Source organism: Pelophylax lessonae, assembly GCF_965119305.1.
Source record: "Pelophylax lessonae genome assembly, chromosome: 3".
Classification (NCBI taxonomy): domain Eukaryota; kingdom Metazoa; phylum Chordata; class Amphibia; order Anura; family Ranidae; genus Pelophylax; species Pelophylax lessonae.
In genome coordinates this window covers 431,245,991-431,499,316 of record NC_138770.1, presented here as the reverse complement: position 1 = coordinate 431,499,316, position 253,326 = coordinate 431,245,991, and the positions used below count along the sequence as shown (strand labels likewise).

The following is a 253,326-nucleotide window of genomic DNA, read 5'->3' as shown; positions in this document are numbered from 1 at the left end:
CGAGTGACAAAACGCATGACAATCACAGCGAAAATTGCAACTTCCAACACTCCTAGCTCTGTACCAAGATTTGGTACATGAGCTTCTTTGGATCATTTTTGGAATGGGGGGAAGCCCATTCAAAAATGCTCCACTAAAAAAAAAAAAAAAAAAAGCTAAAAAAAAAACAAACAAACTGCAACAGCTGTCGCTGCAAATCGCTCTGGTGTGAATGGAGCCTTAGGTTACATTTCCATTTGTTCATATATTTATTTGGCCATATATTAACTGTTGCTATATTTTATTTGCTTTTCACTTCACACGGACATATGATTTGCTGAACATGTTCTGAATAGACAGCCACTGTGTTTCTCTGTACTCCCATTTGAAGTAAGCCTGAGATAAACAAGGAGGCTGCCACTGCAACTTCTCATTCTGCAAGTGCTAGTTCACTGACTTTTAAATTTATTCTCTTCCTTCAATTCTTAGAAGAGTAAAATCCGCATCCTTGTACCAGCCAAGTGACTCAAAGTAAAGTCTGAGTTGACTTTTCTGATATGCATACTTGTTCCAGGTTAATGACTCAAGTGTTGTTGAACCCAGTGGGTCATTGCGATAGCCAGAAAACTACATTGGGCATAGAAAAGAATCCTGGGGGACTGCCATTGCTGACCTCTTCTAATATTGCTACAGTGGGTATAGAAAAGAATCACTCCCCCTGAAAATAATCACATTTGTTGCTTTGCAGCCTGAAATGAAGACAGGCAGTTTTTGTTTTGTTTTACAGTATCTCACATGAGTGAGTAGGACCCCCACATTTTTGTAAGTATTATATCTTTTCATGTGACAACACTGAAGAAATTACACTTTGTTACAATGTAAAGTAGTAAGTGTACAGCTTGTATAACATTGTAAATTTTCTGTCCCCTCAAAATAACTCAACACACAGCCATTAATGTCTAAACCGCTGGCAACAAAGGTGAGTACAACCCTAAGTGACAATGTCCAAATTGGGTCCAAAGTGTCAATATTTTGTGTGGCCACCATTATTTTGCAGCATTGCCTTAACCCTCTTAGGTATGGAGTTCACCAGAGCTTCACAGGTTGCCACTGGAGTCCTCTTCCACTCCTCCATGATGACATCACGGAGCTGGTGGATGTTAGAGACATTGCGCTAATCCACCTTCCTTTTGAGGATGCCCCACACATGCTCGATAGGGTTTAGGTCTGGAGACATGCTTGGCCAGTTCATCACCTTTACCCTCAGCTTCTTTAGCAAGGCAGTGGTCGTCTTGGAGGTGTGTTTGGGGTAGTTATCATGTTGGAATACTGCCCTGCGGCCCAGTCTCCGAAGGGAGGGGTTCATGCTCTGCTTCAGTATGTCACAGTACATGTTGGCATTCATGGTTCCCTCAATGAACTGTAGCTCTCCAGTGCCTTGCTGGTGGATGTTAGAGACCTTGCGCTCCTCCACCTTCCATTTGAGGATGCCCCACGGATGCTCAATAGGTTTTAGGTCTGGAGACATGCTTGGCCAGTCTATCACCTTTACTTTCAGCTTCTTTAGCAAGGCAGTGGTCCACTTGGAGGTGAGTTTGGGGTCATTATCATGTTGGAATACTGCCCTGCGGCCCAGTCTCTGAAGGGAAGGGATCATGCTCTGCTTCAGTATGTCACAGTACATGTAGGCATTCATGGTTTCCTCAATGAACTGTAGCTCCCCAGTGCCAGCAGCACTCATGCAGCCTCAGACCAAGACACTCCCACCACCATGCTTAACTGTAGGCAAGACACACTTGTCTTTGTACTCCTCACCTGGTTGCCGCCACACACGCTTGACACCATCTGAACCAAATAAATGTATCTTGGTCTCATCAGACCACAAGACATGGTTTCAGTAATCCATGTCCTTAGTCTGCTTGTCTTCAACAAACTGTTTGCGTTTTTTCTTGTGCATCATCTTTAGAAAGGGCTTCCTCCTGGGATGACAGCCATGCAGACCAATTTTATGCAGTGTGCGGCGTATGGTCTGAGCACTGACAGGCTGACCCCCACCCCTTCAATGTCTGCAGCAATGCATTCATATGTCTATTTCCCAAAGACAACCTCTAGATACGACGACGAGCCCGTTCACTCAACTTCTTTGGTCGACCATGGTGAGGCCTGTTCTGAGTGGAACCTGTCATGTTAAACCCGTTGTATGGTCTTGACCACTGTGCTGCAGCTCAGTTTTCTTATAGCCTAGACCATCTTTCTGTAGAGCAACAGTTATTTTTTTCATATCCTCAGAGAGTTCTTTGCCATGAGATGCCATGTTGAACTTCCAGTGACCAGTATGAGAGAGTGAGAGTGATCACACCAATTTTAACACACCTGCTCCCCATTCACACCTGAGACCTTGTAACACTAACGAGTCACATGACACTGGGGGGGTGTCTAATTGGGTCCAATTTGGACATTTTAACTTGGGGGTATACTCACTTTTGTTGCCAGCGGTTTAGACATTAATGGCTGTGTGTTGAAGTATTTTGATGGGACAGCAAATTTACACTGTTATACAAGCTATACATTCACTACTTTACATTGTAGCAAAGTGTCATTTCTTAGTGTTGTCATGTGAAAAGATATAATAAAATATTTACAAAAATGTGGGGGGTGCACTCAATTTTGTTAGATACTGTATAAACATCCAAATGAAAGATATAACACCAACATAAAAAAAATTCAAAAACAGAATCACTGAGTTGGAAAAAAGGATCCCCCCCCATTTCAGTATTTTGTCTAACTAACTTTTGCTTTAATTACAGCCTTTAGTCTGTTGGGATAAAACAAAAAACTGTTTCTGTCTTCATTTCAGGCTAAAAAGCAACAAAATGTGATTATTTTTAAGTGGGGTGATTCTTTTCTATACCCACTGTAGCATTATTAGAAGGTCGGCAGTGGCAGTCCCCCATGTGTGTCAAGAAAGTTATCTTTAGCAGTTATGTATATCCATTCTGATTGTTCAACAAAGGTACTGGAGTTATTTGTATCATTGAGCAATCTAATCTTCAGAAATGACTTGCATGTTCACAAAAATGTATCATTGTCGCAATGGTAAATTTACTGTATAAGGCCCGGTTCACACTGGTGCGACTTATGCTCTGACTTTGGGAGCATAGGTCGCGTGACGTGTATAAATTAATCGTACCCTATGAGAGCCGTCTTAACTGGTATGACTCAAGTCAGTCCAACTTTGAAAAAGGTTCCTGCACTACTTTGGTCTTCAGCTTATTCAATATCATTGAATTCGGATCAAAGTCAAATCATCATCTTATCTGATCTGACTTGTGATCTTGAAGGGCAACCCCACGCCAAAATTAAAAAAAAAAAAATGCTGCAGGGTTCCCCCCACAATCCCGATACCAGACCCTTATCCGAGCATGCAGCCCGGCGGGTCAGGAAAGGGGGGGACGAGCGAGAAACCCCCCCCATCCTGGACCATACAAGGCCACATACCCTCAACATAGGGGGGTGGGTGCTTTGGGTTGGGGGAGCTCTGCACCCCCCCACCCCAAAAGCACCTTGCCCCCATTTTGATAGGGACAAGAGCCTCTTCCTGACAACCCTGGCCTGTGGTTTTAGGGATCTGCGGGCAGGAAGCTAATTGGAACCTGGAAGCCCCAGAAGCCCTTAACTAGGGGGCCCCCAGCTTCCATCCCCCTATGTGAATGAGTATGGAGTACATTGTACACCTACTTTTTCACCCCAAAAAAGGTGTAAAAAATAAATCCAAACAGTACACAGGTTTTTTTTTTTTTTACAAAATCCTTCATTAAAGCAGCTCCAATGGGTCTTCTTTCTCTGGTGAGGTCTTCTCCCTCCGAGTTCTTTTCCCTCCGCTGTCTTCTTCCTCCAGTTATTTTCCCTTCGCTGTCTTTTCCCTTTGGTTTTTCTCCCTCCCATTCTTCTCCCTCTGCTGTCTTCTTCCTCTGCCAGTTCTTCTCCCTCCGATGATGTCATCTCGCATTGCTAGCTCCCTCTGTTATGGTAGCTCCGGTGTGTGCCATTTCCTTATATAGCCATGGGGCATGGCCACCTGGTGATGTCATCTGGCGACCATGCGCCCCCTTGTGATGTCACCGCCCAAGAGGTGATGGTAAGGGGTTAACAAAGTATAGTTAAGTTGTTTAATTGGTGTGAAAACCACCATCACACATGCAAACTTATGTATTTAGTTTGGTATTTTGTCTTATTTACTGATTGTCTAGCTAGATACGCTTATTTCACAATTCTAGTAAGGCAAAAATAGAACAGAAAATGTGGTAATGTGAAGTATGAAGTCTTTTTGTTTTATGACTACCTATTTTTGTACCTGTGACTACAACTGTGGGATATGTTATTAAATATTACAAAAATGTGTTTTTCTTTTAACTTGCTTTATTTTTGCCAGCTGTTAATACAAAACTGTTTGAAACATGTTAAAAATGATCTCGTGGATAAAACTTTTAAGGCTTCCAATCCTGGCTCTTCCTATGTGCAGTACAAAGGCATCTTGAGTACTTTCTGAATACATATCCTTATTGGCCAGAAAATCCAAGTTTTCATACCTGTGATATAATAAAATGCAGCAGAATTCCTTGCTAATGCTGAGCACAGATAGGAGGTGAAGCATGTGATATTCGACAAATGAGACTCCCATAACTACTGTACATGTCTTCTGATTACTTGGGAAGTATGGGGGAAGGACAAGTACTTGCTCATTTGAAATGCTTTCCCAAAAAAGTCTATGAACTGGCATGGACCAACTACAGGCAGTGGGGACATAAGTATGTCAGCACTGCTAGCCCAATCTACGGATGGACTATGTCAAGAGCGGTTCCCAGTTCAAGGAGAGCAGGCAATGGCAATAAGTGGTGAGTTCAAACTGCTATTCTGAGGCATGGAAATGGAGACCCTAAAGAAGAATTTCTGCCTGGTAGTTGTAAAAATGAAAGGCATTGCTTTTACTCTGGGGGCTGCCTGAAGTACAGCTTTAAATCTGTAAGTTACTAATGATTCATTTAGTAAAAACAAAACAATACAATTCTTTTTTGCAAGGCATTATTGCGTATCAAATCTCATGTCAATACATAAGAAAAAAAATTCTTAGGTTTTCTAAATAAGAATTTTAACTTTTCCTGTGTCTGGAAAATGTATACATTATAGAACTCGGCTACTACATCTAAAAAATAAATATGTTTCCTACACAGTGATTTCCATTATAGTATTGCATTTCTATACATAAAGAAATTATGTTGACTACACAGCTTGTGTATTTAAATGGCACCAAATTTGAAAAGGGGGCTGCTCAGGGTCATGCAGATTGTTAAGTGCTCAAAGTGGAAGAGAACATTCTTGTCTATATTTGACCATTTGGAACCCTCTTAAAAAGGTCCACGTTCAACATTAGTGCTTACCATATGGTGCATGCTTTTGCAGGAAATATAGTCAATTCAGTGCTTTTAATGTCACAGATGGCAATGTCAACAGAGATGTCAGTGAACAAATGTGGCAGCCCTTCTATAGACAACTTTTGATAACTGTAAAACTGGTTGGTTACAGAGCGTTTCCATGTCACTCTAAAAGCACCAGGTTGGGATCACTGCAGTGACTTTTTTTTTGTTTTAGATGGAGTGGGGAAGAATTGGAACTCATGTCAAATTTTTTACTGCTATTTGCAGCTCCATTAAATAGCATTTCCCTCACTTACTGCCCCAAGACAATGGTTTAATCAGACAGGAAATTAGCTAAAACATTTATTTGTATTACTCTCTACCTGCTAGAAATAACTCAAGGGATGCAGAACAGCCAAACCCCCTTTATCACTTGGAAGTTGTAACACTCGTAGACTAATCTCTACCTTGTTTTTTTTTCCCCCAAATCAATTACCTAAACAAACCCTCTAGCCTCCCAAACCACACTCCAGCGATCCAAATGAGTGAGTTATGTAGAATATACAGTGGGTACGGAAAGTATTCAGACCCCCCTTAAATCTTTCACTCTTTGTTATATTGCAGCCATTTGCTAAAATCATTTAAGTTCATTCTTCTTCCTCATGAATGTACACATAGCACCCCATACTGTCAGAAAAACACAGAATTGTTGACATTGTTGCAGATTTATTAAAAAAGAAAAACTGAAATATCACATGGTCCTAAGTATTCAGACCCTTTGCTCAGTATTTAGTAGAAGCCCCCTTTTGATCTAATACAGCCAGGAGTCTTTTTGGGAAAGATGCAACAAGTCTTTCACACCTGGATTTGGGGATCCTCTGCCATTCCTCCTTGCAGATCCTCTCCAGTTCTGTCAGGTTGGATGGTAAACGTTGGTGGACAGCCATTTTTAGGTCTCTCCAGAGATGCTCAATTGGGTTTAAGTCAGGGCTCTGGCTGGGCCATTCAAGAACAGTCACGGAGTTGTTGTGAAGCCACTCCTTCGTTATTTTAGCTGTGTGCTTAGGGTCATTGTCTTGTTGGAAGGTAAACCTTCGGCCCAGTCTGAGGTCCAGAGCACTCTGGAGAAGGTTTTTGTCCAGGATATCCCTGTACTTGGCCGCATTCATCTTTCCCTCGATTGCAACCACTCGTCCTGTCCCTGCAGCTGAAAAACACCCCCACAGCATGATGCTGCCACCACCATGCTTCACTGTTGGGACTGTATTGGACAGGTGATGAGCAGTGCCTGGTTTTCTCCACACATACCGCTTAGAATTAAGGCCAAAAAGTTCTATTTTGGTCTCATCAGACCAGAGAATCTTATTTCTCACCATCTTGGAGTCCTTCAGGTGTTTTTTTTTTAGCAAACTCCATGCAGGCTTTCATGTGTCTTACACTGAGGAGAGGCTTCCGTCGGGCCACATTGCCATAAAGCCCCGACTGGTGGAGGGCTGCAGTGATGGTTGACTTTCTACAACTTTCTCCCATCTCCTGACTGCATCTCTGGAGCTCAGCCACAGTGATCTTTGGGTTCTTCTTTACCTCTCTCACCAAGGCTCTTCTCCCCCGATAGCTCAGTTTGGCCGGACGGCCAGCTCTAGGAAGGGTTCTGGTCGTCCCAAACGTCTTCCATTTGAGGATTATGGAGGCCACTGTGCTCTTAGGAACCTTAAGTGCAGCAGAAATCTTTTTGTAACCTTGGCCAGATCTGTGCCTTTCCACAATTCTGTCTCGGAGCTCTTCAGGCAGTTCCTTTGACCTCATGATTCTCATTTGCTCTGACATGCATTGTGATCTGGAAGGTCTTGTATAGACAGGTGTGTGGCAATCAGTATAATCAAACACAGCTGGACTCAAATGAAGGTGTAGAACCATCTCAAGGATGATCAGAAGAAATGGAAAGCACCTGAGTTAAATATATTAGTGTCACAGCAAAGGGTCTGAATACTTAGGACCATGTGATATTTCAGTTTTTCTTTTTTAATAAATCTGCAACAATGTCAACAATTCTGTGTTTTTCTGTCAGTATGGGGTGCTATGTGTACATTCATGAGGAAGAAGAATGAACCTAAATGATTTTAGCAAATGGCTGCAATATAACAAAGAGTGAAAAATTTAAGGGGGTCTGAATACTTTCCGTACCCACTGTATAAGAGTTGTGGCAGCCACACCATTTTAATCAGGCTGCCATGGCCCATTACTGTTAAGGGTAGGCGGCCCAATATTTCACATTTTTCACTCCATACACTCATTAATGTACTAGATTTTTAACTGTGTATAATCTGGGATTTAAAGTTATATTTATTCTTAGATATCTGAAGCTCTCCACCACCTGTATCTGGCAAATCCTGCTCTAGCTCATCCACTGGGAGAAGAACTGATTTCTCCCAGTTCATGGATAGCCCGGAGATTCCCCCAAATATTTTTATGACATCCATCACTGCGATTTAATGAACAATTCACATCTCCCACAAACAGAAGGATGTCATCTGCATATAGTGAAATCTTTCCTTCCTCCATCCAATTCTAAACCCCTTTTATATTTCCTGTTGTTCTAAATGTTCTAGCCAAAGGTTCCATTGCCAGGACAAAGGACACCCCTGCCTTGTCCCCCGAGACAACGAAAAATATTCAAACATCTATCATTTATCTTCACTTTCGCCCTTGGACCTGAGTATAGCAACTTTACCCATTTCACAAAAGATGGGCCAATACCAAATGCTGATTAAACCACCCACAAATACTGCCACTCGACACTGTCAAATGCCTTGGCAGCGTCAAGGGACAGCACCACCCTCGACCCCCGCTCCTCCGAAGGAATTTGTAAATTAGAGAATATCTCCTAATATTGAATGATGTTGATCTATCAGGGATAAAACCGCATTGATCAGGGTGTATTATGGTGTGGATTACTTTACTCAGCCTGGAAGCCAACACCTTCACTAGAAGTTTGACGTCCGCACAAAGCAAGGTAATTGATCTGTATGATGTGGGTTGAGTTAGATCTTTCCCTTCCTTTGGTAATAATATTATCATAGCCTCTGTCATTGTATGCGGTAGTTCCCTTTTTCCCATGCCCCATTTAATACCCTCAACAAACAACTCTGGCAGCATTAACTCCCCATACTCCTTATAAATCTCACTTGATAGTCTGTCAGGTCCTGGCGTTTTATGACTAGCTGTCCCCATTACTGCCTCTTGTAATTCTTTAATGGAAATAGGTGCTTCTAACATTTCCCTATCATCTCCTGAGAGACATTGGGTTGTTAAATCTTGAATAAAGTCTCTCAATTCACCATCTACCTCTCCTCTTCTAGTACTATACAGATCAGAATAATAATCCTTGAAAATATTCAATATTTCTAATGGGCACCTGGTCACCCCTCCCGCACAGTTCCTAATAAACATTGTAGAGACCATAGGAAAACTTTGGGACGAGCTATGCACGTCCGCTCACATTAGCGCCAGGTCTCCACACCCACTCAACCTCCCCTATGTCCGGATTCTTAACTTCCTAACTCATAATGCTCTGGGTTAGCCAATAGATATTTCTCTGTCGCTCATTGACAGACGCAGACTTTTTGATTAATATCAGTAGGGTTATACTGCCCCCTACAGGAGTAGGACATTAGGCAGAAAAAAAGTTCTGGCTACGCCTATGGGCAGTCCCAGAGGGTATACCCTTTCACTTCCTGCTATAGGATGCCAGTTTTTTTCTGCCTAGTCAGGAGTAAGGACCTAAGTTCCTTGCTGGGATCTCTGGTCCTGGCAAGCCTTTTTTTAGATAATTTTTTAGCTAGTTTTTTTCTCCGGATTGTTCCTGTGAGATCTACAAGCAATTATGCCGGATCTGGGCGACGTGCTGGATGTTGAGATCCAGTGGTCACCCCAGCCGACCTACGAGCGCGTGCAGGCCCTAGCTCCGCACAGGGTCGGCCGCGACATAGTCCCACTGGACAGGGACTGGCCTGCGGGTTAAACGTCCCGATGAGTCGCATAAGAGTTGCAGCGTCCCTTTTGGCCGACACCCCCCCACTGGGAGGCGAGGGGTTTTGTCTGGAGTGGCGCCCGCTCTGTTCCGGTATGGTGAGTAAACTGTTCCCCCTCTCCCCCTGACGGGTTTTGGGGTGGACGCGGGCCCCTCCCTGGGATGGTCCGACACCCACAATCCCCTCTGTCCTGTTACACACCCCCACCTATCTGCCCCCCTCCCCCCCTCACTAGTGTGGTTGTTGGGAGGTGACTCCAGGGGGCTGAATCTGGGTTACAGGCCGCAGATGGGGGCGGGGGGTGCGCCGCCGGTGACGCCCGAACGATCGTGCGGGGGGTTGCTACCTGTGTTTTTCAGGCCCATCTGCCGATCGATCCGTGGGTAGGCACGAGGGGGGGTCCCCTTTGGCAATGCGGACCGTGCGGGCCGCCATTTTTGCTCTGCATGGCGGTGGCCATCTTGGTACACCCGGCTCATATGTCTGTGCTTGGGTTCATTGTATGGGAGTTCCTGGAGGCGTGCAGAGCCCCTCCCCAGACCCAGGCACAATACTCTGCAGCAGGATCGCTGCTGACCTCCCCAGACCCAGGTGCAATGCTCTGCAGCAGGATCGCTGCTGACCTCCCCAGACCGGGCGCAATACTCTGCAGCATGAATACTCTGCAGCATGCTGCTGCGACACTCTGGGCCTTCTGGTGCATCTGGCTGTGGGTTGGTGAGCCTTGGGGCTCTCTCTCTCTCTCTTTACGGGGGGGGGGGTCTCTAGTGCGCGCTGCCTGACCACTTGGGGGCGCTATAAATGGGCGGGACGTTTTAAAAAAAAAAAAAAAAAGTTTTTGTCTCAAACTTTGCTAACGGGTCCCCCTGGTGTAAAATGGACCCTGCTGAACTTGAGTCCCTACCTGACCCCCTCGAGGTGGCCGCAGGGCCGCCGGGCTCCCGGCTGGCTATAGATGCACTTTGGTGGCCCTGGATTCATTCATTGGCCTTTAAAGGACAGGGTGCTAATAAACACCCTCCGCCTACCCCTTCCTTATCTGATGCCTCAGACTCTGGGTCTGCATTAGTCGCTGCTGACACGGGTCTCCCTGTCGGGTCTTCTGTCCCCTTTTTGCCTTCGATGCCTCGCAAGCCTAGGCGCTGGTGGACGCACTGTTTGTGTCTGTGCGTGATACTGTTGGATGGAGGATGCGGCTGCGACTGAGGTACAGGCTACATTGTCGCTCACGTGCCTTCCAGAGCAGCAAAGGTTTTTCCTTTTCCTGCGTACTTGGCAATATGCTCAAAAAAGAGTGGGACCATCCAAAACGTTCCTCTGAGGTTTGGACACTGCTCCCAGCCTGCTAGACTCTATCTTTTGGCAGGGTCCCTCATTGCATAGTGGTCTGTGCCACCTACGGTGGATCCGCCGGTATGCAGACTGTATGGAGCTGCTGTGATCCCGGTGGAGGTTCCCCCATCCTGTGCGGATCCGGTGTATCAGAGGGCAGGATCTATGTCCCTCACTGTGTTTTCTCTGGCGGGGCCTGCTTAAGACTGGTGTTGCTGGGTGCCCTGGTGTCACACACATTGGCTGCATGGGCTACGCTACTACGCCGTGACCTGGAGAGGAGGCTGCTCCCCCTTGCTGTTTCAGAGCGGGCTGCAGTTGTTTGTGCTCCTGCATTGGTCACTGCTCCCATGCTGGGCTATTTGCCTTTTTTGGGCAGTGGTCCTCTGGCGCATGTTGTGAAGTGTTGGTCTGCGGATCGGCCTTGGATGATGCTTCCCTGATCTTTCCCTCTGGGGATAGTCTATTTTGGACTTCCTTGGCTGACTTTTTTCAAGTCTCACTGGGGGTTAAAGTACCTTTCTCCCATAGGCTACTAAGGGTGTGGACCCCCGTCACTGGTGAGGACCCTTCCTTTCAGCACACAGGGAGTTCTCTCGTCCCTCAGGGTCGGTCGATGGGGCAAAGTCCTTCAAGGCTCCCTCGGGGGGTTCCAAGCGACCCTGGTCTGGAAATACGGGAATCCATTCTCTCCAGACCTGCGGACATGGCCGCTTCGGCCTGAAGGATACCCCCACCCATATCTGGGGTGGGGGAACGTCTTTGCCGGTTCCTGGCCCCAGGGCTCTCCTTGATTCAAGACAGCGTCCTATGCTGGACTTAAAGCGGAGTTCCGGGCACAAAAACGATATTTTTTTTTTGTGCCCCTCCGCTAGGTAGCCCTCACCTGAAAAGGAATTGGATAGTTTTTTTTTTTTATTTACTCACCTTGTAATTGAAGATCGAAGATACTCACCTCAGAGTACTTCCTCCCTCGGAGCCGCGGCTCACCCCGTCACTTCCTGTCTCGCAATGATTCCTGGGAGCTGAACGTCCTAGCTCCCAGGAATCAATGCGACGGCACCAACCCCGCTCGTCATTTCCGGGCGACGCCGCATTCCCCTGCAAAACAGCTTCTGGGCATGCCCAGAAGCTGTGGAGGAATGCAGCGCCGCACCGGAAGTGACGAGAGGGGCCGGTGCGGCGCATTCTGGGACAAGAAGACGCGGAAGAAGACACAGAAGAGGACCGCGAAGTATTTCTTCTAAAAGGTAAGTGCGAATCGGGACAGATCAGAGGCTAGCCATTGTGGAATGTGCTAGCCCTGACTGTCCCGGGGGTATGCTTATTGAAAATTGACTTCTGTGCCCGGAACTCCGCTTTAAGGAGATGAACTGGTTCGTGCTGGTACAAAGTTTCAAGACGGAATCCATCACATGATGTTGGCCTCCCTGCATTGGCCTTTCTGGCCTCCATGGCCGTCAATGATGCCTGCCTTCACATCCTCTATGCGCAGGACACCGTTTTTTTTCTGCGCTTTGCAGTGGGAGTGGCCCATTATCTATTTGTGGCATTACCCTTTGGTCTCGCTTCTGCTCCTCAGGTTTTCACATAGGTGATTGGCTCTGGTTCTGGCGCTGTTGTGACAGCGGGGACTGCCGGCGCCCTTAGCCAGGGTGTTTATTCCTTCGCACGCACTCCACGAGCTTCGGACTGCAATCAGCTGTTGCTGCCCAGCAAATGGTCGTCCCTTCGGGCTGGTATGTGTGTTCTGGGACTGCTGGTGTTGTCCTTCGCGGTGGCCCTTTTTCGCTCATTCCACATGAGAATCCTCCAGCAGGACACCCTTCTTGAGTGGAACAATAATCACATTTCCTTGGACAAATCCGATTCAGCTGAGCCTGGTGCCTAGGGAGTCACTGATATGGTGGCTTCAGCCCCTGATGCTTCTTCTGGGAAGTCCCTCCTTTCCGATTTATGGTCTATGTTACCACGGATATCAGTCTATCTGGGTGAGGAGGGGTTCTCGTGGATTTTCTGTTACGGAAATCTGGTCCCTGGAAGTGTCCAGGTTGGCCTCTTTCTGTGCTGGCACTGGGAGCGATCAGGCTTGCCTGTTTCACTGGACCGCTCGTCTTTGGAATTGTCCAGTGCGCTTTCATTCGGACTATGCCACGGCCGTGGCTGGTGTCAATTTCTGAGGGGGTACCTTAATTGCTCCTGCGGCCTTGGAAGTGGCCGACATCCTCCGATGGGCGGAACGCTTGTTCCAGCCTTCTCCGCTGTTCCCTTTTCAAAAGTGGGAAATGGACTGGAGGATTTCCTCAGTCGACGGACCTTGGATCTAGGAGAATGGTCTCTCCATCCAGCGGTGTTCCACCAGTTGTGCCCAAGTTGGGGTACTCCAGATGGGGCTCTGTTGGCATCCCGGATCAACAGTGATGTACAGTGGATTGTGACCCGCTCCCGGGATTCTCAGGTAGTAACCGCTGACGCGCTGGTGGGCCCGTGGGGTCTGTATCAGCTGCTGTATGCCTTTACTCCTCTCAGGTTACTACTGTGACTGCTTGCGGGATAGAGGTGGAAGGGATTCCGATCATTCTTGCGGTTCAAGACTGGTCTCGTTTGGTACGCTGACCTGGTTGGGCTGGTCGCGGACGCTCCCTGGGGAATTCCTCTCAGGGAGGACCTGCTGTCAGGGACCAATCTTCCATCCTGTTTTACGGTCGATGGCTTTGATTGCTTGGCTGTTTATAGCCGGGTGTTGAAGAGAAGGGGATTGTCTACTTCAGTCATTCCTACTCTGCTCACACTACGGAAAGCGACTTCTGGAACGATGGCTTATTGTACGTGGAAGTCATAAATTGCGTGGTGTGCGTCTTTTGGGGTTCCCCCAAGCTCTTGCTCCGTGGCTTGATTGTTTGCCTTCTTTCCCCGGGGAGTTTCTCAAGGTTGGCCTTGCGTATATCGAGGGTCATGTCTCAGCCTTGGCAATATTATTCCTCAGGCTATTGGCCATTTTTTTCCCTGGTGCATGCTTCATCCAGGTGGTGCGACACCTGCTATCTCCGGTGCGACTTCCGTTACCACCTTGGGACCTTCCTTGGTGATGTGGGTTCTTCAGACCCCTCCCTTTGCAAATTTTCAGGGGATTCCCCTGGTCACTTTGTCCCTGAAGGTGGCTTTTTTTCTTTGTGGCTATTGCTGCTGCGGGTGTCGGTACTGACGGCGTTGTCCTGTCGTTCTTCCTATCTGATGGGGCATAGGGATATAGAATACTTCGTCCGGGACCGTTCTTCCTTCCGAAAGTGGTTTCCGTTTTTTACTTTGCATGAGGTCATCTTATTTGCCTCCTTATGTCCTCAACCTACACATCCGAAGACTTGCATACATGCTTTGGTTGTGGTTTGGGAATTTTGGGGGTAACTGGCAACTATTGACTATTTTTCTCAAGTCAGATTCCTTTTTTGTGCTCACGGATGGCCCTGGGAAGGGTTGCCTGTGTCTGCTGCTACTGTTTCCAGATGGGTCAGGCAGACGGTGGTACAGGATGGTTCACTCCTTTCCCTGTGAAGGCGCTTTCTGCTCGGGCGCTTAATTCCTTCTGGGGGTTTTTTTCGCCGTCCGGCTTCTGTGCTTCAGGTTGGCAAGGCAGCTACCTGGTTGTCTGGTCGCGCCTTTCCTAAGTTTTATACAGTTGATGTGCTGGCATCTGCGGATGCCTCTTTTTGCTGCAAAGTTGCGGGCTGCTGTTTAAGGGGGCCCTTAGTCTCCCTTGAGGGTTTCTGTTTCTCAGATGGGTCTCGATGAGTCCTGTTTTACCTGGTGGGCTATGTTTAGCCTTGTGGTTTGTTTCTGCTGTCCCACCCCTCATTTATGGCACTGCTTTGGGACGTCCCTACTGATATTAATCAAGAAGTCTGCGTCTGTCAATGAGCGACAGAGAAAACTGGATTTTTGACTTACCGTAAAATCCTTTTCTCTTAAGCTCATTGACAGACGCAGTACCCGCCCCTCTGTTTTTTTGAGTTGGGTTGGTATGATTTCTCTGACACTGCTTTGTTACAGAACTGGCATCCTATAGCAGGAAGTGAAAGGGTATACCCTCTGGGACTACCCATAGGCGTAGCCAGAACTTTTTTTCTGCCTAGTGTCCCACTCCTGTAGGGGGCAGTATAACCCTACTGATATTAATCAAGAAGTCTGCGTCTGTCAATGAGCTTAAGAGAAAAGGATTTTACGGTAAGTCAAAAATCCAGTTTTTTTCACTCGCTTGCTTTTATGCTTCCTGGATTCTCTGACATCTTATCTTCAGTGAATACAACACACTTATTATACTTTTATACCATCCCTGCTATAGTCTTTTTTTTTTTTTTTTTTTTTGTCAATGACAGAAAAATCATCAATATTGCTTCAGTGAATGAAAAACGATTTATGAATGGAGAACAGATAGATAAATTAAAGTTCCTCCTATCATTCATAGATAGCTTTTCATTCATAGAAGCTATAGTACAGCTTCTATGAATGGAGGAGCGGGCGGCAAGGGCGGGTATAGTCAGCACTCTTTGTGAGTGCATATGGCTGGCCCATTTGCTCTATTAATGCCCACAGCACTGAAAAATAATTACATAGGGAGAGCAGATAGGAGATTTACACTTTAGATTAAATGATCAAACTAATATCCCTTGTGCTGATTTTTTTTTTTTTTTTTAATGAACATAGACTTTAAGGAGTGCATTGTTCTTTTTATTACGCAAATTTTTGTTTTAAAACAAAATGTTTTTTTTTTTTTCCTTTTTTTTTAAATTTATATTGCTTTTATTTCAACATTTATAGTAAACAACAATACCCTGCCCTCTCACCTGCAATGGTTTGGCAATCATGACATTTAAAATGTGGTAAACCAAGTTGAGCTCATGTGAAAAACAGGCACATAAATAGAGCTCTCAATTCACTTTGCAGTGGAAACTGTTTTGTGTAAACTGTACAATAAACATAAGTCATGTCTGACTCCCTGGCCATTTATTCCACTGTTAAATCACCTGATGATCTTTCATTGACATCAACATATTCAACAGTTTGAACAGCAAACTAATTGACATTGTTCATTTTCATTTCTGGATGAGATGGCCAAAAAAATAGGCAATGCATGAAGGTAAACTGATCAGGTTTTGACCTAGCCTGAAATAAATTATAAATATACAATATTTAAAGTCCTAGTATTGCAAAAAGACCAATTTCGCTACTTTCCCCAAAGGTAAAGCAATACTTTAAAGGCAAAAAATATTTATTCTTCATCATCATGTACTTTTAATACATCTGACATAGATTCCAGTCATCTGTTGTGTAACCAGTTTACAGAGCTTGCTTGGCATACTGATTCGGCATGTTTGCAATTGCACAATTGAAAACAGTATCTCCTATTTATGTAAATAAGGTGTTTTTCCACACGAGATCCAGTATATATCTCTTGATACAACTTCCTAAAAGTTTAATGCAAAGCTGGCTTTCTGCTTGATGACCAAAATGACTTTCCCTATTTTTTTGTTTTATATTGTATCCTGCGTATACTTTGGTTATGCCGAGGAGAAATTCATTGCAGCAGTCTACGAGCATGTGCCTTTCTTTCCAAATTCCATACAGACTCCTGTATCACAAGAGGATGCTTTGTCTCTTATGAACAAAAATCTTGATGTTTTGGAGACAGCAGTTATAAGAGCAGCACAAAAGGTAATGTTTGATTTGAATTAGTATAACTAATACATGCATTTAAGAAATCTGTTACTTCGTAACTTCTAAGTGGAATTCTCTTAGTTGTTAGTTGTTCTTTTTTGTTTCAATCGTTTTTATTAAGTTTTCAAGTAATAAAAGAAAACAATATAAGGTTACAATATATACAGTATTTAACCTCCAGCAAGTGAAGTATATATAGTGTTAATGACATCAGAAAGGGGACTAAGTTGTTTCCTTTTCCTATACTGTACATTTCCCATTTTTGCTCTAATATAAAGAATTCTACAAATCCATATCTCTCTTCCCTCTATCTCTCTCTCTCGCTCTCCTTTCTCTCTTGCTCTTCTCTCTCTTGCTCTCCTCTCCCTACATTTCTCTCTCCTCTTCTCTTTCCTTCTCCTCCTTCTCCATCTCTTCTTTTTTTCCTCTCCCCTTTTTTGTCTCTCTCTCTCTCTCTCTCTCTCTCTCTCTCTCTCTCTCTCTCTCTCCTCTTTTTCTCCTTCTCCCCCCCCCCCTCTCTCTCTCTCTCTCTCTCTCGCTTCTCTTTTTTTGTTCTCTCTCTCTCTCGCTTCTCGCTTCTCTTTTCTCTCTCTTCTCTCTTCTTTCACATTCAAATAGGCTTTAACCAAAACACCAAAATTGCTAAAGTGATTGGGGAGTTTGTAGGAACTGGATGGGAACAGGGCTGGTGGGGGGTGTTAGTAGCTTTTAGGGCAATTTTTTTTTTTGGGGGGGGGGGTTAAGGCTTAACATAAAGGGGATAAAGGGTGAGTCATTGTAGAGGATTTAAAAGTCCACAGTTTTACATGTCCCTCTCAGTCTGTGACATATTGTGCATACCATTGGCTCCTCTCCTCCCAGTAGAATTTGTAGTTTCCACTTTTCCATAGAAGTTAAGTCTGGGATGAGAGCTGGGATGAGAGCAGAGAAGAAGTAAGTGTGCCCCCACTAAGCATCTTGAAGCATCGCAGCAGGAAATGATCCTCATCCTTCAGTACCCCTTGGACTCTTTGCTAGCACAGTTTACTCTGCTTGGGTTTGTAGGTCTGTCTGTACCATTCTTATTCAATTTCCAGACTGTGGACGCTCAATCTATACAGGTTTAGGGTCTGTCTTTGGGGTCTTGTAGCACCTCCAGGTATAGGACCAGTTTGTAGTCTCTGTGGAGTGACTGTTAAGTAGTTAGTTTCTTGGAGTTTATTTCTTTTCTACATTCCCAAACATATTTTTTTGGGAATAATTCATTATGTCTTCTTTTGGATTTTGTCAGGTTCCATTGTTAGGAGTTGGTGATGAACAAGGTGCTAATAAATGTTCTCTTTTCTCTTTCAACTCTCTTTTCTTTTTTCTCTCTCTATATCATTTCTAAATCACTCTGTCAGTAGCATTACCACAGCAGTTCTTGTTTTTCTAAATCAGACCCATAACATAGTGTTATTACCTACGAGTGTGCCTGCTATCATTTTTTTAAACTTCCTTTAACAGACCAAACTGTCCAGCAAAAGTGGAAGTTTGAAAGGTGGAATAAACTATTTAACACTAACAGGGGTGCTTACGGTCAGATTTATTTTCATTCAATTAAAATTTTTATGCCAATGGGGAAAAACTCTTGAAGTTAAAAAATAGGGATGGGCTAATGGTCTAGTCTGAATGGTTTGGGCATTTGAACTGCACACACTTCTGCTCATTCAGCCCCCCTGTTTGGTGGGAGATAAACATCATATATAGAAGCAGTATTTCGACCACTACCACTTTATACATGACCGCTTCCAACTGTAACTGGCTCCCAAGGAACCGTCTCTAGGAACCACTGATGTCACCGGAAATTCTCGTCCCTCTTAAGCAAAAAAGAGGAAATAACCTATAAGGCCACTTTTTTAAAATAGGTTTTTAATACAGGATTTGTTAAATGATTGTCTTTATTTGTAGGTACAATTTTCCATACTCCTGCACCTGGGGGGCGGTAGCTGGGGAACCCTTATTATTCAAAAGAAAACAAAGGGAGAGAGGTAGTGGCGCTTGGAGAGACACACACAATTACGGTTCAGGCAACCCATGTCTAAGGAGAACTTACTATAAATGTAGGATGGTTCCAATGTACATATAGTCCATTATCAGTCCATATCAAAACAAGTAAAAAAAGAGAGATAAAACAGGAAGTCCATAGCTAAATTGCTCCAATTCTATGACACAGTGGTTGCCAGTTGGGATGATTGAGAAGCAACTCTGTAGGTAAAATACAAGGAAGACAGCAGTTCCATCTAAGAGCAGTAAAAGATTCTTTAATAGATTGGTAAACAACTCACAAACATCAGATAACAACACACTTGTGTAACATGTAGGGTAGTGCTTCTCCTAGCTTGTGTCCATCCGGAATGCTGTGTGTGGTACACCCTGAGAGTTTAGCCATACTGGTGGATTCCAGGGCTCTCCGACAAGCAGCGATGCACTGACAGCTTAGCCATCCCGTCCAGAAGGTCGGGCAGGGGGGTTGACAGGCGCACGTTTGGAGCATGCATGCTCCTTCCTCAGGCCAAATGGAGGCCATAGCAGGTTTTGTCCTTTATGGGCAGAGGCGCTGGCAGTTGACAAGAATTAGCATTCCACTGCACAAGGTGGAAAACAATACCAAATTGTAAAGGACCAGAAACAGTCAGCCATGATCGCCCATAATACATACATAAATAATTAAAAATATAATGGAACACATACTGTATGTAGGACTTTAAATAATGTACTTAGATATTGGTGAATCAAGTTAAAAAAGACCATAAGGGTCCTGCAGGATAAATAAATAGGGAAATTAATACATGTGCTATATAATATATATAGAAAACAAATATATGAAAAGATGAGCAAGAGAAAAGAAAGTATACGAAATATAAAATATATGTATAAATAAAGGAAAATAAGATTAATAATTATATTAAATAAGATAAGAGACCCATAGATTCTGTAGCTCCTAAAGTTGATAGTTGACACAGTTACTAGTGTTCTAAATCTGTCAGATGGAAGCAATAAGTATATGACTCTATTATTAACCATGTAATTAGATATAGAAAATAAATATAAAAAATAGAGATAAAAAAACCTTATATACTAGAAGCTGTGAATCTAAAAAATAAAGGTTCCAAAGATATTGGAACACACGTAACAGTTACCCACCCCTATATGAGGTAGATATTAGTACCTCGGGGCTTGTGTGTAAATGAGACAACGCAATTGTTGTCTGTATGGAAAGGGTATCACAGAGGTAAAGCGTTATTGCTACAAAACAGAGTGGACTTCTAAATCCTCATTTAGGCCTTCCAGGCTCATAGTGACTAGGGTATAGATCCAGTAGGTCTCTCTAGTATGGAGAAAAAGTGTTTGGGGACACTAAATTTGTCCTTTCCTTCCTTAACAGATCATCTATACTCTCTGAACCTCCTCCTAAGGATTCTGATTGTCCGTCTTATGTATAATAGACCACAAGGGCAAGACAGGCAGTTAAATAACAAATTCAGAAGAGAAATTATGAAATTTGTCTAAAATATAGGTCTATCCTTTGGTAGTGGATTTTTTAAACCATGTGGTACATGTTTGCATGTTAGGCACTTTAATTGCAGCACTGATACATTCCCTTGAGGGTCAGAAAGGTTTCAAACATAATGGTGGGGGCACTTTTAGATTTTAGCCTACTCTGGGCTATTTTTTAGCATTACTCGCTTTTGGTGCATCAGTAAGTCATGATTTCAAGTGAGGGTCTTCTAAGAGGATCCCCATTGTTTTTGAAAGATCTGTTCCATGCTATGATGGTGTGCATGGAACTATGTTGGGAAAAGGGTGTTTTGCCTTGGAATGTGACTTGGTATGTTTCAGGCGGAAAGGGGGCCGTATGCTTGTTAGGGATAAGCTTCAAACATTGGCTGTTTGCTCGTTCAACGAATGACAAACATATATGTGTTTCTTCAGGGGAAATTTGAGCGCCTACAACCATAATGCACTGCACGCATGCAGTGCATTATGTGCTTGGCCAAAGCATGCACCCTGACCTCCATGCCTTGGCCAATCAAATCATCTCTGCATGATTGGACAAAGGCAGGCTGCCTTTTAGCCAATCATGGCTCAGGGGCTAAGTACACGCTCCACACTATATAACGGCTGCTTGCACAGCAGTCGCGTGTAGTGTGACTGTGTGGGTGAGATAGAAAGTGGTTGAGGCAGGGAGAGGAACATGATTGAGGAAGAGAGAGGAGAGTGATTTGCAGTTTATCAATTGATTATATATTAGGCCATGGAGTATCTATCAGTCAGTTCAGTATAGAGCATATATTGATCTCTATATATACAAACCCGATTCCTAAAAAGTTGGGACACTACAAATTGTGAATAAAAACAGAAGGCAATGATGTGTTAGTTTCAAATTTCAATATTTTATTCCGAATACAACATAGATAACATATCAAATGTTTAAAATGTATAATTTTAAGGGAAAAATAAGTTAATTTTAATTTTTATGGCATCAACACATCTCCGAAAAGTTGGGACAAGGCCATGTTTACCACTGTGTGGCACCCCCTCTTCTTTTTATAGCTGCCTGCAAACGTCTGGGGACGGAGGAGACAAGTTGCTCAAGTTTAGGAATAGGAATGTTGTTCCATTCTTGTCTAATACAGGCTTCTAGTTGCTCAACTGTCTTAGGTCTTTTTTGTTGCATCTTCCTCTTTATGATGCGCCAAATGTTTTCTATGGGTAAAAGATCTTGACTGCAGGCTGGCCATTTCAGGACCCGGATCCTTCTTCTACGCAGCCATGATGTTGTAATTGATGCAGTATGTGGTCTCGCATTGTCATGTTGGAAAATGCAAGGTCTTCCCTGAAAGAGACGACGTCTGGATGGGAGCATATGTTGTTCTAGAACTTGAAAATACCTTTCAGAATTGATGGTGCCTTTCCAGATGTGTAAGCTGCCCATGCCACACACTCTCATGCAACCCCATACCATCAGAGATGCAGGCTTCTGAACTAAGCGCTGATAACAACTTGGGTTGTCCTTGTCCTCTTTAGTCCGGATGACATGGCGTCACAGATTTCCTAAAAGAACTTCAAATTTTGATTCGTCTGACCACAGAACAGTTTTCCACTTTGCCAAAGTCCATTTTAAATGAGCCTTGGCCCAGATAAAATGCCTGCGCTTCTGGATCATGTTTAGATATGGCTTCTTTTTTGGCCTATAGAGTTTTAGCCGGCAATGGTGAATGGCACGGTGGATTGTGTTCACCTACAATGTTTTCTGGAAGCATTCCGGAGCCCATGTTGTGATTTCCATTACAGTAGCATTCCTGTATGTGATACAGTGCCATCTAAGGGCCCGAAGATCACGGGCATCCAGTATGGTTTTTTGGCCTTGACCCTTACGCACAGAGATTGTTCCAGATTCTCTGAATCTTTGGATGAAATTATGCACTGTAGATGATGATAACTTCAAACTCTTTGCAATTTTTCTCTGAGAAACTCCTTTCTGATATTGCTCCACTATTTTTTACCGCAGCATTGGGGGAATTGGTGATCCTCTGCCCATTTTGAATTCTGAGAGACACTGCCACTCTAAGAGGCTCTTTTTATACCCAATCATGGTGCCAATTGACCTAATAAGTTACAAATTGGTCCTCCAGCTGTTCCTTATATGTACATTTAACTTTTCCAGCCTCTTATTGCTACCTGTCCCAACTGTTTTAGAATGTGTAGCTCTCATGAAATCCAAAATGAGGCAATATTTCGCATTACATTTCTAAATGTCTCACTTTCAACATTTGATATGTTATCTATATTATATTGTGAATAAAATATAATTTTATGAGATTTGTAAATTAGTCCATTCCTTTTTTACTCACAATTTGTACCGTGTCCCAACTTTTTTGGAATTGGGTTTGTGTATGTATATATATATGACAATTGATTATATATTAGCCCATTGAGTATCTATCAGTCAGTTCAGTATAGACCATACATTGACCTCTTGACCCCTCTCTCTCTCTCTCTCTCTCTATATATATATATATATATATATATATATATATATATATATATATATATATATATATATATATATATATATATATATATATAGGCCACTTGAGTATATATTAGGCCATTCAGTATCTATCGGCCATTTCAGTATAGACCATATATTGATATCTACATATATATATATATATATATATATATAGGCCACTTGAGTGTATATCAGGCCATTCAATATCTATTGGTCGGTTTTGTTTAGACCATACATTGATATCTCTATAAATATATATAGACCACTTGAGTATATGTATGTGTGTGTATATATATATATATATATATATATATATATATATATATATATATATATATATATATATATATATATATATATATATATATATATTGGGCCATTCAGTATCTCTTGCTCAGTTCAGTACATAGCAGTGCATTATTTAAAGATTATATATTGATCAACCAGTAATAAAAACCCTCCCAAAATCCACATCATGTCCAAAAGGCCGACAAGGAGAGGCAGATGCTCACAGGCCATGAAAAGAGGGCAAGCAGCCTCTGTGTCCACAGTGAAAAGTTGTGGTCACAGACATGGTGCATCCTCTGCAGGCGGGGAACGCCCGTCCTTTTTTTTCTGGTGCTGGCTGTGTTATACAGCCACAACATGTAGAAGAGTTGGTGGAGTAGATAAATAAGCCGTCCCCATCCTCCTCATCCTCTGACACCCAGGCTACTAGTTTGCTCCCCACTGCAGCTGCCAAAGAGGCCCATTCCACATGGTTCCTTCTCCACAGCTACTGCTTCTGTCACACCACCATCATGCACGGAGGAGTCACATGAACTATTCGATCATAGTGTCAGTGACATGCTGCTGGAGGATGCGCAGCAATTTGAATGCTGTGATGTTGGTTCCCAGGTTGAGGAATGGAATAACCTGAGCCTAGAGAGAGGGGGTGACAATGGCGGACAAGAAACTAGCAGTCATGTTCCCACAGCTGCAGCATACTGCCAAGTTTGCTCCAGTGACAAGGAGGGAGGGGATGATGAGGTCACTGACTGTACTTGGGTGCCTGACAGGATAGAGGAGGAAAGTGAGGGGAAGGAGGAGGAGACACAACTCCAATGAGGCAGTATGTGCTCCAGGGCCGTCATAGGAGTAGCCAACCTATTGCATCACAGCACAGAGCTCCAAGGGTGCAGAGTGCTGCAAACTGCCCGCGGACTTCCAAAAGTTCATTAGTGTGGGCTTTTTTCAGCACATGTGCAGTAGACCGCAGCGTTGCTGTTTGCAACATCTGTCTGAAGGAGGTCACGCATGGCCAGAAAACCAGCCGCTTGGGCACCACATGCTTGACAAGACATATGACGACCTGCCATGCAGTCCGTTGGCAACAGCACCTGAAAGAGCCACAAGATCAAAACAAGCATACTTGCTCCTCATCTGGGATCTCTAACACAACTATACCTCATGTCTTCTCAAAAACCTGCATTGAGAGGGATGAGGGTATAGCAATGAGTGCCACAGAGACTTACACCCAATCTGATAGCAGTACACCACCGCTTGATTTGAGCAGCAGGCAAATTTTACTACCCCAGTTGCTGAACCGGTGAAAGAAATACTGTCCCAGCCATCGCAATCTCAGCGTCTTGATGCTAGCTTGGCCAAATTGCTAGCACTACAATTGCTGCCTTTTCATCTGGTAGACTCTGCTCCCTTTCATGAATTTGTGGAATGTGCTGTACCACAGTGGCAGGTACCAAAAAGATATTTCTTTTCGCATAAGGCCATTCCGGCTCTCTACCGTCATGTGGAAGGTAGTGTTTTGGCCTCGTATCACAGAGCAGTTAGCAGGAAGTTTCACATTACTGCTGACTCTTGGTCCAGCAGGAATGGACAGGGACGTTACATTTCCTTCACGGTGCACTGGGTAACTCTGCTGGCAGCTGGGAAGGATGCAGGACAGGGTTCAGTGTTGCAACTTGTTTTGCCACCACATCTCCAAAAATCTGGTGCTGGTTCTGCCACATCTGGCTACTCCACCACCTCCTCCTCCTCTTCTTCTTCCTCCATGTCCTCTTCTGCTCAATTGTCCTCTGAAGTAGCAGTGCTCCCTAAGCATTCAAGGGGCTACGCAAGCAGTCAGGCTAAAAGATGCCATGCCGTGCTTCAGTTGGTCTGTCTAGGGGATAGGAGTCACACCGGGGCAGAGATTCTGTCAGCTCTGCAGGGGCATACTCGGAGATGGTTGACGCCATGACAGCTTGAGCCAGGAATGGTTGTATGCAACAATGGCACCAACCTTCTCTTCGCCCTCTGACAGAGACACTTGACACATGTTCCATTCTTGGCATGGTCCTGAATCTGGTAGTGAAGTGTTTCTTGACCAGATACCCAGGCTTCCAAGATCTCCTGAGGGAGGCCAGAAAAGTCTGTGGCCATTTCTGCCGTTCATACAATGCCAGTGCGTGCTTATCTGACATTCAATGTGAATTCAACCTGCCCATCAACCGCCTCATTTGTGACATGCCCACTAGGTGAAACTCAACATTGGCAATGCTGCAGCGGCTGCACATGCAGCAGAGGGCCATCAATGAGTACCTGTGTGAGTATGGCACATGGACAGGCTCAGGGGAGCTTGGCTTTTTTTCACCACGCCAGTGGCTTTTGATAAAGGATGCACGCTCCGTCCTGTCACAATTTGAGGAGGCCACAAGGATGGTGAGCCGGGACGATGCATGCATCAGTGACACTATCCATCTGGTCTACCTGCTGGAGCACACACTTCCTGCAATCATGGACAGGGTACTTGAGGCAGAACCACGGCAGGAAGAGGAGGACTTCCTTTCCTCACAAGGCCCCCTTTATGCAGATATCATTCCTGCAAAGCCACAAAACACACAGGAGGGAGAGGAGGAGGAGGAATGTGCCCGCATAGATGTAGAGGATAGCATACAGCAGTCTTCAAGAGATGGTTTTGATTCCCCTGAAACCCCAGGAGTTGTACGTGGTTGGGGAGAGGTTGCTCCTGACAATGTCATCCTTAGTGACCCAGAGGACTCAGAAGCTCATGTCTCCTCAAACTTGCGTTGCATGTGCTCCCTGATTCTGCAAAGCCTGCGAAAGGACCTGAGGATTCGTGCTATCAAGGAAAGGGATAATAACTGGATGGCAACTCTTCTTGATCCAGGTTACAAGGGTAAAGTTGCAGAGCTCATCCTACCTTCGCAGAGGGAGCAGAGGATTAAACATCTTGAGGAGGCCTTGAAGAAAAATTTTGTAACACCTTTTCAGACACTGGGAGGTTAACATTCTCTGGACGTGTTTCTGAGCCATCGTTCAGCCAAAGGAGGAGTGGCAGAGAAGGCGGTCGGCTGACTGATGCTTTTTAAACAGTCTCTTTAGTCCTCAGCAGCACCCAGGGCTGTTAGGTTTAAGCAACCTTTGGCAGGGTCTCCCATCATATGGTGCATGATTATCTAGGGGCAAGAGCAGACTTGGAGACCTTTCCAAGTGAGCATCCACTGGGTTACTGGGTCATGAGGATGGACCACTGGCCAGAACTTTCTCAATTTGCAGTGGAGCTACTGGTCTGTCCTGCTCCCAGCATGCTTTGCAAATGGACATTTAGTGCTGCTGGAGGTTTTGTGACTGAACAAAAGAGTGCGTCTGTCCACAGACTCTGTTGATAATATGACTTTTATCAAAATGAATCAGTCCTGGATCAACAGCAACTATCAAACCCCTGATGCTCATGTAACTGATTGAATTTGCTAGGGGTCTGCCATCCCTTGAAAACTGCATATGCTGCCTATCCTATTCCTCAACCTTGATTCTGCTAGCTTCCAACAATGTTTTTAGTTTTGGTCACCACCAACCCCAAGGCCTAATTTTTCTGAACTTTTATGACAGGTGCATACTATTTAAATTCCGTATATCATTTTTAACAGCAGGCCCTGTCCCTGTGCCCTGCACCCAGCAAGAGTAACTGTGAGGGGTTACAGTGTTCAGGCACCACCAACACCAAAGGCCCAATTTTTGGCACCTGTATGACAAGTATATGCGATTTCAAATTTGTTTGGAATTCTTACCAGCAGGTCCCGTTCCTGCACCCAGCAAGAGTAACTGTGATGGGTTACGGTGTTCAGGCACCACCAACACCAAAGGCCATATTTTTGGCACCTGTATGACAAGTACATGCAATTTCAACTTTGTATGGAATTCTTACCAGCAGGTCCTGTTCCTGCACCCAGAAAGAGTAACTGCGAGGGGTTACGGTGTTCAGGCACCACCAACACCAAGGGCACAATTTCAGTTTCAGTTCCTGCCGATACTAACCTTCCAGATCCCCATCACTCCAGCAGGTTTGCATAGCTGACACCCCATCTTGGCCAGGTCAGATGACAGCACAACGACCCCACTAGATCACTGAACACATACAACACTTGATCTTTGCCAAGTTAAAATTGGTATGGAATTTTTACCAGCAGGGCCCGTTCCTGCGCCCAGCAAGATTAACTGTGATAGGTTGCAGTGTTCAGGCACCACAAACAACCAAGGCCCAAATTTTGTGCACCTGTATGACAAGTACATGCAATTTCAAATTTGTATGGAATTTTTATCAGCAGGGCCTGTTACTGCACCCAGCAAGAGTAACTGCGAGGGGTTGGTTACGGTGTTCAGGCACCACCAACAACCAAGGCCCAATTTTTCTGCACCTGTATGACAAGTACATGCAATTTTCAAAATTTGTATGGAATTTTTACCAGCAGGGCCCATTCCTATGCCCAGCAAGAGTAACTGCGAGGGGTTGGGATGTTCAGGCACCACCAACAACCAAGGCCCAATTTTTCTGCACCTGTATGACCAGTACATGCGATTTGAAATTTGTGTGTATGTTTGTATATGATATTTTTTCCTTTAGAAATGTCAGTATTGCTGCAGCAGGCTACATACATCGTACAGATGCGCTACTTTACAGGCACATTAAAGGGACCCACAAGGCACGATATTTGAAGGAATTTTTCATTGTTATAGTATCACTTTAAGCCTCATTAAAATCAGTAAATCACTCCTCCTTTAATCTGTAAATCACTGCTCCTTTAACCACATAACCACCTCCCACCGCAGTTTTACTGCGGCAGGCAGCCACTCCTGTGCAAAGCGACGTAATACTACGCCGCTCGCTCAGGAGACTCTAGGGGGTGAGCGTGTGCCGCCGGGGACGCGCTCCTGCCCCCGCTCGTTAGTTGGAGAGCCAGTGCGTGTGACAGGCGGCTCAGATGGCTTCCGGCCACTCCCAATCTCCCGCAGCTGAGAGAGAAGGACCGACAGCTGATGTAAACACAGCCGTCTGTCATTCTCCCTGAAGTGATCACAGAGGCTATGTGATCCTGCTATATAGGATCACATGTCTCTGTGATTACTTCACAAGCCATGCCCCCTGACAGTTAGAATCACGCCCCTATGGACACATTTAGCCTCTTGATAACACATACTGTTAACCCCTTCCCTTCCATTGTCTTGTCATTTTTACAGTAACAGTGCATATTTTTAGCACTGATTACTGTAGTAATGTCACTGGTACCCCCAGAAGTGTCAAAAATGTCAGTTAGGGTTCCGATCTGCCTGTCGCACTGTTGCAGTCCCGCAAAAAAAAATCCCAGATCGCCGCCATTACTAGTAAAAAAAAAAAAACAATAAAAATGACATAAATCTTTCCCATAGTTAGTAAACGCAATAACTTTTGCGCAAACCAATCAAAATACACTTATTGCGATTTTTTTTTTTTTTTTTTTTTTACCAAAAATATGTAGCAGAAATCAAATTGGCCTAAAATGTTAAAAAATTTAGATTTTTAAATTTTTTGGAGAATTTAATATAAAAGAATGTGAAAAATATTGTAATTTTTTTCAAAATTGTCGCTCTTTTTTTAGTTTATAGTGCAAAAAATAAAAATCACACAGATGATCAAATACCACCAAAATAAAGCTCTATTTGTGGGAAAAAAAGATCGTCAATTTTTTTTGGGTACAGCATCGCACGACCGCGCAATTGTCCGTTAAAATAATGCAGTGCCGAATCGCAAAATAGGGCCTGGTCATCGAGCAGCCAAATCCTCCGGGGCTAAAGTGGTTAAAAACAATCATTTTTAAAAAAATTTTTTTGCATTGCTACATGTTCCCCAGGTCAGTGCCCGGACCCCGATACACTTTCTTTTGGGCAATAACTTGCATTTAAGCCTTCAAAATAAGGATGTTTGATTTTTGACATTGAGTCCCATAGACTTCAATGGAGTTAGTTTGTTTGTAGAATTAACTTTTCCCCTGTTCGCGATGTTCTGATGCAAACTGAACAGGGGGGTGGGGTGTTCGGCTCATCACTAATGCTTGTCCCCCCCCCCCTCTTTTCCTGGCTAGTCAGACTGTGCTTGGATTAAGGGTCTGGTATGGGTTTTTAAGGGGACCTTCTGCACATTTTTTGGGGTTTTTCTTTTTTGCGTGATAGAGAACCAAAGGTGTGGTATGCTTTTAGGGAAAACTTGCACATTTTTTGTCATTCTTGCTATAGGATGTGCTACATCCAAGCAGCTTATAAGATGATGCCATCCCTGGGTATTTTTTAGCAAGGCTTCAGAGGTACATAAACAACTAACACTAAATTGGCCCTAGTGTGTGTTTGTATGTATGTGAGTTAGGGACCTTGTAAGCTCCTGGAGGGCAGGGATTGATGTGAATGTGCAGCTGCAAATACAGTGAAGGAGTTTAAGCATGCATGGGATAGGCATAAGGCTATCCTTCATATAAGATAGGGCCAGGGACTATTCATAGGATTCAGATATATTGGGCAGACTGGATGGGCCAAATGGTTCTTATCTGCCGACACATTCTATGTTTCTATGTTTCTATGTTTCTATGTAATGTATATGTAAAGTGCTGCATAAATTGACGGCGCAATATAAGTACCTGAAATAAATAAAAATAGCAAGTGCATTATTTAACTTTGGTCAAATTGCACAGTTTGTTTTTTATCTACAGGCACCCCTTACCTGCATAGGCAGTTTTTTGGTAAAGGTACATCCCCACTACCCCCACCTCCCCCTGCCGATGTAATCATTCAGAGCAGCAGGGGTTAAAACAGCTACAGGGAATTCTCTTCTGCATCCTGCCAGATTCACCATACTACAGCAACTGAATGACATAGGACCAGGAGGAGCTGTTGATCAACCGCCCATAGCCCATTCCCCTTTCAGAGATCATGTATCATCCTGTGCTATCTTTCTTAGCCACAGTCCCAAAGCAAGTAACGCCATGAGGATTTTTTTTTTCTTTCAATTGCTGCATACTTGTTCTGCTTGTATGGCTAAGGGGAATAGAAAAAGATAGCCTGGCAACCAACATTTTATGACTATGCTGTCCTCCTATTTCTTTCATGAGAGGTGTACTTTAAAACCCAACTGAATTCACAGAAATAGCATTTATGTGTTTAAGTATGACTGTGAAGTCTAATATACTACAGAAAATATGCAATGCACTTCGTAACAGGTGTACAACTTTAAACAACAAGAACAGAAGTATATTGCACTCTTTATTGCACAAAATAATCATCAGGGATTCTTACCAAAAACAGCAATATACAGTGCCTTGCGAAAGTATTCGGCCCCCTTGAACTTTGCGAACTTTTGCTACATTTCAGGCTTCAAACATAAAGATATAAAACTGTAATTTTTTGTGAAGAATCAACAACAAGTGGGACACAATCATGAAGTGGAATGAAATTTATAGGATATTTCAAACTTTTTTAACAAATAAAAAACTGAAAAATTGGGCGTGCAAAATTATTCAGCCCCTTTACTTTCAGTGCAGCAAACTCTCTCCAGAAGTTCAGTGAGGATCTCTGAATGATCCAATGTTGACCTAAATTACTAATGATGATAAAATAGAATCCACCTGTGTGTAATCAAGTCTCCGTATAAATGCACCTGCACTGTGATAGTCTCAGAGGTCCGTTTTAAAGCGCAGAGAGCATCATGAAGAACAAGGAACACACCAGGCAGGTCCTGAGATACTGTTGTGAAGAAGTTTAAAGCCGGATTTGGATACAAAAAGATTTCCCAAGCTTTAAACATCCCAAGGAGCACTGTGCAAGCGATAATATTGAAATCGAAGGAGTATCAGACCACTGCAAATCTACGAAGACCTGGCCGTCCCTCTAAATTTTCAGCTCATACAAGGAGAAGACTGATCAGAAATGCAGCCAAGAGGCCCATGATCACTCTGGATGAACTGCAGAGATCTACAGCTGAGGTGGGAGACTCTGTCCATAGGACAACAATCAGTCGTATACTACACAAATCTGGCCTTTATGGAAGAGTGGCAAGAAGAAAGCCATTTCTTAAAGATATCCATAAAAAGTGTCGTTTAAAGTTTGCCACAAGCCACCAGGGAGACACACCAAACATGTGGAAGAAGGTGCTCTGGTCAGATGAAACCAAAATCAAACTTTTTGGCAACAATGCAAAACGTTATGTTTGGCGTAAAAGCAACACAGCTCATCACCCTTAACACTTTTCTTCAGCAGGGACAGGGAAGATGGTTAAAATTGATGGGAAGATGGATGGAGCCAAATACAGGACCATTCTGGAAGAAAACCTGATGGAGTCTGCAAAAGACCTGAGACTGGGACGGAGATTTGTCTTCCAACAAGACAATGATCCAAAACATAAAGCAAAATCTACAATGGAATGGTTCACAAATAAACATATCCAGGTGTTAGAATGGCCAAGTCAAAGTCCAGACCTGAATCCAATCGAGAATCTGTGGAAAGAACTGAAAACTGCTGTTCACAAACGCTCTACATCCAACCTCACTTTGCTTGAGCTGTTTTGCAAGGAGGAATGGGCAAAAATTTCAGTCTCTCGATGTGCAAAACTGATAGAGACATACCCCAAGCGACTTACAGCTGTAATCGCAGCAAAAGGCGGTGCTACAAAGTATTAACTTAAGGGGGCTGAATAATTTTGCACGCCCAATTTTTCAGTTTTTTATTTGTTAAAAAAGTTTGAAATATCCAATAAATTTCATTCCACTTCATGATTGTGTCCCACTTGTTGTTGATTCTTCACAAAAAATTACAGTTTTATATCTTTATGTTTGAAGCCTGAAATGCGGCAAAAGGTTGAAAAGTTCAAGTGGGTGAATACTTTCGCAAGGCACTGTATGTATGTGTGTATATATATATATATATATATAGTTTGGAATTTTCGGAGTCTTTTTTTTTTAGGAAAAAACTGTTGATTTTTACATGTAGAAGAGAAATGCCAGAATTGGAAGTGGGAAAAAAAGCAAAAAGAAGAAAAAAAACAATATAGTATGTATTACTTTGCTATAAGTTATTGCCGAATTAGCAGATCCATAGAAGAAATGTAAAAATTGAGAGGTGAAGTGGTTACACAAAAAATAAACATATACAGCTAGAATGTGTTGTATTTGTTTTGATTACTGAATGAATGCTTATTTGCAGAAAGCACACATCATTGTGACTCCTGAATATGCTATATGTTGTTTTGGTTTGAGCCGAGAAGCAGTATATCCTTACCTTGAAGATATACCTGAACCTGCAGTTAACTGGATTCCATGCAATGATCCACAAAGGTGAGACTTATTCCAATGAATGATATTATTGACGAGAGAATAAGGCCCCTTTCACACGGGCTTTCCGATCCGGTCCACCTATCAGTTTTTTCAGGTGGATCTGATTGGATGCTCCATGCAGTCCTATGAAGCAGTGGATGTCAGTGGTGACACCCGCTGCTATCCGATTCGATCCTGTCTGTGAAATCCACACAGATGGAAAACCTATTTTCCATCCGTCTGGAGGATCGGATAGGATCGGATGAAAATGGACAGGCGGTCTGTTTTCATCCGATCTCCAAAAGAGGAGAGCGGTGATCTGACAGCTCCGTCTCAGCACAGAGAGTGGAGACGGACCGATCCCCGAGTCTGCCAGGCGGAAAGCCTGTGTGAAAGGAGCCAAAGTGTAGCTCTTGACTTTTAGTAAACACACACTCACTCACCTGTCTCAGGATCCAGCGATGTGCTCACCCGAACCATAGCTTCTTTCCCTCTCCTTCCCCAGGGCCTGCATTACAACTGATGGCACCCTTCTGTGACAGCTTGTGGCTTCACAGCCGGGTGCACACCATGCATGCGTAAGTCACTCTGCTCTTCCTCAATGCTTGGGCAATCTTCTGGGATCTTAGACGTGCCCCAGAACATTGCAGGGAAGGGAGAGAACTTCTGCTCGGATCTCCTAGGCAGTTGAAAGCAGAAGTGGGAGTGGGTACCAGTAAAAACTAGATACTTGCTCCTCCCCCCCAAAAAATAATGACATGTCAAATGTGGCATAGGAAGGGGGAAGAGTTCTTAAAGCGGAACGTCCCCTTTCAGTTAGAGCTCTGCTTCAAGTGATACAAATACAGTATGTGAGGATTATAGCTAGTGACCACTAACAGACCATGTTTTGTGTAACGGGCTTCCAGTTATGACCACAGGTGTACTCTAAAAGTTCATGTATTTATTGACATTCTTCTGTAAAGAGAGATGGGAGACTTGAACTGTTAGTGGTTTATGAGGATATGATAAGAAGATCTGCATTATGTAAAAGTATGAAGAGGCATGTGTAAAAAAAAATAATAACTGCTAAACTTCACTCATCTGGAAATTGTATAGGTATTTATACGCCTGGATAATTTCTAGTATAACTGAGTCTAACACTGCATTTAATATGTGAAATGCAGTCCTTGGTTCAGAATATTAAAGAGCACTTGTTTCCTTTTATTCGTACAATGATCCTGTTCACCCCACAGCCTTATCATGTGAGTACTTTGGATCATCAGATGACAATAAAGCTTTGTCTTCTTCCATCAGGTGACAACAGACATCATGGCTTTGTAAGGCCCCTTGAATCTTGTTTTGACAAAATTTGTTACTTAAATTGTTTGTTGCCTTTAGCTATCAGGCAATGACTTTACATGTGAGAATTCAAAGTACAAACTAAATAAAGTAAGCTTACCTAAAATAAATCCTAATAAAAACAGTTTCAACACAGTAGTTTAAGTTGGTAGTAAAAAGCAGCCTTTTAAAAAAAAAAAAAACTGCAAGACAATGGCATAATGTGCACAATATGAAATGCTTACCTTACAACAAAGCCCTCCAGCGGCATGCTGTCACTGCTGACATGGCTTCCATGTTCACCCAGTCTTCCTTCCAGGTTCACATGCTTTGGCTGTCTGATGCCACGCGAGTCACGGAACAGAGCTCTGAAGGGACAGCACGGGTATGCCGTCCCTTTAAAGTGGATGTGCCGGTGACGTCCCAAGCTGCATGCAGCATGAACAGTGCAAGGTTAGGAGATATTTACTGTACCTACAGGTAAGCCTTATTATAGGCTTACCTTTAGGTACAAGTTTAAAAAAAGACTTTACTACCACCTTAACTAAAGAAGGATAACTGAAGCAGTATGAAGAACATTTCTCCTTTCTTAAGAAGTCTGATTCCCATTTTCTTTTTCCCCTAGTATGCTCCCTCTACTCTTCCTTCTCACATTGGTGTTCTTTGTCCTCAAATTGTCCTTGATTTACCTCTGCTCTCCACCCCACAGCTCATATAGATCACCCTCACTCCTACCCTCTCCCTATTACTGCACATATCACCTTCTGAAAATACTGAACCCACATGCTGACCAGGACAGTGAGGTATGTGCACTCATATACATTCCATTCCCATCTTACTTTGCCCACCCTCCTTCTCCTAAGCTCTGGGGACATTTCCCCCAATCCTGACTACCCATTTTCTAACTGCAGCCTCCACTTTTAGCGACCTTCCTCCTCTGGCAACTTCCACAATCCACTCAGTTTCTATTCTCCGGCTTCCAAAAACCTGCCCCCCATCTCATGTGTCCTCTGGAATTCCTGCTCTGTCTGTAACAAGCTCACATCTGTGCGTGCCCTTTTTTATCTCTTATTGCTTTAACATTCTTGCTGAAACCTGGCTCTGCTTCTCCTGCTGCCCTCTCCCATGGTGGATCTTCACTGGACTCACCCAGACCCAGTGGATAGAATTGGATGACTGGATGACAAGGTATTAATAGAGTGACAAAGTAGGTTTGTTTGGCCCAGACCCAGCAGATAGAAAGTAGGTTGAGTTTGATTCCTTATTTCCCCATTGAGCACATTTCAAGTCTTTCCTACCCATCCCTCTCTATCCCTCTCCTCTTTTAAAACCCACTGTATTTGTCTGTTTTCTCAAATTTCTCTGAGAGATGCAGTGATTTATTGGCCTCCTGGACCAGTATCAAGCTTTTCTGATGACCTCCTTCCCTGGTTTTCCTATAATCCCTTTATCTTCAATCTCTCCCTATCTACTGGCACCTTACCCTACCTCTAAAGCATTCACAGATCACCCCCATATGTTCGTTGCAGACCGCCGGGTACCATAGGCGGATGACTTCCGGGTGTGACGTCTGACATATGTCGGTAACCAAGGTAACCGCGTGCTCACGCCCTAACGAGTTTTGTCATCACGGACTTCAACTGAGGGCGTCATTTAATTGACGATTGACGCCCCCTCAGTTGAAGTCCATGATGACGTAACTCGTTAGGGCGTGAGCACGTGGTTACCGTGGTTACCGACATAAGTCAGACATCACACCCGGAAGTCATCCGCCTATGGTACCCGGCGGTCTGCAACGAACGGTGTTGGACGATCGACAGTGCGGTAACTTCTGAATACAGTTTGTCACAACGTTTGTCATTCTATTTGAGCATGTGAGTGTAATTCCTAGGGGATTTGTGTTTTGCTTTTATCTTTGAAATAAATGAAAAATGGGGTTACGCTATGTGCCTGTGACATTCATTTTTGCATTTACGTCCTGGTGAGTGGTCAAGCAGTCCATGTTTCTGTTGGAGAGGATACCACACTGACTCCGGTTTTGAGGACCTTGCAGTGATTGATACTACAGGCTTTTATTTGAGCCACTGTCGGTAAGTGCATTTCCATTTGGGCGTGCACTGTGGTGAAGTGGAGGTCTTGAATCCTGTTACCTGCATGTGGTTGTGCTGCATTCCAACGGACTTTCATTTGGACTGTTTTCATCTGGATCACATTTAGAAACATATAGTGGTTCACTCACCAACGATTGTATTTACTTACATGCGATATCGTGTATGTATACTATGCACCTTGAGCGCCGCTAGTGGACTCATGGGGAGTTTTATTTATATTTAAAATTTTTAAAGAGTGCACCTGTTTTTTATGTTTGTGTATTTTTATAGTGGCAGCTAACAATTTTAGAGTACAGTCGGATGTGCCCTCTTATTATATAAAATAGTTTTGAGCGCTGGGTGAGCAGGATATTTATTCTACTCCTAGTGATACAGTGCTATATATATGCACTGTTACTGTAAAAATGACACTGGCGGTGAAGGAGTTAACTGTATTGGAGAGGGAGGGGTTAAGTGTGTCCTAGGGGCGTGCTTCTAACTGTGATTGGCTGTGGCTGTGTGTGTAAGAACAGTGATCAACGGTCCTACATAGTAGAACCGTTTGATCATCATTCTTACTCAGGGAGAACTGACAGGCGGCTTTGTTTACACTAGACGGACGATCGTGAGTGCCCGGCGGACATCGGGTCCGCCGGGCACAAGCGCGGGGGTGTCCGTGACTGAGCGGGAGCACGCTTCCGGTGGCGCGCACTCGCTCCCCACACCCTTACAGGCTAGTGACGTATCCCTACGTCGCTCTGCCTGTGAGGGGCTGACTGCCAACGTAAATAGTCGTGTGGCAGTCTGATCTCCTTGCACCCATTCGCCTCTAAAGTTTTTGAACACTTAAGGCCCGTACACACGTACCGATCGTTGTCATACAAACGTCGGCGGACGAAAGATCTGCCGATTGTACGCTTGTTAGTATGGTGCCTCCGACAGCTGTCTGCGCACATTCTCCGGACAAGAGGCTTTCTTGCAAACATAAAAATTTTTGTATGCCGACACCAGAACGGACGATTGTTCGCCAGTCAGTACAGAAATCAGCCGACAGACCGCAGATTTGCAAGACTGGGCATGCTCAGAAAAGAAAAAACACAGGGAAAGTTAACCATTACATGACATCACTTCTGCAGTCAGCTGAAGTCGGCGGACAAAATTCTTGTGCTGTCTTTGCACTTTTCAACAGACATCGACATCCCGGGTAGAAATGACGAACGTTTGTATGACGACGATCGGTACGTGTGTACGGGGCTTTAGTCTAAAACTGTCTGAGCTCCTACCTCACTGAACACAACCTTCTTGACCGGTTATAGTTGGGCTTTCACTTGCAGCACTCCACAGAAACTGCCCTACTAAAATTCACTAATGATTTACTAACTGCTAAAAGCAATGGCCACTACTCCATACTGTTACTACTAGACCTCTCTGCGGCCTTTGATACTGTTGACCATCCACTCCTTCTCAAAAAATGTCACCCCTTGGCCTGCAAGATTCTGCTCTTTTCTGGTTCTCTTCCTATCTATCACAGCGCTCCTTCAGTGTTACCTATAACTTCTGTAGGTTCCTCCAAGGCTCTGTTCTTGGACCCCTTCTCTTCTCTATCTACACCTCCTCTCTTGGTCGCTAAATAATAATAATAATATAATAATAATAAAAATAATCATATTAATTATTTCTAATTCAAAATAATTATTTTTTTTTTATATTTAATTAGATTTGGCAGAACACCAGTACAGAACAGACTGAGTTGCATGGCCAAAAAGAACCATATTTATCTAGTGGCAAATTTGGGAGACAAGAAACAATGCAATTCTAGTAATTCCCACTGTCCTGAGGATGGGCATTTTTTTTATGACACCACCGTTGCATTTGATCCTGAGGGAAAACTCATAGCACGATATCACAAGGTAAAAACAGTATACGTATGACTATGAGAAGAAAGAATTGCAAAATCCTCAAAAAATATATTCATCTTTCTAATATATATACATTTTCTCACTTTATGCATCCATTAAAATATTTCAAGTACTAAAAAAAATACCTGTTAATTCTGCCAGAAATACAATGATACCCTAACTTCCTGTAATGGTGTCTCTGCTGCATGGAATTCTAAACAGTACTGTCAGCCCTGCCCGAGATGTCCTTTCCTGGACTACATCAGCACACCCCCCATCTCCTCATCTCCATATTTCTGTTAGCCTGCTGTTTCTCCCAGCCTACTGTTACTAGTTACTACAGTGCTGCAATGGAACTGTTGTCAGAACAGTCAGAAAACTACAAGAAGGTAGAAGAAGCTAACTGTATTTCTGGCAGGATCATGAGATATTTGTCACTACTTGCACTAGTGAAAAGATAACACTGGCAAATGTGCATTGATTTTTTTAAATTTTTTCTAGCTGTGCTGAATGTTTATTTTTTTATTTTGTCCACAAATGCACTTTAATTTCTGTTCCCTTCTTTGTATGTGACTTAGTGTTATTAAAAGAGGGGGGGGGGGGGGGGGTTTACTAAAGAAAGTCACTTTTGCTAATCTAGATCTGTAAGTCTCATCATATACAGTATCAATGGGTCTAATTTAGGTGCTGTATCTCTCGAAGAGATTGGGAAAAAGGATTTTACATTGAGAATAAAAATGCTATTTTCTGTTTTTGGCACCAGCTTGGCAAACCTGTAACCTGTGTTAGCTATAAGCAGCGTCAATAAATGTATTGACTTTTTCTCCTTAAATGGGAGAAGCGCAGCAGAAGCACTTGCCATAATGTGTAATTATTCATGGCATACTGTACTTGCACATATGTCAAACTTACCTTTTGAATTTTTATTGCTCCAGCCATGACAACTCCACACTCTCCCTTGCCACTCTACAACTGGTGCCATCTTCATAGGAGTTTCTGCAGTTGCCGAAGTCTTCCTCTGCTAGTGATAATACAGTACAACTACTTGCATGCACTAGGCTTCACTCTTCGGCAACTTCTCACTTCAGTTCCACTTTAACCTGATTGAATCTTTTAGTAGAAAACAGAATTATCTTACTGTTTTACCTTTTGTCCTGGAAAATTTGATTATGCTGAACAAAACCTCTCTCTATATTTTTCTTGTATTTAAAAGCATAACTCCAAAAGCTGGATCAATTTGCATGATCATTATTACATTACTATAAAACAAAAAAATGCCCTGTGGACTTTTCATTTCTGAGACCGTGGCATTCTTGTAAACTAAGCATTTAGTATACAAATTCCTGTAACTGCAATCTGTCTCAGTACGCTGAGCATATATACTGCATGTAGTTCTATCCCAGACTCTTAACCAATAGCTGTCATTGACTAGTAAATGTTTTATGCAGCCTGAGACATTTTTTTACTTCATTGGAGGCCAAAATGATTAGTGTAGCTAGGTACCTACTGCGAATACTCCTACAGGACCACAATATATGGAACACATCAGCCGATAGGCCACAACCTCACCAGCATAGGGGGGAACAGTCGGGGTATAACTTGGCCAACTTCTAAGTTATGAGGTACAATTTTTAGAGCCAATTTCTTATGGTTTACACAGTGAGTTATGCTACAGTGCCTTGCGAAAGTATTCGGCTCCCTTGAACTTTTCAACCTTTTTCCACATTTCAGGCTTCAAACATAAAGATATAAAACTGTAATTTTTTGTGAAGAATCAACAACAAGTGGGACACAATCATGAAGTGGAATGAAATTTATTGAATATTTCAAACTTTTTTAACAAATAAAAAACTGTGAAAAATTGGGCGTGCAAAATTATTCAGCCCCCTTAAGTTAATACTTTGTAGCGCCACCTTTTGCTGCGATTACAGCTGTAAGTCACTTGGGATATGTCTCTATCAGTTTTGCACATCGAGAGACTGAAATTTTTGCCCATTCCTCCTTGCAAAACAGCTTGAGCTTAGTGAGGTTGGATGGAGAGCGTTTGTGAACAGCAGTTTTTAGTTCTTTCCACAGATTCTCGATTGGATTCAGGTCTGGACTTTGACTTGGCCATTCTAACACCTGGATATGTTTATTTGTGAACCATTCCTTTGTAGATTTTGCTTTATGTTTTGGATCATTGTCTTGTTGGAAGACAAATCTCCGTCCCAGTCTCAGGTCTTTTGCAGACTCCATCAGGTTTTCTTCCAGAATGGTCCTGTATTTGGCTCCATCCATCTTCCCATTAATTTTAACTATCTTCCCTGTCCCTGCTGAAGAAAAGCAGGCCCAAACCATGATGCTGCCACCACCATGTTTGACAGTGGGGATGGTGTGTTCAGGGTGATGAGCTGTGTTGCTTTTACGCTAAACATAATGTTTTGCATGGTTGCCAAAAAGTTCAATTTTGGTTTCATCTGACCAGAGCACCTTCTTCCACATGTTTGGTGTGTCTCCCAGGTGGCTTGTGGCAAACTTTAAACAACACTTTTTATGGATATCTTTAAGAAATGGCTTTCTTCTTGCCACTCTTCCATAAAGGCCAGATTTGTGCAGTATACGACTGATTGTTGTCCTATGGACAGAGTCTCCCACCTCAGCAGTAGATCTCTGCAGTTCATCCAGAGTGATCATGGGCCTCTTGGCTGCATCTCTGATCAGTCTTCTCCTTGTATGAGCTGAACGTTTAGAGGGACGGCCAGGTCTTCGTAGATTTGCAGTGGTCTGATACTCCTTCCATTTCAATATTATCGCTTGCACAGTGCTCCTTGGGATGTTTAAATCTTGGGAAATCTTTTTGTATCCAAATCCAGCTTTAAACTTCTCCACAACAGTATCTCGGACCTGCCTGGTGTGTTCCTTGTTCTTCATGATGCTCTCTGCGCTTTAACCGAACCTCTGAGACTATCACAGTGCAGGTGCATTTATACGGAGACTTGATTACACACAGGTCGATTCTATTTATCATCATTCGTCATTTAGGTCAACATTGGATCATTCAGAGATCCTCACTAAACTTCTGAAGAGAGTTTGCTGTACTGAAAGTAAAGGGGCTGAATAATTTTGCACGCACAATTTTCAGTTTTTTATCTGTTAACAAAGTTTGATATATCCAATAATAATCCCACTTGTTGATTCTTCACAAATAAATTACCGTTTTATATCTTTATGTTTGAAGCCTGAAATGTGGCAAAAGGTCGAAAAGTTCAAGGGGGCCAAATACTTTCGCAAAGGCACTGTATAAGTATAGCGTATGGTTTGTTGCCATTGGGTATTGATAAAGGATAAGTTGAGTTCTTCCAATTTGAGCATAGATTTACTTCTAAGGAACACAGATTTGTCATTCAACAAATTATACAGCAAAGATATACCTTTTTGGAGTCTGTCATTATGGGATAGAAAGTGCCAGACTTTGGGGTGAAGGTGCATTGTTGGAATTGGAGAAGACACCAGGAAGTGTCTAATACGTAAAAGGGTGAAATAGGCAGTATTCGGTAAATTAAACCTCCAGAGGACATTTTCTAGGGTATCGGGTCTGCCACTGATAAGAAGGTCCTCAGTGGATACTAGAGCGACCCCATCTACCAATGCGCAAATTTGGAATTAAGGTTTCCAATATACTGATAGGGAGGCGTACAGCCTCAGGGTGCTCTAGATTTAAAATAGATTGGTTGAGCATTCTCCAAGCAAGGATGGATGCTCTAGTGGTGAAGGTTAGATCAGAGGGCGGTATTGGAGTTCAGAGATCTGCAAGCAGCAGATTCCCTAATAGGTTATTGTTGGTGAGGTATTTTTCAATGTCCACCCATAAGGAGCTTCTCATGTTTTTCCACAAAAGCTTACACGTCTACTATAGCTTTGAGCACCCTTTGGCAGTAATATGCATAGTGAAAAGTAAAAGTTCAGTTTTTTGTTAACAATCATTGTGTTTTCCATGCTGGATAAGCATGCTGGATATTTTCTGCAACTTGTACTAGAAATTCATGTAATTGAGAAATGCTCATTCTGGTTAATGGACAAATATATTGTATATATAGAAGATATTTTTTCATGATTTTAGAACAATAACTGAACTGATATTAATTAATTGATGGCACATATACAGTGGGTACGGAAAGTATTCAGACCCCCTTAAATTTTTCACTCTTTGTTATATTGCAGCCATTTGCTAAAATCATTTAAGTTCATTCTTCTTCCTCATGAATGTACACATAGCACCCCATACTGACAGAAAAACACAGAATTGTTGACATTGTTGCAGATTTATTAAAAAAGAAAAACTGAAATATCACACGGTCCTAAGTATTCAGACCCTTTGCTGTGACACTCATATATTTAACTCAGGTGCTTTCCATTTCTTCTGATCATCCTTGAGATAGTTCTACACCTTCATTTGAGTCCAGCTGTGTTTGATTATACTGATTGGACTTGATTAGGAAAGCCACACACACCTGTCTATATAAGACCTTCCAGATCACAATGCATGTCAGAGCAAATGAGAATCATGAGGTCAAAGGAACTGCCTGAAGAGCTCAGAGACAGAATTGTGGCAAGGCACAGATCTGGCCAAGGTTACAAAAAGATTTCTGCTGCACTTAAGGTTCCTAAGAGCATAGTGGCCTCCATAATCCTCAAATGGAAGACGTTTGGGACGACCAGAACCCTTCCTAGAGCTGGCCGTCCGGCAAAACTGAGCTATCGGGGGAGAAGAGCCTTGGTGAGAGAGGTAAAGAAGAACCCAAAGATCACTGTGGCTGAGCTCCAGAGATGCAGTCAGGAGATGGGAGAAAGTTGTAGAAAGTCAACCATCACTGCAGCCCTCCACCAGTCGGGGCTTTATGGCAGAGTGGCCCGACGGAAGCCTCTCCTCAGTGTAAGACACATGAAAGCCTGCATGGAGTTTGCTAAAAAAACACCTGAAGGACTCCAAGATGGTGAGAAATAAGATTCTCTGGTCTGATGAGACCAAAATATAACTTTTTGGCCTTAATTCTAAGCGGTATGTGTGGAGAAAACCAGGCACTGCTCATCACCTGTCCAATACAGTCCCAACAGTGAAGCATGGTGGTGGCAGCATCATGCTGTGGGGGTGTTTTTCAGCTGCAGGGACAGGACGACGGGTTGCAATCGAGGGAAAGATGAATGCGGCCAAGTACAGGGATATCCTGGACAAAAACCTTCTCCAGAGTGCTCTGGACCTCAGACTGGGCCGAAGGTTTACCTTCCAACAAGACAATGACCCTAAGCACACAGCTAAAATAACGAAGGAGTGGCTTCACAACAACTCCGTGACTGTTCTTGAATGGCCCAGCCAGAGCCCTGACTTAAACCCAATTGAGCATCTCTGGAGAGACCTAAAAATGGCTGTCCACCAACATTTACCATCCAACCTGACAGAACTGGAGAGGATCTGCAAGGAGGAATGGCAGAGGATCCCCAAATCCAGGTGTGAAAGACTTGTTGCATCTTTCCCAAAAAGACTCCTGGCTGTATTAGATCAAAAGGGGGCTTCTACTAAATACTGAGCAAAGGGTCTGAATACTTAGGACCATGTGATATTTCAGTTTTTCTTTTTTAATAAATCTGCAACAATGTCAACAATTCTGTGTTTTTCTGTCAGTATGGGGTGCTATGTGTACATTCATGAGGAAGAAGAATGAACTTAAATGATTTTAGCAAATGGCTGCAATATAACAAAGAGTGAAAAATGTAAGGGGGTCTGAATACTTTCCGTACCCACTGTATATCTTCATAGTATTCATCACAGCCCGAGTTAATAAATGTGTGGTTTCCTTTCCGCAAATGTACTAGAGCTCATTAGGATAGAATAGTTTGACTACCTAGCATACTTTAAGTAAAACGTGGTGAATATAAGGGGGACAGTGCTCAAAGATTTAATACGTGTCTAAAACTACACCATCAAAAACACATTGTGAATAACATAACATATAAATCATGAAAAATATCTGAAATTACACTAAAAAAAAAAAAAAAAGTCATATGAAAAGTGAACCCCAACTGGTTCTTCAAAGTGGCAAGTCTTAAAGTGTCCGTGCTAAACAATAAATGATGCAATAAAAAGGATGCAATAAAAAGTGCTGGTGCAAATATGCAATTGTATAATTAAATGATTCCAAAGTGCTGCGTGCTCAGTGGAAGGGATTGTCCACATGCAGGATCAAACACTGGGGGGATCTGTCACCGGTTTGTGCACCCACTTACCAGACGACCCCTTGGGGTCTAGGTCAGGTAAGTGGTCTTTGGAATGGTTCCTAATCTTCCCACAGCCCGTTCCTTATGCAGATCCCACTGGAGTGTGTATACCGTCCCACTATTCCGGAGGAACCGAATGATGGGTCCACTGTCTATCCTCTCGGTGGGTATGGTAGTCTGTTTTTGTAGGTGCAAACTCCAAGGCTCTCTATATTTATCCTTTGTTCACGGCTTTATGAGTCACTGGCGGTTAGTAGAGAGAGAAGTCAAGGAGTAGTCCAAGAGGCAAGGTCGGGAACAGGCAGAGTCGAGTATAGGTCTTGTTCCCTGGGTGTTGGTGGTAAACTTGGATTTCATTGATTGCTGTTGCAGACTCTGCCTGTTCCCGACCTTGCCTCTTGGACTACTACTTTGGATTTCGTTGATTTCCGTTGCCGACTCTGCCTGTTCCCGACCTTGCCTCTTGGACTACTCCTTTGGATTTCGTTGATTGCCGTTGCCGACTCTACCTGTTTCCGACTTTGCCTCTTGGACGATTTCGTTGATTGCTGTTGCCGACTCTGCCTGTTCCTGACCTTGTGCATGGCCTACTCCTTTGGATTTTCGCTGATCTTGGTTCTCTGACTTCTCTCTCTACTAACTGTCAGTGAGTCAATGTGTTTTTGATGGTGTAGCTATAGACATTTATTACATATTTGAGCGCTGTCCCCCTTATATTCACCATGCACACAACCCCCGGTTGTTTTGACTAGCTGCTCAAGAAATACTCATAATTTCAGTTTGTATAGTAACACAACACTCATTATTTAATATTTAATTTAAAATCTTACTAGAATCCTAGGCGCGCTCACGTGAGAATATACACTCACACCCCCTTTTTTTTTTAAGTAAAAAGTGCTGATATGTTATGAACATGAATATTTAGAGTGATAAATCCATGTTTCATAGTTAGATTTTCTCTATGACCCCACAAACTTGTGAATAATTTTTTGTATTGTGATAGTAAATATTTTGCTTTTGTCATCCTTATTCTTGCAGTATCACCTCTTTTTTGGAGAAGTACAGTTTAATGTCCCAGAGGAACCGGAAATCAGTACCTTTAGCACACCATTTGGAAAGTTTGGAATTTTTATCTGCTATGATATAGCGTTTTATAATCCAGCTGTACTTTTAGTGAGTCAACACAATGTAGATACTATTATTTTTACTACAGCTTGGTTTAATTTATTGCCTCACTACAGCGCTATTCAGTTTCATTCAGCATGGGCAATGGGAATGAGAGCCAACCTTCTGTCATCCAATATACACAACACCAGCTTGGGAATGACAGGTATGGTATTTAAAGGAGAACTGTCTGTAAATGTTTAGTGATAAGAATTAATTTGCATTGAAGGCCTTTTTATTTTTGCCTGGACCTTAACTTCTGTAAAGTATTTTGTTTTTTTTGTTTCACCTCCCTTTCTATCCCTGTGATAGCAGCACAAGAGGGAACTATGGTGTGCGTAGGTGTGCACAGCCTATTGCATTAGAGTGTGCATGCCAAAGTTCAAGCCCACATGCCTTTCTCTGCAGCCTCAGCTGCACTTGACAGTGAATGAATGGGAAGTGCTCTGTGCTGAGCGGCTTCCTGTTCATTCACAAACTGAAGCATACTACACACCGTTCACTGTGTGTTCACTATGTTCATTTAGGAAAGAAAGTGTCAGGTAAATAACATTTACTATCCCCTTCCCATGCTCTCCTTTCTGAACATCTCCCACAGCAGCCAGGAGGAGAGGAGAGAAGGGAAGCCAGCAGCACTGCTGGGGGAAAAGGTGCAACATGGGGGGAAGCCTGGGCAGTAGAGATAATCTGCATGTGGTGATTTGGGTATGCCAAGGCACACCTGGCACACCCACTGTGCACGCCAATGGCAGGAAGACAGTAACAATGACCAGACAAAAGATCTAACTCTTCCCCATTTCTATTACGTCCCTATTACTAGAATTCTAGGATGCATCACTAGAGGGATCACCAGCAGGAGGAAGGAGGTTCTGATTCCACGATATACAGTATCTCACAAAAGTGAGTACACCTCTCACATTTTTGTAAATATTTTATTATATCTTTTCATGTGACAACACTGAAGAAATGACACTTTGCTACAATGTAAAGTAGTGAGTGTAATACTTATATAACAGTGTAAATGCGCTGTCCCCTCAAAATAACTCAACACACAGCCATTAATGTCTAAACCGCTGGCAACAAAAGTGAGTACACCCCTCAGTGAAAATGTCCAATTTGAGCCCAAAGTGTCAAAATTTTGTGTGGCCACCATTATTTTCCAGCACTGCCTTAACTCTTGGGTATGGAGTTCACCAGAGCTTCACAGGTTGCCCCTGGAGTTCTCTTCCACTCCTACATGACGACATCACAGAGCTGGTGGATGTTAGAGACCTTGCGCTCCTCCACCTTCCGTTTGAGGATGCTCCACAGATGCTCAATAGGGTTTAGGTCTGGAGACATGCTTGGCCAGTCCGTCACCTTTACCCTCAGCTTCTTTAGCAAGGCAGTGTGATCACCTTTGAGGTGTGTTTGGGGTCATTATCATGTTAGAATACTGCCCTGCGGCCCAGTCCCTGAAGGGAGGGAATCATGCTCTACTTCAGAATGTCACAGTACATGCTGGCATTCATGGTATCCTCAATGAACTGTAGCTCCCCACTACAGGCAGCACTAATGCAGCCCCAGACCATGACACTCCCACCACCATGCTTGACTGTAGGCAAGACACACTTGTCTTTGTACTCCTCACCTGGTTGCTGCCACACACGCTTGACACCATCTGAACTAAATACGTTTATCTTGTTTCATCAGACCACAGGACATGGTTCCAGTAATACATGTCCTTAGTCTGCTTCTCTTCAGCAAACTGTTTGCAGGCTTTCTTGTGCGTCATCTTTAGAAGAGGCTTCCTTATGGGATGACAGCCATGCAGACCAATTTGATGCAGTGTGCGGCGTATGGTCTGAGTATTGATAGGTTGACCCCCCCCACCCCTTCAACCTGTGCAGTAATGCTGGCAGGACTCATACGTCTATTTCCTAAAAACAACCTCTGGATATGACACTGAGCACGTGCACTCAACCACTTTGGTTAACCATGGCGATGCATGTTCTGAGTGGAATCTGTCCTGTTAAACCGCTGTATAGTCTTGGCCACCGTGCCACAGCTTAGTTTCTGGGTTTTGCAATCTTCCTATAGCCTAGAACATCTTTATGTAGAGCAAAAATTCTTTATTTCAGATACTCAGAGAGTTCTTTGCCATGTGGTGCCACGTTGAACTTCCAGTGACCAGTATGAGAGAGTGAGAGCGATAACACCAAATTTAACACACCTGCTCCCCATTCACACCTGAGATCTTGTAACACTAATGAGTCACATGACACTATGGAGGAAAAATGGCTAATTGGGCCCAATTTGGAGATTTTTACTTAGGGGTGTACTCACTTTTGTTGCCAGCGGTTTAGACATTAATGGCTGTGTAAAAAGAGAAAAATAAAAAGAGAAAAATAACCGCGCTAAAGTGAATAATATATAAAGAGCAGCGACTTCAAGTGCGACCACACCCTCAAATAATGTATAGAAAAATAAGCCGCGCTGCGTGATGTGGTTAAACAAAAAATTAATGTCCAAACAAAAATCAATGTCCCAAATAACAACTTGATTTGACCTTTGATAACGTCTTCTTGGACGAAATGCCGTCAGGTCGCGGCGTGCTGACGTCATCCCGGAAGTTATCCTAGGAGCGGATGCGCTTTGCCGTCCGGCCGGCGGCTCCCATCCATCGCGATTTTATCTACAATGTTTGTGAGTGTTCTTCTTTTTAATCAATAAACCAGTTATTATTTTATTACACTATTGGCGCTTTCTCTTTCACTCGGGCTACATCCTGGTACTGAGTTTATAGTTAACACCATTGATGTTGTTGGTCCCGGAGCTTCACGTATGATGGGAAAGCGTTATTAGATCTACTGCTTGGATTATTTGTCATCTGGTAAGAGGCCTATAGGGCTTTTGAGTACGTTTCTGGTTTCTTGGCGATCTGGATTTACCTATTTGCTCATTTGACTTATTTTTCGGTAAGAGGCTTCACAATTGGTGGTGGTTCGTTCCACATTCCTTTCTTTACACTGGGCTATCCACGTTTAATCATTATTTATTTGGTGAGCTGCTGCACGATTGATAGGGATTCCTTATTGGTGGTGGAAATTTTATATAAAATACGGTATTACACTATGCAAGTTTTTTTCTTTTGCATATTATTCACATTATTCGCTGAGGACTCTGACAACTCCCATCTCCCGGATCTGTGACTATATCTCAGCATATGAATCTTGCAGACTTTTAGTGGCTATCCGGTAAGCACATTTCCTACAGAGACCGTGGAGTGTGATCTATGTTTTCAGCGTCAATCAAGTTGTTATTTGGGACATTGATTTTTGTTTGGACATTAATTTTTTGTTTACCCACATCACGCAGCGTGGCTTATTAATGGCTGTGTGTTGAGATTTTTTGAGGGGACAGCAAATTTACACTGTTATACAAGCTGTACACTCACTACTTTACATTGTAGCACAATGTGATTTCTTCAGTGGTGTCACATGAAAAGGTATAATACAATATTTACAAAAATGTGAGGGGTGTACTAACTTTTGTAATATACTGTAGATCTTTATATCACTAGATGGATCACCAGCAGGAAAAAGGAGGTCCTGATTCCCCTATATAGATCTTTTCTCACTAGAGGGATCACCAGCAGGAGGAAGGAGGCCCTAATTCCCCTATATAGATCTTTATTTTACTAGTGGGATCACCACCAGCAGGAGGAAGGAGATTCTGATTCCCCTATATAGATCTTTATATCACTAGAGGGAGCACCAGCAGGAGAAAGGAGGTTCTGATTCCCCTATAAAGATTTGTATATCACTAGAGGGATCACCAGTAGGAGGAAGGAGGCTCTGATTCCCCCATATAGATCTTTATATCACTAGAGGGATCACCAGCAGGAGGAAGGAGGCTCTGATTCCCCTATAAAGATTTTTATATCACTAGAGGGATAACTATCAGGAGGAAGGAGCTTCTGATTCCCCTATATAGATCTTTATATCACTAGAGGGATTACCAGCAGGAGGAAGGAGGTTCTAATTTCCCAATATAGATCTTTATATCACGAGAGGGATCATCAGCAGGAGGAAGGAGGTTCTAATTCCTCTATATAGATCTTTAGTGAGGCCTCATATAGAATACTGTGTCCAGTTCTGGAGACCTCACTTACAAAAAGATATTGATAAGATAGAACAAGTCCAGAGATGGGTAACAAAAATGGTGAAAGGTCTGGGGGATAAAACATATCAGGAGAGACTTCAGGAACTTAATATGTACAGTCTGGAGAAAAGAAGGGAAAGGGGAGACATGATTGAAACCTTTACATACATTAAGGGCAGGGCTTTTTTTCAGCAGGAACGAGGGGGAACGCAGTTCCGGCACCTCCAGTGCTGAATGTTTGTAATAGCAAGGGGTGTGGGGTGTGGGGTGTGTTGGAGGGTCTCTTGATGCTGGCTGCTTGGGGATCTATTGTCACTGTTAAGGATCTGTTATTGTGTGAGGGTCTATTGTTGCTGCTAGTGGATCTATTGTTGCTGGGGGGGACTTATGTTGTTGGTAAGGATCTCCTGTTGAGGCAGAGGTCTATTGTTGGCTGATCTATTGATACTGGTTGCTGGGCGAGCTGTTGTTGCTGGGTGTGGTATTTTGTTGTGCGTGGGAGGTGGGTAGGGGTGCAACCAAGGGACAGTGCTCAGAGGTGGATAGTGGGTGGAAACAAGGGGTGACTCAGAAGGGGGGGGGGAGTTCCTGCACCTATTCTCCAAGAAAAAAGCCCTGATCAAGGGGATGAATAAAGTTCAGAAAAGCAGTTTTTTCAAATGAAATCCAAAATCAAGAACACAGGGAAATGACCTCAAATTAACTAGAGGAAAGTTCAAAACTAATCTTAGAAAGTATTATTTTACTTAAAGGGTAGTTGATGCTTGGAATAAACTTCCAGCAGAGATAGTGAGACAGTCAACAGTAAATGGCTTGGGATAAACATGGATCTATAGTCAGACAACAGTTAACAAAAAATAAATAAAAATGGGCAAACTCTATGGACTACTCTGTCTTTTTCTGCTGTTACTTTTCCATGTTTCTATGATTCTATTCTGTCCTAAAGTTTTGACTAGAGTTGAGCTTTTTATTGTGAATGTTAATGCATATTTTCCATTATAAAATCTAGCTCCTGATTTCACAATCTCCAAGCGAGATTGTTGTATTAATGCGAGTTATGAGGTAATATTGAGACTGCTAACCAAATGACAGTATTAAAAATATTAATTCAGAACTTTGCCACTAGATGGCAAAGAAGCACAACAAAAATTCCAGATATAATGCATTGGGAATTAAAGCACACTTGGGCCGTTTGCAAAGCCATCTGACAAATGAATAGCTGACTATCTATACGTTACAGAATCAAATATTGTACATTGCAATATTTTTGTGCTATATAATTATGTTTTAGCTTAGTTTGTAGGCTTAACTTTTAATAACTTCAGCTGCATATGGAGTTTAAATCTTGCTTGTAGTTATCATGATTGCACTTTTAGGATCAGTTGATCAACCCTTTTAGGATCTTTGCTTGACAGCCGTTTATTACAACCTAATATGGGGAATCTTTATTAACCAGTTCCAGGCCGCCCACCGCATATATACTGCCGCAGTGCGTGATTTTGTGCACGAGATGTAGGGGGTGTGCGTGTGCTGCTGGAGCGCCGCTCCCACTTTGATTCTGATTGGACACAGCAAAAGCCAATCAGTTGGTCCGGGGGCCGCAAAGGTCGCCGGGAACCGCCGATCGTTCGGAGGAATGACAGAATGGCGGACTGCCTATGTAAACAAGGCAGATCGCTGTTCTGTCAGGGGGTAAAAGAGAGCTCTTTTGTTTCATCTAAGCTGAAACACAGATCTCTCTTTTCCTCTAGTAAATCCAGTCCCCCTCCACAGTTAGAAATCACTCCCTTGGAGCACACCTAAACCCTTGATCGCCCCTGGTGTTAACCCCTTCCATGCCAGTGTCATTTATACAGTAACCGTGCATTTTTTTTTTTTTTTTTTTTTTTTTTTTTTTAGCACAGATCAATGTACTGGTGTCACTGGTCTCCAAAAAGTATCACTTAGTGTCAGGTTTGTCTGCCGCAATGTCGCAGTCCCACTAAAAATCGCTGATCGCCGCCATTACTAGTAAAAACAATAAAAACATAATATAAAAAGTCCATAAATTAATCCCATAGTTTGTAGATGCTATAACTTTTGTGCAAACCAATCAATACACACTTATTAGGATTTTTTTTTACCAGAAATATGTAGCAGAATGCATATTGGCCTAAATTGATGAAAAATTTGATTTTGAAATTTTTTTTTATTGGGTATGTTTTATAGCAGAAAGTAAAAAAATATTGTTTTTGTTTCAAATATGTGGTTTATTTTTTTGTTTATAGCGCAAAAAAATTAAAAAAATGCAGAGGTGATAAAATACCACTAAAATAAGGCTCTATTTGGGGGAAAAAAATACATCAATTTTATTTTGATACAGCGTCGTACAACCCCACAAAGCCTACAAACAAATGCAAAATGGCATATTCCATACATATACAGTATACAAAAAAAACTGAAGAGGTTTTTGGCATTTAGGGTTAGTTTTTTTTAACCCTCCTCTTATGTTAGCTTTCTGTTACTATCCATGATGTTAACGGGTCGGTTTTGGTGTAATATTTTTGGTGTGACCCCTTAGACCTTTCTTTTGATAGCATACCTCTCATTTTCAAATTTAAAAAATGGTAAAATAAAGTCAGCAACTCTGAAATGTATTGGTCCTATGTTTCTTCACTTTATTTAGAGAAGCAGACAAGCAGGCAAAGAGATAGGCCCCTCCCTAACTACAGCTCACAGGGTTGAGAGGTGATTGGCTGTCAGTGTTACTAAGCAGAGAGAGTGTTTATGATTTCAGTTTTGGCACTTATTAGTGTCCTATAATCCTATATTATAACTGGGTCAGAATTGACCCTAACACCATGAACGTCTTAATTTTCACCACAGTATTTTATAATTTAGTGAAAAGGATTCTTTATCTATTACATTGTTTAAATAGAGGTTCCTGACAAAGTAAAAAAATATTGATGCAATAAACAAATTTATGTAATACTTATAGACATTCAAAACCTGAAAACGGGTCGGTTCTGACCCTAACATAAAAGGAGGGTTAATCTAATATGTTTAGTATCTGAGTTTGCAAAGATGTTTGGTTCACACAAAGTACATTTGTATCCCATGTGGCGATTAAAGAATATACAGTATCTCACAAAAGTGAGTACACCCCTCACATTTTTGTAAATATTTTATTATATCTTTTCATGTGACAACACTGAAGAAATGACACTTTGCTACAATGTAAAGTAGTGAGTGAACAGTTTGTATAACAGTGTAAATTTGCTGTCCTCTCAAAATAACTCAACACACAGCCATTAAAGAGGTTGTAAACCCCCCCAAATTTTTTTTTCTTTTTGCAACCTGCAAAAGAAACACATACTGAGCTAGTATGCATCGCATACTAGCTCATTATGAAATACTTACCTTAGAACGAGCCCCCGCTGTGCCGTCCGCTTACCTGTATGACTGGCGACATGTCCAGTCGCCCGTCTTCCGGGATCGTGGCATCCGGCCATCTGATTGGCCGGAGCCGCGGTGACATCACTCCCACGCACGCGCGCGGGAGCCGACGGTCATGGCACGGAGCTCTGAAGGAACGGCACGAGCGGCCGTTCCTTCAGAGCGCATGCGCCAGTGACGTCACTGGCTGCATGTAAGGTAAATATCTCCTAAACGGTACATGTTTAGGAGATATTTACAGTACCTATAGGTAAGCCTTATCATAGGCTTACCTATAAATACAAGTTACAGAGGAGGGTTTACTTCCTCTTTAATATCTAAACTGCTGGCAACAAAAGTGAGTAGACCCCTAAGTGACAATGTCCAAATTGGGTCCAAAGTGTCAATATTTTGTGTGGCCACCATTATTTTCCAGCACTGCCTTAACCCTCTTGGGTATGGAGTTCACCAGAGCTTCACAGGTTGCCACAGGAGTCCTCTTCCACTCCTCCATGATGACATCACGGAGCTGGTGGATGTTAGAGACATTGCGCTAATCCACCTTCCTTTCGAGGATGCCCCACACATGCTCGATAGGATTTAGGTCTGAAGTCATGCTTGGCCAGTTCGTCACCTTTACCTTCAGCTTCTTTAGCAAGGCAGTGGTCATCTTGGAGGTGTGTTTGGGGTCGTTATGTTGGAAAACTGCCCTGCGGCCCAGTCTCCGAAGGGAGGGGTTCATGCTCTGCTTCCGGATGTCACAGTACATGTTGGCATTCATGGTTCCCTAAATGAATTGTAGCTCCCCAGTTCCGGCAGCACTCATGCAGCCCCAGACCATGACACTCCCACCACTATGCTTGACTGTAGGCAAGACACACTCGTCTTTGTACTCCTCCCTTGGTTCCCATCACACACACTTGACACCATCTGAACCAAATAAGTTTATCTTGGTCTCATCAGACCACAGGACATGGTTCCAGTAATCCATGACCTTAGTCTGCTTCTCTTTAGCAAACGGTTTGCAGGCTTTCTTGTGCATCATCTTTAGAAGAGGCTTCCTTCTGGGAAGACAGCCATGCAGACCAATTTTATGCAGCGTGCATGATATGGTCTGAGCACTGACAGGCTGACCCCCCACCCCTTCAACCTCTGCACCGATGCTGGCAGCACTCATACGTCTATTTCCTAAATACAACCTCTGGACATGACGCTGAGCACGTGCACTCAACCTCTTTGGTTGACCATGGCAAAGGCCTGTTCTGAGTGGAACCTGTCCCGTTAAAACGCTGTATGGTCTTGGCCACCATGCTGCAGCTCAGTTTCAGAGTTTTGTCCAAGGATCCAAGATTCAGAGTGGTAATTACACACTGTAAGTGTCTATTCAAAGTATAAGTTCACAAGAATAGACATACTGTACATAAAAGTACCTAGTGTATTTAATAGCTGAATTTAACTGAAGACTTTAAAGTGGTGGTCTCCCTATTAATATCACCCTATATGTGCTCCCATCCATTTTATCTTTTTGAATAGACACTTACAGTGTGTAATTACCACTCTGAATCTTGGATCCTCTCCATATTTAGTACTCTGCACTCTTCTGGGACCCACCTCAATCATTTTTTATGTATAAAGTGTCAGGTCATGAAATAATATCACTGGTAGCTGTAGACACAGACACATTGAGAAAGTCTGAAAAGGGGGGGGGGGTGTCAGGACAGGTCTGATTATTAGAGGGGAGTACAGTGAGTTGCCAGCATAGCTAGAGAACTGACAATTCTGTCCTCACAAGCCTAGTGTGTTCAGTTTTTAATTGGAAAGCAGAGGGACTGGCAGGAACACCTGGGAATTCACATAAAGGAAGCAATACAAAGAGAACAGGAGACTTTCTCATACAAGTACATGGTACAGCAGGCACATATCAGCAATGTGAAGTTTCAGGTAACAAATGCTTTAAGGATGGTAAACATAAGAGTTACATTCTTAAAAAAACATCATCAAAGTTTCTAGGACATATTTCCCAAATCCCCCCCCCCCCCCTCGGCCACAGATCCCCCCCATCTCTATTATCAGCATTTACCAGCTGTCATAATGACAGTCAGGAATGGTTATGTATAACAGTATAACAGCCTACATAGCAGAAGCAGCTGTCAAATGAACTTCTGACAAATTCTCCGAGATGGGAGATAAAAGCAACTGAAAATTTGTGTCGGGGTGGGTGCATAGAGATAGATTAGCAGAGAGCTGGTCTATTCACAGAACAGCTCTGTATGTTTCTTTGTTCCTCTGCCTATATGGAGGGGGGGGGGGAGTGTGGCTTTACTCCAATGAGCTGTCACACAATGTATGCCAAGACTCTACACCCAGTGCTGGAACAGGAAGAAAAAAAATTCTAACACAATGTTCCCAATACAAACAGTGTAGAAAGCTAAAGGCAGCAGATATACAAATAAATCTTATGTAGGGGGATTTGTTTCATCTCTGTGTATCATCTGAGGCTGTTCACTTAACTGGGTATATGTGAGGGTTTTCACCCGCTTTAATTATTTATTTTGCAGATTTTTTCTATTTTTTTTCCATTATTATTGTTTTTATGTTGCAAAACGAAAAAAAAAGGATTTTTTTTTTAATTTGCAAATAACTTTGCCATGCTTTGTACCAGAAAAATAATTTTAGTGTAATTTTAAACTGGAAATATTACAGGATACATTGTATACTTTCTATAATTTTCATTTAAAATAAAACTTTTTTTTTTATGCTATCACTTTTCACAAAATAAAGCATTTTCCCATTGTTTTTTTTTTCTTCATTACATAGAAAACAAAAACATTTTTTGCAGGACAATATTGCCAGAAAGCCTTGTTTGCCCCCAAATAGCAATGTACCCATTACTTTGGTATTTTAGGTAATGATAAAGTTATTGCTGAATACAAACCCATAATGGAAATGCAAAAATTGCTGTGTTCCCATAAGAGATATGGAGGTATAGGAGCTGAAGTGGGTAAACATCAAGAAATAGTGTATGAGCTGTTTTTTGGCACAAACTAAAAAAAAAAAAAAAAACTATAGTTACACTCAAAACATTTCATAAATCATATCTTGTGCCCTTTATAGCAATAAATCAATCGAAATGAGTCAAGATCTGTAATATAGCTTAAAACATTGAATCCTAACTGAACTCCTCCATTTTCTCACTCACAAATGCATTTTTAGGGTATGTTGTAATGTTGTTTATATGCATAGAACCTGAACTTGTTTTAAAAGTGTTTAGATTTTAGTCATCATTGTCCTAATTTATTTCCTAATAAAGGGAGTGGAGTGTTTTCACCAGATAAACTTGGGCCATACTATTACAACAAAGATCTAGATGAAGGACAGCTGGTGATATCAGAACTTAGATCCCATCCACGACATAGTGCAAACTGTTCACTGGTCAGCTGGAATTTATTTGCATCTAAAATGAATAAACCACTATCAAAAAACAAAATCTTCAAAGGAAAGGTTTTTTTAGATGTATTTAACCTTACGGAACTGAAAGACTCCAATGGGAATGTTACAGTTTGTCATAATAAACTTTGCTGCCATCTCAGCTACAGTATGTTGGAGAAGAGGAATGATGAAGTATATGTGTTTGGTGCCTACGATGGCTTGCATGGACCTCACCAAGTCTTTTATGTAGAGGTAATCTTTTATCTTTCAATACCAGAATTGATTAAACTGATTCCCCAGATTATATATGCAACATGGATCAGGTAGATTTGGAGACAAGAGAAGGGCGTACCAACCTTGTGCATTACCACTAAAAAAGTTTATTAAAATCCAAAAAAGGTAGCATACATTGTGCTCACAAACGCATGATAATTGCACGTATGTAAGGAAACTGGAACCAATCGCCTCCAGGACTATCAGGATTTTTCTATGGTGCTGGATGATGTGATGGTATCCGAATATACCTGGCTGACGCGTTTTGAGGGAGAACCCTCTTCTTCAGAGCCAAAGGAACTACTAACCCATCATCAATTGACAAGATGTTATATAGCCGGTCTGCAGTGTATTTGGATACCCTTGGTCCTGAGGGGGCAGCAAGACCTTAGGTGGTGTGTACAAAGATCACACAAGATCACTTACCTTCTCGTATACCACTTGAGTGCAGGAGAGACAATGCTTTCGATTTGGAGAAAGTCGCTGTTTGAGAATATTGTCTGATACACTAGATTAGCTATGCTCTTTTTGATTGTTTGTTTGCATGTGCAGCATGAAAGGCAAGTGGAATGGTACACTATAGGGTTTATTTACTAAAGCTGGAGAGTGCATAATCAGTCACACTTCTGCGTAGAAACCAATCAGCTTCCAGGTTTCATTGCCAAAGCTTAATTGAACAAGCTGAGGTTAGAAGCTGATTGGTTTCTCTGCAAAAGAGAGGCTGATTTTGCACTCTCCAGCTTTAGTAAATAAACCCCTATGTCATCTTAAAACCTGTCGATTTATTCTTAACATGTCAAAAAAGCGTAAATGGAAAGCCAGGGAAATGACTAGCTGATGCCCTAGTAAACTGATAAAAAAAATTATTATTTCTATACCTATTTATAATAAGGCAGGCAGCATAAAATATACTGATTTGTGTGTGTTTGTGTATATATATATATATATATATATATATATATATATATATATATATATATATTGCTCAAAATACTTTGAAAACACATTAGATCTCAATGGGGAAAAATATGCTGGATATCTATACTAATATGGATTAGGTAATGTTTTTGGAACTAAAAGATGCCACATCGTTTGATGGAAATGAAAATTATCAATCTACAGGGGGCTGAACTCAAAGACACCCCCAAAAATCAAAGTGAAAAAACAGGCTAGTCAATTTTGGTAAAATTTCATTGCAGCAACTCAAAATGGTACTCTGTATGGTAGTTTGTACAGTAGATTGTATGGTAGTTTGTATGGCCCTCACGTGCTTGTATGCATTCCTGACAACATTGGGGCATGCTCATAATACGACGACGGATGGTGTCCTGGGGTATCTCCTCCCAGATCTGGACCAGGGCATCACTGAGCTCCTAAACAGACTGAGGTGCAACCTGGCGTCGGATGGACCGAAACATAATGTCCCAGAGGTGTCCTATTGGATTTAGGTTAGGCGAGTATGGGGGCCATTCAATGGTATCAATTCCTTCATTCTCCAGGAACTGGCTGCATACTCTCGCCACATAAAGCCGGGGCACCAGGAGGAACCCAGGACTCACTGCACCAGCGTAGGGTTTGACAATGGGTCCAAGAATTCTACCCCAATTACTATTGGAGTCAGGGTGTTATTGTCTAGCCTGTAGAGATCTGTGCGTCCCTCCATGGATATGCCGCCATCATCACTGACCGACCACCAAACCAGTCGTGCTGAACAATGTTACAGGCAGAATAACATTCTCCATGGCTTCTCCAGACCCTTTCACGTCTGTCACATGTGCTCAGGGTGAACCTGCTCTCATCTGGCCAGTGGCGGACCTGCCAATTCTCATGTTCAATGGCAAATGCCAATCAAGCTCAACGGTGCCAGGCAGTAAGCACAGAGCCCACTAGAGGATGTCAGGCCCTTAGTCCACCCTCATGAATTCTGTTTCTGATTGTTTGGTCAGAGACATTCATACCAGTGGCCTGCTGGAGGTCATTTTGTAGGGCTCAGGTAGTGCTCATCCTGTTTCTCCATGCACAAAGGAACAGATATCAGTCCTACTGATGGGTTAAGGACCTTCTACGGCTCCATCCAGCTCTCCTAGAGTAACTGCCTGTCTCCTGGTATCTCCTTTATGCTCTTGAGACACAGCAAACCTGTGGAAGACACAGCAAACCTCCCTGCAATGGCACATTTGATGTGCCATCCTGGAGGAATTGGACTACCTGTGCAACCTCTGTAGGGTCCAGGTATCGCTTCATGCTATCAGTAGTGACACTGACCCTAGCCAAATGCAAAACTAATGAAAAACAGTCAGAAAAAAGTAGTAGGGAAGAAATTTCAGTGGCCTCCACCTGAAAAACCACTTCTGTTTTGGGGGTTGTCTCATTGTTGCCCTTCGAGTGCACCTGTTGTTAGATTCATTAACACCAAAGCAGCTGAAACTGATTAGCAACCCCCCCCCCCCCCCTCAGCTACTTAACTGACCAGATCGATATACCAGGAGTTTAATTGACTTGATGCTGTACTCTGATTAATAAGGTGTTCCTTTAATTTTTTGAGCAGTGTGTGTGTATGTATATATATATATATATATATATATATATATATATATATATATATATATATATACATTTATATATATAATATATACATTTATGCTTGCAGGACCACATAGAACTGTTAAAGGTAAACCGTCAAACAGATTTGTCTCTGTTTCTACTTAGTGATTCTAAAGCCTCATTTGTAAGGTTAACCTTCTGTGTTACAGCCCCCCCCCTGCCCCCCTCCTTATACTTACCTGAACCCCATCGTGTTCCAGCGCTCTGCATGAGAGCTGCGGCTCTCCGGGATTTGGCACCCACTCCTGTCAATCAACTCCAGTGACAAGGGAGCAGGGGGCAGAGCCAAGTCCCGCTGTCTGTGTCAATGGACGCAGCAGCAGGTCTCAGGAGGGAGCCTGCACAAGTGGCATAATGGGAATCGGCTTCCTATTGGGGGCACCAGCAAGGGAGGAGCGCCGGCAGGGGACCTGGGAAGAGGAGTATTGGGGTCCTTCTATGCAATTTTATTGCACAAAGCAGGTAAGTATAGACATGTTTTTTATTTAAAAAAAAAAAAAAAACAATTTTTATTTACAACCACTTTAAAGTAAATCTAAATCCAAACAACGCACAATAAAGTATTTGCATATTCTGACTAAGCCATAAAAACACTTCAAAACAAGACCTAATTCACCTCTCTAACTTTAGGCATTGTGGAGAAATTAATTTTCAAAGTTCACAATAGAGGCACAGATATTCCAGCTTTTTTTGCTATGAGAGCAGATATTGGCAGCCTGCCAGGCTTCTATTGTAAACAATCAGAAATAATTTCTAAGCAGTTAGAAACTGAATGTAGTCTTAATAGTCTTTGTTAAGCTCTTTTCTTGCTTGTTAATGCATAAAATACTTTAATGTCTGTAGCCTCCCAGCAGATGCATTATAAGGACTTTTAAGAAAGGCTACGGGTAAGTGGCTAACTATTGGTAATAATGCTGTAGCCTTTAAAGGAGTTGTAAAGGCAAAAGTTTTATCAATCTTAATGCGTTCTATTAAATAAGATAAAAAAAGCATTCTTTGTACAACAGCCATCCTCAGCCCCCCTAATACTTACCTGAGCCCATCTTTATCCAGCGATGTTGCAGGACTGTCTCAGCTGCCCAGGACTCCCCTTCTGATTGGTTAAGACAGCAGCGCGGCATAATTGGCTCCCGCTGCTGTCAATCAAAGTCAGTCAGCCAAACAGGAAAGAGAGGGGGGCCAGGCCGGGTCACAGCTCCGTTTCTGAATGAACACATGGAGCTGTGACTTAAGCCCCGTACACACGTACCGATCGTCGGCATACAAATGTTCGTCTTTTCTCCTCGGGATGTCGGTGTCTGTTGAAAAGTGCAAAGACAGCACAAGGACAGCACAAGAATTTTGTCTGCAGACTTCAGCTGACTGCAGAAGTGATGTCATGTAATGGTTAACTTTCCCTGTGTTTTTAATTTTCTGAGCATGCCCAGTCTTGCAAATCTGCGGTCTGTCGGCCGAATTCTGTACTGACAGGCGAACAATCGTCCGTTCTGGTGTCCGCAGACAAAAATTTTCATGTTTGCACGAAAGACTTTTGTCCGCGGATTGTGCGCAGACATCTGTCGGAGGCACCATACTAACACGCGTACAATCGGCAGATCTTTCGTCCGCCGACGTTTGTATGCCGACGATCGGTACGTGTGTACGGGCCTTTAGAAATCTGCCTGCTGTGGGGGCAGTCAACAGGATGTAGGGGCCAGAAGAGCCGAAGAGGGACCTTAGAAGAGGAGAATTGGGCCACTCTGTGCAAGATCAAGTGCAAAGAGCAGGTAAGTATAACATACATTTTTTTTTTTTATAATCATTTGAAGTGTAAAGCAAAGCTGAAGAGTTAGACTAACCCAGCAATGGCAGCCCAAGAAAGTCCCCTCTAAGTATATAAATAAAGTCTGGTTTATGTTTAATAAATGTCATATATAAAGGAAGCACAGGTTATTTACTGATCTTCAGATTTTCAACTGCTTACTTATATCTGTGTTTCTGGTATTATCACAAATCTATTCTGTACACCACCAGTAGCAGTTACCAGGGTTTTAACTACTTTAAGACCAGGCCCTTTCTGGAACTTTTTGCTTACAAATTTAAATTCATATTTTTTGCTAGAAAATTAAATAAAATGGCGGTTGTTGCAATATTTTCTGTCCCACCATATTTGTGCAGTAGTCCTACAAAGAGTAAAGTTAGTCCAATTATTTTGTATAGTGTGAAAGAGGATGTTACACCGAGTAAATAGATACCTACCATGTAATGCTTTAAAATTGCGTACGCTCATGGAATGGCGACAAGCTACAGTACTTAAAAATCTCCAAAGGCGGCGCTTTAAAATTTTTTAACAGGCTACCTTTTTAAAATTACAGAGGAAGTCTAGTGCTAGAATGATTGCTCCCACTCCAACGATCGTGGTGATACCTCACATGTGTAGTTTGAACATGGTTTACATATGTGGGCACGACTTATGTATGCGTTCCCTTCTGCGCATGAGCTTGGAGGGGTGAAGTGCTTTAAAAAATGTTTTCATATTTATTTGACTTTTTTTTTAACACTGTACCTTAAGTGCCGGTTCACACTACTCCGACTTGTCAGGCGACTTGGTCGCCTGACAAGTCATGCTCCATTCTGTGCAATGGGAACCGTTCTAATAGGAGCGACTCAAGTCGTTTCGACTTAGAAAAATGTTCCTGCACTACTTTTGGCCGAAGTCGGAGCGACTTGCATTGACTTCCATTATGTGAAGTCAGTGCAAGCCGCGCCGAAGTCGCGGTGCACGGCGACTTGTTCAAGTCGCCCCGAAGTCATGTCGCCATAGGAATGTAAACATCTCTTGTAATACAAACAAACATGACAGGTGTTCTTTATTGAGAGATCTGGGGTCAAAAAAACCTCAGATCTCACTTTTATATTTAAAAAAAAAAAAGGAATTTTGCCTTTAAGGGGAGAAAAAAAAATCATCCTCTTAAGGCCGAAAGGCGAAATTGACATCAGATGTCGCTCAGGTCCTCAAAGGACATAGAGCTGAGTGGGGGCTATCTTGCCCTCTCTTGGCATCTTGCCCAGGCACCGGACACACAGGATTGGCTACGGGGCTTACGGGAGGGGAGGGGGGGGGGGGTCTCTTCTCCTGCCGCCTATAAAAGTGATCCCATGGCAAAACCACCACTGGGACCACTTTTGTAAGACACAGAATCACCTGCAGTACAAAAAAATACTGGAGCTAGCTGCTGCCATAACAATGGTATTTAACGTCAAAGTCATGACTTAAATGTACTGTGGGTGGTCTGTACATATAAAATAAGGTCATAAACTGCATGATTATTGTAAACAATGTACAGATTAAAATGCACTTGAGATAACTAATTAAGAATATGTAATGGTTTACTGAAGGTGATAACAATTGGTTTTAAGGATTGATTCGCTTGGTATCATGCAAAGCAACTTTCCAACATGTTGAAAAGGATCTAATTCACTAAAAACATTTATTTTTTCTGCAGAGAAAACTGAATCAAGTGTTTACAAGTAACGCATGCTCTGAATCCAGACCTCAGCCATGTTTAGTAGAATACTGTGGCTAGTCTCAATGTTTCAGCATTGCATGTGTGGATGGGCAGATCTCTCATTGCATGAAACTTGTACCTGTCTATGAATAGTCTAGTACAGTGGTTGATTTTCTTACACAAAAATCTTAGTTGTTTATGACAATTTTATTTAGTAAGGGAGCTCATCCAGAAAAAAAGTTGATTTCTGAAAAATCGTTTATTTTTCTAATTGTTATTGGGGTTAAATTGTCAATTGTTTTCAACCTTAGTGATGAACAAAATCAAAGGCACAGGATGGGAAATTTCAATTGGATGAGCAAAAGCCTAACTGTGAATGTGGTTTTTATTTGGAAAATTCCATTGGTTCCAAGTTTGAAAGTTAAAACCAAATGGCATTTTGAAGTACTTTTTAGTGTATGGCCAGGTTAAGAGGTTAACTTTTTGTGTTTTCTTCTTGAAGGTAGAAATGACAGCAATACTGTCAGATAAGTATTTTTACTGATGGTGTTCATCTATCCTTTTAACTAGTGATCGACCAATATCGTTTTTTTTTTAATGCAGATACCGATATTTTGGTCATCGGATATCTGTATCGGCCGATATCTGCCGATATTTTCGGACATGTAAAATAAATTTTTTTTTTTTATTTTTTTTTTTTTATAAAGGTACTCCTTGTGGAGGGATCTGGGGGGTCTAAAAGACCCCAAATCCCTCCTTGACACCGAAAAGCATTCAAAACGCCAAGTTTGGCTGTTTTGAATGCTGTCAGTTTTTTTTAATTCAGCGCCAAGTACCCGGATGTGATGCCATGACATCACTTCCGGTTTTTTTACATGGAGACCCGGGTCTTCTCTTCGGCAGCAGTGGAGGTAGGATGGCAGTGGGAGGGGGGGGATACATCCCCTCCCGCTCCTTGTAATGACAGCTGAGCGGCTTCTCAGCCGCATCAGTTGTCATTACAAGTCAGCCGACATTTGGCTATGGACACGGGTACCGGAGTGATGCCTCTAGCTGCAGGCATCACACCGGGACAAGCACTTTCCCTAAATATCGGCAGTATCGGTAAATCCAAAGGCCGATTCCGATATATCGGGGAAAGCGCATATCTACTTTTAACAGTACAATTAGATAAAGTAAATTAAAGGGTAACTCTACCTTCGTGGGGAAAAATAGCAAATTAAGAAAAACAATATAGTGTATAAAATTATGATACAAACCATATTGTAATTGAATGTTATTAAAAATTACCTTTCCTTTTCAATTTCCAGCCACTGTAATTTTCAGAAAATGTAATGCAATATGGCTACCTGGAGCTGTTCTGTACACAGAATGTGTACTGACTACCCCCCAGAAACATCATTTCCTGCTTGTGTGATTGGCTCACTGATTTTCTCAGAAGTCTACACTAAGATACAAGTCAGATTTCTAGCATCCATTGCAATAAAAATGTCATTTTTGGTGAGATACTCCCAATAGGAGCAAGTCTAAAGGGATGCAGGTCCAGCAGATTTCCTCATTAGTGCTCTGTAGCTGCCACAGCTGATAGATAATTATGAAACCACTCCCATTAGACCCACTCAGACCAGAGGCACAGGAGAGCACACAGGGATTTCTTCAGAACAACAAAAGGTAGAAATCTGCAACAGAGTTTGTTACAATACTTGCAATGTACAGTACATAGATCACCCAGAGGGGAATTTTTTTTTTCTCAACAAAAGTGGAGTTACGCTTTAAAGACTTCTATGGATCTTTCTACTGAGTCAGGAGAGGCTTAAGCGATGACCCTTTAGGAGCCTATGACGCACATAAAAATTGACTTTAGGGCCGGTTTCCACTAGTGCGACTTGCTGTGCGACTTGACACATGTCAAGTCGCACAGCAAGTCAAAAGCCATTCGTTTCAATCGGGCCCGGTTTCACTGCCGCGACTTCAGTTGCGGCGACTTCAAAAGTAGTTTGTGCACTACTTTTGAGCCAACTTCAGTGCGACCTCCCTCTATAATGAGGGACAAGTCGCACTGAAAGCCGCAGTTTACTTTCACTACGAAGTCGCGCTAGAAGTAGCACGACTTCGTAGCCGCTGTAGTGGAAACTGAGACTTAATCATTGCTCAAAATACTGTAGGTTAACTACAAATTCACTTCATTTTCTCCTTAAAGTGTATTATGCATTCATGGCAAGTAAAGTGTGTGAAATAAACAAGAGCCTCACTAATTATTTCTGAGAAACTTCACAGTGGAAATCAGCTGCTGTGAGCCAACACATTTTTCAAGTCATGTCTTGCGAAATATTCTATTACTTCATTGTACGGTAAGCCAGAGTCTCTGATATACATCTCTCTGGTCAATATTTGTTAGCCTTGGTGTACAAATTGCACATTAACAATTTTAAGCCTTTGTAAATACCTTGGCATTTGAACTGATAAGGCAATTGGGAAATAGATCCCTTATTTGATTTTCAGAATTTTAAGTTAAAATAATTTTTTGTATGTCGTTTTCTTTTTTTTGGTATTTATTATATATTTGTTTTCTTCTTATTTAGGTGTGTACTTTACTAAAGTATAACAGTCTGGAGTCTCTTGATGAAGCTCCGGAAACTGCTGTCACCAAATTTGAATCATTTTCTGTCAGCGGTACATTTAACTCCTCCCATGTGTTTCCAGAGGTTCTGCTAAGTGGTGTTAAACTGGCACCTGAACTGTTTGAGGTAATCAATAACTACAATGGTTCACTCATTATGTATTGGTGCTTTATTGGAATATTAAACCTTTCACTACCTGAGCAATTATTCTTATTTTTTGCATGATACTGTGCAACAATATCATCCTCAATATAATATTATATAAGGTGATGTTGTGTTGAGAAAATACCAAATATGTTGAAAAAAACTGTTAAAAATATGTAGCACCTTCATAGCGTGGGATGCTTGGAATACCTAGTTTTGGCTCCTCCTGTAATCGAGGGAGCAGTGATCATTTGTCCTGATCTGTACAAGGTTTCACAGGCTGGGAGTTTGATTGCTCCCCCCCCCCCCCCACCCCCGCCACTTGAAGAAGCTTTCAGAGCATTGGGTGGGAAATTCTAAATAACTTTCCTGAACATGTAACAGGCTCCAGCTAATCCCTGGAGAGGAGTGTCCAGAAGGGGTCTGGAATGGTGATAAATGGTCTGAAACACTGGAGAGCTGGGTTCTTTCTCCCTAGGAGGGTTCTAGAGCCAAAAGCACTGCTGTCCTCAGGCAGCCCATGGGCGATGCAGCTACTCTAGAGACCTCAGAGGTGTCAGAGCTGAGGGTCTGGAGGGACTTTGCTTGGAGCCAATGGCAGAACCTCACCACAGGAGATCTGGTCCACAGAGGTGCTGTCTCACTCACTGAGGAGGAAGCTGGAAGGTGGCAGTTGTCCTGGGGGCTTGTTAGTAAAGACAATAAACTGATCCCTGTGACTGTGTAGTGTTTTGGAAACACGACTTGGTACCAGCAGTTACATAGTTACATAGTCAGTCAGGTTGAAAAAAGACACAAGTTCATCTGACTCAACCAATAAAAAAACAAAAAAGAAAACACAACCATACAATCCCATAAACACAATCCTATACCCACAGTTGATCCAGAGGAAAACAAACCCCCCATCAAAGCATGATCAAATTTGCTACAGCAGGGGAAAAATTCCTTCCTGATTCCCCAAGAGGCAATCGGATATTCCCTGGATCAACTTATAAATATTAGTACCTAGTCATATTATGTATTACGTACAACTAGGAAAGAATCCAGGCCTTTTTTTAAAGTAATCTACTGAGCTGGCCGGAACCACCTCTGGAGGGAGTCTATTCCACATTTTCACAGCTCTTACTGTGAAAAACCCTTTCCGTATTTGGAGACGAAATCTCTTTTCCTCTAGATGTAAAGAGTGCCCCCTTGTCCTCTGTGATGACCTTAAAGTGAATAACTCAGCACCAAGTTCACTATATTGAACACTTATGTATTTATACATGTTGATCATATCCCCCCTTAATCTCCTCTTCTCAGGAGAGAATAAATTCAGTGCCTCTAATCTTTCCTCATAGCTGAGTTCCTCCATGAATCCTATGAGTTTGATTGCTCTTCTCTGCACTTTCTCCAGTTCCCCGGTATCCTTTATAGGAACTGGTGCCCAAAACTGAACTGCATATTCCATATGATGTCTTACTAATGATTTGTACAGGGGCAAAATAATATCTCTCTCTGGAGTCCATACCTATACTATCAGTCACCAGCTCTCTGCCCCCCCCCCCCCCCCAGTACAAATGTCTTATGTATTTGCTTATGTGAATTTTAAAGAGAGAAATGCACTTTTTCCTCTTTTATATTTAGCTCCTTTGTCCTGTTGTGGGTTACCAATACAGATATATTTTGTAGAATGAGTGTTTTCAGTCCCGCATAGTTTTCTTTTGCTTAACCACTGTAGTCCCCTGGCCTTTCTACCTAAATCCCCTTGAATCTCAGATCGTTTTTCTTTTCATTTCAACAATGTCTCGATTCCACACTTTATATCTTTTACGTTTGTTAGTCTACCCTAATGTGTTAAACATTGTTTTTTTTCAAGGCAGATAGTGCCTTAACTTGGTAGTACATTTGGATACATATAATTTTATTTTGTTTTTATTGGAAATAGAAAAAAGAGAACAAATTAATTTTCTTGTAATTTTTCCCAACCCAAGATTTATGTTATTTTTGCACCTTCATATATTTATCCCAAAACATAATCGGCGATTAAAATATTACGACTTTTTTATAACGTAGCAGAATGGTAAAGTTCAAAGTGAACTTTTCCAAACACTTTAGTAGAGCTTTATTCTCCTTTTGATGCTGCATTGTGACAGACACGGGGGAACAAAGACAGTTTGAATAAATTGTTAGCATGACATTTCGGTAACATAAAGTCAGGTTGACAAGAGCACAAATTAGCACAACAGTGACTGGGGACATTCATTTTTAGCAACGTGTAGATTTGATATAAATTGCTTTTCAGTCTTTAGAAAGTATGAAGTGCATATAACTTAACAACACAGATATGTACTAGTGTGTTAAAGCGATTGCAAAGTCTTGTTTTTTTTCCTATAAAAATAACAAACTTACCAGCTCTGTTGCAGAGGATTTGCATAGAGCAGCCCGGATCCTCCTCTTCTCAGGTCCCTCTTCTGTGCTCCTGGCCCCTCCCTCCTGTCCAGTGCCCCCACAGCAAGCAGCTTGCTATGGGGGCACCCGAGCCGATTCACAGCTCCCTGTGTCCATTCAGACACAGAGTCCTGACCTGGCCCCGTCCCATTTCTCTCCTGATTGGCTAGCTGACTTTGACAGCAGTGGCAGCCAATGGCTGTGTCCCAGCCAATCACGAGAGAATCTCAGATGGCTGAGACACTCTTGGACATCGCTGGACAGAGAGGATCTCAGGTAAGTGTTAGGTAGGCTGAGCACACACAGAAGGGTTTTTTTTATCTTATTGCATAGAATGCATTAAGATAAAAAACCTTCTGACTTTACAACTCCTTTAAGCTGTGTATATATTGTGTTCTGCCCCGCTTTTATGTAATTCTTCTGTATTGTTTTGAACTACATTAGGTTGTTATTGTTTTATAGTATGCTGACATCTAGTGGTGGTTTCTGTCCACTACAACTAGTTTTAAGATTATTTTAGTATTTTCCTCTGTATTCCTCTCCTGTTTATTGCTAGTTAGTTTAGTCCCAGCTAGACTCTCCCCACACCTTTCATGTTTCCCCAGTCAGTGTTTGTTTTTCAAAGAGACAGGGTTTAGGAAAGTCATTGTCTCCTTATACTTCAAATACTTGAAAACATCCTCTGTACTGCAAAAAGCTGAAGAAAATTAGTTTGGATTTAACTTCTGTTTCTTATTAAAGAGTTACAGTAAGCTGCCTGTGGATGGTTCCATGTCAGCAGGTTATCATACTGTCTAGGTAGACTGGGTCTAAGAAGGTATGTTAATGCAAAAAGTGGCATTTGAAACAGAACATTTTGGAATGGGTGATGTTTCATCATTACTTACATTTTAGTACAAGTTTTTTTTTGCCTTATAGGTGTATTTGTTCTTTTTTTTTTTTTTTTTTTTTTGTACTTCTCCCTATACATAATCTGTCGTTTTAAAGGGACAAATTTCCTGCACTTATATTATTATTCTGTACTCTATCTTGCATCTCACACTAAAATCCAACCAGTCTAGCACATAGGAAAGATGTAAGTTGAGGCAATTCTTTGCAGATCACTTAGAGCCTCTGGCTCAGATATGACTGATTTTCTTCTCTTTTTTCAGCTTTACAATAATAGGCTACTTTAGATAAATTCACCTTCATCTAGTACCTATAGAGATAGTCAGGAATTCTTGTCATTCATATGATACACAATTGGTAATACAAGGTCTAATGTGCGCCAGAAAATACTCCCCATACCATTACACTACTACAAGACTTAACCCGTTAACACGACACAAGTCAGGTCTAACAGGCCCGAATGGTGAGACAGTTTTACATGCCAGTTGTCCTGTTTTGGTGATGCCGTGCTTTCTATTTTCCTGGGTACAGGTTAAAAAACATATGAGTTTTACTTCTGGTTTGCTTGCATTTTGCTTCTACATTCTCCGGGTTTGTGTGCATTTTCCTTCTGGTTTACATATATTAATTTCCACTGTGTGGGCTGGGCCAGATCCAGAGTGTACTTCTTCTAAAAGCAATAGATGCAGTGTTTTATTTCAAGTGCTGCTTTATGCACTGACATATACCTCCTTAGACCTGGTCTGTCCAGACAGTATGGCCACCTGATGACTTGAAACCAACCATAGGCAGCTTAAGCCCTCAATAGGAAACAGAAATTGAATCCAACACAATTTTACATAAAAAAATTGCAGTACAGAGGAAGTTTGCCAAGTCTTTTGAAGTGTAAGAAGACAATGACTTTCCTATGCCCTGTCTCTACATATTACTAATACTAAAATACAATGCAAGGTAATGCATACCACTCATTCTGAATGGCACTCCATACAAGTATGCCATGTACTAATGGACCTGCAGTGGGTTACATTAAAGATTTACTTCAGGTCTAATTTTTGCTGTTTTGTGGTGCTTTGGAAGCCCATTAAAAAGCAACATAATGCAATGCTAAATTGTGAAGGTGCCCTAAACTGTAGTAAATATAGCGTGCAACTATTCTAAGAGGTAACCTGTTTCAGAGATACTAAAACCACCTTATCTGAAACCAATTTTCATTACATGGTTGCTTAGCATATCTTGTTTAGCGTTACTGATGCTACCCTCTTTAACATAGCCTCATGCTTTAGTGCTTTAGGTATTGGGCTGCTGCATAATTGAGGTTTGCTGGAGTACATCTATACTTTTATTTTTATAGTTTAAATTACAGCATGAAAGAGTGTCTGATTTGACATAAACAATAAAGTCCATCCTTACAAAACTAACTGCATAACTCATTTCATTTTATAAAATTAAATAAATACAAAAACACACACACTTGGGCATCTTTTTCTTAACCATCCCTCTCCCATAAATACAACTGGTCACGTTGGCCAACAATTCAAACTTAGGCCTATATAGAGAAGTGGAGAAAGAATTGTGGATGCCTTCAGAACCAGCTTATTAGAATGGAAAAATAGAGTAGGGTAGAAGAGGAGTAAAGTAAACATAAAAAGGTAGAGGACAAACAAGAATTATCCCCAAAATAATATATAAACATGTTTTTTTTTTTAATAAGTGACATCTTTGAATGTTTTCTTAATTTTACCATTGGGTTTGTTACAATTTAACAATATTTCTAATAATTGATAGTCACTGTAAAATAGATTTAGGGTTTACATACCCTTTAAAGTAGAAGTTTACCCGAAAAGGAAAATCTCTAAATCTTACTGCATCCACAATCTAAGACTAACCTATCTAGCCCTGTAAATAAAAAATCCCTATACATACCTTTTCTGAAGCCGCTCCGTTCTAGTCCTACGCTGAACTGTTAGCGGTGGCTTCTCTGTGCAGGCGGATGCAGAGGAGGCAGCCGACAATGGAAGCCCCATAGTAACTCTATGGGTAATGTAATTTCCCAGCCGTTGTCGGCTGTGTCCTACTCAAAGCTTCCGCTGCTGGAGACCGGACATGATCGGCTTCAGAAATGGCATGTATAGCAATTTCTTCTTTACAAGGCTAGATAGGTTAGTCTTAGATTATGCATGCAAGCAGATTTAGAGATTTTAGTTTTAGAGCAAACTTAAATTTTAATTTTAACATTCAGATTGCTAAAATTGTTTAATAATATTATTCATAATTACAAGTAAAATGTAGGATCAGCTGCTTCTTATATTCTTTCTGTTCACTGTGCTACTCTAGGTATTAAACGATGGGCGCTTGGCAAGCAATGCAAATATATCTTCACATGCACTTCTCAGTGTAACTCTCCTGGGTAGAAATTATAAGAAGGATCCAGAAGATTTGAATGTTTCTTTGCTGTCCTAAAATAATACAAACTGGAGGAAAGATCAATAACAGCATATTTAAAAAAAATCTATTAATAAAAGTATTATCTATTATTATTTTTTTGTGTTTTGTATGTGTGTTGGTGATGAAAGTGGCCAAAGGTGGCCTTCATGCTGAACTGATGTGGTGCTCACCCCTAAAGAATCTGTTGTTTTGTCTGGTCCCCGATTCCCAGTTTCCACGACTCTAGAGAGAAGCACCACACTCCCCCGTCACACACACACATGGCTTTAATTTGGATTTCATGAACAGACAAAAGCCCTGCAGAGACAAAAATGAGTGGAATACGCAACGATGATAAAACAATTCAATAGAACCTCTAAAGCAGCACATAATTGTAACAAGAGATACAATATAATCTATTATAGAGAACAACAAACTAACTTGGGAACCTGACTGAAAGTTAAAGAAAACACTATCTAAAGTGAGTCTAAGTACAGTTAGCCAGCACTGGGGCCCCGAATCTCCCTTTGGGGTGCTTACTCTCTCACGTGAGAGATTTTATAATCCGATAGAAAAAGGTAATGGAGACAAATTAATCACCAAGACTGGGTGGCTTACACCTGAGCGTCCTTAAGGAACTCAGCCAGGTGATAGCCAGACCATTGTTCCTAATTTTTATGGACAGTCTACTGACGGGAATGGTACCAGCTGAGTGGAGAAAAGCCAACGTGGCACCAATATTTTAAAAAGGGCATGCATCCTTCTATACATAATCACCATTAATTATCGTCTCTCTCGTCTCCCTCCCCCTCTATACACGAGACTCATCTACCAAAAAATTGAGACTTAAGTCTGATAGCTATAGAGAGCTGACATTGGCCCCCTCACTGTCTGATTAATCTACAAAGCAATAGCGCAGGACTCCCTGCGGGTGAGGATTAGTTTAGCGATTTAAAGTTTTCATTTTTTTTCTTTTTATATATAACCACCCTGTTATTTTCGTTTCTTGTATACAATGCTCCTGACATATATTATATCTGTAACTAGATATTTGTTACAATTAAGCTGGTTGTATGTATACCTTTGTTGTATATCAACCCTTTATTCTCAATAAAATTTTACTGGAAAAAAAAGAACAGAAAAAAAGGGCAGAGATATATCCCAGGGAACTACAGGCCAGTTAGCCTAACATCAATAGTCTGCAAGCTATTGGAGTGGATGATAAGGGACTATAGGCAAGATTTTAGTAATAAAAACAATATCATCAGTAGTAATCAGCATGGATTCATGAAGAATCGTTCTTGCCAGACCAATCTATTAACCTTCTATGAAGAATTGAGCTACCATCTAGATAAAGGAAGGCCTGTGGATGTGGTGTATCTGGACTTTGCAAAGGCATTTGATATAGTCCCCCACAAACGTTTACTGTACAAACTAAGGTACGTAGGTGTGGACCATAGGGTGAGTACCTGGATTGAAAACTGGCTTCAGGGGTGAGTCCAGAGGGTGGTGATAAACAGGGAGCGCTCTGAATGGTCTGTTGTGGAAATTAGGGTCCCCCGAGGATCTGTCCTAGAGTTGATCAAACACCTGGATGTCCGGGTCCAGCCAAACTTGAAAAAAAAGTCTGGGTTCGTGACCCGGACTTAACCCGAACTTTACCCCGATCCCAAACCCCATTGAAGTCAATGGTGACCCGAAATTTTGAGCGCTAAAATGGCTCTAAAAAACACATGGAAAAGGCTAGAGGGCTGCAAATGGCAGCAAAATCTTCTTGAGGGCATGGCAAGTGCTCTGCAAACAAATGTGGATAGGGAAATAACTTAAAATAATATAAAAAAAACAGAAAAATAAAAAATAATAATCTTGAATGATGTAGGAGGAGGACGAGGCCCATATGGAGTAGGAGGTTGAGGTGGCGGGGGATGTGACGGTGTAGGTGAAAGCGGCGGTGGAGGAGGACGAGGTAGCCAACACAAGTTTTTGTTTTTAATTTTATTTATTTTTAAATTCGGGTACACCCCCAAAAGAGTTAGAAAGATCAAATACAACAATGGCTGGGTAAGGCCGGTATACATGTCTATTCTGCACAAGGTACGGACAAGTCCTGTGGGATCCATGCCTGGTTCATTTTAATGAACGTGAGCTTGTCCACATTGGCTCTAGACAGGCGGCTGCGCTTGTCTGTGATAACGCCCCCAGCCATGCTAAATACACGTTCAGATAATACACTGGCTGCAGGGCAGGCCAGCACCTCTAAGGCGTAAAGGGCAAGCTCAGGCCATGTGCCCAATTTGGAGAACCAGAAGTTGAAGGGGGCAGACCCGTCATTCAGTACTTCTAGGCATGTGCACACATACTGCTCCACCATGTTAGTGCAGGATCGTGGTGCTGCTGGTGGAGCTCCTGTTGCAAGAAGAGGACGTGGCCAATCTGTGCCAGCTACACACACAAGTGAAACACCTTTCTCAGCTGCGAGTAGGCGGCAGAATCTTACAGCAGTATTTGGTAGGGCCTAATGCGCCTCTACAAATGTTGAAGCCAGAACAAGTACAGGCGATAGTAGATTGGGTTGCTGACAGTGCCTCCAGTTCCTTCACATTGTCTCCCACCTAGTCTTCTGCTGAAAGGTCAGAGTTGGCTCCTGCAGCCGATGTACATCAATCTTTTACCTCATCTTTTACCTTGCAAATCAGCCAAGCAGTCTGAGCCCCAAGTCATGCAGCAGTCTCTTCTTCTTTTTGATGACTCTGTTAGCATGGTTTCCCAGGGCCATCCACCTAGCCTTGCCCCAGAAGTGGAAGAGATTGAGTGCACTGATGCCCAACCACTTATGTCTCAAGATGAGTACATGGGAGGACCATCACAGCATGTCTCGGATGATGACGAAACACAGGTGCCAACTGCTGCGGAATTCCGAATTGTGGAGACCAACAAGGAGGGTAGGGGGTGAAGACTGGGTGGAAGATGATGTGGAGGACGATGAGGTCCTCGACCCCACATGGAATGAATATCATACAGGTGACCTGAGTAGTTTGGAGGAAGAGGCGGTGGTCGCCCAGAGCCACCAGCACAGCAGAAGAGGAAGCAGGGTGCAAAAGAGGAGCGGGCGTGCCCTAGACACTACGACTGCTACTGCCCAACGCAGCAAGGGACCGAGCACACCAAAGCCAGCTCTAAGGAGTTCCCTAGCGTGGCAGTTCTTTAGACAATGTGCTGATGACAGGTTTGCACGCTGTGCAATAAGAGCCTGAAGCAAGGCATAAACCTTCTCAACCTGAGCACAACCTGCATGACCAGGCATCTAAGTGCAAAGCACGAGCTGCAGTGGAGTAGACACCTCAAAAACCAAGAAAGGTCTTTGGCTCTTCCTGCTTCCTCTTCTGCTGCAGTCTCGGCCTCTTTATCCACCTCTGTAATGAGACCGGCACCTGCCACCCCGCAAACAGAGGATCTGCCAGCAACACCACCACCTGGGTCACCAACAATCATCTCCACAATGTCCCGTGGAAACGTTCAGGTTTCTATCTCCCAAACACTGGAGTGGAAGAGGAAGTACCCCCCTACCCACCCACGATCCCTGGCCCTGAATGCCAGCATTTCAAAATTCCTGGCCTTTGAAATGCTGTCATTCCGTCTGGTGGAGACGCAGAGTTTTAAAAGCCTTATGGCGGTGGCTGTTCCACAATATGTCATGCCCAGCCGCCACTACTTTTCCAGGCAAGCCATCCCTTCCCTGCACAACCAAGTGGGTGGCAAAATCAGGTGTGCACTGCGCAACGCCATCTGGGGCAAGGTCCACCTAACTACGGATACGTGGACCAGTAAGCACGGTCAGGAACGCTATATCTCCCTAACAGCACACTGGGTAAATGCAGTGGCGGCTGGGCCTGAGGCAGATAGCAGTTTGGCGCATGTCCTTCCACCACCGAGGATTGCAGTTCGCTTCAGTTTGCCTCCTGTTCCTAACTCCTCCTACTCCGCTTACTCATCCTCTACCGCCTCCTCATCCGATCAGCGTAACACCTTCACCACCAACTTCAGCACAGCCAGGAGTAAACGACAGCAGGCAGTTTTAAAACTTGCCTGTTTGGGGAAGAAAACCACACACCGCGCAGGAGTTGTGGAGGGGCATTCAACAGCAGACCGATGAGTGGTTGCTGCCAGTGAGCCTCAAGCCCGGCCTGGTGGTGTGCGATAATGGGCGAAATCTCGCAGCAGCTCTGGGCCTAGCCGGTTTGACACACATCCCTTGCCTGGCGCATGTGCTGAATTTGGTGGTTGTAGAGGTTCCTTAGAAATGACCCCGATATGTCAGAGCTGCTGCAGAAATTGCGGGCCGTCTGTGCACTTTCGGTGTTCTTACCCTGCTGCTGCTCGCCTGTCAGCGCTGCAGCGTAACTTCAGCCTTCCCGCTCACCGCCTCATATGTGACGTGCCCACAAGGTGGAAGTCCACCTTGCACATGCTGGCCATACTGTGCGAGCAGCAGTAGGCCATAGTGGAGTTTCAGCTGCAGCACGCACGCATGAGTCGCTCTGCAGAACAGCACCACTTCACCACCAATAACTGGGCCTCCATGCGAGACCTGTGTGCCTTGTTGCGCTGTAACATATGCAGACTAGGCCGCAATTTATTTTTTTCCCTAAATGGGTGTTTATTGAATAGCGGAATAGAACAACAGTATCCAATGGGTGTATCTCACTGTAACATATGCAGACTAGGCCACAATTTGTTTTCCCTAAATGGGTGTTTATTGAATAGCAGAAGAGAACAACAGTATCTAAAGGGTGTATCTCACACGTACAGATACAGACTAGGCCGCAATTTAATATTTTTTCCCTAAATGGGTGTTTATTGAATAGCGGAATAGAACAACAGTATCTAAATGGTGTATCTCACATGTACAGATACAGACTAGGCCACAATTTAATATTTTTTCCCTAAATGGGTGTTTATTGAATAGCGGAATAGAACAACAGTTTACAAAGGGTGTATCTCAGAGTAAAATATGCAGACTAGGCTGCAATTTATTTTTTTCCCCCTAAATGGGTTTTTATTGATAAGCGGAATACAACAACAGTATCCAATGGGTGTAGCTCACTGTAACATATGCAGACTAGGCCGCAATTACATTTTTTTCCCCTAAATGGGTTTTTATTGATAAGCGGAATACAACAACAGTATCCAATGGGTGTATCGCACTGTAACATATGAATGAAAAATTTATATTTTTCCCTTTAAATGGTGATTTTTGAAGAGCAGATTTGAACAGCAGTGTCTAAACGCTGTATGACAGTGTCACAGTAAAGTATGAATAAAAAACTGAAAAATATTTTTTTTCCCTAAATACTGAAAAATAATTATTTTCCCCATACATTGGTGCTTTTTGAAGAGCAGATTACAAACGCAGTGTCTAAACAATGTATGTCAAAGTAAAATATGAAGGAAAAAAGTTTTTTTCTTTTTTAAATGCCGATTAAGCAGACACATATGCACTGAGCTTGCATTACATGGATGGTTGCTACACACCGCACGCCTAACAGGTTGGATACTGTTGTTGTTCTATTCCGCTATTGAATAATAAAAAAAAAAATTTGAATGAAAAACTATTTTTTTTCCCCTAAATACTGAAAAATAATTATTTTCCCCTTACATTGGTGCTTTTTGAAGAGCAGATTAGAAAAAACAGTATCTAAACACTGTATGTCTATGTAAATTATGAAAGATTTTTTTCTTTTTTAAATGCAGATTAAGCAGACACATATGCACTGAGCTTGCATTACATGGCCGCTACACGCCGCACGCCTAACAGACTGATAAAAGTTTTTTTTTTCTCCCTCCTCCTCCTCACTGGGCTCAGGTCAGGGCAAAAAGATTGTGCACTGCAGCCCCACACAATACAATAAATGTAGATCGCTGTCTGATTAAAGAAGATTCTTCCCATTCTTTCCCTGAAAGCAATCTCCAGCCTGCCCCTACAATAATCTCCTATCTCTCCCTCAAGGCAAAAAGATCATGCACTGCACCCCCACACAATACAATCAATGTAGATACCTCAGCAGCATCAGGAACCTGTCCCTACAGTAGTTAGAGCAGAGTGACGTGCAGCGCTATGTGACTCCAGCTTAGAGTCTTAGCTATCGAGGCTGGGTCACATGCTGCACTGGCCAATCACAGCCATGCCATTAGTAGGCATGGCTGTGATGGCTTCTAAGGGCACACTAGTTAAACGCTTGCTGATTGGCTGCCTTGCACCTGTTGAAACCGCAGCATTAAAACCGCCGCCAAAACATCAAATAACATTACCGAACAACGGACAGTATCCCGAACATACAGTGAAATGTTCGGGTCCGTGTCCGGGTAACGAATACCCAAAAGTCTGGTACGATCCCGAACAGTACAGTGCGAGTTCGCTCAACCCTACTCATAAACAATCTAGAGGATGGGATAAATAGCTCTGTCTCAGTATTTGCGGACGATACTAAACTAGGCAGGGCCATAACTTCAACACAAGATGTGGAAACCTTACAAGAAGACCTGAACAAAATAATGGGGTGAGCATCTACATGGCAAATGAGGTTTAATGTTGAAAAATGTAAGGTAATGCGTTTTGGTGCCAGAAATGAACAGAAATGAAAGAAAGTTACTCACTAGGAGGAGAACCTTTAGGGGAATCTAAGATGGAAAAGGACCTGGGGGTCCTAGTAGACGACAAGCTCAGCTATGGCATGATGCCCCGTAAAAAGACTGCACTGCTTCTGCCACAGACATGCCTAAAGGATTCCAGGTGAAGAGAAGTTAAAATTCCCCACCGCTGACCTATTGAGTGTGGGATGAAGACAAGGACATAGCGCAGGCCTCCCCCTAGCATGGATGGTGTAAACTGTGCCTAAGCAGAGGCTGGTTCCATCCCCCACTGGAGACTCTCCTCCCCTAGCCCCAACCAGGCTGTCCCAGGTCCCCCAAACCGCCCCCTGCTGGCCAGGTCAGAAACCTAGATTCGGCCAGTAAGTAGGGAGTACCTGGAGCAAAGCTTCATCCTGGAATGGGGGTCAGGAGGAGGCACGGAAGAGGGGGAGTGGGAGGGGGGCTGAGTCACTGCACCATGGGCCTCCTGGGCTGAAAGTTGCCAGTCATCTCCTGAAGAGAGTACAGGTATGAATAAAAAAGGGGATTCACTCCAGAGATAAAATGATAGTTTTCCCACTCTACAAGACTCTGGTCCGGCCGCATCTTAAGTATGTCATCCAGTTCTGGGCACCAGTCCTCAGGAAGGATGTCCTGGAACTGGAGAGAGTCCAGAGAAGCTAATAAAGGGAATGGAGGACTTAAGCTATGAGCAAAGACTAGAAGCATTGAACTTATTCTCTCTGGAGAGGAGACGCTTGAAAGGGGATATGATATCAATTTAAAAATACCGTACTGGTGACCCCAGCATAGGTAACAAACTTTTCAGTGAAAAGGGAATTTAAAAAGACATGTGGCCATTCACTAAAATTAGAAGGGAAGTGTTTTAACTTTAAACTGCGTAAAGGGTTCTTTACCATCAGAGCGGTAAGGGTGTGGAATTCTCTTCCACAAGGAGTGGTAACAGCAGGGAGCATCGATAGTTTCAAAAAGGGGTATACGATTTGCTATTGACAGCAAACACACACACACACACACCCTCACCATAGGTTGAACTGGATGGAATGGTGTCTTTTTTCAACCTCACTAGCTATGTAATTATCACCTGTCATTTCCGAAAGGGGCTTCTCTTAAAAATATTCTATGCATTAAGATAATAAACCTTCTGTGTGCAGCAGCCACCCTCAGTCCCCTCCTCGGCTGCCCCTCTGTAAAAGTTGCCATGCTGCCTCAGGTGGTAGACCTGAGGGCCTGAGAGTCAGAGAGGAACTGAACCCAGAGGTCCTGCAGAGCTGACTGGAACGGAGACACTGAAAAGGATCTGATTCTGCATATAGTGAGAACAGATCTGTGTCATGGGGCCTGTCCTGAGAGGGCCATCCCTTCAGCTAGTAGAGTCAGTGGACGGGTGTCAGTCAAGGTGAATAGCCAAGTGAGAGTTGTCCTTATTAACTGTAAATAGTGGAAGTTGGAGTATCCCACTATTCCCTTCCAAGTTCCACAAAAAAAAAAAAAAACCCTGGACTGTTTATTAAGTAAGGATGAATGTGGAAACTGTACACTTAGTGATTGTCTGCAGGTAATAAGAGAAGGCCCAAGAAGTTATCACACAGCAAGCCCTACGAGGACAGTGCTACACATACAAATAAAAAATCATATAAAAAGTAGGGATTGACCGATTATCGGCACCACCGATATATTGGGGGCCGATATGCACTTTCCCTGATATATCGGAATCGGAAACCTGAGGTTACCGATATTGTCGATATTTCGGGAAAGTGCTGTACCAGAGTGATGCCTGCAGCTAAAGGCATCACCCCGGTACCGGCGTCCATAGCTGAGAAGCCGCTCGGCTATCATTACAAGGAGTGGGAGGGGACGTCCCCCCCCCTCCCGCCGCCTTCCCTGGCTCGCCCAGGTCTCCCGTCCCACCGAGAGACCCAAGCATCCTACCTGCACGGCCGCCGAAGACCCGATCAAAGCCGCATTCGGCTCTGATCTGGTCTCCATGTAAAAAACCTGGAAGTGATGTCATTACATCACTTCCGGGTACCCGGCGCCAAATTAAAAAAAACTGACAGCATTCAAAACAGCCAAACTTGGCGTTTTGAATGCTTTTCAGTGCCGAGGAGGGCATTGGGGTCCCTTAGACCCCCAGATCCCTCCACGAAGAGTACTTGTGAAAAAATAAAAAATAAACATTTTTTTTTTTACATGTCCAAAAATATTGGCCGATATTGGCCGATACGAATATCCGATGACCAAAATATCGGTATCGGTATCTGCATTAAAAAAACGATAACGGTCGATCACTAATATAAAGTGTCCAATTTTGATGCCTTTTGTTATTCAAAAAAGTGCAAAGCATGCATACCGCATCCCCAAAGTGCGAATACAATGTCTCAGTCCAATTATTAATATGTGCCACTCCCAAAGTGATAACAAGCCAAATCCATAATCATCTTCACAATTGACAAAGGCTGTGTTGTGCAGAAGATCCTAAAGGGATTTTTGTAGTGCTGTCTTGTTTGTTGTGCAATAACCTTTCAAAGTGATGTAAAAAAACTATTTACATAACTAGAACTGATAACTGTGTTAAAGGTCTGAAATCCTGAGCATTCCTTCAGGTATACACAGGCGAACACCATGATCGCTGGCTATGTTTTGTTTTCATTGCTGCTCTGTGCTGCCGAGAGCAAAACGTTGAAGAAATTCATCGGCGCAGTCTATGAACATGCTGTTATACTTCCAGAAGACACAACAATACCGGTTTCAGCACAGGAGGCCCTGGACTTAATGAATAAAAACATGGATATTCTAGAGAAAGCAGTGAAGGATGCAGCTGGAAAGGTAACCTTACTTTCTTTCTTATAGTAAAATGCTCATATTACCGCTGAGGTGTGATGATAAACATTTGGTAAATTCTATTTTTATTTTTATGATTTGATAATTTTGCATTGACTTCAATAAAAGGATAGTCCCTAAACGAATTGACATAGTTCTATATTAGTTCTGCCTCAGAACTGCCATCAGTTCTGACTGATTCATTTATATTATTTAAACATAATGTAGAAGTGTTTTAAAGGAAGGTTTTGGTACCTCAGTCTTTATGTGTTTTTTACTTCAACTTCAAGGAGAAGGAAGTATAGCCAAGTTTTTGGTCATATGTCTTCTATAAATCACAGGAGTGCAGTTCGCTTTGTACTCCTGTGACCTGTTCTCAGCTGACAGTGGGCCAAAGTTCACTGTCGGCTAATGTCACTCAGCCAGTCTAGGCTAGAGAAAGATCTCGACTTTACAGAAATAAGGGTTACACCCAGAAGCCTAGACCGGCAGCTGGATTAGCCTCTCCGCATGCCTGAGCCAGCTGCTCTTGCCCCCTCCACAGCCAGGGGCTCCAGTGAGTGATGGAGGGGCAGAGCAGAGAGCGGTGACTGACAGTCCCTGCTCTCTCAATTAGCATTGTTTGATCTCTCAGTTCTTGGTGTAGACCTGGCAGGGGACAGCTGCAGCTGGGACCAGTGCTGCAGCCATCTAGCTGAGTATGATTTTTTTTTTCTGCTTTCCAGAACTTTTGTTTTAAAGCGGAGTTCCGCCTCCCCCTCCAAAAATTAAAAGTCAGCAGCTACACATACTGTCTTTTAATATTAGGACACTTACCTGTCCTGGAGTCCAGCGATGTCAGCACTGCAGCCAATGTTTCCATCGGCTGTCGGGTGCTGCCGCCGCCATTGCCGGTGAGGGAAACCAGCAGTTAAGCCTTGCGGCTTCACGGGCGGGCCCCTAGTGCACATGCGTGAAGCGCGCTGTGCATTCCTATTGGCTGGATGGCGGAGGAAGGAGAAGGGGGCCGAACTTCCGAGGGACGGCGCCACGGCACCGTATACCGGAAGTGGGGAAGGGTACCTGTCAAAAACAGGATCCTGTTCTCCCTCCCCCCTGAAAGGTGCCAAATGTGGCACCAGATGGGGGGGGGGGGGGGGCAAAAGAGCGGAAGTTCCACTTTTGGGTGGAACTCCGCTTTAAGGCCACATGGATATTGGTGCATTTGTCGCTGTAGCATAAAGACACTGCTTATTTCTGGTGTCCCAGATTTCTTAGGGCTATGTACAGCCACCCATAGACATGAATGTGTGAAGGTGGCTGTATGCAGCTATTTGCCTAAAGAAGCTAAAACGAAATGTACTAAATGACCTAAAGTGCACTACTTTATGGAAATTAGGGTGCATAACTGCATACAGAAGCCTTCATCTACTCATGTCTATGAGTGGCTGCATGCAGCTCTTGGACATCTGGGACCCCAGAAATGTGGTGTCTTTACACTGTACTGGCAAATCTCCCAATGTGCATTTTTTATATAACACACCAGTTTTCTTTTTTTTATATCCATTACCGTGTTTCCTACAAAATCTGAAAAAAAAAATTGCACACGCTTTTTGCATGTAAAAAACCTTGCAGACTTTTTTTTTTTTTTTTTTTAGTTTAGTACGATGCACATATATGCAGTTACATTTTGCTAGTGTAAATTAGGCCCTGAGATGAATAAAAATGAAAGCAGCTATAGTTAAACAGAGCTGGCAGACACTATGGGGAAGTTTACTAAAACTGGTGCACAGAGAATCTGGTGCAGCTGTTCATAGTAACCAATCAGTTTCAACTTCAGCTGGTTAAATTAAACGTTGCCAATAATTAATAATAATTCATAATTGACAATTAGCCCCTATTGACATCGGACGATTTGACAGGTCAAATTGCATGTCAAATCGTCGCCTATTGCTTCTAATGGCACTGTCTCAATCGGTGCGATGCCGACTTTGCGGCACAGCACTGTTTTCCAATATAGTTCCTGCACTACTTTTGGTGACTTCTGGGGGCGACTTCAATAGACATCTGTGCATGATCCTCCACAGATGTCTTTGAAGTTGCCCTCAAAGTCAGACTGAAATGCAGCTTTAAAATGGTGCTAGTTCAAATGAAGTCGCATAATTTGAAAGCTGCATTCAATGTGAAAGAGGGCTAAACCTAGAAGCTGACTGGTTTCTATGAACAGCTGCACCAGATTCTGTGTGCTCCAGTTTTAGTAAGGCCCTCCTGAGCGATTTCCTGCTTGTAGCTCTACAAGCACTTTTGGCCCCATAAAGTTCAATAGAAATGCCTGATTTGAACGTTTTTTTTTTTTTTTTACGAGCGTTTTGTTGCTCATTTTCTGCTCAAACAGCAGCTCTCCACCCCTAATTTCCTTTCCTCTCCTTAGTGCTTTTTATTGGCTAAACGAAAACACTTGAAGGTATAAAATACTTGTAAATGCTATTAAAACTCTTTAAAAAAGCTTGTAAAAAACTGCAAAGAAGATTAAAAAAACACCTTGAAAAAATGCCAGTAAATCGATACGTTCAGGTGTGAATGGAGCCTATGGGGCTGATGCAGGTAAGGATAGCAGCAGGAAAAGTATATTGCCTGGAGCTGAGTGAAACTAGGAGGAGGGCCAACATGACAGGACCTGCAGAAGAGGCGGAGTATTAGTGGGATGATTTACAATGATGCATTCTGCTTACCAGATTGAGGAGTTCAAGGCAGAGGGTGTGTCCTGTAGTGGGTAGAGAGGAGGTGGGATCGTGTCAGAGCTCAGTTGGAGTTCATCAATGCATCAGACAGTTTTCCCCCATCCTCCCTCCCTTGTTTGTTTTGTTTAGAGGAGCTTCCCATTGTCTCAAGGTGCTGAGGTATTTGTTAGCGAGTTTTCGGTTCATATGTTGTTGGCTTGCCATTCAGTTTCTTGGTCCTTTTTTTTTCTTGTTGTAGCAGCAAGCAGGGGGTCTATTGGGCCTTTGAAGGTGGTGCTGGTAAATAATTGTGGAAAATTGTGGGTTGGCCTATCTCAGGTATGGGTGTCCCTTCCTAACAATTCGGGGTATTGATTAGGTTTTATCTGGTAGTACGTAAGTAGTTAATTGTCTCTGAACCAGAGTAGTTGTGGCTGGGGGCCTTTGATTGGGTGGCAGATACAACCAGTTAATCGTGAGTATATAGGCCTTCATAGACCCTAGACCGGGAATAAGCTGAAGTTGGTTTATTTGATATGCATTGACTGTAATATATAAACTTGTTTTCTTATGAATGTTGTGTAGCACCCTACAAGGTACGTGCTAGGTAAAGTGTAGTAGGCCTTGTCTGCTTATCAGCAGGGCCATGGTTTTCAGCTAGGTTGTAATGGTTCCCAGGTGTGGCTGTTGAGACTGGGGAGTCTCCCCACTGTGCTTAATGAGGGCTCTCATTGGGCAGTGGAGGAAACCCGGCCAATGGCACACCCAGGCTTGTATCTACCCCAGAAATGCAGATTTTGCCACACAGAATTCTGGGAGTGGGTATAAGTTTTAGGGGAGCACATGACGCAGCGTCTTTGGCGGGAAGCATAGTCCCAGGAGGGAGAGTGTGGCTGTCTCTCCTCCTGTCAAGAGGATCCAGGTGTCCCAGACGGCTTACCTGAGGGGACAGAGGGCTGAGCTGAGCTGCAGAGAGGATCCAGTTTGCTGAGGACCAGCGGAGCTGAAAGGGGATGGGTTTCAGGAAAGCATTCCCAGTCCTGAGTACTGCAAACTGCCCCTGGGGGTCTGTCTAGTGAGAGGGGACCACTCCGGAGAAGGTCAGAGGGATGCTGGAGTTAGCTAGCCGATGCAGGAGCAAAGGAAAGGGGGGTGCCAGTGTTGACCCTGAAGAGTAAAGGGGGTGTCAGTGCTTGGGCCCTGAAGTATTCAGTGTACAGTGGAAGTGTACAGCGTGCAGTGTACAGTGTTGAGAGTTGCAGCAGTGTTAAAGGCTACCTCAGTCAGGAGGTACTTGAGGGAGCAGTGTCAGTCTTTTGAGCTAACCAGAGTGTCAGAAGTCAGTCTTCAGGACAGTGCAAGCAAGTCAGTGATTTCAAGCGCCAGCAAGCATTGGTCGGCATCCAGCCGGCATCAAGTCAGCGTTGAAAGGCATTTTTTCTCAAGTGTCCCAATTTGTACCTAGGTGAACCAGAGGAGTATCCCACTCATTCCCTTCTCCCATCCCTATATCAAATAAACAAAACAAACCAAAGATGCCGGACTGTTCTTTGACTAAGATCTCACACTTGGGAAGTCAGTTTAAATGTGCTGTTGGTGTTACCGGTGACCAAGGCAGACCCATGTCAGGCCCAATGCCTGGAAATATTGCTAAAGTTGTATTTAATGGTTTGTAATAAAAAGGCTGCTATGGCCATTGACTCCATATAAAATGTGTCATCTGGTCATTTTGGAAGGAGGGATAGGTCAAGTGTTTAATGTTTTATAGATAACCGGAGCCTCAAAATTTTTCAAGTCCCTCAGTCAATTATATGGCCTGGAGCTGAGTGAAACTAGGAGGAGGGCCAACATGACTGGGGCCTACAGAAGAGGCGGAGTATTATTGGGGTGATTTAGAATGATGCATTTTGCTTACCAGATTGAGGAGTTCAAGGCAGAGGGTGTGTCCTGTAGTGGGTAGAGAGGAGGGGGGAATCATGTCAGAACTCAGTCGGAGCTCATTACAACATCAGACAGTTTTCTCCCACCTTCCCTCCCTTGTTTGTTTTGGTTTAGAGGAGCCTCCTACTGTCTCAAGGTGCTGGGGTATTTGTTTGTGGATTTTCGGTTCTTATGTTCTTAGCTTGCCATTCAATTTCTTGGTCCTTTTATTTTCATGTCATAGCAGCAGGCAGGGGGTCTATTGGGTCTTTGAAGGCAGTCCTGGTTAAATAATTGTGGAAAATTGTGGGTTGGGCCAATCTGAGGTATGGGTGTCCCTTCCTAACAATACGGTGGTAACATCGGGGTATTAATTTGGTTGTATCTGGTAGTACGCAAGTAGTTATTTGTCCCTGAGCCGGTGTAGTTGCCTTTGATTGGGTGGCAGATACATTCTGCTTACCAGATTGCTTACCTAATAAAATATGTCATTTGGTCATTTTGGAAGGAGTGATAGGTCAAGTGTTTAATGTTTTATAGATAACCGGAGCCTCCGCATTCTGCAGGTCCCTCAGTCATGTGTTTACCATGTTAAATGCACACTATAATTGTAATGACTGACAAGCATAAATGCAAGTCACAGCACAGGCCTTTTGGCAACATGGCACCGAAAAAGCAAAATAGGCACATGAAAATAAAGCAATGGAAATAGCAAATGCATGCGGAAATGGTCAAGAACTGACCAATTATAGTTTTTAAACCAGTATAAGGTTGATTTACTACAGGCTTTCGAAGGGAATGTTCTCCTAGCTTAACCTCTTAAGGGCAAAGGTCGAAAAAAATCCTAAAGCTTGAAACCAGTTTTGCAACTTTGGAATATGTTATTAAAACTGTACATGTCTCTGCAATATATCCTGATACCTTGCTTTTTTATCATGACAAAGTGAGTCTTCATTTAGTGTTAAGGCCTCATGCACACAGGAAGAATTTACAGCTACTTCTAGGGGCGTCTGACGTTTTTTTTTCTTGCCTCTAAACGCCCCTCCATGTTAGCCTATCTGTCCATGCCAAGGCTGCTGTTAGAAATCATAGGGCCCCATATAGCCTACCCGATGGGGCCCTATACAGCCTACCCAACAGTCCCCCCACCCCCCTGAAAGTGACCGAGGACATACTGTGGATTTATCAGTCCCTTTCTCTGTAGCCTCAGCTGCACAGTTGAATGAATAGGAAGCACTCTAAAGCTTCTTGCTCTTTCGCAAACAGAAGCATAGTAAACACAATTTACTATTACAAGAGGGCCTGCCTTATCAGCGGCCCTGTCCATTCACACATAGGCTTTTAGCAGCATTTAGTGACAGGAGCTTTTAGGGGCAGGAAAAAAAAAAAAAAAAAACACTGCCAGTGTGTTCAAGAGCAGCTGAGTTTGGGCAGAAAAAAACGCTTGATGCTACTAAATGCTGCTAAACCCACCTAAAAGCTACTGCTTGAGCATTAGTTAATTTCAATGGCCAGAATTATTATTTTTTCTTGCCAATGAAATGAATTAACATCCAAGAGCTTGACACTTGTAAAAGATCCCAAAATCTTGTAACAGCCTTAAGCTCATGCACACACAGACTAGGTTGACCGGTGGGCGTGGGAAAATGCACCATGATTTTACCGCGATTTTGCCACGTTTGCGGTCGGCGGTCAAAACTTTCCTATCCTGAATGTGATTCTCCTGCGTTCAGGAGAGGGAGGTTGATCTTCCCCTAACCACAACAGCTTCTAAACTCTTCAAAAAGCCTATTTGTACACACACATAGGCTTTTATGGAGTTGGGGTTCGGAGCAGAATGTTTAGAAGCTGTAGTGTACATGAGCCCTTAGGCTCCATTCACACCTGAGTGATCTGGATCACTGATGGAATTGCCATGATTCTGCCCGCATTTTTGATGCCATTATTTCTTTTTTTCTGTTTTGGGGGTTGTCTCCTTTTTGCTTATCTAGTGCACCTGTTGTTAATTTCATTAACAGCAAAGCAGCTGAAACTGATTAACAACCCCCTCCGCTGCTTAACCGACCAGATCAATATCCCAGGAGTTTAATTGACTTAATGCTGTACTCTGATTTAAAAGTGTTCCTTTAATTTTTTTGAGCACTGTATATTATCTGTGTGCAACGTATCTATATAAAATATAGGAGTTTCACTTTTTAAATTGAATTACTGAATTAAGAAAAAAGGTTGATGATGATTGTCCTAATTTGATGAGATGCACCTGTATATGTGCAGTAACCCCGACTCCTAAAGGAGCTGCTGCGATGTTGGCTTCCACTGCCCAACTCAACCTGAAACTTACTGACGCATCCAGGGTTGGGCCAAGGATGGAAGGGTAGCTGCCCTGGGTGCAAGGATTTCATGTAGGATGGGCACCACATGGCATCACATGAAGGAGAAACAGTCCAAAGTACCCTAGCTGTCAGTAAATGTGCTTTAGCCCATAGCGCCAATCACTGTGTGTATGAGTGTGTGGTTGCATGCATCTGGATGTGTCTATGTGGGTGTGTTTTATTAAATTGCCTCACAAAGGGTAGTGCTGTGCTATGAATAAAGGGGGTGCAATGAATCATAGGGGGTGCTGTACACTAGGGTGCATATACTCATGACCTCTGCACTATATACTGTATGCTACATACTCCTGACTTTTACACTCTGTTCTTTGGGCTGTATGTTATTTTTACTTCTGACTCTGGCAATCTGTACTTTACTTTTGACCCCTGCACCCTATATGTTACTTCTTCTCCTGACTCCTGCAATCTGTGCGTTAATTTTTCTTCTGAACCCTTCACTCTAGATATTACTTTTACTGCTTACCCCTGCACTTTGTATGTTGTTTTTTCTCATGAACCCTGCACTCTGAAAATTATTTTTACCCCTGACCCCACTCTCTGTATGTTACACACTTCTGACCCCTGCACTCTGTAAATGGATATGATGAATAGGTGCCTACATTAGGCATTGTTAAGACAGTTGGGCTTGCACATCTCATAGAAGGGGTGAACAGTTTGGCATCTTCATCCTGGGAACTGGATGACCTTTACTGGTACTGGACACAGCAGTAAGTTTATGTGTACTTCATATAAAAAGGGGAGGAAAGCCCTGCAATTGGAAGTTTAGCTCAGACAATAGCAAAAGCAAAAGCATTAAATCTGATTCTATATGCTGGCACAAGCAATATCAATACAAAATAGGTAACAGTTACAACAGTAAAACAAGTGTCTTTAAAGAAAGCTCCTGGGGAGATAATCAGCAGTATCTACAGTTTTAAGGCCCAAACTAAACCACTAGGCACTTTACCCATAACAACTTGCTTAAATAAAGTCCTTTAGCAAGGATTATAATAAGTATGCTACCAAAATTAGTGTACTGTAATGGCCTCCAGCATTGCTCTTGTTACTTCTTGTCAGTAGAAGACACCATTTTTCTGAAGCCTAGAGGCTTTGAGCAGTACTAAATCCTTAGGCTGTCAGCAGATAGGCCTTTAGTGGCTCTGATTTTCGGCACAATGCCAAAAATGGAGAGCAACTGAGCTGGATTTTATACACACTAATTTTTAGTGCTCTAGCAGGACTAAATTTTCTGACTAAAGTTCCACTTTAACCACTTCTTGACCAGTCACTGGGACTGCGGCAAAGTGGCTCGATTCAGCCGGAGGCGCGCTCCCGCTGTTTTCAGTCACAGCGGGAGTTGGGCCAGGGGAGGAGCAGCGGCGATCGCCGCTGCTCTTCCCCGATCGTCGGGGAATCGAGTTTGGAGATCCGCCCGCTTGTGTAAACAGAGCGGGCGGATCTCCTAAGTGACAAGGAGTGACAGATTGCAGTGTTCAGCATAGCTGAACATGCGATCTGTCCCTGTGTCACTCAGTCACCTCCCCCCACACACGTTAGTAAGCACCAGGCATACATTAACCCCTCCCTCTCCAATAAAATTAACCCCTTCCCTGCCAGTGTAATTTTTACAGTAACAGTGCATATTTATAGCACTGATTACTATAGAAATGTCACTGGTACCCCCAAAAGTGTAAAAAATGTCAGTCAGGGGTCCGATCTGTCCGCCGCAATGTCGCAGTCCCGCAAAAAAAATTGCAGATCGCCGCCATTACGCGTTAAAAAAAAAACACCAAAAATGACAGAAATCTTTCCCTTAGTTAGTAAACGCAATAACTTTTATTGTGATTTTTTTTACCAAACATAAGTAGCAGAAAACAAATTGGCCAAAAATGTAAAAAAATTTTGATTTTTACATTTTTTTGGGGGGGAATTTCATATAAAATTTTTTTAAAAATATTGTTATTTTTTCAAAATAAACACTCTTTTTTTGTTTATAGCGCAAAAAGTAAAAATCACACAGGTGATCAAATACCACCAAAAGAAAGCTCTGTTTTTGGGAAAAAAAGGATGTTTGGGTACGGCTTCGCACGACTGCGCAATTGTCAGTTAAAGTCGCACAGCGCCGAATCGCAAAAAGTGGCCTGGACGTAAGACAGCAAAATCCTCCGGTGGTAAAGTGGTTAACTTTTACAAGACTGATCAATCTCAGGAGAGATTATTTGTAATCCACTGTAACAGGGTGGGTATAGCAGTCTTCTTAAGGTAACCCCGCTGGCATCAGTTTAATCCCTGCAATGCCAAGAAGACAAAACTATGAAAAGGTGGCCAGAGTCTTCTCATGACCATTGCTAGATAAGTGTCCTATTGGTAGTCTATCCATATATCCACCCCCACAGCCAGGTAAGAGGTCTTGTCAAGTTAGGAGACACCCCTTTCAGGCCTGTTCCTTCTCCCTTTATAGCATGTTCAACCTAAGTCCCAGCAGGCTCTCTATGGTTTTCTCCTCCACTTGAAGGACTTGATACAGAACAGTAGTCTCCCCTATACCCCATTCTCCTTACAGATTTGGGGGGGGGGTAGCTATTGTGCTCCCTATGCAGCTACTCATAGCTTTGTACTTTGTATACCACAGCCCTCCCCACAGTGCAACTCACAGCACTCCACACCTCAGCCTTATGGCTCTCCCCCAGTTTTTTTTCTCCATATGTGCTGTTTGGCAGGGCTAAAGTTCAGACCACCTAATGCAGCCGATCAGCATCCTTTTCTGGTCTCCAACAAAATAGCCCCTGCTATACTGAGGGAACTTCCTTCTCCAACCTGGAACTTCCTCTCTGAATGTTACCTCAACTCCTGATAAAATGCCACCCATCTCATACACTTTAAATGGTAGTACTTTCCTAGATTTCCTAGTCTCTGGTCTGCCTTACCAAGCAGCTTGTTTAAATAGTTTTGTTTTTTATGTTACAGAAATCCATAATGTTAAAGGCTTAATATGCATTATCATCACTGGTTGTTTTTAAATACCTTACTGCCTTTTCAGGGTGCTCATTTGATTGTCACACCAGAAGATGGTATCTATGGTTGGAGATTTACTAGAGAAACTATTTTACCATATCTTGAAGATATCCCAGATCCCAGCGTCAACTGGATTCCATGTAATGATCCTGAAAGGTGCTTTGTCTTTTAGTCACATAAACAATTTCATTTTTGTACTAAAAAGAGTTTGCTATGAAAAACCTTCCAACTGGAATTTAGAAGTAGTAAAATGTACAGAGGACTTTTCTGGTGTCTTGAAAACTAGAGAAAAACAAAACTGAAAGACTAGTTGACAAAATGAATTGTTCTTAAAGTAGAACTATAGGCAAAACGTTTTTTTTTTTTTTTTTTTTGTATAGAGCAAGGGAGGGTTAAAACTCCTGTCAGATTTTTTTGCCATCTGTGTCCATCTGAAGGGAGATTTCCCTTCACTTCCTGTCCCATAGCCAAACAGGAAGTGAGAGGAAATTCCTACAAATTAACAGAATTTCTTGGGGACCCCCGAGTCACTAGAACTAGTGTGCCCATTGGAAGATTTCCCCTCTATTACGTTTCTGGGGACAACCCAAAATTTGTGATTTTCTTTTACTTTTGCTTTCATGGATAATGGTAAACAGGACAAATAAAGAGGAGGAATCTCCTTAACGGGGGCACAGACCACAAAAAATGTACAGGTGTTCTAATCTATCTCCCCTCTATTCAAAACTAAAGAAAAAAGTTGTGCCTTTTAATTGTACATAACACTATAAAAATAAAATGTGGAGTCTGGTTGCTATAAGAATTACATAAGCATCCTTATCTTTTATTTTTTAAACTCAGACCCGGTTTTATTTTAAACTAGATTTATTACAGGTATTTATATAAATGTCGAAAATTTATACTGCGCTTTAAATAGTGTACAGTATATTGACATTAGTCCCTGCCCACAAGAAGCTTACAATCTAAGGTCCCTATCTCTCATACACATGTACACACACACATACTAGGGCCAATATAGTCAGGAGCCAGTTAACCTACTAGCATGTCTTTGGAGTATGGGAGGAAACCTGAGTTTGATCAGTTGATAAGGAGGATGTCAGTTGCCTGGATATCATCCTTGTTTGACCCTCCCTTGTCTCTCTCCATCAGTTTTGGGGTCTCGTTTGCTAAGAAATTGAGAAAAACTGAGGGAGAAGAGAAACATTGGAATACTAGTCAGTACCTGTTTACAAAAGTGTATTTGCTTTGGAATAATACATCACCTCTAATGTTGGGTGACCTATGTGTATTGATGTTGCTGCATTATGTAAAAATTTATAATATTAGGTAATTATTAATTAGAATGGGGCGCCTCAAGACTATTCATAATTTTGGAGGGTGCCTCGAGATTGTCCAAAATTTTAAAGGGTGCTTTGAATGAAAAAAGGTTGAGAAACACTGGCCTAAAGTGATGAAGAAATTCAATTTTTTTTAAATGTTTTTATTGGATGTGCTTTATAGCAGAAAGTAAGTAAAAAAGATTGTTTTTTTTCTTTCAAAAGTGCCTGTTTTTTTGTTTATAGCGCAAAAAAATAAAAACCACAGTGGTGATCAAATACCATTAACCACTTCCAGCCGGCCCTATAGACAAATGACGGCGGAAAGTTGGTTGCATTATCCTGACAGGACATTGTATGACTGCGGCAGGATAATGCACTCTGCGTGCCCCCTGGGGGGGGGGGGGGGGGGCGCAGAGCGGCGATCTGTGATGTGGCGTGTCCCTCTGACACACCGCACCTACGTCTTAGTAATGTCCAATCACAGCTGGTCACATAGTACACAGGGAGAGCCGTTGATCGGCTTTCCTTAGTTCGTGCCTGACTGGCACGAGTAGAGGAGAGCCGATCTGCGGAGACAAGGAGACAGGAGGGGGGTCTCCACTGGTTATCAGAGCATTGATTACCAGTGCAGACCCTTGGGGCGGGTGCCACTAGAACCACCAGGGATGCCCACCCATGACCTCAGGGATGCCCCCCATGGCCACCAGGGATGGCAATCAGGGCTCAGGGAGCCCGCCAGTGCCCTCCCCATCAGTGCTGCCCGCCAGTGCCCTCCCCATTAGTGCTGCCCACCAGTGCCCATCATTGCCATATATCAGTGCTGCCCACCGGTGCCGCCTATCAGTGCCCCTCAGTGCCACCAATCAGTGCCACCTATCAGTGCCCATCAGTCCTGCCTATCAGTGCCCATCAGTGCCGCCTATCAGTGCCACCTATCAGTGCCCATCAATGCTGCCTATCAGTGCCCAGCACTGCCACCTATCAGTGCCCAACAATGCTGCATATCAGTGCTACCTATCAGTGCTGCATATTAGTGCCTATCAGTGCTGCCTATCAGTGCCATATATTAGTGCCACCCCATCAGTGCCTCCTTATCAGTGCCTCTCAGTGCAGCCTCATCAGTGCAGGAAAAAATGTATCTATTTACAAAATTGTATAACATAAACAAAAAAACTTTTTTTTTCAAACTTTTCTGTCTTTTTTTATTTGTTTAGAAAAAAATAAAAAACCTTGCGGTGATCAAATACCACCAAAAGAAAGCTCTATTTGTTGGGAAAAAATGACATAAATTTGGTTTAGGTACAGTGTTGCATGACCGCGCAATTGTCATTCAAAATGCAACAGTGCTAGAAGCCTGGGCAGGAAGGGGGTTTTGAAGTGGTTAAAAGAAAGCTCTATTTGTGGGGGGAAAAGGACATACATTTTATTTGGGTACAGTGTCGCACGACTGCGCAATTGTCAGTTACAGTAACGCAGTGCTGTATTGCAAAAAAATGGCCTGGTTACAAAGGGGATAAATCTTCTGGAGCTGAAGTGGTTACTTGGCTCCTGCCTAAATGGGCCATAGTATAGGTATGTGTGAATGTGAATTAGGGACCAACCGCTTCAGACGTACGTATATATATATATATATATATATATATATATGTCCTCGTCAGGAAGTGGCGATATCCGGATCATGATCCTGATATTATTCTTTGGTGCCGGTGATGCTCTTTCTTGTAATAGTGATCCGAGTGGCTAAACAGCTGCCCGATGACTTTTACAAGCAGTAGTAGGGTCCCTTGATCCTGCTGCATGCTGCCGTTTACCATCCCACCGGAGAGCTTGGAGCCACTTGTCACACTGGCTGACCATAGAGATGAGGGAAGGACTTCTGTTACCTGATCATCTCTATGATGTATGAAACCAGAAGCGACAAGGATTTGATCACTTCTGGTTTCAAATCCTTGTCGCTTCTGGTTTCATTTACTTGGCATGGCATCATCTTTCGCAATGTACAAAACAATTGGGCTAACTTTACTGCTTAGTTTTTTTTTTAAATGCAGTAAAATTTATTTTTTCCCCAAAAATTGAGTTTGAAAGACTGCTGCGCAAATATCACCTGACAAAAAATGTTCCAACGACCGTAATTTTATTCTCCAGAGTCTATGCTAAATATATATATATATATATAATGTTGGGGGTTCTAAGTAATTTTCTAGCAAAAAATACTGATTTTAACTGGTAAACAACATGTGTCAGAAATAGGCTTGGTCCTTAGGTGGTTAAATTGTAAGCTCCTTGAGGACAGGAACTTATGTAAATATATGTAAAGCACTGCGTAAACCATTTGTTCTGCATAAATAACTGTAATACATAAATGTTCAGACACTGCTTTACATCTGCAGTTTAAAATGGTATTAAACCAAAAACTAAAAATGTAATCTTTTGCAGCTTACCAATCCTTAGATGTGGTGGCTCTATTCATTTTCTTTTTTTTTTTCTTCCAAAAATGATTTTTATTAGCATTTTTCACATTTTCTTTTTTTGCCTCGGTTTTCACTGGCAGATCTGGCCAGTAACACACCTCCTTTGATAGAGTGCCTCCACGCTAGATGAAGGAGCACCGGGCACAAGTTTGGACAGCAGCATTGTCAGTCTGGGGGGAAGGGAGTGTTAGATATACTATCAGATTTACATACACTAACCTTTTGAAGCCAAACTTGAGCTAAGCAGTTACAGCAGTTTTTCTTTCCTTTTGGGGGACAGGTTTTACATAAATAAATAAAAGTTTATCATTGTAAGCACCCTTGTCAGTGGTAAATGCTTTGTCTGTAACTGATACATCTGCAAGAGAGCTTGTTCTTTTTAAAAACAACAGACTTACTGGCTGGATTACCAGAGGAAAGTAAAGGAAAGAAAACCTAAACAAGAAAATAAATGCAGCCATCCTATCTAAGAATTGGTAATATGCAATATAATAAGTGTTAGCTTTTGGGTTTAATACCACTTTCATTCTGTAACCAACCTGCAGATTTGTATTTATCTATTACTGATAGATGTGAAAGATCCAAATGATCGATGCTGCATTTACTGCAAATATTCAGCAAAAAATATAGTATTAAAGTATATACTGTATACTCAATAAAGTCTTATTTGTTTGCGTAGGTATGGTCGAGCACCAGTGCAGACAAGGTTGAGCTGTCTGGCTAAACATAACTCTATATATGTGGTTGCAAACATTGGAGATAAAAAGTTGTGTAATAACCTTGATGCTGGATGCCCAGATGATGGTCAGTATAATTATAACACTGCTGTTGTGTATGACTCTCAAGGAAAGTTAGTAGCACGTTACCACAAGGTATGTAGTTTCACATCATTGCTATTATTATTATTACTATTATTTTTATGTATTGGTCCACTAAGTTTGATTGTTCAAGCCAACTCTGATACGCTTTTGGTTAAACTAAAAAAAAATATTGATCTTTGAGCCTAAACTGTAGAAACAGTACCATCTTTCAGTATAGTGTTTATTGTCTGACCTGAATAATTTGGTTACATTTAGTAGTTGTTTTATTGTATCATGTATTGATGTTTTTTTTCCTATAATTTGCAGTATAACTTGTTCCTTGGGGAAAAGCAGTTCAACGTGCCCAGTGAGCCTGAGATTGTGACATTCGACACACCTTTTGGAAAATTTGGCATTTTCATTTGCTTTGATCTGCTATTTTATAACCCAGCTGTTGCTCTGGTTGTCGAGCACAACGTAGACACTATTCTTTTTCCTACTGCATGGATGAACCTTCTCCCTCATCTGACCGCTGTGGAATTTCACTCTGCATGGGCCATGGGAATGGGTGTAAATCTGCTGTCTGCAAATACACATAATACTAGCATGAGGATGACAGGTAAGCAGCAATAAGTATTCCACTTAGGCCCCATTCACACCCTGGTGTTCTTAGAATATGCACAGAAACAGGTGAAAAATGCGCACTCCAATCGTTGGTAGGAGCTGCGTGACAAAATACACGAGGCTCACTGCAAAAAAAAGTGCAGGAGCTACTTTGGTGCGCTTGTCACACAGTGCAGTGCATCTCTTGGTCTCATCTCAAAAAGTTGGGAGTTATGCAAATGATTAGTCACCATTATTGACTGTGGTCTCCCTGCCACTGATCTTTCTACTACTTATGAGTTACCATGCCTTGTTCTACTCTGTGTTCCTGTGTGGAGGCTGCCATCTTGGTAGAGACATGGCTTTGCTTCCCGATTTCAGAGTCTGCAGCAAGGAGAACAGTGAAAGGCACAGTGGTGACATCACCAAACCTCTCTCCATATCTCCTTGGGCTGGCAGTCAGACACAGCAGTACCTTAGATCTCACACCACAGAATACAGCTATAAGGATGTAGGCACACTCACATACCGGGATGTGCACTGCTATTTCCATGCGGTTGTACATTTTTCTGGGTACTGTATAGGCACAATTAACATTTTAAATGTTATCTTTGTAGCACTACCTCCTGAAGGAACTGCTTGGTAGTTTTGGATTCTCTGTTTTGCACCTCAACTCCAAGAACAACCTCAGTCCCCCTGGCAGACCTGATTGAATGAAAATCTCTGCAGGCACATATAAGGATATGAGTATAGATACCTTTACCGTGGCTGTGGGTTATTACCTGAAAGTAGACACAAGACCGCTTAGTGGTGGATGAACTCGATATATTGATAAAGGTCAGAACTGGCAGATTGGACATAAATGAGCACACACAGGTAAATTCGGACACAGTCTGCTAGACAGAGTAAAAGCTACAGCAAAGTAACTTAGAATCAAGCTCTGTACCACTAAATGGGAATCAACACATGAATCAGTAAATTCAACAATAAACAGTACATTAAAAATGGTAATTGCAATGTAAATCATAACACTTCTACTGGGTTAGAGTGCAATAGGATGGCTAGAGTTTGGTGTAGCGTCCACTGAGAGTTACCCCTTAATTAAGAAAGGGGCACGAGCCTCTGGGCAGTAACTGTAAAGGCAGTCTTTAATCCTGACTCATCACCGGGCTAGCGTTGGGGCCTAATAACACCATTGGTGCTACTGAGGACAGTCAATAAGGCCTGCAGCTAGCTATATAGCTATAAAGTAGCTTTGAAGTCAGTTCCTAAGGGCTCATTTTCTAATGGTAGCCACAAGTTATGATCGCAAGACCCTCTCACCAAATGCTGCAACACAATAGCAGTGGCCCCCCTGGTTAGGTGCACCTCACTCTGGGTTGCCTGAGGCAACTTTGGTCTTTAGTACAGCAAGTTCTGTATCCTGGCATTGGCTCTATCCCTCCACACTCAGGTCACAGCTCTGCAGTCTCTGGTTTTCCCACACAGGGATACCTTTCCAGGGGCTCAGTCTCTCTCTCTATCTCTTTTTATCTCTTTTTGGGATGGTACTAGTGTTGCCAACCTACCAGATTGAAATGTACTGACACAATGCCAAACATTTACTGGCACAGCCAAGTTTTTACTGGCATTTTCAAGGATTACAAAATTACAGTTTTAAGTGCAAATTTCAGTATTTAGGCTACAAACAAGTACAATATGCAATTAGCAATGTGATTTAAGGTAAATATTAATACAATAAATATATTTACTATTTTATTTTCGATATAGTAATTAAGTAGCTCAGGGACAGGACTCAGGAGGGCAATTAATTAGAATGGGCAGGCACACACAAACAAAATTGATTCTCACAGTGACACTAACAGTAGTGTGCAGCAGCAGAGATGATGATGACACCTCACTGACATGACACGTCCCCTCCTGGGCCACAGTGATAGTCTCTCTGCACTCCAAGTGGTCCTTTCAGTCCACTCCAGTCCAAACAGCACTGGCAGTCCTGCTTCCAGCTTGCCTTGCTCCTCTCCAGCAGACCTGCACACGAAGGTCTGGTTGCTCTGCTTGGCCATGCACAATGACAGCACACAGCACACTCAGGCACCGCCCCTGCCAGACCCAACCCCTTCCTGTGCCACCCAAACACACTGTAGCAGGCACTTGGCTGGTCTCGGTCTGCTACAGACCGGAACTGCACATGCCAAGCTGAGTGTCACAGCCATATTTTTTACTGGCAACCTTTTCCTGTCACTGGCATTTACTGGCAGGAAAAAGTGATTTACTGGCAGTAAAAATACTGATCGTTGGCAACGCTGGATGATATCCACAGCATGGTCCTCTTACTGTCTCTGTCTCTACACTAACTTTCTGGTACAGTTGTACATGGGCAAATCCTGGTCTCTTTCCCTCAGCAAGGGATCGAGGGTAACGTGTATCCCAGCATCCCTTGCTTGCATCATAAGGGGGAGGGGAGAAGGAGCGGCTGTACTTCAGTCCTATTCCTCTCCATAGCTGTCGCAGCTGCTGACAGCAGGAAGGTGAAGGTGAGCGGGAGGTGAGTGGGGGATTTTACACAGAGCCCAAAGCTGCACCTTCCCCCCTGTTACAGCACAGCCACTCTGCCATTCTACGCAGCACGGGGAAGGAGGTGTGTGGAGTGGGTGAAAAAGAACAGAGCTGGCGGCAGCACCAGGCTACACCTTTAACAGAACAATTCTTTACCTTTTATGTTCAGGTTCAACTTAAAGCAAAACTGAAAATGAAACTTCTGATGCAGGACATGCCTAAATGTATTTGACTGAGACAGCCCAGCGATGAGCAATGGTGACAGCAATGCAGGAAACTCTCTGTGGTCAGGAGTTCTTGCAAGATCTTGACAAGCACATCAGCTGACCTGGTGTTCCGTGAAAAAACCATACCCGTGAGAAAACCATACCCTCGTCACTTCCGGAGGGTATGGATTTCTCACGGTAGTTTAACTTGCGGCGGTTACATTATAACAGCTCCTCTGCATCATGCCTCATGTCCTCTCCTTCCCCTGTCACTTCCCTGATCTCGGTTAATAAATATAAAAGCGGATCACGGAGCACAGATCGCCGTCACTTACATTTTATACACCCGCCGCCGCTTTTATATTTATTAGGGGAGATCAGGGAAGTGACAGGGAGAGGAGAGGAGATGATTGATGTTGCAGCAGAACTGTTTTAATTTTACCGCCGCAAGTATTAGTGCCGTTAACATATCATACCCTCCGAGCATGCGCACTTGTGAACTTCTTTCTTCTTCAATTACGTCTCCGGGGCTCTGAGCATGCGCTCTGCTGCGCTGCTCGGCTGTTTCAGACCGGAAGTGACGAGGGGAATGGTTTCTTCACGGGGTATGGTTTTTTAACGTTACACCGGCATTACAATCCATTCCTGGCATCTAACAGATACCAGGAATGGAGACATGAAACTGCAGTTCCCTTTTAAAGTGAACCTTTCGTAGGAGAAACACAAAAGCTGCCTTGTGTATGTCCAAAAAAAAACGAAGGTTGAAAAGGATTAAAAGAGGTGCATGGAAGCCAGCCAGCCCCCAGTCTGATGTACTCACCCTCCAGTCTGTCACCAACCAAGTAGACCTGTCTCATGATATAAATAAAGACCAAGGGTTTAGTTGACACGCATTTGCAAACACATGTGTAAGCTGCAGGGCCACTACACAGCACCCCGTTTTACCTGCAATCCTAACACTTGTGTATGTCCTTCTTACCTGGCTTTTACATTGAGCTAATGGATGAAGAAAGGGGTGGCAGGGAACATAGGGAGGTAGCAGAGGTTTGACTATCAAGTGAACTTGCTGGTTCAAGTGCTCTTCATGTCTGAGACACTAAGGGGGAGATTTTGTAAAACTGGTGCACACAAAATCTGGTGCAGCCATGCATAGTAACCAATGAGCTTCTAACTTCACCTTGTTCATTTGGGCTTTGACAATCAAACCTAGAAGCTGATTGGTCACTATGCACAGCTGCACCAGATTATGTGTGCACCAGTAAGTAAGTAAGTAAGAGCTAGGATACTTTAGGCTCTTAGCAATAAAAAGAACATCCTACTCTATAGTGACTACTAATCTTCCTTTTAAGCGGAATCAATTTTAAACCAGTGATAATATTGCTAGAAGCTCAAATCCATATAGCGAACTTGGAAAAAGCATATTTTCTCAACTCCAAATAAGTTATTTTTAAACATGGCAACATGTGATTGCGGGTCATTTGATTTTACAGTTTCTAAAGCCACTTATGTCTTTAATGGTTATATTATCAGTAAAGAAGACTTGTATGCAATGCCTTTTTGAGGAATGGGGTCACAAGCGCCAGTGGTTACATGAGATTGCATCAACAGTACAACTGACAATTGTGTTGTCAATTGTTTTCTAATGTACATGTAGTGCTTACCCCCAGAGGGGCTACTGGAAATAGACAGGCTCTCCAAAAATAGTTGAGGGGTTATGAGTCACACAAGCACAGTTCCACATGCACCGAAAATTCAGGCTCAGTCTAGGGGATGCCTTTTTTGTATTTATCGCTGAAATACTTCACCAGCAGAGGGCTTTAGGGCCACAGGATACTCCAAACCGACCAGTAGCAGCAATAGGAGGACACACTTCTCTCTAAATTTTCAATAGCAGCTTTTCTTGAAGTAACAGGGAATAGCCAGTATATCTAGGACCCAACAGCAGCAGTCAACCTAGCCACATCTGGCACTTCCACAACCAATAGTCGCTAGCAAGCTTTTTACTGACAGCGTCCCAGGGGCTGTCTGACACCCAGAAGTCCCCTCCAGGTAACACACATTGGCAATCTCCTCCAGGCCCTCAGCCCAGAAACTTCTAATGCCCCGACTGCAGTTTCTTGTCTCAGTAAAGCTTCCTGCAGGGGCAACAGCCCCAAGAGACCCCAAAACCCTCCCTGGAGGGAAAAGAACATCCTGGTAAGGCTTCAAAAACATTTATCAACTCCCTAACCACCTTCTGGAGGCCTCCTTTCATGGATTGTCTGGGGTATGATAAACATTCACACTGATCATTTGAATCTTCCTGCCCTATACTCTGGATACTTCTTTCAGAGGCAGGTGAGAGGAATCTAATCCTCATTCTGGGAAGAAAACCCCTAACAGATGAAAACAATTACTGCTCCACTAAATTTAGTAGAACCAAAACCTAAATTTAACCTAGTGACCTAACTAGAGGAAGGTGCTACATACATAATGGATTTTTGTTATATTGCATTTTATCTGAGAAGGTAAGGATTGTATTCTGAATTGGAAAGTCCCTTGTATAATCTGTACTTTAATTCCGTTTTAATTTGTATTACTCCTACTATAAAAAATGGCACATTTCCCAGCAATTCTCAAGTTAATCAATTTATTGTTTCCTGTTTTCAGGCAGTGGAATCTTTTCCCCAGATAAAGTTGTGCCATACGTCTATAATATGGAAAATGAGGAAGGCAAACTGCTTATCTCTGAACTGAGCTCCCATCCACGGAATTCTGCATCATTCTCTCCTACCAAATGGAACTTGCATGCCTCTGTGATTCAAAATTATCCTTCTGGCAGCAATGTTTTTAATGGATATCTCTTTGCTGATAACTACACTTTCACAGAGTTAACAGAACTACAAGGGAAATATACAGTTTGTCAAAATCAATTGTGCTGTCATTTAGAGTTTAAAATGGCAGACAAACACGAGGAAGAGATTTACGTATTAGGTGTTTTTGATGGCCTACACGTAGTTGAAGGGGAATACTATCTACAGGTAATATAACTGTGGTTACGTTGTTTTTTTTTTTTTGTGATAATGCTTGCCTAGCAAATAATTTTGCTTTTACTAATAAACTCTGCAATATTTAGTAGCAAACCTACCTGAGCTCAAAATAGGGAAATGCTACAGTCTGGACTCACTGTTTTTGAATACTTAAAGTATAACTCCAAAACCTTTTTTTCTTAGGGGTGGTTAGACTGGAGGAAGACTAGAACTCTTTTAGGCTTCTTATTGCTGTTTAAAGTGGATTTCCAGTCTGTAAAAAAAAAAAAAAAAAGTCAGCAGCTACAAATACTGTAGCTGCTAACTTTTATTATAAAGACACTTACCTGTCCAGGGATCCCACGATATCGGCACCCCAAGCCGATTCATCCATCGGCTTCGGGAGCAGGTGCAAGTAAGGGAAACTGGCAGTGAAGCCTTCAGACGAGCAAGTGGGAGTCGCGCTGCACTTTTTGAATGGTCTCCCCATCTTCCGGGTTACACACAGGTCCTACGGACATAATGTAGATCCCCATGCAGCGATCTTACTAGAAAGATGGGGTGGGTACCTGTCAAAACCAGGTACCCACTCCTCCTTCCCCAAAAAAAGGGCCAAATGTGGCAGTGGAGGGTGCAAACAAGTGAAGCTTCCCCTTTTGGGTGGAGCTCAGCTTTAAGATCCTGTTGAGAAGACTTTTTTTCACTTCCTATCCTAGTAACAACATAGCCTGTAGAGGAATTGAAGGAAGCTCACTATGGGGACACAGACAACAATTAAATACTGATAGGGATTCTAGCCTTCCCCTACTCAATAAAAAATAAGTGTTAACAAGTTTACTTCAGGACAGAAAATAAACACAAAATGGCTATGCCCTTACCAACCTTAACCTTATCTCTCTGTGGATCCAGTAGGCCATCCTATGCTATGTGAAGAATTACTCTATTTACAGTTAGTTTGATAATTATGCATATCTTCTGGATGACAGGCACATTGTTTAATGGGGTCAGCTGTATTTACATCTGCTGATTAGTTAATACTTGGAAGTGGCAGGATGGTGACTTATGTGGTGGCATTCATTTTAAGTAAACAGTTTGCTGAAGCTAAGGTAGTGTGCTGGAATAATATTTAGGCATAAGCACACTAGGTAAGTGAAATGGGTGCAACCACAGTTACATCATACATGGGTCTCTCTACATTGACTTGGGTCAAAATAACACACTGAGGGGGGAGGAGGGGGGACCAAACCTGCAGTGTGCAAAATCTGATGCAGCTCTGCACAGAAACCAATTAGCCTCCAGGTTTTATTGTCAAAGCTTAATTGAACAAGCTGAAGTTAGAAGCTGATTGGCTACCATACACAGCTGCACCAGATTCTGGGTGCTCCAGTTTTAGTAAATCTCCCCCAGTGTGCTTATAGTTCGCAAGCAGTTTAGCACAAATATGGCCTAACCCCTAAACATTAACATTGCCATTTTCCCCATGTAGGAATACTATTTGTAATTCAGTTTGAGGTGAACATAGGAGAAGGTGTGTAACCTGAAATTTATATGGTTAGAAATGGCTTGTTGATATGAAAAATGCTAGTTATATGCTACTATCATATTTGCTCCATAACATTTTATAGCCAGTTGCTAATAACACAACTTTGGAAGTATTTTAAAGATAAGCCTTATATCTATTATGACTTTTGTTATCCAGGTGTGCACGTTGTTGAAATGTCAAGGCACAGATATTGCATCATGTGGAGAATCTGTTGAGCAAGCTTCAACTAGATTTCAATCGTTTTCTCTCAGTGGGAATTTCTCCACTTCCTATGTCTTCCCAGAAGTTTTGTTGACTCAAATTAATTTGGCTCCTGATATGTTTCAGGTTTGTAAACGCATATACTGTATCTTTTTTTTTTTTTTTTCTTTATTGTGTGATTCGGACCCAATATCCTGAAAAAAGAACCAATCCCATTTGTTTTGGGTTATGTAATGCAATAGAAATAGGAAATGTAAATACCTTCTGTACTAAGAAAGCTCTAATGTGTTACACAATGATTCAGTGAAGGGCTTTTTGGTTCCTTTCGTCCCTTCTCACTTGAACCTTCTAGGTTATACTACAGTTTGCAGTTTAGACCTTGCAGCCCTAGGGTTATTAGTTTGAGTCCCAACCATGACATTACCTGCATGGAATTTCCTTTTTTTCCTTTGTTTGCATGGGTCCCTCCCACATTCCTAAGACGCACATCATAGGTTGAATTGGATGGACGGATGTCTTTTTTCGACCTCACTAACTATGTAACGATGTAACATTTTGATGGAATGTATGGTTCCTGTCCAAATCGGCCCTAGTATGTGTATGTAGGAGTGTGAGGTAGGGAACATACTTTGTAAGTACCATCCCCTGGGATGTTGATCAATACTGTGCTCACCTTAAAGACGGAGGAGCAGAGCTTAGCCAATCAGGTACTTATTGCTTAAGCAGAATATGTGAGAGACTCCCTCACCTATCTCTGAGAAAACCTGGCAACAGGCATCTGCTCAGCATAAAATGCATTGTGCTGAAAATTTAAAAGCCTAGACCAAGTCTTTTATGCAACTATTGTCACCTATATGCCTTCAGAGTTACTTTTTTTCATCTACAGTATTACAGGTATAAAGCACTATCAATTTATGCAGCACTTTACATATACTGTACATACACATCTGTCTCTCCCCTTAAGGAACTGGGCAGGGACTAATGTGAACGTATAATATACTGTATATGTAAAGTGCTGCGTAAATTGATGGCACTTTATAATACTGTAGATAAAAATAAAGAAACTGCAAAGGAATATAGGTGACTATAGTTACATAAAAGATTTGGTTCAAGTCATTAACCTCCCTGGCGGTAACCCCAAGCATGACTCGGGGTGGATTTTTCAGTGCAGGATCGGTGACCCCAAGTCACGCTCGGGGTAGATGTGCAGAGAGCGCAGCGGTGTTCTCTTACCTTCTCCTGGCGATCCAGCGATGATCTCTCATTGCTGTGACCGCCAGCCGAGAGTCCCGCCGCTCGTCTGTCGGTGTGATGACTTCCTAGTTCCGTTCCCTGCAGCAGCAATGCTGCATGGGAGCGGAACTAGGGAGGGAAATTAAAAAAAAAAAAAAAAACGTTGCACAAAACACAAACACATAACACATTTTATATTATATATATACAGGGCTTTTTTTCAGCGGGAACGCGGGGGAACGCAGTTCCGGCACCTCCAGCACTGAATGTATGTAATGGCTAGGAGTGCTGGGTGGTGCTACACTGTCTATTGATGCTGGAGGGGATCTATTCCTGCAGGAGGATTTATTGCTGCTGGGAATATCTAATGTGGCTGCTGGGGGATCTATTGTCTCTGGAAGAGATCTTGTTTTACAGGGGGGTCTATTGTTGCTAGGGTGGGTCTTATGTTGCTGAGGGCCCATTGTTTCTGGCTGGATCTATTGTTGCTTGGGGATCTTTTTTTGTTGGCTGCATGGGATCTATTTTACTGCTTTTTTGTTATCAATAACAAATTCCATACAAATTACTTAGTACCACAAATGTTACTTTGTTCTGTATTTTCTAAAACGGATGGTACTGGGAGGTGGGTAGTGGGTGGAACCAAGAAACGGTTCATGGAGGTAGGTAGGGGCAGAGACAAGGTTCCTGCACCTCTTCTCTGAGAAAAAAAGCCCTATATATATATATATATATATATATATGTGTATATATATATATATATGCATATATATATATATATATATATATATATATATATATATATATGCATATATATATATATATATATATATATATATTTATATATATATATACATATATATATATATGCATATATATATATATATATATATATATATATATGCATATATATATGCATATATATATATATATATATATATATATATGCATATATATATGTATGTATATATATATATATATGCATATATATGCATATATATACGTATGTATATATATATATGTATGTGTATATATATATATATATATATATATATATATATATATATATATATATATATATATATATACACACACACATATATATATATATATATATATATATATATATATATATATATATATATATATATAAAATTATATTATTGATACGATTATAATTCATGCGTATATATACACATACACATATATATATATATATATATATATATATATATATATATATATATATATATATACACACACACACACATATATATATATATATATATATAATATATAACGCATGAATTATAATCTAATCAATAATATAATTTTATTATATATATTATATAATAAAATTATATTATTGATTCGATTATAATTTTATAGTTTCAAATTTATCACATCTGGGATGTCTACTAGACTCTTGTTTTGGTCAGGTTTAGTCAGTAATTACTAAGAATTGTAGGCCTATAATACATAACGCCAAATTTCCATGAAAAGAATTGTACCGCTTTTGGTACAGAATTCCAGACAGAATCATACCGCCAGGGAGGTTAATGGCTGACACTAGCGGGCCCTTGAAGTAAAACATTTTACTTTACAGGAGAGTTCTTCTGGGCTATGCTAGGTGCTTTTGACAAGGGTCACTGCCTTACACATACAGTAGGATACCTTTACTGAAACACTTGGCTGATCGCTGAAAAACTCTCACAATGTTACTGTACATCACCACAGTCACCTGCGCAATTAGGAGGGACACACAGAACCCATGCCCTTTCCTCCCATCAAGCGTATCACCGCTACCTCACTCCCAGTAATGGTATGGGGTCCTGCCATGGAAATTAGGATGGACTCCATAAGTGCACTTCACTTACTCTTCCTATTCTGTACCTGTGTACTGGTTGAGGCCCCCGGCAGTGCAGATCTGCTCCTGTTGCCATGGGAGATGGATCGCTGCTAAACTAGTGCTGACAACATCTCCCTCGCAGAAGGAGGCTGTCTCACCTGCCACATGTAAACGCTTATGACAGGATGCTAGAAAGACCTGCGTTACCCTCACACTGATTAAACTCTTATATTATTATCTTCATACCCTGATGTGATTAGTGACTCGAGTTGCAACTATATGTGCCGGTTATTTCCACCCCTTTAGTAACCTCAGACCAGGCAAAAGCAAAGTTTCAAAAGCTTTATATGAATAAATTAACATGGTGACATAGACAGTCCAGAATAAAGTGCAAACATTTCCCTAACATCCCTAGTCCCTAATTCAGGCTTGTGGTTGCCCCAGGAAAGAGTCCTTCTTTGGAGCCTATGATTGGTGTCTTCAGGAAGGACTGCAAGCCCCAGCAATTCTCCTAGGCAGTGCGACCTTGGCATATTACTGGCAATCCTGACTCTGGTAACAGCAGTGAAAGGGTCCAACCCAAACAAACTGTCCACAACTGAACCAACAGAACAGCAATTTGGCAGCAGCCCTAAGGTTTGGGACTCCGTCCCTTTTATAGCATACAGGACCGGGGGGATGGGCACAAGAAAATCCTGTCAAGAAAAACACAGGAAGCACAATTAACTCTCAACTCATTAAACACTACCTGCCTACAGACTGATGCCCCATACACACGTGCAGATTATCTGAAGACTTTTGTCTTCAGATTTACCTTTTCTATGTAGTGCAAGGGCCTGCCGGATTGCATACAAATTGAAAGGGTTTAGGTTTGACCTCATATTATATGGTTTTGGTAAGTCTGCAGACAAAAGTCTTCAGATAATCTGCACGTGTGTATGGGGCATGAGTCCCCATTGCAGTGAAAGACTGAGTAGGAATTATGCATAGCTCCCAACTGTCACTGATTTGGAACAGCCCTTCTTTCCTTCTCATTTGTTCCTCATTTTGGTCTGATCTATATAGTTGTATATAAAATGCACTATTTATCTTTCAAAAAGTGTTTTCCAGAGCTAAACCTTTCATCCAAATTCTAAATTGCTGCATTTGTACATTTTAAAAGCCAGTATAAAGGAAAAGTAGTGGTAAAATGAGCATTTGTAGGTTTAAATAATATTTTTTTTTATAATTCTCCTTTAAGGGGGTGTGGGCAGGATGTGTGTCCTATGCCTACATAACTTTGCTAATAGGTGTCCCTTGTTCCCATCTCAAAAATTTTGGGAGGTGTTATGATAATGTAGCCCAGGCTATAAAATTGCCTTTTGAAGTAGGGGAAGGGTGGAATGGGTTACAAGGGTATAGCCTATCCTAGATAATGTGGATTGGGTGCTGGAATGACAGAAGAATTGATGGGAGTCTAAGTGAAGTCATCTCCATGCATCTACCAGGCTCAGTAAGGCCATAGGTAAGGCAAAAGGGGTAGGTCTACCCAGAGTTTCATAAAGCAACTGTAGTGTGATCAAAGGTAGTACAAAGACCCAAATAAAATGAATGCAATTTGCAGCAGGTAGATAGGTCTGACAGATGATAGAGTGTGGAGTTCAGATACTTTCTCTCTCTTCCTGTTCTGGTGACAGTTTTAAACATTCATCAGAACAAAACGAAAGTAAATCTTCCCCCTCTATCCTCTATATTGTGTAACGCTCCTGCGTTTTATGTATGGTGTGGATTTTCAGCTGCAGAAATATTCCACTTCAGTAGTCATGTAAGAGAAACGCTGAGACACCATTCCCAACTCTCAATGACTCATCATGTGTGGAGGATCTCAATTCAGCAAGTAAATACACACACTCAATAAGATGTTTCCTAGAGTGACTTATGTATATAGTATCACAGTGATGATAGGCTGAAGAGACAGGTTGGGTAGAGATGGTAGATGACAGACACTTGAAAGGAAATGTTCTTGAAAGTAAGATAGTAACAGATGGGATGCAGATAGGTTTAGCAATCATGTATGGTAGCAGATGACAGAGTAGCAGGTGGACATACAAGAGAGATCAACCCAGTGCAGGAACAGGTGATAGTAGGTTCAAGAGCTAGCAATCTTAGATAATGCAGATGTAGTAATAGTCCTTAGTATGCAGAGCTAGATAGTGTAAGCTTTAGTATAAAGGTTATAGAGGTTTCCCCTGTGGGGTACTTATCACTAATAGCAATGTAGCAGAGGAGAGGTTCAGCAAGAGCGGATGATCCGGTAGCGGGATACAGGGATCAGCGCAGCGTGGTTCCGACAGCGAGGTATGCTTGCAAGCATGAGAGCTTCAAGACAAGTTACCATCAAGGCACAAAGCAGTTTGAACGAACACATGTGAGTGAGAGCCGGCGATCTAAATAGCCATCCAGTCCGGCGCTCAGTGATGACAGCATCGGTCTTAAAGGTGTATGCGCACCTTACCAAAAGAGAATGGTGGGGCGCATACACTTATGAAAGAGTAATTAGGGTACCCAAGGGTACCAGAACATTACAGTACCCCCCCCTTAAGGCCGGCTCCTGAAGGCCTCTGGAGCTGGTTTGTCTGGGTACTTTGCATGAAAATGGCGAATTAATCTAGAGGCATGTATGTCAGAGGTGTTTAGCCAGGTGTCGTCTTGGGGCCCATAGTTCTTCCATCGAACCAAGTACTGAAGTCTTCCTCTGTGGATACGAGAATCCAGAATCTCTTTTATCTCGTATTCTTCTCCACCTTCAACTTGTACAGGAGGAGGAGGTGGGATAGTAGGCCTTATTCCTTGATCAGGAACATGGGGCTTCAGTAGCGACACATGGAAAATGGGATGTATTTTGAGGTCTATTGGCAATGTAAGCTGTACTGCAGCTTTTCCAATAAGTTTCTTGATTGGGAAAGGTCCCAAGAACAGAGGTCCAAGCTTTTTGCTAGGGATTTTCAGTCTTAAATTTTTTGTTGAGAGCCAAACGAGGTCCCCGATAGCGTACTGAGGAGAAGGTCTTCTGCGAAGATCATAGTACTTCTTTTGTTGACTATGAGCGTGTGCAATGGTAGTATTAAGCAAACCCAGAGAGTCCTTTATTTGGTTAAGATAGTCTGAAGCTACTGGGTTATTTGAAGGAAGGATGCGTGGTGGAAGAATAGAGGGATGAAACCCATAGTTCAAGTAGAACGGACTCAACGTGGGTTGCGTTGTTGTAGGCAAACTCTGCCAGAGGGAGAAGATCCACCCAATCATCCTGTTGGTAAGAAGTGTAACAACGTAAATATTGCTCGATGCATTGGTTGACTCTTTCAGTCTGTCCGTTGGTCTGCGGATGGTAAGGAGAAGTGAGCTTCCGCTCGATCCGTAGTATGTGACATAGTTCTTGCCAGAACTTGGAAATAAATTGTGATCCACGGTCAGACAGAAGAGTTTTTGGGATACCATGTAACTTAAAGACATGTTTCATCAGGAGTTCTGCCGTTTGTTTGGACGAAGGTAGTCTGCGAATAGCAATGAAATGTGCCATTTTTGTCAGATGGTCCACTGACACTAAGATGGTATTAAATCCTTTGGAAGGAGGCAATTCCACTATAAAGTCCAAGGACACAACTTCCCATGGAGTTTGGGGTATCGGTAGACTGCATAGTAGGCCGGATGGTCTCATAGTGTCAATTTTGGACCTGGCACAGACATTGCATGAAGAGACAAATTTTTGTATAGATGTTTTCATGTCAGGCCACCAGAATTGCCTGGTAATCAGATTAAGAGTCTTTGTCATACCCATATGTCCTGCCATAGGCACATCATGCGATAATTCCAAGATCTTGGTGCGTATGGTAGGTGGTATGTAAAGTTTGTCGTTGTAGTAGAGGAAGCCTTCTGCATCAGTATTTAGTTGTGGTGGGGGTGAATCCAAACTTATACCATGCAAAACCTCTTCCTTCAAGGAACGGACAACTCCAATAATGCGTTTGTGAGGTATTAGGTATTATAGGAACGGAAGGGATTTCGAAGTAGTTTTCTTCAGTTAGTCGTGATAGTGCATCTGCCTTCCATCTGTTCTTATCTGCAGGTGTGTAGGTCACTAGGAAGTTAAACCTTAAAAATAATAGTGACCATCGTACCTGTCGGTGCGAGAGAGTTTTGTTAGTCTGAAGATATTGGAGATTTTTATGGTCCGTGTATATAAGTATTGGTAATTGGGTGCCTTCGAGTAGATGTCGCCAATTCTCCAGAGCCAATTTTATAGCAAGCAGTTCCTTTTCACCCACGGGGTAATTTATCTCGGGACTGCTTAGGGATTTAGAAAAAAAGGCGACTGGATGAAGTGGTGAAGTGTGAGTTGGTCGTTGGGAGAGTATTGCTCCTACTGCCAGGTTTGACGCATCTACTTCCAGAACATATTGGAGGGATGGGTCTGCATGGCGTAGTATGGGAGCAGAAGTAAACTTTGTCTTTAACAGGTGAAAAGCTTTATTTGCTTCATCTGACCATTTGAATGGTTTTTTAATGCTAGTGAGCTGTGTGAGGGGTCTCACAATGGCAGAGAAGTTTCTAATGAACTTCCTGTAGAAATTTGAAAATCCAAGGAATCGCTGTAGCGCTTTGCGTGTGGTTGGTGTAGGCCAATCCTGAATGCAGGATATCTTACTCATGTCCATCTCGATTCCTGTTTTGGATATGATGTAGCCTAGAAAAAGTACCTCTTCTTTATGAAACAAGCATTTTTTCAGTTTCACATAAAGGTTGTGTGCAAGCAATCTCGATAATACTAGTCTTACATGTCTTATGTGTTCAGACAAGGATCGTGAATATATAAGTATATCGTCCAGATATACCACAACACAGACATCTAGTAAGTCTCTGAAAATATTGTTTATAAATCGTTGAAAAACTGCAGGGGCGTTGCATAGCCCGAATGGCATTACAAGATATTCGAACAATCCGTATCTGGTTCTGAATGCAGTCTTCCACTCGTGTCCATCACGGATTCGAATGAGATTGTATGCTCCTTTCAGGTCCAATTTTGAAAAATAGGTAGCTCCACGCACCTGCTCAATGAGCTCAGGGATAAGCGGTAGAGGATAGCGATCTTTTATTGTAATAGCATTCAATTGCCTATAGTCGATGATAGGCCTGAGACTTGAGTCCTTATTGCGGACAAAAAAAGAGTCCTGCTGCTGTGGAAGAAGTGGAAGGTCTAATAAAACCTTTTTCCAAATTCTCATCCAAATAGTTTTTGAGATGGGAAAGTTCATCCTGTGAAAGAGGATAAACATGACCGAACGGCAATTTGCTATTTGGGAGTAGATCAATGCTACAATCATAGTCTCGATGGGGAGGTAGTGCTTGAGCATTTTTCTCAAGAAAAACCTCAGAGAGATCCTGATAACATAGTGGTGCAATCTCATCTGTCACCACAGACAGGATCTTCCCGAAAGACGGGAGGTTACACGTACCCTCGCAATAGCAAGAGAGGAAGGCCAGGGTCCGTTCCTTCCAATCTATGGTTGGTTGATGTGTGTGCAACCAGGGAAGTCCCAACACAATGGGAAAGTGGGGTGAAGGTATTAGATCGAAGGTAGTGGTCTCCATATGAGACCCGTTAGTAGTGACTAGGAGAGCCTGTGTCTGATCAGTGATCGGACCAGAGGATAAAGGAACACCGTTAATAAGACTTACTGAGACAGGTTTAAGTTTAGAAATAATAGGAACTTTATTTAAAGCAGCAAAACGTGTATCAATATAATTTCCACAAGATCCTGTGTCAATCATGGCCTTAGTAGTAATCCTGTTCTGGTCCCACTGTAATGTTAAGCAAACAGAAAGGTAAGGGTTAGTGATTGAAGTTGTCAATCCCCCTAGGAGGACATGTGAACACTCACCCTTCTTTTTGTAGACTAGGGGACAGACGTTTATCTTGTGATCCGGGGATGCACAGTACAAGCAGAGGTTACCAGATCGTCTTTTGGCTTTTTCCATAGTTGATAGAGGTGGGCGTATGGTTCCTACCTCCATAGGAACGGAGTCAACGGCCGAAATCCGAGAAGAACTGGATAATGGCATTCCCATTTTCTCAGCCTTTCTTTCTCGTAGTCTTCTATCTATGGTGATACTGAGTTGTATCAATGCATCCAGGGTTTTTGGCACATCCGCTCGGGCGAGCTCGTCTTTAACAGCTTCTGATAGGCCAAGCTTAAATTGGGTTTTCAGAGATGCATCATTCCAATCTGAATCAAGGGTCCATCTCTTGAATTCTGCGACAAAGTCTTCTACAGGTCTCCCACCTTGTTTCAAAGATCTTAATTGAAAATCGGCAGTACTCTGCCTATTGGGATCATCATATAGGCTAGTGAGTTCTGCTAGGAACAAGGCATAGGAGTTGAGAAGCTGGTCGTTTTTCTCAAAAAGAGAGTCTGCCCAGGCCTGAGGATCGCCTGTTAGGTAAGAAATAATAGTACAAACCTTAATGTGATCAGTAAGGTAGGTACGGGGTTTTAGCAAGAAAAGTAACTCACATGCGTTTTTAAATTCGCGAAATTTTTTGCGATCGCCTGTAAATACCAAAGGAGGATTTATTTTGGGTTCAGGGGACTGAGCAGAGGTAAGTTGTGTCAGTCTAATTACCTGCTGCGACAGAGCCTGATTGTCTTCTTTTAATTCAGCAAGTGCGTGTATTAACGCAGTTACTTGCTGTTTTAATTGTGTCACCTGAGTGGTTATTTCTGCTGAATCCATTTGTGGTTCGTTCAATCTGTAACGCTCCTGCGTTTTATGTATGGTGTGGATTTTCAGCTGCAGAAATATTCCACTTCAGTAGTCATGTAAGAGAAACGCTGAGACACCATTCCCAACTCTCAATGACTCATCATGTGTGGAGGATCTCAATTCAGCAAGTAAATACACACACTCAATAAGATGTTTCCTAGAGTGACTTATGTATATAGTATCACAGTGATGATAGGCTGAAGAGACAGGTTGGGTAGAGATGGTAGATGACAGACACTTGAAAGGAAATGTTCTTGAAAGTAAGATAGTAACAGATGGGATGCAGATAGGTTTAGCAATCATGTATGGTAGCAGATGACAGAGTAGCAGGTGGACATACAAGAGAGATCAACCCAGTGCAGGAACAGGTGATAGTAGGTTCAAGAGCTAGCAATCTTAGATAATGCAGATGTAGTAATAGTCCTTAGTATGCAGAGCTAGATAGTGTAAGCTTTAGTATAAAGGTTATAGAGGTTTCCCCTGTGGGGTACTTATCACTAATAGCAATGTAGCAGAGGAGAGGTTCAGCAAGAGCGGATGATCCGGTAGCGGGATACAGGGATCAGCGCAGCGTGGTTCCGACAGCGAGGTATGCTTGCAAGCATGAGAGCTTCAAGACAAGTTACCATCAAGGCACAAAGCAGTTTGAACGAACACATGTGAGTGAGAGCCGGCGATCTAAATAGCCATCCAGTCCGGCGCTCAGTGATGACAGCATCGGTCTTAAAGGTGTATGCGCACCTTACCAAAAGAGAATGGTGGGGCGCATACACTTATGAAAGAGTAATTAGGGTACCCAAGGGTACCAGAACATTACATATTGGAGGTTCCATATCCTATCTAGAAATAATCAATAAAACATGAATGTAGGCACACTTTGGTATTGATTTACTAAAGGCAAATAGCCTGTGCACTTTGCAAAGTGCAGTTTCCCTCTGCAAGTGCAGTTGCTCCAGAGCTTAGTAAATGAGCAGAAGCTCTTCTGACTTCCATCATCCAATAATGTGCAAGCCAAAATACTGTCTTTTAAATTTTTCTTGCATATGATTGGGTATGCTTTGCAAAGTGAAATTTTACCTCATTTACTAAGCTCTGGAGCAATTGCACTCTGCATAGTGCACAGTCTATGTGTCTTTAGTAAATCAACCTCTTTAACTTGTGAAACTTTACATATGCTTGTGGTGGGTAATAGCGATATGCATATTATCACTGATCTTTTGAAAGTTAGTCTGTGTTCAGTAACACATTGCAAACCCATGGTATGTATCTGAGCCGCTCAGGCTGCTAGGAAGTGTAGTCCTGTGCCTGCTGCTGTGAGTGCTGGCTGGGAAGGAGCCCACCCACGCTCCAAATAATGACATATAAGAGTAGAAGATCCCAGGAGCCGCACATCAGAACAAGACCTGCTGTGTGTATACAAGTGGCAGTCTCAGCCTGGACCCCTGCCAGGCCATGCCCCCAACGTGTTTCACTCCACCCACTGAAACAGATTCATGGGGATGAGTAAGCTCCATCGGGCGGGATAAACTTATTGGGGGGGGTGGGGGGTGGCCTGTTGGGGGTCCAGGTTAAGATTTTCACTTTTGTACACGCAACAGGTCTTGTTCTGATGTGCGGGATCTTCTGCTCTCTTCAGTAACACAATGCCAATGCAATCTTTGGGTAACACACAGTATTCCTGCTCATTTCCAAATGGTAATATTTTAACATATATATTGTAATTACATTGTTTTCATTCAGGTTTTAAATGACGGACGGCTTGTCAGTAAAGTTGGTATTTCTTCTCATCCCCTACTAAGTGCAACTCTGTTCGGAAGATGGTATGAACAAGACCCACCTGAAAAGTTAAAGAAAGTGAAAACTGATAAACAATCTACAACTATGCTGCTTGATGAGTAGAATTTGCTGCATTTTTGTTATGTTAACCTTTTTAAAGTCACTTAAAAGTATATGAAGCACAACCTTTGTATAATAAAGAATGTATGCTTCAAATATATAATCACTGGTAGTTTCATGAATGTGCATGTAGCGCTACTGTGCCCAAGTTATTTTTCCCCAGTAATTGGCCCTCAGCCAGGCACACATTTACAGTCACTGCTAGGCTCAATGATCAGTCTAGGAGTGTTCCTTTTGGTGATTTTTATTTTTGGGTAACTTAGATAGGGTGGGGAAATTGATTGGGATACTCCAAAAAGAACTACGAAGGAGGAAACCACCCCTAGTTGGGACTTTTAGGGCAGAGAATAAATAGTACAAAAAGTAGTATAAAAGATAATATTTATTAATACATGACAAGGAATAAAAACAATGTAGAAACAGTAATAGCAAATGCAAATCTATCACCAATACTTCAGGGTGAGAAATAATGGGGTGCTAGGATAAACCATATGCCCGCACAGCTCACACTGATGTGTTCATGTTCATGTCCAACATGTTTCGGAAAATTTAGTAATTCCTTCTTCAGGGAAAAAGTCTGAACATAACACTTGGGTCTATGGGGTACAAAAATATAAATATCAATACAGATGTTGTACAAAAGTTTTCACACTTGCATTCAAACAATCACAATGGCAGGAAAAGCGAGGAGTGATAATCATATGAAGATATGCACATAAGACAAAAGCTGATTTTCTAAATCCCAGGCATCCAGGTCCCCATGGGTGCAGCACAGAATAGGGCCCTTAGCAGGGGGCCACAAGAAGGTAAGTCATCAGTGAATATGTATAAAACATAGCTGACAAAAAGCTCAAAAATTGAGCTAAATAGGTATCCAAGGTATCGCGGCAATTTACGCCCTTGAGAATCGTCACTGCACCAGCAAACACTGAAGATCTCCAAAAAGAACTATGTACACATTGAGAATTGCAAGCTTCCTTCCTATGGAACTGAAAGCAAAGTCCTTGTAAAAGCAGTCAGTGGACTTTGAAGTAGTAGTAGCTAAAGGCACAAAAGTCTCCTTCACAGAGAATTAGATTGACTGAGCTCTTCAGGACACCAGCTGATGTTCCCTTTATACACACACAACTGGCTCTCTAGCACCAGAGATGTGGCAGCAGCCCCCAGTCTCTAAGATCTCTTATAGATCTCTTATAGTAGTCTATGTTTGGAAGGTTGGTTGCCTCCTTCCAACATCCATGTAACGCCCTTTTTCCTGTGATACCAGACTAGATCTTCAGATGACAGGCTCTCAGTCAGCTTTCAGTAGCTTCTAGCAGGGATTGGCCAAGGCTGTATAAATATTCATGCTGCCCATTTGCCTTGCTCCACATCTATGTTCAAGAGAGATCCACAGTTCTGTAGAAATCAGAGAGAGCAATCAAACCTGCAACATGTGAAATACTGAACAAACCAGAATAATCAACACAACTTCACTGATTACAGTGAGCAACACTAAATTTACCTAACAACAAAACAGTAGCTCTACTGGATCCAGTGAGCCAGAACTACGTTCACCTAATCCTGGCACCCATATAGGAGGGTGCTACATGCACAATCATTTTTTTTATATCCTGAAGGTTTCTCATTGTCTTTCAAAAGCTAAAGCTGTAGATCCATGCAAAATTATAAGGGCAAAAAGACTTTTGATCAAGGGGCCCACTAGAGATTTCTAGTGAACATTTTATAACTGCATGTGAATATTGGTACATACAAAAAAGTGTTGGGTAATCTGTAAAGCACGAGGTACGATGTATCATACATGGTGGGAATGTCCTAAGATACACATTTATTGGCAGAAGTTTCAACAACATATCAAGGAAATCACGGGAGAGATTATTCTAGATGATCCATGGACGTGTTTATTCCATAAAACAGATAAATCCCATAAACAGTATAAAAATACACTAGTTCCAAAGTTGATAAACGCAGTAAAAGGGGCAATACCAAAAAAATGAATCAGAATGCCCCTCCATTAGATTGGTTCAATAGAATTGAATACATACATAATATGGAGTATTTGGCCAGTAGAGAGGGAGAGCAGGTTCAGAACCTCACAAATAAATGGAGGAGATGGGTAGACTTTAACCACATAACGACCGCCCACAGCAGTTTTACTGCGGCAGGCAGCCGCTCCTGGGCAAAGCGACGTTATGTTACGTTGCCCACTCAGGAGACTCTAGGGGGCGAGCGCGCACCGCCGGTTAGCTTGGGAGCCAGCGCGTGTGACCGGTGGCTCCGATGGCAGCCGGCCACTCACGATCTCCTGCAGCAGAGAGAGAAGGACAGATGGCTGATATAAACATAGCCGTCTGTCATTCTCCCTGAAGTGATAACAGAGGCTACAGTGCATTGCGAAAGTATTCGGCCCCCTTGAACTTTTTGACCTTTTGCCACATTTCAGGCTTTAAACATAAGGATAGAAAACTGTAATTTTTTGTGAAGAATCAACAACAAGTGGGACACGATCATGAAGTGGAACGAAATTTATTGGATATTTAAAACTTTGTTAACCCCCTTAGCGGTATCCCCGAGCGTGACTCGGGTTGTATTTTCTATGCTAGGATCGGTATCCCCGAGTCACGCTCGGGGTAGATGTGCAGAGCGTGCAGCGGTGTCCCTTACCTTCTCCTGGTGATCCAGTGATGATCTCCCATTGCTGTGATCGCCAGCCGAGATCCCCGCCGCTCGTCAGTCGGTCTGATGACTTCCTGGTTCCGTTCCCTGCAGCAGCAATGCTGCATGGGAGCGGAACTGGGAGGGAAATTCAAACGTTGCACAAAACACAAACACATAACATTTATATCATATAATATATATATATATATATATATATATATATGTATATGTATATATATATACACACACACACAATATATATATATATATATATATATATATATATATATATATATATATATATATATAAAATATATAACACATTAATTATAATCTAATCAATACTATCATTTTATTATATTATATTATATTATATTATATAATAACATTATATTATTGATTAGATTATAATTCATGCGTTTGTGCTTCAAATTTATCACATCTGGGATGTCTACTAGAGTCTTGTTTTGGTCAGGTTTAAGTCAGTAATTACTAAGAATTGTAGGCCTATAATATATAACGCCAAGTTTCCATGCAAAAAATTGTACCGCTTTTGGTACATAATTCCTAACATAATCATACCGCCAGGGAGGTTAACAAATAAAAAACTGAAAAATTGGGCGTGCAAAATTATTCAGCCCCTTTACTTTCAGTGCAGCAAACTCTCTCCAGAAGTTCAGTGAGGATCACTGAATGATCCAATGTTGACCTAAATGACTAATGATGATAAATAGAATCCACCTGTGTGTAATCAAGTCTCCGTATAAATGAACCTGCACTGTGATAGTCTAAGAGGTCCGTTTAAAGCGCAGAGAGCATCATGAAGAACAAGGAACACACCAGGCAGGTCCGAGATACTATTGTAGAGAAGTTTAAAGCCGGATTTGGATACAAAAAGATTTCCCAAGCTTTAAACATCCCAAGGAGCACTGTGCAAGCTATAATATTGAATTGGAAGGAGTATCAGACCACTGCAAATCTACGAAGACCTGGCCGTCCCTCTAAACTTTCAGCTCATACAAGGAGAAGACTGATCAGAGATGCAGCCAAGATGCCCATGATCACTCTGGATGAACTGCAGAGATCTACAGCTGAGGTGGGAGACTCTGTCCATGGGACAACAATCAGTCGTATACTGCACAAATCTGGCCTTTATGGAAGAGTGGCAAGAAGAAAGCCATTTCTTAAAGATAGCCATAAAAAGTGTAGTTTAAAGTTTGCCACAAGCCACCTGGGAGACACACCAAACATGTGGAAGAAGGTGCTCTGGTCAGATGAAACCAAAATCAAACTTTTTGGCAACAATGCAAAATGTTATGTTTGGCGTAAAAGCAACACAGCTCATCAACTTGAACACACCATCCCCACTGTCAAACATGGTGGTGGCAGCATCATGGTTTGGGCCTGCTTTTCTTCAGCAGGGACAGGGAAGATGGTTAAAATTGATGGGAAGATGGATGGAGCCAAATACAGGATATTCTGGAAGAAAACCTGATGGAGCCTGCAAAAGACCTGAGACTGGGACGGAGATTTGTCTTTCAACAAGACAATGATCCAAAACATAAAGCAAAATCTACAATGGAATGGTTCACAAATAAACATATCCAGGTGTTAGAATGGCCAAGTCAAAGTCTAGACCTGAATCCAATTGAGAATCTGTGGAAAGAACTGAAAACTGCTGTTCACAAACGCTCTCCATCCAACCTCACTGAGCTCGAGCTGTTTTGCAAGGAGGAATGGGCAAAAATTTCAGTCTCTCGATGTGCAAAACTGATAGAGACATACACCAAGCAACTTACAGCTGTAATCGCAGCAAAAGGTGGCGCTACAAAGTATTAACTTAAGGGGGCTGAATAATTTTGCACGCCCAATTTTTCAGTTTTTTATTTGTTAAAAAAGTTTGAACTATCCAATAAATTTTGTTCCACTTCATGATTGTGTCCCACTTGTTGTTGATTCTTCACAACAAATTACAGTTTTATATCTTTATGTTTGGAGCCTGAAATGTGGCAAAAGGTCGAAAAGTTCAAAGGGGCCGAATACTTTCGCAATGCACTGTATGTGATCCTGCTATATAGGATCGCATGTCTCTGTGATTACTTCACAAGCCACGCCCCCTGACAGTCAGAATCACGGCGCTAGGGACACATTTAACCCACTGATCACCAGTAATGTTAACCCCTTCCCTGCAAGTGTCATTATTACAGTAACAGTGCATATTTTTAGCACTGATTACTGTAGTAATATCACCGGTACCCCCAAAAGTGTAAAAAAATTTCAGTTAGGGGTCCGATCTGTCCGCTGCAATGTCGCAGTCCCGCAAAAAAATTGCAGATCGCCGCCATTACTAGTAAAAAAAAAAAACAATAACAATGACATAAATCTTTCCCGTAGTTAGTAAACGCAATAACTTTTGTGCAAACCAATCAAAATACGCTTATTGCAATTTTTTACCAAAAATATGTAGCAGAAAACAAATTGGCCTAAAATGTTAAAAATGTTGATTTTTCCATTTTTTTGGAGAATTTCAAATAAAAAAATTTGAAAAATATTGTTATTTTTTCCAAATTGTCCCTCTTTTTTTGTTTATAGCGCAAAAAATAAAAATCGCACAGGTGATCAAATACCACCAAAAGAAATCTCTGTTTGTGGGAAAAAAAGGACGTCAATTTTGTTTAGGGACAAAGTTGCACGACCGCGCAATTGTTCATTAAAGTCACGCAGTGCCGAATCGCAAAATAGCTCCTGGTCATTGAGCAGCCAAATCCTCCGGGGCTAAAGTGGTTAAAAAGACTAATAAATATTTAGAAGAATGGGTGGAATAAGGTGCAGAATGAGTTAACGAAGCACAACAATAGGAATAAGTGGTAGAAAGAAGGGGGGAGGATGGATTATGAGTTAGGGAGGGGAGGGGGGGATGACAATTCTGTATACTGAAAAGTATTTTGAATGTTTTTGACTGTTTGTATATTTTGGATTGAAAATAATAAAAATTATATATAAAAAAATTTAATAGTTTTCGAATTCGAAAAGTTTTCTAATTCAAATAGTTTTTGAATTTGAATAGTTTTCTAATAAAATTTGAATTCATATTTCATAAAGAGAATAAAATAGAATAGAAAATAAAAAACAATATAGAATAAAGGAATAGAACAGAAAAGAATAAAGAATAGAGTAAAACACAACAAATAGAATAGACAATAAAAAACTGAATAAAACAGAATAGAAAATAATGGAATAGAATAGAATAGAAAATAGAATATAACCATCTTCTGAACTTTAAATTTTAAATAGAATAAATTCAAATTTGAATACAAAAGAAAAGAATAAAATAGAAAAAAAAAAGAATAGAGAAGAATAGAACAGAAGAAAAGAATAGAATATATTAAAATAGAAAGCATATAACCTTATAAATTCAAAGAGAATAGAAAAGAATAGAAAATAAATAGAATCGAATAAAGAACCTTCTTCCACAAAAAAAAAGAATAGAACAGAAAATAAAAGTATAGAAATAGAATAGAAAAAAACCCAATAGAATGGAATAGAATAAAAAGAATATAACCATCTCCAAAAATTCAAATTTCGAATAGAATAAATTTGATTCTGAATGGAATTCGAGTTGAATGCAATTTTAATGAAATTCGACTAGAATTTGAATGCAATTCGAATAAACGAAACAAATTAGGAAAACAAATTAAACAAATTTAACTAAACAAATTTATGTAAATACCAAACTAAATGAAACAAAACAATTTTTTTCATTCTGTACATGTCTACAAGAGACCCAGATTGCAGACTTGGGCAAAAATATCTTTCTTCACAAAAGAAAAAAGAAAAAAAGGCGCAGAATGGGTTACTTGATGTTTGCTCAGAGCTGAGGTTTAAGGATGTTCCGACACTAATTGTGGCCTGAAATTACCTTATCTGCAGCCAACAGACACCAATTCAGCTAATGCTTGCATCACTATTGCTTTCTCCTGAAAGAAAAGAGTAAATAATAGACTGATTACTGTAATACGTGGAATGAAAGATAAAAATGTTGCTGTAAAAACAAATATGTATTGTTCAAACCTTCTTTACGCAAATGCAAAATTTTCCATAAACCCAGAATTCATTCTGAGGTTGACTGATAGTCATTGACTGGACTGTGCTCTACAAATCATTTTTTAGAGCACGGTTCATCATGAAAATGTACCTAATTAAAATTAGATTATTTTAAAAGGCTGTTAGAAAACAAAGTGTTATGTATGTTGCTGGTTAACAACTTAGGGTCCAGGCTTTTTTGTGACACTTGTTGTTTACAAGATAAAATCAGTATTTTTTGCTAGAGAGACAGGGCGCTTTAATTGATTAATTTTTTTCTTATTTATTTTACCTTTTATTTTTTTTTTAAAAATATATTTTTTTGATCACTTTTTTTCTATTACAAGGAATGTAAACATCCCTTGTAATAGAAATAAGCAGGACAGGTCCTCTTTAATGTGAGATCTGGGGTCAAAAAAACCTCAGATCTCACATCTACACTTAAAAGAAAGAAAAAAAAAAAAGTAAAAATGTTATTTTTTTTTTTAGCATGAAAGAAAATGGGCCCTTTAAGGCCATGGGGAGGAAGCAATATATGGTGCCGCTCTGGTCCTCCAAGGCCATAGAGTTGAGTGAAGGCCATTTTGCCCTCACTTGACTTCCTTCCTGGGACATGGGCAGCCTGGATCGTTTATCCCGCTACTGACGGCACCGGTTAGTGGGGAAAATGACCGGGAAGCCGCAGGAGGGGGTGCACCTCTCCCACTGCCCATAAAAGTGATCCCGTGGTGAATCCGCCACTGGGACCACTTTTATGTGAAAGAGAACCACCCGCCGTGTAAGAAAATACTGGTATTTAACGTCAAAGTACCAATGTATAACTGCGACGGGCAGTCCGGAAGTGGTTAAGTATTAAATGAGATTTGCAGCATAAATGTAAATCCCCTATGTGATTGGGGCTTAATAACCCAGAAGTGTCTGTTTTTCTGGCATTTAGAGCTGTAATTCCAGTTATCACAAGCAGCATTACCATTGCTGAGAAGCATGACCCTAAAAGGGAGGAGAAATATCTCCAGAAAGGTCACAGACAACAGTACAAATAGGGAATTATGATTAGGGCTCTAAATCATACCACATCCCAATATAGACATAGAAAAAAAAAATGTGGCAAAGGAATGGGATTTTTAAGGTATGACCCCTCAGCAAATGACTCACACATAGAGGAAAAATGAATAAAATCAATGAATTTATTTACACATGAATATTAAAAGAACAGCTAAAAAAGCATCATACATGACTGTAAATGGTTGTATTCATTAACACACTATAGAGGCTACATCAAGGACCAGAAAAAAACAAAAAACGTCACTGTGGTTTTGGTATATATAACCCAGTATAAATAGACTTAAACTGGTGGTTTGATGAAGGGACACCTCATACTTAACATGTTTCACATCTAAGCTTCATCAGGAGTTGGTGTTATAACAAAACAGTCACACTATAACAAATTATATTATCAGTACAACAGTGTAAAACAAAACATGGTTAACCCATGTGGGGAAAGGCAGGCCTCATAATAAAATGATTTGTCCAAAACTGAAGATCAAATAAGAACATTAAAAGCACACTTGTCCAAAAAGGTCCAGGTGTAGCACAGATGAAACCATGGCACCATAAAGGAGAACCACCTTAAATTCAGAACCAACAACCGGGGCAGAGGTGGAACATGCATAGTAATGCTGAAAATGTATAGAGAAAAACAACATATATTTGTTTAGTGTTGTTTCTATGTAGCTCAACTAAGCAATAACTTATGTAAGTACAGGCATGTCCAAATTAAACATACAAAGAAATGGAATGGAGGGAGTGGAAGTGAACAAAGTCCAGAGGGTACAGAAGATACAGAGCTCTTTCAGGTCCAAAATGAAAGAAAAATCTAACATTAAAATTAAAGACAACAGGGGTCAGCTCCTTTCCTCCATTTGCATCCTCTTCCCCTTCCAATATAAAAAGCAACAGAGTGTACATACTGGTACTTGGTAAAGAGCAATGCAGCACTAACCCCCGATTCGGCTATTGCGAATAAACTCACACAACCGGCCAGTTAAGATGTTGCCCATATTCTGGGACACTGTGCAGGCTAAGGCACGGTGAGTATTTGCCACTGGGCATGTGCCAATGGCCCAACCAAGATGGCGGCTGATGCACATGTGCAGTGTGGAAAGGCATGAAAAGCACCACTCAGTGACATGACTCCAAACAACATGTCCCATATCAGGGTAGCATCCCCAAGGACCTCCTTCTGAGGACAAACCAAAGGGCGTCAAAGAGCGCAGGGGAACACAGGCGAGTGGTACCCCCACAATACCCAGAGGCAAAAACATCTCCAAGGAAGGAGGGCTGGACCCTCGGCTCCACATTATGGGTCTCACCCAAACCTCCTTAGAGAAAAAAAAAAAAAAAAAACCAACAGAAACAAAATAAAAAACAAAGACAAACAAAAACAGAAAAAAGTAGCAATACAAACATCAAAAATTACATATAAATAAATAAAAATAAACCTCAGAAGATCGAACACATAATAAATGCCAAAAGACCACACGGGGGGCCCCCCAGCACCAAAACAAGACATAATCTGAGGTTCACCAAAGCACTCAAGTGATTAAGTGATGGACATAGAGTAAAAAATTACATTCCAAAAATACATACAGTGTATGGAATTATAATGAAATTGTTCAAAACACAGGAGTCCCACTTTTCCCAAAATCGACAATGCTTTGAATGCCTTACGTATACATATGTGTATCTGTGTGTGACATCCCAAAATGCACATATGTAGGCAAAGGAATCCACTATCTAATAAACATAAAGAGAATGTGAAAGATGTCCTATCAATATACAGTCCTTCAAATGGCTCAAAATATACAGTACATACATTTCTAAGATATATAAGGGGTTGATTTACTAAAACTTAAGAGTGCAAAATCTGGTGCAACTCTGCATAGAAACCAATCAGCTTACAGGTTTTTTGTCAAAGCCTAATTGTACAGGATGAAGTTAGAAGCTGATTGGCTATCATGCACTGCTGCACCAGATTTTTCACTCTCTAGTTTTAGTAAATCGTGTCCTATGGTAAATCTGGCCTTAGGGGAAAAAGGAAGATAGCTGGAAAAGAAGGGCAGAAAACTCGTAGGCAGGGTCACTACAAAAAAGGTATAAAACCTTTAATCTCATTCAGTTCTGGGGGTTTTGTAGAGTGTAATAACTAGATACATTATGTTCCTATTTGAAGGAGTTGTCTATCCACATCCCCCCCAAATAGAGACCCTGTATGTGTTCTAATGTAAAAAAAAGGCAAGATTTGCGTGTTGTATTTAGGATAGAGTCCCACTTGTCTGGATATTTGGGAGATGGTCTTTTATTGTTGATTGAATATTGGTGGTCATAAATTTACCTCCAAAAAGGCCTTTTAATTTTTCCAACATAAAAGGGCTTACAACTTCATGTTATAATGTAAACAACGCCAACCATCTGGCAATCAGTATAGTGGCGTGGAGCCCATTTCTGGCCCTTAGGGAGGACAATTGATCGACCTTCCTGAACCCATGGGCAGGACCTACAGGAACCCCATGGGTAAGTACCTTTATCTTGGATATCGTGGGATTTTTTTACTTCATATCTCCTATAATGACTTTGTGTAAGTTGATCTTGAAGAGATTTCACTCTCTTAAAAGAAATCTCAGGTTTTATCCCAACAAACCTGGCTACATGAGGGTCCTTGAGAAACAGATGCCAATACCTCTGAAGGACCCTTCTCATCTGGACGTGTTGTTTCCAGTATGGCAAAATCACTCTCAAAGTCAAATATGGTGGACGTTTAGTTTTATTATAAATCCAAAGCCTCCCGGTTGAGAACTAGCTATCTGAGAAGCCCTCTTTAAAATCTTCTTGCTATAACCTCTCTTGAGGAGTCTGTCCAGCAGCAGATCTGCCTGAAATACAAATTGCAAAAAGGATGGTATTTGCTGCCATACAAATATTTACTAACCAGTACTAGATCTTCTAACCAGTAAAGAGGACCTGTCTAATCAGCTTCTGATTTAAAATAAAGACAGAGGTCACACCTGTATATAAAAAAGAATGTAATTAAGAAACATGGGGCCCCAGAGCAAAATTTGGATATGGTCCACATGTAGGCAGGTGAAATCTACTTTATTCACTGCAGGTGGTGCTCAACAGCAGTGGCATTGTAGGGGGAGAGGAACTCAAGAGGAACATGGTTCCTCTATGGTTTCCAGGGTCACTGGTGAAGATTTCCAATTGGATATTGCCGTCCCATATGACTCTGGTAGCCATTTTGGGTCACACAGAGCCTATTTAGGGCTCTGGCTTCCAGGCTTGGCATGCATTTTCCCATGAAGGTAATATAGGGACAAGTCACTCATCTGACAGAGACAGTGATTAGTGGCAGGAAGAGGTTCCAGACCAGTAGGGAAAGGATAGACATGCCATCCTTCAGGAGACCTTATCATTTGGGTTCGGACTGGCCAGGCCACATTATGCTCCCCGAGAAAGACACTATTGCCGCACCTGAGACCTACCCTACTACACATTGCCATGAGTGTTCCTGGCTGGGTGCCATCCGGTCAGTTCTGTTGTAAATTAATGGATTCTACAATAATACAAGTCCTATTCTCGGCAACTGTGTGTTTGTGTGTTCTCTTCAACTGTCTCTGTGTGTTTACTGCCACCGCACCACGCTGAACCTCCCCATACACAGCCTAAATCTCTCTGTAGCAGCTGGTGGTTTCAACTGTAACAATATGTGTCAATGATCTTAATATAAATTGTGCCTAAATCATCAATGTAAGGTAGCAGGAGAGCTGTCAGTATAGTCAGACTACTAGGGACCAGTGCATTCAAGTTATAGCTGCAGTGGTAGTGATAAAATAATACCATAACAATATTTTATATTAAGTCAAATTATTAATGCTCTTAGAACCACAAACCTTAGCTGTCTTTTAAAAATTTTGAAAATGAGAAGCTCTGCAGTGTTTGTCTGCATTAGGCATGCAGAGTTATTTCCGTCTGTAGCAGACCTTCAGAGGGCAATACACTGCTGCAACAGATCAGCAAAAGCATTTTTCTGCACATAGGAGAGTCTGTAACTATCTACTATCCTGATGTCTGACTTCAGCTCTTATGTACTGGAAACTTCCCAGTGTAGCTTTCCTGAACTTCTTTCCTAAGGGAGCTCCTTTCCTATCCTAGTCTTATAGCAACTGAGAGGGCTGCTATTGGTATGATTACACTGCATAGTCTAGATTAAGAACCACTTTTTGCAACATAAAATATTTGCTATTATAGGAAATGTATCCTCTAGGGATGGGCCTGAATGACCTTCTGTTCGGTTCGCACCAGAACTTTTGAACATCGCAAAAGTTTGGATCCAAAATACAAACCCCATATATGCAAATAATTGGGCATACAATGGTCTTGGGGGTCTGGTTACTGCCCTAGGGACATGTATCAATATATAAAAAGTTTGTAGAAAAAACGTAATTTTCAAAAGAGGAGTGATTTACTGATGCTTAAAGTGCAAGCATAAAAATTAGAAATAACTACAAAAATGAAAAAATCCTTCCAAAATAGTGCCTGGGTGGGGGGGGGGGGGGGGTCCCCTTAGTCTACCTGTAAAGTGGCACATCTGTACCATGTGTAAAAGCTTCTGCAGCAATAATGACATTTATAATGCCAAAAAAAATTACATTCTCCCAGCAAGCTTTCTTTTCTCTGGAAATAACAGTTTGGGGAGCCAGTCTGTATGACGAGTCCACAATATAGTGTACTAGGAACAAGATTAGAGATTTTTGGATAAATTCTGGTGTTTCTTTCGCAATCTTTGGATAGAAGTAACAGGTGTGGAAAAATTGGTCTTTTGGTGTTGATGGTGCCTTCACACCGTAACCCTATAGAGGTATATTGATGAATCAAGTACTGGCTGTGCATTGTCAAGAAGCAAGTGTTTTATGCTGTGTTCAAATAACACATCTGTCTCCTCCATGCCTGATGCTGGGGCTATGACCGGAATAGCTGTGGACAAGGAGGGAGAATAGGCCACTCTGGCAGCTGCAGTGGACTGCGCACTAGTCTCTGCTTGGGTGATGGAGGATGAGGATGGTTTAGTAAGCCAATCCACCACCTCCTCTGCATGCTGTAGCTTGATAGAACAGGCAACATCACTAAACAGAGTAAATAAAGCCATGCCTGAGGACTGACCACGTCCACCTTTGTCTGTGGACACATACGCTGCTGGCTCCCTCACAGTGCCAAATGTAATAAAGACATGGAAATGTGTACATGGATGAACTTTAATCAACGGAAAGTGGTTTTTGGTGCACTTTAACCTGAGTACTCACTGCAAAGACGTATTCCACTGACACACTACAGTATACTGCAGTAAAACTCCACTGGCATTAAAGTACAGTAATGCACAGAAATATACTGCGTTAAAGGTGCGCTAACGCAATGAAATATACTGGGTTAAAAGTACGCTAACACATTAAAATATACTGCATTAAACGGCACATAACGCACTGAAATATACTGCGTTCAACGGCACATAACACACTGAAATATACTGTGTTAAATGGCATCTAACACACAGAAATATACTGCGATAAACATTCAGTAACACACACAAATATATTTTGTTAAAATGTGCACTAATGCACTGAACTATAATGCAGTAAACATGCCCTAACAAAATAAACAGACACTAAAGTAAAAATGAATGGTCAGGTCACTACACTCACACTGACTGAACTATCACTAGATTCACACTGAAGTAAAAATGAATGTTTACTACACTCACTGACTGAACTATCACTAGATTCACACTAAACTGATATTCTACACTGACAATAGAATCAGAATAGCACACTATAGCACACTAACTCTCTAGTAGCACTGAACAAAGCCCTGTTCTATTTCTCTCCACACCGATATCACACTACAAATGGCTGCTATTAAAATAATCCTTTACAGTGCGGGGTGGGACCAAGAGCAATGAGCCATGATTGGATAGAGTTGTCACTACTTTCTCCAATCATGACTCTGACAGTGCTCTGTGCCCTGATTGGGCAAAGCTTTCATTGCTTCAGCCAATCAGGGCTTCCAATGTACTGTGCGGCAGCGCAGTGCATTTTGGTCATTCAGCGGGCCAAACAAACTGTTGAATGCCACAAAAATGTGGGTGTTCGTCGAACGGGCTCATCCCTAGTATCCTTTCTGTTATCAAAGAGTATTTGAGCAATGCATACTAGTGATCTAGATTGCATCTCATTTAGTTGGTGTTTAAATCCCAAAAGGTGTACAAAAATCAATTTTAATGGTAAACTAAAGCATATGGATCTCTTGTCTTAACACTTTAGGCCCTTACGTGTTAAATTCCCTCCTAGATTGTAAGCTCTAAGGAGCAGGGCCCTCTGATTCCTCCTGTATTGAATTTGTTTTGAATTCAATACAATTCCTGTATTGAATTGTATTGTAACTGTACTGTCTGCCCTCATATTGTAAAGCACTGCACAAACTGTTGGCTCTATATAAATCCTGAATAATATTGATGTAGCACCCTCCTAGGGGGGTGCTAGGAAAACCATTTATTTGGCCTTGTCTGCTTATCAGATGGGCCTTGATTGTTCAGCAGGCTGTCATGTGTTCCCAGGTGTGCCTGTTGGGCTGAGGGGAGTCTCCCAGCTGTGTCCAATGGGGGTGCTCATTGGACAGTGGAGGAAACCTGACCAATAGCACACCAGGGCTTGTATCTATCCCAGAGGGCAGAATATGCCGCATAGCATCCTGGGAGGGGATATAAGTCTGAGAGGAGCACATGACAGGGTGTCTTTGGCGGGAAGCAGAGTCCCAAGAGGGGAGTGACGGCTGTCTCTCCTCCTGTCAATGTGAGGAAAGGTGTCCTTGGTGGTCGGCCTAGAGGACAGAAGGTTGAGCTGAGCTGCAGGGAGGGATCCAGAGTGCTGAGGACCGAGTGGACAAGCTGGAGCAGGAGTTTCCAGGAGAGCAGTGTCATGAGTACTGTAAACTGCCCAGGGGTCTGCCTAGGATAGGGGACCACTCCGGAACCGAAGGTCAGAGGGATCCAGGAGCCTGTCAACCGGGAGAGAGGGCTTAGAGATAGGGGTGCCAGAGTCTAAGCCCTGAAGAGAAGTCTGTGAGAGAGGGTGCAAGTGTGGGCCCTGAAGTGTTAAGAGTTGCAGCAGTGCTTACAAGTAGCTACCTCAGCTATAAGTGCTAAAGGCAGCAGTACAAAGGACTTTGTGCCAATAGGGATTGACAAAGTCAGTTTGGAGTTAATGGACCGCAAGTCAGCGTTAACCAGTGCCAACCGGCATTGACCGGCATTCAGCCAGCGTCAAGTCAGCGTCCATAGGCATTTTTCTCAGTTGTCCCATTACCTTGTGAATAGTCGATCCAGAGGAGTATCCCACTCATTCCCTTCTCCCATCCAAGTTCCAAATTAAATACAAGACCCAAAGATGCTGGACTGTTACCAACAGAACATGCTTAAATGTACTGTTGTTGCTAGCGGTAACCCTGGCAGACCCACATTCAGCACAATGGCTGGGAATCTTGCTACATTAATAATAAATTTATAAAATTAAATAAATGTTATGAGTATGCAACTGTTTAAAGTAAATTCTAAATCCCAAAGCTGGGTATACATGTTCATGTTTTTATGCTTCAAGAAAAAAAACTGACAGATCCCGGCATCAACACAAATCATGTGTGATGCAGAGATCTCTTCTGCCATGCTATTGTATTCTGACAGCGGGGACTCCCTCCATCAATCGGATACACAGATTAGCGCTTGCAGCAATTGGCTAAAAAAGATGATTGAAGGCTGGTTTTCCAGCATGATGGTTTGACAGAAGCCAGTAGTTAGACCAGCTTCTGTTGAACAGACAGCAGTACACACGGACCAAAAGTCGACCGGTTCCTACTAGCCTGCTTAACATTTCCCTAAATAATTTGAACATTATCATCCATCACAAACATTTAATATCTTGCAGCTTTCCAGTCCTTAGACGAGGTAGCTGAATTATCACCAGATAATCCTGCAAACAACACACTCCCTGTCCAAGGGTGTCTACATTGACTCCTCCACTGCATCCATAAATGCAGTTATGGTTGTCACAAGGAATGAAGTATGCAGAAAAAGGAATGTGAGAGATAAATGGGAATGGTCTGGTAAATGTATAAGAGCTTAGGGAAAGTGTCTATTTTACATGTGGTAGTTCTACTAATCAAGGTAGTCAAGATGAGGTCCATCCATCGCTTCCAGTACCTTCCGAATTTTAACTGCTTCCATACAGAGCAGTTAGACACCCTTCCTGCCCAGACCAATTTTCAGCTTTCAGCACTCTCTCACTTTGAATGACAATTGCTCAGTCATGCTACACTATAACCAAACAAAATTTTTATCATTTTTTTCACACAAATAGAGCTTTCTTTTGGTGGTATTTGATCACAACTGGGTTTTTTTTTTTTTCGTGATATATGCAAAAAAAGAGCAAAAATTTTGAAAAAAAAACACTTTTTTTTAGTTTCAATTATGAAATTTTGCAAAAAATAAATTTTTCTTCATACATTTGGGCCAAAATGTATACTGCTACATGTCTCTGGTAAAATTAACCCAAATTAGTGTATATTATTTAGTCTGTGTGAAAGTTATTGAGTCTAGAAGCTATGGTACCAATTACTGAAAATTGATCACACCAGATGTACTGACTGCCTATCTCCTTTCTTGAGGCCCTGAAATGTCAGGACAGTACAAATACCGACCAAATGACCCCTTTTTGTAAAGTAGACAGTCCAAGGTATTTAGTAAGAGGCATGGTGAGTTTTTTGAAGTTGTAATTTCTTCCCACAATTCTTTGGAAAATGAAGAAAAAATTTTTTTTTTCTTTTTTTCCCACAAAGTTGTCAATTTATAAGCTATTTCTAACACATAGCATGTACACAGCAAAAATTACACCCAAAAATACATTCTGCTACTCCTTCCGAGTATGGCGATACCACATGTGTGAGACTTTTACACAGCCTGGCCACAAAAAGAGACTCCACGTCCAAGAAGCACATTCAGGCGTTCTAGGAGCATAAATACACATAAACCTTTCTTACTACCTATCACACTTTTCAAGGCCCTAGAGCACCAATACAATGGAAAAGTCCACAAAATGACCCCATTTTGGAAAGCAAACACTCCAACGTATATTCTATGAGGCATTATGGGTCGTTTGAACATATCATTTTTTTCCACAGGTTTTTGGAAAATGTGGGAAAAAAAATGAAAACTTTTTTTTTTTACACAAAGTTGTCAATTTATAGGATATTCCTAACACATAGCATGTACACAGCAAAAATGACACCCCAAAATACATTCTGCCACTCCTCCTGAGTATGGCAATACCACATGTGTGAGACTTTTTCACAGCCTAGCCATATAGAGGGGCCGAACATCCAAGGAGCATCATCATGCATCCTAGCCACTTGCCTAGGCCTATTTTTGACATTTGGTGTTTACAAGCTAAAATCAGTTGTTTTGCTAGAAAACTGTTTAGAACCCCCAAACATTATATATTTTTTTTTAGCAGAGACCCTAGAGAATAAAATGGAGATTATTGCACTATTTTTTATCACACCGTATTTGTGTAGCGGTCTTCCAAACGCAGTTTTTTTGGAAAAAATTCACTTTTTTTAATTAAAAAATAAAAAACCAGTAAAGTTATCCCAATTTTTTTCCATAATGTGAAAGATAATGTTACGCCGAGTAAATAGATACCCAACATGTCATGTTTCAAAATTGCGCACGCTCACGGAATGGTGACAAACTTTGGTACTTAAAAATCCCCATAGGCGACAATTTAAAAATTTCTACAGGTTGCCATCTTTGAGTTACAGAGGAGGTCTAGGGCTCTAATTATTCCTCTTGCTCTAACGATCGCGGCGATACCTCAAATGTGTGGTTTGAACACCGTTTACATATGTGGGCGGGGTTTCTGTATGCATTCGCTTCTGCGCGCGAGCTAACGGGGACATGGCGCTTTAATTTTTTTTTTTTTTTTTTTTTACTATTTATTTTATTTATTATTTTTTATTTTTACACCGTTTAAAAAAAAAAAAAAAAATTGATCATTTTTATTTCTATTAAAAGAAATGTAAATATTCCTCGTAATAGAAATAGGCACGACAGGACCTCTTTTTTGTGAGATCTGGGGTCAAAAAGTCCTCAGATCTCACAAGTACACTAAAAGATAGAAAAAAAAAAAAAAATAATAATTATAATATAAAATGAAAAAAAAAAAAAAAGGACCTTTAAACCGGTTGCTAGGCAACAACATTTTCCGTAGCTCCGGTCCTCCAAGACCATAGAGTCAAGTGAGGGCAAGCTTGCCCTCACTCGACATCCTGTCTGTGAGGATTCGGGACCGGATCGTTTTCCCCGCTGCCGGCGGGTCCGGTAAGCGGGGAAAAGGACCGGAACGCGTCGGGAGGGGGGGGCGCCTCTTCCGCCATCCCGGAAGGGTGATCCCACGGCGAATCCGCCGCTGGGACCACCCTTATCGGAAAGCCAACCGTCCACCGTTTAAAAAAATACCAGGGTTATGGCAGCTATCTGCTACCATAACACCGGTATTTAGGTTTAAACGGACGACGTATATAAACCTTTTTGGACTTGGACATGGTGGCTGTATGAAGGGTGACAGGTACTCGGGTACTTTGTTGGGCAGGTGACAGGTACTCTGGTACTGATGAGCAGGTGGCAGGTACTCGGGTACTCCGATAGGCAGGTGACAGGTACTCGGATACTCTGATGGGCAGGTGACAGGCAGGTGATAGGTACTGATGAGTAGTACTCACTGACTGATAGGTGATAGGTGATACTGTACTGATGGGTACTGATGATCAGTACTGATACGTGATAGGTACTGATGAGTACTGATGAGTAGTGATGGGTACTGATGAGCAGGCGGCAAGTACTTGGGTACTTCAGGCGTCAGGTACTCTGATGAGCAGGTGGAAGGTACTCGGGTACTCTGATGGGTAGGTGACAGGTACTCAGGTACTCTGATGACGGGTACTCCGTTGACAGGTACTCAAAGTACCCGAGTACCTGTCATCAGAGTACCCGAGTACCTGTCATCAGAGTACCCGAGTACCCGTCATCAGAGTACCCGAGTACCTGTCAGAGTACCCGAGTACCCGTCATCAGAGTACCCGAGTACCTGTCATCAGAGTACCCGAGTACCCGTCATCAGAGTACCCGAGTACCTGTCAGAGTACCCGAGTACCCGTCATCAGAGTACCCGAGTACCCGTCATCAGAGTACCCGAGTACCCGTCATCAGAGTACTCGAGTACCTGTCATCAGAGTACCCGAGTACCTGTCATCAGAGTACCCGAGTACCCGTCATCAGAGTACCCGAGTACCTGTCATCAGAGTACCCGAGTACCCGTCATCAGAGTACCCGAGTACCCGTCAGAGTACCCGAGTACCTGTCATCAGAGTATCCGTCATCAGAGTACCCGAGTACCTGTCATCAGAGTACCCGAATACCTGTCACCAGCCCATCAGAGTACCCGAGTACCTGTCATCTGAGTACCTGATGACAGGTACTCGGGTACTTTGATGGGCTAGTGACAGGTGCTCTTTATTGGGGGGGGGGGGCAATCAGTGTGGTTGGGGTGCACTGTAGTTGGTAACTAGCTGTTACCACACTCTCCTCCTCACACAGGATCAGTGTGTGAGGAGGAGAACACGGTGACAGCTAGTTACCGTGTTCTCTGTTGACATTTGTGACCGGCTGTGATTGGACACAGCCGGTCACGTGGTAAAGAGCCAATTTCATTGGCTCTTTACCTAGATCGGGGATCGACTCTGTCCGAGGGACGAGCCTCGTCCCCGATCGCTGCTCTGCGCGCCCCCGGGGGCGCGCATTGCAGAGAGAACGAGCGGCTCGTGCTGGAGCCGCTCATGTGATCGGCTGTGATTGACACAGCCGATCACGTGGTAAACAGCCAATTTCTATTGGCTGTTTACCTTGATCAGTGATGGGCTATGTCCGAGGGACGAGCCTCATCCCTGATCGCGCCGCTGCGCGCCGCCGGGGGCGCGCAGTAGCAGCTAGAACGGGCCGACGTCATATGACGGCGGCCCGGATCTAGACAACCACTTTGCCGACGTCATTTTACATGACTCGGTAAGGAAGTGGTTAAACAATAAGAGGCTATAATTAAGAGAGAAGAGGCCACTTAGGTTCTAAGAGATAATAGTTCCTAGGTATGAAAACCCCCAGGATTGCGATTGAAAAATTAGCTACAAAAGGGAAAAAGAGGTCTGAGGAAGTGAAATGTTTAAGGCCTCAGTATTAGAGATGTTTAGCTTAAAGTTACTCCGAATCCTTGGAACTCCTGCAGGATTGAGGGAATAGAAATACGGGGTTGCTGCACATCCAAAATTAAAACATCGGCGTACAGGGAGAGTTTATGATGAGCGGAAGGGGTTTGTATACCCAAGAGGGAGTTTATAAGAGCTTAGAAAAAGTGCTGTATGACAATGACAAAAAGAAGGGGAGATAATAGGCACCCCTTTCTCATCTATTTAGGATCATAAAAGGGTCAGAGATCCTCCTGTTTACCAACACCAAGACCGAGGGAGTGGAGTAATGTCAAATGATTTTAGAGATACTGTAAAGGGTTGCCCAAGATCTATTTGTTCTAGGGACAAGCAGAGAAATCTCCAGTCAACTCTATGAAAGGCCCTTTTGGTAACAAATGAAAGAAGACAAGCTTTTAACTTGTGTCATTGTATATAAGAGATGAGATGGAGCATCTTCATTGTGTTGTCCCAAGCTTCACGACTGGGAACAAAAGACACCTGGTCTTGATGTATGATGTCAGGAAGGAGAGCTTTGAGGAGTTGAGTTGAAGGGGTAGATTGGTTAAACCTATATTTATTATATTTATTATATTAATTTTAAAGCATATTGGATAGATTGTCATGTTTACTGACAAGTATGGTTGAAGAATTGTGTGTTGTTCAATGCACTTGAATTACCCCTCCCATTGTTCACCACAAGCACTAAAATTAAAGCAGAACTTCAGTTTTGTTGAGGAAAAAACATTCCCCTCTGGGTGATCTATGTACATTACAAGGATTTTAACAATAGTTGTTGCAGGTTCCTACCTTTTGTTATTTTGAAGAAATCCATGTTTGTTTCTCTGTTCTCCTGTGCTGATTGGGTCTAATGGGAGTAGTTCCATAATGATCTATCACCTGTGGCAGTTGCAGAGCACTAATGAGCAAAGCTGCTGGGCCTGCATCCCTTTAGTCGTGTTCCTATTGGGAGTATCTCACCAAAAATTACATTTTTGTTGCATGGAATGCCAGAAATCTGACTTGTATCTCAGGCGGACTTCTGGGAAAATTGGTGAGCCAATCACACAAGCAGGAAATGATGTTTCTGTGGTGTGGTCAGTATACATTCTGTGTACAAAACACCTCCAGGCAGCCATTTGCATTGCATTTTCAGAAAATTACAGCAGCTGCAGACTGAAAAGGAAAGGTGATTTTTAATAACATTCAATTACAATATGATTTGTTTTGCAATTATACACGCTATATTGTTTTTTCTTTATTTGCTGATTTTTTCCCCACGAAAGTGGAGTTACCCTTTAAATTAAGCATCTGACATTTATTCTTTTTTTACAGCTATTAATTGTTTTTATTGCTAAGGTTGCAGCAGCATTTACTGAGCTTTTGCAACAGGAAAATAAATGATACAAAAAGGTATGTTTCCGTACATCTTGAGGAAGCAATATTTTTATAGAACATATTTAAACAGAGCTCTGCATAAAAGAAAATTGCATAGATTTACACAGGTGTTTTTCTTTACTTAACAGATCAGTGTTTTGAGCAGACGGACACGTTCTCATATTGGTTACAAGCCAATCTTTATATGTTTGCTTTTACATTTATCTACAATAACAGGTAACTGAGTTCGAATCATATCTCATAATCATACTATAAGCAGTTTGCTGTGTTTTCTTGCCAGCCTTTACGATAAATTCAGTAGCAGTAGCTGAAGCTTAAAGTAGTAGTAGTACTTTTGCAGGTAAATTGGAATAACACCTATTTTATATTTGTTGCATGTTCCCATTTACATAGCATAAAGCCAGCCATACCACTGGTTGCAGGAAAGACATTTGCTTGATTCCCCCATTAACACAACAGTATTGATAGGGGGAATCCCTCCTGCTGAGCAATTGTATTCTTCCGGCTGGGGTGGTTGTGCTGTCTCCCAACTGCAAATGTAATGGACCCAGAGATGTATAGTAACTAAGTAGAACTACTTCACTACTGTACTTAAGTACCGAAAGGCAGTATCTGTACTTTCCTAGAGTAGAATTTTTTTCTCCTACTTCCACTTTTACTTCACTACATTTTTCAATGATTTCAATACCTCTACTCCGATAATTTTTTTTTTTGTGCTGCATAGTTACTCGTTACTATTATAAAAATTACCACTGCCAGAACAGTAGATGACAGGTTTCATGAAGCTCAAAACATGTGTATTATCAGCGCATACGAAAATAAATGCTACTGTATGCATAAATAAAAGCTGCATTTGAAATAATAAAAAACAATATGATGTTAAAACTTTTGACTTCTTTCTTTAATAACTACATAACACAGTACTTGTACTTTTACTTTCAGTACTTGAGTAGCAATTGTTTTTTCAAAACTACTGGTACTCTTACTTTCAGTACTTGAGTAGCAACATTTTTAAAAAAACTACTTGCAATACTTAAGTACAAAAAATGTTGAATTCTTTAGTACTTCTACTCAAGTCACTTTTTGATTGAGCACTTCCACTTCTACTCAAGTCACTTTTTGATCGAGCACTTCCACTTCTACTCAAGTCACTTTTTGATCGAGCACTTGTACTTTTACTCAAGTATGGGTTACGAGTACTTTATACAACTCTGAATGGGCCATACACACTATAAGATTTTCTGAAGACTTTTTCCTTTAGACTTACCAAAACCATATAATATGAGGTCAAACCTAAACACTTTCAATTTGTATGCAATCTGGCAGGCCCTTGCACTACATAGAAAAGGTAAATCTGAAGGAAATCTGACAACAAAAGTTGGATAGTGTGTATCCAGCTTAAATAGGCCCATAGTGAGGTTCACCTAGATTTGGCTTCAAAAGTAGAAATACACTTTCTTGAAGTTTGAAGTTAAGTTTTGTTAAGAAAAGAAACAAACCCTCAATGTGAGCTATATAAAGTGCATTGCAAAGACTTTAGAAAAAAAATGTGCAAACCTACCTTTGTCTATCCAGTATAAATTAAAGTAGTTAATAAACCCAAAACCAAAAAATGTAATATATTGCAGCTTAACAATCATTAAATGTGGTAACTGCTTCAGTTTTAATTTTTAGGCTTTTTTCCCCTCTGTTTTCACCTGGTGATCTGGCCAGTAACACACCTCCTGTGTTAGAGGGGCTCCACTCTAGATGAAGGAGCACAGGGGTACAGCAGACAGCAGCATTGTCAGTCTGGGGGGGGGGGGAGTGTTAGATGCACTAACAGATTTAAATACACTAACGTGAAGACAAACTCCAGCTCACACTTTACAAACAGTTACAGCAAGCAGTTTTTTTTTTTTTTTTTTGGGATAAAGGTTTCACATAAATAAATAAAAGCTGACCATTGCTAGCACCCCTGCCAGTGTTCAATGATTTGTCTCATCTCTGTAACTGATACATTCTGCTGGAGAGCTTGTTACTTTCAAAAACAACAGACTTACTGGCTGGATCATCAGTTAAAAATAGAAGAAAGAAAGCCTAAAAAAAGAAAATGAATGCAGCAATGATATCTAAGAAGTTGTTAGCTGCAATATAATAAAACTTTGCTTTTAGGTTTTTTACCACTTTAAAGTTTTCACACCACATCCTTTCAGAAGTAATTCAAGTTTTCCTGGCCATATCCATTTATGAAACTGAGTGGTAATGGGAGTGCCTGCCTTCATCATAATCGACTGAGCCTGAGATATTCCAGTGTTGTATTAAAAATGGAGCATCATCTGCTTTACTTTAGCCATGAAGAATCTTATAAAGGATTTCAGCAAAAATTAAACACTTGTTGCAGGGGTTTCCTCTAATTTTATTTCTGGAAAATGACGTGAGCCTATCACACTAGCTAAAAATTAAATTTCTGGGAGTCCTGTTTATGCATACAATGTATAGAACACCTTCCAACTGCAAAAAGAAACACCTAAACTTGAGTTTGTTTTTTTTTTTTAAATGCTGACAAGTAGCCTTTTTTGACAGAAGAGACTTTGTAGGTCTCTCTTTCAAAAATGCTACTCCCTGCTTGTCAGCATTTTTTTTAAGGCTCCATTCACACCTGGAGAAAGAGATTCCAAACTCAGGCAGTTTGGAACTTCACAGCCAGCCATGGGTGCAGGACCTCGGATCGCCACCGCAGACAGGATACAAGAGAAATGGCCGCACAGCAGGCAATAGCTCACGATGAAAGGCTTTATTGAACAAGGAAACAAGGTACAGCAAAATGGATGGTAGACATGTTTCACACGACTCACAGGGTGCTTGTTCACTACCTATTCCATTCATACCTGAGCATAACGTTTTCAGGCGTTTCTTTGGGCTTTTTTCAGGCGTTTTTCAGGTATTTTTCAGACATTTTTTTCCAGGCGTTTTTTTCAGGTACATAAAAGAAAAAGGAGGCGCAAACACCTAGTGCATTACCCGTGGTCACTGTTTATAATTTTTTTTTAATAAAATGCCAAATGCATACTCACAGACATGAAGATATTTAAAATTGTGTTACAAAAATCCATCACACATGAACTGGAACGTGTCCTTGAAGATAGGACCGCTAATGCGTTTCGGGAGTCAAGCTCCCTTCCTCAGAGCACTTCTTTAACCAGTGATGGGAATAACGCTGTTATAAGTAAACGGCATTACTAACGGCGTTTCTTTTGTAAGTAACGAGTAATCAAATTAATTACTGTTTGCCCCTTAGTAATGCCGTTACCGTTACTGACAATAAAATGCGGCGTTACTATAATTGTTGGTGGGCAAGCAGGGGGCGGCCGCAATGAGAGGGAGTGTGGAGTGTGTGGAGCTGTGAGCTGTCAAACCGACAAACTCCCCCCCCCCCTCTGACACACTGCTCCCCCCTCTGACAAAATTCCCCCAGACACACTGCTTCTTCCTCTGACAAACCCCCCCCCTCTGACACACTGCTCCCCCCCTCTGACACACTGCTCCCCCCGGCACACTGCTCCCCCCCCTCTGACACACTGCTCCCCCCTCTGACACACTGCTCCCCCCTCTGACACACTGCTCCCCCACCTGACACACTGCTCCCCCCTCTGACACACTGCTCCCCCCCTCTGACACACTCCCCCCGACACAATGACCCCCCTCTCACACACTGCCCCCCCCCCCTCTGATACACTGCTCCCCCCAACACACTGCTCCCCCCTCTGACACACTGCTCCCTTTGATACACTGCTCCCCCCTCTGACACACTGCTCCCTCCCTCTGACACACTGCTCCCCCCTAACACACTGCTCCCCCCCTCTGACACACTGTCCCCCCCTCTGACACACTGCTCCCCCCTCTGACACACTGCTCCTCTCATGTAACCAAGCCATTACCGGCTTGAACAAGCATCTGATCAAACCAATCCTGGTTTGATTGGATGCTTTGGAGGACAAAGGACAGACATGGGGTCTAATAGTGCCCAGATCTCTCCATAAAGAGGACCTGTTAATGCCAATGCTATCACAAGGGATGTTGTTCATCCCTTCTGATAGCAATAAAATAGAAAAAAAATAAATGTAAAGATACAGTATAAAAAAAAATTAAATAAAATAAAATGTAAAACTTTTTTTAAAGCTCCCATTCCCCCATGCTCATGCGCAATTGCCAGAGGCAGAGTAGTGCAACATTAAAATAGTGTAGATTTGTGCACAATGTTTTAAAATATATATATATTTTTAAAGTAACGCAATAGTTGCTTTCCCTGGTAATTAGTTACTTTTTTACTGATGTAACTCAGTTACTTTTTGTGAGAAGTAACTAGTAACTATAACTAATTACTTTTTTTAAGTAACATGCCCAACACTGGCCTTAACCCTCTTGGGCATGGAGTTCACCAGAGTGTCACAGGTTGCCACTGGAGTCCTCTTCCACTCCTTCATGATGACATCACAGAGCTGGTGGATGTTAGAAACCTTTGGCTCCTCCACCTTCCGTTTGAGGATGCTCCACAGATTTTCAATAGGGCTTAGGTCTGGAGACATGCTTGGCTAGTCCATCACCATTAACTTCAGCTTCTTTAGCAAGGCAGTGGTCATCTTGGAGGTGTGTTTGGGGTCGTTATCATGTTGGAATACTGCCCTGCAGCCCAGACTCCGAAGGAAGGGGATCATGCTCTGCTTCAGTATGTCACAGTACATGTTGGCATTCATGGTTCTCTCAATGAACTGTAGCTCCCCAGTCCCGGAAGCACTCATGCAGCTGCAGACCACGACACTCCCACTACCATGCTTGACTGTAGGCAAGACTCACTTGCCTTTGTACTCCTCACCTGGCTGCCACCACACACGCTTGACACCATCTGAACCAAATACGTTTATCTTGGTCTTATCAGACAACAGGACATGATTCCAGTAATTCATGTCCTTAGTCTGCTTGTCGTCCGCAAATTGTTAGTGAGCTTTCTTGTGCATCATCTTTAAAAGAGGTTTCTTTCTGGGACAACAGCCATGCAACAGCCATTTGATGCAGCATATGGTCTGAGCACTGACAGGCTGACCCCCCACCCCTTCAACCTCTGCATCTGAGACCTTGTAACACTAATAAGTCACATGACACTGGGGAGGGAAAAATATCTAAATGGGCCCAATTTGGACATTTTCACTTTGTGTTGAGTTATTTTGAGGGGACAGCCAATTTAAACTGTTATACAAGCTGTACACTCACTACTTTACATTGTAGCAAAGTGTCATTTCTTCAGTGTTGTCACATGAAGATATAATAAAATATTTGCAAAAATGTGAGGGTTGTATCACTTTTGTGAGATACTGTACCTTTCAGCTCTCGGAAAACTCTCTTCTTCATGGTCTATAGGAGACATCCACAACTTGCTTTTCCCATTCCTTGCACTTCTGATTTTCTGCCTTTGGCTGTTTTTTTTCAAAGGTCCTTTACTTTAATTTGATCTGAAGTTCAAAGCTAGGTACAAGCAACTGCCAACAAATTCAAAAACTTTGCAGGCAATAAAGACAACTGCTGCAGGCAGGGAAGAGAGCCTGGCTCCACCATCTTCCCCAAGCACATCAGATTCAAGATACCTTCACTAAAATGTGTTTCTCCTTAAACCAATAATTCTCAACAAATTCTGTCACCTATTCCCTACCACTGCTTCCGTCACCTGAAATACAAAGTGAATCAAATCTTCGACTTCGAGTCTAACAAAGGTGCACTCCAGTACCTCAGTGATTTAAAGGGATATGGTTTTGAGAAAAGTTCTTGGGTATCTAAATGACACCTCACCTAAAAGGAAAATCTCACTAGAAATAGCCATTTAAATTAACTTTTTACATTCCCAGATTTGTGGTGAAGCCTAGTAAGGGAAGCTATTTACCTCCTTGATCTAATGCGAAATCTTTTATCACACCTGCATCCTTGTCCTTTGAATCCTGTGTACCAACCTCTGGCTTCTCAGTTATTCTTCCCCACTGCTTGCCTGATCTCTGGCTTGTTCTTGATTATTTATGTCTGCTGCGTGCCCTGCCCTCAGGATTGTTCCTAACTATTCTTGTCAGCTTTTTTTTTATTTTTTATGATACCTTGTATTCAAAAAAATTCACTTACATTTAAGTCATTATTTATATTTGTGTATAATCAAATCCCTGTCCATTATGTTAATTATGACCCTTCATGACATGAACTGCAAACTGTGATTTTAAATGAGTGACCCTTCTCCCTAGACTCTCTCTAAATGAATATCATGAATTGCCTTTGCCAATTCCCTTTTTGAGTGTTAGACGCACTAACAGATTTAAATACACTAACGTGAAGACAAACTCCAGCTCACACTTTACAAACAGTTACAGCAAGCAGTTTTTTTTTTTTTTTTTGGGATAAAGGTTTCACATAAATAAATAAAAGCTGACCATTGCTAGCACCCCTGCCAGTGTTCAATGTTTTGTCTCATCTCTGTAACTGATACATTCTGCTGGAGAGCTTGTTCCTTTCAAAAAACAACAGACTTACAGGCTGGATCATCAGTTAAAAATAGAAGAAAGAAAGCCTAAAAAAAGAAAATGAATGCAGCAATGATATCTAAGAAGTTGTTAGCTGCAATATAATAAAACTTAGCTTTTAGGTTTATTACCACTTTAAAGTTTTCATACCACATCCTTGAAGAAATTCAAGTTTTCCTGGCCATATCCATTTATGAAACTGAGTGGTAATGGGAGTGCCTGCCTTCATCATAATCGACTGAGCCTGAGATATTCCAGTGTTGTATTAAACATGGAGCATCATCTGCTTTACTTTAGCCATGAAGAATCTTATAAAGGATTTCAGCAAAAAGTAAACACTTGCTGCAGGGGTTTCCTCTAATTTTATTTCTGGAAAATGACGTGAGCCTATCACACTAGCTAAAAATTTAATTTCTGGGAGTCCTGTTTATGCATACAATGTATAGAACACCTTCCAACTGCAAAAAGAAACACCTAAACTTGAGTTTGTTTTTTTTTTTTAAATGCTGACAAGTAGCCTTTTTTGACAGAAGAGACTTTGTAGGTCTCTCATTCAAAAATGCTACTCCCTGCTTGTCAGCATTTTTTTAAGGCTCCATTCACACCTGGAGAAAGAGATTCCAAACTCAGGCAGTTTGGAACTTCACAGCCAGCCATGGGTGCAGGACCTCGGATCGCCACCGCAGACAGGATACAAGAGAAATGGCCGCACAGCAGGCAATAGCTCACGATGAAAGGCTTTATTGAACAAGGAAGCAAGGTACAGCAAAATGGATGGTAGACATGTTTCACACGACTCACAGCGTGCTTGTTCACTACCTATTCCATTCAAACCTGAGCATAACGTTTTCAGGCGTTTCTTTGGGCTTTTTTCAGGCGTTTTTCAGGTATTTTTCAGACATTTTTTTCCAGGCGTTTTTTTCAGGTACATAAAAGAAAAAGGAGGCGCAAACACCTAGTGCATTACCCGTGGTCACTGTTTATAATTTTTTTTTAATAAAATGCCAAATGCATACTCACAGACATGAAGATATTTAAAATTGTGTTACAAAAATCCATCACACATGAACTGGAACGTGTCCTTAAAGATAGGACCGCTAATGCGTTTCGGGAGTCAAGCTCCCTTCCTCAGAGCACTGCTTTAATCAGTGATGGGAATAACGCTGTTATAAGTAAACGGCATTACTAACGGCGTTTCTTTTGTAAGTAACGAGTAATCAAATTAATTACTGTTTGCCCCTTAGTAATGCCGTTACCGTTACTGACAATAAAATGCGGCGTTACTATAATTGTTGGTGGGCAAGCAGGGGGCGGCCGCAATGAGAGGTAGTGTGGAGTGTGTGGAGCTGTGAGCTGTCAAACTGACAAACTCCCCCCCCCCCTGACACACTGCTCCCCCCTCTGACAAAATTCCCCCAGACATACTGCTTCTTCCTCTGACAAACCCCCCCCCCCCTCTGACACACTGCTCCCCCCGGCACACTGCTCCCCCCCCTCTGACACACTGCTCCCCCCTCTGACACACTGCTCCCCCCTCTGACACACTGCTCCCCCACCTGACACACTCCCCCCGACACAATGACCCCCCTCTCACACACTGCCCCCCCTCTGATACACTGCTCCCCCCAACACACTGCTCCCCCCTCTGACACACTGCTCCCTTTGATACACTGCTCCCCCCTCTGACACACTGCTCCCTCCCTCTGACACACTGCTCCCCCTAACACACTGCTCCCCCCCTCTGACACACTGTCCCCCCCTCTGACACACTGCTCTCCCCTCTGACACACTGCTCCCCCCTAACACACTGCTCCCCCCCTCTGACACACTGTCCCCCCCTCTGACACACTGCTCCCCCCTCTGACACACTGCTCCTCTCATGTAACCAAGCCATTACCGGCTTGAACAAGCATCTGATCAAACCAATCCTGGTTTGATTGGATGCTTTGGAGGACAGAGGACAGACATGGGGTCTAATAGTGCCCAGATCTCTCCATAAAGAGGACCTGTTAATGCCAATGCTATCACAAGGGATGTTGTTCATCCCTTCTGATAGCAATAAAAGAGAAAAAAAATAAATGTAAAGATACAGTGTAAAAAAAAATTAAATAAAATAAAATGTAAAACTTTTTTTAAAGCTCCCATTCCCCCATGCTCATGCTCAATTGCCAGAGGCAGAGTAGTGCAACATTAAAATAGTGTAGATTTGTGCACAATGTTTTAAAATATATATATATTTTTAAAGTAACGCAATAGTTGCTTTCCCTGGTAATTAGTTACTTTTTTACTGATGTAACTCAGTTACTTTTTGTGAGAAGTAACTAGTAACTATAACTAATTACCTTTTTTAAGTAACATGCCCAACACTGGCCTTAACCCTCTTGGGCATGGAGTTCACCAGAGTGTCACAGGTTGCCACTGGAGTCCTCTTCCACTCCTTCATGATGACATCACAGAGCTGGTGGATGTTAGAAACCTTTGGCTCCTCCACCTTCCGTTTGAGGATGCTCCACAGATTTTCAATAGGGCTTAGGTCTGGAGACATGCTTGGCTAGTCCATCACCATTAACTTCAGCTTCTTTAGCAAGGCAGTGGTCATCTTGGAGGTGTGTTTGGGGTCGTTATCATGTTGGAATACTGCCCTGCAGCCCAGACTCCGAAGGAAGGGGATCATGCTCTGCTTCAGTATGTCACAGTACATGTTGGCATTCATGGTTCTCTCAATGAACTGTAGCTCCCCAGTCCCGGAAGCACTCATGCAGCTGCAGACCACGACACTCCCACTACCATGCTTGACTGTAGGCAAGACTCACTTGTCTTTGTACTCCTCACCTGGCTGCCACCACACACGCTTGACACCATCTGAACCAAATACGTTTATCTTGGTCTTATCAGACAACAGGACATGATTCCAGTAATTCATGTCCTTAGTCTGCTTGTCGTCCGCAAATTGTTAGTGAGCTTTCTTGTGCATCATCTTTAAAAGAGGTTTCTTTCTGGGACAACAGCCATGCAACAGCCATTTGATGCAGCATATGGTCTGAGCACTGACAGGCTGACCCCCCACCCCTTCAACCTCTGCAGAAATGCTGGCAGCAATTGTACGTCTATTTCCCAAAGCCAACCTCTGGATACGATGCCAAGCACGTGCACTCAACTTCTTTGGTTGACCATGGCAAGGCCTGTTCTGAGTGGAACCTGTCCTGTTAAACTGCTGTATGGTTTTGGCCACCATGCTGCAGCTCAGGTTCAGGGTCTTGGCAATCTTCCTAAAGCCTAGGCCATCTTTATGTAGAGCATAATTTTTTTTTCAGATCCTCAGAGAGTTCTTTGCCATGAGGTGCCATGTTGAACTTTCAGTGACCAGTATGAGAGAGCGAGAGCGATAACACCAAATTTAATACACCTGCTTCCCATTCACATCTGAGACCTTGTAACACTAATAAGTCACATGACACTGGGGAGGGAAAAATATCTAAATGGGCCCAATTTGGACATTTTCACTTTGTGTTGAGTTATTTTGAGGGGACAGCCAATTTAAACTGTTATACAAGCTGTACACTCACTACTTTACATTGTAGCAAAGTGTCATTTCTTCAGTGTTGTCACATGAAGATATAATAAAATATTTGCAAAAATGTGAGGGTTGTATCACTTTTGTGAGATACTGTACCTTTCAGCTCTCGGAAAACTCTCTTCTTCATGGTCTATAGGAGACATCCACAACTTGCTTTTCCCATTCCTTGCACTTCTGATTTTCTGCCTTTGGCTGTTTTTTTTTCAAAGGTCCTTTACTTTAATTTGATCTGAAGTTCAAAGCTAGGTACAAGCAACTGCCAACAAATTCAAAAACTTTGAAGGCAAAAAAGACAACTGCTGCAGGCAGGGAAGAGAGCCTGGCTCCACCATCTTCCCCAAGCACATCAGATTCAAGATACCTTCACTAAAATGTGTTTCTCCTTAAACCAATAATTCTCAACAAATTCTGTCACCTATTCCCTACCACTGCTTCCGTCACCTGAAATACAAAGTGAATCAAATCTTCGACTTCGAGTCTAACAAAGGTGCACTCCAGTACCTCAGTGATTTAAAGGGATATGGTTTTGAGAAAAGTTCTTGGGTATCTAAATGACACCTCACCTAAAAGGAAAATCTCACTAGAAATAGCCATTTAAATTAACTTTTTACATTCCCAGATTTGTGGTGAAGCCTAGTAAGGGAAGCTATTTACCTCCTTGATCTAATGCGAAATCTTTTATCACACCTGCATCCTTGTCCTTTGAATCCTGTGTACCAACCTCTGGCTTCTCAGTTATTCTTCCCCACTGCTTGCCTGATCTCTGGCTTGTTCTTGATTATTTATGTCTGCTGCGTGCCCTGCCCTCAGGATTGTTCCTAACTATTCTTGTCAGCTTTTTTTTTATTTTTTATGATACCTTGTATTCAAAAAAATTCACTTACATTTAAGTCATTATTTATATTTGTGTATAATCAAATCCCTGTCCATTATGTTAATTATGACCCTTCATGACATGAACTGCAAACTGTGATTTTAAATGAGTGACCCTTCTCCCTAGACTCTCTCTAAATGAATATCATGAATTGCCTTTGCCAATTCCCTTTTTGAGTGTTAGACGCACTAACAGATTTAAATACACTAACGTGAAGACAAACTCCAGCTCACACTTTACAAACAGTTACAGCAAGCAGTTTTTTTTTTTTTTTTTTGGGATAAAGGTTTCACATAAATAAATAAAAGCTGACCATTGCTAGCACCCCTGCCAGTGTTCAATGTTTTGTCTCATCTCTGTAACTGATACATTCTGCTGGAGAGCTTGTTCCTTTCAAAAAACAACAGACTTACAGGCTGGATCATCAGTTAAAAATAGAAGAAAGAAAGCCTAAAAAAAGAAAATGAATGCAGCAATGATATCTAAGAAGTTGTTAGCTGCAATATAATAAAACTTAGCTTTTAGGTTTATTACCACTTTAAAGTTTTCATACCACATCCTTGAAGAAATTCAAGTTTTCCTGGCCATATCCATTTATGAAACTGAGTGGTAATGGGAGTGCCTGCCTTCATCATAATCGACTGAGCCTGAGATATTCCAGTGTTGTATTAAACATGGAGCATCATCTGCTTTACTTTAGCCATGAAGAATCTTATAAAGGATTTCAGCAAAAAGTAAACACTTGCTGCAGGGGTTTCCTCTAATTTTATTTCTGGAAAATGACGTGAGCCTATCACACTAGCTAAAAATTTAATTTCTGGGAGTCCTGTTTATGCATACAATGTATAGAACACCTTCCAACTGCAAAAAGAAACACCTAAACTTGAGTTTGTTTTTTTTTTTTAAATGCTGACAAGTAGCCTTTTTTGACAGAAGAGACTTTGTAGGTCTCTCATTCAAAAATGCTACTCCCTGCTTGTCAGCATTTTTTTAAGGCTCCATTCACACCTGGAGAAAGAGATTCCAAACTCAGGCAGTTTGGAACTTCACAGCCAGCCATGGGTGCAGGACCTCGGATCGCCACCGCAGACAGGATACAAGAGAAATGGCCGCACAGCAGGCAATAGCTCACGATGAAAGGCTTTATTGAACAAGGAAGCAAGGTACAGCAAAATGGATGGTAGACATGTTTCACACGACTCACAGCGTGCTTGTTCACTACCTATTCCATTCAAACCTGAGCATAACGTTTTCAGGCGTTTCTTTGGGCTTTTTTCAGGCGTTTTTCAGGTATTTTTCAGACATTTTTTTCCAGGCGTTTTTTTCAGGTACATAAAAGAAAAAGGAGGCGCAAACACCTAGTGCATTACCCGTGGTCACTGTTTATAATTTTTTTTTAATAAAATGCCAAATGCATACTCACAGACATGAAGATATTTAAAATTGTGTTACAAAAATCCATCACACATGAACTGGAACGTGTCCTTAAAGATAGGACCGCTAATGCGTTTCGGGAGTCAAGCTCCCTTCCTCAGAGCACTGCTTTAATCAGTGATGGGAATAACGCTGTTATAAGTAAACGGCATTACTAACGGCGTTTCTTTTGTAAGTAACGAGTAATCAAATTAATTACTGTTTGCCCCTTAGTAATGCCGTTACCGTTACTGACAATAAAATGCGGCGTTACTATAATTGTTGGTGGGCAAGCAGGGGGCGGCCGCAATGAGAGGTAGTGTGGAGTGTGTGGAGCTGTGAGCTGTCAAACTGACAAACTCCCCCCCCCCCCTGACACACTGCTCCCCCCTCTGACAAAATTCCCCCAGACATACTGCTTCTTCCTCTGACAAACCCCCCCCCCCTCTGACACACTGCTCCCCCCGGCACACTGCTCCCCCCCCTCTGACACACTGCTCCCCCCTCTGACACACTGCTCCCCCCTCTGACACACTGCTCCCCCACCTGACACACTCCCCCCGACACAATGACCCCCCTCTCACACACTGCCCCCCCTCTGATACACTGCTCCCCCCAACACACTGCTCCCCCCTCTGACACACTGCTCCCTTTGATACACTGCTCCCCCCTCTGACACACTGCTCCCTCCCTCTGACACACTGCTCCCCCTAACACACTGCTCCCCCCCTCTGACACACTGTCCCCCCCTCTGACACACTGCTCTCCCCTCTGACACACTGCTCCCCCCTAACACACTGCTCCCCCCCTCTGACACACTGTCCCCCCCTCTGACACACTGCTCCCCCCTCTGACACACTGCTCCTCTCATGTAACCAAGCCATTACCGGCTTGAACAAGCATCTGATCAAACCAATCCTGGTTTGATTGGATGCTTTGGAGGACAGAGGACAGACATGGGGTCTAATAGTGCCCAGATCTCTCCATAAAGAGGACCTGTTAATGCCAATGCTATCACAAAGGATGTTGTTCATCCCTTCTGATAGCAATAAAAGAGAAAAAAAATAAATGTAAAGATACAGTGTAAAAAAAAATTAAATAAAATAAAATGTAAAACTTTTTTTAAAGCTCCCATTCCCCCATGCTCATGCTCAATTGCCAGAGGCAGAGTAGTGCAACATTAAAATAGTGTAGATTTGTGCACAATGTTTTAAAATATATATATATTTTTAAAGTAACGCAATAGTTGCTTTCCCTGGTAATTAGTTACTTTTTTACTGATGTAACTCAGTTACTTTTTGTGAGAAGTAACTAGTAACTATAACTAATTACCTTTTTTAAGTAACATGCCCAACACTGGCCTTAACCCTCTTGGGCATGGAGTTCACCAGAGTGTCACAGGTTGCCACTGGAGTCCTCTTCCACTCCTTCATGATGACATCACAGAGCTGGTGGATGTTAGAAACCTTTGGCTCCTCCACCTTCCGTTTGAGGATGCTCCACAGATTTTCAATAGGGCTTAGGTCTGGAGACATGCTTGGCTAGTCCATCACCATTAACTTCAGCTTCTTTAGCAAGGCAGTGGTCATCTTGGAGGTGTGTTTGGGGTCGTTATCATGTTGGAATACTGCCCTGCAGCCCAGACTCCGAAGGAAGGGGATCATGCTCTGCTTCAGTATGTCACAGTACATGTTGGCATTCATGGTTCTCTCAATGAACTGTAGCTCCCCAGTCCCGGAAGCACTCATGCAGCTGCAGACCACGACACTCCCACTACCATGCTTGACTGTAGGCAAGACTCACTTGTCTTTGTACTCCTCACCTGGCTGCCACCACACACGCTTGACACCATCTGAACCAAATACGTTTATCTTGGTCTTATCAGACAACAGGACATGATTCCAGTAATTCATGTCCTTAGTCTGCTTGTCGTCCGCAAATTGTTAGTGAGCTTTCTTGTGCATCATCTTTAAAAGAGGTTTCTTTCTGGGACAACAGCCATGCAACAGCCATTTGATGCAGCATATGGTCTGAGCACTGACAGGCTGACCCCCCACCCCTTCAACCTCTGCAGAAATGCTGGCAGCAATTGTACGTCTATTTCCCAAAGCCAACCTCTGGATACGATGCCAAGCACGTGCACTCAACTTCTTTGGTTGACCATGGCAAGGCCTGTTCTGAGTGGAACCTGTCCTGTTAAACTGCTGTATGGTTTTGGCCACCATGCTGCAGCTCAGGTTCAGGGTCTTGGCAATCTTCCTAAAGCCTAGGCCATCTTTATGTAGAGCATAATTTTTTTTTCAGATCCTCAGAGAGTTCTTTGCCATGAGGTGCCATGTTGAACTTTCAGTGACCAGTATGAGAGAGCGAGAGCGATAACACCAAATTTAATACACCTGCTTCCCATTCACATCTGAGACCTTGTAACACTAATAAGTCACATGACACTGGGGAGGGAAAAATATCTAAATGGGCCCAATTTGGACATTTTCACTTTGTGTTGAGTTATTTTGAGGGGACAGCCAATTTAAACTGTTATACAAGCTGTACACTCACTACTTTACATTGTAGCAAAGTGTCATTTCTTCAGTGTTGTCACATGAAGATATAATAAAATATTTGCAAAAATGTGAGGGTTGTATCACTTTTGTGAGATACTGTACCTTTCAGCTCTCGGAAAACTCTCTTCTTCATGGTCTATAGGAGACATCCACAACTTGCTTTTCCCATTCCTTGCACTTCTGATTTTCTGCCTTTGGCTGTTTTTTTTTCAAAGGTCCTTTACTTTAATTTGATCTGAAGTTCAAAGCTAGGTACAAGCAACTGCCAACAAATTCAAAAACTTTGAAGGCAAAAAAGACAACTGCTGCAGGCAGGGAAGAGAGCCTGGCTCCACCATCTTCCCCAAGCACATCAGATTCAAGATACCTTCACTAAAATGTGTTTCTCCTTAAACCAATAATTCTCAACAAATTCTGTCACCTATTCCCTACCACTGCTTCCGTCACCTGAAATACAAAGTGAATCAAATCTTCGACTTTGAGTCTAACAAAGGTGCACTCCAGTACCTCAGTGATTTAAAGGGATATGGTTTTGAGAAAAGTTCTTGGGTATCTAAATGACACCTCACCTAAAAGGAAAATCTCACTAGAAATAGCCATTTAAATTAACTTTTTACATTCCCAGATTTGTGGTGAAGCCTAGTAAGGGAAGCTATTTACCTCCTTGATCTAATGCGAAATCTTTTATCACACCTGCATCCTTGTCCTTTGAATCCTGTGTACCAACCTCTGGCTTCTCAGTTATTCTTCCCCACTGCTTGCCTGATCTCTGGCTTGTTCTTGATTATTTATGTCTGCTGCGTGCCCTGCCCTCAGGATTGTTCCTAACTATTCTTGTCAGCTTTTTTTTTATTTTTTATGATACCTTGTATTCAAAAAAATTCACTTACATTTAAGTCATTATTTATATTTGTGTATAATCAAATCCCTGTCCATTATGTTAATTATGACCCTTCATGACATGAACTGCAAACTGTGATTTTAAATGAGTGACCCTTCTCCCTAGACTCTCTCTAAATGAATATCATGAATTGCCTTTGCCAATTCCCTTTTTGTTCAAATTGTACAAAGAAGAATGATTTGTATGAAGACTTTCCCCATGTTTTACAATGTTGTCTGATGTCTGATCAGCTGAAGAGCTAGATATAAAGGGGATCAGCTGTAAGACATCTAGCGTCCAGACGAAGCTACGCAATTCCATTGCGAAATGCTTTGACGTCACTAACAGGCGTGTCACTACACTCGGACTCCCACTGGATGGCGGACCGCGATTAGAGGTCTGATAACTTACTCGGAGCAATGGACAGCTAAAATGGCACAAAATTAATGGGCACACCGCTCAGGAATTTTGATACTAATCTCTGCATAAAGGAACTGGAACTGGAATTGGGGGAGAAATAAGCAGCGGTATTAACCGACAAGAGGTAATTGCATGACCTGGCACATTTGTGAACTATATGTGAACTAGATAGTTCTGAACGGACACACTTTACACATAGTTACATAGTTTGTGAGGTTGAAAAAAAGACATCAGTCCATCCAGTTCAACCTATGATGTGTGTGTGTGTTTGCTGTTAACCGTAGATTGTATACCCCTGTATGTTGTGGTCTTTAAGGTGCCCATCTAATAGTTTTTTGAAACTATCAATGCTCCCTGCTGATATGACTGCTTGTGGAAGAGAATTCCACATCCTTACTGTTCTGACAGTGAAGAACCCCTTACGTATTTTAAGGTTAAACCGTTTTTCCTCTAGTGAGTGGCCACGTGTCTTATTGTATTCCCTTTCTCTAAAAAGTTTGTTCCTTATGCTAGGGTCGCCAGTACAGTATTTGTACATTGATATCATATCCCCCCTCAATCTCCTCTTCTCCAGAGAGAATACGTTCAGTGCTTGTAGTGTTTCCTCATAGCCAATGTCCTCCATTCCCCTAATTATTTTTGTTGCCCTTTTCTGGACTCTCTCCAGTTCCAGCACATCCTTCCTGAGGACCGGTGCCCAGCAACTGGACATAATACTCTAGATGTGGCCGGACCAGAGTCTTGTAGAGTGGGAGAATAATCTCTTTATTTCTGGAGTGAACCCCCTTTCTTATACATGCCAGTATTCTGTTGGCTTTGCTTGCAGCGGCTTGGCATCGCATGCCACTGCCAAGCCTGTTGTCCACCAGTACCCCCAGGTCCTTTTCCATCCTAGGCTCACCCAGAGGTTTCCCCCCCCCCCCAGTGAGTAGCTTGCTTTCGTGTTTCTGATACCTAAATGCATTACTTTACATTTTTCAACATTAAACCTCATCTGCCATGTAGTTGCCCACTCCATTATTTTGTTCAGGTCTGCTTGTAAGGTTTCCACATCCTGCATAGAAGATATAGGCAATGGCATGCTCAGTTTAGTATCATCTGCAAATACTGAGATTGTACTAGATATCCCCTCCTCTAGATCATTTATGAATAAATTAAACAGGATTGGTCCCAGGACAGAACCTTGGGGGACCCCACATTTCACACCTGCCCAATCCGAGTACGATTTTTCCACAATGTCGGCAAGTGCCACTGTCATTTCAATACTTTTTTCTACCCCTAATCAGGAATAGCAACATAGTTGCATACATAGACAGAGATTGGATACATGTTTTCTGTTGGCGAAACATCTAAGACTGTTTTTCATCCCCAATCAGGAGTAGCAACATAGTTGCATATATAGACAAAGACTGGATACATGACTTCTGTTGGTGAATTAACCTCTGAGGGACACACCCTGTATTTATGGGGAATTTGTTGGTACCAATATATGATTAAAATGAAGTAACACTTTGGATTGAAAATTTCTCTATAGTATCCTATTCCACCATACTACTTCAACAGTTAAACAAATTCAATTGAACCTCTATGCTGCCCGAGCCTCTATGGGACCTGCTTATAGGGAATAAGGTGTTCCCCTATTTAGGTGAATATACAGCAGTAGCTGTGAACACCTCATCCCAGGCAATTGTCATCAGTGTACCGGCCAGTTATTATTAATCTTTTTATGTTTTGTCTCGTCTTCTGTTTCATGTCACAGTATTACCATTTGATTAGTGTTTATATTTGGCACATTCCTTTTTTTTTATATTTGCATGCAATTTTTCAAAGGAATAATACATTTAAAGAAAAATGATTTAATTTGTCGCTCTGCCTATTTAAAACCAACTTTATAACCACTTTTCCCATGTTCTGTGTACGACATTTTTTGGTTATATGAGCAGGTTATGTTGGTTTACACTTACATGTGAAGGCATGATAGAGCAATGAGTTTCACATTAACCCCTTCCACCAATATTTTCTATATGTTATTCTTGTCAGCTGCCTGCCCTGACCTCTGGTTTTTACTCTAGCTATCCATATCCTGAGGCAGCCCCTTTGCACTGTTGCCCACTGAACCCTTTTCCTCCACTGTTACCTGCAGTGCACCTGGTTGCTCCATACCTACTTATTTTGTCTTTCTGACTGGGGACTCATTAAGCTTGAGCAAGGCTTAACCAGAAGGCCATGACTTGGGATCAGCATGCAGCTAAATTCAACCACCCATGAGGGGGGTCCCTGGAGAATACCAGCTGATTCTTAGACTCTGTGCCCTGGAGAATTCCACTTAATTTGCTCTCATGTGGAATCTGTTTAATATATTTTTATTGAAAAAGAAAGAAAGAAAGATATGGTATTGTGCATCAAGAAAAAAAAAGAAACAACATTGCTTTTTAGCCTTGACCTATGTACTCAATGGCAGCCCCCTAGTATGTAATATACCCTCATGACCTTCACCTTTTGGGGAGGCTAGAGACTACATAAATATATTTCTACATTACATTTACTATCAATGCCAACCTTTCTAGCGATATAAAGTAAAACAAAGATGAAAAAAAGGAAAAGAGAAGAGAACAGAATAGAAAAAAAAACAAAAAAGGGAAAAAATAACAAATAGCATCCCACAGATAAAGTCCTGGCTACCTTAGAAAAGATAGAAGCTGAGGAGATTCAAGAAACTCCACCTATGGAGTCCAAGCTTCCTTACGCTTAAGGTAATTTTTGTTTTCTATGGATTTTAGCTCTTTCATCCGCATTGTGTCATTTATCTCCACTACCCATTCCCGTACTGTTGGTATTGTTGAAGATTTCCAAAATCTTGGGATTAAGGCTCTACCTGCCATCACCAAAAATCTAAATATATCCTTCTTGAAAAATTTAATAAATCCTGGGATCAGGGAAAGAAGTGCTACCTCTGGAGTCTCAGGCCATATATGTCAGGGCACCAATAGCAGGAGGACTCTAAAATCCAGCACCCGTCAGAGCAAAAGAAGGGATCTAGGACCCAGCATCTCCACCAGCACCTCACCAGGGCCTTTATAATGGGGGCAAGCCCTTGTGCTGTTTGATCTTGAGCTGCTACCAACATTCCAGTGTTTCCTGTTTCCTGTGATTCCTGATTACCGACTTGGCTTGTTCCAGATCTGTCTCTGGCTCGCTTCCTGACTTTGACCTTGGCTTGTTAAACGGATCTCCTCTGTCCTAACTTCAGCTTCCACCTGGCCATGTCTCCTCTGCTACCCACCTGGCACGCAATCTTGGCTTGAATCATCTACCCTCTGTCCCTGCGTCCCAACGTTCCCTTACCTGCTTCGTCTCACAATTGCCACCTGCCTGCATTAACCCTGCAGCACAACAGCGGTGTTCTTGAGCCCTTTTCTGCAAGCAACTCTGCAGGTGACCTGTGCTACTGTGGGCCCGACTCCTCCTGTCTCCCCTCCAGGGAAGTCTGGAACTTAGCTGCAAGGGAAGCCCTCTCTCCATTGGCCTCCAGCACTTTGTTATCTGACAATATCCTTTTGTATTTCTGACTGGTGGCTCATCAGAAGGTCGTGACTTGGGATCAGCATGCAGCTAAATTCAATCACCCATCAGGGGGTCCCTGGTGAATACCAGCTGATTCTTAGACTCTGTGCCATTGGGAATTCCACTTCACTTGCTCTCATGTGGAATCATGCTTATTCTTTAATAAGTTCTAATCCAAGTTCCAGGTCTTCTCAGTTCCAGCAACACCTAAAGGAGTCCGTTTGAATGCAATAAACTAGCTGATGAGAATACTAGGCTACAATATGGCATTTATTCTAGGTCACTGTAATGCTAAGCAAACTAACCTGGAATCTGAAGCATTGGTAAAGAGTACCATAAACTTTGAACCATATGAACAATGAACAGCATAAACAGTAGGAAAAAAAGGCTTTGCAGTACTCCTTGGCAACAAATAATCAAAAAGTGTCCCAGAGTGCATTCTGTGTATATCACCCTGAATAAACGTGTGTGTATATTTTCTGAAAAGGTATATTCCTGGTAGGCAGTTGTACAGTATCTGGTGCCTGGTTTGGAGACCTCAGCCGACTAATGAAGGGGCCCAATCTATATGGTCGGACAATTGATTACCGTCTCTTTAAATCTGCATGCAGTGGATTGCATCCTCAGAGTCTCAGTCCTTACAATTAGGTATTCAAAGCCTAGTCTCAGCGCCCCAGTACTCACAAACTCAGTCCCTGTGCTCTGGTCTCTGCACAGGCTCAGTAACAGTGCTCCAGTCTCTCAACAGGCTCATTCTTGGCACACCAAGGGTCCCACAGGCCCAGTCTCAGCACGCTGACCCTGGAACATAAAAGGTAAATTACACTGCTGCGGTTTCCCATATAGCAAGGACCCGCTCTCCCTCAAAAGCCTGAGAAAAAAAACCTTTACTCCTCTCCCTCTGTTATCAGGGATTTCTGGGTTTTAAAGATTCTTGTGTGGTTGCATCCACACATCTCCTATTGTGGCTGCAGAAACTCTGGCAGGGGTTGGGGGATGGGTGTGGAAAGAAGGATTAGGCAGTCGCACACAAACGCAGCAGCCTAAGTGCTTGTTCACGCTACTGAGCACCCTGCTATAATAAAAAAAAAATACCACTCTATGTATCAAATGTACAACTATTACTAACTATTACTGTATTAAAGGTAGGAAAAATGTGCTAATGATCCATGATTTCATTTATATGTTATGCAAAAAGAATGAGTCCCTTCTAATACCCAGTGACAAACATAACAATATTAGAGCAAGTCAGTATTGAATCTCTTTCAGTTTATGTTTTGTTTTTGATAGTGGCCAGTACCTCGCATTAAATTCATCAATTATAATGTTATCAAGACCTGTAATAATATAAATAAAAAAGAAGTGAGATCTAAATGTCAGACAATATCTTCTGTTGTCATTGATTAAGCTGTTATTGATTTGTGTATTTTGGCACAGCAGAATTTTAGTGATGCATAATATGGTATTTATGTTGTTATTACATAACTGCTGGTTTCCTTAATATGTTAAGCTAGGTGAAGCTTACAGTGTTATTGACTTGTCTGAATATTTGACAGTGATGCGGAGATCAGGAACTGCAGCAGCTGCACAAATGCTACTGAAATGTCTTTGACAACTGACAACTCTGTACAGTATGTCAAATTAATATTATTAATTTTACTTAATCATTATAATTCTGTTATAATTTAATCATATTCCAAGCGGATAAGATTGTTTTCTTGGAAAGTGCAAGGCACACAGTACTATATTGTGCATTTTGTGTTAATATCTTTTGTAGATCTGTGCATTTTACTTTTGAATAATGAATGATGTTCATCTGTGTATGGCGCTTTTACCTCAGTTAACCCTGTTTATTAAATTGAAGTTGGAGTGTATCAATGTGTTTGGAAATTGCTGTTCAATGTTTCTTCTAATTTTTTAAATATTCAAAATTTAAGTGCACACCTTCTACTAGTGCCTAGAATCAGGTAAAAACACGGGTGTCACTACATGTTAAACCTACAAACCTACAAAATGCAAAAGCATTGTGTATCATAAATAACTTTAGTCTTTTTTACAATTGAATATTGCTTTAAATTTTTCTTAAATTCCTTTTAGCATCTTAGTGCTAATTTTCTCTACCCTAAACTCTTTTAATGAAAGACATAGATTAAAAAGTATAAAATCAACTTTTGAAATTACAAATTCTAGGAAGGGAAAACGCTGGGGAGGAGGATTTGAGCATAGTGCACTAATCCATTAAATATGAAATATATATATTGTCATTTAAACACATAAATGCAGCATTAGCAGCGCTAGCGGTTACAATGCATCACACATAAAGATTCAAATGCTACAATGTACAATTATCTAAAAAAGACCATATAGGCATATAAAACAGTCCATAAACACCAGGTGAGGAAATAAACTATAGGAAGGTAGATATTGCTGTAAGGCTTGCAGTTAGACCATCACCACACCTCGTGGATCCCCCTCCCTATGGTAGAGAACTCACTGCAATCAGGGAAAATTGGCGTATAGATCAAATAACTATCTATAGCAATCATCCAAACTGAACTCCTCGCTCGTGATCTCATGCAGTGGAGCCAATATGCAAAATGAGATGGGGACAACTCATAGCATAATTCCGTGTATACTTTATTGAGTTTAACCCCCCCCCCCTTCTATGATTGCACTTATAAAATATAAAATTGATTACACATTGAGTAAACCACAATGAAATAAATGCAAATGGGTAAATCGCGTCTGCATCTCTCACCCGTAGACCGTCTCGCGGTATCAGTGAAGCAGGAAGATGATCAGACACTGTCTATAATAGCCGTGTGGTCACACCCTAACGTGTTTCATCAGACGAATCGACCTTGGATTTGTTTCTTTATAATTATCCACAGCGCAGGGTGGAGACATTTCTTATGAGTGTTTCCTTTTTTGTGTAAATCCTTTAAATATGCTTATAATTTATTGTTAGTAAATCACAATTTAGTAGTACATAGACATCCACAAAACTCCTAAGTTTTCACAAATTACAACTGTAGAACACTTACTGAAGTATTGCCATATTACTATTTGCATATTTTAAATATAATTTATGGTATATTTACTGTTAAAGGAAAACTTTGCTTTTTCAGACCTCCTTCTGAAAATAATGTTTTGGTACCAATATCGTGAAAATCACTGGACTATAACAGGCATGTAGTCATTAATTGGAGGAAAGTCCCAACCTCTGAATAAAATATTTGTTGGCTTTATCCAAGACAGCTCAAATCTGGGGAGAAGACAAAGTAAAAAAGAGAGACTGAGTATATCATGTGACTTTTCAGATGACAAATAAAAAATGTGCATAAAAAAGAAAAACAATCAAAAATTACAGCTAGCGGGGATCTAAATTGGGGAGGGAAGCCAAAATGTAACTGCTTGTCGATCATGCATTTGAGCGTTACTGCTTCAGTGCGGTCCGGCTGCACAGAATCACATATATATGTGAGTGGAAAAGAAGCCTTCATGGATAAAAGAACTAGGGATTTTTAAGGTGACGAACAGCTCTGGTCAAAACATATGTCTAAAAGAATATCGTTTTATTTGTCAAATTTGTTTTTTTTAAATACATACACAGACCACAATGTTAAAAATTGCCTGTGTACAATTTTTAAAATCTCACATAGATTGTTTGCAATATAGTCGAAGAATAGCAATCTCAACATGTTTCACCAGACGCAGTTTCTTAAGGGGATGTGTTTAGTGCTACTTCTATTGGCAATTGTCACAAACCTTAAGATACAAATCAGAGCTGCATCGCTATAAGTGTAAATAATCAGCTGTTTGAGATCAAATGAGCCCCAGGTGGTCTTGATAGTCAACCGCAGGAGAGGTAATTAGAATAGAAACCTTGAATTTTCCAAGTAGTCAAATCCAAGGATCCCTATGATCAGAGTTAGGCTTACTGCGGTTCAAAGACAATAGATGTCTGTATGTCTCTTTATATTGGAGGACCAGCTTTGATGGCCCAGGTTTCACATGCAGCAGTCCGTGTCTTGCGGCTCCCCGCAACAGTGTCGGCGGGGAGCTGCAAAACAGGGACCACTGCAACATGTCGAGCTTCTATCATTGTTGCTGACCAATCCAAACTGTGTTGGCTATCACCATAGGGCCCTGGGCTGCCAGTTGACCCTAGCTAGTGTTAACTTGCACACGTCCCACATTAAAGCGAAGTTCCGGCCACAAAAAAAATTTCAATGAACATACCCCCGGGACAGTCAGGGCTAGTACATTCCACAATGGCTAGTCTCTGATCTGTCCTGGTTCGCACTTACCTGCAAGAAGAAATACTCACTTTTAAAATGTCTTCTCCAGCGTTGCCATCTCTGTTGTGAGCAGCTGAAGCCAGCGCGATCCTCTTCTGCATCCTCTTCCTTGTCTTCTTCTCCCAGAATGCACCTGCACCGGCCCCTCTCGTCACTTTCGGTGCGGCGCCGCATTCCTCCACAGCTTCTGGGCATGCCCAGAAGCTGATTAGCAGAGAATGCGGCGTCGCACTGGAAGTGACGAGCGGGGCCGGTGCCGTCGCATTGATTCCTGGGAGCGATGACGTTCAGCTCCCAGGAATCAATGCAAACCAGAAGTGACGGAGCGGGCCGCGGCCGCCGAGGGAGGAAGTGGAAGAAAGGTGAGTATTTCTTTCTACAATAACAAGGTAAGTAAAAAAAAAAATCCTAACTATCCATTTCCTTTTCAGGTGAAGAAAAGCAAGCGGATGGCCACAAAATCGATGTTGATTTTGTGGCCGGAACTCCGCTTTAACATGCATTTCACTACACCCAGGTAAAAGATTAATTTTCAACAAATTGATTTCATTGCTAAGCTTTGATGCTAGGACAACTTTGCATCCCTCCAATGATGCTTAAAAAAATGTCTTCTCAGTTTTTATTGACATTAAATGTAAATAATGTTTGGGAGATACACTTAGTTTTTTACTATAGAAATGTGTCTTGGCATATATCCTATGTAGGTTGTATCTCAACAAAATTATAAAAACTCCAATGCAAATAGGTTTTGTAGCAATTCACTTGTGTAGTTATGTTTAAAGTGATACTAAATTCTCAATTTTTTCATTTAAAAATACCAAGCATGTCATACTTACCTGCTCTGTGAAGTGCTTTTGCACAGAGCAGCCCAGATCCTCCTCTTCTTGGGTCCCTCGCTGACGCTCCTGGCCCGTTCCTCCTGCCCCCACAGCAAGCAGCTTGCTATGGGGGCAACCGAACGGATCTGCTGCTCTGTGTGTCCATTCAGACATAGAACAGTGGTTTGGCCCTACCCACTATCTCTAACTGACTTTGATTAACAGAAACGAGGGAGGGAGAGTCCCAGATTGATGAGACTCCCTGGATCGAGGAGGGCTCAGGTAAGTATTAGGGGGGCTGCATAGAATACATTAAGATAAAAAAAACTTCTGACTTTAGAACCAATTTAGCACCACATGGCTAAGGGAGTACTTGAGTGAGACTTTTTATGTTATATAAAAGCACTGGAACAGACTTACAGGAGAACAGATGACTCACTACAAAACCCATTGTAAACCCTATGGTTCCATCTGTCAGGCACTACAAGCACCTTACATAAGATTGGTCCCATACTATGTAGACTTGATGAATGAGAGCTCTAAAAAAAAAGTCAGCTTTCTGCTAGTCTGGCGAAATCTGCTAATCCAGGACTGATTCATTTTAATAAATGTCAGCTGGTCTATGGAATGAATATGTGGACAGACATGCTCTCTTATCCGTTACAAAACCTCTGGCAGCACTGAATGCCTGTTCAGAAAGCACACTAGATGCAGGGCAGCCCAGCACCTCTATTGCATACTAGGCAAGTTCTGCCAATGGTCTATTCTCATGACCCAGTAACCTTGTGGATCATCAACTAGAAAGCTCTCCATATCTAATTTCGCCCCTAGATAATCTCTCACTATATGATGAAGATGCTGCCAATGGGATGCCCTGGGCACCAAAAATTTAAAAATGTTTGAAAGGCATCACTGAGACGGTTCCTTTCGCCGCCACTCCTCTCATGACCTCAAAATGACGTTTTCAACCTACCAGAGTTGAGAAAGGTGTTACATAAACTCCTCTTTAAGGTTTCCTCAAGAGATTTCATCTTCTGATCCCTCAATGGGGATGGGATGAGTTCGGAGACTTTCCCTATGTAATGGTGGTCAAGGAGGGTGGCCAGCCAATAGCGATCCTTCTCCTTGATGCTATGTATTCTCGGGTCCTTTCGCAGGCTTTGAAAAATAAGGGAGGCCATGCACCACAAGTTTGCGGAGGCATGAGAAGCAGACTCCTCAGGGTCACTGAGGATTACAGTATCTGGAACTGCTTGTTTCCAGCCACATACTACTCCCAAGGGTTCTGGGGATAAAAAAACATCTGTTAAGGGTTGATGTATGTCTTGCTGTGCTTCAATGCCTTCAAAGCTGCCAGAATCCTCCCTCTCCTCTTGTGTGTTCTGTGGCGTAGGAAGAATGGTGTCTACATAAAGTGGGCCTTGAGAGAAAAGGAAGTCCTCCTTTTCCTCCCGCTGCTCTGCCTTGAGTGCCCTGTTCGTATTGCTACACATAGTCTGCTCCAGCAGGAACACAACAAGGATCGTGTCACTGACGCATACATTGTCATGGCTCACCATCCTTGTGGCCTCCTCAAATAGTGACAGTACAGTGCATGCATCCTTTATCAACAGCCATCAGTGTGGGGAAAAAAAGTCAAGCTGTGAGCCTGTTGTTGTGCCATACTCAAACAGGTACTTGTTAACTGCCCTCTGCTTTATGTGCACCTGCTGTCAAAAATTAAGTGGTTTACGGGCAGGTGCCATTCCCACTGAATTTCAGCCAGCCGAGCATTGGTTGTGTATGACCGCCTGAAATGGCTTCAGACTCTTCTGGCCTGCGTCAGCAGATCTTCCAACCCTGGGTACCTGTTTAAAACATACTGTACCATCAAATTGAGCATATATGCCAGGCATGGCACATGTGTCAACTTTCCATGTCTAAGAGCAGACAGGAGGTTTGTGCCATTATCGCACACCACCATTCCTGGCTCCAGCTGGTGTGACGTGAACCATCTCTGGGCCTGATGCTCCAGAGCTGCCAAAATCTGTGCTCTGGTGTGGCTCCTGTCCGTTAAACAGACCAGCTGAAGCACTGCATGGCACCTTTCAGCCTGACTCATTGAATAGCCCCTTGAACGCTTAGGGGGTGCTTGTAGTTCATGGGACAATTCAGCAGAGGAGGGCATGGAGGAGGAGGAGGAGGGGGTGGAGCTGACAAATCCTGCATCATCACTGCTAGCTATATTATTGTGGCACAACAAGCTGCAGCACTGAGCCCTGTCCTGCATCCTCTCGAGCTGAAAGCAGAGTTACCCAGTGTGCTGTGAACTAAATATATTGTCCCTAACCATGCTAGCAGTAACATGAGGCTGACTGCCTTGCCCAATGATGCTACAAGATTGCCTTCCACATGATGGTAGAGATCTAGAATAGACTTACATAAAAAGAAATATGGACTGGGAACTGCCATTGTTGTACAGCACATTCTGCAAATTCATAGAAGGGGACAAAATCCACCAGAGGCAAAGACAGTTGTAAAGCCAGCAGTGGCTGTATTTTTTTCACTGCAGCAGATGGGGCAGAAAAATCTGCCTGCTGTAGTTTATAGCTGATGGTGTGCTTTTGGCAGACGATCTGCAAGGATCTGAGACACCCTGCGGTATACCATTATCCCTGTCAGTGGAAGCTGCTAAGAGGTCATGAGGTATAGCAGGGGTAGACTAGAAAGTTGATGAGTGAGGAGGAGCAGAATTGCATCTCTTTTGTGTGGCTTTCAGGTACTCTTGCCAATGGGCTGAGTGGTGGGAGATTAAATGCATTGTCAAGCATGAGGTACCCAAATGGCTGCTGTTTTTGCCTTCCTCAACCTTAGAACCAAGATCTGAATCAAGTAATGGCTGTGCATCATCAAGGAGCAAGTGGCCGACGCTGTGTTCAAATAACTCAGCTGACTCCTCCATGCCTGATGCTGGGGATATGGCAGGAGTAGCTGTGGACAAGGAGGCAGAATAAGGTACTCTGGCAGCTGCTGTGGACTGCACACTAGTCTCTGCTTGGGTGACAGAGGATGAGGAGGATGATGATGGTTTAGTAAGCCAGTCCACCACCTTCTCTGCATGCTGTGGCGGGATGGCACAGGCAACATCACTAAAAAGAGTAAATTATGCCATTACTGGGGATGGACCACATCCACATTTGACTGTGGACACATATGCACATATTCTGCTGGCCCCCCTCATAGTGCCATGGGAACGTCTGCCTCTACTTGTTGGCCTTCCAGAAATTATCCTGAGGGGCTTAATAACAAATGTAATAAAGATGTGGAAATGTGTATGTGGATGCACTTTAATCAATGGAAAGTGGTGTTTGGTGCACTTTAACTTGAGTACTCACTACACAGACACACTACAATATACTGCAGTAAAACTGCACTGACGCACTGCAATATACTGTGGTAAACGTGCACTAATGCACTAGAATATGGTGCATTAAACATGCAGCAATTCACTCAAATATACTGGGTTAAATGTGCAGTAATGTACTCAAATATACTGAGTTAAAAGTGCAGTAACATGTGGCTATATACTGAGTTAAATGTACAGTAACACACGTATATATACTGTGTTAAACATGCAGTAATGCAAAAAAATTAATATTTCCTAAACGTGGACATTTTAGGAGATATTTACTTTAGATGCAGCCAGTGACAACACCACATGGACTCTGAAGGAATAAAATATCCGTGTCGTTCCTTCAGAGCTGTGCCGTAAACAGCAACTTATACTTAATCCTTAAGGATTGCATTAAGATAGAAAACCTTGTGCCTGTACAATCACTTAAGGAAAACAGTGTTCTTCCCATTTAAAAATATTCCTATTCCCTCTATAAACATTCCCCGAACAAACTTAAACGCACTTGAAACATAAAATCTCATGAACACTTGAGCCTATTGTGTTTTCTTTATCACTGTGTCTTTATAAGACCTCCAGAAATTCAATATTACTCTTTGTGAAGATATTCAACTAATATAAGTCGTGCATGTGCCACCATCACTATCAAATGTACACTTATCTTACTGATTGGACCCTACATATTATGTACGGTAAGAAGCGCTTTATGTCCTTTTACAGACAAATGGTGGAGCTCCAGAAACGTCAGGTGATTCAACTTATTGTTGTTTCAATCACATTCTGTTTGATGGTACTTTAAGGCAATTTTTTCTTTTCAAAGCCTTTCCAATGGAACGGCTTTATTTTAAGATGGTCACATTTTATTTGTAGGAATTTTCCTTTAAAGCAGCCTTCTCCACTCTTCCTCCACTCAAAAAAAAAAAAAGAAAAACTCATAAAAGAGTTTTTTCACTTTTACATAAGATTCCTCATACGCCACTTACAGAATATCCCTCCCATTAAATCAGGATAGGCAAGCCTTTGAGATTTCTTTAGTGGCAAACCATAGTAACCTTTACTAATAATAATGCACATTTTAGGCCCCTTTCACACTTATGCGATGCGGTTTTACCGCGATTTTGCAGCGCGATTTTGACGCGACTTTGCCGCGATTTTGAAAGCAATGGCTATGGCTCAAAACGCAATCAAATCGTGGCAAAGTAGTACAGGAACCACTTTGAAGTCGGTGCGACTTCAAAACGCACTGATATGAATGGGGCTCATTGAAAATAATCGAAAACGACTTGTCATGCGATTTTGCGGTCCAAAATCGCGGGACAAGTCGCACTAGTGTGAAAGGGGCCTTATAGATGTACTCTTATCTGGAAACAATAACCAGGCTATTTACTGAATGGCAAATTTTGAGCCTGTGTCCCCTTTAAAGTGACATACAGTTTATAACCTTGAAGACCTTCAGGCTTCCCTTGATATTTAGAACATCACTATCAGGTGTGGATTTAAAATTGAGGTTACTCTCTCTTTAAGGTTGCTATCTGCAGTTTCTCTTCCTTTCCTCCGCTCGGACACATATATAAAGGAAAAAACTCCAGATAGTGCTTTATCCTAAATACATTTTATTACGATTCCCCTACCCTTAAAAAAATTACTCACATTGTGCATATGATAACAAAGCAGCTCATATATTGATTCCTATATGGTTAACACACATCAGTAATCTATCGCTCTCTTTCTTTAGGAAATAAAAAAAAGTGATTTCTTCATCTAATGTAGTCCTTCCTCTACATGTTTCATCACTACTTCCTGTGACTTCCTCAGAGGGATATGATATCATATCACCCTGAGGAAGTCACAATCTTCTGCCTTCAACACTGCCCACCCGCTGCTGCCCAAAGGGGTGGTACATCATTAGTCTGGTATCTCCACCGCAGCCTGTCCACCTTGGGAGGGCCTGATGTTAGTTAAACTACCAACATAGTTTTTGGTATATATGAAGCCAAAAGCTATGACATTGATAAAACTACTGATTATATAGGTGCGACAAGCCTATGTATCATGTCCAGGGAAGCATATTGCCAACATGTGCAGAAAATGCAAGTAAATGGATGAAATACTGAAAAATTAATCAGAAACACACAGTTATGGTGAGAAAGGGATATGTAGTTACCCATAGGTAGTAGATGGCAGTTGTAGGAATAGAGATGACCTAGGTGCTGTCAGATGTTTCCCTGGTCTGAGAGGCATATATACTGTAGGTAATGTGTGTTTGTACTATTGATTTGAAACACATGTACTGCAGACATTTCAGGCCCCACTCGTACCTTGGGAAGTTGTTGGTTGTTAGCCAGCCTAGGTGATCTTTTAAGAAAGGTGTGATTAATGTGTTTGCTTATTTCCTGGGTACATATATTGATATTTCTATAATATTGCAAAGTATAGGAGAATAAAACAACAATAATCATATGTAAGGATACCTTAACTAGCAGCAATTTCTTACATTCTAGCTCTTACATTTAGTTATTGTCACACTGCAAATGAGCATAAAGTTAAAGCTACTACAATATTTTGTAAAATTGGAAATTAAGAATCACCTCTATTTCTAAATATGATTGTCAAATTATTGAAGGATACGTTCTATAGGTCACTGGGCATTTTGCTCTTTGTCTTATTCCAAAAGCTTGGATGTTTTAAAAATCTAGTAAAAATGTGTCTAAATAATAAAATACAAACGTACATTAAGAAGAAAATTACACACTGGAAAACAACACTAAACTTATCTATAATAGGTAAGTATAATTTCAAGCAGTGGCTTTATACCTGATTTACCAAGCAAGCTACCAGTGCCATGGAAAATTCTGTCCTTTTGTTTCAACTCTCTTAACAACCAGACAAATGTTTTTCTAGTGTTTTGTTTCCAAATAGTATTCAAAATAAGGCCCATGGTGTGTCAATAGAGAGGCTAATTGAGGAAGTGTCCTTGTTTCTCTAATACAAAAAGCAGCCATGTGTCACTGTTTACCAGCTTCGTACTATGATTTTGTAATCTTAAAATGTTTTGAGCTTTAACCTGTACGTTATGTACCAGAGGGATCCTTTATGTATTCTCTAAACTGTAGTGACATATAAAAGCACAGATGTGAATTATTCAGTAAGTTGAATACAGATGAGTAGACAATCCAGGGTGTAGTGTGCCTGAAAGCAATAAAGGCAGTGAGAGATATGAGCCAGAGATATCAGAGTTTCAGTGTCAAATATTATGAGTATAAATAGGCTTAAAACCATTTTTTTTAGTCTTATATAGAGTGTGAACCTTTGTCTGTTTTTTAAACATGTCCCAATGGGGTAAATTCACCTTTTGTATTTCTCCAGGGGATCACTGTCACGTGAACTGAAAGTTAGAGAAAATTCAAAATTTTGCTTTATTGACAGAAAAGTAATAGTGACATTGCAAGTGATGCATGAAGAGTGGAGCCAACCTTGGTCAAAAGTGTGAGAGGTAGAGTGGCTTCCGAGATAAAATAACTATATTATATTTAGGACTTTGCTATAGGGCAGTTGGACCCCTTTAGATGTGAGGAGTACATTAGAGTGTGGAGCCAACCTTGTTCAAGAGTGTGAGAGGTAGCGTGGCTTTGGAGATAAAAGAACAATACAGTATTATATTTAGGACATGGCTATAGAGCAGTTGGACCCCTTTAGATGTGAGCACTGAGCAGTGCATTGCTAAAACCAAAAATTCCTATAAGTAACCCTGATTAGAGTTGCTAAATGTAGATCCGTACATGTTGTATGCTATTTATCGGCTGCTGTTATTTGAAATAGGAGGTGGGAATTGTAGCAGAACTATCATGTTATATGTCTTATCTAGAATAACAAAATTGTCAAGTAATGCAGAACTAATCAAATCAGTAATGAGCTGTGTCTTACCAGATGACCATATACTATTAGATTTCTTTTGTTCAGCCTTCAGGCTAAATGAAAGAAAGCTAACAGATTCCTCCATCCACACAAATGACTTGAATGGATGAATCCCAATTGCTAGGCCATTGTATTCTGACAGCCACTAGCACTGGCTAGTAAGAATACCTGAATAGTATCTTCAGTTACCTGGCTGCAGACACTGTTTGGCTGACAATTTTTAGCCTGTCTCCATCAAAAAAAGATGACGAGTAATCGACTTTTGTCAAGCTAACAGGGAAATCCACTGTTAGAATTTCAGCACATTCCTCTAGCTTTTATAAATTATAAAAGGCTAGCGCTGAGGATTAAAATTAGTCTTATAGTACAGTATGGTAAGCTGCTGCTGGTATAAAAAGGGAAGTGCCTTAAAAAGTGTAAAATGTGAAAATACCTGCGCTGCTTCACAGAACAAATAAATGAATATATATATATAAGTTAATAAATATTGTGTATAAAGTGGCGGTGCTTAACTTAATGTGTACAATAACTATATAATGATTACCAATCAATATGCATAAACAATGAACGTGAATAAAATAAATATAAACTGTTATCTTATTTCTTTCAATAAATCATGTGCTTAAAAAATAGTGACAGTCTTTGTGCAAAACATAAGTCCAAAGTGCTGCGTGCTCATACAAAAAAGTGCCGGTGCTCTCTGTACATGAGTAGGTGCTCCCCTCTTGGTCCCCTACTCACCAGAAGCCAAATAATACAGCGCTTTGAGACTCTCCTTTGATGATAAGTGCCTTATTAATCCAACGGTTCAACAGCTTTATAAATGCAGTGTAGATCACAACATCCAGGTAGTGCTCAAAAAAGAAAGAGATGCTGGCATTGTGAAGTATGTAAAAACTTTATTTGATGCACACAATACAGGTTACACTTACAATTTAGCAGAGGTTCAAACGCCTGAAAACCATCCCACGGGTCACCACTCAGATGGCTGTACTCACTCCCCGTGTCATCGTATATCGGAAGTTGGATGTAGTCGGGCGTAGTGCGTATTCGGACGAACGGCTTGTTGAATGTCATGCAACACTGTCCCCATATGAAATTTCCATCCTTTTTTTTTTCACACAAACAGAGCTTTCTTTTGGTGGTATTTAATCATAATTGGGTTTTTTATTTTTTGCACTATAAATGAAAAAAGACCAAAAATTTTGTGAAAAAATGCTTTTTTCTTCGTTTCGGTTTTAAATTTTGCAAATTTAGTCATTTTTCTTCATAAGTTTTGGCCAAAATTTATACTGCTACATATCTTTAGTAAAAATAACCCAAATAAGTATACATTTTTTGGTCTTTGGGAAGGCTATAGAGTCTACAAGCTATGGTACCAATCATTGAAAATTGATCACACCTGATGTACTGGCAGCCTATCTCATTTCTTGAGACCCTAACAAGTCAGGAAAGTATAAATACCCCCCAAATTACCCCTTTTTGGAAAGTAGACATTCCAGGGTATTTAGTAAGGGGCATGGTGAGTTTTTTGAAGTTGTAATTTTTTCCCACAATTCTTTGCAAAATGAAGATTTAAAAAAATATATATATATTTTTCACAAAATGGTCATATTACAAAGTTATTTCTCACACACAGTATAGGCATACTTGCAACTATACCCCAAAATACATTCTGCTACTCCTCCTGAGTATGGCGATACCACATGTGTGAGACTTTTCCACAGCCTGACCACACACAGAGGCCCAACATCTAAGGAGCACCGTCAGGCGTTCTAGAAGCAAAAATTACACATATAATTTTCTGACGACCTATCACACTTTTGAAGGCCCTGGAGCACCTGGACAATGGAAACCCCATAAAATGACCCCATTTTGGAAAGAAAACACCCCAACACATGATCTAGGAGGCATAATGAGTCTTTTGAACATGTCATTTTTTCCCACAAATTTTTGGAAAATGTGGAAAGAAAACCAAAACGCTTTTTTTTTTACACAAAGTTGTCCATTTATAAGACATTTCTAACACATAGCATGTACATAGCAAAAAAAAAATGACACCCCAAAATACATTCTGCTACTCCTTCTGAGTATGACGATAGTGTGACACTTTTCCACAGCCTGACCACATACAGAGGCCCAACAAGCAGGGAGCACCGTCATTTCCTGACTTCCCATTACAATTTTGTGGGGCACTGATAAGCATTGTAGTGGCACTGATGTGGCCCGGATGAGCACTGATGTGGCATGGATGTGGCCCGGATGAGCACTGACGTGGCATGGATGTGGCACTGATGAGCACTGACGTGGCATGGATGTGGCACTGATTAGCACTGACGTGGCATGGATGTGGCACTGATGAGCACTGACGTGGGATGGATGTGGCACTGATGAGCACTGATGTGGCATGGATTAGCCCTGATGTGGCATGGATGTGGCATGGATGAGCACTGACGTGGCATGGATGAGGCACAGATGAGCACCCTGACATGGCATAGATGTGGCACAGATGAGCACTGACATGGCACGGATGTGGCATGGATGAGCACTGACGTGGCATGGATGTGGCACGGATGAGCACTGACATGGCATTGATGTGGCATGGATGTGGCACGGATGAGCACTGACGTGGCATGGATGTAGCACGGATGAGCACTGATGTGGCATGGATGCGGCACTGATGAGCACTGACGTGGCATGGATATGGCACTGATGTGGCATGGATGAGGCACTGATGAGCACTGACGTGGGATGGATGTGGCACTGATGTGGCATGGATTAGCCCTGACGTGGCATGGATGAGGCACAGATGAGCACCCTGACGTGGCATGGATGTGGCACACATGAGCACTGACGTGGCATGGATGTGGCACTGATGAGCACTGACATGACATGGACGTGGCATGGATGAGCACTGACGTGGCATTGATGTGGCACGGATGAGCACTGATGTGGCATGGATGAGCACTGACGTGGCATGGATGAGCACTGGCGTGGCATTGATGTGGCACGGATGAGCACTGACGTGGCATGGATGAGCACTGACATGGCACGGATGAGCACTGACAAGGGATGGATGAGCATGGATGTGGCATGGATGAGCACTGAGGTAGCATGGGCAGGCACAGATGTGGCATGGATGTGGCACAGATGAGGCACGGATGAGGCAATGGATGAGCACGGATGTGGCATGGATGAGCACTGAGGTGGCATGGATGAGGCACTGATGGGGCACGGATGAGGCACTGATGGGGCACGGATGAGGCACTGATAGGGCACAGATGAGGCACTGATAGGGCACAGATGAGGCAAAGGAGGCACTGATAGGGCACAGATGAGGCACTGATAGGGCACAGATGAGGCAGAGGAGGCACTGATAGGGCACAGATGAGGCAGAGGAGGCACTGATAGGGCACAGAGGAGGCACTGATAGGGCACAGATGAGGCAGAGGAGGCCCTGATCCAGGGCACAGATGAGGCAGAGGAGGCACTGATCCAGGGCACAGATGAGGCAGAGGAGGCACTGATCCAGGGCACAGATGAGGCAGAGGAGGCGTGCAGCTGCAGTTTCTCTCCTCTCCTCGCACGCGGTACCGATTGCTGTGTACAGCGTGCGAGGAGAGGAGAGAAATGAACCGGACATGCGCCGGTTTGTTGTGAAGTGATCGCTCCGTCATTGGACGGAGCGATCACGTGGTAAAGGACCACTCTCATTGGCCCTTTACCGCGATCCGTGATGCGTCGGGTCCCCGGGACCCGGCGAGCACAGACGCTCCCGTGTGCGCGCCCCAGGGGGCGCATGGGAGCGCGATTCTGGGAGGACGTCCATGTACGCCCTCCCAGAACTAGACAACCGCGCTGTAGCCGTCTTTCGGCTATGGCCCGGTTGGAAAGTGGTTAATTGGCTCCTGTCTAAACTGGACCTAGTATGTGTATGTATGAATGTGAGTTAGATACTTTAGATTGTAAGCTCCTTGAGGGCAGGGACTGATGTAAATGAATAATATATTTGTATGTAAAACGTTGCATAAATTGACAGCGCTATAAAAGTACCTGAAATAAATAAATAAAAAAATTAACAGTTGAACCCACTTTTGGCATACTTTCTACAGTGGAAATCAAATATGCTTCGAAAGTGCTTCCCAACACTGTTGAAAAAGATCCCAGAAATATGCTCATAGGTTGCTTTTATTTCACCCTTCTTATCCCAAACAGAGAGGAGCTAATCTTCCTGGGTTCTATTCGCTGATGGTTTGGCAAATCCTGTTTGAGATTTAGCAAACTTACAGTCCCAAGAAAATCCTACTAAAGTATATGGGTGCAGGGGGTTTCTGACCATTTTTTGAACTAATAGGCAAGCTATTATTAAACAAAGGCATAAGAGGATAGATACTGCCAAGTGGTACATGTGCCAATACCTACAATGATAAAAATAAAAATCATACAGCAAAGAGGGGGGCCCTTCTCATGCAGCTTTGACGGAAAAACACAAATCCTTAAAATTACATGTTTGGGGGATACCTTAAAGCAGTATGTGGGTTTTTGGAACAGTATGATTTTCAGAAACAGCCTCAACATACTCTTGCACCATATTTGTGAAATTGTTTTCTTTTGCTTGTACAGTGAACATGGCTTACATATGGCAGCCTGATCTGATTCAAGGCTTTTTTTTTTAGATAATTTTAGCAGCAGCATAGTTTATTTAATCTGTGATGGTTGAGGTTATCTGTGCTTTTTAAGGAAAAACTGTCCTGTTACTAGCTAATTCTTACCAATTTTTCATTAGGAATCAAGAGACCACAGACTGGACAGAGCAGTTTTAATGAGCAAGACTAGGCTGAAATATTTTAGAAACAACAGGGCACAGCAATGTTTTCATACAGAAATTAGGAAGATAAAGCAGTGTGAAAATGGACAGAAGCAAGGAGAATAGGCCTAACAAAGGTGTACCAAACTTTTTTAGTTCAATGGGCATTGAATAGCAAATTGGTCCATCAATTTGTATAAGCTGTGAAAGGCATTTCCAAGAACAAAAGGTCAGCAGCAAACATAAAAGAATATCCCAATAAAATAAAAACTAATATATCTTCAAAAGAGATAAAAACCCAAAATACCAACCCCTGAAACTAAAACTCCGTTTTCTCTGTAAGTCTTGCAGTAAAATGTTGAAATGTTGGCAACTCTTTTGTAGCCTTAAAGGGTAACTCCACTTTTGTGGGGGAAAAAAAAGCAAACAAAGAAAAAATAATATAGTGTGTACAATATTGACACAAGTCATACTGTAATTGCATGTTATTAAAAAAATAAATTTCCTTTTCAATCTGCAGCTGCTGTAATTTTCTGAAAATGCAATGCATTTTTGGTGAGATAGTGAGTTAGGAACACGTCTAAAGGGATGCAGGCCCAGCAGCTTTCCTCATTAGTACCCTGATTGCTGCACAGCTGATTGATATTAATGAACCCACTCCCATTAGACTCACTTAGCACAGAGGCACAGAGGAACAAACAATGTTTTTTTCAGAATAACAAAATAATCTGCAACTAAATTTGTTAAATCCTTGCAATGTACATAGATCACCCAGAGGGGAAACTTTTTTTCTCAAACAAAAGTGGAGTTAAGCTTTAAACAATATACTAATTGAGGCTGGGAACTCTGTATTAAATGCATGCATGCATGGGGAGGCTGTTCATGAACAGCTTGTCATCCTTTACTGAAAGACATTTTCATAGTAAACCCAGATGGAATGTTGAGTTTGGTGATTGAAAATGTTGTACACAGGTTCCAGACAGCCTTGAGCCTGAACAGGCTCCTGTGCTGTTCATAATCCTTACTCTGCTTACATGATTTGAACTGGTACAATAACACTCATCTGTAAACTCATGAAAAACAATTGAAAGGTATGTAAACTCCAACAATGAGATTCTCTTTTTTGCTCGTATGTGTTATGTAAAATATGCAGTTACATATTCTATATCTGTTTGATAAATGCAAAAAAAAAAACTGTTGTCAGGTCAAAAGCTGATAACTTTCTATGCTCTTTGCCTGTCATCAGTTATATTGTTATCAGGACTAAAGGACCTTGGCCATCTAGGTTATGTACATAAGGACATGGAGATTTTCCAGTAGTCTCAGTCTGTTTTAGTTGTCCCTATACCGTATGGTGAGTGAGTGTTGACATCCTGGCACAGGAAGTGTGTTATTGGTAAAATCACCAGGTGAGAAAAAAATGAAAGTCATCAGCTACAAATACTGTAGCTGCTGACTTTTAATATATAGACATTTACCTGTCAAGGCAGCCCACAATGTCAGCACCCCAGCCAATTTTCTGATTGGCTGCCGGGTGCTGCTGCCGCCATTCACTGTAAGGGTAACCGGCAATGAAGCCTTTCGGCTTCACAGATGTCTCCCTATTACGCATGCGCGAAGCGCGTTGCGCATTCTGATTGGCTCAGCGGCAGGGGAAGGAGAAGCTGGACAGAACTTCCGAGGGATGGCAGCACTGTCTCCTGGAAGTGGGGAAGGGTACCTGTCAAAAACAGGTACCCATTTCCCCCTCCCCCTGAAAGGTGCCAAATGGGGCACCGAAGGGAGGGAGGAAGCAAATGAGCAGAAGATCCACTTTTTGGTGGAACTCCGCTTTAAGCAATATCGTTATTTTTTTAAAATGACCTGCATTGGCTATGTTTAGAGGCATCAGTAAGGGGCATGTGTGTGTGTACCATGCTTACGTGTTACCTAGCATTGTATTGACAGTGATATAAATTGGAACCTCATCCCCGCTCTCTGCTGGAAAGTTGGAATAGTTAGGAATATACATAGCCTAAAAGTTTTCTTTTGCCTACATTACGTTATTGCATGAGTAACATAACACAATTGCTGTGTTGCGACACTGATGTATTTATTTTAAAGAGGATTCATTGAAGTCATGCAAAACTACTGCTGTTAACTTGTTTGACTTTGGGCAATTAACATGCACTTCCATATGGTAGTATTGAACAATAAGCCACTGAAGAAATAAATAAGCAGAGCCACTTTTGCGATTTTTGATTTTTAACCGTATTTTAGTGCCAAGATAAGCAGAGAGAACATCTGGTAATCATGTCCAGATCAAACAAACCACAGACAGGGCTTACAAATACTGTTCTGCTTGGATATTAATGCTGTTTTAAAGTCAATGATACATTTATAAAGTTATGCACATTTAATACAATTTGTGTCCTGGCTTTAGCACTGTAACTAACTAACTGTAGTATATATAATATGTTACCTTAGTATACACCTCGGGTTCTGACATAAAGTATAACAGCACATGTAATTAAAAAATGAAGGTCTTATGAGCATCTTTGCAACCTTCCTCCTCCCACTCGCAAACAGATACATTTTTCTGTGTTTTTAAAATAGGAATTGAAGGATATCTGTGCAATGCTTGGTCTCCATTTCATTAAATAGCTCAATCCTTGTTTAAATTTGTAGAGGCAAAATGACTACATAAATTGGTAAATTGTTGATAGTACTGAGGCATGGCGTGAGGGTAGATATAACATTCCAATTCCTATAAAAACCTTAACCACTTAACCCCTGGAAGATTTACCCCCCTTCATGACCAGGCTATTTTTTGTGATATGGCACGGTGTTACTTTAACTGACAATTTGCGCAATCGTGCAACGTTGTACCCAAAGAAAATGTTTGTCTTTTTTTCCCACAAATAGAGCTTTCTTTTTTGCACTATAAACAAAAAAATACGAACAATTTTGAAAAAAAAAAATATATAATTTTTTTTATTTTCTGCTATAATACATATCCAATAAAAAAAAAAAAAAAAAATGTAAAAACGAATTTCTTAATACATTTAGGCCAATTTGTATTCTGCTACATATTTTTGGTAAGAAAATCCCAATAGACGTATATTGCGCAAAAGTTATCGCATTTACAAAACTAAGAGATATTTTTATTTATTGGTTATTTTCTTTATTTCTCACTAGTAATGGTGGCAATCAGCGACTTATAGCAGGACTGCGATATTGCGGTGGACAATTTGGACACTAACTGACACTTTTGACACTTTTTGGGCAACGGTGACATTATTACAGTGAAAAAATATGCACTGTCACTATGCAAATGACATAGAGAAGGGGGTTACATCAGGGGCAATCAAAGGGATATATGTGTGCCTAGCCAGTGTTTGTGTACTGTGTGGGAGGTGCTTTTACTAGGGAAAGGCATCTATCCATTCCCCTTTTTGCAGGAACACAGGATCCATGCCTTCTCTACTGACAGAACAGCGATCTGCATTGTTTATATAGCTGCCTGTATACTGAACGATCAGCGGGTGCGGGTGGACATCGAGTGGGAAACACAATTTTTTTTATTTTTAATAAAGGATTTGTCAAAAATTGTTTTGTGTGGTTATTACTTTCGTACAATTTTTTGGTGAATGGGTAGGGGTACTATGTACCCGATACCCATTAACATAGGAGGGGGTGAGGGATCTGGTAGAGGGGGCTTCCAAATTCTGATAAGCTCCCCGCCCGAAAACCACAACAACCACAGCCCCAGGGTTGTCAGGAAGAGGTCCTTATTCCTATCAACATCCCCCTTCCCCAAAGCACCCACCCCCCATGCTGAGGGCATGTGACCTGGTATGGTTCAGGGGGGGCGCTTGCTCGTCCTCCTCCTCTTTCTTGACCTGCCAGGCTGCATGCCCGGATAAGGGTCTGGTATTGAATTCGCAGGGGACCCCACTCCATTTTTTTTTTAACATTTTGGTGTGTGTGTGTGTGTGGGGGGGGGGGGGGGGTAGGGGAGAGTACTCCATGCCCTTTTTCTCTTTTTTATTTTTCAACGGCCAGGTGCTGGCAATTGTAATCATGAGTCATTTTAAATAATTTTGACTTGTTTTTTTTTCTTTAGAAATGTCAGTTTTGCTGTAGCATGTTTTATACATGCTACAGATGCACCACTTTACAGGCACATTAAGGGTACCCCACCAGGCACTATATTTTTATTGTTGCATAATTAAAATCACTGCTACTAAAAAAATGATTGTTTCTTTTTTTTTTTTTTTTTTATATTGATACGTGCCCTCCAGGGCAGTACCCGACCCCCCCATATCTCTTTTATGGGTAATTACTTGCAAATAAGCCTTCAAAATGGGCACTTTTAATTTTTACTGTTGAGCTCCTATAGACTTCAAAAGGGTTTGCAGTTCGGGTTCGAACATTTCCCCTGTTTGGGAGTTCTACTATGAACCGAACAGGAGAGTGTTCGGCCCATCCCTATTGCTTGCAATATTCTCTCGGCAGGGACGGCTTCACTTGTCCTCACACCCCAGCAGTAAAAATTTCAAGAGCAGCATCACTAGTACCAGAGCCGCCCACTTTAGAAGCAACTGCCTTATTATTTTAAAAACTCATGATCTTCCTCAAAACATTCTCCTCCTCTGCTGTGTTTTATAAGTCACCCCAAACTTGTTCCCACAACCTACAAATATTTACCACCATTAAATGATTATCACTTGACTCTGAATCTGACATGTTTAAAGTAAAAACATGAAAATAACAGTAGTTGAGACATATATTAGTTTTTAATATTTTCTCATCACATTCTAAAAGTTGACAGTTTTCACACTTATCCTTTTCCACCTAAGCTATAATTTGATTTGAAGATGTTACAGGCACCAATGACTGAAGACTGAGAAGAAGGTGAACTTGTACTTAGTGGGAGAGTTGCTTTAATGGGGTCATAAGAAATATTAAAGCGGAGTTCCACCCTCAGAATCACTTTTTAAACAAAAATAGCCCATTAATATTAATACATCTCGCTTGACAAAACCGCTATTTGCATATTTATGAGTTGAACAGTGTATTTGTTTAGTGAAAATCTTATTTTTAAAATTGCTGCCTGTGCGTTGTCATCTTTACTAAGGGCATCTGAAGCCGCAGTGTAAGACTTAGTGACCTTCCTGATTGCTGTTCATTCTGGCTACCCAGAATGCAGCAGGAAATCCTGCACATGGGCAGTACTATGCTTTAGGCATAGTACAGGTTGCTATAGAGACGTCTGCTCAGGAGGAAGTTGCCACCCTCTATATCCCTTCCCCGCCTCCCGGAAGACACAAGTGCAGGAGACAGAGACAGAGTCAGACAGAGACACACACATACACACACTGCCAGCTATTACAGTAAGAAAGCTCTTGGGGAACTTTAATGTAACGGATTGGGGGCAGCATGGTTATTGTGGCAGCAACACTGTGATGGCACCCTTTAATTGGGGGCAGGATTGTGGAAGGATGGCTGGATCGATGTAACACAGTGATGGGGTCTGCACTGTGCATTGATGGATGGATGTCACACCGAGATGGGGTCAGCACAGTATGACATACAACCATCCATCCATCCACAGTGCTGCCCCCAATAGCAGTGCCATCAAAGTGCTGCCAAAATCACAGTGCTGCCAAACTCACAGTGCTGCCAAAATCACAGTGCTGCCAAAATCAAAGTGCCATCACAGTGCTGCCAAAATCACAGTGCATTCACAGTGCTGCCAAAATCACAGTGCTGCCAAAATCACAGTGCCACCACATTGCTGCAAAAATCACAGTGCCATTACATTGCTGCAAAAATCACAGTGCCATTACATTGCTGCAAAAATTACAGTGCCATTACATTGCTGCCCAAATCACAGTGCTGCAAAAAATCACAGTGCCATTACATTGCTGCCCAAATCACAGTGCTTCAAAAAATCACAGTGCCATTACATTTTGGCCCCCATCACAGTGCCGCCAAAATGACAGTGCCATCAACCACAGTGCCCAAATTACAGTTTCCATCATAGTGCCCAAAATTACAATGTTTATCACAGTGCCAAAATTATAGTGTCCACCAATGTGCCCAACTGTGCACTCACTGACTGACAAAAAGAAGTTGTAAAGTATTAATTGATCTGAAAAGCGCAGATAGGTCTGCAACGATGTGACTCTGCTATTAAAGTGGTACTGGCAAAAATAGCAGTGTTACCCTTATTAAAGATGGCGCCGGACGTGCTTGACTCCGCCTCTCTTGCATCATTTCCGGTTTGGAAATAACTCGATGTGAGGAGAGGCCAGCCCACTTCACTGCCCATTGACTTCTGGGAGTAATTACAACCAGCTCCCATGAGGCAATGCAAAACAGGAAGTGACGATGGTGGCCACAAGGGAGGAGGGGGGAGGAAGGAGGAAGTGCACATTAAAATTCCCTAAATAGAAGGTAAGGAACACACACAAAAAAAAAAAAAATGCCCAATTGTTGTTTAGCATTGACAGCCCGAACTAAAACTAGTAAGTTGTAAAACAGGGTGGAACTCCACTTTAAGTAGTATCCATGTACAAAGTTAAGAAGTTGACAATGTCAAGCACTTAGAAGGGATTAACTTTCTTGTCCTGCATTGTACATGATAGCAACAGAGCTGTGACTACTGGCAGGAGCACAGGAGAAAAAAGGCTTTAGGGGACCAGTTGCATGAAAAAAGGATTCTATGTGAGTGAAATAAATGGATTTTTAACCCTTTGCCAGCCCCTCCTGGGCAAAGCGACCTATCGCTACGTCGCTCGCGCCCATGAGCCTCTTTGGGGCGAGCGCGCGCAGCCGGAGGCACACTCCCGCTCGTTCCCTGCCATCCCCGCGCGAGTGACCGGTGGCTTCGATGTCTGCCGGCCACCTGCAATCTCCCGCTGGAGAGGGAGAAAGGCAGACGGCTGATGTAAACACAGCCGTCTGTCATTCTCCCTGGTGCAGAGACTATTCGATCCTGCTATGTAGGATCGTATGTCTCTGTGGTTACATCACAAGCCACGCCCCTTGACCGTTAGAATCACGCCCCTAGGGACACACTTAACCCCTTAATCACTAATAAAGTTAACCCCTTCCCGGCCAGTGTCATTTTTACAGTAACAGTGCATATTTATAGCACTGATTACTGTAGTAATGTCAGTGGTACCCCCAAAAGTGTCAAAAATGTCAATCAGGGGTCCGATCTGTCCGCCCCAATGTCGCAGTCCCGCAAAAAAAATCGCAGATCGCCGCCATTACTAGTTTAAAAAAACCCAATAAAAATTACATAAATCTTTCCCATAGTTAGTAAACGCAATAACTTTTGCGCAAACCAATCAAAATACGCTTATTGCAATTTTTTTTTACCAAAAATATGTAGCAGAAAACAAATTGGCCTAAAATGGTAAAAAATTTTGATTTTTACATTTTTTTTGAGAATGTCATATAAAAAAATATTGTTATTTTTTCAAAATTGTCACTTTTTTTTGTTTATAGCGCAAAAAGTAAAAATCCCACAGGTGATCAAATACCACCAAAAGAAAGCGCTGTTTGTGGGAAAAAAAGGACGTTAATTTAATTTGGGTACAGCGTCGCACGACCGCGCAATTGTCCGTTAAAATCACGCAGTGCCGAATCGCAAAATAGGCCCTGGTCTTTGAGCAGCCAAATCCTCCGGGGCTTAAGTGGTTAATTCATACTTACCTGTAAAATCAATTTCTTGAAGTACATCATGGGACACAGAGCCGTAAATCATAACGTATGGCTAAATAGCCACCTATAGGTGAAAGACACTGGCAGCTACTCAGAATTGATGACCCCCTATATAACCCCTCCCACACAGAAAGTACCTCGGTTTTTTAGCAAGCAATAAAAGACCCCATAGAAAAGGGGAGGGACCTCTGTGTCCCGTGATGTACTTCAAGAAATGGATTTTACAGGTAAGTATGAATTCAAAATCCATTTTTCTTTTCATACATCACGGGTAGTGATGAGCCGAACACCCCCGGTTCGGTTTGCAGTCGCACCAGAACACCACAAACTGAGGAAAAGTTTGTTTGAAAAAAACTAACCCCATTGAAGTCTATGGGACTCGAACCTCGAAAATCAAATGGCCTCATTTTGAAGGCTTAAATGCAAGTTATTGCCCCAAAAAAGTGTATGGGGGTCTGGGTCCTGACCTGGGGAACATGTAGCAATGAAAAAAAAGGTTTTAAAAATGATCGTTTTTAAAGCAGCACTGATTTACTGATTTTAATGAGGCTTAAAGTGAAACTAAAAAAATGAAAAATTCCTTCAAATATCATGCCTGGGGGGTCCCCTGAATGTGCCTGTAAAGTAGTGCATCTCTACGATGTATGTAGCCTGCTGCAGCTATACTGACATTTTTAAAGCAAAACATTCCATATACAAATATACATACAAATTTCAAATCGCGTGTACTTGTCATACAGGTGCAGAAAAATTGGGCTTTGGTTGTTGATGGTGCTTGAACACCGTAAACCCTCGCAGTTACTCTTGCTGGGTGCAGGAACGGGCCCTGCTGCTAAAAAATCCATAGATATATAAAATTGCATGTACTTGTCTTACAGGTGCCAAAAATTGGGCCTTTGGTGTTGCTGGTGCCTGAACACCGTAACCAAGGCCTTGCAGTTACTCTTTCTTGGTGCAGGAATGGGACCTGCTGGTAAGAATGCCATGCAAATTTGAAATTGCATGTGCTATCCAAGTGCCAAAAATTGGGCCTTTGTGGAAGTTGGTGCCTGAACACCGTAACCAAGGCCTCGCAGTTACTCTTGCTTGGTGCAGGAATGGGACCTGCTGGTAAGAATTCCATGCAAATTTGAAATCGCATGTGCTATACAAGTGCCAAAAATTGGGCCTTTGTGGAAGGTGGTGCCTGAACACCGTAACCATGGCCTCGCAGTTACTCTTGCTTGGTGCAGGAATGGGACCTGCTGGTAAGAATTTCATGCAAATTTGAAATCGCATGTGCTACACAAGTGCCAAAAATTGGGCCTTTGTGGAAGGTGGTGCCTGAACACCGTAACCCCTCACAGTTAGCAGGGCACAGGGACAGGGCCTGCTGTTAAAAGTGACATACAACCTTTAAATTGTATGCACCTGTCATACAAGTGCAGACAAATTAGGCCTTGGGGTTGGTAGAGACCTAAACCAAAAACATTGTTGGAAGCTAGCAGAATCAAGGTAGAGGAATAGGATAGGCAGCATATGCAGTCTTCAAGGGATGGCAGACCTCTAGCAAATTTAATCTGTTACATCAGCATCAGGGGCCTGATAGCTCTTGTTGATCCAGGACTGGTTCATTTTGATGAAAGTCAGCTGATCAACAGAGTCTGTGGACAGACGCACTCTTTTGTTCAGTCACAAAACCTCCAGCGGCACTGAACATCCATTTGGAAAGCACGCTGGAAGCAGGACAGGCCAGTAGCTCCATTGCATATTGAGCAAGTTCTGGCCAGTGGTCCATCCTCAAGACCCAGTAAGCCAGTGGATGCGCAGGTGGAAAGGTCTCCAAGTCTGCTCTTTCGTCTAGATAATCCTGCACCATATGATGGAGATGCTGGCAATGGTTGCTTAAACCTAACAGCCCTGGGTGCTGCTGAGGACTATAGGACTGTTTAAAGACATCGGTCAGCCGGCCGCCTTCTCCACGGCTTCTCCTTTGGCTGAACGATGCCTCAGAAACACATCCAGAGAATGTTGACCTCCCAGTGTCTGGAAAGGTGGCACACAATTTTTTTTTCAAGGCCTCCTCAAGATGTTTCATCCTCTGCTCCCTTTGCGAAGGATGAGCTCTGCAACTTTACCCTTGTAACTTGGATCAAAAAGGGTTGCCAACCAGTAATTATCCCTCTCCTTGATAGTACGAATCCTCGGGTTTTTTCACAGGCTTTACAGAATTAGGGAGCCCATGCAACATAAGTTGGAGAAGGCATGAGCTTCTGAGTCCTTTGGGTCACTAAGGATGACATTGTCAGCAGGAGCAACCTCTACCCGACCACGTCCAACTCCTGGGGTTTCTGGGGAATCAAAACTATCCCTTGAAGACTGCTGTATCCTATCCTCTTCCTCTACATCCATGCTGCCGAAATCCTCATCCTCCTCCTCCTCTTCCTCCTGTGTGTTTTGTGGCTCTGCAGGAATGATATCTGCATAAAGGGGGCCTTGTAAAGGAAAGGAAGTCCTCCTCTTCCTGCTGCTGTTCTGCCTCAAGTGCCCTGTCCATGATTCCACACAGTGTGTGCTCAAGCAGGTGGACTAGAGGGATAGTGTCACTGATGCATGCATCGTCCCAGCTCAGCTTCCGAGTGGCCTCCTCAAATGGTGACAGGACGATGCATGCATCTTTAATCAAATGCCACAGGCGTAGCGAAAAAAAAGCCAAGCTCCCCTGACCCTGACCTGTCACACAGGTTCTCATTGATGGCCCTCTGCTGCATTTGCAGCTGCTGCAGCATTGCCAACGTTGAGTTCCACCTGGTGGGCATGTCACAAATGAGGCGGTTGGCGGGCAGGTTGAATTCCTGTTGAATGTCAGATAGGCGAGCACTGGCATTGAACGCACAGCAGAAATGGCCACAGACTTTCCTGGCCTGCCTCAGGAGATCTTGGAAGTCCGGGTATCTGCTCAAGAAACGCTGCGTCACTAGATTCAGAACATGTGCCAAGCATGGAACATGTGTCAAGTGTCCCTGTGGGAGGGTGGAGAGAAGGTTGGTACCATTGTCGCATACAACCATTCCTGGCTCAAGCTGTCATGGCATCAACCATCTCTGAGCCTGCCCCTGCAGAGCTGACAGAATCTCTGCACCGGTGTGACGCCTATCCCCTAGACAGACCAACTGAAGCACAGCATTGCATCTTTTAGCCTGACTGCTTGCGTAGTTCCTTGAACGCTTAGGGAGCACTGCTGCTGCAGAGGAGAATTGTGCAGAAGAGGACATGGAGGAAGGGGAGGAGGAGGAGGTGGTGGTGGAGTAGCCAGATGTGTCAGAACAAGCACCAGCTTTTTGGAGGCGTGGTGGCAAAACAAGCTGCAAGACTGAACCCTGTCCTGCATCCTTCCCAGCTGCCACAGAGTTACCCAGTGCGCCGTGAAAGAAATGTAAAGTCCCTGTCCATGCCTGCTGGACCAAGAGTCAGCAGTAATGTGCACCTTTCTGCTGACAGCTTTGTCCAACGAGGCCAAAACACTTTCTTCCACATGAAGGCAGAGAGCTGGAATGGCCTTACGTGAAAAATAATGCCTTTTTGGGACCTGCCACTGTGGTGCAGCAGATTCCCCAAAAGGGAGCAGAGTCTACCAGCTGAATAGGCAGCAACTGTAATGCTAGCAATTTGCCAAGCTAGCATTAAGACACTGAGCATGTGGATGGCTGGGACAGTATTTCTTTCTATGGTTCAGCAACTGGGGTAGTGAAATTTGCCTGCTGCTCAAATCAAGCGGTGGTGTACTGCTAGCAGATTGGGTGCAACTCTCTGTGCCACTCATTGCTATATCATCATCCCTCTCAATGCTGGTATTTGAGAAGGCATGAGGAGTAGTAGGATTAGAGATCGCAGATGAGGAGCAAGGTGATGTATGCTTGTTTTGATCTGGTGCCCTTTTTCAGGTGTGTTGCCAACAGACTGCATGGCAGGAAGTCATATGCCTTGTCAAGCATGTGGTGCCTTAGCGGCTGGTGTTCTGGCCTGGCTTGATCTGCTTTAGACAGATGCTGCAAACAGCAAAGCTGTGGTCTACTGCACAGGTGCTGAAAAAAGCCCACACTAATGAACTTTTTGGAGTCTGCGGGGATTTTGCAGCACCCTGCACCTGTGGAGCTCTGTGCTGTGACGCAATAGGTTGGCTACTGCTATGGCGGCCCATGGAGCACATCCTGCCTCGATGCAGTTGTGCGTCCTCCTCATCCTCCCCCTCTTCCTCCTCCTCTATCCTGTCAGGTACCCAAGTACAGTCAGTGACCTCATCATCCCCTCCCTCCTCGTCACTGGAGCAAACTTGACAATATGCTTCAGCTGTGGCAACATGACTGCTGGTCTCTTGTCTGTCGTTGTCACCCCCTCTATCTAGGCTCATGTTATTCCCTTCATCCACCTGGGAAACAACATCACAGCTTTCAAATTGCTGCGCATCCTCCAGGAGCATGTCACTGACACTATGATCGAATAGTTCAGGTGACTACTCCGTTCATGATGGTGGGGAAACTGAAGGTGTAGCTGTGGAGAAGGAGCCTTTGGCAGCTGCGGTGGAAGGCAAACTACTGGGAGCTTGGGTGTCAGAGGAAGAGGAGGATGAGGATGGCTTACTGATCCACTCCACCAACTCTTCCACATGTTGTGGATGAATAGCACAGGTAGCACTGGAAAAAAGGATGGGCGTGCCTCGCCTGCAGAGGATGCACTATGTCAACTGTGACCACCACTTTTCACAATCGACACAGAGGCTGCTTGCCCTCTTTTCGTGGCCTGTGAGTGTCGCCTCTCCTTGTCGGCCTTTTGGATATGATGTTGATACAGATCAATATAGGGTATAGGCAACTGACCAATAGATACTCAATGACCTGATATGATGTAATTGATAGCTCTCACTCTCACTATATACTCTCACTGATATCTAATGTAATCTATAATCCTATAGATGTATGATCTGTGATCCCTATAGAAAGATCCACAACTGAGCAAAGGATACTGTGGCTGATATCTGTAGTGATTTCTATTCCCACAGGTATGTGATTCCCTATAGAAAGATCTACAACTGAGCAAAAGTTACTGTGGCTGATATCTGTAGTGATGTCTATTCCCACAGGTATGTGACCCCTATAGAAAAAAACACAACTCAGCAAAGGTTACTGTGGCTGATATCTGTAGTGATCTCTATTCCCACAGGTATGTGACCCCTATAGTAAAATACACAACTCAGCAAAGGTTACTGTGGCTGATATCTGTAGTGACCTCTATTCCCACAGGTATGTGACCCCTATAGAAAAAAACACAACTGAGCAAAGGTTACTGTTGCTGATATCTGTAGTGATCTCTACTCTCCACAGGTATGTGGCCCCTATAGTAAAATTCACAACTGAGCAAAGGTTACTGTGACTGATATCTGTAGTGATCTCTATCCCCCCAGGTATGTGACCCCTATAGAAAAAAACACAACTGAGCAAAGGTTACTGTGGCTGATATCAGTACTGATCTCTATTCCCACAGGTATGTGACCCCTATAGAAAAAAACACAACTGAGCAAAGGTTACTGTGGCTGATATCTGTAGTGATATCTATTCCCACCCGTATGTGACCTCTATAGAAAAAAACACAACTGAGCAAAGGTTATTGTGGCTGATATCTGTAGTGATCTCTATTCCCACAGGTATGTGACCCCTATAGAAAAAAACACAACTGAGCATAGGTTACTGTGGGTGATATCTGCAGTGATCTCTATTCCCACAGGTATGTGACCCCTATATTAAAATACACAACTGAGAAAAGGTTACTGTGGCTGATATTTGTAGTGATCTCTATTCCCACAGGTATGTGACCCCTTTAGAAAAAAACACAACTGAGCAAAGGTTACTGTGGCTGATATCTGTAGTGATCTCTATTCCTACAGTTCTATAAAGATTTTAGAATGTTGCAGAAACTGACCGATGAACAATACTGGTACTGGTATCTGATGTAAAGAAATCAATCTATCCCTACCTCACACAGGAACCTTGGCCCTCCCTACACTGCTACTCACTCACTGGCGCTATACTGTCTGATATGATGTAAAGAAATCGAAATATCCCTACCTTACACAGGAACCTCGCCCTCCCTACACCTCTAGAAATGTCTCTTTGCACTGTCTGACTCATAAAAAACTACTCTCTCCCTGCCTGAATCGCGTGCCTGTCCCTGTCTGATCGCCGCACAATGACACTACATGCTGCGGGGCGTGTACTTGGCTCCTGAGCCATGATTGGCTAAAGGCAAGCCTGTCTTTAGTCCAATCATGGCAGAGATCATTTGATTGGCCAAACATGAGGTCAGGGTGCATGCTTTGGCCAATGACATAATGCGCTGCAAGCACGGCGCGCATGCAGTGCATTATGGGAAACTCAAATTTCCCACGAAGAAGAAGGTAGAGGGGTTGAATCGGCGCTAGTTTCATTCAGTGTTCAGAAAGATATATAGAGTTAGAATGGTAGGATTCCAAAACAACGTAGAAGACTCCTAAGGCTGGATATAACATACAACCACAAATAGTAGCGTGCAAAATCGCATAAAATCACAGTGATGATGTGCAAAAACGCATAAAGTGGCAAGTAGTAAAGACTGCAAAGATGCATCAAATGGCAGATGAATGAAATATGTGTCTAGATAAGACTAAGATGAAGTGTTTCCAGATATGCGACGTGCAAAGTCGCATAAAATGGAAACAAATTTTAAAAATTTAAAAAATTGAAAAAATTATTGTGCAAATTCACAAAAATAGAAGAGCTGTGTGTCTTGACACAAAGTAATAAATATATGTTCAAAATGTGGCAATTCCCACAATCAAAAAATAAATAAACGATGTAAAGATTGTCTGTCTAAGACACAAAAAAATATGTGTTTCACCACTAATGGGATAATGTGCAAGACATGATGATAAGTAAAATAGGCAATAAATAACAATAACGCACAAATAATAAGTGCTCCAATAAACATCAGTGACATTACAGCAGAAATAGCCATATATCCAGTAATAAAAGTGAAGTGAAAAGAGAGCAGAATATAAAGTTCATGTGCAAAAATTGCTTCACAGTATGTGACTAGTAGTGATTCTTCACAAATATTCAATGTCCATGTGCAATTATTGCTAGAAGTGATGTGACTTATAGTGATTCTCCACAAATATTCAAGTGACTTTTGTGAGATTCCAGATCGTGTCATCAGAAGTGAGCAAAATCCTAAAGTAGGTGCAATGGCTGCTCAGCCCCAATTACACCAATAAAGGCGTTTTAGTGGTAGTAACCACTCAGGCTGGCGATAGTATATTCCTCCTTCACAGGTGGGGGCTTCTAATGGGGCCTCTTTAGTAACTGCTCATATGCGGTATTGGTATACCAGCATGTAATACTCCTCCTCCTCCAGTGGCTCAGAGAAACAAATAGGCACTCATGATGAAGTATGTAAAGTACATTTATTTAAAAAAACAAGTAAAAACTCACATTCAGGTAAGTAAAGACAAGCAGCCGCAAATGCGGTATTGATCAGGGACTTCCGGTCTCGGCCGTAGACTGGAAGTGACGTCACCCGGCTCCTCCCGACGCGTTATGTCACTAAACACGTGACTTTATCAAGAATCTAGCACATTTGGCAATGTTCGAGTCGAACTTAGCTGCGACTCAAACTCGAAGCTCATCCCTAATCACGGGACACAGAGCCATAAATCATAACATATGGGACGTCCCAAAGCAATGCATTTGAGGGGACACCCAAAAAAATACAGCCATCTGACCCATAATAGAAGGATTACACCGCCGCCTGCAGCACACTGCGGCCAAAAGCAGACTCCTCCTGGGTCCCAACATCCACTCGATAGAAACGAGTGAATGTATGCACCGACGACCAGGTCGTGGCCTTGAAAATCTAAGCCATAAAGGCTTGATGGCAATGTGCCCAACAAGCACCTACTCCTCTGGTAGAATGTGCCTTTACAGGAAAAGTTGGAACCTTTCCTACTAAACCATATGCCTAGAAAATAACCTGGCGAATCCAACAATCTTTGCTGACAGTATTAGGACAGGAGATGTACCAGGGGATTGGAGGAAGGCTAACGTGATTCCGATATTCAAAAAGGGCCAGAGACATATCCCGGGAAATTATAGGCCTGTCAGTTTGACATCAATAGTATGTAAACTTCTGGAGGGGATGATAAGGGACTATATCGTAGAGTATGCTAAAGACAACAACATCATCAGTAGTAACCAACACGGGTTTACAAATGGGCGTTCTTGTCAAACCAATCTCTTAGCATTCTACGAGGAAGTGAGCTGTGAGCTAGATAGGGGCAGACCAGTGGATGTGGTGTACTTGGATTTCGCTAAGGCGTTTGATACAGTTTCCCACAAGCGCTTAATTTATAAAATAAGGTCTGCAGGTATCGACAGCAGGGTTTGCTCTTGGATACGGAACTGGCTAAAAGGCCGTGTCCAAAGGGTGGTAATAAACAGCGCATACTCAGACTGGGCTGAGGTAGTAAGCGGGGTGCCCCAGGGCTCAGTCCTGGGACCAACCTTGTTCAATTTATTCATAAACAGCATTGAGGACGGGATCAGTAGTTCGTTATCAATTTTTGCAGATGACACAAAATTGGCCAGGGCAATAACTGCACAGCATGAAGCAGATATCCTACAGAATGACCTGGACAAAATTACGGAGTGGGCAACGACATGGCAAATGAGGTTTAATGTGGAGAAGTGTAAGGTTTTGCACTTGGGGACCAAAAACATAAAAACACAATACATGTTAGGAGGGGAACCCTTGGGGGACTCAAAAATGGAGAAAGATCTGGGAGTCTTGGTTGATGATAGATTAGGCAACAGCATGCAATGCCAAGCGGCAGCTTCCAAAGCCAACAGAATATTAGCATACATAAAGAAAGGGATGTATTCCAGAGATAAGACTATAATCCTTCCACTTTATAAAACTCTGGTCCGACCGCATCTGGAGTATTCTGTCCAGTTCTGGTCGCCAGTCCTCAGGAGGGATGTGTTGGAGCTGGAGAGAGTCCAGAGAAGGGCAACTAAACTAATTAGGGGATTGGAGGACCTTACCTATGAAGAGCGGCTGCAATCGCTCGATTTATTTTCCCTGGAGAAGAGACGTCTGAGAGGGGACATGATAGCAATTTATAAATATCTTAATGGGGATCTCAGCTTAGAAAAAAAGCTGTTCATTCGAAGGAATTGCATGAGGACTCGAGGACATACAATGCGATTAGAGGAGAAGCGTTTTAACCTCAGGCAACGTGGGGGGTTCTTTACTGTTAGGGCTACAAGATTGTGGAATTGTCTACCACAAGAGGTGGTTTCTGCGGGTAGTATGGTGACTTTAAAAAGACTCTTAGACTTACATCTCAAGGATCAGGAGATAAAGGGCTATGTTAGATGATTACAGTCACACACACCTACACAGGTTGAACTGGATGGACTATTGTCTTTATTCAACCTCACCTACTATGTAACTATGTAACTATGTAACAAGAAATCGTAGATTTGGATGCTGCCAATTCCTTTCTGGGGCCTTCTGGCAGTACAAACAAGCTCTGTTTCCTGTAAATAAATCTTAAGTGCACGCATTACATCAAGAGAGTGTAATAACTTTTCCTCCTGAAGGATCTGGAAAAAAAGAAGGCAGTATAATGTCCTGATTCAAATGAAAGGCGGACACTACCTTGGGCAAAAAATCTGGGTAAGGGTGTTAAATCACCCTATCTTGATAAAATATCAAAAATGGCTCTTTACAAGAAAGAGCTGCTAGATCCGATACCCTTCTAGCCAAAGTTATCTCAATCAAAAAGACCAGTTTCTTGGTCAAAAGAACCAGGGGAACCTGCCCCAGAGGTTCAAAAGGCTGTTTTTGCAAAACTGCCAACACCAAATTTAAGTCCCAAGGACACAACGGTGGCTTCACTGGTGGAAGCAAACACAATATTCCCCGGATAAAGGTTTGAACCAATGAATAGGAAGCGATCAGTTCCTGGAAAAAAACTATAAAGCTGAAATCTGCCCTTTAACCACTTGCCGACCGCCGCCCGGCTATATACAGCGGCGGTCAGCCCCTCCCAAGCAAAGTGACGTACCGGTACATCACTAGCCTGGGAGCGAATAGGGGGCGAGCGCGCGCTGCCGTACCCGAAGAAGCCGGCGCGTGTGACCGGCGGATCCGATGTCTGCCGGTCACTCGCAATCGTCGGGTAGAGAGGGAGAAAGGCAGGCGGCTAATGTAAACAAAGCCGCCTGTCATTCTCCCCTGTGTAAAAGCACAGATCACTTGGTCCTGCTATGTAGGACCGTTGATCTGTGCTGTTACACACACAGCCACATCCAATGACAGTAAGAAACACGCCCCTAGGGACACACTTAACCCCTCCCTCTCCAATAAAGTTAACCCCTTCCCTCCCAGTGTAATTTTTACAGTAACAGTGCATATGTATAGCACTGATTACTGTAGTAATGTCACTGGTACCCCCAAAAGTGTCAAAAATGTCAGTCAAGGGTCCGATCTGTCCGCCGCAATGTTGCAATACCGCAAAAAAAAAACGCAGATCGCCGCCATTACTCGTTAAAAAAAAAACAACAAAAATTACAAAAATCTTTCCCTTAGTAAACGCAATAACTTTTGCGCAAACCAATCAAAATACGCTTATTGTGATTTTTTTTTTTACCAAACATAGGTAGCAGAAAACAAATTGGCCAAAAATTTTAAAAAATTTTGATATTTACATTTTTTTGGGGGGGGGGGGGGGAATTTCATATAAAAAAAATGTGAAAAATATTGTTATTTTTGCAAAATTGTCGCTCTTTTTTTGTTTATAGCGCATTATGAAAAGAATCGCACAGGTGATCAAATACCACCAAAAGAAAGATCTGTTTGTGGGAATAAAAGGACGTCAAATTAATTAGGGTAATTCTCCTGATAATATATGTGAAAGGATGCCATTTCCTGGCTTCACACCAGGCAATGTAGGATTTTCAGACCTTGTAATAAATATTTCTAGAGACTGGCTTCCTGGCGTTTATCAGTGTATGAACTGCGGGGCCAGATACACCATGCTCTTACAAGATTAAGGCTTCAATAGCCAAGCCATCAAATTTAGAGACTGTATAGCAGGGTGGAATATCGGACTTTGAGAGAGCAAGTCTGGACGCAGTGGGAGAACCCAAGGCCTCGTCACTGTCAATGTCTAGATTTGTGCATACCAAATCCTCCTCGGCCAAGCTGGAGATACCAGAATTACTGGTTTCCTCTCCAGCTGGATCCTGTGCAACAAACGCAATATCAGCTGTACTGGAGGAAAGGCATAGATCAGGGAATACTCTTCCCAAGGAGTCACCAAAGCATCCACTCCGACTGCGAGTGGATCCCTGGTCCTGGACACAAATCACTCCAATTTGTTGTTGAACCTGGTTGCCAACAGATCAATGTTTGGGACCTCCCAGCGTAGGCAGATCTTTTGAAAAATCTCAGGATGTAAAGACCATTCCCCCGGAAAACATCTGTTGACAGCTCAAGAAATCTGCCTGCCGGTTCTCTATTTCTGGAATGAACACTGCTGTCAGGCATGGCACAAACTTCTCTGCCCAGGACAGGATAATATCCACCTCTTTCTGGGCTGATCGACTCCTTGTGCCTCCTTGATGGTTGACATATGCCACGGCCATGGCATTGTCAGATTGCACCCCCAAGTCTGGGCGCCCAGAATTCAGAGCCCGACTGACTGCACAAATTTCCAAAATGTTAATGGGGAGACGACTCTCTACCCAAGACCATTTCCCCTGGACAGTGGCTTCCTCCAGAGCCGCTCCCCAGCCATAGAAACTGGCATCTGTAGTCACTACCTTCCAGATCACTGGAAGAAAGGATTTCTCCTTCTCCAGATTTCTGGTCAACAACCACCAATTCAGACTCTGTCATACTCTTGGTAGCAGAGATATGGACCGGTCCAAGGACTGAATTTTTCCATTCCACGCAGACAGAATGTTGTTCTGCAAGAGTCTGGCAATGAATTGAGCATAAGGAATTGCCTCAAATGTGGACACCATCTTTCCCAGTAACATCATGAAAAGATGTATAGACGGATATCTCAGTCTTACTATAGACCGAACCTGACCCTTCAGGTCTGATTTTCTTGCTTGCAAGAATATCTTTGCCTGCACCGTGTCTACAAGAAGCCCCAGGTATTCCAGACGCTGGACTGGCTGTAATGCTGACTTTGCTAAGTTCAGTATCCAACCCAGACGTTCCAAAAAAAGAACTGTCTGAATGATTTTTCAGCTTAGAGCCGACGCTGATCGAACTATTAGTAATAGATTGTCCAGATTTCCTATAACAGATATCCCTCAGGACCTTAGAACAACCAATACTGGAGCTAGGATCTTTGTGAACACTCTTGGAGCTGTGGCCAACCCGAAGGGCAGGGCCACAAACTGGAAATGATGATCTCCAATCGCAAAACAAAGAAACCCTTGATGAGTCTGAAGTATAGGCACATGAAGATATGCATCCTTGATGTCTATGTATGCTATAAATTCCTCTCCCTGCAGGGAGGCTATGACTGAATGAATCGATTCCGTGCGGAAAGAACGAACGTTCAGAAACTGATTTAGCGCCTTGAGATCCAAAATAGGCCTCACATCCCTGTTTGGTTGGCAGATTATGATTAGGTTTGAGTAAAAACCCATGAACCTTTCATTTTCTGGAACCTCCCTTATCACCCTCTGAGCTCTCAGCTGGTCCACTGCCTGAAAGAGAGATCTTTCTTTTAGGGGATCTGTTGGTATATTTAAATAAAATGGAAGGTGATGGCGCTGCTTATTTAATAAAGTGCACATAAATATAAGATGCTTAAATATAAATATGATTGAGGAGTAAGTTAATAGATAAGAGATGCGGAGGTGAAAAAACCAATAACCAAGTAAAAAGATCAAACGTATAGTGTTATAAGGGATATAAAATAATCTAAAAATATTTTAAAAGTACATAAGAGAAACAACCACCAGAGGGCGTAATAAATGGCAAGATGTGACAATAAATATGCTTGTGTATATGCCAAAATAAAAATAGACAATGTAAATATATGACAATACTAAATGAATTAATAAAATTTATAAAAGGTGTTGGTTCCGCGAGTGATAATATAAATAATAGTGGATGAATTAAATAATAAATAAATAGGTGATAAATGTGCGGGAAACTATTATGCACGGGATGGGTGTGCAAAAAAACGGTTGATATACAGTGCAACAAAAGGTGATAACAATAAATATATCAAGGTGAATCAAAAATAAATGTGCCAAAAAAAATTGGTAAATATGCAGGTGGATATAAAGGTGCGGGAAGTCTATTTGTGCAACGTGCAAAAAAATTGTTGTGATATTAAATCAATCCATATAATAAAAATGAGTCCATAAAATAGTGGTGATAACAAAAATATATTGGTGATAACAAAAATATAGGTGTACAGGATGTCTTGCGGTGACCCCCAAGGTGGGTGACTGGTGAGTGGTAAAGTGGCCCCTGGTAGAAAGACCTACTCACCAGATGTACCCACCCCACACAGGGGTATAGAGCGGGTACTGAAGAGGTATCTTTTAATCCTGGATCTGTGTAGTAGTTCCCTTCCTAGGGGAGATGTGATATGGAGTCCGGAGTGTCCTAAGTGGGGTCCGGTAGTGAAATATTGTGGTATCCAAAGCCTCGTGGGTAGATCAAGTGTGGCCACTCAAGGGTATATGGATGGAAGGAAAAAAAGGAGCTCGATAGTGTATTATCGTTTTGCTAAAAAGTTTAATGTTAATTCCAGCAGCAAAATGGGTACTCACATATACAATGTGGGAAAACAGCGAGGTATCGGCGTCCCGGAACGCAATGCGTTCCAACCAGAGACCGGAACCGGAAGTGACGTGACGGCGCTGTACGCGTTTCATCATGTGACGTCTTCTGCAGCGTCGCTGCAGAAGACGTCACATGACGAAACGCGTACAGCGCCGTCACGTCACTTCCGGTTCCGGTCTCTGGTTGGAACGCATTGCGTTCCGGGACGCCGATACCTCGCTGTTTTCCCACATTGTATATGTGAGTACCCATTTTGCTGCTGGAATTAACATTAAACTTTTTAGCAAAACGATAATACACTATCGAGCTCCTTTTTTTCCTTCCATCCATATACCCTTGAGTGGCCACACTTGATCTACCCACGAGGCTTTGGATACCACAATATTTCACTACCGGACCCCACTTAGGACACTCCGGACTCCATATCACATCTCCCCTAGGAAGGGAACTACTACACAGATCCAGGATTAAAAGATACCTCTTCAGTACCCGCTCTATACCCCTGTGTGGGGTGGGTACATCTGGTGAGTAGGTCTTTCTACCAGGGGCCACTTTACCACTCACCAGTCACCCACCTTGGGGGTCACCGCAAGACATCCTGTACACCTATATTTTTGTTATCACCAATATATTTTTGTTATCACCACTATTTTATGGACTCATTTTTATTATATGGATTGATTTAATATCACAACAATTTTTTTGCACGTTGCACAAATAGACTTCCCGCACCTTTATATCCACCTGCATATTTACCAATTTTTTTTGGCACATTTATTTTTGATTCACCTTGATATATTTATTGTTATCACCTTTTGTTGCACTGTATATCAACCGTTTTTTTGCACACCCATCCCGTGCATAATAGTTTCCCGCACATTTATCACCTATTTATTTATTATTTAATTCATCCACTATTATTTATATTATCACTCGCGGAACCAACACCTTTTATAAATTTTATTAATTCATTTAGTATTGTCATATATTTACATTGTCTATTTTTATTTTGGCATATACACAAGCATATTTATTGTCACATCTTGCCATTTATTACGCCCTCTGGTGGTTGTTTCTCTTATGTACTTTTAAAATATTTTTAGATTATTTTATATCCCTTATAACACTATACGTTTGATCTTTTTACTTGGTTATTGGTTTTTTCACCTCCGCATCTCTTATCTATTAACTTACTCCTCAATCATATTTATATTTAAGCATCTTATATTTATTTGCACTTTATTAAATAAGCAGCGCCATCACCTTCCATTTTATTTATCTATCTTTATAGCCTTTGGCTATAGTTTAAGGGAGGCTGCAGCTTATTTGTGCATATACTGTATTAATCCCTTGATATCCTTAGCGCGGATTTATTTATCCACATACTGTTGGTATATTTGACCTCACAAACCGAGGATGCGGGAACACCTGAAATTCCAGCTTGTATCCCTGTGAAATGGCGGAGACAACCCAGGTGTCTTGAATTAATTCCACCCATGCCCCTGGGAACTGCAGGAGCCTTCGCCCCACCCAGGCAAGTGGGTATGCCCCTTCACTGAGAGGGCTTAGAGGAAGACTTGGCTGATCTCTGGGCCCAGGGTTTTTTCTGACCTGAAGGCTTGGGTCCGGATGCAGACGGTTGAGGCCGTCGTCACTGCCTGGACTTGGAAGCACTGGTATTATGTGTGCTGGAGATCTTAAAGGAAGGACGTCTGCTCTTCCTCTTTACAGGTAGCAACGTGCTCTCCCCCGAGATCTTCTGGATATATTTATCCAGATCATCACCAAACAGGCATTCTCCCTGAAAGGGGAAGCTAGCCAGTAACCATTTACATGGTAGTTCCGCAGACCAGCTCTTTAACCAAAGGATTCTGCGCATATGCACTATCATCAGAGCAAACTGACATTTGCCTTATGGAGTCCGTGGAGTGGAGTTTCGTCTACTGCGAAACACAAAGTGCGAGGTAGATCTGACAGATCTTCCACAGACTCTCCTTGAGAATGAACTGTCTTGGCCACTAGCTTTATGTGGTCTTTCAAAGACTGACACAGACACACTCCAATGGCTGCTACGGCTGGTTGTACTACAGAATCTGCGACCACAAAGGAGGCTTTCAACAAAGATTCCAACTTTTTATCTGCTGGATCTTTAAAAATCTGGGCATTATCCACAGGACAGGTTAAATTCTTGTTAACCAAAGAAATGACTGCATCCACAGTGGGAATTTTCCATCTCTTAGAAAACTTTTCCTCCATAGGATATAACAATGAAAACCTTTTAGGAGGAACAAACATCCTATCAGAATGATCCCAGTCATTATACACTTCTTGCTCCAAGAGTGGATGTATCGGAAATGACCGAGGACTCTGAGGAGGGCGCAATGAGCCTAAGGAGGAAAAAAATGTTTCAGTTGTCTCTAGGGGCGGACGTTTAAACTCAGCCCGGACAGTCTCAGCAAGAGACTGGATAAACAATCTCTGGGCTTGAGAGGCTGATAGAGATTCCTCTGACTCCCCAGAAGTGGAAATTTCAGCTTGACCTTCTATAGGGTTACCCTCAGCTACATCTTCCACATCCTCCGCCAAATCCTAAACTGATTCAGGGGGCGGCTCAGGAGAGGGGGATCTAACCCACTTCTTTCCTAGTGCTAGTGTTGCAATCATGTCAGCAATCTTATCCTCTAGGCTGGCTAATGCCGATGCCAAATCGTCTAGGGTAACATAGGCTGTGGCAGAAGTACACAGAGTAGCTACTTTTCCTGACAACCATAATGGCTCAGATTGGCTATTTGCCTCTGCCTTTGCTTTATCAGGATGAGTAGACACAGTGGAAGCATGACTAGGACCTTCAAGGCCTGACAGGGGCATCATTGTGCCTTTTCCAACTGTGCTCCCTCCAGCCCTTTTTCGGACAGACCTTGCTTTATAGCAAGACAAACTTGAGGTACTACCTTTAAAGTGTACTCAAAGTCTGTGCCAAGCTTATACAGTGTAATGCATACAAACACTGATAATCCTAAGTAGGGATGATCGAACGGTTCGGGTCGACCATCGGTTCGACCCAAACATTGGGTGTTCGAAATTTGGCCGAATTCCGAACTTTTTGCGGTAAAAGATCGGAATTCGGTCACCAGAACCGCCCAGAATGCAATGTGATAGGAAGTGGGCTTTAAAAGCCCGTGATTGACCCAGAAACATCAGTAAAAGCCAATGAGGGGGCAGGAGTCTGCTAGGAATGTGATTGGAGTGACTACGGGGTCCAGTATATAACATAGCCCCGCCTAACCTCTAGCACTGTAATACAGAGGCTTTTGAAGAGAGTGGAAGCATCTGTGTTTCTCCTGCTTTGTTACAACGTTTGCTGCATTGCTTGTAAAGCTCCAGTGTCATTTTGCAATTATCTTCCGCTGTATGGAGCTGTTCTTTTAGTGTGTGGAAAGGGATATGCAGTGTAGTTAGGGTACTATATACCACTATAGTTCGATTCAATAATCTAGTTTTTGTAGGGATACTTTTAAGTGTCAGGGTTCCGTCTACTGTAGTGAGCGCGTTGCACTGCTGATATATCTACAGCAGGAATACGTGCTTGCTAGTCAGCTATTGTGCAAAATACCACCGCCCCTTACAGGAAGCACATGGTGACCCCACTCTGCCATGTCAGGGTGACCGGAGTTTAGGGTGACCCCACTCTGCCATGTCAGGGTGACCGTAGTTTAGGGTGACCTGGCTCTGCCATGCCAGGGTGACCCCACTCTGCCATGTCAGGGTGACCGTAGTTTAGGGTGACCTGACTCTGCCATGCCAGGGTGACCCCACTCTGTCATGTCAGGGTGACCGTAGTTTAGGGTGACCTGACTCTGCCATGCCAGGGTGACCTGACTCTGCCATGCCAGGGTGACCCCACTCTGTCATGTCAGGGTGACCGTAGTTTAGGGTGACCTGACTCTGCCATGCCAGGGTGACCCCTCTCTGTCATGTCAGGGTGACCGTAGTTTAGGGTGACCTGACTCTGATAAAGCCTCAGTGACAACTATACATAAATTAAAATTCATCACAAAAAAACAGATTATCTTTCTTAGAATTTCAGTAGCGCAGGGATGGTGTTACCCTCCTTTCATAAAGTGCAAATAAATAAAGTGCATAAATTGCATAAATAACCCAAAACATCCAACTAAGCAAGAACAGAGTCCTTCAAAAGTCTTTGTTAATGTAGTGCCAGAGCTGGTGGTGGTGACATTGTACGGTGGTTCCTATAACTGACACCAATGACCCTGCATTAAAGGCACTGTGTATTGCTCTGGCACTACATAAACAAAGACTTTTGAAGGACTCTGTTCTTGCTTAGTTGGGTGTTTTGGATTATTTATGCAATTTATGCACTTTATTTATTTGCACTTTATGAAAGGAGGGTAACACCATCCCTGCGCTACTGAAATTCTAAGAAAAATAATCAGTTTTTTTCTGGTTCTGGACGTGCTACAGAGCTGAAACTTCACAGGTACACTTTTTAGACCCACCAGACGCTAGACACTAAATCCAAAGAAATCTTTTTTTTTTTTTCAATAATTTTTTCAAAAATTGGCTCTCTATCAAAAACGACAATTTTTAAGAACTTTTTTTGCCTGATTCATAGTCCCTGGGGCATGACCCAGAGCCCTAGGCACTTTTTATGGGCATTTATTCGGTTTTAGGGCTTCAAAATGGTGTTTTTTGATTCCCAAAGTTCGGGTCCCATTGATTTCAATGGGGTTCTGGAATCCGAACCGAACTTTCGGGAAATTCTTGTGTTCTGGTCGAACCGAACTTTTCAAAAGTTCGATCATCCCTAATCCTAAGATACAGGACCTATTAGTGCCAGTAACATACACCCACAGTGACTTCAGGCAGAGGCTAGTGTGTGGAGACAGATCCTTGCAGAACGCGCCCTTTTATGCATGTGCAGCGTGGTACGTGGCGTCCACGTGCACGCCAAATCACATTAGAACACACCCACCGTGCGGTCGTATGCCTGTATTTAAATGCGAAGATTCCCGTGCACGCGACTAGGCTTACACCATAGACACGTGATCCAGCAGAGGCGAACATGCGGACGCTTATGCGCAAGGACGAAAAAAAACAAACAAATGGGGAGAGAGCAGTTTAGGCTGAATATCATTTGTCACAGCTGAAACCTTTCAGGTGATCAGCTCAGGGTAAGAAACAGTGTAACAATATGCTTTAAACATACTTTAAACATACTTTGCATAAACTTGCTACAATGTAATTATAAGAAGAAATACACTTGGCACAAGTTACTGTAATAACCAAGGGAATAGTGCATAAAATATTTATAATTTTTAACCTTTTTGGGCCCTTTCACACGGGCGCTCCGTATGTCCGCAAATCATCCTATTTTTTTGCGGATGATTTGCGGACATAATGTAAGTCTATGGCATTGCGGATGTCAGCGGAATACCATCCGCTGACATCCGATTTTCCTCCTGTCAGTTCTGTTCCGTTTTTTGGAACAGAAAAAATCCTATTTTTGTTCCGTTCAAAAAACGGAAAGGAAGGAAAATCGGATGTCAGCGGTGTCATCCGCTGACATCCGCAATCCCCCATAGACTTACATTAGGTCCGCATATCATCCGCAAACGGATGGGATGATATGCGGACCTACGGAGCGGATGACAGAAATGTCATCCGCTCCGTGAAAAAAAAAAAAAAAAAGTCCCGCAGCGGACCTTTCACACGGAAAGCCCGTGTGAAAGAGCCCTTAAGATTTTTGTTTGCTGTGTAAATATTTAAAATGGATTCTCCAGTCCTGCCGCAGGAAACTGCTATAAGCAAGAATCCAAACTTCACCCTTCACGATGAGCATTATCTTAGAGATCTTCAAGGACTGGGTCCCCTATATAAGAGGGGCCACGACCTTGGACCTGTAGAGCACTCTGCATGGAGCGCCTTTTGGGTTTGGTATTCCAAGGGTCTGGATCCCAGGGTCCAGCACCTAAAAAGGACAGCGTTACAGGCAAAACCTTGTATCTGCTTCCCGAGGTTTGGGTACCATCTTTTTAGTCCATTGACTGTTTTAGATGGATCTTGCAATAGTGTTTGGCAGCTTACCTGCTCCTTCATGCCTGCATTAGAGGCCAGACTCTACTTCTGGCTCCTTTTTATCATCTCTCCTCCCTGTTCAGCCCCACCCCAGGCCATTCCAGGAAGTCTATATTACCCAGTGCACTGCAGGTCTGCTTTGCTGTTCAACAGTGCTTGTTAGTTGTGTTCCTGTCTGCCGTATGTTTGATCTACCTTTCTGTGTACTGACTTTGGCTTGTCTCTGACTATCCCTGTTTGCCTGTTACCCTGACCTTCGACCTGTCCCTTGGTTACCCTCATCTGCCTGTTGCCCCGACCTCGGCTTACCCATCACTACCCCTTGTGTCCTGAGTGGCTGCTTCCCCTTTCTCCCTACAGAGCATGACCCGGGGGTCCATCCTCACTGCTAGAGGCTCTGGTAAACACCTGCTGGGTCTTAGACTCCGCGCCTTGGGGAATCTTGGACTCACGTTCCTGTCCATCCGCAGCAGTCAGCTATCGGGTTCACTACCTTGCGCTGCACCCCTGCCTCCAACAGGGTGCAGTTGTCACCTGGCTACAGGTGACCTGACAGAAAGTATTTTGTAAGAGAACCATGAAAGTAAAAAATGCATACACATTAGAAAGAATTGACCCCCTTTATTAGTATACAGCCTTTTCGAAAAAATACCTAACAGAATTGGCATTTGTTCTTTATCTACAAGAAAGAAGATTGGGGGGAAGCGCCACCTAAGTGCTGTATTAAAACATAGGGTTTATTTCCAAAGGTAAAAACGCAAACAAAAATAAAATCATAAATAGGCTTATCGTATAGTGTAGTATTCACCCCTCATCCCTGTCCTGCAGAAGCCTCCCGGGGTGCAGACCAGGAATGGACGCCCTGTTAGAAACCAGGACATCCACGCCGACCAGCGAGGTACACCAGCGGATGTGATGTCACCGCAAGACGTAGAGGTGGCTGGAAAGACCAGGCTATGCGCTTGATGTTCCCTGCTCCTACTAAAGGCCTCTAGAAGAACCAGGGAGCTCTAAGCAAGTAGTTTGTAAGGGAAGAACTTGATAAAGAATGGCAAAGATGCCAATTTCCAAAATGGCCGCGCGGGACTGTCAGGGAATGGCAGATATGCAGATTTCCAAAATGGCCGCGCAGGACTGTCAGGAAATGACATATATGCTCATTTCCAAAATGGCCATGTGGGACGTCCTAATTAGTGCCAATTATCAACACCCACTTCCTATATAAACTCAGCACTGGCTACCATTGATTGCTGGATTATCTTCAGCTAGTACCTGATTTCCTTGTGCCTTGAAACTCCTGCTTGATTGATTACCCGTTACCGACCCGGCTATCCTTGACCTGCATTGGCTTTCTCCTGCTCTGAACCCGGCTTGCCTTATGGACTTCTCCCTGCCTGCTCCTGATTGACTACCTGTGTTTGACCCTCGGCCTGGCTTCTGACCTTGATTTGCACTAACCTGCCTGCACTTCCAGTGATCCAAGTGACTGTTTTCCTACTGCGGATCCGATTCCTGACACAGCTACACCTGCAGGCAACCCGTGCACCTTTGGGCACAGCACCCTCTGTCACCATCTCCAGGGGTGCTCTGCACTTAGCCGCAAGGGGAGCCCTCTCGTCAACTCAGCCTCCAACCAGGTTAGTGACATAGTTACTACTTGTGAGGAAAGTGTAAATATTTGAATGTTCATAACCTGGCCACAGTTTAACATGAAGTAATCCCTCAACCAGAGCCTGTGTAAAGCCCTCCTAGGTACTGTAGTTGCTAGAGAGAGTGTACTAAAGTTTTCGATTTCTCTGCTTAACAGAGGAACAGCAGGCAAATTTTTTAACAGAGAGCTGTGATCATTTAGTATAGTCTGCTCAGTGTGCTCTGGTACTGCTCATGCTGTCTTGAAGTTTCCCTGTGTCCTAGCAACTATGGAAAGTGCTGGACAGTGGGCAGAAACCATGAAGATGGGAGCATAAATATTTATACAGCCCTGACCAGTTCGGATGGGAGGTGCCCCTAGGCATGCTGGGAGCCTGTATTTATATTTGATGAGCACATGGGCTCTGGGTCTTCCTCCGGAGAGAGAGGTTCAGGTGGGGAGGGGGCCTGCTGGCCCTCAACACAGGCTGCCATGTGGCCTTGACCTGAGGGCCTGAACATTGAATCTGTAACTCAGGGTTCTCCTGAGAACTGACTGAGGGAGGATGTCCATGGATCCTGTCTGGTATCACGGAGAAAGGTGACCTGCGCCCAGGGCCTTGCGAGTACAGTCCCTCTAAATGGGATCCTAGAGACTGGTGCTGCAAAATCCTCCTCTAGGTGTAGGTTAAAGGGGGACACCAGCTGGTGTCCTGAAGAAGCAGGGTTCACTAAATTCCTTCTACTAAAAATGGATTTTGCTCTACTATTGACAGTCTGCTACATAGTTCTACATTGTACAGTCTGCTACACAGTTTTACTGAGAAAGCTGTCTTCACATGTGAATACTTTAATTTGGAGTATCCTACTATATTCTCCTATCCAAGTTCTCCAAATAAACAACAAAAAAGTAAATCCCCTAGATTGGTCACTGGAGACAAAGAGCGGAAGAGTGTGTGCATCTGGTTGTGTGGGAAATATCCCGTGTGACTGGCTGCGGATTAAACAGTGGGGAGATCCGGGCAAAGTGGCTCCTACGGGGGTAGCGCTATACCTGTATATCGAAAACTGAATCTTTTATCATTTGCAATATACAGTAATACCAACACCTATTTTTAGCTAAATTGTCATATCATTATTCTTCACAACTGAAATAAAACATGGCAAAAAATCTGCACTGGAAATTGGCACCAGAAATTACTGTTTGGTATCGAATGAACTCTGTGGCCCCCCATAGGAGGAGACATTTGCTGGTTATTTAGCCAAGCATGGGATAGGTGGACAAATAACATGAGGAACATCGATCTGATGAACACATCACTCAACCTTTTGAGATGAAACAGGACACTTTTAAAGGCTAAAGTTTTGGGTAACATTACATGTTTCTTCAACTGTGTCAAATTAGGAAAAATAGCGTTCGAAATTTCAGTCAACCTGCAATCTCTTGTCCTGTATCCTCAAGTATATCATGGTGTCATCCTCTTCCAAAAATGCTCAATCTAATCATAGTCTGTTATGTAATATAATGAATAGTAGGACAAACACATATTCTGCAAATTTAAAGAATATAGAGACTGCAGAGTTTTCTCCAGATCTCCTGAGTCATGCTGACTAGGTCCTTCCCACCCTCTGAATTCAATGACAGTTGCATGGCTGCTATGGATATAATTGAGCCTGTGTAACCACTATTAGTACAGGAGGAATTGGTGTGACTGCCAAATGTTAACATGGCTAGACATAAAACAATCAAAATGGCAGAAAGGCCCGCACTCTGATTTAGTAATATCCCAAAAATTATTATGTCATGTATGATTCTGACCATATCATGTATGATTCTGAAATCTCATCCTTGCTCCGTTGTTGAGCACACCAATTATTGTTGTATATAACCTTCAGCTCATAATACTGAAACTTTTTAACATAGTTTAGCTAAATGTTAAGCTAAAATTATCATCATATCCTACAGGATATCTATTTTTGGCACTGATCTGTTATTTAGTGGTAACTAGGGTTACATCGATACAGTTTTTTATCGGCGAGTACGAATACCGTTACTTTCGGTCAAAAACTCGCCGATACCAAGTACCGATACTTTGCAGTGCAATTTGCGTCAATACAAAAAAAATGGCCCAAATCGCACTGCAAAAAAATGTGTGTGTGTGTGTGTGCAGATCTAGTGGGCAGTTTAGACCTCACAAAATTCAGCAGAGGGAGTCCAGTGCCAGTACGTAGGTAAAGACAAGTTCAAAGCAGCAATCATTTATTGGAAAACTGAACAGACTGATGACATTAGATAAATAGATCACAAGCCCATGCACGGAGATGGTAGTGTGCCATTGGGGCACTGTGACTCATAGGTTCCATAGTTGACTCTGCTGAGCCTGGTGGAGTGAATGGATGCCTCTAACCCTGGAGCCCATGGAGGCGGGCGATGAGCCCAATGGATGCCAGATCGATGGATGGAACTGGCAATGGCTGGCGCACCCAGAAATGACGGCTGCGTGCTCATCTCCACCAGTCGGGGGAAATGCCAGGAGCAGGTGGAAGTGCTCAATTATAGAGACAGTACTGTGTGGGCAACCAGCGAAGGAGAGCCAAATTATCCATGATTCTTCAGCTCACCGCCTGCCCCCCAGGAGCTCCTTGGTTAGAGGCAGACTTTCACTCCACCTGGCTCAGCAGAGTCAGCTATGGAATCCATGAGTCACAGTGCCTCACTAGCACACTACCATCTCCCTGCATGGGCATGTGATCTGTCATCAGTCTGTTCAGTTTGCAGCACCACAAAGCATTGGTTTTGGTATCAGGAGCATCTGGGCGAGTACCGAAACTCACTCAAATGCCTGGTATCAGCACAGATACCGATACTGATAATGGTATCGGCGCATCCCTAGTGGACACAAGCATTGATGTGCAGATTCTTTTAGTGTTAGTTTGCCAGGGGCATAACCAAGGTGGGCTCACTGTTTGACTCATGTTTGCCCTAATGTATATTTTTATTTTACAATCCTTTCGATATTTTCATAATCACACAGATTTTCATTAATATCCATAAAAAAAAAGCAATTGCACTGCTTCCTCCACTATAGAAACAGACTGAAGTGTTTCCAGATGTTGCCATGTACAGTCAAGGCCCTGCTTAAAGTTATTTTGAAATATGGAACAACTGTCATAATGGAAAATTGTTCTCATGCTATTTTTAAACAAAAAGAATGCACCAAAGTACTTCTGTGTGTTATTAATTGCAGGAATTCAGTACTTATTTACATGAGACCTTCACAGTAGGGCAAGCATGTTAGCAACTTGAATTAAAAAAAAAAAGCAAGGAGAAATGAAAATAAGTAAAACCAGAAAAAGTCGAACATCTCCAAGACCTGCATCAGAAAATGCTTTCCTAAATTGTATAGTGATCCTTATACTTGCATTAGAAAATGTCATCATCAGATAATGGTCTTCCAGCAAACATGCCTTTCTGGGTGTATTCTGTCTAACAGCTTTATAATAGCATCTCTCTGTGACCTTGGCAGTTGTGTAGTGAAAGAATAGCATTATCATTATATTTACTCTGTCACTCTGCCAGTCGAGATTTATATCCTGCTTATCAGACGTTACACGTTTAATGTGTACGTCATCATTAGCTAATATGAGAATCCTAATAGCACAAAAAGTCAAAGATCAGAATGAGAAGATGTTGGTTTCATTGGATTACCTAATGCTGTAGGGGCATACGTTAATGGACAAAGCTTAAGAATGAACTTCATGTTTATAAGGTAGGCATGCAATTGTACTTTCTACTTTACAGACTAAAGTATTTTTTGCTCACTGATTATAACCTAATGCTGCCATTTAGACTGTCAAATCTTTAATTTTTTAACAAGAAAATACTATCTGATAATTTTTAAATTTGCATTTTTATATATATATATATATATATAGTTGTTGATATAAATTGTAGATGATGACTTGAAATAAAAAAGATATACTATTTACTGGTGTATGAATTTGTAATTGTATTGTAGATTACTGTTCAAATATTGCTGTACTGCTATGTTCTTAAATCTTTCAAAACACAACTTCTTTCTTTAGTTTTCAGAAAATTTTAAATGTGAGTCTATATAAATGTATTATATTTGCAATCACTATAATCAGGTCTTGCCATCCTTTTTTTAATTGGTTTATTTAGGATGTCAGTTCAAATGCAAACACAGGTATATATGACAAAATCTCCGGCACAGCTCAGAAATACCCATATTGTATCGTTGGGGAAAGCAGGAAAAATAAAATAAAAATAATTGAGGAAAAAGGAACATAATTGCAACACGGGATAAGTATAGAACAGATCCTTTTCCCCATAAATACCATTTCCCCCCGGACAGTACTTTATGAGCTCCAACCTGTGAAATGTCCATGTCTTGAGCCACATAAAAGACAGCACATCTGCCATCTGATATTTTCTCATTCTAAAAATTTTTGGGGATTTTCCTATTCATCGATGAGTGGGGATTGCCCTAAGGGGCTGAGAGGTGTGTTTTAGGAAACATCGACCCTGGTCCACTGCTTTTGACAGTCAGGGAGGGAATAGATCACAGAGATTTTTCAATTTGTGAGCAAATCGTTCCTTTTCGATTATTTAATTGCAAATATACCACAGGTAATCCAGCTGAGAGATGTATTAAAATATTAAAATATTAAATGCATTCTTACATTTATATGGCAAAAGTACCTGAAGATGTATTGGTGAGCCTCTTGTAGCCCATCTGAGATTTAGGTAGCCATTCAGTTATTTATTGCACATGTAATAACAAGGAAGTTGCTGACAGTTATGTTTATACTGCATCAGAAACTGCTTCTTCATTGCCCATCCACGGAGTGGCACAGGTCAAAGACCAGGATTTATTGCTCAGTTTTAGCATAGTGTGCAGAACATCTAAAGCAGTACAATACCTGGCTTATGCTGTTTGGAAGGGGTAGCTAGATACAAGGACTTAGTTGGAAAATACCAATCCTTTGGCAGCCAAAATGGTTTATATATATATATATATATATATATATATATATATATATATATATATATATATGAATTCACCTGCTAACTATTTAAGTTAAGTAGAGTTTGAGTAGAAGAATAAAAAGATACAGGGTGCAACAAGCCAAGAGAAAACCTCTGGTGTGGACCAAATATGTATGGTGAGAGTTTGTGTACATTCACACTTGTGCCACTTTATGAGACTGTAATGGGACTTTGCATGAGTGCACCTTTGTTACGACTTTGACCAATGTGATCATTTTGCTTGTCCTCTACAAAGTCGCTAGACATGTGCAGAACGGAAAAATTTATTTAGTTTTGTTTGGTTTCTTCATCTTGTAACAAATTCCAAATTTTCAGAAAGATTCAAATCGGTTGAAAATAGATCGACTGATCTGAATTTTATGTAGGTAAGCCTATGATAAAGCTTGCCTGTAGGTAAAATAAATATATCATAAACCTGAATCAAGAAAAAGTTTGGGACCTTGTGTGAGATGTGGTACCCACTGTGGCTAAAATAGATATAGACACATACAAAATGTAAAAAGAAACAGGTCAATGTGAAACCATAGTTTAATTGAACCATCAGATACACAAATGGTGACACCATTTTACATGGAAGGGTTGGGTAAAAGGGTATGGAATGTACATAGATGATACAATAAAAACAAAAGCACTGATAAATAAATAATAATAGATATATATTCATAATGAGTATAGACAAAAGTGTACATATGACACAAGGATAATTAAAACAGTAATGGTAGGATAGGGACTAGTACAATTAAATTGCTTCCTATGAAGCTCGACGCATTATATATATATAAAGAACCTGTATCCATCTAATTAACAATTCTGTAGATCCAGACCCTTTGAAAATGTAACTCACAAATGGGTTCCAATTTGCACGGTTTAGGAGATATTCACCCTGCATGCAGCCGCTGTCGTCAGCGACACATGTGCTCTGAAGGTCCAGGGCACCATGCCAGAAGTTCAGAGCTTCTTCTTGGAACCGAGGGCTCCTGCGCGCACGTGCGGGAGTGACCTCATTGTTGCTCTGGCTACTTACAACGCCGGAGGCTGCGATCCCAGAAGAAAGGAGAAAGGAGAAGATCAGTGGTGACTGGGTACCACTGAGAGGCTTCTTTCTAAGGTGAGTATTATGTGATGCATACTAACACATTATACCTTTATCTTGCAGAGTTTTTTTTTTTCAGTGGTATACAATTGCTTTAAGGAGTGGGCTGGGAAGCTGGCCACCACCTCCTTAACAACCGATGACTCATCAGCTGTTAGCGGGTTTCTGGCTGACAGCTGAATGTAAACAAAAGATTGCCAGCAATATAAAATAAGTGAAAAAAACAGTATGGGGTTCCACCCCCCCCCCTATTCATACCATGATACCATGCCCTTTGGGTCTGGTTGGCATTTTAAGTGGAAACCAATGGCAAAATTGAAATAAAAAAAAAAAAAAGGCATGGGGTCCCCCCAAATCCATGCCAGACCTTTATTAGCATGCAGCCCGGCAGGCTAGGAAAGGGGGGGGGGGCAAGTTGCACAAGTGTGGATGGGGCCTTAAGGTTGTTATAACCCCAGATAACCAAAAGTAAACTGAACATTTTAGCTAACTCAACAAAGCAGCACAACTAATTTTTGCAAGGTCTGGTATGGATATGAGCAGCCTGTCATCTGTAATCCTCACCACATTGCCACTGAAAACAATCTGACACATGCAAACAAAAAGGTGTCGCCGTGCCCCTTCTCCTTTAATTGACAGACATGCAGAGGAGACTAATGCATGCATGAATGAAGGGTGCGTGTCTCCTGCTGCCTCAGCTTGAGTGGAATTGTGTTTAGTATTCAGGTGCTCAGGTGCATCAGTTCTCAAAGAACAAAAATGAAAAAATGCAAAGCGCTGAAATTTTACCTCAGTATTTTCATCTCCAAGCCTATCACATTTCTCTGAAAACCTCCGTTCTGTGGGTGGCAGAGTTGTGACATTATTATTATCACCTCCCAATTGTCAACCACACCTCCCAGCAGGGAGTGACGTGAGCGCACACTAATGGCAAAGTGCACGCTGCTAAGCCGGCGCTAGTGTGTTTTCTGGGGGCGTGTACAGCTGGGAAGTGGGACCAGTGATGTCAGGACTCCATCTCCTGAGCCCTGGCCTGTAGATACAGACTGGAGATTTTCAGAGAGCTGTTACAGGTCCAGACATGAAGATACTGAGGTAAAAATACAGAGCTTTGGATTTTTATAGAACAAACTACAAAAGGGTGCATGTATTCTAGATTGTAAGCTCTAACGAGCAGTGCCCTCTAGTTCCTCCTGTTTTGAATTGTATTGTAACTGTATTGTCTTCCCTCACATTGTAAAGTGCTTCGCAAACTGTTGGCGCTATATAAATCCTGTATAATAATATAATAATAATGTATTTAAGAACTGATGCATATGAGGTTTACAACCACTTTAAGAGGGCATTTCACCTGAACTTCTAGTCACAGTCACAGTTGTTGTTTCTACATATGCCTTACTTACTTCATCATAACCTCATGTACTTTGTATCTTAAAGAGGTTGTAAACCACTGGACTTTTTTTTTTCTCTACCCTGCAAGGTAATGTCATAATGTGCTAGTATACATCACATAATAGCACATTATGTTAAACTTACCTGAAATGAAGCTCTTGCAGCACTGAGATGTCAGAGCTGCATGCACTCCCATCTTCACTCGTCTTGCTTCTGGGTTCGCGGACTCCGGCTCTGTGACTGGCTGGAGCCAAGAAGACATCAATCCCACGCATGAGCGCAAGAGCTGTTGTTAATGGCGGGTGGCCGTTCCTTCAGAGCACATGCACCAGTGATGTCACTGGCTGCATGTACAGTAAATATTTCCTAGACAGTGTCAGTTAAGGAGATATTTACACTAACTATAGGTAAGCCTTATTATAGGCTTGCCTATAGGTAAAATTTAGTGATGGAAATTTACTTCCACATTCACTTCACAAAGTACTTGGAAAGCTCAGTAAAAAAAAACTATTATTAAATCCTGCCATTAAAGTGTTACTAAGCCTACAACAGTAAAATCAGTCTTTATATGCAGTAAAGCATGCTTTTTATACTCACTGTGGAACCTAAGGGGTTAATCCTCTGCATTTTGTAAAAAGGCTGTTTGATCCTGTCTTCTCTGATCCTCCCCTTCTTTCACAGTCCCAATCTATCTCCTGATAAGACAGAGCCTTTGGAGTCACTCTGCACTGGCTCAGTTTGGTGTGTATTTCTAGAGAGTTTTCCTTGGGATAATGCATTTGATCAGCACAGGGCCAATCAGCACTGTCCAGACAAATGGTCAGGGGTCCTGCAGACTCATAGAACAGTCAGAGTAGAATGAAAACTCCCCCTACAAGCTTTAACCAGACACTGATAGAAGTCACAAGACTGCTATATACTGCTGATGAGAAAAGGTATTTAGCAGTTTATATTTACTAAAATAATTGCATTTCCATGTTCTGTGTACTGTGGGACACCAGATATAATGAATACAGGTTCTTGGGTTTAGTAACGCTTTAAATAGGTTTGCAGTCCTGAAATTCACCTACATTTTACTGAGCAGATAGTATGTTTGGGATTACCCAATTAAAGTCAACATAGAGTCCTTACTAAATCATCCCTGCAATACATTTCTGAGCATATATCTTGAGAATTTATTCAGCAAAGCAAATGTTGCATGCTATCTACAGCGACAGCTACATGTCTAGAAATAAATGCCCCCACAATTCAAAAGTACGAGAAGGCATGAGGTGTTCAATGCTTCTTTTCTGCTGCTACTGAAAACTCTATGAAACACACAATTTAGGTTTGTTCAAATAAATATATAAAGAAGTACACCACAGATAGATAATTTAAACTTAAAATTAACTTCCAGTTTTTGTATGTCATCATGATAACACCATCAGTGGTAAAGAAACTTCCCAACCTCACTGGCTTAAAGTGTTACTAAACCCAAGATCCTGCATTCACTATATCTGGTCTCTCACAGTTAGGGCCGGCTCTACCATGGGTCCCGCTGGGTGCATTGGATCCAGGCAGAACTTGGAGAGGGGCAGCAAATTGAATCCCAAGATTGTTTTTCCAGCATTTTTGTGTGTCAATAGTTTGCGGTGTGTTACGGGAGGCATTTCCCCAGCTCATACTGCTGCCCGTAGCGCAAACTGATGAGTATGAGGAGGAGGAGTGTCTCCTCTGGGGAATGTGCCTCATGTAAATGTGGTGTGTGTAATGACGTCAGACATCAGTGCACTCCATCTTACACAGAGCAGGCTGGATCTTCTAGGGCAGTGGCCGCGGCAGACAAAGGAGTGACAGGAGGAAGGAGGGCAGACAGTGGGAGTTTGATGGACAGGTCCGGTGGTGAGTTAAGGAAGAAGTTAACAGTATATATAATATTTTCTACATTTTATATTTATATAAATTACTAGATGTGGGGGCCTTTTGGTGGGCGTGATACACAGAACATGGAAATGCAATAGTTTTAGTAAATATAAACTGCTAAATACCTTTTCTAATCAGCAGTTAGAGTAGTCTTATGACTTCTATCAGTATCTGGTTAAAGGTTTTATAGACAGTGTATGGACAGAGTATGGATAGTGCTGATTGACCCTGTGCTGATCACATGCACTTTTCCAAGAAAAAAAAAACTCTCTAGGATTCTAGCAATATACACCAAACTGAGCATGTGCAGCTTGCTCCCAAGCAGTGGCGTAGCTGGGGGGGGTGCAGGAGGGGCACAACATCGGGGGGGGGCATTCGCTCCGCGGTGTAATGTCACTCACTCTGTCATAGGCTGGCTGCTGCCGCCCGCTGAGTCTACTCTCTGCAGTGCCCCTGGCTCACTCTCACTGCTGTCTGTGGGAGAGAACCACCAGGCACCAGGCCAGCAGCAGAAGAAGCCGGCGCGGCGAGGAGGAGTCACAGGAGTCACAGGACTGGAGTCCTTTCAGCAAAAGAAGGCAGGTGAGAGGCCAGAGAGCCTGGTGACAGTGGTGGCTGCTGTAAGGGGAGAGATCTATATGGGGGACGGGACCTCACCTCACCCTGGCCTGCTGTAAGGGGGGATATATATGGGGGACCTGGGATCTGGGATCTGGGACCCCATATAGATCCCCCCTTACAGCAGGCCAGGGTGAGGTGAGGTCCCCCATATAGATCCCCCCTTACAGCAGACCAGGGTGAGGTGAAGTCCCGTCCCCCATATAGATCTCCCCCCTTACAGCATGCCAGGGTGAGGTGAGGTCCCCCATATAGATCCCCCCTTACAGCAGGCCAGGATGAGGTGAGGTCCCCCATATAGATCCCCCCTTACAGCAGGCCAGGGTGAGGAGAGGTCCCGTCCCCCATATAGATCTCCCCCTTACAACAGGCCAGGGTGAGGTGAGGTCCGGGGTCCCCCATATAGATCCTCCTCACCCTGGTCTACTGTAAAGGGGGTGATCTATATGGGGGATGGGACCTCACCTCACCCTGGCCTACTGTAAGGGGGATCTATATGGGGGACCTCACCCTGGCCTGCTGTAAGGGGGGATCTATATGGGGGACCTCACCCTGGCCTGCTGTAAGAGGGGATCTATATGGGGGACCTCACCTCACCCTGGCCTGCTGTAAAGGAGGATCTATGGGGGACCTGCCCAGGCCTGCTCTAAAGGGGGATCTATAGGGACCCAGCTCTAAAGGGGATCTATGCCATAGATTCCCCCCTTTAGAGCAGGATCCCCATAGATCCCCTTTAGAGCAGGCCAGGGCCCCCATAGATCCCCTTTAGAGCAGGCCAGGGTCCCCATAGATCCCCTTTTAGAGCAGGGTCCCCATAGATTCCCCACTTTAGAGAAATGTCCCCATAGATTATATGGGGACCATTCTCTAAAGGGAATCTATGGGTACCCTGGCCTGCTCTAAAGTGCTTAGGGGGTAAGGGTTTCTTTAACTAATCTAGTGGAAGAGACTCAAGTGCTAAAATCCCGCAGGTTAGGGGGCGCAAATTACTTGCCTTGCCCCGGGTGCTGACAACCCACGCTACGCCTCTGCCCCCAAGACTCTGTTCTATTGGGAGATAGTTTGGGGACTGTGGAAGAAGGGGAGGATCAGAGAAGACGGGATCAAACAGCCTTTGTACGCAATGCAGATTAACCCCTTAGGTTCCACAGTGAGACTAGCAAGCATGCTTTACTGCAAATAAAGACTGATTTTACTGTTGTGGGTTTAGTAACACTTTAAGCTTTAGCAGGAAGACCTATCAGTAAGCTGACCCAGCACTATATTGCACTACATCATACTGTGGTCCTTTTTGTTTTTGCATTGCATACTCTAGTATCCTCCCTAAAAGTGTACTGTCTATCCCTACTCCCCGATGCTGTGTACACTTAGCAAAGAAGTGTGAATATAACTCATGGAATTCACAAACTTTATTCCCTCATTTTACTGTTTTGCTTCCCTCTGTACTGTATGTGAGCTTCTTTTTTTCACAGATTAATAGTTGAAAAAACAATTTGGGGTTTAAACAGTTGTGCTTCTTGTATTCTGTCACACCACTTGCTGAAGGAGCTCTGTTTTATCAGATCATTTCAATATCCTGTTATAAAAAGTTCAGATGATAGATTATGATTATAGCAACTCTTTTTATACGTGTTATATTGTTTTTAGAGTCTTCAGTATATACGAGTACAACAAACTAACTGATGTAACTAGTCAGCATTTTATATGAAGCTAAAATATTATTTTTGTGTAGACTTCACCTTGGCAGGAACTGATGGTGGAGAAGGCTCTTATTGCCACAATCAAACGTGCATCCAATATTTTGTTTCCAAATTAGTTTCTTACAAGGTTTGAGGACTGAAATGAATTATTCCACAATATCAAAACCTTGGACTAGATATTAGGAGGAAATGAGAATTGTGTTAGTATCGTTTGATCAAAAACTGCATTTATTCAGAGAAAAGCAAAGAACAAAGGTTTAATATTGCCTATTGCACGAAGCAAAGACTGTGCAGTATTTTATACTATTCAAAATGGCATAAATCCTTGTGCTTTTAGAAAAGTATGGATTTAAAATAACCCATGAATATAACCAAATAAGTTAAAGAAAAATTTAAAATGCTAAAAAGGTGTAATGTATATCAGTGCAACTAAATAAATAAAGTTTTGAAGTATCAAAAAATATTGTGGCTGCAATATCAAAGTGGTGAATCGTTACACATAAAATCAATTCAAATTCTATTCGAACAGCAAAAAATGCTGTGCAGTGCAAATAACAAAAGTTGCTATGCTGTGCAAAGGTGCAATAATTAAAAGGGTTGAAGAAATTACTGAATATATCAACAAATCAATCAACATAAAACATATGTGTCCAGATCTGTCCTCACTGTATTTCCCCAGTTTCCGTCATAAAACGGGAATAAATGGAAAACAAATCTAGTGCTCTCTGTATATAAGGTATTTATTAAATAATCCAAATATTAAAACTCACATTTGTAGACACATAAGCTGGGCACTACTGAGGAAATCACACGCCCATCAGCACCTGACGATAGGCGTCTAGGGGGCGGAGACACCACGGACGAGATCCAGCTACAGGACACAACTTCTCCTGCGTCTCCTAAACCGATCCAATGCCTACCCAGCCCGCACAGCTTATGTGCCTACAAATGTGAGTTTTAATATTTGAATTATTTAATAAATAAATAAAATAATAAATTACTACATTAGATACTGTAATTTAAAAAGTAGCTTTATAAAATAAGTCCATAATTATTATTATTATATAGTATTTATATAGCACCGATAATAATAACCACTTAACCTCCAGAAGGTTTTACCCTCGTCATGTAGAGCAATTCTTGTTATCCAGTACTGTGCTACTTTAACTGGCAATTGGGCAGTCATGCAACACTGTAGTCAAATGAAATGTTTATCATTTTTTTCACTCAAATAACATTTTATTTTGATCGTATTTAATCATCACTGGGTTTCTCATTTTTTTGAGGTATAAATGAAAAAAAACAGGTTTTTGAAAAAAAAAAAATACTATATTTTCTATTTCTGTTATAAAACATATCCAATAAAAAAAAAAATCAAAAAATCTAAACTCTTTATAAATGTAGACCAAAATGTATTCTGCTACATGTCTTTGGTAAAAAAAAAAAAAAAAAATCACAATAAGTGTATATTAATAGGTTTGTGCAAAAGTATAGCCTCTACAAACCATGGTATATACCAGGGATCTCCAAACTACGGCCCTCCAGCTGTTGCTGAACTACATGTCCCATGAGGCATTGTAAATCTCCGACATTCACAGACATGACTAGGCATGATGAAAACTGTAGTTCCTGAGCAACTGGAGGGCCATAGTTTGAAGACCCCTGGTATATACTGTATGGTGGAATTTACACAGCTATACACAGTATACTGTAATTGCGGTGATCAGCAACTTATAGTGGAACTGTGATAGGGTGGGCGGGGGGCAATCTATCTATGGGGGGCAGACACTATCTGGGAGGGTAACTAAATGACAATGACATTGCTAGTGACACTTATACAGTAACCAGTGATAATACTGTACACTGACACTGTTCTAATGATGCTGGCTAGAAAGGGGTTAACATCTAGAGGCAAATAAAGGATAACTGTGTGCCTAACAATGTGTACTTGCTGCTTTTACTTTATTAGCTGACCGCTTTGCAGGGAGAAGAAACTGCCAGATCGCTGTTCATAGTACACCGGGTTCTGTGTTTTTGTTTCTTTGTGTGATTGGCCACAGCCGATCATCTGACTTCAGCCAAAATCATTGGATGAAATCTGCTGCTAAACTCATTCTGTGTCCAATTACAGCACAGGTTGGCAGGGAGCACAACCCAGAAGCAAGCTGGCGACGTACAGGTACGTTGTCTGGCCTGCCTGTGCCTCCCGTCTACTGTGGAAAGGTGGCCAATAGGTAAATAGCTGCACATACTATATCTGGCTTGGGTTACATAAGTTTCAATGGCTTTACTACAGAAATAAAATTAGGCACATACACAATGATTTGAAATCTAGTAGGATAAAACACCCCTAGTCAATGCATGGTCTTCCAATTCTAATTATGTGTTAAAGACAGACAGGTTCATTGGAAAACATGTCTGCAGAGGAGACCAAGCAGATTAATACTTATTACAAAATTGGTTATGTGACCCCCAAAACCAAACTCAGTTCTTGTAAGATGCAAATTTATGGCAGAGCGCAAAGTGAAAGCAAACCAGTTAAACAGTCTGTAACAGACCTAAAAGTATCAGCACTGTTTGCATGAAAATAAAATGGTGGAGACAGAATTCTGTTTAGAACAATCACTCCAAAGTCAATAAGAACGTAGGAAGCTTCTGATCTTACACATAGTAGAGAGGATGATATTACAAGAATCCATGATAATGAATGGGAACAAAAAACCACATGGGGCTAAATCAGGCGAAATACAACTCAGGCTTGGTTGTGCAGACTGACAATCTAAATAATTACACTTCACACGTGATAATGCTGTAAATAAAATATAAGTGTGTCAAATACTGTTATTTGCTTTCGCATATGTGACATTAAATAACTCCACCACATCTTTATTAATAATATATACAATTTATAATAATAATAATAATAAAATAATGACAACAATACAGCAGTGAACCAGGTCATTTATAGATCTCCCTTCCAGTAAACTACATTAAAGAATCACACCAACCACTAGCCATACATAAGCAGCTCAATGAATACATACTTACATAGTTATTCTTGTTGAAAAAAGACACATGTTCATCTAGTTCAACCAATAAAAGTGGGAAAAAAACAAAAAAACATACAATCGCGTATACACAATCCTTTACCCACAGTTGATCCAGAGGAGGGCAAAAAAAAAAAAACAGCAAAGCATGATCTACTTTGCTTCAGCAGGGGAAAAGGTTATTTCCTTATCTTCCGAGAGGCAATTGAGTACACATATCAACTCCATCATAAATTCAATGGTCCATTACCAACACCATTTCAAAATGCCCTCATGCAATATACGTAAATGAGTACCTATTGCCATTAAATACTCCTCTCATGAAGCTCACAATTCTTAATCAGTCTTGTTACAGGCACAATCAAGGACTTGCCTCTTTCCTTTAATGACAACTTTACAACACCCTTTTCTTTTCCTAATCCTGCAAAGTACTGACTTCCCAGCATCCCTACTTCCTGGTATTCTTGTCTGTTTCAACCTCAAAACTTTAAATCCTAAGGAAGAAAGGGAAGGAAAATCTTTTTAAACACTGCCCTTCTTATGTCTCTTTACCAATCATGAAGCATGATGAAAAGACTTGGAGGAACCTGTCTCAAAATTCACCTAAATAATATGTTACTTCAACATTTCACTTTTCTGATATGTGACTGTTATACCATGTGCCATCCCTGGTGATCCTGCCAGTAGGGTTGAGCGAACACGGACTGTATTATTCGTGTTCATACCGAATAATTGGATTTTTGTTACCCGAACACGGACCCGAAAACTTTACTGTATATTCGGGTAAAAATCCGTGTTCGGTCGTTTTATTTCCGGGTTTTGCATGCATTGGCGCGCTTTTCATGGCGGGCTTTCAACAGCCAATCAACAAGCGTTTAACTGGTGTGCCTAAGCCATCCCAGCCATGCCTACAAATGTATTAGTAGCTGTGATTGGCCGTCTGAAGCATGTGACCAAGTCTTTATAAGTTCAAGGCAGCGCCGCTGCGGCGTCATTCTGCTGTTTAGTTCAGAGAGCACACATCAACGTGCTGGCTGCTGATTAGGGACAGACAGGAAAAAAAAACCCATTAGTGTCCGGATAGAATTGAGGGACAGGTCGGAGTGTGTTAGGCAGGGCGAGTTGTAGACATTTTAGGGCGAGGCTGCTGCTGATTTTTAGGGTCAGACAGTGTGTTCTACAAACTACAATCGATATTGCTGTGTGGGGTGGGGTTTGCAGTCACCCGATCTACGATCATCATCTTATCAATCCTTTTAGGGAGAGAGTCTGCTGATTTTTAGGGTCAGACAGTGTGTTCTACAAACTACAATCGATATTGCTGTGTGGGGTGGGGTTTGCAGTCACCCGATCTACGATCATCATCTTATCAATCCTTTTAGGGAGAGAGTCTGCTGATTTTTAGGGTCAGACAGTGTGTTCTACAAACTACAATCAATATTGCTGTGTGGGGTGGGATAGGAGATAGGCAGGTGTCAGTGGTCAACATCCATTTTGCTGTGTGTGGGCTGCAGTGAACACAATCTTTTTGGGGTGCAGTGAACACAATCTTTTTTGGGGTGCAGTGAACACAATCTTTTTGGGGTGCAGTGAACACAATCTTTTTTGCCCACTGAGGAGGAGGGAGAAAAGTATTTTTCTATCAGTCACTGTGTGCAGCATTTTTCCTTCAGCTGTGCTGTGCTGACTGATCATGCACTGCTGTGTTCAGTTCACATGTGCTATTATTGAGTGGTTTCAAAAATCATACACTTTTTTCCTATTCCAATATTCAATATACAGCCTTGGGTTAAAAAAAATTAAATTGTGGCCTGCAGCAGAGCTGAATGATATTTGGGGTTTTTGGGGTTCATCTCATACTTCTGAAGATTTGAGGGTGCTGCCTGTTCCAAACTCCTCCTACTCCTCATCCTGCCTTTAGGGGTACAAACAATAGTAATTGGGGCCTAGTGTGGTTTTGTACGTGTGAGATACATACACTTTTTTTGATCATATTTTCTATTCCGCTATTTAATCAAAACATTTGGGTATAAACAATTAAATTGCGGGATAGTCTGTGTCGGTATGTGTGAGATACACCTTTCCAATTTTTGGGGCGCATCTCATACTGCCGAGGATTTGAGGGTGCTTCAGTCTGCCTCCTGCCTGTTCCGAACTCCTCCTACTCCTCATTCTGCCTTTAGGGTACAAAAAATTGTAATCGGGGCCTAGATTGTGTTTGTACGTGTGAGATACACCGTTTTGTAAAATTTGTCCTATTCCGCTATTCAATATACACCCTGTTCGAATGTAAAAAATTAAATTGCGGGATAGTCTGTATCGGTACATGTGAGATACACCTTTTTAAATTTGTTTGGCGCATCTCCTTCTACCGCCAAGGATTGCAGGGCGCTTCAGTTTGGCTCCTGTTCCCAACTCCTCCTACTCCTCTTCCTCATCCTGCCTTTAGGGTACAAAAAATTGTAATCGGGGCCTAGTTTGTGTTTGTACGTGTGAGATACACCGTTTTGTAAAATTTGTCCTATTCCGCTATTCAATATACACCCTGTTTGAGTGTAAAAAATTCAATTGCGGGATAGTCTATATCGGTACATGTGAGATACACCTTTTTAAATTTGTTTGGCGCATCTCCTTCTACCGCCGAGGATTGCAGGGCGCTTCAGTTTGGCTCCTCTTCCCAACTCCTCCTACTCCACTTCCTCATCCTGCCTTTAGGGTACAAAAAATTGTAATCGTGGGCCTAGTTTGTGTTTGTACGTGTGAGATACACCGTTTTGTAAAATTTGTCCTATTCCGCTATTCAATATACACCCTGTTTGAGTGTAAAAAATTAAATTGCGGGATAGTCTGTATCGGTACATGTGAGATACACCGTTTTAAATTTGTTTGGCGCATCTCCTTCTACCGCCGAGGATTGCAGGGCGCTTCAGTTTGGCTCCTGTTCCCAACTCCTCCTACTCCTCTTCCTCATCCTGCCTTTAGGGTACCAAAAATTGTAACCGGGGCCTAGGCTGTGTTTGTACGTGTGAGATACACTGTATTATAAAATTTTTCCTATTCCGCTATTCAATATACACCCTTTTGGAGTGTAAAAAAATAAAATTGCGGCATAGTCTGTATCGGTACGTGTGAGATACACCTTTTAAATTTGTTTGGCGCATCTCCTTCCCCCGCCAAGGATTGCAGGGCGCTTCAGTTTGCCTCCTGTTCCCAACTCCTCCTACTCTTCTTCCTCATCCTCCCTTTAGGTTACAAAAAATTTTAATCGGGGCCTTGTCTGTGTTTGTACGTGTGAGATACACCGTCTTTTTATCCTTTTTCCTATTCCGCTATTCAATATACACCCTTTTGGGGTAAAAAACATTAAATTGCGGCATATTTTGCATATTTGACGGTCAGATACACCCATGCGATACTGTTGTTGTTTTAGTTCCGCTATTCAATAAACACCTTTCTAGGGCAAGATCATAAATTACAGAAATATGAGGAGACCGTCAAATAGGGGCCGTGGCCTGGGTCGTGGTGCTGCTGGTAGAGCTCCTGTTGCAAGGAGAGGACGTGGTCGATCTGTGCCAGCTACACGCACAAGTGAAACACCTTCCTCAAGTGTGAGTAGGCGACAGAACCTGCAGCAGTATTTGGTAGGGCATAATGCGCCTCTAGATGAGGCCTTAAGAAGTACAGGCGATAGTAGATTGGGTTGCTGACAGTGCCTCCAGTTCCTTCACATTGTCTCCCACCCAGTCTACTGCAGAAAGGTCAGAGTTGGCACCTGCAGCCAATGTCCAACCGTCTTTCACCTCACCCCCTTGGAAATCAGGCAAGCAGTCTGAGCCCCAAGCCATACAGTAGTCTCTTCTTCTTTTTGAGGACTCTGTTAGCAGGGTTTCCCAGGGCCATCCACCTAGCCCTGCCCCAGAAGTGGAAGAGATTGAGTGCAGCGATGCCCAACCACTTATTTCTCAAGATGAGTACATGCAAGGGCCATCGCAGCACGTCTCCGATGATGACGAAACGCAGGTGCCAACTGCTGCGGTGTTCAGAATTGTGGAGACCGACAAGGAGGGCAGGGGTGAAGACTGGGTGGAAGATGATGTGGAGGACGATGAGGTCCTCGACCCCACATGGAATGAACGTCATGCAGGTGACCTGAGTTGTTTGGAGGAAGAGGCGGTGGTCGCACAGAGCCACCAGCACAGCAGAAGAGGGAGCAGGGTGCAGAAGCGGAGCAGGCGTGCCCTAGACACTACGCCCGATACTGCCCAACGCAGCAAGGGAACGAGCGCACCAAAGCCAGCTCAAAGGAGTTCTCTAGCGTGGAAGTTCTTTAGAAAATGTGCTGATGACATGACACGAGTGGTTTGCACCCTGTGCAATCAGAGCCTGAAGCGAGGCATAAACCTTCTCAACCTGAGCACAACCTGCATGATCAGGCATCTAAGTGCAAAGCACGAGCTGCAGTGGAGTAGACACCTTCAAAACCAAGAAACGTCTCTGGCTCATCCTGCTTCCTCTTCTGCTGCAGTCTCGGCCGTTCCAGCCACATCTGTAGTGATACCGGCACCTGCCACCCCCCAAACAGAGGATCTGTCAGCAACACCACCACCTGGGTCACCAACCATCTCCACAATGTCCCGTGGAAACGTTCAGCTTTCCATCTCCCAAACACTTGAGAGGAAGAGGAAGTACCCCCCTACCCACCCGCAATCCCTGGCCCTTTGAAATGCTGTCATTCCGTCTGGTGGAGACGCACAGTTTTAAAAACCTTATGTCGGTGGCTGTCCCACAGTACGTCGTGCCCAGCCACCTACTTTTCCAGGCAAGCCATCCCTTCACTGCACAACCAAGTGGGGGAAAAAAATCAGGTGTGCACTGCGCAACGCCCTCTGTGGCAAGGTCCACCTAGCTACCGATACGTGGACCAGTAAGCACGGTCAGGGGAGTTATATCTCCCTAACGGCACACTGGGTAAATGCAGTGGCGGATGGGCCTGAGGCGGATAGCAATTTGGCGCATGTCCTTCCACCACCGAGGATTGCAGGGCGCTTCAGTTTGCCTCCTGTTCCTAACTCCTCCTACTCCGCTTCCTCATCCTCTACTGCCTCCTCATCCGGACAGCGTAACACCTTCACCACCAACTTCAGCACGGCCAGGGGTAAACGACAGCAGGCAGTTTTAAAACTTGCCTGTTTGGGGGAGAAACCACACACCGCGCAGGAGTTGTGGAGGAGCATGGAACAGCAGACAAATGAGTGGTTGCTGCCAGCGAGCCTCAAGCCCGGCCTGGTGGTGTGCGATAACGGGCGAAATCTCATAGCAGCTCTGGGCCTAGCCGGTTTGACGCACATCCCTTGCCTGGCGCATGTGCTGAATTTGGTGGTGCAGAGGTTCCTTAAAAACTACCCCGATATGTCAGAGCTGCTGCAGAAAGTGCGGGCCGTCTGTGCGCACTTTCGGCGTTCTCACCCTGCTGCTGCTCGCCTGTCAGCGCTGCAGCGTAACTTCGGCCTTCCCGCTCACCGCCTCATATGTGACGTGCCCACAAGGTGGAACTCCACCTTGCACATGCTGCAAAGACTGTGCGAGCAGCAGCAGGCCATAGTGGAGTTTCAGCTGCAGCACGCACGCATGAGTCGCTCTGCGGAACAGCACCACTTCACCACCAATAACTGGGCCTCCATGCGAGACCTGTGTGCCTTGTTGCGCTGTTTTGAGTACTCCACCAACATGGCCAGTGCCGATGACATCGTTCTCAGCTTAACTATCCCACTTCTATGCCTCCTTGAAAAAACAATTCGGGCGATGATGGAAGAGGATGTGGCACAGGATGAGGAGGAGGAGGAGGATGAAGAGGTAACATTTCCAAGGCTTTCAGGGCAGTCATTCACAAGGGGCTCCGAGGGTGGGTTCCTGCACACACAAACGCCAGGGACACAATTGTCCAGCAGGGGCACAGTTCTGGAGGATGAGGAGGAGGAGCTGGAGGAGGAGATGGAAGCATGTTCACAGCAGGGTGGCACCCAGGCCAGCTCATGGCCATCACTGGTGCGTGGCTGGGGAGATACAGAGGACACAAACGATACACCTCCCACAGAGGACAGCCTTTCGTTGCCTCTGGGCAGCCTGGCACACATGAGCGATTACATGCTGCAGTGTCTCCACAATGACCGCCGAGTTGCCCACATTCTAACTTGTGCTGATTACTGGGTGGCCACGCTGCTGGATCCCCGTTACAAGGACAACGTACCATCCTTAATTCACTCACTGGAGCGCGATCGCAAGATGCGCGAGTACAAGCGCACGCTGGTAGACGCGATGCTGCTGGCATTCCCACCTGACAGCGGGGCCACAGTGGAAGCACAAGGCAGAGGAGGAGGAAGAGGAGGAAGAGGTCGCCAATGCAACCAGGGCATCGCCAGCACCTCAGAAGGCAAGGTTAGCATGGCCGAAATGTGGAAAAGCTTTGTCAGCACGCCACAACAAACAGCAGCACCAGCAGCTCAGATGGAACGTCTTAGCAGGAGGCAGTATTTCACGAACATGGTGGAGCAGTATGTGTGCACACGCCTAGACGTACTGAATGAGGGGTCTGCCCCCTTCAACTTCTGGGTCTCCAAGTTGGGCACATGGCCTGAGCTTGCCCTTTACGCCTTGGAGGTGCTGGCGTGCCCTGCAGCCAGTGTATTATCTGAACGGGTATTTAGCACGGCTGGGGGCGTTATCACAGACCAGCGCAGCCGCCTGTCCAGAGACAATGTGGACAAGCTCACGTTCATTAAAATGAACCAGGCATGGATCCCACGGGACTTTTCCGTACCTTGTGCAGAATAGCGATGGATACCGACCTTACCCAGCCATTGTTCTATTTTTGCTCTTTCTCACTCTTTTGGGGTGTACCCTCATTTAAAATTTGTGAAAAGAAGCAGTGTTGGCTACTCGTCCTCCTCAAGGCCAGATTAACGTAGGGGCTATTGGAGCTGCAGCTCCAGGCCCCTACCTTTATATAGGCCCCGGGTTGGCCATATTCACTGTTACCGCTCTTCTGTCACTTGTAAACACAGAAGTCTGGCTTCTATCCTCGCTTCCCCAGGCAGCTCCCTCAGAACCTCCCCACACAGCACGAAGGCCGGACAAGGAGGGACAGTTGCCGATGCATGGATGTGTTTATGGGCTTCATAGACAGCATCCCATGTTGAATTAGGCATGCATGGCTGCACCCTTCCTCCTCTGGGTGCATGCCAAGGCACGGCCCTTAAGGCCCTTCAAAATCCTCAGCACCAAGCCCATGATGCTCTTAATCCGGCCCTGGTCCTCCTCCACCGCCGCTTCTACCTACACCGCCCATAGGTGTGCGCAGCCTATTGCATTAGGGTGTGCACCCCAAAGTTTAAATACACATGCATGTGTTTGCCTACATGTACATGGCCCCGATACATTACTCTCCCTGCTGGCAAAGATAAATAGAGCAGAGCAGGTCCGAGGGAGATCTTTCCCATCTCCTCACTGGCAAACAGAGAGATAATGCTATGTGCCCTAGGTTATTAGGGTGTGCCCAGGCACATCCGGCACACCCTGTGCGCACGCCTATGACACACCGTCACATCCACCACCACCTCAACCTCCCTCCTACTCCATATGGGCCTCGTCCTTCAGAGATGAAGAACATTGTTTTATTTTTCTGTTTTTTTTTTGTTGTTTTAAGTTATTTCCCTATCCACATTTGTTTGCAGAGCACTTGCCATGCTCTTAACAACATTTTGCTGCCATTTGCAGCACTCTAGCCCTTTCCATTGGTGTTTTAGAGCCATTTTAGTGCCTGAAAGTTCGGGTCCCCATTGACTTCAATGGGGTTCGGTGTCCGGGAAAAGTTCGGCAAAAGTCCGGGACACGGACCCGGACTTTTTTTTAAAGTTTGGCCGAACCCGCCGAACACGGACATCCAGGTGTCCGCTCAACTCTACCTGCCAGTCCTCCTTCTTTCATATTTCAAACTGACAATGCCAGAGCACAAGAGCACATCAAGTAAGTGTGGTCAGTTTTCTGGCTGTGCTGGGAGAAGAACCTGCCTCTCCTCCAGTGATCATATTTGTGCTCCCTGCAGTGTCCTTCTATTTCTCCAACCCCAGCTCTCTAGGCTTATGCAGCTGAGAACAGAGTATATATGATCACTTATAAAAAAAGAAAAAAGTATTGGTAATGTTTAAATCGAACCAAAAAAAACAAACACCAGTTGCAGTAGCAACATTAAACAAAGAGGAGTGGCACTTATGTTTATAAGGTAGGCAAGCAGACATCAGCTTCTGCAGTTGGGAGAAGTTCCACAGCAAATCTCAATTTGATGTCCATACTTACCACCAGAACCCAATGCCACCCAGCATAGTTATGATTCAATTTGTAGGTAGATATGTGATCTGGGGCACCAAACATCACTTTTTCACTCTCTCCCTTATTGCAGAAATTTCAAAAGAATAAGGGCTCTTTCACACGGCCGCTCCGCTTGTCCGCAAATCATCCTATTTTTTTGCGGATGATTTGCGGACATAATGTAAGTCAATGGCACTGTGGATGTCAGCGGAATACCATCCGCTGACATCCGATTTTCTTCCTTTCAGTTCTGTTCTGTTTTTTTGGAACGGAACAGAACCCTATTTTTTCATCCGTTCACGGAAAGGAAGGAAAATCGGATGTCAGCGGTGTCATCCGCTGACATCCGCAATGCCATAGACATACATTATGTCCGCATATCATCCGCAAACGGATGGGATGATATGCGGGCATACGGAGCGGATGACACAAATGTCATCCGCTCCGTGAAAAAAAAAAAGTCCCGCAGCGGAGAAGAAATGCGGAGCGGCCGTGTTAGCGCCGGTTCACACTACCGCGACGCTACTTCGGGTGGCGACATTGAAGTCTATGGCGGTCGCCTCCTGGTCGCCCCAAAGAAGCTCCGGACCCTTTTTCTAGGTCGGAGCGACTTGTGTCGCTCCTATTAGAACGGGTCCGCAGCTTCCCTATGGGAGGCGACCTGCGGTGACCTGGGAGGCGACCAGGTCGCCTCACAGGTCGCCCTAGTGTGAACCGAGGCTGAAAGAAACCTAAAAGCACATAAAAACTCTGGAGAACCCACCACAATGTCTTGATTTTTAAACATGTCCTGTTGTAATTAAAGAATGCTTGTTCTGTTGTTTACATTGCAAATGTAACTATTTGCAATGTAAACACTTTCTCATTCACAACACTTTATTAAGGCCAATGGGTTGTTCAGTTTTCACGGGAAGCTGCACTTTTGCAAAGGATTTTGCCCCAGAGCCTAATGAATGCAGTACCATCTTAAGAGCAATATAGGCCCCCGGGCAATGCAGTGCACTGGGGCCCTGCCTACACAATCACCCAAAATAATATAAATGCAAATTATCGATAAGGCTCTATTTATTGGTACCTCCAACAAAATCAGCGTTTAAACATTAAATTAATAAAAATAAATAATCTAAAAAAAGCAGGCACTCCTGCTGCTGTGGGCACCTCTCCATGGCCCGATTAGCCTGACAGCAGTGGAGGCGGACAGGCATTCCTGCAGTTGTGGCCCCCCCTCCACGGCTGGTGGGTACTGCTGGCGGGTACTGCTGGTGGGTACTGCTGGTGGCTACTGCTGGTGGCTACTGCTGGCTGTTACTGTTGGTGGGTACTGCTGGCTGGAACTGCTGGCGGGTACTACTGGCGGTACTGCTGGCTGGTACTGCTGGTAAGTACTGCTGGTGGTTACTGCTGACTGGTACGGCTGGTGGTTACTGCTGGCTGGTACTGCCGGTGGGTAACCCACCCCGGGCAAATGCCTAACATTCCCATGCAGTAAAACAGCCCTGAATGAATGTGGTGAAATTTCACTTTGCAAAGAGTACTCACATGCAAGGAAAACAAAACAAAATCACATTCATTTTTGTTGACACGTGAGTGTAGGGATGATCGAACTTTTGAAACCCGTATATATACACATATACACATACACACACATAGGTGTGAAAGGAGCGGAACCCCATCCCTGCGCTAATGAAATAATTTCAGTAGCGCAGGGATGGGGTTCCGCTCCTTTCACACCTATATGTGTGTATGTGTGTATATATATATATATATATATATATATATATATATATATATATATATATATGTGTGTGTGTGTGTATATATATACCCCTATACAGAAGTTCAGATGTCATGCCTGCCTCCAAAGACGCCAAAAAAATGCCCAATAAACGCCTGCAACAAAAACACCCAGATGTGAAAGGAGCGGAGCCCCATCCCTGCGTTACTGAAATTCTAAGAAAATGTATCTTTTTTTTCTGGCGGTCACCCTGACATGGAAGAGTTCTGTCACCCTGGCACAGCAGAGTCAGTTCACCCTACACTATGGTCACCCTGACACTTAACAATTCCCTACAGAAACTAGATTATTGAATCTAACTATAGTGGTATAAAGTACCCTAACTACACTGCATATCCCTTTCCTCACACTAATAATTGCAAAATATCACTGGAGCAGCAGAAATGCTTCCACTCTATTCTACAGCCTCTGTAATACAGTGCTAGAGATTTGGTGGGGCTATGTTATATACTGGGGGGCGTATGGGGGGCGTATTCACTCCTGATTGGCCTCTGGACCCCATAGCCACTCCAATCTGCTTTTACTGATGTTTCTGGGCCAATCATGGGCTTTTAAAGCCCAGTTCCTGTCCCATTGCATTTTGGGCGGTTCTGGTGGCCGAATTCCGAACTTTTACCGCAAAAAGTTCAGAATTCGGCCGAATTTCGAACAGCCAATGTTTGGGTCGAACCGATGGTCGACCCGAACCGTTCAATCATCCCTAGTGAGTGGATGAGCTTCACCTCATTCACTAAGCTTTGAGGAAAATACCCTTGCAAAGTGAACAGACTATTTGTCTTTAGTAAATCAACTCCAATGGCACTGCAAAAAGTCAGTGTAAATAATGTAATATTGCTAACTGTTGGTGGAGCTGAATTTTAATTCCTTTAGATGTTTTAAAGTATTGGTCTAAAAATTTGTGAAAAATTAAACACTTAAATAGGACATTGAAACCTCCAAACAAAGACTTTTACAATTATTTACTTGCCTTCCGCTCTATCCCTCTCCTCTTTTGAAGTTTACTGTGTTTGTCTCAAATTTTTCCAGTTTCTCTGAGGATAGCTGTGACCTATTGGTCTCCTGGACCTGTGTCACACTTATTTGCCTGCCTGGCTACTCTACTTTCTAACCTCTGCAGTACCCATTATTGTTCTTGATGACTTTAAGATCTCTGTCAATGCTAGCACCCCGTCAGCCTGTCAGCATCTCAACCTAACTTCGTCTTTTCATCTAACACAATGGACACATAATCCTTAACCTTGCACTCTCACACATCTTTACTCCCTGCATTTTCTCCTACATCTTTTTTCCTTTCTCTGAACGATATCTTATCCTTTTCATGCTCTCCCTGTCTTAAGCCTCCTATCAATCCAACCTACAAACAGTTGCCCATAGAAACCCGTTTCCTTAAACATTTTTTTGTCTCTATTTTGCTATGGACTATATCTAAAACAAAATCTCACCTCTGTCCTGCTCTGACCTGGCCATCCCTCACTTCATACAGAATTAGGCTGGGTACACACATATGGAAATTCAGCCGCTTCAGCAGGAACCAGACACATTTCAATCCCTGTGTAGTCCTCTCTGTTCAACAGAAACTAATCATTAGACTAGCTTCTGTCAAACAGTCCTGCTGGAAAATCAACATTTGATCAGCCACTGCAGCCAATGGGATTCCCTACTGTCAGAATACAATAGCTCAACAGGGGAGATTCCTACATTCACATTGCTTGTGTGGATGCAGAAATCTGTGAGTTATTTTTGTTCAGCCTGTTGTTTGAATGAAAAAAAACAAAAAAAAAAAAAACACAGTGTGTATTCACCTGATCGCCCCAACCTAAAATAATAATAATTTCTCACTGCCAAACATACCTATTACATCACTCTCATTAACGCTCTCTCAGCCAGTTTTTTTTAACTCTTCTATCTTTAATTCTTTACTCCATTCCCCACTGCCTTCATTGACTAACTTCTTCAGTGCCCGGGATACAGCCAATCATTTCAAAAACAAGATAGATGCAATCCACAATGAAACATCCACTGTCTGAATATCTCATCCACCTAAAGTAGAAGTTCACCCTAAAACTAAAATCTGCAAATCTACTGGCATCCAAAATCTAAGACTAACCTATCTTGCCCTGTAAAGAAGAAATCGCTATACATATAGTTTCTGAAGCGATCTGGTCTGGTCTCCAGCACCGGAAGCTTTGTGCAGGACACAGCTGACAGCGGCTGTGAAATGCCTGGGAAGTGACGTCACCCATAGAGTTACTATGGGGCTTCTGTTGTTGGCTGCCTCGTCTGCACCTGCCTCCACAGAGAACCCGCTGTTGACAGATCAGCACGGGACCAGACCGAAGCGACTTCAAAAAAGGTATGTATAGCAATTTATTCTATACAGGGCTAGATATGTTAGTCGTAGATTGTGGATGCAAGTCGATTTACAGATTTTAGTTTTAGGGTGAACTTCTACCATAACTTACTATGTCTACCACCTTGCAATCACGCTTGTAACCCTCTCTAACCCACATCTTCAATATCTCCCTCTCTATTGGCATCTTCCCATGCACTGGTCACCCCTATACTTAAAAAGTCCTTACGAATCACTAATCTAACTGGTAAAACCAATGGCCAGTACTTTGTACTCATACTTTTCTGCTGCCTTCCACCTGCTCATCCTCACAAAACCTAATTCCCTTAGTTTTCAAGACTCTGCTGTTTCCTGGTTCTCTTTCTACCTATCTAAGCACTCTGCACCTCCACCCTTGCTCATTTGATAGTCTCCAATGGCTTTCAATACCATCTCTATGCTGATGACAACCAAAACTATCTCTCTACTCCTCAGCTTACCCATTCAATCTCCTTGCACATTACTAATTTACTAAATGAGATATCAGATTCAGCATTAATGTTACATGTTTTTCTGCAACTTAATTTTTCCAAAACTGAGCTCATAATATTTCTGCCCCTGCATGTCACACTTTTGAATTTTAATAAAGATTAATAGCACAACTGTTAGTCCCTCACTTTATGCAAAGGTGCTAGGTGTAATTCTGGACTCTCTCTTCCCAGCTCCACATCCAATCTATATCCAAATCTTGCTGCCTTCACTTCTATACAATTGCCAAAATATGCCCCTTCTTAACTAATGACACCATCAAACTACTAATTCAGTCACTTGTTGTCTCTTTTTTTGTAACTGAAGTGCTGTACACACTGTTTGTCCTGCATACAGTAAATCCTGAATAATAATAATAATCCTATGCTGGATATCTTCAGCATATATTTATAGGTTTATATTCAATGCTCAGGAAAATCCCCTTAGTATCAAGCATAAACAACTCACCTAAGCAGCTGGAAACAACCTAACTTCAAGGTAAGCCACGCAAGTAAAAATTATATGTTCCCAGCGCTCAAGGTTATATTCTCCTAGATTGTAAGCTCTAATGAGCAGAGACTTCTGATTCCTCCCATATTGAATTGTATTGTAACTGTACTGTCTGCCCTCATGTTGGTGCTATATAAATCCTGTATAATAATATATCAATACCCCCTCTCCAATCAAAGTCGTTCAAATTTCCAAGTGTTAAAAAAATAGTAAATTGTGCAACTTTTGAGAAAGTCTATACGACAAAATGCGTCTAGGAAGTGATGTCACACTTCAAGCTGGAACTGAAAGTAACTGGTCAGCCATCTTTGTTTCTACAGAATGCATTTGTTTGCATTTTGGCTCATTTAAGCATAATACTTTGCCTCAAATAAAGCGATAATTTAAAATACTACAGCATGGGACTTTTTTCGTTGTAATGTTTGTTGGAGGTATTTAAGGCATTTAAGGAGGACGAGCTCAAGGACCTGGTGGGAGCTCCATGACATGATATTTATGACCCGATGTGATCTGAGGGTCACCCTGTTTAGTGAAAGCTTATATATATGCAGTCGTGAAACAGTGGGGTTCAGATAGATAAGGAGTTTCTTTGCACACACAGCTTATTCAATTTGGGTTTTGCACTTAATATTTATGTGAACACAATTTTTTACATACATAATTTGGTTGTTTTGAAATACTTCACTATGTTTCTTACATTTTTGGGAGGAAATAAATAGAATACTTTTTGATGTATCCACTGGGAAGAGGAAGAGCGACATTTAACAACCATTAATTTATAAGGGTCTTATTATTTGGTGAGCATTTATTTATTTTTCAAATATTTTATTTAAACAAAAAGAGAGGAACAGGCATATACAGAAATATCCAAAAAGAAGAAGGTAAACGACAACAAAAGAATTACCACAATACATGAATGCTATCATTGTGTAGCGAACTTCACAACATATCTTCATATCTCCACAACAAGCAAAATAACAAATGCTCGTACCATTTTGGGTTGGTATTATAAAGAGAACTAAAGCAAAAGTGAGCCGTATCCTACATCCGTCTACCCTTTCCATCTCTCCTTTTTGAGTTCTCAGAAGGAAATATGGCATAGAAGGAATATATAGCTAGAAAGAAGTAAAGTTAGAAGAAATAGGGAGAAAAAAAAAAGGGGGAGGGAAGAAGGGAATAGGGGAAGAGGGGCTGATGCACATACATAGCAGTTAGAATTTGTAAGCATCCCTAGACAGTATCCTGCATTAGTCACTATTCAGAGCTGAGCACATCATGTGAGCATTTATTTTTTTTTGACTATTGTACAGATTAAATATTGTGGAAGTTGCACAATTGATAATCCTTTTCACAGATTTAGGAACACTTGGAATTTTTGAAGGACTTTTGTTTGGGTAGAGGATATTATATTATAACTTTGAGCGCTGGGAATATATAGTTTTTTACTTACGGATAACTTCAACATATAGACTAATTTCCCCTCTACAGTTATACAATTATTATATTTATTGTACATGTACAACCAACCGTTAAATAGTGTATGTGGTCAGCCAAAGATACCCAAAGTTTAGTTGTTTGCATAATGATTAGAAAGCACCCTATGCTGTTGTCTGTTCCTTATGATTTGTATCTGTAAATTTGAATTATGTTCAGGTTTTGGGTTGGGATTAGCTAGGAGGAGTAAGAATGAGAAGTAGTAAGAATAAGAACTGTCAAGTTCAATTTTGGGATTGGGATAGGGGTGATTCAGTGCTGGACTGATTCTTTTATTATGGCTATCTGACTCTTTATGTTATAGAAGGGCCTTGCTGAGATTCCTGGGATTACCAGTTTATGTATAGAGAAAGTGAGAGAGCTCCATTTCAAGCAAATAAATATAAACTCAATAAAGTGGTCTTTTAAAGATGGACAGCCAAAACATTGCAGAGGTTTGCAAAAGCCCCCTTTAACTAGGCTTATGTCTTTTGTACTGATCAAATCTGAACAAATGTCCTGGAAGTAATATTTAATAGATTCAGTTTTAGCTATTTCTGATCAAATGTTTAGTGATGTTTATTATCAATGTGTTTACATGTATTTTCTGTTATTTACAGTTCTATCCATTTGCTGAAAAACTTGTGGCACAAAGACATTTCTATTTGTGAAACCCATGCATCAAGGTGAAAATTATCAAGAGCTACAATGCAATTACAATATTGTTTTGAAACAATCAACAAATCATGTGAAAAGTACTGTTGGCCCAACAGCATAAGGATTCCAATGTATGTTTTTATGGTAAGCACTATCTTGGCAACAATGGCTGGAAACCTTGCTGTTATCATCTCCATCGCTCATTTTAAACAACTCCATTCTCCAACAAATTACTTAATCCTTTCCATGGCCACTGTGGACTTTCTATTAGGATGCCTTGTAATGCCGTACAGTATGGTGAGATCGGTGGAGAATTGCTGGTATTTTGGGGAAAGTTTTTGTAAAATACATACAGGAACAGACATAATGCTCAGTACAGCATCCATATTCCACCTCTCCTTTATATCTGTGGACAGATATTATGCAGTATGCAATCCTCTGCGCTATAAGGCAAAAATAAACAAATTTACTGTTCTTGTCATGATTTTAACCAGCTGGGTTATCCCTGCTATTTTTGCATTTGGCATGATCTTTCTCGAGCTAAATGTAAAAGGCTCGGAACTCATTTTTTATAATGAAGTCTACTGTGTTGGAGGTTGCTTTGTATTTTTTAGTGAAACTTCAGGAGTTATTGCATCTATGCTGTCATTCTTTATTCCTGGAGTGGTTATGATCTGCATATATGGAAAGATATACATAATTGCCAGGAGACAAGCAAGAATAATAAAAGATGCCACTAGTCAGATACAATTCCAGGCAGATTTTGTAAAGTCACATACATCACGATGCAGAGAAAGAAAAGCAGCTAAGACTCTGGGTACAATAATGGGGGTGTTCTTAATTTGTTGGTCACCTTTTTTTTTCAGCACAGCTATCGGCCCATTTACAAACTATAACATCCCCTCCATTGTCATTGATGCGTTTGTATGGATTGGATATTTAAATTCAACTTTTAACCCCATGGTCTATGCCTTCTTCTATTTGTGGTTCCGAAGGGCACTAAAAATGATTCTGTTTGGAAAGGTTTTCCAAACTGATTCTTCAAGAACTGTTCTGTATCTGGAGTGACTGGATATTTAAAGGAATACATGGACATTTTTCCTTTCATTATTTTCATCCTATGATCTGCATTTTGCCCTTCTAGCTGCTTGGTTTTGCACTGTGAAAAAAAGAGTTTTTTTTACTGCTAAGTATAAAAACTGAGATTACATGATGGTGTGCCAAGGTCAGTATTTACAGAAGGAAGGTCACAAAAACAAATCTCTTTTAGATTTGCAATCAACTATGTAATGCTGGGACCTGCTAATTTATTACACATTTAATTAATGGTTTAGGTGTATCCTCATATTACATAGTTATGGTACATATAAAGGAGATTGTACAGAGTTTGTACAGATTGTATACTGCATAGTCAGCCTTGATCAGTCTCTTAAGCTAAAAACGTGTTGTTTCGGTAGTGCCTTATGGGGTACTTGGAAAATAGTTACCACTGCATACTACCGCCTACATAAAGACGATCATGATTGCTGCCTGCATGAACTTGAAAATATACCACTGATTCTACTTCCACACAGAACCTGTAGTGGGATTATTAAATTCCAGGACAGAGGCCGGAATTTTAAATGTTCTTTCTCAGATGCATCAATGACCAGGGATAGGAAGAGGTCTGAATGAGCATCTGAATAAGTGCTGTCTACAAAAAGCACCAGAACTTTTGTTTTCAATTTTTACGTTTGTGTAAGTGACTGTTACATTAGATCCCAAAAAATATTATTAGTGGCATTCATTTAAAGTAGAAAATAATGTTGATAACTAAAAGCTACATATAGTGGTTTCTGTGAGCTCAATAAAATGGAATACACTGTTGTCTTGAGAAAAACAGCCAGCGTACTGTTGAAACGTTGATAAAATAAACGTTGCTGTTTTGCACTAAACCTTGTTTCAAGAAATGTAAGTGCCTCCAACACATTTGGATTAGAATACACTATCTATGGATATGTATGTTGTAAATGTTGTATGTTGTAAATGTATTTCGGTATGTGAAACATATTTGACAGTGTAACCTCTATAACTATGTAGAAACTCTTGTCATACTTGTAAGTCTTTTATTTGACAATGTTTATTGCCTAATACACATGAGTGCTTTTGCCCATACAGCAAAACGGGGTATTTTGGCTCCCAGGAGGCACAGGTGGGTCCTATCCCCAGCCTACTACCAGCAGCATGTCAAAAACAATAACAAGCTGACATGTGCTTTGGTTATAAGCATCAGTATGCACATCCGAGCGGTACTCGGCAAAGGGTATGATTACAATTATGCCCCAGATGCAGACTTTCTGCATTTGGGCTATAGTTCCCTGTATGTGTGTAGTGTACCACTCAGATGTGTGTACAGTTGTGTACAGTGTAAGTGTATATCATGCTGTCATTGATTTTAACAGGCTCCTGGCAACAGTGCTTCCCAGGTGACCGGTTTGCATGAGGCCTAATAACTTTGAAGTTCCTCTGGATATTGACTTTGATATCCTCTGAAAAAGTATCATAGCATTACAAACTGATGGCACAGGGCACATATTTGCATTTGTGTATGCATTACATTAGGGAAAACAATATATCAATTTCTTTCCTGAGTGTTCTAATGTTTTTGTACTTTAGCAGATACAGCCATTCTTCCAACAAAGGACACAGTGAGGGGAAATTCACTAAAACGTGTGCACTCAGAATCTGGTGCAGCTGTGCATAGTAACCAATCAGCTTCTAAGTTTTATTGTCAAAGCTTAATTGAACAAGCTGAAGTAAGAATCTGATTGGTTACTATGCACAGCTGCACCAGATTCTGTATGTGATCTAAACCTTTTCAAGTACAGAAAAATACCTAGGTGTGCTAGATATTAGGTGTGTTCCCAAATATTTGAGCTGCTCTGAAAACCAGGGCAATGTTGTCAACCCTGTCCGCTGGACTGCTGAACTCTTCCTCTTTATAAGCAAACATTGAATTCTCTCCCAATGTGTCACCCTCCAGAAAGCTTGGTAGGCTAGCATTTCAACCTCAGGGTGGAATCTTTGACTCTTTGTTGCGTGCAAGAAATTGGGCACCAGTTTACTTTGAGACATGTCAATATTTATTTAAGGCATAATAAACTCAAGGAAGTCTAGGGCACAGGATTCCCAAAAAGTGACAAAATGCAACTCCAGACTTCTAGCTGAAACTGGCAATATGTACTCTTCAGACTGTAAAACACCACAAGGTGGCACAAATGGCTTTACACTGAACATCCAGAATTTCCGGCAAATGCCACAGCTTTTTCCCAGTTGTTCAGAACAATTTCAGCAGCAAAGCTTCTGTTTAAGATTTTCCATACAGGCAGCTATTTTCCCGCTCAACTGCTTCTGGATATGCCCTGCAGCAGGGAAAGGTAAATGCTTTCTGGCCTCTTGACACAGGGCCATTCATGGCTTCAGTAAAGACTTCTAACACAACCTCCTCTCCTTGCAACAGGAGGCAACAACCACCCTAAATATTTATATCTTTCCCCAGCATGGACTACTGGCAATAAACTAGTTGTTGGCCAGGAAGACATAAATCATTTATAATTCAGCAATATTGTTTCTATCTGCTGAGGAACACTCGCTGCAACAGGCATCAGTAAACAAAACCCTGAATGCAAGGAAAACCCAACAAAACAGTACTATAATAATTCTAGCTCAGGCTGACTATACAACACTAAATTTGAGCTAAGGACCCTTCTGCTTAGAGCAGGGCCCCTTACACCAGAAAACACCCAAGAGCCTGCTCACACACTGTGTGCAAGGCTGGATTCATGCTTCCTTCCCCCTAAGCCAAATTTCCTTTTTTTTCCCCTTCCTACCCCAGTCAATCGGCATGCCTTAGTATCACAGTAACAAGATCAGGCTTCATAATCATACAAGAAACTCCAAGGCTGGAGGCGGGGACATTGAAAGAGACAGTTTTCTCAGTTTGTGTCAGTACACCTAGAATCAACAACTGGAAGAATGGGGCAACTCTCCCCCTACTCTGCTATTTATTTGGTTCTAGGTCTACAGACCCATAGGGAGAAAACTGTAAATAGACAGTAAAAAATGTAATATTGTAAAAGGAGAACTAGGACCCAGCTGGAGTGCACTGGCATGCAGAATGACAGTCAAAATGTTTTTTCATACACTGGAAAATAATACTGACAGTCAGCAACATGATTTGTAGGCAGTTTTGTCCTGCCCTTGTCAGCCCTGCTTCCCTAAGCTCTGGCCTATTAGATATGCAGAAATCCAGCTTGGAGTGTGTGTAGGGTAATGGCTCTTAAGAGATGATGATTTGGGGGCATGTCTACATCTAGAGGAAGATTTGAATATACAGTTGGGACATGCTATACAAATCCTACCAGCCTCCTGTGTGAATGAGGCCTAAGGCAGACAATACATTATTATTTTAAAAAAATTACCCTATTCCCCCATACACACATTTGAGGTATATGGGGGAATCACTCCCGTTGTGCTTTTGTGTTCTGACAGTGGGGAGACATTCCCATCATTACAACACACTGATCAGTGTTGCCGGCTATAGCTGATGGCACTGATTGTTAGGGAAAAACCTGACAGGCTGGTTGTACAGAAGTTAATCAGTCAATCAACTTCTGTACAACCAGCCTGCCCATACATCAATCAAACTTTGGCCAGTCCCTGCTAAACAAGCTGAATTTTGATCCATGTATGGCTGCCCTAAAAGGTTAAAAATGTGTCCGTGAGCCACACATCACAAAGCAGACCTGTGTGACAGGATGAGTGGCAGCCTCACCCTGGGCTCCGGCCATGCCACTCCCCAACACGTTCTGCTTCGCCCCCTGGAGCTTAATCATTGTGATGCCCTGGCTGAGGCTGCCACTATTTTTTTCACATGGGTCTGCTTTGTAATGTGCAGCTCATGGACACATTTTTTGCCTTGCTGAAGATTGGAGCCAGGACAGGCTCCCATACTGACCATCATTCACAGCTGGCTTTGGACTGCACCTTTAACCTTAGCGGCACCTATATCTTTTACTTTTGTGTCCTAAAGGTTCATATACTTTTTCATTAATAAATACCTGACCAGAAATATCCTCCCTTGAAAATGGCATAGTCAAAAAGGTTCAAACTGTTTTTCTATTAATGATCGTTTTCTATCAATGGTGCTTGATTGTAATACAAATATGGCAATATATATTGTGAATGCCTTGTTTGTTAAAAAAAGACTGTCTACATGTATCATTATGAGAATTGCTTTACCAGCAAAAGAATTAGTTATTTTGTCCAATCATTCCTAATATTTGCTTTCTTTGCTAGACTGTACAACAAGCCTGGAGAACAGACTTTTCTTTACTGAAGTTCATCCTTTTGAAAAAAATAATGCAGGAAAAAATAATATGCATTTATTATTTTTTGCACTGGAGCCTGCAGCACATTGCATCCCCGATCAGTAGATCGCGATTGCAATGTCAGGCTGTTGTACACACTTACTCCAGATTTCCTGCCCATACCTCTATACAGGCTTTCTTCTAGAAATCTGGAGGAAGTGTCAATGAACTACAAGGGCGCTCATCAGCACCCTCATATTTCATTGAGAACTAAATTCACAGATTCCTGGGAATAAATGACGTGACTGTGTGGGTGGAGCCTTGCTTTGCAGTGCCATTTTTTAAAATATGACAGTGTCACAGGATGGGGGCATTGGGAGATTCGGGGGGGGGGGGGGCAGGAGCTGGAGCATGTTACACCTGAAATACAGGTGTAACATGTAACATGCTTCAAGAGGTGAATTTAGCCTTTACCTAACAAAATTTGGTCTCTTGTTTTGCCCTAGCCCATGACCGGACAGTAAAGGAGAAGCAGCAGACTCATAAGCTCATCTGTCTGTCACTCTGCTCGGCATATATCTTTTTTACACATAAGGTCTACAGCACAACCTATAGCCTCCATATGCTGTTTTTTCCTCTCTCTCACTCTGAGCTCTGAAAAGGTGAAAACCAAGATTAAAGCCCAGCTCTGGGAAGAAGAAAAAAAGCTACTGCAATGGTTAAATGCTTGTTTTTGCCTAGGGATAGAGTACCCAGTTGTAAAGCTGGGTGCACACTATCATTTATTTTTCATTTAACCCAGCAGGCTGAATGAAAAAACAAAAATGTACAGATCAGAACACATTCTTAGTTAGTGTGGCAATCTCCCCCACTGAGCTATCCCATTCCCTTCCAGAACACACTGATCAACGTTCGCAGCCATTGTCTGCAAGCACTGTTCAGATGCTGGTTTTCCAACATGTTTGTTCATCAGAAGTAGGTCAGACCAGCTTCGGTCACACGAGGAGCTGTACACACGGTCTGAAAGTCGGTAGGTTCATGCTGAATGGACTGTTTTTGGCTAATTTTTGGCCTGTGTACCGAGCCTAATACTTTCTTTAGTCCTCGCTTCAGCATGATCCGTCAAGCGGTACAAATGGTCCCACAAAGCCTCCTCTCAAAGGCAGTCCATACTGTAGATGATTCTTTTTTTTAGTTTACCAGTGGGCCTTGGTGCACTCTTGCCTCCATGTAATTACTAGGGTTAATAGCCCTGCATTTTATGCAATGATGCTGAAGAACTTTTATTTTTTATCATTTGGGAAAGAGTAAGTAAAGCCAAAATATTTTTTGGGCAGTTTTGGATACCCGTTAGATAGAGAATAGAAGTGTTAACACACGGTCCGCTTGTTTTTTGCTGTCTGTGTCCTGCTGGTGAGATCTCACTTTAATTCCTTTTTCACAGACAAAACAGAAAATGAAAGTAATTTCCTATAAAGAGGGGAAATTCCCCTTTTAGACGGTGGTCCCTGGAATAGGTAACAATATTTTGAATTTATCATCGCTTACTGTTTTGGTGACAAACCTCACCAGGACAAGTAGAAAGGGTAATTCTCCACAGGTAGCAATAAAAACGTGATAGGAGTTCCAACTCTTTCCTACACTATCCACTAACACTAACATACAATGTACTGCCGAACAAGTTAGATGAGATTTGAGTGTTCAAAACTAGTTTACAATTAATAATGAGACGGCCAGCACAGTGCATACAGGGTTTATCATGGTAAAAATAACTCTACGACATTCTCCTTAACATTACACAAAAGGGGAACGGTAGTTAGGATTTTTAAGGAAGTAAAAAAGGTAGGCAGCATTTTTTTTATATTTTTAAAGCGTAACTCTACTTTTGTTGAGAAAAAAACATTCCCCTCTGGGTGATCTATTTACATTACAAGGATTATACCAGACTTTGTTGCAGATTCCTACCTTTTGTTATTCTGAAGAAATCATTGTTTGTTCCTCTGTGCTGAGTGGGTCAAATGGGAGTGGTTTCATAATTATCTATCAGCTGTGGCAGCTGCAGGGCTCTAATGAGGAAAGCTGCTGGGCATGCATCTCTTTAGACGTGTTCGTATTGGGAGTATCTCACCAAAAATGACATTTTTTGTTGCAGGGGATGCCAGAAATCTGACTTGTATCTTAGGCAGACTTCAGGGAAAATTGGTGAGCCAATCAGACAAGCAGGAAATAATGTTTCTGGGTTGTGGTCAGTACACATTCTGTGTACAGAACAGCTCCAGGTAGCCATATTGCATTGCATTTCCAGAAAATTACAGCAGCTACCGATGGAAAAGGAAAAATAATTTTTAATAACATTCAATTACAATATGATTTGTATCACAAGTGTATACGCTATATTGTTTTTCTTTGTTTGATGATTTTTTTCCCCATGAAAGTGGAGTTACCCTTTAAGGTTTGCTATGTGAATGAGAAATATAAATTAGGTGTTTGACTACAAAAGTGTAAATACAATCTTAGTTTTTAAATGTGCTGTTGGCCTGTGAGGGAGAGAGTCGAGAAAGCTGCTGTTCTCGTGCACATCAGTGGATCAAGATCTGGCTCAGGTAAGTATAAGTGGGGGCTGGGAGCTGCATGCAGAAGGTTTTTTTTATTTTTACCTGAATGCAGAGAAGTGCATGCCACTTGCTATGAAGGAACTCATGCAGGCTCCATCCTGAGGGACATTGAGATACATAGTGAGATTGCCTCCCCCTTCTGCTGTCTCCTCACAGGCTTTGATTGACAGCCTCCATGGCCAGTGAAGAGAGAGATGAAGAGGAGAGAGCCGCTGGCAAAGTGCTGGATCAAGATTAGGCTCAATTAAGTATAAGGGGGCTGGGGCTGCACACAGAAGGTTTTTTTTTACCTTAATACAGAGAATGTGTTAAGGTAAAAAATACCTTCTGCCTTTACAACCCCTTTAAAGTTCAACTCCATCATCAACATTTTTGGATCATGTTGGATAGAAGTTGCAGGTTAAAAAATCTGCAAGACTTTAATTGCTGTTTTTTGGCTCTTCTGTAGAGATTCTCCACCCACTATTCATACATGTGGATGTAGGGCAAATGTAGGCAAGGCCACATTAACAATAAGAATAAAAGGGGCAGTTACCCTGGGACCAACATAAAATTGGAGCCTAGGTCCTAAACCGGTAGAACTTGTTTCTACATATGGGGACCTATAGAGGACTCCCCTCTTTCTTCCCTTGTGTACTGATCATGATATTGTAGTGCTACCCCTACAGAACCGCCATATTTTTGGGTCTCCCCTCACATGCACAGCCAAGCAACAGGTATTTTGAAGCACTTGCTCAGACTTCAAGAACCAGTCCAGGGTGTTTGATTTGTTTTAGTTTATTAGGGGATGTACTTGGATAGGTAAAGAAAGACATGGGTTGCCCAGAACAGTAACTTGAATGCAAACTAAGGACTTGCTAACTTTCTGGCTGCTAAAAGTCACTATGCTGTCTTCCCGTAGGATAAACAGATCAGCTGACCTGATAGCAAGAATATTCCAATCACTGAATGCAGATTCTCTCTTCCCATAGAAAATGCTGATGCACGTGGCCGCTCCTTAGATACCCCAAGAAAGAGGTGTAGGGTAGCTGTACTGGCTTTAAGTGACTCTAAGCTGTCCATTGGTAGAAAGCTGGGTAGTACACCTGGCTGCTTCTCCTTTATCAGGCTCTGGGATGCAGAGGTTGAAGTTACTCACTCAGTCCCTGTGATGAATCCTGAGGCTCAAGTGAATTCTGCACAGACCTCTTGCTGAACAGGTCCTGATCTTGGCTTTCATGATGGCTTTAGCTAAGGCTAACTGAGGCTGAAAGAGTATAAGGCTTCAGCTGCTTTTGGTCTCTCTCTCTCTCTCTCTCTGGCCTCTTCCTTCTGCCCAGCATAGGGGTCCCCTCCAGGCAACTGGACCCTGGGCACACCACATGGTCATGCTCCGGAATATTTATGGTACAACTCTCCAACTTCTGAGCAGTCCCCACCCAGAGAGTGCAGGAGACTCCATAAATATTCAGTCCTAATCTCTGCTCTTCCACCATCTAAGTTTTAGAACCCTCCAGCAGTTTTAGAAGCCAGGGCATAGGTAACAGAGAATTAGCCCTTGGAGATTTTCCAGCTAACTCTAACAAATTAATCCCCCCTCCTCTGTTTCCTCTGACTAAAGTTTCCTACACTGGAGACAGAGGGTGCTACATTATTGCCCTGTTGGTGTTGGGACCACATAGAAAACAAGAAGAATCATTCCAGCAGTAGCATAAACTGCAGTCAAACGCTGACAGAGGCACTGTTTCCCCACTCTATCTAAAAAAGGAAACCGTTTTTTTGGGGGTAGAATTTTCTAAGGCAGATAAGCATAGCAGAAAAATGCCAGCATTCTAGTTCAGATACTCCACTTAGATTAGCCTCTCAGTCAGACTAATCAATCACAGGCTTGATTTTTTGTTAGAGATCCATCAAAAGAGTGCCTGGAGAAATGTTCTCTTACCAGCCTGGGGGAATGTTCTTTTACCATGTAATAATTGCTGCTGTAACTGACAGTACATGTATTTTTCTTGAAAATCTTTCAATAAACAAAAAGTTAAAAAAAGAGTGCCTGATGATTCACTAACTGCCACCCCCTGTCCAATGCATCCTTACTGGCCACCAACTCAGTCTCACTGAATTGTGGCATGGCAATTGGCGAGGTTTAGCCAAGAAGACAGACATCCTGAGGTGTCTGTTTTAAAGTAGTGCTTTGCATTTTTAAGAAAGTAAAAAGGTAAAACTCTATCACTTCCATTTGGGCCAAAAGCAGCTGTGCCAGATAAGTGTCACTGAAGCCTAGGGACTTTTTTATGTAATGCAGAAGTGATTTGTAGACAAGCTTATAAAGGTAAAATATTAAACTTTTATATCTTTATTGGGCAATATGAAGAACAGAAGTTAAACAGTTTACAAAACTTTTGATATAAATCACAATGACTCCCAGTTGGGGAATCCCAATTAAGGTGCAGTATTCTGGACTAATTCACCTACAGTATATCTTAGGATCCATGAGGTCTGCTTTAGGAAATACTGGTTTGTGCATGCAAAAGAAAGTAAGGAAAACTCTGGCCAGCTGTGTCTTTAGGGAGAAAAAATTATTGCATTAAAATTCTGGATCCCACATACACAGCTTAACTGCATTCTACTACAGACAACACTGCTCAAAAAAATGAAAGGAACACTTTTTAATCAAAGTACAGCATCAAGTCAATGAAACTCCTGTGATATTGATCTGGTCAGTTAAGTAGTGGAGGGGGTTGTTAATCAGTTTCAGCTACTTTTGTGTTAATGAAATTAACAACAGGTGCACTAGATGGGCAACAACGAGTCAACCCCAAAACAGGAATGGTTTTACAGGTGGAGGCCACAGAGATTTTTTTTCTCTACTCTTCTTTTCTGACTGTTTTTTACTAGTTTTGCATTTGGCTAGGGTCAGTGTCACTACTGGTAGTATGAGGCGATACCTGGACCCTTTAGAGGTTGCACAGGCAGTCCAACTCCTCCAGGATGGTACATCAACATGTACCATTGTCAGAAGATTTGCTGTGTCTCACAGTCTCAAGAGCATGAAGGAGACTCCAGGAGACAGGCAGTTACTCTAGGAGAGCCTGACAGGGCCGTAGAAGGTACTTAACTCATCAGCAGGACTAGTAATTGCTCCTTTGTGCCCAGAGGAACAGGATGAGTACTGCCAGAGCCCTACAAAATGACCTCCAGCAGGCCACTGGTGTGAATGTCTCTGATCAAACAATCAGAAACAGACTTCATGAGGGTGGCCTGAGGGCCAGACATCCTCTAGTGGGCCCTGTGCTCACTGCCCGGCAACGAGGAGCTTGATTGGCATTCGCTATTGAACACCAGAATTGGCAGGTATGCCACTGGCACCCTGTGCTTTTCACAGATGAGAGCAGGTTCACCCTAAGCACATGTGACAGATGTGAAAGGGTCTGGAGAAGCCATGGAGAACATTATGTTGCCTGTAACATCATTCAGCAGTTTGGTGGTGGGTCAGTGATGGTCTGTGGGGGCATATCCATGGAGGGACCCACAGACTTCTACAAGCTAGTTAATGGCACCCTGATTGCCAATAGCAATCGGGATGAAATCCTTGGACCCATTGTCAAACTCTACACTGGTGCAGTGGATCTTGGGTTCCTCCTGGTGCGCGACAATGCCCGGCCTCATGTGGGGAAAGTATGCAGCCACTTCCTGGAAAATTAAGGAACTGATACCATTGAATGGCCCCCACGCTCGCCTGACCTAAACCCACTAGAATACCTCTGGGACATTATGTTTCGATCAATCTGATGGTGCCAGGTTGCACCTTAGTATGTTTAGGAGCTCAGTGATTGCCCTGGTCTAGATCTGGGAGGAAATACCCTAGGACACCATCTGTTTTCTCATTAGGAGCATGCCCCAACGTTGTCGGGCATGCATACAAGCACGTGGGGGCCATACAAACTACTGAGTACGAGTTGCTGCAGTGAAATTTAGCAAAATGAACTAGCCTGCTGCATCAATTTTTACTTAGATTTTGGGGTTGTCTTTGAATTCAGCCCTCTACAGGTTGATCATTTTCATTTCCATCAAACGATGTGACATCCTTTCGTTCCTAACACATTACCTAGTCCATATCAATATAGATATCCAGCATGATATTTTCCCCATTGAGATCTAATGTGTTTTCAAAGTGTTCCTTTCATTTTTCTGAGCAGTGTAAATATATACAGTATATATATATATATGTATATATATATATATATATATATATATATATATATACACACACCACTTATATATATATATAAAAACATGTAGCGATGGCTGTGGGGGAGATAAGTAACTCTCTACGCAACTAATTACAATTTGAAGAATAAAAGATTTATATTGTATATCATCAGCAATGGAACAAGGATTTAAGAAATAGCTTCCCAGCAGGACAGAAAGAGCAAAGAGTAACCCAATTTGAGTTCTAGCCCTTCCCCAGCCTGTAAAACTAGCAAAATAAATTTCCTTTTCATACAATTTAAGGCCCATTGTTAGGCAAAATGCTGAAAGCAAGATACTCTTAAGCAGATCAATTCTGAAAAGAATGACTCCAGAAAAACCTACCCAAAGAGGTGGAAAAGGGGGGGAAGGTGGAAACACCTACCCCCGCAGGTCGGCGCTTACTGAAATAAACAATATATGAGCCTAATAAACTCCTAAGTCCTGGGAACTTTGGTCTGGAGAGGAGGTTCCCACATAGAAGGCTTCCATCAATGAACACCCGACAGTAGCCCAAACCATAGAACTATAGAAAGGGGCACAAGACGAAATCTGGACCAAATAGTCCAAGAAATTTTTAATTGTTGGTGAATAAGTCATAAAAAAAACATTTAGAGAACTATTTTAGAGAATTGTTACTCCGTGTAAAGAGTTCAAAGATGAATCTAATAGAGATCTGTGAAGTCACTGTTTTCTTTGAGCCCATCTAAGTTTTATCCTGTGTTGAGCCCTGTTTTCCACAAAACGCATTGGCTGTTTTTATATGACTTATTCGCCAGTAATCAAATTTGTCCTGTACTCTTTCATCCACCTGGCGCTACTTTCTGTATTTCGATGAAAGGAAATTACTTCTGCTGTTCTCTATTAAAAAAAAAAAAAAAAAGTAGAGTGTTCTGTAATATCTGTTTTATAGGAGCATTCTGTATTAAATATGTTTTTGTAAAACAAAGATTGTATGCCATAGGATGAAAAACATGAATTTAAACAGGTTGAATACAGTGGGGATCGAAAGTTTGGGCACCACAGATAAAATTTTTTATTAATTTGCATAAAGAAGCCAAGGAAAGATGGAAAAATCTCCAAAAGGCATCAAATTACAGATTAGACATTCTTATAATATGTCAACAAAAGTTAGATTTTATTTCCATCATTGACACTTTCAAAATTACAGAAAACAAGAAAAATGGCGTCTGCAAAAGTTTGGGCACCCTGCAGAATTTATACCATGCACTGCCCCCTTTGCAAGGCTGAGACCTGCCAATGTCATGGATTGTTCTCAATCATCATCTGGCAAGACCAGGTGATGTCAATCTCAAAGGTGTTATATGCCCAGACTCATCTGACCTTGCCCCAACAGTCAGCACCATGGGATCTTCTAAGCAGTTGTCTAGAAAACTGAAACTGAAAATAGTTGATGCTCACAAAGCTGGAGAAGGCTATAAGAAGATAACAAAGCATTTTCAGATCTCAATATCCTCTGTTCGGAATGTAATTAAGAAATGGCAGTCATCAGGAACAGTGGAAGTTAAAGCAAGATCTGGAAGACCAAGAAAAATTTCAGACAGAACAGCTCGCAGGATTGTGAGAAAAACTATTCAAAACCCACGTTTGACTGCACGATCCAGAAAGATCTGGCAGACACTGGAGTTGTGGTACACTATTCCACTATAAAGAGTTAATTGTACAAATATGGTCTTCATGGAAGAGTCATCAGAAGAAAACCTCTTCTACGTCCTCACCACAAAAATCAGCGTTTGAACTTTTCAAATGAACATATAGACAAACCTGATGCATTTTGGAAACAAGTTCTGTGGACCGATGAGGTTAACATTGAACTTTTTGGTCGGAATGAGCAAAGGTATGTTTGGAGAAGAAGGGGCGCAGAATTTAATGAAAAGAACCTCTGTCCAACTGTTAAGCATGGGGGTGGATCAATCATGCTTTGGGGTTGTATTGCAGCCAGTGGCACAGGGAACATCTCACGACTCACGAGTAGAAGGAAAAATGGATTCAATAAAATTTCAGCAAATTTTGGATGGTAACTTGATGCCATCTGTGAAAAAGCTGAAGTTAAAGAGAGGATGGCTTCTACAAATGGATAATGATCCTAAACACACCTCCAAATCCACGGGGGATTACATCAAGAGGCGTAAACTGAAGGTTTTGCCATGGCCTGCACAATCTCCTGACCTCAACATAATTGAAAATCTATGGATAGACCTTAAAAGAGCAGTGCGTGACAGACAGCCCAGAAATTTAAAAGAACTGGAAGACTTTTGTAAGGAAGAATGGGCAAAGATACCTCAAACAAGAATTGAAAGACTCTTGGCTGGCTATAAAAAGCGTTTACAAGCTGTGATACTTGCCAAAGGGGGCAGTACAAGATATTAATTCTGCAGGGTGCCCAAACTTTGGCAGATGCCATTTTTTTGTTTTCTGTTATTTTGAAAGTGTATATGATGAAAATAAAATCTAACTTTTGTTGACATATGATAAGAATGTCTAATCTGTAATTTGATGCCTTTTGGAGATTTTTCCATCTTTCCTTGGCTTCTTTTTGCACATTAATACACATTTTTACCTGCGGTGCTCAAACTTTCATTCACCGCTGCACTTTGTTCATCCTAATTCAGATTGATCTACCAGAAATACATTTACAATATACAATCTTTACATGTATCAGACTTATATTTTTCTATGAACTGCATTACAAATGTACCATATTGCTTAATTTTTTTGTTTAGCATTTTGCGTTACATTTTTTATTCTCAAAGTTCATTATGTGATAAAAAAAATCCCTAGGGGGTGGCTAGACGTTAAAAACATTCATTATCTCTAGCAGCATACAGCAGCTGAATTCCACAGTGCTGTGCCTCTTGACATTACATGTGTTGGTATATAAGGAACCTACAGCCAGCCACTGTGTATTAGGCAGGTGTTACTGCAACAATCCCTGGTGTGAGAGGATATCCAATGTGCAGGTTTTTAAAGGTAAAATTTTAGCTTAAGTGTTGTTCTGTATATTTACAAAAGCTTAGGTTAGCTTAGGTAACTTGAAGTTGACTTAGAAGCATTTAATAAATTGTATAAATAGTTATCAGCAGTTATATATGATAAATGATCATGTTATATAGGATGGGATAGCTGTGTTAAATAAGTACCCTACAACAGAACAGTAAAAGTCGGCAGTTGATCAGATCATCTCACTAACTGCCATTATTAATAGTGATGTCAGTCATGTCAGCTTTATAAATTATTAACTGATGTAAAACAGTCAGCTGCTTTATGGGAGCTACTAATGCATATTCCTCTAGGTACGTCTTGTTTTGTATAGAAACAATTATATTTATCATGAAGTAAATATTTATAAAAATACACCGAAATGTGACAATGGCAACAAAAAATGTAGTCAACACACATCTATAAAGCCACTTGTAATTTATGCTAGGTGGCCCTGATTCTCATCTGTATACAGGACAAAAAAGGGGATATTCTGATGAGTAAAGATTCATTCAAAGATTTTTCTGCAAAAGTTGGCAATTCATTACATAACTATAATGTAAAGCATACATCTAATTTCATATAATTATCCATTATATTTGAAGGCCAAAGCAAAAGAATTTGCAGTTTTCATTCTGAAGACTCTCAGCCTTCCTACTGTAGCTCTGAAATATGTGTTTTTCCATTATTGGCTGATTAGTGGAACTAGCACACCCACCATTTGCTTAGCTAGGAACACCTCTGAACTGACGTTTTCATTTCATCTCTAACTGAAAATGATAACATTACTGCAAGCCACCTTATTCCTATTCCTATACCTCTTTGGACCTTTTGTGGCTAACAGAAACAACAACTCCTGCAAGCCCAACTACAGTTTAATAGTTTTTAACGTTATTTGTGGTTTGTTTTAGGACCGCAGTCAGTTAAGATATAAAAATAAATCCTTGTGATTAATGAATAATGTGTGTGTGTTATCCTAACCTGTGTGCTTTTCAATGACTCTGTAGCATGGAAATTGAAAAACCGAATTGTTCCCAATTTCAAAACGTATCCTTCTGTTCGACAAATCATCATCTTGGCACCCGGCTAGGACTTTACATGTTCTTTGCATGTTCCATTACTATTACCATCTTTGGAAACTTTGGTATTATTATTACTATTGCTCATTTTAAACAGCTTCATTCAGCAACAAATCTTCTAATTCTTTCCTTGGCATCAACTGATATGTGTATTGGAATATTTATAATGCCATACAGCATGGTAAGAACAGTGGAAAACTGCTGGTATTTTGGAAACTTGTACTGTAAGATACATTATGGTTTTGACTTGACTTTAAGTGTCATCTCTATTTTTCATCTCTGTATAATTGCAGTGGACAGGTTATATGCAGTGTGTAAGCCACTCCACTACCCTGTAAAGATTACTCTGCCTATCATTAAAAGGTTGGTCTTTTTCTGCTGGTCAGCTCCTATGATATTTTCATTAGGAGTGGTTATATCAAATTCTCATGTGTCTGGCATTGAGGGATATGATCTTCTAGTCCAATGTTTTAATGTGTGTCCAATCACATTTAACAAATTATGGTCAGTAGTTATTTTCTTTACATGCTTTTTTTCTCCAGGAGCTGTAATGGTTGGAATCTATGTGAAAATATTTCTGGTTTCTCAAAAACATGCAAAGCTTATAAAGAACGCAGTTGTGGATCCAAACACATTACAAAAGGTTTCCAAGAGGAAAGAGCACAAGGCAGCTAGGAAACTAGCCATTTTGATGGGTGTCTTCCTTAGCTGTTGGGTGCCAATTTTTGTAACTTTATTAATTGATCCATTTATAAACTTTACAACACCAAAGGTCATTTTTGAGGTATTTAACTGGTTTAGCTATATAAACTCAACATGCAATCCTATTCTGTATGGCTTTCTCTATCCATGGTTTAGAAAAGGTCTGAAATTTATAATTTCTGGTAAAATTTGTTATTCTGATGCCTGTGCAAATCTGTTTCCTGCTGAATAGGAAATTATATAAGAAAAAAAAAACTGTTTTTGCACTAATTGAAGTACAAATTCATTATGAACTAATAATAATATAGAAATAAGGATAGCAAATAATATTTACATGTGTTACATTTTTACAGAATCCTGCAAATTATGCTAAAAAAAACTTATGGCAGTTTAATTTAATATGTTTAACTCTCAATGTGTATGAATCTTTGTTTTATAATAAAGTTTAAATAAAGTTTACTTATTTGCTTAATAAATAAATATAATTAATTTCTTTGTTCTATCTCTAATTATAATTGTTTCCCAATGATCTATCTCTTGAGAGCTCACAAAGCCTCTATCACTTATTAAATCACTAAACTGATAATTAAATATTGTTTTTATTAAGTGTATTTGCTAATGTATTAAAATATGCATAGAAATATGGAAATATTTGGGTATAAATGAAAATCTGGTTATAAATGACACAAACTAAATGCAACCAATATCATTTCAGCATAAACTGGTCCTAATCAGTTCCATAAGCATGATGGAAGCCTATTCCTTATCTGCATGTGTGAGTTATAGTACATTTGCTCTAGTCCTTGCTAAAAGTATGAGCCATGACCCTATTTTTTAAATGCTTCATACAAAAACAAATCGGTAATTCTGGAAGAACATTTGGCCACCTGAGTATAAAACAGTTATTTGAATTTCCTTTAATTAAAGCGAAGAGTACAAAAAAAAAAATCTTCTTTCACCAACCTGCCCAGCCTATACTGTGTACATTATAGTAGTGAATTTTGCTGCTCACCCTATTATCAATATTTCCCATTTCAGATATAGTTCACATATAATTTTAGAACTACGTGAACTATACTTATTTAAATATAAATTCTAGACAGAGATAAAAGACACAAATAATGCAGCTCTCTATTAGTTATTAAATCATTTAATGCATTTATTTTGTAATTGCAACTAGTGTAAGTACATGAATTTAACTTGCTATCAGCATATTGCAATCTCCCATGCAGCAGCACATTCACTGGGAACAGAGTTGTATAAAGTACTCAAAACCCATACTTGAGTAAAAGTACAATTGCTCTATCAAAAAGTGACTTTAGTAGAAGTGGAAGTGCTCAATCAAAAAGAGACTTGAGTAGAAGTACTAAAGTATTCAACATTTTTTGTACTTAAGTATTGCAAGTAGTTTTTTTTAAAAATTTTGCTACTCAAGTACTGAAAGTAAAAGTACCAGTAGTTTTGAAAAAAAATTGCTACTCAAGTACTGAAAGTAAAAGTACAAGTACTGTGTTATGTAGTTATTAAAGAAAGAAGTCAAAAGTTTGAACATCATATTGTTTTTTATTATTTCAAATGCAGCTTTTATTTATACATACAGTAGCATTTATTTTCGTATGCGCTGATAATACACACGTTTTGAGCTTCATGAAACCTGCCATCTACTGTTCTGGCAGTGGTAATTTTTATAATTGTAATGAGTAACTATGCAGCACAAAAAAAAATATTGGAGTAGAAGTATTGAAATCATCGAAAAAATGTAGTGGAAGTAGGAGAAAAAAATTCTACTCTAGGAAAGTACAGATACCGCCTTTCGGTACTTAAGTACAGTAGTGAAGTAGTTCTACTTAGTTACTATACATCTCTGACTGGGAAAGAGAAGGGCAGGGCTGGCAGCCAGTCAGGTGCACTGCATGCAAATGTGTGGGCAAGGATTCATAGGAGGGTAGATCAAAAAAAACAGGGCAGGCTGGTTGATTTTCCAGAATTCGGTAAAAAAACATTTGGAAACTGTCTCAGTTTCTATTATTCATACTGGCTTAACACATTGATCTTTAAACTCCAAAAATTATCCAATGAATATATGGTTCTCTATGGAAGTACTAAAGATAAGCATATCAATTTCTGTGCCTTCCTAGATAAAGACATTGTTTTCCTACCTTCTTTTGTCTTAAAGTCTGTATGTCTAGTTTTAAGGTATTATAGGTTCTGAATTATGAGTCTTTTTAAACTGTGTTTTGATGGCTCATTTTATAAGGAAACAATTATATGTAGCTTTTGATAGAAGTTGAAGATTAATTGTTAGAAGGGCTAATGTATAGCTTTATCAATAATATATCTAGTATATTGATTGTTTCTTTGATTTTCTTAACAAAAAAAGAAGAAAAGAAGAGAGCGCACGGCCGCCGTAGCATAACACAGTTTATTGAGAAGTAAAAAAGCTGAAGATGTACAGACTCATATTCTGGATATGGACATCAGGCACATCGAAATCATGACAGAATATCAATAGCCTTCTCCTGTAGGAAGCCACACGACACCAACCGCCACCTGCTTTCTCTCCAGTCCACAGGCCGACCTCAAGAAAGAGGCCACGCCTCCGAAATGCATTGTCTTAGCAACCATAATTGTGTAGAGTGACGTCGAGAAACATCCTCCTCTCCGTTGTGCCTCTGCCTGTTGTTTCCGTAGGCCTCTCTCCACGTCATTGGGTGCAGAGCCGGCTGGTCCGGGCACAGGCGCACTCCAGCCTGTAGGCTCCGAGTCAGATGCCATCACTCCCAGAAGTTTTTTGCCTGTGGACTGGAGAGAGAGCGGGTGGCGGCGTGAGGCTTCCTACAGGAGAAGGCTATTAATGTTCTGTCATGATTTCGATATGCCAGATGTCCATATCCAGAATGTGAGTCTGTACATCTTCAGCTTTTTTACTTCTCAATAAACGGTGTTATGCTATGGTGGCCATGCGTCTCTTCTTTTCTTCTTTTTTGTGCAGTTAATTGTCCACCACCCAGTGGAGGGTAAGGTGAGCTGCAACTCCCCATCATTGTAATCCCTGTGTGTTTTCATAAGGATTACCAGCCTGGGTGGATGAGTTGTGAATCAGCGCATGAACTGGTAACTTGTGTCAGTGTTTTCCTTGTTTTTCTTGGCTTTTTGCACTGATCCCATTGACTGTATGTTTGCTGTATAGAACATTTTCACACAACTTAATTGAACTAAAAAAGGATGGCTTTTCTGCTGCTCTTTCACTGTCTAGTCAGAAAGCTAAAGGTGGAGAGAAG

General features: G+C 42.1%; 3 protein-coding genes across 4 annotated transcripts; all 3 read left to right on the top strand.

Moving 5' to 3' along the window:
* The first annotated feature begins 16,183 nt into the window (after window positions 1–16,183).
* Window positions 16,184–114,776, top strand: LOC309550566 (uncharacterized protein). The gene is made up of 14 exons (XM_082250914.1): window positions 16,184–16,465; window positions 32,007–32,137; window positions 37,244–37,436; window positions 44,718–45,009; window positions 55,711–56,081; window positions 64,777–64,941; window positions 70,612–70,734; window positions 79,948–80,181; window positions 90,207–90,337; window positions 94,651–94,843; window positions 95,099–95,390; window positions 100,789–101,159; window positions 102,847–103,017; window positions 114,515–114,776. Exons 1-14 carry the CDS (start codon window positions 16,253–16,255, stop codon window positions 114,671–114,673), a joined length of 3,039 nt encoding a protein of 1,012 aa, XP_082107040.1. The 5' UTR covers window positions 16,184–16,252; the 3' UTR covers window positions 114,674–114,776.
* A 21,373-nt stretch (window positions 114,777–136,149) lies between these two features.
* Window positions 136,150–234,163, top strand: TAAR1 (trace amine associated receptor 1). 2 transcript variants are annotated; one of them, XM_082250120.1, is made up of 5 exons: window positions 136,159–136,219; window positions 136,333–136,420; window positions 157,586–157,660; window positions 205,844–206,365; window positions 233,038–234,163. In XM_082250120.1, the coding sequence occupies exon 5, from the start codon at window positions 233,126–233,128 to the stop codon at window positions 234,140–234,142; it is 1,017 nt and encodes a 338-aa protein (XP_082106246.1). In that variant the 5' UTR covers window positions 136,159–136,219; window positions 136,333–136,420; window positions 157,586–157,660; window positions 205,844–206,365; window positions 233,038–233,125; the 3' UTR covers window positions 234,143–234,163. The 2 variants fall into 2 exon arrangements, with proteins under 2 accessions (XP_082106245.1, XP_082106246.1); XM_082250119.1 differs by having other exon boundaries at window positions 136,150–136,420.
* Window positions 234,164–249,272: 15,109 nt separating this feature from the next.
* LOC309549685 (trace amine-associated receptor 3-like) lies at window positions 249,273–250,277 on the top strand (the record flags this gene model as incomplete). Its single annotated transcript, XM_082250121.1, has 1 exon — window positions 249,273–250,277. The coding sequence occupies one exon, from the start codon at window positions 249,273–249,275 to the stop codon at window positions 250,275–250,277; it is 1,005 nt and encodes a 334-aa protein (XP_082106247.1).
* Between the last annotated feature and the right edge of the window lie 3,049 nt (window positions 250,278–253,326).

Excerpts from the sequence above, each read along its gene's own strand:
- LOC309550566 (XM_082250914.1), top strand. The coding sequence starts at position 16,253 with ATGACCAAAATGACTTTCCCTATTTTTTTGTTTTATATTGTATCCTGC. Across the intron at positions 101,160-102,846 it reads AAGGGGAATACTATCTACAG|GTGTGCACGTTGTTGAAATG; the intron begins GTAATATAACTG and ends TTTGTTATCCAG. Across the intron at positions 103,018-114,514 it reads TGGCTCCTGATATGTTTCAG|GTTTTAAATGACGGACGGCT; the intron begins GTTTGTAAACGC and ends GTTTTCATTCAG.
- TAAR1 (XM_082250119.1), top strand. The coding sequence starts at position 233,126 with ATGCAATTACAATATTGTTTTGAAACAATCAACAAATCATGTGAAAAG.